This window comes from Sphaeramia orbicularis, chromosome 16 (assembly GCF_902148855.1).
Source record: "Sphaeramia orbicularis chromosome 16, fSphaOr1.1, whole genome shotgun sequence".
NCBI classification, from domain to species: domain Eukaryota; kingdom Metazoa; phylum Chordata; class Actinopteri; order Kurtiformes; family Apogonidae; genus Sphaeramia; species Sphaeramia orbicularis.
The window spans coordinates 53,173,453-53,417,245 of NC_043972.1; the positions used below are offsets into that span (position 1 = coordinate 53,173,453).

The 243,793-nt window shown below is 39.2% G+C and overlaps 6 protein-coding genes and 1 long non-coding RNA gene across 10 annotated transcripts; 4 read left to right on the top strand and 3 right to left on the bottom strand.

Moving 5' to 3' along the window:
- The first annotated feature begins 16,313 nt into the window (after positions 1–16,313).
- Positions 16,314–18,303, top strand: LOC115435271 (uncharacterized). The gene is made up of 2 exons (XR_003937677.1): positions 16,314–17,351; positions 17,832–18,303. It is a non-coding gene; the product is annotated as an uncharacterized LOC115435271 (long non-coding RNA).
- Positions 18,304–20,402: 2,099 nt separating this feature from the next.
- On the top strand, positions 20,403–28,881 carry elp6 (elongator acetyltransferase complex subunit 6). 2 transcript variants are annotated; one of them, XM_030157569.1, is made up of 7 exons: positions 20,403–20,851; positions 20,987–21,065; positions 21,156–21,226; positions 21,378–21,502; positions 23,734–23,953; positions 27,329–27,490; positions 28,464–28,881. In XM_030157569.1, the coding sequence occupies exons 1-7, from the start codon at positions 20,798–20,800 to the stop codon at positions 28,587–28,589; spliced, it is 837 nt and encodes a 278-aa protein (XP_030013429.1). In that variant the 5' UTR covers positions 20,403–20,797; the 3' UTR covers positions 28,590–28,881. The 2 variants fall into 2 exon arrangements, with proteins under 2 accessions (XP_030013429.1, XP_030013430.1); XM_030157570.1 differs by having other exon boundaries at positions 20,410–20,851; positions 23,737–23,953.
- A 2,162-nt stretch (positions 28,882–31,043) lies between these two features.
- Positions 31,044–100,034, top strand: scap (SREBF chaperone). Of its 2 annotated transcripts, none has more exons than XM_030157557.1 (23): positions 31,044–31,120; positions 51,359–51,559; positions 63,185–63,305; positions 63,809–63,966; positions 64,831–65,051; positions 65,896–66,001; positions 67,021–67,193; positions 73,841–73,967; positions 78,396–78,508; positions 81,100–81,194; positions 81,333–81,431; positions 81,762–81,974; positions 82,526–82,914; positions 84,122–84,271; positions 90,126–90,327; positions 90,763–90,878; positions 91,224–91,764; positions 91,851–91,936; positions 92,328–92,410; positions 93,423–93,589; positions 93,773–93,853; positions 94,030–94,236; positions 96,357–100,034. In XM_030157557.1, exons 1-23 carry the CDS (start codon positions 31,059–31,061, stop codon positions 96,600–96,602), a joined length of 3,957 nt encoding a protein of 1,318 aa, XP_030013417.1. In that variant the 5' UTR covers positions 31,044–31,058; the 3' UTR covers positions 96,603–100,034. The 2 variants fall into 2 exon arrangements, with proteins under 2 accessions (XP_030013417.1, XP_030013415.1); XM_030157555.1 differs by lacking the exon at positions 31,044–31,120 and adding an exon at positions 35,400–35,614.
- Positions 100,035–100,180: 146 nt separating this feature from the next.
- Positions 100,181–131,801, bottom strand: ptpn23a (protein tyrosine phosphatase, non-receptor type 23, a). 2 transcript variants are annotated; one of them, XM_030157553.1, is made up of 25 exons: positions 131,566–131,801; positions 128,691–128,765; positions 126,919–127,046; positions 125,906–125,982; positions 125,706–125,755; positions 125,495–125,626; positions 125,332–125,412; positions 122,034–122,165; positions 121,433–121,480; positions 121,276–121,332; positions 121,119–121,177; positions 120,931–121,010; positions 119,498–119,612; positions 118,591–118,656; positions 118,223–118,368; positions 116,063–116,380; positions 114,475–114,629; positions 113,948–114,279; positions 109,793–112,262; positions 107,772–107,956; positions 107,537–107,641; positions 106,746–106,884; positions 106,388–106,501; positions 102,907–102,933; positions 100,181–102,815 (listed from the first exon to the last, which is right to left on the bottom strand). In XM_030157553.1, exons 1-25 carry the CDS (start codon positions 131,647–131,649, stop codon positions 102,204–102,206), a joined length of 5,787 nt encoding a protein of 1,928 aa, XP_030013413.1. In that variant the 5' UTR covers positions 131,650–131,801; the 3' UTR covers positions 100,181–102,203. The 2 variants fall into 2 exon arrangements, with proteins under 2 accessions (XP_030013413.1, XP_030013414.1); XM_030157554.1 differs by lacking the exon at positions 102,907–102,933.
- Positions 131,802–141,464: 9,663 nt separating this feature from the next.
- capn7 (calpain 7) lies at positions 141,465–175,880 on the top strand. The gene is made up of 21 exons (XM_030158490.1): positions 141,465–141,834; positions 141,969–142,077; positions 157,088–157,245; positions 157,365–157,432; positions 157,586–157,813; positions 160,103–160,189; positions 160,277–160,403; positions 160,916–161,001; positions 161,116–161,209; positions 162,528–162,674; positions 163,534–163,640; positions 163,786–163,906; positions 165,628–165,772; positions 166,094–166,193; positions 166,745–166,880; positions 168,331–168,406; positions 168,708–168,853; positions 169,004–169,066; positions 169,319–169,449; positions 169,775–169,861; positions 170,997–175,880. The coding sequence occupies exons 1-21, from the start codon at positions 141,733–141,735 to the stop codon at positions 171,139–171,141; spliced, it is 2,463 nt and encodes an 820-aa protein (XP_030014350.1). The 5' UTR covers positions 141,465–141,732; the 3' UTR covers positions 171,142–175,880.
- An 862-nt stretch (positions 175,881–176,742) lies between these two features.
- Positions 176,743–225,743, bottom strand: sh3bp5b (SH3-domain binding protein 5b (BTK-associated)). The gene is made up of 9 exons (XM_030158491.1): positions 225,400–225,743; positions 223,471–223,533; positions 214,777–214,905; positions 198,698–198,862; positions 194,553–194,683; positions 191,661–191,703; positions 189,800–190,019; positions 184,454–184,813; positions 176,743–179,057 (listed from the first exon to the last, which is right to left on the bottom strand). Exons 1-9 carry the CDS (start codon positions 225,541–225,543, stop codon positions 178,846–178,848), a joined length of 1,467 nt encoding a protein of 488 aa, XP_030014351.1. The 5' UTR covers positions 225,544–225,743; the 3' UTR covers positions 176,743–178,845.
- Positions 225,744–227,078: 1,335 nt separating this feature from the next.
- LOC115435883 (dysbindin-A-like) lies at positions 227,079–243,260 on the bottom strand. Its single transcript, XM_030158493.1, has 10 exons — positions 243,087–243,260; positions 238,674–238,727; positions 238,129–238,179; positions 237,222–237,282; positions 236,772–236,904; positions 234,906–235,038; positions 231,178–231,200; positions 230,401–230,547; positions 229,776–229,904; positions 227,079–228,206 (listed from the first exon to the last, which is right to left on the bottom strand). The coding sequence occupies exons 1-10, from the start codon at positions 243,176–243,178 to the stop codon at positions 227,956–227,958; spliced, it is 1,074 nt and encodes a 357-aa protein (XP_030014353.1). The 5' UTR covers positions 243,179–243,260; the 3' UTR covers positions 227,079–227,955.
- Between the last annotated feature and the right edge of the window lie 533 nt (positions 243,261–243,793).

Sequence of the window (243,793 nt, forward strand, 5' to 3'; positions counted from 1 at the left end):
TGAAGGGACACATGATTGTAATTTTGGGTCCTAAAAGTTTATTAAGATTTCAGCAGCTCAGATGAAATGTTTTTTTAAAGGGACACATGATTGTGATTTAAATTTTGATTCTAAAAGTTTAAGGTTTCAGCAGTTTAAGTAAAGTGTTGTTTGAAGAGACACCTGATTTTCCTTCTTGATGTAGAAAGTGTTTTTTGAACATAATACAACTGTAAAACAGTTTTCTCCTGCAAGTTCTTCAATTATCAAGCATTTTAGTAGTTTAACTGGATTGATTGATGTTTATTCCTAATACATAAACAGTAGGGCTGTCGAAATTAACACATTAAAGCGGAATCCATCATCATGAATAATTGATTTAAAATTTTTATGCAACCAACCCATCTGCAGCGCAGAATGACTCTGAACATCTCTGGCAATGCATTTTGAGCAGTATGTTTAAGCAGAGTTACCGTTGTGCATACACAGATGGGCAGTTGATCTGGTAGTGAAAGGCAGCAGAATCAACCGATAAAGATGGAAGACGCTAAACAGCAAGTTGGCCCTCTGGATGGAAATATGAGGACAAAAAATCCCAAGATGGAAAAGTCAGCTGACATCAAGTACAATGCACACTCTGCAGGAAGGAGTTTTCTTTTCACTGAAGCACTTCCAGCTTGAAATACCATATTTTACATGATTCATACCTTAAATCAGGGATTCTGCTAGTGCTTCAGCTAAAGCGTCGCCCAGCTTGCAGCAAACGCGTTAAATGCATATATTCCCTTCTTTCTTGAGTCTGTTTGCTCATGCAAAATGAAACGTGATTAATATAAATTTAAAAAGAATGATATGTAATCGTGATTAATCTAAATTAATCCACAGCAACCCTGTGATTAATCTGATTAAAAATTTTAATCTTTTGACAACACTAATTACGATTACGTCTCAAAATACTGATGATACAGGACCTTGATACTTGATGATTAAGAAGATGCTGGGCTGTTCAGTGCAGCGGCTCATCCTGAACGCCACACAGGTGGGGGCGCTGTTCTGCCAATGGCAGCTTTTTACCTCCGCCAAGGAGGTTATGTTTTTGCCAGGGTTTGTTTGTCTGTCTGTTTGTTTGTCTGTCCGTTAGTGTGCAACATAACTCAAAAAGTTATGGACAGATTTTGATGAAATTTTCAGGGTTTGTTGGAAATGGGATAAGGAAGAAATGATTAACTTTTGAGGGTGATCCGGGAGAAATCCTGGATTCTGGATCACTTTGAAATTTTTGTTAACATTGTGGTAAATGGGGCCAAAATTTTCGTTTCCCAATATCTCGCTTAATTATTGACCAAAACTCATGAAATTTAACTCAGGAATTGACAATGGGGTCCTCTATCACATTTCAAAGGCTGATCCGGATCTGATCCAGAAGGCGGATTTTATTTTAAAAAATAAATGTAGGATTTGTATCAGCGATTTCCCATCTGGCAACACTGACCAACAGAGACTAACATCTTAACACCATTGCACTGAAACATTCACAAAAGGTTTGGGGTCATTGTGAATCTTTTGTCTGAACGAGCATAAGGTCAAAGTTTTACTAAGTACAAATCATTCCATTTTCAATTTTTGGATCATGAGACAAATTCAACTCAGGTTGCAATTTGGCTCCAAATCTACATTATTATTTTTTTCTTGTCTCAGATTTTGCTAGAAAGCAATTTTCAATAGAATTGTCTCAAAATCTGGAACTCATGCAACCTATTTTATACCAAAATAGTAGAGTTTAATCAGCTTAAATGTACATTCTGTGACCCAACAACAGTAAATGTAATAGTTACATAGAGCTACCCAGTTGGCAGTGGTGGCAAAAGCCCACACACCAGTTGTATTTTCATAAAAAAGTAATTTATGTGCTTTGGAAATGTTTATAGAAAGAGCAAACATTGAAAAAACTAACCCTAAATTTGTGGAAGAAGGTTTTCACTTATTCAAGGTAGTTTTTGCAAAGGATTAAATGTGTATATAGGAAATGAAACATGAATAAATAAAAAAAAATAAATAATAAAATATGATATTATAATAATAAAAATAAATAAATAAATTTGGATGTAGCAAACATCTAATTCACGTGACTGAACATCTGACAGATCAGCTTTTCTGATTTTCTGAAAAAGTATAAAAATAGGCCTGGTACAACAAATAGAATGACTGTTGAAGACTGTTCAGGAGACTGAATTATTCCTCGTGAAAAAATGAACGGCCATTTTTGATGGAAACACCTGAAGAATGTTTTGCTTCTTCTACTCTGTTCATATGCAACATAATCTATGAAGCCACCTGCTAATAAATCAGTGCAGCCTAGATTATCTGCTATAAGTCAATTTAACAAAATGCACAAAATTTGCCCTCTATTTTTTTCCAGCAAAAAAGTTTGTTTTGAACTCCATAAAATCAGTGTCTAGTGGCTGTACCTGTGTAAAAACAGAAAGTAGAAGTGTGGATACATCCCCTTCATTACCAGAAAAGTTCAGTCTTAAAGGATACTTTTAGTATAAAAGTCAAAGATAGGTCTTGTCTCCTTCTACTCTGTTTCATTTTATCAAATCTTTTACATAGCTTTGTGTTTTATGTTACTGTGTTGAATACACAAATCATTACGGCATTGCCCAGTCCATGTATTTGGAAGGAGGGGTTTGAAATAATTGTCCTGGTGATAAGTGGGGTTTTAGCCAAATTAGAATGCAAAGATATTGAAACCTAAATTGAAGGAGAACAGTGGTGCAACCAAAAAAAGGTCATTGTTAAAAAGAATTACAAAATTTATTCAGTTATAATAAATAAAATCAAAAACACTGAATTTAAAAATAGTTTCAATTAAAAAAAAAAAAAAAAAAACTAGAAAAGCACTCGGAGAGCGCAGACCTCCGCCAAGGCTGATCAGTGGCCCCCCCCGGGCCCCCCCACACCAAGGAGGTTATGTTTTTGCCAGGGTTTGTTTGTTTGTTTGTCTGTCTGTCTGTCTGTCTGTCTGTTTGTCTGTCCATTAGTGTGCAACATAACTCAAAAAGTTATGGACAGATTTTGATTAAATTTTCTGGTCTGCGCCCCCCCCCGTGGGCCCCCCCACCCCCGATCACCACCAAAATTTAATCATTTCTTCCTTATCCCTTTTCCAACAAACCCTGAGAATTTCATCCAAATCTGTCCATAAGTTTTTGAGTTATGTTGCACACTAACGGACAGACAAACAGACAGACAGACAAACAAACAAACAAACAAACAAACAAACAAACAAACAAACAAACAAACCCTGGCAAAAACATAACCTCCTTGGCGGAGGTAATAAAAAAAAAAAGGGAGGCAGCACGATGGTTCTTTCCAAGGAGCATTAAGACGGTGATCCCCAAGGGTGAGTCCAGACCTCTGCGCACACTCTGCCCAGCTCCTGAGACAGAACACAAACAGGCGGCAACCCAGAGCACAGCCAAAGGCGAACAGCATACAGGCACAGGAGAGACACATACATGCCCGGTAGGGCTCCTCACCTTACTGCTGCGTTGTTCAGGCCTCGTTATGCAGAGCTCCACCAGAGACCCACGCCAGCTCGAGCTCCTTGCTGCGCCTCTTCGGCTCCACCTGGCCGCACCTGAACAGACGGCACACAAAAAGGGCCAGCACAGGACACATCGGCGCTCAAAACCCCCAGGCCAAACACCGCTCTGGTAGGAGCGTGTGATTAAGCTTTTCCAATACTCACAGACAGGGAGAGCACCCCGCTCTCCCACTGCTTAATTTGGCCCCACAGAGTTCTCCTCACGGTGCGCTCCGGTCAGCTATCCTGTCCGATCTTGGTGCACCGCGGCACCACCGAGGTGCGCCGCGGCGGCACCAAGCCGTGGTACCGGTAAAATCATTGTATAAGCCGTGTTGGAGAATAAGCCGCAGTGTTTAAAGTGTGGGAAAAAAGTAGCGGCTTATAGTCCGGAATTTACGGTATATATAGGCTAACATCTTCATTTCAGATGTCAAAAAGTGTTTGCGGCTCCCAGTGTTGTCTTTTCCGTGGAAACCGGGTCAAAATGGCTCTTTGAGTGTTAAAGGCTGCCGACCCCTGCTCTAGCCAGTTGCCAGCCACAGGCTGCAACCAGCCAAGACTGAATGCTACAGCTCTGCCAGCTGACAGGTTTCTGCGTTTGAATTTCATGCCTAACCTGGAGCGGCTGCCTGTTTTGCCTAAGACATCAGCCAAGCTACCCAAGTATAACGGCATCACTCCGTTGGAGCCCTTCCTTGCCCAGCTTCAACTAGCAGCATGGCACAGTGGCTGGAGTGATGAGGAAACCGCCACCCACTTGGCACTGGCGTTGGAAGGAAAGGCTTTGCAGGCACTCCTCAACCTAGCCCCAGCAGATCAGATCTTCAGACCCTGATGAGGGCACTAGAAAGGTGCTTTAGGAGATGACTTATTACTGATGAGAGCAGAGGAACAGCTAACCAACCAGCGCCATCATGAGGGGGAGAGCCTAGGTACCTTTGCTGCATATGTACCAGCTACCCACAGTTCCCAGTGGATGCTCGAGACGAGCTGGCCCTTCACGCCTTCCTCCAAGGGCTTACACCGGAGCAGCTTCACCAACATGTCTGCCTCACCAGGCCTCGGTCCCTCAGTGAAGTGTTGCAGGAAGCTGAACGGGCAGAGGCTGTATTTGCCACCCACTCAAGTCAACAGAGAGCCTCTGGTCTTCCACAACATGTTCGGCTGGCTGATTATGATGACGAAGACGAGGGGGAAGCTGTGGAAGTATGTTAAGTCCAACCTCCAGTGCCTACACTGTGACGCCGCCGGCCCACTGACCGTTGCTTCCGCTGTGATGAACCAGAGCATGTTGTCTGCAATTGTCCCACTCCAGCACCAAAAGTCAGGGCTGCCCCACTGCCAGGAAACGACAGTGGGGTGGTGTAGTGAGGGAGCCACCACTCCAATCGCCAGCCCCCCTCCAAGGCCGCTGCACGCTGGTCGGTCACCTGGGCCACACCAGAGGGCTGTACCTGAACTGTCTGGTTGATGGCTGGTCCTGCTGGGCTCTGGTGGATACAGGATCTACCATTTCCCTACTGAGACCTGGCACCCTCCCAGGTACCACTGGCCCTCTCCCGGCTGCCTGGTCACCAACCAACACTCAGCTGACAATGGTGACAGGGGAGAAAGCTGGCATGAGGGGGAAGGGGATTCTCCTGATCCAGGTGGGAAACCAGAGGCTGGAACGTGAGTTCTGGTTGGCCGATATACAGGACTGCTGCATCATTGGACTGGACCTGCTGAACTGCTGGGGGGCCCAGGTTGATGGTTCGAGATCAGCCATCACCCTCGGTGCAGAGATTGTGGCCCTCCAGCTGGGTCACGGAGGAAAAACAAGACGCTCAGCCCATAAGGCGACCCCTCAAACAGCCCCAGTCAAGCAGATGGTGAGTTCTAGTCCATCACCACCACTGCCCAACTCAACACTCCCCAGTCCCAGTCCAGCACCAGTGCAGCTCCCTTCTGCTTAGACAGCTGATGCTGTGAATGATTTATGGAGATGCAGCAGTGAGGGTCTCAACCAACAGCAGGGTGAGCAGTTGAGGCGGCTTCTGAATGACTACATGGACATTTTTGCCTCCAGGGATGAGGACTGCAAGCAGATGGGCCTAGTCCAGCATTCAATCAACACTGGCTCAGCGCAGCTCATTTGCCTGCAGCCCCACTGGCTTGCCCTCTCCAAGCGGCAAGTAGCAAAGAACATGATACACCAAATGTTGGCTGCTGGAGTGATTGAGCTGTCTAAAAGTCCATGGGCAGCCCCAGTCGTCTTGGTGCAGAAGAAGAATAGGAGGTGGCGCTTCTGTGTGGACTATCGGCGCCTTAATGCAGTCACCAAAAAGGACTCTTACCCACTACCAATGATCAACAACGCCCTGGACTACATCACAGGGTCCAGCTGGTTCAGCTCCCTCGACACGTGCAGCAGCTACTGGCAGGTGGAGCTGGATCCCGAAGCAAGGTCCAAGACTTCCTTCACCTTCGGGCAGGGACTATGGCAGTTCTGGGTAATGCCCTTTGGACTTTGCAATGCACCAGCCACCTTTGAGCAGTTGATGGAGAGGGTGCTGGAGGGTGTTCCCCGGAGTCACTGTGTGGTGTATCTGGACGACCTACTGGTGCACGCCAACAACTTCGATGGAACCCTGACCCATCTGCAGGAGGTCCTCGACAGCATTCGGAGAGCTGGGCTGGGGTTAAACCCCTCCAAGTGTCATCTACTTCAGAGAGAAACATCGTTCCTGGGCCATGTGGTCAGTGCTCGTGGTGTGGCAACAGATCCAGTGAAGGTCGCTGCTGTCCGGGACTGGACAACCCCAACCGACATTTGTGAGCTCTGGAGTTTCCTGTGTCTGGCATCCTATTACCGACGCTTCGTGAGGAACTTTGCCACCATCGCAAGTCCCGTCCACCGCTTGACTGACAAGGGTCAGTCATTCTACTGGAGTGACGCCTGCTCTGCCGCCTTTAACCATCTCAAGACTGTACTCATGGAAGCTCCAGTCCTGGTCTACCCTGATACGCAGCTCCCTTTCATTGTAGACACTGATGCCAGCAATGTAGGTGTGGGAGGTGTACTTTCCCAGCAGTGTGAAGAGGGGGAGCGAGCTGTGGCATATTTCAGCCGTGCTCTGAGTCGGACAGAGTGGAACTATTGTGTCACTTGAAGGGAGCTTTTGGCTGTAGTCCTGGCAGTGCGACACTTCCGACCCTACTTACATGGCCGCCGATTCCTCCTGCGCACAGACCATGCCTCACTGACCTGGCTCCTGAGCTTCAAACAGCCAGAGGGACAGGTGGCCAGATGGTTGGAGGTACTTCAGACCTATGACTTTGAGGTTTGTCATAGGCCAGGGCAGCAGCATGGCAATGCTGACGCCCTTTCCCAATGCTCCTGTGCACTGGTGGAATGTCACTATTGTCAGTGCCAGGAGGAGCAAAGCCAAGCAACACCAGTGGTGGCAGCTGTGCAGACCAGCAGCATCAAGGGGGAGCCTTTCTCCCTGTCTATCCGGCAGTTACAGCAGCTTAAAGAGGCTGACGCAACACTGGCCTTGGTGAAGGGGTGGCTGGAGGTGGGGCAGGACCCTGAGTTGCTAGAAGTTTCAGCTCAGGGTCCAGACTCTAGTAACCGCTACATCCATGTGGCCATGGATTATTTTACAAAGTGGCCTGAGGCGTACACGGTGCCGGATCAGAGTGCTGCTACCACTGCTGAGAAGTTGGTTGAGGAGATGTTCACCCGCTTTGGGGCCCCTGCCGAGCTCCACAGTGACCAGGGGCACAACTTTGAGCCCAAGTCTTCGGTGATGTCTGCCAACTGCTTGGGGTCAAGAAGACATGGACCTCGTCTCTAAATCCCCAAAGTGACAGCTTGGTGGAGCGGTTTAATCTAACCCTCTCCACACAGCTGGTCATTCTGGTCAACCAACATCAGCAGGACTGGGACTGTCACCTGCCCCTGGTACTGTGGTCCTATCGCACTGCTGTTCAGGAATCTAGCCAGTGCATACCTGCTGCCCTCATGTTTGGGCGGGAACTCCGGACCCCAGTGGATTTGGTGTTTGGGGCTCCACCAGAGCCAGAGATTGCGGGTGGGCTGGAGGTGGACTACTTCCAGAGACTCAGGGAATGCCTGCGGGTGGTTCATGATTACACCCGCCAAGTACAGGCAGAGGCTGGTGCACAACAGAAGAGAGCTTATGATACCCAGTGTCGGGGACAACCTTTCATGCCAGGGGACAAGGTATGGGTGTACTGCCCTGAACGGAAGAAGGGCATCTCTCCCAAGCTTCACAGTCACTGGCAGGGGCCAGCTGAAATTGTGGTAAGGCTGTCTGAGGGGGTGTACCGAGTATGGATGCCAGAGAGGGGCTGCTTGGTAGTACTGCACCGGGATAGACTTGCCCCGTATCACCCCCACTCCCCAGTAGCTGCTGGTGATGGAAGGGGAGTTTGCACTTCTCCAGTTCATCTGTGTGACTCTTCCTCAGCTGATGGGTAAACAAGCCCGGGATGACCAACTCACCATCGGTGTCAACCAAGGTATTTAAGGGACTTTGTATTGAGTGATGGGGTGGTCAGAGATGACTACCCCCTCAGGTGGGGGCAATATAGCGAGCCACACTGATTGCATTGTTGGACAGTTTGTGCAGAGTCATGTGACTTGCATGGTTCGCAGTGTTGCTGAGTCATGTGATGGTGTGCTACTTTGCAGGTTGAAAATATGCGTTAAAAGCTAGTTCCTGTTATGTGTTGTATAGTCATGTGACTCATGTTGTGACTAGGGGGGGAGAGCAGCTGAGTTGATTGGGTGGAGGTTTTAGTTTGACATCATGACTGAACGGTCTGTGCTGTTGCAATAGAGTATGTGCTGTATTACACGTGCTGTTGTTAACGAAAGTTAATAAAACTGCCTTCTCGTAGTCGTGCGGCGTATTGGGGCCCAAAAAGTCCAGCCCAAGTTCCCTCTCCTGTGACTTACTTCTGCTGAAACATCACGATATTTTGACTGCTTGTCTTTTACTTTATCATGTTTAAAATCCTGGATAATCATTGATCATCATTACTTGAGTACATTTAATTGTAGATTACTTGATATACTTAAGTAGAGTAAATACTAGATACTTAAAGACTTTAGTAGCCTTTTAGTTGGTGACTTGAACTTTTACCAAAGTAATTTTGTTAGTCTACTTGTACTTCTACTCAAGTCTGACTTTTCAGTACTTTATACAACACTGATTAAACCTAAACTAATGAGCCAGATTTAGAAATGTAAGAAGTAGAAAATACATATGTATTTGTTAAACATAAAGAGTAAAAGAATATATAACACTGTATATTCAAGTTAAGCACAGTAATGAAGAATTTGTACTTTGTTACTCTCCATCTCTGATGGTGTAATGAAGTATAAGTGCTGAAGTCTGTGTTTGTAACCTAGCAACAATAAGCACTTGAAATAAACCTCTGAAAATGAAGTCATGCTGTGTTCGAATACAGACTCAAAAGCTCAGATCTCAGTCTAGTTCTACATTTAGGGCCTGATTTACTAAAGGTTTGCGCATGCAAAAATGTGTGAAAACTTGAGTGTGTATGCAAAAACACGTTGAAGCTGATCTACTAACAGTACGCACTGAGGGTTGCATCTCTCAAATGGGCAAAATAGCTCACGCAACCCATTTAGCGTGTTTGCCTTGATAAATATGCAATATGGATGTTTCTGCCAGAATGGACAAAATTACTGGGAGGAGTAAATGCAAATACTTATTTAGCACACGCAGTGTAATTTACCAAACCTGAAACTGATTGCGGTGGTTAATTTTGCATTTATATTTAGCACATTTGAAAGGCAGGTTTTAACTGGTACAGCTTTGCACAAAACTGGCTGGAGTTGTAACAAGGATGTGGCATAGGCACAACCAAAGGTAACACAGACAACCAATCTGTTCTGCTCGCATCAACATTTTTGGAATGACAGAAGAAAAAACAATTGAGATGTATGGCCCGCCAACTTTACAGGACTCTTAGCAAAAGCTACTACTTGATCACTTGATCTTATGATTGTGTTTAAAAATACGCACCGACATTAGGCTACAGTGTGACAAAATTATGTGCGCTTCACAATCATTCATTTTCAACAACACCCACGGCCCCCCCACCTCTAAAATGAATCTGGCACTGCGGCCCAGCAATGCCAATTTCCAACTTCTAGATGAACTAGAGGATGATTTGGAGGAGGAGTCATGCGATACCTTCAAAGACAAAACTCCTCGCAACGTTACATTTCTGTGCGTCTGGATCATTCCAACACACTCTTGCCATTAGTGCTGGCATATCCCAAAGCAGTTTTTACAGTGTACTGTCTCCATGACGACAACCAGTAGCACACGCAAAATCCTCATTTAAATAGGGTGGTCTCCAAGACTTTGCACCTGTTGTCATTTCTGCAGGCAATCTTAGTTGATCACTTGTGACACACAAATCAATAGCACATGCATTTTTTTGCACGAGCAAGCAAATTTGCACCCATTTTGTGCGATCTTAGTAAATCAGGCCCTTAATGCCATAACCTATTAAAATGAATAAGTCAAACCTCCTGTTGGAAAACACTGACCAGACACTTATTCTCGCTATCATTTCTCAGAAACAGAAAGACAGAAGTGCAGCTCAGACACTCAGTGATTTGGTAAACTGTCCAACTGAGCCTGAGGAGGCCACAGTGCCACTGGCTCTTTGTTGCCTTCCTCCCCTGGATCCTTAAGAAAGCAATGGGTTAAATAGCATTATTGTACAAGGTCTTTCCCAAGGGTGGGGGCGTTGATGGTGTAGTCAGCGGATGGGTGGGGGAAGGTCTGGGTGCCCTTCACTTTCCTAAAACATGCACGCATGCACGCACGCACGCACACACATACACACACACACACACACAAAGGGAGGGGGAAAGTAGTATTTCAGCCCCCACAAGGTAGAAGAAAAGGCTTTTTTCCAGAATGGGAAACAGAAGTAGGTGAGCTGCAAAAACAGCAGCAACTCAGATTATCACCTTCTTTTATTCTTGACAGCCTCTCTCCCACTATCACATACAAAAACATACTTGTGGAAACTGGCATGTACAGCAACACATGGCTAGATACACATACAGAGGAAAGGAGGGGTCCTCTGATCTGAAACTACAAGTGGAGCCAGAAGTAATGGTGGATGTCATGGCAACAAGTGGGCATTATATTACCAATAGAGAGTGAGACCAGGGGGTGGGGTAATGTCATCTCTCTCACACTCACACAGTGACAAAGTGACTCTTTATGTGGCTATTTTATCAGACAAAAGTAGATTTTATGAATTTACCACAAACATATTGTTGAAAAGATACTCAACAATGCATATCAAAGCAATTTAAGAATCTAAATGCTCACATGAACACGGGAAGTTAAAAACATGTCATTGTTTTGGCCCGCTAAATTTATAGGGCTGTTCAAGTTGTTGCCTTTACAGAGTCATATGTTTGATTTATAACAACAAGAGGACGTACTTTAGCCAGGATATAACAACCCCATCTTTAACCTGGTCAGTATCAGACAATGTCAGTGACTTGGGACGGCAACACTCAAATGTTCATAAAAACAAAACAACATGAGTGGGCATACATCTTCCACATTTTCTGTTTATTAATAGCAAATTTTCTCTCAAAAAAAAAAACAAACAAAAAACTGTATCAGGATCAGAATAAACTTTATTGTCCCATACAGGAAATTTGTTTTGGACAGCAGTGCTACACATTGCTGCATTCACACTCAGACACATACAATCACAAAACAACTCAGTCACAAAATCTTGACCTCAGCATAATCACAATTATGTATTACACCTAGTCCATATGTTGTACCCCTCCCTCCAAGATACAATAAAGTAACATATTTCATTATATTTTCACTCATTTGCAAGAAAAGATTTGACTCAAAACCTTTGTTAGGTGTGTGTGTGTGTGTGTGTGTGTGTGTGTGTGTGTGTGTGTGTGTGTGTGTGTTTTTGATTGTCTCAAGTCATGATAATGTCCATGTGGGTAGGCTGACCATGTATCCCACTTTATCATCCCACATCCCACATACTGAGAAAATATCTCAAATTTTTACTGTTTTACTAATTTGGTTTATTGTGATCTAGTCACTGTTGCTATGCTAGACTGTAAAATATATCTGCATGATGTTACACAATGAAAGAATTGTTGTTTTAATAAGATTATAGATTTCATATTATAACAATAAATTTTTGTTATGTTGTTATTATGTTTGTTGATTTTATATAATTACAACATACAAACTTCTGTTTGGAAATCATAACTTTTGTTGTTACAACATAATCATGTTTCCTGGTGTGATGAATGCCTTAATTTTAAATCATGAAAAGTACCCTTAAAGAGGTGTTTAAAAAGGATTTTTGATTCAGTTATGTAATATTCATAGATATATTGTACGACATGTTGATGTGACTTAAAGCAGTCAGAAAGATGAAACCCTGTTTCATGATGAAATCTGTTTCATTGTTTTGACAAAAAAAAAATAAACAACACTATTTGGGTATTTTTTCATTACCATTAGAGAATTTTCAACAAGCACAGTGACACCAACTCTGTAAAATTATCTGGGTCCTAACTATGTGTTTTTCAGCTGTTCACTGTGCCGCCGTGAAATTTTTTCACGTGTGTAAGCGTCCAGACCTCAGCCTCAGTCCTCATAAGGACTAAGTGGCTCTAGGATTAGGTTATCTGTGTAGTATGTGAAGATCACTGAATAAATAAATGCTACATATTTAGGTCATGAAGTTACTCTTGTAGGTGTCTGCACCACAGTATATGGTGATTTTGCTCTTGTTCATGCTGGATGATGCATGTGGTTGTGCAGCAGGAAGACTGAGCCTCATCAGTTGGCGGTAGTATCATTATTCATTGATCAGCTGGAAGATTGCATTTGTGGATATAGATCATGAAAGTATTGAGAGACCTGTACTTATAAACTTATGATATGTCTGTCTCCCTGCACCTTTTCCTTTTGAAATTTTAATATTTAAACATTTTTATCATACATGAATACATGAATGTTTTCATATTGAGACAAAAAAGTTAGCATGTTCTTATTACTGTAATAACTTTGTATATCATAACAACCTGGCAATATGTTGTTTTAACATGAACAATTTCTTGTCATAACAAGATACATTTCACGTTATAATGTACCACTTATCCATTTCTTTGTCAGCCTGGCAGGGTCATTCTACCATAATTCGTGCACTCTGGATGATAGTGGATCTTTTCCCTATCTGCTGACCTTTTGTCCACACAGCCTCCTCTCTCTCTCTCTCTCTCTCTCTCTCTCTCTCTCTCTCTCTCTCTCTCTCTCTCTCTCTCTCTCTCAGTTTCAGTGTGGCTTATCAACTGCTGGCACCATTTTCATGCATCTCCAGACTGAGAGGGTGTTGTTGCCATGGAGACCAATTCTTATCCCACAGTCCACCAAAAGAGACGAGATCCAAACTTGATATGACCTCTGGGCTGCCTTTCACACACACACACACACACACACACACACACACACACACAGTGTTTTAAATAGATGGATGAGGTGGATTATGTGACTGGTGTGCAGCTTTACTGTCATCTAGTAATAAACCATTGAATATCAGAGCATTAAAACTGCTGAGCTCACATTAGGGTCAGCTTAACACCCTACGGCTTCTTGTGACGACCCTAATCCCCCTCCCACAGAGCTGGCCAGATGTCACTTACAGTTGTCTCATGGGATGCAGCGCAATCTTTGTTACAGTGTGTTTCAGATTGTACTGTGCCGTCTTCCTATTACGAAAAATGCAAATATTGCCATTGACAATTTCACCATCATCAATCAGTTTATAGACTATGTGTAGTCTTACACTGACAGCTAGAAAAATGCCTCTCCCTGCTGTAAAGTTGGAAGTTTAACATGGGGGGTGAGAGGGGGTGGTGGGGTCTGGAGAAGTGGACATTCCAGTATCTGCACTCATTCATGATTCTGGAGTCCCCTCAACCCAAAACACTCACACTGGCCCATCTTTTCATGTAATGTTCATATGGACCAGAAACCATCTGAATACAAAAAATAGACAAAGCCAATAGCTAATAACTAAGTGGTACAGAAAACCAGCTAATGAATAGATCTATTCCTGTCACTGCCCTCAAACTAAATTTATGACATTTGTGAGGTTTAATCCATATGATGGCACTTGACAAAATCTGTTATATACATACAGTGCGATGGAACAAGCATTATTTCCCTTATTTCTCACAGTTATGTATTTATTTGTACAGAAATGGGTGTAAAGAGGGTGTGAAGAGTATGGAGGGAATAAATGGAGCTGTAGGAAAGGATTTAGGAAATAGGAAACATGATGAGGGTGTGTCAAGGTTTTCACACACTCTTTTTTTCTAAAATCTGCTGGGATTCATCAGCAGTCTACGATTGGCTGATGATGTGGTGGAATGATCGTGTTAGGATCCTGGAGGGACCGTCATGATTGGCTGAGGCACAGATAGTAAGGCATGATGTAGCCTACTCATACACACACGCATACACATCAAGTCAAGTACATATGTCCGCAAACCACATGAAAATGCACAGATGTATACTGTGTTTAAAAAAAAAAAAAAAAAAAAACTCTTTGGATTAATTAGATTCATGAACACATTATACACACATACAAAACAAATACTGACACATTTGTGTTTGCACATATAAATAAGATACTGAATTTAAAATTACACGCATGCATGCACACAGAGCACTTTACAAAGAGGGATTGAAACCAAAAGCAGCAGGAATGAAGTGTGTGTGTGTGTGTGTGTGTGTGGGGGGGGGGGGGGTTAAAGTCTAAATGAATCGTTCTGGCACTGTCTCGTTTACTAATGAGGCTCTGAGGAATGCTGCTGATCAGAACAGGACTCTTTGGCTTCTTTCTGATGGAAATGTAGTGATACATCACTAGTCCAAGGCAGCCTTACCCCTCTGCCCCCCTCCTTTCCATTATTTCCATTCTTTATGCACTAAATGTGAATGAGTGAGAAGTTTTGGCAGCAAAACTTTGTGATGGCAGCGACTTCAGAGGACTGAGAGTGTGATGTGACCCTCTGCACCGGAGTATTGAGATGGTCACGTTCCATGACTAAATAATGTATTGACCTGTGCTATTTTTTTTAATCGTTGTTTAGACTATGTGCTTTTTTTCTTTGTTCAGTCTCTATCTCTTACTCATAAAAAGTGCTTCTCCATAACTGCAGTTCACGCCACTAACCTACTGAAAACACCCATCACATTTCAATGTCAAATTAAACCTCAGCCTTTATCGTGAATCCTTTCAGCTTCATCATATATAGCATGTTAACATATACAGTTGTGTTTGATAATAGTCATAGACAAACAGACTCAAGATGCAAGATGCCAGTTTCCAAAGTTCCATAACAATCTGTTGATTTTTGTGATATGTAGCATATGTACACGGGGGTTTCAAAAAGTTTGTGGAAAAAGGACAGTTGAAAAAAATGGTTTAAGTTATGTTCATTTTTCAATTTATGCTCCACTTCTGCAAGCATTGATACCAGCCTTTAAGTCTATCTGTGTAAAACTAAGGTTCATATGATTTAAACCATGTCAAAGCTATGTTCTCTTTCCACAAACTTTTTGAAGCTCCCTTTATATATACTGACTGCACTCACATCACTCAAGACTTCACATTGGATTTCCCCTCACTCTTACCCCAGTCACAGATGGTTTAACAAAACAAATGGTTTAGCTTGTTTATGTATTACTATAACAGAAACTAAGCCTATGCTGTCTGGGGCTGACAGCAAGGGTATATCCCCAAACCCCCCCCAATCCTCTGCTCCCCCAACCATTTGGAAAAAAACACACCACCTGATGTCAAAATATGACATCATGTAAACTCAAGGTAGTGGCACGAAGAAAGATAATGGTTAGACAATTGCTATGAACTCAATTTGAGCTACATCGACCTGATAGTGGCAAAATGATGGTCAGAGAACCAATTTTTCCCCACAAAACTCCACTTAGTGAATAAAAATGACACCATATGAACACTGAATGGTAGCCAGAAAATGGACATTTGTAAGATGATCAATATGAACGAAATTTTATCTCAACTGGCCTATTATTGCTTGATTTATGTCCAAAAACTGATTTTTAACTAAAGTGCCCACAACTGAATGACTTATAATACTCATAGGGAAGCTGAAATCGATAGGGTTCGTCCACTAGGGGTCCCCTATGTTGGTTATCAAGGGAGAAGAAATCCCACCAAATCTGTCCTAGTTACCGCGTTCATATGAAGGATATCCGGCGTTCAGGGTAAAACCATTATATCCCCGAAACTCCATTTTTGGGGATATAATTAACAGATTAGATAATGCATTGAAATGAAGTTGGTTACATGGGTTTGATACAGAATTGGGTGTTAATGCTTTATGCTGTCTATATCAGTTTTATAAAGAAGAGTCAGATGACACCAGGTACATTTTGACCAATGACGAAAACAAGAACCAGTATCTGCTGTCATTAAAAAATTTACCATTTTCAAAACAGTATCCTATCTACACTTACACATATACTGGTCTGTGATAATGCATCATCATATTGTTAGAGTGATAATATAGTTGCCTAAGTCATATTTTTGACCAAACTGTGATATCTGCGTAACTTTACTCTCCCAACACTGCTGCTTCATTTTTCATTAATGACTATGACCTGAGAAAAATATGACTTAGGCAATTATGCTATGAGGCAAACAATATGCTCCTCAGACCTTAGTTAAATTAATCAAGAATTTCAGATCATTTTTATTAAAAATCAAGTGGTATAATCATACGTGAATGAGGTGCATCAATGATAAAAGATGTGGTAATGAGATGAAATGAAGGTGGTAAAGCAAGATGACTTTTTGCTTAACAGAATGCCTGAATCGCAATTTGATCAGAAAAAAATTACATTATATACAGTATGAACTGTGAACTTCTGTCTCTTCTGATATACTTTTATTAACATGACTGTTGCATTTATGTACTGTAAGGTCACCATCGACTTGGAGCTCAACTTTGCCAAGTGGACTCACTTAAAGTCCTCCAGAGGACCTTTGGCCCACTATGATGTCTTCCTCTACAGGATGCCCCTCCAAAAAAATAGAATCTCCAAAAGGCCATCAAACAAGACAGCAAACGGCACCGGCAGAGCCAAAGGACGGGTCCTGAGATGGGAGGATGACATGTACCCACCCTCTCCACCCTGTTCCGTGTGCAGCCCCGTCACTGCCCACTCCATGCCTGCCTCTGTGATCCATGAGCTGCACTGGCCCATGCCTGAGACTCTGAATACATGTGCACTCTGACCATCCCTCACAGTACTCATCAGTATCTGAGGCACAGTTCTGTCAGTGTTTTGTAAGCATTTAACTGAAGTTCTTATTCGGGGATTAACAATTGCAGCAACTTCTACAAGGTTTTACTGATATACTTTGTACATACTACCAAGTATTTTGGATAACAAAAGCTTAGACATAGATGAGATGGTTGGAAGCTTGGATTTTTCCAACTAACCTCTCAGAGAAGTTTTCCTAAATTTGGTGGGAAAATAATTCAGCTACTGACAAGTTACATTAAAATTTTAACAAAAGGCAAAGGAGGATGACCTTTATTTGTTTGTTTGCACTTCATGACCTTGTGCTGTGAAAAGTGGATTGATTTATTTGCTGTTATTTGCCTTCTGTTTAAAGGTGCGAGAGACTTTCATCACCAATTTTTCGTCAAATCTGTAAAACCCCAGTCATAGCCTAAGTATCATGAATCTGTAAGTCTTTGTTATTACTCACCTGAATCTCTTCCCTCACGGTGAACAATTTCGAAGTTTCATCCACCATAAACAGTCCATTTGTTTACAAACAGAGCCAGTCGGTAACTCAGGCATCTTTGGAATTTTGTTGCAACATGCATTGTCAGAAGTGGAGGTTCGTGCAGCTGCCTGGCAGCGGCAGCGCAACCATATGATATTATATGGCTGCAACAAAACACAATGTGGAAACAGCTGAAATACGGAAATGGCTGAAGGGAAGCGGAGCCAGCGGAGCTCCACATGGCAGCAGCAGCTGCAAGAAACACAACACGGAAACAGCTGGAGCTCCGCTTCCCTTCCCTATGACTGGGGTTTCACAGATTTGATGAAAAATTGGTGACGAAAGTCTCCCGCAGCTTTAAACATATTTGCTCTACTAAATGGTCCAGTTACCCCTTTATATTATATCTGGTGAAGCTTAGCTTGTGTAATTAAAACTATTACATAAATGCTTGTGTGGTTTCACAATATTTACGTAGTAGTCTATTTTGTGGCAGTTGCTGTTGTTTTTTTGACTAACTCAGTTACTAAGCCAAGTTATGTGGGTGGACAGTTGAGTTCTTGCATTTCAGTCCTATTTGATTTTCATTATTAAAGGCATCATTTATGGATATTTAGGGAAGTTTGTTTTTTTTCTTTTTAAATGCACCAGTGAGAAATGAGAGACTTGATAACCTCAGATGTCTTGAATCTGCAGTGGACAGGTATTTAAATCCTCTCTCACCTCTTTTTTTTTTTTTTTTTTTTTAAATTACTGTTTAAATACTGTGTCATGAATCCAAAATAGTGGGTGATGGTAAGAAACAAATATGTTCCCCTATGTTCCTATATGTTTTTTTTCATTCATTCATTCCTAAAACTGAGAAGGACCAAGAATTTCACACACCCCTTAAAGGTCATATTGTGGTCATTGAGGCCTTGTTTTATTTTAATGAAATAATAAGAGGTAATTAATACAAATATGATCATAGCACCAGTTTGTATTACAATTAGACATATTTTATGTCTTGTTTGGGAGTAATACAAGCATTTTTTTATGTGTTTTCTGGGTTATTCTGAAGCCTAATCAAAGCTAATAAAATGAATAAAATCAACCGAAACTGGAATCTGAGGAATAAGGATCAGTTTCCACTGGACTTTACTGGTTTTGATTCTAAGTACATCTTGTACATCCTCAGGGTTTTATGTCTTCAAGGGAACACCTCCAGTGGAAGGTGTTCATTTAGATGTCATGCTCAAGGCATTTTTAAGCTGATGTGAATGATAGCTATACAGTCTAAAGTCATTTTATTTTCGTGTAAATGTAAAGTAAGTAAAGTAAATTTTATTTATAGAGCACTTTTCACAGACAGAGTCACAAAGTGCTTTATCAATTCAAATCAGAATCAAATTAAGTTTACAGAGACCCAACAGAATCCTTCAGGAGCAAACACTTGTGATTGGTGACAGTGGCGAGGAAAAACTTCCCTTTAACGGGCAGAAACCTCGAGCAGACCCAGACTCCTGAAGGATGGCTGTCTGCCTTGACCAGTTGGGGTTAAAGAGAGAGAGAGAGAGTAAAGGAGGAGAAAAGAGAGAGCGATAGAGATATAGAGAGACTGGGGGGGGGGATGACACATGGAGTACGTTATGATGAATACATAGAGTGTAATCAGTCTGTGGTGGTCCTGGGTCAGGTGGGAGACTAAAAAGCCTGTGTACCACCTATTAAAGTGGAGTACAGTATGTGATGTTAGATTAAGCCCCTCACTGCCATCTGCTGTTTTAAATCACTTTGATCAGTTGATAATCTACCATCTTTCATTGCACTTGTAATCTATTGATGTCATATCTATGAACCATGGATATAAAGTAGATGACTACAACTACATTCACCAAACCAGACTGATCATGGAACAGGAAGAGGAGACTGGGCAAATCAATGACTCACATGTAACTCTAATGATACTCTGGCTGTGAACATCCCTCCTGGATAAATATGTGTACACCAAAACTGAAGAGGACTTGTGGATGAAAGGTTAAATGTCATTATTAAGGAACTGTAATTGAGTCTGGTAGCCTACATACAGCACCTAGGTATACCAACCTGGATGACTGAGAACCTTCACAGATATCATTAACATTTATAAGTGATTGCTTTGCATGATAAAAGCTAAGGAAAGGCCAAAAGAAAAAAAAAAAGAAGTTATCGCTCAGGTGAGTACAGAATGATCATTATTGTTCCATGATAATAGTTTTTATATCATTATTATGAATAGTTGAAGAAAGACTAACATTTTCTTTATAGGTTATAGACTAGTGGTTCCCAGATTCCCAGTTGTTGTTTTTTTTTACTGTACATTCTTAACTGATAATGAATCAGTGTTTTGGAATTGGAAACAGATGTTTTAAAAAAATGCCTTGTTAAATGTTTAAATATATAAGATACAATGTTTAAGATTAAAGATTGAACTTCTTTCTTTCATTGTGAGTAAATGGTGTGAAAAATGGTGTATGAAAAATAAAATTAACAAAATTATCATGAAAATTAACCAAACATGAAGAATAAAAATCAAATAAAAGAATAAAATTCAAAAAAAATACTCGAGTGAACAAGAAAAAAAAACCCAAAATCATCAAGATAACGATGTATACATATAATGAACAAAATAGTAATGAATAACAAAAAAACAAACAAATGAGCAAACCAGCACAAAGGTCTTGTGGCCTATTTGTTTTTCTTTTCTTTTCTTTTCTTTTCTTTTCTTTTCTTTTCTTTTCTTTTCTTTTCTTTTCGCTTCGCACTGCGATCCTTAGTGCGCCTTAGCACAACTGCAACCAGAGGGTGACGCTGTGGCTCAGCGGCGACAGAGCAGCAGCAGAGGTGGAAAACGTCCAAACGAAGATTGTCAACGAATACAAATTTTGATCATATCCACCGTATTTTACGCCTCTATTAACGCACATATTATTGCGTTAACCACGGAGCTCAGATAAAGACAGGTTAGCGTGCGACTTTTCCTTTTTAGATTTAATGACATCAAGTATAACTGGATCTCGATATGGTCTTAAATTTTAACGCCACTTAAAATCAAACCGTGTGAGGCATCTCGTGTGATTTCGCTAGTCTTCGATCATGTGTTACCAGCCACTGATGGCTAGCAGCTATCCGAAGTAGCGAATACCGATAAACAGTTGAGTAAAGTAAAATATCTGACATTATCGTTTAAAACTGAAAGTGTGCGGTGGAACGAAATGTCAGTGTCCTCTGTTCCTTGTATTTAAGTTTTCTCATGAACGGTTTAACGTCTACGAGTTAGTTTTGTTTAGCTAGTAGCTAACTATGTTCACAGAGCTCAACAGCATTCTGAACACATCACCAGACAGCTTCACACAGGTGGAGTATTTTTTCTACCGTGTCAGTATGAATGATAACATTAAACATGGCTTTTTAACAAAACGTTTATGTGTCACCACGCTTTGGCAAAGATTGAGCATCCTGTCAAACATGAGTGTGTAACATGTCTTTCAGGGAGATTTTATACTCGTGTCGGGCAGACAGTCTGATGCCTCATTTCTCATTCACCATTTCCTCTCTTTTTACCTACGAGGTGAGTTGTGACGCTAGTCGTCTTGTAGTAGTGAAATACCTGTTTTACACTTGTAATACGCTTGCTGTGTGTATCTTTTCATTGTTTCAGCTCGCTGTAAAGTGTGTTTCCTGGGCCTTGTTCAGTCCTTCAGTCATTATAGTGCAGTCTGCCAGAGACTGGTGAGTCTCTTTTGTGAACATTATCCTCTAACCCACTAGACATAGTGGAGTATTTGGAGACTTTCATTTTCATATACCTATGCAATTCAACTTTATTAATCAAATATGAATTGATTGAACATATGTCAATGAATATACTGTGTGTTGTCAGGGTGTTAGTCTAGCACAGGCAAAGGAAAAACGACAGCTAGTTTTCCTGGAGGGACTGCAGGAAGGATTGTCTGTCTTCATTCCTCAAGATGACACCACAGGAAACAAAGCTCTCAGTTTCCTCAGGTAAAAGTATATGATGTCTTTACAATTTGATTTAGATACTGCCATTCTATTTAGTAGGCCAAAAATATTATTACACTTACCCCAATAATAGTGATAATGATAATACTTATAAACTTTATTTTGAACATAAGTAGGAATGAAATATAAAGGTAGAAAAAAGGCAAAGAGAAATTGTAAATTCAAACAAAACACTCCAAAATATTGAAGGCAATAAGTTAACCAAACAAAGAAAAGATACTACATACATACTAAAAAAAATGGCTTATTAAGAGTCTGGTCTAGACCAGCTCTAAATGTAGTGTCATGAGAAAACTTTTGTTATGATTTAGTACTATATAAATACAATTTGATTTGATTTGTCACACAATGTACAACTATTTCATTATGGCTCTTTAACCACACTATATTTCTGAAATGTATATGTCAAAGGCAGTATGGCAAAAATACCTCACTGTCCTACTGCACATCACCACGTTATGCAGCATGTGAGCCACTATGCATTTCTGACTATTTACCCACAATCCTCTGCATTAGAAAAGGCAGACATTATAAAGATTTAATGTCCATAGGGTAGGGTAATCAAATGATAATGTTAATTGGTGGATAATATTTTTATATTGTGATATTATTGTTACCTCAGTATTTTTTTGTCCTCAACTCAACCTCAACTGTTGTTCAGCTGTTCTGCTAAATTTTTTCAATTATTAAATGTTTGGAAGCTTAAGAATTTGGAAACTTTTTTTACTGGAAGAAAATGTCAAAAAGGTCTTGTTCATTTAATACTCAACTAGAAGCACTCGGAGAGCGCAGACCTCCGCCAAGGCTGATCAGTGGCGCCCCCCTGTGGGCCCCCCCACCCCCGATCACCACCAAAATTTAATCATTTCTTCTTTATCCCATTTCCAACAAACCCTGAAAATTTCATCCAAATCTGTCCATAACTTTTTGAGTTATGTTGCACACTAACGGACAGACAAACAAACCCTGGCAAAAACATAACCTCCTTGGCGGAGGTAACAATGAGTGTGATATGGACAAAATGGAATTTTAAAGATTTGGGAATGTGACTTTTTTCCTATGTACTTAAAATCAAGATAAGACATGATTTACTTTTTTTTTAATGTATAATATTAATACAAAACATTACTGAAAAACATCACTTGTGAGGGTGTCAATGTGTTAAATACCAAAACTAAAGATATGTTCAATAATTAAATGTAGCAGTGCCTGGAGATTGGATAGGCATATTGACAATGAGTGTAGTACAAGTATACATGTTGCATTTTGACTATTAATTCTCCAAATGAAGTGATGAGGTTGCTGTTTCCCACATATTCAGATTTAATTGCCTTGCACTGAGCCAAGGACTCATTCAGAAATATCTTCTATAACACATTGTTTATTTGCATGTATGTGTTCCTTCTGTTCACATTACATGGACTGAGATGCTGAGAATGTGAAGCTGGATCTGTCTAGGGGTTGTATTCTAAATTCCATGCTCAGTAGAAATGTACTTAATCATTGTACTTAATCTGTACCACAAGATTAAGTGCTATAGAAAAACATTTAAGTGCTATTTCTACGTTTTATTTCAGGCAGGGTTTTCCTTCAGCACCCAAAGTGTTCTGGCTTGCATCTGAAACAAATTAATGTAGTGTCAATGTGAAGGGCATCAAAGCTAACCAAAGAACTTTTACCAGTTGTAATGTTTAATTTCATTTATCACCTGCTCTAGCTGTGCCAAATATCTCTGTGCGCTTATGTAATAATAATCGTCTGTAGCATCTTCATGTGGGAAGAGCCCCAAACCCCACATTCACATGTACCTAAGTCTTCCACAGACGTAAAAGAAAATAATGAAACCCACACAGCATCCAGCCCTCTGAAAATATAGGTGAAATCCTGTCAGGGAAAACCCTTGTATGCATCCGACAGGTAACAGTAGATGCACACAACTCAAAGTGAAATACTGAAAGTCAAAAAAAGCAGAATGCCTTTCTTTTATAACTTTGAGTAATTCTCTATTTCATAATTTCTTATTTGCTCTTCTTTTCATTATCATATGGTGCAGCTGTTTCTCTTTACAATCTGTGAATTCTACAGTGCTAAAATCCCACATTTTTACTAGTTTTGACACGTAGTTTTGTGCCCCATGTAGCCCCATATTGACTTTGGTGACATTTAGTTGCTACTGTTTCTCCCTTCATCATGTTTCTGTCCCTCTCCACAAGCAGGGATCCAATGGTGGGTTTGCAAAACTTGTACGAGTTTGTCCGGTCCAGTGTAAGCAGTCCAGGTGGTGGTGAGGAGGGCTCAGATGGGTCAGAGCAGTGGGGACCTCCAGTGTTATTGGTGGATGACCTCAGTGTCCTGCTGAGTCTGGGTGTGAGTGCCAGAGCTGTGCTGGACTTCAGCCACTACTGCAGAGCCTCCCTCTGCTCCCAGCTACAGGTGGGGTTCTGTCTGTCACTGCAGTCCCCTATTGATGTCTTTGGACTGGAATAAATTAACAATTCTTTATGTAAATAAGTGCTATTAAAGCAGGAGAGTCTGTTGGAAAGACAGGGAGGCATTTTGTTGAGTCAAAACGGCATTTTATTTTATTAGTTTTCCCTTACTTTCTTGTAGGAAACACTGCACTATTCAATGGAAGAGTCAATAATATCTAAAGCAATTGTCCATACGAGGGAGTCAAAAAGTTCTCAGACAAATGCTGTGTCACTGGTGATGAAACTTAGATCTACCAGTTCGACGCAGGGAGCAAAATTCAATCAAAAGAGTTGCATCCAAAAGGAGCAGCTAGAGCTGAGAGGCAGAGTTCTGTTAAATAAATAAATAAAATAAACTTTGTTTTACATTTGTCAGAGAATTTTTTGAGTCTTCTTCATACAATAAGATAGTTGTTTTGGTAAAATTCTGTGTAGAAATTTTAAATGCAGTGATTTTAATGTTTGTTTTTCATCAAGATAACTAAGACCAATGTTTAGAAACTGTTCAAGAAGGCTACAGTCACCCACTAAAATGTTGTTACCTGACTGATTTTTCCTCTAAATTGCCCAACACTGGTAAGAAAAGTGTTATCAAATAAAACTGAATAGGTAGGGAGCAGAGAGGCGGTCAGAGAGGAGCAGGGAGGAGGAGCACAGAAGAGCTCAGTGTATCATGATGAGTCTCCCAGCAGTCTAAGCCTATAGCAGCATAACTAATGCCCCATTTCCACTACATGGTATCTGCTCAACTCGGCTCGGCCTTTTTTGCGTTTCCATTACGAAAAAGGACCTGGAATCTGGTACCCGGTACTACTTTTTTGGTATCACCTCCGCCGAGGTTCCAGGACTGGGGACCAGATACTAAAACATGACATGTACACACTACAGACCACTGATTGGTCAGACAGTTGTCTCTGTGACCCGCCGTTTTACAAAAAACAGATGCGGAAGTTGACAGTAAATATAGCGATACATTAATCTACATGATAACAGCCCAAAACTACACCATGGTCGGTCGAGGAGATTCAGTCTCAGGTGGCCGACGTAAAAATTCAGACGAGACAACACGCAACGAGCGAGTTTATTAGCAACTGTCTGAACAGATGACACGGAAGTAACGCACTGCATCACTATGATGACCAGGTACTGTAAAGTTGGTAGTATCTTGTAATGGAATCGCTCTCCAGGAATACCGAGTCGAGCTGGTTCCACGTAGTGGAAACGCGGCATAAGAGCAGCCTGAGCTGCCCTAACTATAAGATTCATCGAAAAAGGAAGTTTTAAGCCTACTCTTAAGCATAGAGAGGGTGTCTGCCTCCTGGACCAAGGCAGGGAGGTGATTCCATAATAACGGAGCTTGATAGCTGTAGGCTCTAGCTCCCGTCGTACTTTGGAGATTGTAGGAACCACTAGTAACCCTGCATGTTGAGAATGTAGTGCTCCAGATGGATTGTATGGAACTAAGAGCTTTTTCAGATAAGTAGGTGCCTGGCTATGATGGGCTTTGTAAGTGAGGAGGAGTATTTTAGAATCTATCCTAGCTTCTATAGGGAGCCAGTGCAGAGGAGCCAATACAGGACAAATAGGGTCTCTGATACTGGTTCTAGTCAGTACATGAGCAGCAGCATTCTGATTTAACTGAAGGGTCTTCAAAGACTTTTTGAGACAGCCTGAGAAGAGTGAAATACAATAATCTAGTCGGGATGCATGGACTAATTTTTCTGCATCATTTCTGTGTTAAAATATGCCTAATTTTAGTAATATTACACAGATGAAAAAAGGCAGTTCTAGAAATCTGTTTTATGTGCGAGTTAAATGATAAATCCTCTTGATCGAAAATGCCTAGATTCCTCATGGTGGTTTTAGGATCCAGGGTAACACCATCCATGGTGACTACATCGCTGGACACTCCTTCCCTAACAGTTTTTAGGCCAAGCACAATAACGTCAGTTTTGTCTGAGTTTAACAACAGGAAGTTGTTGTTCATCCAATCTGTAATAACTTTAATGCACTCCTGTAGTTTAGTTCGCTGATTGGCTTCATCAGGTTTAATAGATAAATATAATTGGGTATCATCAGTGTAACAATGACAGAGTGTTTCCTTATTAAGTTTCCTAAAGGAAGCATGTATAAGATAAACAGTATTTGTCCAAGAACTGAGCCTTGAGGTACTCCATAACAAACTGTAGTGCACGGAGGGGATTCATTATTAATATTAACAAACTGAAAACGATCTGTTAGATAGGATTTAAAGCACATTAAGGCTGATCCTTTAATATTAATTGATTGTTCCAGTCATTGTAGAAGGATGTGATGGTCGACAGTGTCAAAAGCCGCTCTAAGGTCTAACAAAACCAGTATAGAAACTCTTGTACCTTATCTGAAGCAGTTAGAAGGTCATTGGTAACTTTGACTCGTGCCGTTTCTATACTATGATGTTCCCTAAAACCTGACTGGAAATTCTTAAATAGACTGTTAGCTTGAAGGAAGTCACCTAACTGATTGGCTACTATTTTCTTCAGAATCTTAGATATGAATGGAAGATTTGATATGGGTCTATAGTTAGCTAAAACTGCAGGGTCAAGGCTGGGCTTTTTAAGAAGAGGTTTGATTACAGCTACTTTATATTTAGGAATGTGGTAAATAGCTACATGTAGTTTCTGGGTCTGAAGGATTTAAAGGTGGACTAGAATTTGTGGAGGACAGGCGGCCATTTAATCTATTTGAAAATTTGATAAGTACTGCATGTAAATAGAGTCATTTCAGCAGATGGTTATGCTACATATTTTGACACTAAATGACAGAGAAATTATAAATAACAAATGATTTTAGAACATTTAAAGTGAGTACATATGTGTTTATATAGAGATTTTAAAAATGCATTCAATCTTGTTTTTAAATTGTTTGGCAGTCTCTTTTGCTGCAGCAGAAAATATAAATAAATACATAATTAAAAATATTAAGAACAGTTCAATAGGAAATGTACAGACTGGGGAAAAAAGAAGTCTATAGGTGATAAAATGTAATAAATAATGTGATATAATGTGCCATCAGTATTGGACTTGCCCATATGTATGTATATTGTCCTTTGTATATATGTTGAGCGTGCAAGGGGTCCATCAAGGAGGGGGGGGGGGCCAACAACCCATTAGGTAGTTTTATAAATTTGCAAGCTTTTCCTCTCAACAGAAGTGCAACTGCTGTACCACATTGGGTAATCATAGGATAAGATCATTTTAAAGGTGCTACAGTTGAGGTTTTTAGCACTTCCTCGAAAACAACAGCCATTGGATGTAAAATGCAGGTGTCACATGGATGACCCATGTGTTGTCTGCAGGGGAATGTAGTGATGCTGCTCCACTGTGAGGAGGAGGAAGAAGAGGATGATGGAGACGACGAAGGCTCCGAGAGGCTCCTGAAAGGCCTGATCCACCAGTGCTGTCTGGCCCTGCACGTACAGGGTCTCCCTACTGGATACTGCAGAGACATCCATGGACAGGTGTGGACTTGGTCATCATATGTTTCTGATCATAATTTACACAATAAAATATTTTGACTTGTAACATTAGAGAAAGTGCTGATGTTACATTTATATATCTATGTAAGGCTTCTGTGACACTACACAAAATTGCTGGTTCTAATGGTCACCATATTGAATGGTCACCACATGATTGTGGCCTCAGATTTTTTTGTTTACTTGGGCTGAGGGACTTGACAACAACATTTTGTCCTCTGGTGGATGTTGCAGTAGGAGGTGGTAGCAACCATTAATTGGTTTGTATCTTAAAAGCATTATGGTCAAAGCAGCATTTATTTTAGAGTCCATCTCTAAGGCATTTTCAGTCATAGCATTAGTTTTGACAGTGTCAAATTTGTTAAATATTTTTCTGTAATATTTCAGGAATTCAACTGTGTATCAATATGGGGGGGGACACTGACCATAGTCTGACACATGACGCATGCAGCGCATTATAAGTGCTGGACAAGCTACTTTGAAAGAAGAGCTTTACAAACTATAACACTGACAATATAATGTAATGAAATTGTAATATAAGATGAAAGAAAAAGTTGGCTTCATTTACTGTACAGAAAGTGTACCATAAAAATTTTAAAAGATAAATCCTGCTTTTGAATGGCCCAAAATTTATATTGTCATTAACTTTGTAAACACGGTTATAAATTGAATCACTCTGCAAATATGAACGTAGTCGAAATACCAGCAACTACTACAAGTGTAATTAGATGTAGTTCAGTACTCACCGACACTGTAGTTATCAGTTTATTGGGGTCCTGTGTTCCATATGCATGACGTATATAGTGGTGTGTACATTTGCCTACAGAAAATCTCAGAAAAATTTACCACATAAATGAAACTAGGCTCCAAGAGTTGCACTGCATGTATGTATTGCAAAGAGAATACGTAAAATGCTGAAAATGTGTCCACACTATCCACACTTTTTTTTTTTTTTCAGGTGGAAGTGTGTTGGAGAAGAAGACAGGGTGATGGGCAGCACACACAGAATAAGGTCTTTCAGTACAAGGTCCATGATAAAGGAGCCTCCTTCTTTGCTCGTGGGACATCTAGTGCTGTTCTTTAGTCTCATTTTGAAAGATTAGCAAACTTTATATTTACCATTACAAATCAAGTGTGAATTGCCATTGTTAAAAATCTGGAATGAAACTCATCATCTGGAGGACAAGCTTCAATGATTTTTGTCAGCTGAAATTGTGAAAGCACACAGCATTTGGCCATGACATTATTTTTTGACATTGTGGCTGGAAAACTATTTTCATAGTTCACAGTAGATGTACGGTGCAGTGATTTCTGCCTATCATGTTATTCGTTATGTGATGCAGTGCTCAATAAATGAGACTTATTTTCACCAGGAATGGTCTTGCCACTGATTTCCACTTGACGTTTGTGATTACATAAAGGAGTGAAAAATGTTGTCACAACCCATGCGTTTCCCTTGGTTTTCCACTAGGTGTCACCGTGTCCCTGCTTTTACTCTAGTGTAGGGTGAGAGGTCAGAGTGGAGAGGTCACTGGGATTTATCAACCAGTAGAATTAAAACGTTTGCTCTTGTATGCCAGTGTCACAGTCAAAGCATGCAAGTTAGCTTCCAGATAATTTAACACAGGGATAATACGGTACTATCCCTAAGTTTGTCCAGGAAGTCGACAGGAACAACTACATTTGGATTTCAGGCAAGTGTGAGCAAATACTGAAGCTAGAAGCCGCTAGCGCTAGCATTGTTGCGAAAGTTAGCTGCGCTATGAAAGCATGGGGGCTAAAGGATTGTCTAATCTATTTAGCTATACTTTATTACAGTGTTGTCATGGATATTGCAGCAAGCTTGACTAGTATCTAAAGTTCTACTGTATAAAACCAGACAGTATACCCCTACCCTAAATAAACGTCTATTCTCCAACTTTGAACGTAATGAGTATGCTAATAATATTAGCTGTAAATTGGTATTTGCAGTGTTGCTTACCACAAACTGCATTACAGTTGATGTATCAACCACCATACTGTCAGCTCAGTGTTAGTAATGCCCTATGCCCAGTGTCATGTGCGGTCTGCTTATGTTCAGCAGGAATGTTGTAATTTATTTTGCAAACTAAGGTAGCTGTCGTTTTGGAGTAGGGTCACTGGGTTCACTAAGCTAATACCGTCATCAGGTCGCTGGCTACCTGTGTTAGCCTTTTGCTCGGTTGCGAAGAGTCTATGAACACAAAAAGTCAGTTGTACACGTTAAGGATATCACTAAAATATGTTTTGGTTGTAAACAGAAATAAAAACAAAATATAAACATCGCGTCTGTTAAAGCAGTGTAATCTGGTTTGTTTGTGTGAATAAGAGCAATAGGATTTCATTCAGTCTGGTATTGATATAATTACACATTTATTAAATTATGACGATTTTTAAATCGCCTGTACGTTTATCCTAAACATTTTGTCTTTTTGAACTATTTTTTGCAAGGGTTCACAACTAAGACCTAAACGTGCAATTCTGTATGACGCTCCAAAGTTTTAAAACTGTATTTCATACGTTTGCGGATACTAACAAGGAGCTAACACGCTACCTAGCTAGTAATATGACACTTGAGTGCAGGTCTCCGGTTACAAAAATATACTGTCTCTAAAGGCAAACAATGTGGTGCGTATGCGTGTTATCCACGGAAATCTGAAGAGCATAAAAAGTAAAGTGAACGAGGCCATTATTTGCATTTGCCTGAGCTCAGTTTTCCCACTCCCCTTTGAACCACAATAAGATAGGTACAATCCCTAATGGTCATTCAGCTTTTTAATTTGCATCTTCAACCGATTTATATGACTATGGTGTAGTGAGCTAGGGGACAAAATGTTACCAAGCGTATTCATATACCTGCTCAAGACTTGTTTCTCGCAGGTGATGTTGCAACACAGTTGCATCAGCCCCTTCATCGTTGCATACATTCACCTTCTTGGGTTCTGTTCCTGGATACTGTGTTGAACGCTGGACTCTTAGAATGCCGTTTGGTATGTTGTAAAGGTTTCTTGAATTGTATTTTGAGTAATGTTTTGTCGCGGATTCGACAAAACATTGCATTGCTTGCATAACTAAATTTCTTCATGCGACTCATCTAGACATGTAATTCATTATTCAGTCTCAGTCAAAACGTCCTGACGTCCCATACTTCTGTTTTGCGTTTTATTTCTCCTTCGGCTCTTGTGCTCTGTTAATCTACAAATGACATTCTGTCACAGTCTGCCTTGTCCTGTCCTTATTTCACTAAGGTTATTTATTGACAGGACATTTCCCCTTTTATCATCAGCTGAGGCTGTAAAAGGCTGTGTTGCAGTAATTCAGAAAGTTTGCTTGTCTACACAGGGCTTGCCTCTTCATTTACGACGAGGCTCATGGCCTTCACTGTTCAGAGAAGCATGCTTCAACATTATGCAACCGTGGGGCTCGATCTCTGATACAGTTATGCTCCGGGACATGACGGTAGCTCATGGGAATCCTTGCAGGCACTGGTGCAGTTCTTGCATTGAATGGAACTTAGACGTTGTTGCTTGTTCTCATGGATTCTATTAGCTCTGGGGATGCTTTCAAGCTGAGCATTTTAGGGAGTGTTGAAAAGAAGTAAGTTTGTTTTTGAATGATATCTTTTTCAGATTTTTTTAGTAACATATTGATACTGTTCAGGGCTTTTCATGGTTCAGAATGAGCTGTAGGTGGCAACATCCTGATCATGTGAACACATGCATGAGCACCACACCTTGTAACTGACTCAAGCAACAGATTTCAGGGGTTCAAATTCTATAACTGAAAACATTCACTTACAATATTTAAAAAAACAACAACAGTCTAACATGTTTTACTGTCACTATCTTGTTTATTCTGAAGTTTTCTTGATGCAATTTTTTTTTTTATAAATATCGAGTTATCACAGATTTATTGGTTATCTGGTTCTATCCCTATACACAGTTTAGACAGTCAAGAGATATCTTTTGTTGTAGATTTTAAAGAAAAAGAGATCAGTTTAAACCTGATTTTTAATCTATAAGTTAGTTTTTATTAAGGATCAGGTCGGATAGATATCTACTCAAGATGTTCCCGCAAAAAGACACATTTGATCGTATATTCAAGTCTAAAAATTTGCTTTAAAAGAATTAGTAAGTTGATGATACTATCAACAAGCCAAATATCGTTATTCACATTCATTAGATAAAAATACCAATATTTGTTGCCACAGTGTTTTATTGTCCTTATTTGGTGTAATTGAGAATGTCTATGTTTGTAAGTCAAAACAGTCTAGATAAATTAAAATTGGTCATTTGTTGCTATTTTGTACCAATACACATTTCACATTCTATTAACTGCACTTTACCACGAACAAATGACTTTTCTTAACAGTTTGCCCAAACAAAAAGCAGAGACTAATAATTATTTGATTTAGTGACCTCTTGAATATTCTCTATGCAGGAAAAACTCTGGCATTCTAGTTTTGAAATAACTGAGATAAATGTAGGCTGATGTGTTAGTTCACAGCAACACTTGGGCCACAGTAATGTTTTGACCATATGGATATGGCTGTGTAAATCTAATCTTAATCTGCAAGCCACCTCAAACTGCAGACCCACATAATGGTCTCTTAAATTTAATTTGCTCTTTTTTTATGAGAAACTCAAAAAGGATTGAGCTGAACTTTTAAGCCACTATGATATATGAATAAATAAGTACAGAAATCGGGATCATTAAATAATTAAATCAATAAATCTCTAACTGAATGTCAAACCAATGCCATGAATCTAAACTATCTAAAGTTTGAATTACATTGAGCTGTTAATTTCTCTCATTGTCAATCACTCTCAAACAAAAAAATAATGCTACATAGTATGCATTTATGGTGTGACAGTAGCATAGTTAAGTTTTGACTATGAACAGGCACAAAAATATCTCGCCTAAGTCTAAAATAAGAAACTGTGGCAAAATAACATGGACAAAACAGGCTTGATTTTAGTTATAGGCTACTTGGTACACATTAATCAGTGAAGCTGATTAATTAGTACCTTACTAGTTTGCACATTGCACAAGAACTCTGAATTTTGTAGAGCAAGAAATCATTGAAACTTGAGACATTTTTGTGTGTAATCTTAAATTCATTTACCAAAATTTTCAGTGGTTTTTGATGCATTACACTAAATGCCATGTAAATTATGGGTAAATTCCAGAAAGCAGACAAGGGTTTCTAAATAATAGCTGGTCCCTGGCCTGATCACCCAAAGAGAATGTAAAGATCTGACTCAGTTGGTTAGAACAGTAGTGTCAATCTCAGTTCAGTTCAGGGGCCACATGCAGCCTAATATGACTCTTGCATGGGTCATACCAGTAAAATAATAACAAAAAATCATAATAAATTGGTAATATAAATAACAAAAAAGTGAAAATTTCAAATTACATTATGAAAATGTTTATATGTACAAAGTATCCTTTAAAAAAGTGAATAACTTGAACAAACTGAAATTTTGTAAGAAATATAAGTGCAATTGTAGCTATTTTTATGTTGATCATATTTTTGTCAGATTATTCACATTTTTTGTGAAAAGATAGTTTGTAAATGTAATGTAATTTCATGTAATTTTTTACACAAAGAGAAAAATTTGGTGTTGTCATAATTTATAGGTTATTATTATAGTACTTTACTGCTGTAACTCACTTGAGATCTAATTGGTCTGTATGGGACCCCTGAACAAAAATGATTTTACACCTGTGATTGTTAATGTTTTCAGTGTAATTTTTAGGGCTGGGCAAGTCAACGCGTTATTACCGCATTAACGCATTCGTTAAATAACGCAGACAATTTTTTTTTTATCTCCCGTTAATGCCGTTCTGCCTTTCAGGCAAGTCTTAGTTCATTTATACATACGGACTCTTATTTTGAAACTCATGCTTTTATTTTAGCGCTCCACACGCACCAAGCACCGGTGCCGGTGTAGCTGAGAGGAGAAGAGTGAGCGAATTTTCCGAGTAATGCTGAATCAAACTTTGTTTAACTCCTGCAGAAGCAATGCCTGTATGTATCAATCATTCTGTTGTTTGCTGAATAATTTCACATGCGAATGTGCTGTTAGAAACATGTTTATGACGTTATTTTGGATGTGTTTATTACAATGTGTTATTAACATGATTAAACTAATTCATTTATGCTAGCAGTCGGAGATGGGTTGCTAATTCTTTATGCAGGCTCATGCTAAGTTTATTCATTGGTTGTGTTTAGGTATAATATGCCAGCCTTTGAACTAACCTTTACTTATTTACGATGTGATTGTTGTATTAGCAGTCAATTTAAGTTCATAATAATTACATCTATGCATTCGCCGTGAATATGCATATCATTAATAGACATAACTAATTGAATTATTTTGTCTTTATTTTATAGTTTCACTCTGTCAATCTGCATGATGTCAAGTATGTACATTAAAGCTGCAAACTTCAAAGAGGACATATCTTGCATCGTCAATTCAGAGTTTAGCTCGCTGTGTAGCTCAGACAAAGTACAGACATCTTAGCGAAGACAGTACACTCCTATTATTCTGCTTCTGCTTGTGTGCGTGTAGCGATTAGCTCGGCAGATAGACAACAGGTTTCCCAAGAAAAGCTGGACGCCCAAAACTTCTGTCCAAATCTTTTACTTGAGACTCACTGTAAAACTGCAACATACATAAAAAATATTTCTCAGTTCTGTTCATTGCCTTAGTACATTTACATGGCATTATACAGTTAAATGAATGGGAAAAAGATCGCTTGCTCAATGCTAACTTGAATGGGAAAATCCATAGACACGCTAATGATTAGCATTTACAGATTAATTTAAGATTTACAACGTCTTTTTATCCAGCAACAAAGGTTCACATCAGAGATATTTTATACTATTCATTCTTACAACAACTGAACATAAAATACTCACAGGCAAACGTTTTTCTGGCCATACAAACAGAGTGAAAGAAACGTGTCTGTCAGTTCCTTCTTATGTCCAAACTGACTACAGGAACACTGAAAGGACAAAACATACATTAGTGCAATTTATTCCGACCACTAGAGGGCCCCCTTTGCTTGCTTTTAACAACTGAACATCACACATTATTGGACTTATTAGTGGACTTTTGGAAGCACTGCAATGTGGAATTAATTTTTATCACCGAAGTACTTCAAGTTTGAAATATCACTGAAAGGAAATACACGCTATTGATGCCGGCAACCCCCCCCCCCCCCCCCACCCATAACTATGCGATTAATCGTGATTAATCACAGAAATCCACGCGATTAATCATGATTTAAAAATTTAATCGCTACCCAACACTAGTAATTTTGCATTTAACAGATTCATTTGTCGATCTGACCCTTTAGTGGGCCAGCTTTGGCTCACCGGCCTTATGTTTGACACTCCTAGTTTAGAAGAACTCTGCCTGTGGTTGTTCAGTTTCTGCCTCACACTCACTTATCTGAACTATGAATGTCTCAGCATGCTGCTACATACAGGATAGACTATTTGCATGCTATGAACAGGGGAGGGGAGGGCAGAGGTGTGTGTGGGGAGGGGGGAGGCCACAGGGCCAGTAGAGCTCTGTTTGTTGAGTTTCCGATCGGCTCAATCCAGGATTAGTTCACTGACGGAGATGGTGCTGAGCCTTTGCCAAATCAGGCCTGGCTGCTACACACATAGCCTGACTGAGATGGAGCTGCTCGCTCAAAGGTTCCCCTCGCGAGACACCAAGCAGCACCAGAACTTAACTAAAACTCAGTTCTACAGACAGTGAAAGGAGAATGGCTTTACTTCAAGGCTCTGTTTTGACCTTTGTGAAGCCCATTGTACGAGTTTACCAGGACGCTGCTGTGTTTACTGTATAGGGTATTTATAATGGCAGATCAAGATACTCCTGAGGTGAATTCCTCCCAGGGAATGTTTCTGTCGCTCTCGGGGGGACAAGCTGAGCAGTTGCACCTTTTGCCTGAAGTGAGAAGGGAGTTCTACGTAAACCACAAAGCTTCACTAAAGCTAAAAAAAAACACCGCTGTTGCTTTCAGGGGATGTAAGGGTCTTGGCACCAGAGAAATAACTTGGCCTACAACCAGGTAAAGAACAGCACAGAACTGTGATGTGACTTGTCAGTTCCTCTGTAATAGAACCGTGTTGTGTTTTGGCGTGTTTAGAAAAAATAATGTCATGGTGCCGCTGATTGCTACCATTGAGAAACTGCTGTTCAAAAACTAAAGTGGTAGGCTAACTATTTGTAGAAAGAAATCCAAGCACCATGTGTGCCAGGTAGACACTGGAATAAAGCAGTGTGCACCAGCAAACACTGATATGAACCTGTTGATATGAACTTGTCTGTTTGGTAAGAACTGAGACAAGCTGAGATTGGGCAGAAAAGTCAACATAAGATTGTGTTGGTATGGAAAACAGAACTGATGGTGTTGGAAGTCAGGTGCAGCACCCATACAGGTACATCTCAAAAAATTAGAATATCATGAAAAACACAATATTTTTTGTCACTAATTTCAGAATGTGAAACCAATATATCATATAGACTCATTAGACATAGAGTGAAATATTTCAAGCCTTTATATCTTGAAATTTTGATGATTATGGCTTATAGATAATGAAAACCCAAAATTCTGTGTCTCAGAAAATTTGAATATTACATAAGATCAATTAAAAAAAAATATTTTAAACAGAAATGTCTGGCTTCTGAAAAGTATGTTAATTTCTGTGTACTCAATACTTGGTTGGGCCTCCTTTTTAGAGATCGACCGATTAGTTTTTTCAGGGCCGATACGGATTATTAGCAGTCAGGGAGGCCGATAACCGATATTTGGAGCTGATATTCATTTGCAGTGAAAGTGAAAATATTGGCATCAAAATTTTTAATAATATGAACTCCAACACTTAAGTTTGTTTAAACTTGAAATGCCTTTGCAGCTTTTCAGATTTCCAACATGTCAAAGGGGTTTTTTTTAATCTTCGACAATAGACATCATCTAACAAAAAAGTGCAGGGAGTTCCCAGGCTCAGCAGCATGTCTTATAAAGTTAAATAAAAAATTTAACAAATGAATTGCTCCCACAAGTTTTCTACAGTAAATAAAGTTTTCCTAAATTTCAATATACCTGAAATGGTATTTTATCTCTCACTTGTCTTTGTTTTAAGTTCAAACAAAAACCACAAGTGCAGGGAGTTCCCAGCTTCAGCAGCATCTCTTATAAAGTTAACTGAAAATTTAAATAAATAAATAGCTTCCTGTAGTTTTATAACATAAACAAAACAAAGCTTAACACAATCTGGACAGAAATGTGAGTTTCAAATCAATTAGTAGTCCCAGTTGAGCAGCACCAGATTGTGGTGCAAAAGCAGAGTTGTTCAGTAAGCTCTCCAGTGAGACGGGCTCTGTTGCTCTCATAAATTGCATTGCATTTTCTTTATAGCAGCAACACATACTTTTTTTTTTTTTTAATTGATATTTTGACAGACAGTACAACATATGCCATCATCACAAAATAGAAAACATAAACATCATTCACTGTCTGGTTTTCAAATATGCACTTTAGACAAACACTAACAAACACCAGCAAACAAACTAAAATAAATAAATAAAAAAAAACAACACTTGTGCCTTACATATAAGTTCTACATTTGTCCTCTTATTCTACCTCTCAGTCAGTATACTGGATTAGGTCAGACCAGACCCTGCACCTTACGTTTATATAGACATCCTCTCTATTGACATCAGAAAGGAGCCCCAGACTTTATTGTAAATGTCTTCTCTCCCCATTACTCTGTATGTGACTCGCTCAAAGGTAGCCATTCTTGTCATCAATTCAATCCATTCCTTAAAACAGCAGGGACTAGATGATTTCCAGTGTCTCAGAATTATTCTACATCCTGTAGTAGTAGCTAAACGTATCCACAGTCTCTGTCTTGCAGTCAGAGTGTTATTGTCTGGCAGCAGACCCAAAATACACAGAGCTGGAGTCTTGGACAGTAGCATTCGGAACAAATCATTTAAGAGGGTAACAACCCCTTCTCACAGTTGTATATTTTTTTCACAAGAATATAACATGTGCAACGTGTAACCACTTCCTTCTGGCACCTCCAGCATTTATCACTGTCCCTAAGTTTTAGTTTGGCCATTTTACTAGGTGTCCAGTAGTTTCTATTTAACAATTTGTACTGAATTAGCTGAGAATGTGCTTCACAAGAACAGTTATGCCAGGATGCAACCAACTTCATCCATCTATCTGCTGAGATCTGTTCCCCCACATCTTTCTCCCAGCACAGTCTCAGCCCCTCTAAATGGGGGGATCGTGCCTCCCTGAAAAGTTCATAAAATTTAGAAGCTCCATGTTTTTTATGTCTAGTTACAAAGACTAACTCTTGAATCCTGGTCACAGGGTCAGGGTTCCTCCCCCGGGTAGTTTTAATACAGTGCCCAATCTGTATGAATTTCCAAAACTCCTCTTGTCTAAGGTTAAATTTTTGCTTCATTTCATCAAATGACATCAATCCATTTCCGCTGAGTAAGTCACAACACATACTGAAGCAACACATACTGAAGAAGTGAGCTAGCCCAAAATATGAAAATTGACCACTGCATGAAAAATCGATTTTTTCGCCTGCCGTGTCTCGCCTTGAACAACCATTGTTGCCCTACAGTTTTCTCTCAGACAGACGGTGCTTTGCTGTCAGTTTCTGCAGCTTCTCATGTGGCCTACACACACACACAATTCTCTTGCCATCCCCTTATCCTGTTATACTGCAATAAAAGGTTTTGCCATGGTGCAGCACCACAACTCTGCTTTTTGGCGCAGGACCACGGCAAAATCCTTGCTGCCACACCATACATTTCATACAAAAAAAACATAACTGTCGCATTAGACTTTTTATACTTAGGTAAATGGTAGGGATGTCCGATATTGGCTTTTTTGCCAAAAACCGATATGTCGATATTGTCCAACGCTTAAATTCCGATTCCGATATCTACCGATATCGCTGCCGATATATGTGGGATATTAAACTAATTTTAGGTAACATCACATATCTCCTGTCATGGAATAAACACATCATGCCTAATTTTATTGTGATGCCCCATTGGACGCATTCTCAAATGCAACAAGGCTTTTAAAATGTAAACACTGTCTGTGCAAAGAATACATACTTCAACTTAACTCTTTCCCCGCCAGAGCATTTTCCAGTGAGTTGGTAGCCAGCGCCAACCGTTTTGGTCATTTTCACTAATCTCTGGAGGCTCACTGAAAATGTTGTGTTAGGAGCATGTGAACACTGAATACATCAAAAGAAAGAACAGAACTTCAACTTTTAAACACAAGAAACAATTTTATTCTATCTTCATTCGTTCGTGAGATATGAACATTTGAATATTGGTCATTTTCAGGAAAAAACTGAATTTTGAGCAAAAAACTGAGAAAACTGCATTTTTTTCCAAAGATATTGATTTTCAAGATAAAATTGTTTTCCTATTCACATTTTTGACTCTTTCTCATTTACCAACAGTAACACTGTATTCCAAATCACAAAATAAAATAATAACAACAATAATAATAATAACAAACAGCTCTAAGATATCCCATCATTCCACAAAATATTAGAGGAATCTACACCAAACTTTAGACCAAACATCTTCTAAAGCACCAGGTTCCTTCTAAACTTATCACATTTACATACATCAGTTATAAGTCTTCCACATAGTAGTTTAGTTTTTTGATATAAACACTTCAATATTCCTCATTTTCAAGAAAAAAAGAAACAAATGCACTAAATACTGCAGGTTTCTGGCCTTTCCTTGGCTGTACCAAGTCCTCCTGTTGGACCACCTGCTGTGTTTGATCTGGAAATAATTATATGGACATCTAGTTATTTATCTATGTATGAATTTATGTATTTATTTATTTATTTCATACTAAAGCCAAATCAAACAGTGTCTTACCTGTGTCCCTGCTGACATTATGGAGCTGAATCTGTTCTGTGTCCTCAGTCTGAATCTGAACTCACTCTAACAGATGAACTCTAGCTGTCCTTTGTCTTGTCCCATGTCTGTGTGTCTGTCTTCTCCTTGAATGTCCTCTATAAATATTTCTTTTCTCTTCCTCCTGTCTGTCATTTTCTCCGTGTCGCTCCGTGTCGGACCTGAGCCGATCCGTGTTTCCCGTGTTCCGTGTCCGTCTCCCTCACCTTCTATTTCTCCGTTCCTGTCTCTAAATGGTTCTTCTGTAGCTCCATCATATATTGAATTGTCAGACTCTGTCTCCATAATCATCTTTCAGGCTTTTGAAACTGCGTGCGGTTCCTGCACAGTCTGCATTTCCTCATTCAGTGACTGCCGCTGGATGCGTTGCCATGGGATACGGAGACTCCAGTGCGAAAACATCAAACCCGGTCCATCATTTTTCTGAAAAAGCTGCTTAATTGTTTGTTTTTGGACTAAGGGAAGTCATTCACATGATCCGCAACAGCTTCAACTACAGTGTAACAGTGAAAACACGGAGTGACGGAAAATCTCGTCATTGGCAGAGAAAGAGTTAAGTTGTGGAAAAAATGCCATATTTATTAATTTTCTCTCCCTCGCTCCATGAGTCTATTACAGTGTGGCAACTCTACTGTACAATTTTGAAAACTGCACATTTCTTTCAGCTACAAACAATGCTTCATTTATGCGTTGGTAAATGCCGGTGAAATCAAGGCATTATTTTATCGGTTTTAATGATAGGCAAAAAAACCGATACCGATATTCACCGATATTACATTTTTCTGCCAACATCGGGCCGATATTATCGGTGGGCCGATATTATCGGTGGGCCGATATTATCGGACATCCCTAGTAAATGGTAAATGAATGTTAAGTTTCACTTTCACTTCTGCACGCCCCCCCCCCAACCCAAGCCCACACATCCCCACCACCACCAGGATCATTTCACTGTCAGACCTTGCCACCAGGATCATTTCACTGTCAGACCTTGACATTTGCTTTTAATCACAATCTAAACTTGTCCTGCACTAGAAAGTTTGCAAAGATTCAGGAGGTAGGAAAAAGGTAAATGAGCGTTAAGTTTCACTCTCACTTCTGTGGACCAAGAGAGGTGCAGCTGCATCAGAGCCAAAATAACCCAGTTTGAAATTGATCTGTTATCGACCATCGGATTAAAAAAAAAAAAGGCAGATGCTGATGTGTGTTGGCCCGACTGATTATCGGTCGATCCCTACTCCTTTTGCGTGAATTACTACATCAATGTGGCATGGCATGGAGGCGATCAACCTGTGGCACTGCCCAGTAATGGCACTTCCTGTAATGGAAGCCCAGGTTGCTTTGATAGCGGCCTTCAGGTCCAGGTCATCTGCTTTGTTGGACCTGGCGTCCCTCATCTTCCTCTTGACAACACCCATAGATTCCTTATGGGGTTCAGGTTAGGTGAGTTTTCTGGCCAGTCAAACACAGTAATACCATGGTCATTGAACCAGCTTTTGGTACCTTTGGCAGTGTGGGCAGGTGCCAAGTCTGGCTGGAAAATTAAATCAGCATCTCCATAAAGCTTGTCCGCAGAAGGAAGCATGAAGTGCTCTAAAATTTGCTGGTAGATGGCTGCATTGACTGTGGACTTCAGAAAACACAGTGGACCAACACCAGCAGATGCCATGGCACCACAAATCGTCACTGACTGTGAAAAGTCCAAGTCCTCTTTTCAGATGAAAGTCAATTTTGCGTGTCATTTGGAAATCAAGGTCCCAGAGTCTGGAGGAAGAGTGGAGAGGCACAGAATCGACATTGCTTGAAGTCCTGTGTGAAGTTTCCACCTCTTTATTTCCTTCACAATATCACTGATGTTTCCCTGGTAATCCTCTTCCCTGAAATGCCAGTGTTCAGGGCACCTGTTACACATGAACGTACTTCCTGATTGGATTCTGAAGTTTGGCCCCTTATCTCAATGAATTGCGACGACCCATTTTCTCTTCTCAACTAAATCTGAAGGAAAACCATGAAAATTTAAATATAGTGGGCTTTGTTTATTCGATGTACAGTGACACTTTAATGTGACCTCAGCCATTGTTGACAAGTCAACCAGAAGAAGCGATACACAAACACATGCTGGAAGAGGAAGGGGCCAGCTCCAACCTGTTCCCACAAAGTTGGGAGCATGGAATTGTCCAAAATGTCTTGGTATGCTGAAGCATTCATAGTTCCTTTCACTGGAAGTAAGGGGCCAAGCCCAGCTCCAGAAAAACAACCCCACACCATAATCCCCCCTCCACCAAACTTTACACTTGGCACAATGCAGTCCAACAAGTATCGTTCTTCTGGCAACCACCAAACCCAGACCCATCCATCAGATTACCAGATGGAGAAGCGCGATTCGTCACTCCAGAGAACGCACCTCCACTGCTCTAGAGTCCAGTGGCAGCGTGCTTTACACCACTTCATCCGGCGCTTTGGATTGCACTTGGTGATGTACGGCTTGGATGCAGCTGCTTGGCCGTGGAAACCCATTCCATGAAGCTCTCTGCGCACTGTTCTTGAGCTAATCTGAAGGCCACATGAAGTTTGGAGGTCTGTAGTGATCAACTCTGCAGAAAGTTGGCGACCTCTTCGCACTATGCGCCTCAGCATCCGCTGACCCCACTCCGTCAGTTTACGTGGCCTACCACTTCGTGGCTGAGTTGCTGTCATTCGCAAACACTTCCACTTTCTTATAATACAGCTGACAGTTGACTGTGGAATATTTAGGAATGAGGAAATTTCACGACTGGATTTGTTGCACAGGTGGCATCCTATCACAGTTTCACAATGGAATTCACTGAGCTCCTGAGAGCGACCCATTCTTTCACAAATGTTTGTAAAAGCAGTCTGCATGCCTAGGTACTTGATTTTATACACCTGTGGCCATTGAAGTGATTGGAACACCTGATTCTGATTATTTGGATGGGTGAGCCAATACTTTTGGCAATATAGTGTATCTATTTATCTCTGAAATAGAAACTACAGCAACTCAAACTTGATATGGAAAATGGTCAAACAATGGCCATAAGGCGACATCTTTAATGGACATTTGTATGTTTGATGTTTACTTGTTAATATTTGGATGTTTCTGCCAACAGAAAGTACATTGTACCTATTATTTTATTTTATTTGTTTTTTTGTTTTTTTCAACATACAACTTGGTTAAATTATTTCTGTGTGTGTAACAAGTACTTTTTGAACATTTTGAGCATAGTTTCAACAATTCCGCTATAATAATGGTAACCGTGATAATTTTGGTCATAATAAGCCTGATATAAAATTTTCATATCGTTACATCCCTACACCAGGTTCAGCAAAACAACTTAAGTAAAACCCACTGACAACCAAATTTGTACCAATGTTAACTTATCTGACAAACTCCATAATTTGTGGTTACAGTGGTTAAATCTCAACAGCTGGCCAAATCAAGCTAGCTAGCTACAGGGCTACAGCTGAAAATCGAACTTAACAGTTGTTTAAGATATTATAAATTTATACAAACGCTAACACATACCAAAGAAAACAGAATTTACAACATAAATGTCCGCTAATACAGAAAATACACTTGATAATTTGAAAGATGACGATGTCTTATTAACTTAGCGCTGGAATTGCTAGATCAGCTGCAATAGAAATTGTGTTCCAATGGCATTACACTCAATGTAGGAACTATTGGCCCCCTCCATAACCCTGAAGTAGGTGCATATTTCGTCTGCACACTGACTCTAGCATACTGATACTAAAATGTTATACTTCATCAACCATTGTGTAATAAAGTCATTTTTTTGGTTTTGTTAGTGTTAAACTCATAACCGTATCTGAGCATCATCTAGTGGCTGTCATTGGTATTACAACTTTAAGATACTTAGACCTAATATTTTGAAGCAGAGGTCTTTGCCCCATGCATTGAGTATCGGAAGGCATAAATAAAAAATACATTTCTGTTTGCTTTTTACGCTTTGGAAACACAAATTGTAGTAGGCATAGTGTATTTGACAATAATACCTTAAAGGTGCGGGAGACTTTCATGACCAATTTTTCATCAAATCTGTAAAACCTCAGTCATAGCCTAAGTATCACGAATCTGTAAGTCTTTCTGTGATTACTCACCTGAATCTCTTGCATTACGGTGAACAATTTCGAAGTGCCATCCACCATAAACAAACCATGTGTTTACAAACAGAGCTGGGAGGAAACTTGGGCATCTTCAGAATTTTGTTGCGCTGCTGGGATCCGGTTCTCAAAAAGAACCGGTTCTCGATTCCCATCCCTAGTTCTGGGATGTTCTGCCACTCCTGCTGCAAGACTGTTACCACTGTCTAGCCATTTGTTGGACGAGGAGTGTGTCTGGATACCAAGGTTATAATAGTTTTGGATTTTTAATTATAGTTTAGTTTTAATTATTTTTGACTTTTTTTTTCTCTAATTCAGTTAGTTTTAATTAGTTTTTAGAGCAGGTTTGCTGGTTTTTATTAGTTATCGTTTTTTCTGAATGCTTAGTTTTAGTTTAGTTTAGTTTTAGTATTAGCTTTAGTTATTTCATGTATTTTATCTTCCTCACCATCCTATTCAAAGAAACCAGTTAGGCGCAGATATCGGTTACCCCAGACACTTTATTTGGGGGTCGGGTTAGGGCAACTCATTGACTAAGCAGTGACACAAACACATGCAATGTATAAATTCCCTGTAGCAGGTTGGGGGGGGGGGGTGATCCATACACAACGTCACTTACGCAAAAACAATGCGAAGATGTGCAAAGCGTGAGAGGAGATGCACAAAGCAGCCAGCAGTAAACCAGAGAGAAACATATATAAACCAGCCAACCAGCAGTAAATCAAATAGAAACATATATAAACCAGCTAACCAGCAGTAAACTGCATACATATATAAACCAGCTAACTAATAGTAAACCACATACAAACATATGTAAACCAGCTAACCAGCAGTAAACTGCATACAAACATATGTAAACCAGCTAACCAGTAGTAAACCGCATACAAACATAAGTAAACCAGCTAACCAGCAGTAAACCGCATACAAACATATATAAACCAGCTAACCAGCAGTAAACTGCATACAAACATACGTAAACCAGCTAACCAATAGTAAACCGCATACAAACATATATAAACCAGCTAACCAGCAGTAAACTGCATACAAACATACGTAAACCAGCTAACCAATAGTAAACCGCATACAAACATATATAAACTAGCTAACCAGCAGTAAACTGCATACAAACATATATAAACCAGCTAACCAGCAGTAAACCGCATACAAACGTATATAAACCAGATAGAAACATATGTAGACCACTTATAAACATATATGACCCAGTTCATCAGCAGTAAACCACACTTTAGCAGATATCTCATATCTTAATCATCTACAGTTCCATTATTAGCCAACTTTGCTTCTTTTCACTTCAGCTAGCTGTAGCTAGTAATAGCAAGCATTTTTTAACATTATAATAGGTTACATACGTCTGTAATTGGATTAGTTTTCATCCTCCTCTTTTCTCCTCTTCTAAACTGTGCAGCTAAGGGCTTGGAGGGCCTTTTCATGGTGATAAACTCTCCAGTCTTTACCTGGATGCTTACACTTGTCTGACACTGTCATTCAGCTCCACTCTGTCTCTGTCACTCATGCACACATACAGTGAGCAAAAAAAAAAACAACCCAACCCCACGCATCACTAAAGTACATCCCAGACAGGACTCTGCTGCTGTGTCCCAGCTTTAGTCTGTATGTTCCAGGTAGAGTGGGGGCCAGAAGACGACTGTAAACTCCAATTGACCAGACATGACAGACTGTGAAGTGTCGTATGGTGCCGCAAGCTAAAATTGCTGGAGCGAAATAAATCAATTTCATATCAATCCGACATTGACAAAGACAAAAACGAAGGGAATTTTATTCATAATTTTTACACGTTTTAGTTAGTTTTGTAAACACACAATACAGTTTCAGTTAGTTGTTTTTTTTTCTTTTAATTAGAGTTTTTATTTATTTCAGTTAACAAAAATGTTTTTTCAATTTTAGTTTTCGTCATTTCGTTTGTTTTCTTGCTGGATACATGTTGTCCCAACCAAGGTTATTATCGTTAACGAAAACGAACGAAATGACAAAAACTCAAATTGAAATAACATTTTCGTTAACTGAAATAAATAAAAACTCTAATTAAAAGAAAAAAACGGTAACTAACTGAAACTGTATTGTGAGCTTACAAAACTAACTAAAACGTATAAAAATTATGGATACAATTCCCTTCGTTTTCGTCTTTGTCAATGTCGGATTGATATGAAATTAATTTATTTGGCTCCAGCAGTTTGAGCTGGTGACACCATACAACACTTCACAGTCTGTCATGTCTGGTCACTGGTGGTTTCCAGTCGTCTTCTGGTCCTAACTCTACCTGGAACATACAGACTAAAGCTGGGACACAGCAGCACAGTCCTGTCTGGGGTTTACTGTAGTGATACATGGGTCGAGCTAAAGGACAGAGTCAGTGTTGAACTAGCATCCAGGTAAAAACTGGAGAGTTTATCACCATGAAAAGGCCTTCCAAGGCCTTAACTGCACAGTTTAGAAGAGGAGAAAAGAGGAGGATGAAAACGAATCCAATTACAGAGGTATGGAACCTGTTATATTGTTAAAAAACGTTTGATGTTACTAGCTACAGCTAGCTGAACTGAACTGAAGCAAAGTTGGCTAATAATGGAACTGGAGATGATTAAGATATGAGAGATCTGCTAAGGTGTGGTTTACTGATGATGAACTGGGTTAGATATGTTTATAAGTGGTTTACATATGTTTCTATCTGCTTTAACTGCTGGTTAGCTGGTTTATATATGTTTCTATCTGCTTTAACTGCTGGCTGCTTTGTGCATCTCCTCTCATGCTTTGCACATGTTCGCATTGTTTCACGTAAGTGACGTTGTGTATGGATTGCACCCCACCTCAACCTTCTATAGGGAATTTATACATTGTACGGTACATTGTGTCTCTGCTCAGTCCATGAGCCGCCCTAACCCGACCCCCAAATAAAGTGTCCAGGGTAACCCATATCCGCGCCTCACTAATTTCTTTGAATAGGATGATGAGGAAGATAAAATATATGAAATAACTAAAACTAATACTAAAACTAAACTAAACTAAAACTAAGCCTTCAGAAAAAGATGATAACTAATAAAAACTAACAAACCTGCTCTAAAAACTAATTAAAACTAACTGAATAAGAGAAAAAAAAAGTCAAAACTAATTAAAACTAAACTATAATTAAAAATCCAAAACTATTATAACCTTGGTCCCAACTGATCCCAGAGATGCTCAATGGGTGACAGATCAGGCAAAAAGGCTGGCCATGACAGAACATCAATGTTGTTTTGCTCCAGGAAGGCTGTGGTGACCTGAGCAGTGTGGGGATGTGCATTATCCTGTTACAGGATCCAGATTTCTGGGTGGCCATTTTAGGCACAGTGACTTTATTCATGGATAATCTTGGCATGGCATTATTCTTGTGGTCTAGTTATTCTTCACTTTTGGGGGCATTTTATAGACTATATCAGTCCCAGGATTATGAGCACAGGATTGGTACTGACCGCTGATGAAAAATACCTTATCCATTTTTCAGCTAGTCACACAGCAGCATACTGAGGAGGTCAAAGATGGTCACAATTTAGTGGTCATCAGCATGCCTTCAGCTGTTACAATTAGCTCAGCCAGAAGTTGCTCAAATAAGTATTTATAAAACAACAAAAAAATAAGTGTAAAGGTTTCATTGATGCAGAGTATAACTGTGAAGGGCGTAACAGTCATTCACCACTAAAATTTATTTAGACATTGAAAATTCTTCCATGACATCTATGTTCATAGACATGTTGCATTTTTTTGTATTTTGTATACTGTACATAAATTTTGTTGGTAAAGAACTCCCACCCTGTACCTTATCCAGCTTATCGTGAGTATGTTTTGGTCTGAATGGATTCAGGATTTAGTGGCTGTCTCTAACAGAAAGCTGTTATCATCCGACATGGTGGTTGCCTTTATCCAGGTGTGCCTCTTGACATGTTGAAGTGTGTTTTCTTCATTCTAGCTGCTGAGCCAGAGTCACGTTTCCCTCGGTGGGGAATGTGGCAACACCTTTTTCATTTACTGAATGAGCCGTGTGTTCAAGTGCCTTCCAACATGTGATCTCTGTTAGAGTTGGTTTGAAGGGAAAACACAACCTGGCTGTACTCTGCAATGTGTGTGTCAGCAGTAGGAGTCTATATCTAATTATGTGTCCAAGCCAAAACAACTGTGTGAGAGTTTGGCCCTCTGTGGGGATGAATAAAAGGAAAAGCCTCAATGAGATGCAATGTTGCCAAGCTATTTTTCGTTTCTTATGTTTCAGAATTCCCTATAGTGCTGCTCTGCGGAACTAGAAGTTGGACTCCACACCAACTGAATTGATGCTTTTTGCTAGAGCTAAGAATATCAATTGTAATAACCTTGTTATTTCTTTTACTTGACTTTGTGTGCAGTTCTGACACAAGCCTCTCACATATGCATGTTGTAAGAATGCATTTGCTGGTAGGTTTTTGAGTGATAGCTCAGTGCAGCAGGTGTCAGTCTGGGGTTTTGGCAGATAGACACCAAAGAGTGCAATGGGTTCACTGCTGATTGTCACTGTGTTTGCGTCTCTAAAGAGTGCCTGCAGCATTGAGCTGTCACTCAAAAACCCATTAGCCAATAGTGACACACCCCCAGTAAAAGGAAGAACACTTTGTAAAAGCACTTCAGCTTAGGTAACTCCCACCCCCTCAGGTACTGTTGCTGGGCACGTTTGATCTGTGGTATGTCACTTTATGGTTATCAGTTACTGCAGTAATAGTTGAAATATGAATAAATGGATTAATTATGAATATGAAATTGCAGAAAGAGGTGCATAGGATGGACGAGAGAAGCTGTCTTCACAAGCTAGCTAGTGTTAATTTGTCTAACACAAACTCTAATATAAAATTCTAACTAGCTCAATGAGTATACACTTGTTAGCCAAGGTGGTTGAACACCATTTAGAAGTTATTCAAGTTTAACTTTAACTTGGACTTTAACTTTAAAGTGGTGGTTATGTACCAATTCAGGTTGAATAAATACTGTACACCACATAAAAGAAATGGGGTCAAATTTGTTTTTGGTTGTTTGCTAACAACTATGCTAAGCTACTGTCTTACTTTAGGATTTTTGATTTTTGTTTTTTTTTTTTTTTTTCATTTTAAGGCTAGATTATGAAAATAGCTCTGAAAGATATATTGCAGACCCCTCTGTCCACATCTCTCTCATATTTCTGAACTATTGTTACAGAAAATGTAGCCTATTTATTTCCTTGAGAATATCTTATCTATATCTGATTCATCATTTTGTTACTATGTCAAAAAACAATGGAAAAATCTCTTTTTGAGTTCTCAAACATCCGCAAAACATATACTAATTTTATTGCATTTATGTGTTCATGGTCAGTAAGTAATGAATGTCCCGAATTCTCAGTCAGTCCATATTTAAACAGTAACATGGTCTTTAATGTTTAGCTGTGAATGTCTTTAAGCTTCATAAAAGGAAAAATTACGACACTCCAAACCTAAGATGTATTTAGAGATATAACTATATGAAAATTTCATATCACAGTTATTGTGACCAAATTATCACAGTTATCGTTATTATCGTGGTATTGTTGAATTGTGTTCAAAATGTTCAAAAAGTACCTATACACACACTAAAATAATTTAACCAAGTTTTATTTAGAAAAAAGAACATGCACAATGTACTTTCTATTGGCAAAAACATTAAAATATTAACATGTAAACATCAAACATACAAATGTGCATTAAAGAGGGCACCTTGCGCCATAAGATGTAACTGCACTTTGTGCAAATTTTAGATAAGAACCAAGAATACTTTTCTTTACATTCAGCGCTCAAGACTAGATCTAGTCTTATAGATTTAACAACTGGTACAGAAAGAACACTTTGACTGTTTCATGTACCTTATCTAGAAATCAAATGTGCATAAAAGCAACACTACCATTCTCCAGATCTCTGGAGCGCTGTCTTTGTGGGCAGAGTCCTGCACCAAGTTGGGTACCCGTGGATGTTCACAGATACAGGAATGGGTAACATTTTATGAAATACAGGCGAGTAGCGGGCAAGGAAGTGAAAAAATAAAAGACGATTCATAGATGAAAATAATTTGTAGGACATTTAATGATGATCATCAAATTTCACCGTGGTTGATCCGCAGCCGGTTTGTTTTATTGTGAAGTGAGCATCACCTCTGTTTACATCCGGCCACAGATGTCATTGAGCAGCACATATTTGAGATTTATAGGTGACGTGCGATTTAGCCAAAAATAAAGCCCTTAAAAGTGAGTTACTATGTAGACAATGTGTTTAATCATGGGTAGGGTCGGGTTGTGGGTCTAATGTACACAGGTATGGGCGGGTGCAGATTGGACATGGAAAAAAACGCAGGTAGCGGGTTGGATTGGGTTGCAGTACTCAGCTGTGCAGGCCTGGAAAAGTGGACCCGTGCAGGACTCTGCGTGCGGGTGTCTTCTGCCATGTTTTCAGAGGCCAAACATTGCAAACTAGGAATGTGTCCCTGGAGTGCTGCTGCTTCTCTAGGAAATGAGCAGTATCACCGTGAGTTTTTGAAAGTGCTGTAGTTAAACATGGTTTTAATTATCAGAATTTGACACCGTAATGCTTACTGTCGGGAATTTTTCCGCAGTTTATCATTATATCAGTAATCGATGCTTCCCTGATGTATCTGCTGTGTGGCTTACAGTGTTCGTTTTTGATTTTAAAAAAATTAATAAAATTATAAATTAATGAATGACTGTGGGTTAGGGTTATAAATTCACTAGCTACTCATATCTATGGGCTCCATAAACACACTGCTTCAAAACCTTCACTCATTCTGGAAGCTTGACAGGCCTCCTGTCTCTAGTTATGGTTGCTGACAGGCAGTGGCCAGGTTAGGAGGGCTTGGCAAATAGTCAATTTGAGATGCAGTTTGTTAACAAGGAACAAATCTTACTTGTTTTGCATGTGTGAGTTTTGTTGTTTATCAAAATACAATCATTACCAATAATGAGGCCTGACATGTAATACAGTGCGGTTCTGGGACAGGGCATCATCAGACTGTTGAATAAATGCGTACATTATTAGGGAAAACAATGCAATATACTGAGTGGATCTCAGCTACACTGAACAATATTGACTCCAACCTGAACTGTACAATATTTGTACCAAACTCCATGCAGTGCAGCATCATAAAATGCAACACTGAACTGGTTTAATTTTGTCACAGATTTTGTTATGTGCATAATTTATTTATGAATAAATTTTTTTTTTTTTTCTGCTGATTATTTTATCCTGTTTATCAGTCTTTTATCTATGTGTTTTTATGGAGACCAATGCAACTTAATTTTATTTTCCAGTGTATATGATGTGTCTATGATGTAATGTTTAGATGACAAAGAATTCTGATTCTGAATTGTTGATATTTGATTGATTTGATTGATATTTAAGAAGCCATTCACTAACCCAGTAATTCTAGGCTGGTAACAGGTGTTAAAAATTAGAAAAATATTTGGCTGTAAACATCTGCTAATAACAATATTAGTTATTTGGTTTGATCTTGTCACACTGTTTTAGCTGCTACTAGCTCGCTAACCACTTGCAAGCTAATCCCTTTTGATGTGTATCAGATCTCCACTTCTCTCCTGTTAAAGGCTCATATAATAAAGGCCCCTAACAGCTTCTTGGTTGCTTAGGTCCCTGGATGCCCCGTGGCGCCCTGTCCTCGGCCGCCCAGTGCCTCCTAATGGCTGGCAGTTGACCCCTCCAACCAGGATGACGCTGCGAGAGCAGCTAAGAGAGAAGATTTCAGCGGCCTTCTACCGCCACGGCCTGCTGTGTGCCTCCTACCCAGTTCCCATCATCCTCTTCACCTCAGCCAGCATCCTCACCTGCTGGTACGTCATTTTTGAAACTTTGTGCATTGTATTTTACGTTCTGTGCTGTACATGTCTCACACTGAGTACGTACACACCATACAACTGTACAAAGTGAAAGTGGAACTTAAGACATTGTACTATTTCCTCTAAGTCTCGTGCTGCTGTCCACCTCATTTTCTTTTATTCTACCTTCAGAAACTTTCATCTGAGGGGGCAGGACATTTGTTTAAGGGAGCATTGCCTACTCTTGTCCCGCTCCTGAACTGGGCCTGGCCAGACCTGCAATAATTATCATATTTATACAATAATTTTATGATAATTGATGTATGATAAATATTTCCAAAAATCCCCATAATGTACTATAATTCAACCCCTTCATTACATGACTAAATTAATTAATTACCAAACACAGATAGGGTACGGATTCTTTGCATAGTGCCGCACTTGTTTTCATTAATCCTCTAACGTGCCTCTCTACTTGTGAGGCAGGACCTTGATTCAGCCCAAAGCATGAAGTTGTGAATTTATAAATGGTGTTCTGGCCCATTCAGTGCAGGGGTTCATCCTGTGTTCCATATATGTCGACACCTGCTTTTTTCCAAGGTTCTGTTAGGTTATTTAAAAGTAAAACTGTGTTACAGAGTGTAATATGTATGGTCTATGTTAATGTGTTACTAAAGCAGATGGTCTGAGCCACGTCTGAAAAAAAATTGGGTGTGTATGATAATTTTCCTTCAAATATGTCAGCTGCTGGTACAATACAGGACTCACTAAAAATCAGGCGTTTCAATCAATGCACCTGTTTTCATACAGAAAACATGCCACCTTTTTGCACACTTTGCTTCTATTTGTAAAATATATGTTCTAGTGGAAAAGTTACATTCTAACATCTTGTGTGTTGTGTTTGGGAAAAATTTGATCGGAATCAGCCAAAATCAGTAATGGCCGTCCAAGTATCCAGCAAGTCGGAAATTGGAATCAGCCCAAAAAATCAGTGCAAGTCTAATTTTGTATATAAATAATGACCATCTCTGGTGAGTCACCTATGATGTTATTAGATAATATTGATTCTGAACTGCTCCAGATGATGTACATGGCACAGCTGTGGTTGTAGTGTAGAGGTTTGGAGTTGTTTTTTAACTGAGTTTTTTGCTTGGTAATATTGGTTTATTCACCCTCAATACACCAAATGTCTCTCTTTCTGTAATGTCATTCCTTGTTGTTTTGTGTTTTTTGTATAGTATTGATGGTTTCTATAATTGTGATGTCATACTGGTGGTATTAAAAGGTGGATTTAGTTGAGTATGTCCCCACTGAAGGCCCAGGTACCAAATGCAAGGCCAGCCAATGGTAGTAGGACAGAACAAAGCAAAAAAATTGTAATTTGTATAGAGATATTTTGCAATATGAGTTCTGATTTTAGTTGGAATCATAATTTTTACATTTGATTTTCACTGAAAAATCTAAAAATGATTGATGGTAAGCTTCCTTATTTCTGAAGAATGGACTATTCTGTCAGTCTGGGTATAATGCTTTCCCATATTGTGATTTTAATGATATTTTGCATACTGGCAAATCTAGCCATTGTGAAGTCTGTGAAGAAACCAAACATTTTAAAAAGCTTTCTAAAGCTCTAAAGAGCCCCATGACTCCAGGTATGAGATTGACAGCCTGACTGTCCCTGACAGATGACCATCTGGATATTTTGAAAAACATCTGACTCTGTGCCTGTGAAATTTTCACATATCAGCCACACAATGTGTCATGTACATGCACATACATACCAATGGCAGATTTACCTACCAGTGACCTCAGCGCTGCCCCCCCCCCCCCCATTTGAAAATGTGCAGAAAAAAATGACCATTTCAACCAGTAATGGATCCTTCCACGTCTTCTGCGCTGGAGTCTGATGCGTTACCTACTGAACTATACACACACTGAACTATCAAGTGACCAATTTGCTATCTGGCGGTCTCCATTCTTTTGTGGATGTGATATTTACTCCTGTAGGTTGTGGTTGTGTGTGTATATACACTACAAACAAAAAGTTAAGGATATTTCTTTTTTTTGTAATTTTTTTGGTCATTTTTGTCATTTGAAAATAAAACTATGTCCGGTCATTAACAAAAATGTGTTTCAATTAAATTCACACAAAAAAAGTAAAAAGCGCTGTGCAAGAATCCCAACTGAAAAAAATAGCCCAAAAATTAAAAATATCCTTAACTTTTTGTTTGGTGTGTGTGTGTGTGTGTGTGTGTGTGTGTTCGAACTTGCCAAACGGGTGGATTGGACGGAGGGGTTTTGTTGAATGCCCTCCGCATTCACCGGACCTCACACCACTAGACTTTTTTTTATGGGGATACCTAAAAGACAACATCTACGCTATGAGACCTGCAACAGTCACTGAATTGAGAGCAGCCATTGAATGTGAATAAATACCAAGGGAATTGTTTTGTGATGTGTGCGATTCCATTGCTTTGCGTTGTTAGCAGTGTCTGGACCAGAACAGACATCAGTTTGAAAACAGGCAGTGACAAAATAATAAAATGATCTTTGTAAATTCTATTACATTTTGAAAATTAGATCAATTTTAATAAACACCTACTTTGCAATTATTTAAAGTGTGTATACATTTTTTTGGGACACCCTGTATGTATGTATGTGTGTGTGTGTGTGTGTGTGTGTGTGTGTGTGTGTGTGTGTGTGTTCAAAAAATTGTGACACAAAATTTTGTGGAAATGCGTTTAGGCAGGCTGTCGAATGAGATGAAGAAATACAAAATTTCCATGGTATAAAATATATGTTGATTCACTTGCACCTGTTTTTGACAAAAATCAGTTTGAAAAAGAAAGGCTTTTTTACTTTTGTCAGTTAAATAAAACTAATACAATAAAATATAACGCAAGGTGTATTTTAGAAAATCTCCTAAAATCCAAATTGGGCAAGAAATGCTAGTGTATCTGGTCACATATTTTATTACCTATCTTGTTATTTTCCAGTCTGTAGATTAGATAGACAGCAACAGGTTGAAGGAACAGGATAAGTGTCATGAACTATGTGTTTGACATCCAACAAGAACATTTCAATGCCCAGTGCATCTCTAGATGCAAGACCTGGTAATGATGTCTGCTGCTGCTTTGACTGGATGTTCAGTACAGGCAACAGAAGTTATAGTGAAAATGATGGGAAATAAGATAGGACACAGATGAACTGATCTGAACTCAGCATCAACAGACACATTCTATTAAAGTCCCCTGCTGCCACCACAAAGAAAACACATCATTAACACACACATCTTACTAAATCACTGGCTGAAAGGGAGGACATAGGTCAGAGAGTTGGCTCGACTCCATCACTGAAAACACTGTAAAATAGTCTCCTTCAAATACGCACACACACACACCTGTTGTCCTCCCAGCACGTTACAGCAGGGGTCCTGACCAAATGGACAGCTGACCACCACCTGTGGGGAGGTGAGAGTAAAGAGTCTGCCTGTGGGGACGTTAAAGGGTGGAGCAGAGGACAGGGCTGTGAGAAAATGACTGTAAGAATGGGAGGCCTGTCCCTCCATCTGCTTGTCAGGAGGGGGGCTGCTACGCACAAAAGGGCCCTTTGTGGAGGTACAGTGACCCCGGAGAATGGGGGAGCAGAGGGAGAGAGGTTGGAGTGAGAGGAAGACAGAAACAGACAAGCAGTTTCTGTCTGATTGATAAGAAATTTCTAACAATATTTAAGTGACAGAACAAAATGAGTCTCAAGTATTGTTGAGGATTAATACTATTGACTCATAGTTTACTTTACCACTGCATGCATTTTGTAGTTTGCAGTAGTGGAATGTAAGAAAGTATTTGTACTTCGTTACTGTACTTAAGTAGATTTTTACGCATCTGTACTTAAGTAAAACTAATTATGCATACTTTTAATTTTACTCATTACATTACTCGTTACATTTTGCGGCAGTTATCTGTACTTTCTACTCCACTACATTTCTACAATTAATGCCGTTACTTGTTACATTTCATGCACACAACTTCCTCAGAATCTTGCATGAAAAAATAGCCTACTGATTGCTTTGTGGTGGTGTTTGCCATTGTATCAGGTGGCTCTATTAGCTCCAATGATGGCAGAGTGTGTGTTTGGTAGCTCAATCTCAGTTTCAATTCGTGTGGAAAGTGCAGATGTCAAACTAATACTGTGAAGTCAATTGTGTTGAAAGGACAAATAAAACCAAACTTATAGACACAATAAAAACGTACTTTTTTGGCAATAGTGTCATTACATTTTGTGTGCATTCGGTGCAGGAAGATGTGGTAAAAACAGGCTTCTAAGTGAATTTCTTGCAGGCAGGAAGTGCTTGCATGAAAGAAAACTTATCACAGTGTTTCTACTGGTGGGAAAAGTGCATCACATGGACCAATCAGAGAATTCCATACTGCGCCATGCGTAATCTGGTTGCTGCGCGACCAGGAAAGTTGTGAAAGTAATGGTAACTGAAAAGACACAGCAGAAGGATTAGCGAACTTCAAGATTTCAGAAATTTGTGCATATTTAGTGTTTTTTGAGTGTATAATTGGTGTGTAGTGAAGTGTGAGTCTGTATTGGTGTTGGGTTTTGTTTTGTGCATCTGAAAAATGCTGTGCTTTTACTGCTCTTAACAGAGTACAATGTTTTGAATAGTTTTGCAAGTAAATAAATTATTTAAAGATATATCATGTCTGAATTGGCTTAACTTGGTGATAGATTAGTGGGTAATACCTAGTAGATAACTTGTCATCCACAGAATTCTAAGTTAGAGTATGCACAGGTTTGCAGAGAGCACACACAATAAGTACACCACCCTTGCTAATATACATTTACTGTATAGTTGCTTGTAATTATTACAAGCAGTGACATCGACAGAGGCATAAGTCAGTATATTTACATTCTTTATCAAAATGCTGCAGCCCAGGAGAGCAAACACTTTTTCACACCACTGTAACTGTCACAGTCTCTTAGACAGAGTAATTGGTTTTATTAGCTTATTATTTTTATGGCATCAGCTGCTGATTATTCCTCAAGGCTGCTGATCAAAGAGAAACTGTAGCAGGCAGCCTTGTGAGTGTGGTTGCTGAAGGACAAGGTTGGTGCTTGTCAGTTTTTATTAATTTTACTTCAGTACAGTTTGGACAAGAGTACCAAAAAGATTATGAAATCAAAGACCATGCAGATTTTATGGTGTCAAATGTCAATATGTTAAGTTCAGCATGTGGGTCTCATTTGTTATTTAAGATTCCTTTTATTGTCATTGTATGCACAGGTCATACTCAACGAAATTCGTGTAGAAACTTGAGTCTTGAGTTAAAAAAAAAAAAAAAAGAAAAGTAAATATACAATGCAAAATATTTAAATTTTAAAAAACAGTAAAAACAGAAAAAAAGACAGACACACACACACCTCGCCCCTCTCCCATTCTGCTAAGTCACACATTCATATCTAGTCAGGTGCAGAGAGCAGTGAGAGTTAAGTACAGTGGTTATTGCACATTTTAGATTATTCATTATTGTACATTGTTGATTGTTACACATTGCTGATTGTGATTATTGCACATTGTTGATTATGGTTACTGCATACTGGTGTTTTCCATCATTACACATTGTTGGTTATTACACATTGCTGATTGTAAGTATTGCTTATTGTTTTTGTTTTTTTCTCATTATTGCTCATTGTTGATTATTACATGTACAGAGTTCAGTGTGATGATTGCTCTCTGGGTAGAAGCTGTTTGCCAGTCTTGTCATCTGTCCTGTATCTTCTCCCATCCATTTTGTGTACTGGGTGGTAGGGCTGCACGATTAATCAATTTTAAATCGAAATCAGGTTTTTTAATTTGGACGATTTTTTTAAAAAAAGGGAAACTGTCAAATGGATTTCATCACTGCAGGCCACAGGCCTCCGGGTCGCGCACTTCCAGGCCGCATGCCTACGGGCTACTGTAGGCTCCTCTGCCTAACTGTGAGAGCGGTCTTTCACAGAAGTCTGTGTAATGACCACAAATGTTAAATCTGTGATGGGTAATACCAATGTAAGCCATGGTTTCAGGCACAGATCCCCCAATTCAAGTACAACTGCATGGGGATCACTCATCTTACATTGTCCCACTCGGATCTGTACCATACTGTCTTCTTCCAATCCGGGTCATGGGAGCAGAAGCCTCAGCAGAGTAGCCCAGCCACATCCTCCAGCTCTGAGCATATAATCACTCCAGTGTGTCCTGGATCGGTCTCTTCCATGCGTGGATCCCCCAATTTAAAAATAACCGCATGGGGATCACTCATGTTCAGTGTTGGGAATAATGGCGTTAAAAATAACGGCATTACTAACGCTGTTATTGCTTTCCAGTAATGGGTAATCTATTACTATTTAAAACATTACAACGTCATTACCGTTACCGGCAGTGAAATGTGGCGCGTTACTATGCACTGATATCTAACAGTTGTTATCTGTCCTGGCTCGCTCAGCCAGGCACGAGAGGTGTGACATTTGCAAACGAGTCGAGTCTTTTGAACGGCTCTTTTCAGTGAACGATAAGAACCGATTCGTTGCGAGCCATTTGTTTACAAGCCGTTCTTATATTCAAATTGCCCACACTACCCTCATGCTTCACCTGTGTGCCACAGGAGTCTGAGATGTCCACGCTACCTTCACCTCAACGACTAATGACATGTTGGAGTTTGAGTTGTCCACAGCACACCCCATTCATTTGAACATAGCTCTGTGAGCAGCTAAAGCAGCTAATTTAGGGAAGGAGCTATCAGTGAGAGTCCGACTGACTAGACTGAAGACATTTACCACTGGATCAGGGAGGAGCAACTGAAAAAAGTGGAGATATGGGATTAACTGGAGGAGCACCTTCCTATAAATGCAGATATGCACTTGCGTGCTAGAAAAGCCAGACCCTGGTGGACCCCAGCCTCACCAAAATCATGGTATGAAGTACCTGCCTGCTGTTCAACTCTATGCAACTGGCCCGTGAAACACGCTCAAAAATCTGTTTCCTTTTACATATTAGAAGGTTTTTCAAAAAAGTAATGCAATAATTACTTTCCCTGGTAACTAATTACATTTATGAAGGAGAAATTCCATTACTAATTCAATTACTTTTTTGGGAAAGTAACTAGTAACTATAAAAAATTACTTTTGTCATAATATTTTATGATAGTGTTGGTGTTGTGTATTGGTTCACAGTCATGTGTATTTGTGTATTATTGCGTTTTATCAGAAAATTCAACACTTTATTGGCATTATGTGTCAACCATCAGCAGTCAACCACCACACCTGATAATGGAATTTTAGTTGATTATTGTCCAACAAATAATGTCAACTTTTAGTAACTCTTGAAATAAACTTTTTCTATAAATATCATACTGTTGTTGAAGCATAAGCTTAATCATAGTTAAATTCTCCTCATGCAGTTTAGGAAAAAAACAATTAATTGTCCTTGACAATTAGAACATTTAAGGTCATATATTTTTGCCTTTTTTGTCTTTGTTAACTTGTAGCCCAGATATAAAATGCAAATGATGTCAATGACTCATAGAAAGAAATGCCTGACTTCACTGGAGCTCTTTTAAATGGTCCCGTCTAGGGATGGAATTGATTAAAAATTTAACAATTCCATTATTGATTTTGCTTATCAATCGGATTCCTTATCAAGTATCATATTGATTCTCATTGGGTGAGGGAATAAAAAAGTACAAATGGTTTTGTTTGCATTAACTGTTTTTTTATATTTCCTTCTGCACAAAAAATATAACATATACAGTATGCACAAATAATATCAGATGACGCCTGGCCCTGTTTCAGATAGTCAAAAAGGTCTCAGACAAGCGCTGTGTCATTGGGAATGAAATTTGGATCTACCAGAGAGCAAAATTCAGTCAAAAGTGGCATGCTGTTGATTTATGTGTCTTATGCAGCTTGAACCATCATCTTTTTGAATATGGTGCTTCTACTTGTAGTCAGACCTAGTGTTGGTAACAGTCTGACTCGGACACATTGACTTTTGGTAAATGTTTCTCATCTTTCCAATCCATAGTAAGCCATTTGTTTAGCACTTGTCATTTCTGATTCCTGGATTACCCGTCTCACATTCCTCATATGACATCATGTATGCACACTCCTTCTTATGGCCTGTGGACTTCATAATACTTGAGTAAATTTTCTGCTGAAGAATCTTATGGTTTAGAAAGCATTTGTTTTTGTTTGTTCACTAAAGTTTGGAAGTGTTAGAAACATTAGAGTGGGAAAACAATGCAGTTCTCATCATTCTGAAACGTCACACTCAAGTAATTTAGTATACTTATGGTATTCACTTTTCATTTGTTTCTATGTTTGTGCTTTTTTGTTTATGGGTCCAGACCTGTGGAAGGAATCATAAATAGTTTGCAGTCTACAATTACTACATTCAACTGATACCTATATGGGTTGCTACAATCAATCAATCAAATTTTATTTATATAGCGCCAAATCCTAACAAAAGTTATCTCGTAACACTACATATTGAGTTGGTCGAAACCAGACTCTAAGCCAATTTACAGAAACCCAACAGAATCCTCCAGGAGCAAACACTTGTGACTGGTGACATTGGCAAGGAAAAACTTCCCTTTAATAGACAGAAACCTTGAGCAGACCCTGACTCCTGGAGGATGGCTGTCTGCCTTGACCAGTTGGGGTTAGAGATAGAAGGTAAAGGAGGAAAAAAAGAGAGAGTGATAGAGATAGAGAGAGATTGGGGAGAAGGGGGGAAGTAGGGGGAGACACATGGATGCAGTTGATGCACAGATAACTGAGCTAGAACTGTCAAAAGTAGATCAGCTGGTTATTATAATTACTAGAAACCAGAACAAAGGTCCATGACTGTTAATACTACTACTACAAATACAAGTACTAACAGTGGACATACTACTATTACAACAGTTAGTACAAATAATAGAAACCTCTACCATCTATAGAACTATATAATAAACACTATCAGAACTATATGGATTAGTAAGTGATGATGATGAAGAAGAACCACAGCAGAAGGACCACAGCAGGTCCAGAGATGATTCAGGGACAAATCATATCATATGCAAATCATATGCTTCCATTTGATCCTGTCCCCTGCATTTTCTTCTTGTACACAAACTACCTGCATGTCCTCCTTCATCACATTCATATGACCTCTTCTCTTTCTTTGACCAACAGCAACATTGGCAGTTGTTGTTAACCCGGTGTAACAGGCTAAAATATATCCCCGTCTGGACTATACCTGGGGCTAATTCATACACTCCCCCCCAGGCCACATTATGCCCCCATGATATCAGTAGTGCTGAGTGACATACACAATAAATGCTTATTTTTTCAACATTTTATTGGGGGTTGAGCTTCGTCAGGTAAGCTAAGTGAGAAAGCTAACTGACTTAAATATGAAAACTTGAAACAATTACTTGAATTACTTCAACCAGAACAACTTAGCCTAAATCACTAAAAATATTAGACTTCCACAAAGATCAAAGATTACCATCACATTTCTCTGTAGTGTTTACACATTAAAATAATTAGAATTGAATTTATACCCTGGGGTGTAAATTGGCCTAGACTGCTTTAACCCCCGGGTATGGTCTGGACTGGGGGTATACTTTGGTGTGTTACACCAGAACTATGGAAGTCATGTGCTGGATTTGCATTGTTAATTTGGCAGAAGTTTTACACCAGATAGCCTACCCTTCCTGAAGCAACCCTCTCCATTTATCTGGGGTTGGGACCTGAACTACAACTATGACTAGGCCTAAAACTGGAACCAGTGCTTGGATTATATGAGTAGTTTGCCGTATCTCTAATTTAAGTTTTTTGCAAAATTGTTGCAAATTTTCAGATGTACTTTGAAGTGATTTTCAGTTTGAAAACCCTCTGCACTATGTCATTTGGTGATGTTCTCTCATATCATAAGTACAGGTACTGGTTCATTCATCATGTTTATGTGGGTTATTTACACATTCAGAAACACATGGTTCCCATGGTCATCAAGACTCTGGCAAAGTGTCAGAATTTTGAAATTTCATTTTCCAGGCCCCGCCAAAAAAAAACGTAATGTCATAGATTTTGGAAAAGTTGTAATTAAAATTTTAATAATGCAAACCCCTCACCTTTTCAAAGTTGCTATTTTGATCAACATTTGTCATAGGTTTTTCTCTGTCCTGATACAAAAATTTACACTAAAACCTAATTTTAGATTTGATATTAAAAACATTTTCTACTCAGGGTGGCATGCCCCAGAGCCTCCTAGAGGGCTGTGTCACCCTTTTCGCCCCTTGATGAGTTTGCCTCCCTGAATTCTGTATGTAATGAAACTCACAAAACAAAAGAAAAACTGTTAAAATAGAATGAATCTTGAGGTTTTCTTTTATCCTTTTGTTTGTAGAGGTTTAAGTCCTGGGATTACTTTTATTTGACAATAAAAGATCTGCTTTGCACAAGTTTGGATCTATAGTATGACAAACTTTAGAAAAAAGCTTGAATATAAAAGTATAATTTATTTTTAAAAATTTTGGTTGTCAATTTTTATACACTTACAGGTCTGTCTTGGAATTCAAATTAGTCTGTAAAAATAAATGGAAAAGTTTCAAATCACTAGTCTACAAATTTGTAGGAATTGTCCGTCTTAGAAATTCAATGTGCTAAATTGTACATACCTTAATAATATAATTTGGAAAACAAATGACAAATGTACCTGTTAGCTCATGTTTTCAATGTATATGATGATGTGTTATTACAAATGTATATATTGGTTTATGTACTTTTATACACTAGATTTGTAAATCTTCCACTAGAAAGAACCTGACAAATGAATGTACTTTAAGGTGCAGACAGCATTTTGAAGTAGATCTGATGAGACGAAAATTTCTTTTGACTAATACCCATTATCAGAATTTCACATTACACATTTCAGTTACACAAGACTGTATCTTGCTAACCACAGCCAACCAGCATTTTTGACATATTTTTTCTTTATTGATGAATCATACTTAGTAATGTTTCACTACTAGGTATTTTACTTGTGGACAAGTGAATTTTTTGCATTGAGAAAAAAAAAGTATATGAAAGTCCTGTATATGAATATACACACATTATACTTGTATTAGGTTCATTGTGTATATATGTAGTTCAAATTCAGATCTGTCTATCATTTCTTGCACCTAAACACCCATGGTTGCTCAACACCGCCGTTTCAAAATTAACCTCTACACTCACTTGTGTACACACTGTTAAAGAGCATGCTGTATGTTGCTGTTTCATAAGGACCCACCCAGTTCTAAGAGGAGTGAGTGATTTCTTAAGTACGACATCATCAGGCAGAAAGAACCAGAGGCCCGGCTTTTCTGTTCTCTTCCAGTAAATGCACTGCAAACACAGTTACTCACTTTGACCTGACTGTGACATCACTTGTGTTTAAAGCTTTTACACAGTATGTTCAAAAATATACTGTTGCTGCATTTTTCCTGAATAGTTGAATTATGTATGTTTCATTAAACTCTTGTATGTCTTTCAGAGGTTGAATTACTTTAACAGGTTCGTATGACTTCTCATCAGTTCCTCTTCCTTCCCTCCCTGTTTTCTTACCAGCTATCCATTATTGAGGCTTCCCCTGCCTGGGACGGGTCCTGTGGAGTTCACCACAGGGGTGCGAGATTACAGTGTTCCTTCCCATGAGCCTCAGGGAGACCTCGGTGAACGGCCTGACTGGGTAAGAATAAAGAGAATACAAGACTCATAATGTACAAATTATAACAGCCCAGGCACTGCCCAGTTTCTTCTTCTTCCTTCTGAAGAAAGGGGCTAGATTTTCTTTAAAAGTCATTAAACTGTACACACATCAGAGGTGGGGAAATATATGGTCTTTTTTTTTTTTTGTTGGAGTTGTGAAGAGGTGAGGTAAAATGGCTCAGTTGTCCTGGCAGGGTATCAGTGAGCAGGAGGGGCAAAGTATTATGTGACCAGGCTTGAATATATTAGTTCTGCTTACTTTTTCACTTGTCATATTGTACTTTTTTTGATTACCTGTACTCTCTATATAAGCCTAAAATATGAGCTTTGCCTTCACACAAGTCTCATAACAACACTAACATTAAGCAAAATTGTATTTTGTGTGTGTGTGTGTGTGTATGTGTGTGTGTGTGTGTGTGTGTGTGTGTGTGTGTGTGTGTGTGTGTGTGTGTGTGTGTGTGTGTGTGTGTGTGCGTGCTGCAGTACCGTGGTCTTCCGGTGGCCTACATCCAGCAGGTGTTGGTGAAGGCAGCAGTGTCTCCGTGGGACAGCAGTCTGGTACCGGTTGATGTGTTTCGCTCACCACTGGGCCGAGTCTTTAACCTTGTGGAGGAGATCCGAAACCATGTCCACCAAGACAGGTAACTAGTCTCATATTGTAAGTTGACTAATATTTTCTCAGTGGATCTTTTTAAGTGTTAGATCAGTGGTTCTTAACCTGGGTTCGATCGAACCTTAGGGGTTTGGTGAGTCAGTCTCAGGGGTTCAGCGGAGGTCAAGACACACACTCAACAACAGCAGAAGTCACACTGATTTGCAGTAAATATTCATTATTACTGTAGCCTGATGGAAATTAGGTGATGGGTGTGTGTTAAAATGTGTGAATGCGCATGTGAAACTGGTGGGGTTCAGTACCTCCAACAAGGTTAAGAACCACTGTGTTAAATATACTTTTAATGCTTCTGGTTTGTGTATTGCTTTACCTCATGGTCAGTTGTAAATCTAGCATTAATCCATCCTCCCCTGGGTTAGAGAAGTTAAAGGGCTGAAAACCCAAACACACAGAACTGCCCCCCACAGGGACAAACTCTCCCCCTTGTGAAATGCCCTGACCAGAGCTGAACGGACCCTGTTTGACAGTCACAGAGCACCCCCACCCCCACCCCCCTGTCCAGGAATCACCGAATCAAAAGTCTATTCATACTGATATCAGCATTTTCCTCAAGTTTGTGAAAGACTTGGGGGCACAGGCTTTGGAGTCCTCCTGCAAGCAAATTGTTAGTTTTTCAAGAAAAAAAATATGGTGGCAAGAAAAAGTATGTGAACCGTTGAAGTTTACCAGTTTCTGCATGAACTGATCATAAAATGTGATCTGTTCTGCATCTGAGACACCAGTATAGACAAACAGAATGTACTTAACCTAATACCACACAGACAGTTGTATAGACCTCCTTGTTTTGCTTACTGTCCTATATCACTTCTGAGCTGTCCTCGTCTTTTTTCAGCTCTGGGGTTCGAAGTCTGGAGACTCTTTGTCTCCAGGTGTCAGACCTGTTTCCAGGATTACGACGGATGCAGTCGGTCCTGCCAGAGCATGGCTGCCTTCTTGTATCCCCTGGCAACTACTGGCAGAACCAGCGAGAACTATTTGACTCCGACCCCGACCTCCTAAAGACCATTCAGAAGCATGAACCTAAAGGCCTGCACACCTCGGCCACACTGCGAGGTAGGGATCCAAAGAATTCTGCAATACTGAACTGCCTGCGCATAAACAGAGGACGGCCTTTGCGGTCTGTATGTTTGATCTCCATAGCCTGAAATCACTAATTCACCTCAACAATCTTTGGGACAAAGGTGTGAGTAGACAGTCTAATGATCACACATTTTAAACTTTTATCATTTCCAGTAAGAATAGGTTTGGCTCTCCACTCATCTTTCCCTCATCTGCTTGAAACTCCAAATAAATTAATGGATATTGGAGAGATTTGGAAGAAAATTATAGATTGTCATGAATTGTATCAATGTCATGAAGTAAAGTTGAGAAAAACCAGTCCGAAGCTTTATTGTTTACATGCCTCAGACTTGGAGAAGTTCATTGATTTGATACATGTTTTTGTTATACCTGTAAGAGTTTTCGCTCTCATTAAAGTACTTTTGGCCACCATCCCTAAATTAAAGTAAGATCATTGTGGAGAGGATCGAAACAAATTGAATGACTTTTTTAGATCTAATTGTTGCACTTGGTCCCTTGTGGTCGCAATTTTTTAAGCTTTTTGGATGTTGCTTGTTAATCTGCTCTCACCTTTTTAACACTTGAAAATATAGTAATAGTGTTCTATAATAGAACAAAAAAAATATGAGACTGAATTTAGTTGTATGCTAAATAACATGAGATTTCTATCTGTTACTATCTGCATTTTCGAGTGGCCATTTTGTTTTATTAACAAAATGTTTTGTTTTTCATTGTTAAAACTCCTTCTTTACTTTATAGTAGAACCATCAAGGTGAAGAGGTTCTTGATGTAAAACTGTCAAATGAATTTAACAGCTAAGCTCCTCTCTGTGTTCCAGACCTCCTGTTTGGTGTCCCTGGCAAGTACAGTGGTGTCAGTCACTACAACAGGAAGAGAGTGGTGACGTACACAATAACGGTAGTGCTGTACAGATACGATGCAAGGTGAGTAACATTTGCACCGCAAGAGCAGAGAACACAAGGCTCTGGGTTCACTATACATTTGTTGTTGGGTCACAGGAGTTTAATAATGCAACAAGTCAGTACATCCATAAAATGTTTCATTGTTTTTTGTTACCACTTTAACACCAGTCATGTAGCTGTATCAGATTCTCCTGCTCGTAATTAAATTTCATGCATGTACCAGTTTATGGTTGTTCAGGATATTTTTGTCACATGAGAGATAAATAGGTTATACCATTTTCCAAATGAATTTTTTTCTAAATTTGAATGTTGCATTCATTTTAGAGAATTATTCCTTTGTGTTTGCTAACAGCTCATGCAGAAGAAGGCTGGCATGTTTCATTGGCCTCTTCCTATTGCATATTTACTCATACCATGACACTTTGAGTAGCATGCTTTAATTCAACAGTTTGTAATATTTATACTTTAAAATATACAAAGATTAGCTACAATTATCAGTTTCAACATGCCAAATATGTCAACGTGTAATATTGCATAGATATGTGTAGCAGTTAGCATGCCAATCAGCTAGCTCTACACTGTTCAGACATCTAGATTAGATTGATGTCATGATGTATTTATATCTCTCAAATACATACATGTTTATTCCATGTTATTCTGTCACATAGAGAAGAGGACTTTGAAAACAATAAATATTTTGATGGCAATAGCTGCCATGGCCCCCTCTGTTTTAGCAGCTCTAAAACTATATCTTTTAATTAACCAAGAATCTGCCTCTGCTCAAGTTAAACCCTTCTGATTTATTTTTGGTGGAAACACTTCAAATGGTTTAAAATTACTCTATCTTTGAACAGAATTGGGCTCGTGTTGGCGGTAAAGTGTCTTTTTTGTGGTGGTTCTGTGGGTTTAATTGAGTATTGAGAGTCTGTGGAATAAACCTATGGATGTAGAGTTGATCTCAGTTTGATCTTCTTTGCTGTGGTCTAATATACTAACGATGCAGTAAATGGAACAATGACATTCTGTGTACTTGTGGTCAGCTTCCTGGGCAGCCTTCGGTCACGTCTGAAACAGCTCTACCCATCAGCCAACTGCAGCCTCAGAGATGATCACATGGTCCATGTCCACTTTAAGGAAGAGATTGGCATCCCTGAACTCATCCCGCTTGTAACCACGTACATCATCCTGTTTGCCTACATCTATTTCTCAACACGTGAGTCCACTTCGTTGCTTCTCTACTCTAACCTTTTTCCTTTACTTCGTCCCTTCTTGTCCCTTAGTTTGCACACTGTACTCTCAGTGTTTACTGTATGAAGCGTGCCACAGAGCCAGACTTGTGTCCAGAGTGCTTTTGTGTGTGCACGTGTTTGTTTGCCAAGCTTGTTCTTGTCTGGTGCAAGGATAATCTTCAAATGGGAACATTGTACGCTGCTGTTAGACTGCACCCTGCTAACCTCAAGTGACTCGCCAGAACAAACAGTTGTAACACAAAATTCACACTCAAGCTGATTAGCTGAGTCCCACTTACATCTTGTGTTGAGACATTACTTTATAATCTCATGTTTTTGTATAAATGAGAATAATTTATGAGTTTACTTCTTTTTTTTTTTTTTTAACTAATTCTTGGCCTAGCCTCCTGAGCCCAGTTGCGCCCCCCCCCCAGTACCAAGGACAGCCACAGGTCTATCTGTGTCACCATGATAATACTACAATATACACATTCTATACATCCATGTACTCAGTCAACAGTTCAATGAAACCAGTTTTCGGACTACAGAAAACAATCCAAACAACAAGTACTTACAAGGGCAAATACTGAAAACGAGCTAATAGTCAGAGACCAACAGACCAGTGTTACAAACATTGGGCCATTAAGCCAACACTAAGCAGATCCAACTGTACAAGTATTATTTCTTGCTCTTCTCTAGTTTGTTGAGTGAGTTTTAGTGATCACATTATCATGCGATGATTACAAATTTTGTCTTACCTTTGTTGCTTTCTGATCATAACTTGGTTTTCTATGAATGAAGCTTCTATCAGCTAATCCATTGTTTTGTGTTACATTGAAATGACTAAGGCTACGTCCAGATGACAACGCTTGTATTTTATTTTTTATTTTTTATTATTAGTGATACAGTTAGAGAGATAGTGGAAAGAAAACGAAACAAATAAACAGAAGAAAAGTCAACAAGCAAATACACTAACAAAAATACTGACAAACAACAATGACAGCATCATTACAATGAAAAAGATACTAAAAGTAAAGAGCATCTAAACAATATGGATTCATTAGGGACGATAGGGAAAAGGGAAGGGGGGGTGAATGAAAGTGAGGAAAAAGGGGGGGAAGTGAGAGAGCTAATAATTATAATAATAATAACAACAGTACAACAGTATATAATGATAATGCTAATAGTTTTGTTTGTTAGTATTATTGTGGCAGAGGCAGCCACAATAATAGTAAAATGGGTAAATAATTAGATATTTATAGTGCTGTCAAACAATTAGAATTTTTAATCAGATTAATCACAGGGTTGCTTTGGATTAATTTGGATTAATCATGATTAAATATCATTCATTTTTAATCTATATTAATCGCATTTCATTTTGCTTGAGCAAACAGACTCAAGAATGAAGGGAATTTATGCATTTAACATGTTTATTAAACACCTTCAACAGTTTCAACAAAGCAACTGTGACCAACTGTTCCGTCTTGGTTTTTCTGTGCTCAAATTTCCCATCCAGAGGGCCATGTGCTGTTTAGCATTTTCCATCTTTATGGGTTGGTTCTGCTGCCTTTCACTACCAGATCAACTGCCCATTTGCGCACTCTACTTTGACAAACTGCCCGAAATGCGTTGGCAAGTCATTCTGCACTACAGATGGGTTAATTGTGTTAAAAATTTTAATCAGATTAATCATGATGATGGATTAATCCGTGTTAATGCATTAATTTTGACAGCCCTAGATGTTCATATTAATTTATATCAATTTGAATTTACATTAATTCATTTAAATTAATATGGCTCTGGGGGTGGAGCTAAACACACAGAGCCTGAGGAGTGGAGGACACCATCACCTTCTCATATGACAGCCAGCCCCCCCCAGCAACACAGCCACAGCCCAGGGACCAGACCACCAAAAACCAGCTAAGGGGTATTACTCCTATATTGTTTTTTTGCTTTCCTACTGTCCGCCCCCTTCTCCCCCTCTCTGTCTTACTATTTTCCCCCCTTTTTGTTTGTTTATTTGGAGATGGCCCTAATTTAGTCTACTCCAGAGTTGGACCACTCTCAGACCATTTTTGAGTCTGTCCAATGGGAAGTGACCATTTCTGTTAATTAATTACATTTTTTATTTATTTTTACTATATGGGAGATAGGGGTAGGGGTACACAAGCCAGCTACCTCCCGCTGCCCTCCCCAAAGACAGCAGCCACACCACCAGGGGGCAAAGAGTCGGGAGAGGTGGGTGCCCACCAGCCCCACACTTCGCGCTACTTGGCTCCACCCCCCACCGCCTTGCAAATATGATATTACCCGGACTTATGACTGCCTCCACTGCTACCGCCACCACCCTCAAGAACCACAACGATGGCAATAATAATAATAAGAATGAGAAGAAAGGGAAAAAAAACAAAAAAACCTTGGATTGAGAGGGAGAGAGAGGTTGTCAAGTTGATGCAGCATTACCAGGTTTTTGTAGCAGTAGTGCTAATAAACATAGCCACGCCTGCAGCACAAACACAACTCTGTAATTTGCCGTTGTTGTAATCGGATGTGGTTACTGAATTGGGCGTTGATGAGATGTCTTCTGGGGTGTAAGAGGAGGGGGAACAAGTGTCCATATTGGTGTGGGTGGAGGCGTCACGGCTCCACCCACTGCCTGATGGTCCATCAAAGCGACAATTGAACTCATTCAGACTGTTGGCTAGTTGGAGATCGTCAGTGGATGGAGGGCTTTAGGCTTGTAATTGGTGATATTCCCAAGCCTTTTCCATACAGAGGCTGAGTTGTTAGTAAAGAACTGCTGCTGAAGAGTCTCAGGCTATGTTTACACAAAGCTAGGTATTTTCGAAAACCCCTGTGTTTTAAAAAAAAAACAACCTTGTGCAGACTTGACCATTTTCAGAAATGTCTTCGTTTACATGGCCCCATATTTATTTATATATATATATATATATATATATATATATATATATATATACATACATACATACATACAGGGTGGGGAAGCAAAATTTACAATGAACATTTAGTTGTTTTTTCTCAGCAGGCACTACGTGAATTGTTTTGAAACCAAACATATATTGATGTCATAATCATACCTAACACTATTATCCATACCTTTTCAGAAACTTTTGCCCATATGAGTAATCAGGAAAGCAAACGTCAAAGAGTGTGTGATTTGCTGAATGCACTCGTCACACCAAAGGAGATTTCAAAAATAGCTGGAGTGTCCATAAAGACTGTTTATAATGTAAAGAAGACAATGACTATGAGCAAAACTATTACGAGAAAGTCTGGAAGATACTATTAAAGAAGAATGGGAGAAGTTGTCACCCGAATAGTTGAGGAACACTTGCGCAAGTTTCAGGAAGCGTGTGCAGGCAGTTATTGAGAAAGAAGGAGGACACATAGAATAAAAATATTTTCTATTATGTAAATTTTCTTGTGGCAAATAAATTCTCATGACTTTCAATAAATTAATTGGTCATACACTGTCTTTCAATCCCTGCCTCAAAATATTGTAAATTTTGCTTCCCCACCCTGTGTGTGTGTGTATATACATATATATATATATATATATATATATATATATATATATATATATCCTCAAGAGCATTCCAGGCCTGTAGATGACAGTGTGGTGAGACAATCGAGTACCATTAACCATCAGAATCCTGACAAGAATCACAACAAAACGTTACTTCCCCTATGGAGATGTAATTTTTCTGGTTCCGGGTCCAAACGAATCCAAGACATGTAATTAATACAATACAATGCAAATGGATGTGCTGGTAACTTTTTTTTTTTATAATCAATGACTGCTTTGCTGACGTACAGAGAGGATGAAATTGGGTTTAAAACTCTATTGAGTCAAACCTTGTTAGTTCTGTAGTCATTAAGAGCTGCAGTCTGTTTTTCAATGATGTTTTGTCTTTAGTGCACAGACCTAAATTATTACTTGATTTACCTTCCACAGAACAAATAAAGGATTCATCAACAAAATATGAAGTATGAAGATGTGGAAACACTTCATAAAAGCCTCGTTTTATATCAAGTAAATACACAAAGATCCTGTTAAAACAGATGTAGTGGGTGCTAATTAGCTAAGATTCTAACATTCGCTAGCATCAAACTTCCTTATTTTCTCATTTAATATTTGTAACTTCACTTTTCAGCTCCATCCTCTTCCTCTATACTGTATCATCGCATGTGAAGTTGTAGAATATTTCCTTTGAAGAACTGTGATGACTGTCTGAGAATTTCTGTTTTCGCGTTTCCCTCTGTTTACACATAAACGTGAAGATGGACATTTCTTGAGATCTCCACTTTGGCCAGAGTTTTTAGAAACCTTCGTTTTCTGTGCATGTACCTGTCATTGTCATGTAAACGATAGGCACAAATGAAGAGAAAAGTCTCAGTTTTCAAAAAATACCCGCGTACATGTAATCATAGCCTCAGAGTACAGTGATTTAGCATTTGTCACCATCTTGCTAAGCCTGTACTTGGCTACTCTTTGTAGCAGTCTCTGTCCCCCATTTCTGAATGCAGCCTCCTTTTCCAGCCATGTGTCTAATGCACACTTACTGCATGCATTAGACACATGATAACAATAACAGTTCACACACAGGATGACATCTTAAGATGAGAATGTCATCTTCTTGATACAAAGAACAATCACACTACAAGACATACAAAGACCAAAATATATTAGGACACTTACATAAGACTAGCCAGTAATAAGAACTCACAAGGGACACGCAGCAATCAATTGGCATAGCTTGCCAATGCTGTTCTTTTTACACTTAGGACATTCAAAGACTTGATAGTTTAAAGCAGTGGTTTTCAACTTGTCTTACTTTGGGAATTACGTTTTTCCACCATAATTAGTTGCAACCCACTTTCCACTTTTATGGACCTCTAACCAAGGAAATATGTTGCAAAAACAGGTAAGCACATTTATAATTTGAGAGTGACATTTTAATTACTGCTTTCAGAACACATTTGTGTATTGTAATGGAAACCTCAGCAAAAAATATGAGCGGTGCTGCTGATTTAGAAGAATTAAATTATGTCATAACTACTTGACTGTGTCAGTACACGAAATATGTAAATAAGTGTGTGGTATTTTTTTGAGCTTTACGGAAGCTGTGTTGATTCTACGTGATGCTTCATTTTTGACAATGTTTGTTCTCCTGTGTGATACCTTGGCTTTCTGCGCTTATTTTTAAATTAATGTAGATGAATCTAGATTTAATTTACTGTGGCTCATATTTGTGCTTCAGCATCATTCTACAAACAAACTCAGCTTGTCACCTTTTAATCAAACGCTTGTGTCATCACAGTAACAGTTGGCCTTCTGCATATATCTGTCAAAAGAAGTTTGTCATCTGATAGTATTTAGAATCGAATTTTTACCACACACTACGTGACCTTTCCAGAACAAATCCAAATCCAGAACACAATTCGGGCCATTGTTCATAATTTAAGAAATTTTAAATTTGTTTTTGGATTTCTTCATACATGGTGTTGTATCCTTTTTAATATGCAATCTTGTATTAAGGAACATCACAGTCTGTAATTCTTCAGCAAATGGGGGGTTAAGTGCCTTGCTCAAGGTCCCATTAGCCAACAACTCTCCACCGGTCCAGGGAATCAAATCGATGACCCTTTAGTTGCAAGTGGACTCTCTAGCTGACTCTCCGGCCTAGAAGACGGCTGGGATCAGCCTTCTAGGCCATAGCTGCCTCCGCTTTAGAGATTCTTCTATTTAGAGGCGGCCATACACTGCGATTATTTCGATCGTTGCACGCAGCTCCATCTCAAACTGAGCGAATCAGTCGTACAGTCAGGCCCACGATTCATGTTCTCACACTGTACGGACCGACGCTCGTATGCGACCTGACTGCTCACACTGTAGGACCATACACCACAGGACGCACGACACGTTTGAGTGTTGTATCCGGAAATACAACGTTAAAATACCAAGGAATCCGTAAAAGTGCATAGACGATTGTGTATTGGCGTGAGCCACGAAATGGTAGTGCTGAACAAAAACCAACGAGCTGCTTTGGTAATATGTGCCATTATCTGCGGGGAATCAAAAAAGAAGAAAAGACAACGATGTGTTCGGTGCAGGCATTGGTTGGCCAGACGTGGACAGTATGGGCTGTCATCCAGGAACTAGAGGTAAGCTGCAACAGCTAAACTGCACTAGGACAATAGCCAGCTACTGTTAGCTTGTACGCTACTGTACGCGTCTGTGTTCGCCCATGCACAGTGTGAGAATTTGAGGCACATCGGTTCGTGGCACTGCTTTGACAGTACGATACGCTCACGAGGAGCGAGCAGGATTTCAAACAGCTCTGTTTTCCTTGCGAACACACGATTGCTGGTCGTGAGGTGGTCGTGAGGTGCTAATCGCTTCTCTTTACCCCATGTACACTGCACGAAGCACGACACACGATTAGAGGGACATCGGGCCCGATCCCAGAAAGAGTCGCACGAGTGAGAAATCGTCTCTAAACTCGCACAGTGTAAGGCCGCCTTAAGGCAGAGGTAGAGGTATCATTGGGCTGTACTGTAATGGTATTGATGTTATAATATAATCAAGCTTCCCTTTCTCTCTTTGCAGGTAAAATTGACATGGTGAAGTCCAAGTGGGGCCTGGCTCTGGCTGCTGTGGTCACTGTCCTCAGTTCTCTGCTTATGTCTGTGGGACTGTGCACTCTGTTTGGACTCACGCCCACACTCAATGGAGGGTACGAATTACCACATATTACAATTAACATAACCAAGAAACAAGAAAGGCTATGCGTGTAGGGTAATTGTCTCCAGGATAACTTAAACACCTGTAAAAGTCAGGAGCAGAGACACAATTGCTCTTTTAGTTTTCTAAATCCAGGGCACAACGGAATTGGTGTAGATTAAAAAGTTCGCTTCACATGACAAAATTGCAGACAATGGTCAATTGATATTACAGTCACCTTAGGAATATGTCAACATTTTTCAACAAACCATTTGATACTGGTAAGATGGAAAGTATAGTGAAAACCACATCAATGACAAAACTAACACACTATTTAAAAGTCTTCATGCATTACATTGTTAAAATTTAAGTTCAGGTTTTCTACTGAATGTTTTCTCTGCCATGGTTTGTCCTCCCCACTTTCTTTTGTTATCGACATGTAAGTGTGTCCTGTTAATATTTACTGCTTTAACAGGCTCTTACAGTTTCATCATTACCTTTTATCTTATTCACAGAAACCCAAGGACAAGTTTACACACACAAAAAAAAACGCGTGCACGCACACACACACACACGCAGGTGACCTGACTTCCCATTTCCTCTACATTGACACATCATAGTTCTGTGTTAATGTGTACAGTATGGGGGCAAAAAGTCACTGTGTTAGTGTGGACAAAAAGTCAGAATGGATTGTGGGTGTGGGTGGGACTTTTTTTCAGGAGGCAGAGATATAATCATGTTGACGTTTTAATGGCTATCCAATCATTAGAGGGCAAATAGAAAGAAGACTCTGTGGTGTGACAACAGCACATCGTTGTCCAACCACTGACCAGGACCCACGCAGGTCCATTAGGGGCTGGACTTCCACTCAGCTGTCTGTGTACTGATACAAAATACACACTGCACTGAGGAAGCAGTGTGTACACATACCGTTCATACTCTATGTACAAAACACAATTTGCTGACAAGTGGCTGTTTGCGTCAACATGTAGAGATAATGACTCTTGACTTGTTATACATCTTTTACACTCATAGGTAGTCTTAACACCTCAGAAGAGATGGAAATACCCAGCTGAACAATGGAACTAGATATGTTTTAAAAAGATGTAATGTGTGTTAACATGCATAGAACAATTTATTAATTATTTTTGATGTTTTAAGCATTTAAAAGATGAATGACCATTTGCTTTAAAACATGCTGAAATCAAAATGGTTCTTTGTTGGGAACCAACTACTTGTGGAGGTATGGAAGTGTCTAGGAGAGGTGGCAGTAGAGTTTTTGACAAGATTATTCAACAAGATCTTAGAGTGAGAGTATGCCTGAGGAGTGGGGGAAAAGTGTGCTAGTGACCATCTTTAAGAACATGGGAGACATGCAGAGTTGTGGCAACTACAGGGGAATAAAATTGATGAGTCATACGTTGAAGCTATGGGAAAGAGTAATGGAAGCTAGACCAAGGGCAAAAGTGAGCATTTGTGAACAGCAGTATGGTTTCATGCCGAGAGTACAACAGATGCGCTATTTGCATCGAGGATGCTGATAGAGAAGTACAGAGAAGGTCAGAAGGAGCTTCTTTGTGTCTTTGTAGATCTAGAGAAAGCATATGACAGGGTGCCCAGAAAGGAGCTATGGTTTTTATGAGGAGATCTGGAGTGGCAGAGAAGTATGTTATAGTACAGGACATATGAGAGCTGTAAGAGGTGCACTGGAGGCGGGACTGCATCAAGGGTCAGCTCTTATTTGCTGTGGTGATGGACAGACTGACAGATGAGGTTAGACAGGATTCTCCATGGACTATGATGTTTGCAGATGACACTGGGCCTCATTCACAAACAAGGCGTATGCACAAATGTACTTAAACACTTCGTACGACTGTTTGACGCACAAATCCGGGATTCATCAGTATTTTCTTACCCGAATTTGTTCTTACTCTGCAAACAAATTTAGAACTTCCTCAGACCATGCGTATGCACAAATGAAGAAGGCAGAACTGACTTAGAAAATGCAAACACATACCTTTTTAAGTACATGCAGAGCATATAAAAAAAACCCCACATTCATTCAAAAGAGATTTAATTAACATTTTTTTAAATCATTAATTTACTAATATATTGGTCAAATGTAATAAACAACGATGAAATTGACACACTTTCACCCTCACCCCCCTTCATCATTATGACAATTAAAATATTCAACAATAACAACAGTCCTAGTTTACAAAGGACATTTTGTGGACATATTCCATGAATGAATGTTTGTCCAGTTATTGCTGCTATTCTCTCATCCTGTGGCGTTAGATCAGGTCGACCTTGTCCTCCACCAGTCTCCTTTTTCTTCTGGTCCATAATGCGTTTCTTGGTGTCAACTTTTATGTTGAACCACTGTTTTTTTCACCTGGGCCACAATGCACTTCTCTTGGGATACTACATTGACAGCCTCAGTTATTGTGGTCCAAGCATCATTTCTTTCTTACCGTCATCAACCCCAAGGAGACACTCTTGAAAAGTTTTCCTTTTCTGGCCTCCACCTCGGATACAACTGTTTTGATTTCTGTGGTTGTGAAGATCTTTTGCTTTTTACCTTTTGGCGCCATCGCTTCTACCAAACTGTGAAATTTACTACTTCTCTCCTCCCATAACCACATCCTTCATTCACAAATCAACTCTGGGCAAGCGCTTCCTTATATGGAAAAATGGGGGCATGGTTGTGTGCTAATCACAAATTGCAAGGACATGCTTGTCAATGTAGAATGATTCAGATTTGCACATAGTTGGTGAAAACAAAATTGGCCGGTGTACAGGTGTCATGAGTCCCATGGTTATTTTGCATACGCACTTATTTTGCTCACAAAATAGGAACATTCCCATGCACATATTAGTGAATGAGGCCCATTGTGATCTGTGGTGGGAGCAAGTGGAGGAAAACCTAGAGATATGGAGGTTTGCTCTGGAAAGAAGAGGGATGAAGATCAGTTGCAGCAAGACAGAATATGTGTGTGTGAATGAGAGGGACCAATGATAAGATAAGACTTTATTTATCCCAACATGGGGAAATTTCTCAAGTGGAACAGTGAAGTTACAGGGAGCAGAGATAAAGAAGGTGGAGGATTTTAGGTACTTGGAGTCAGCAGTCCAGAGCATTGGTGAATGTGGAAAAGAGGTGAAGAAGCATGTGCAAGCAAGTAGGAATAGGTGGAGAAAAGTGTCAGGTGTGTTGTGTGATAAGAGTGTCAGCAAGAATGAAAAGAAAGGTGTACAAGACAGTAGTGAGATCAGTCATGTTGTATGGGTTAGAGACAGTGGCACTGAGGAAAAGATAGGAGGCAGAGTTTAAGATGCTGAGGTTCTCTTTGGGAGTGACCAGGATGAATTGGATCAGGAATGAGTACATCGGAGGAATAGCACACGTTAGATGTTTTGGAGAAAGTCAGAGGCCAGAATGAGATGGTTTGGACATGTACAGAAGAAGGTTAGTGAATATATTAATAGAAGGATGCTGAGGCTGGAATTGCCAGGCAGGAGGTCTAGAGGTAGACCCAAGACCAGATTGGTAGATTTAGTGAGAGGGAAAGAACATGAAGATAGTTGGTGTGAGAGAGGATAGGGTTAAACGGAGGTAGATGGTTCGCTGTGGCAAACCCTGAAGGGAACTGCTGAAAGGAAAAGAAGAAGTTGGGAACCACCCAGCCCAGAGGGTATATAGATATACAAGGAATTCTGTCCATCTATCTGTCCAAGATTTTTGTCCATCCAATTTCTCAGACACTATTCACTCAATTCTTTTCAGATTTCGCACACATATTCTTTACATGTGCCTTTCTCTGTTTTTGCCAATTTTGGAAACATTTCTGAAAAGAGTGATAGTTAAGACTCAAAATGAATCCCTGGGTATCCAGGGTATCAGTGTTGTGTGACTGGGCAGAGGTATTGGTAAGCTCCACTTGCTTTTTCACTTGTTATATGCATGAATGTGGTCTCGCCAAAAAGAAAACTCCCACTAGTTTAGCCCTACATTGAATTTAGAAAATGTAGTTAAGTTAGGTGAACTAACTACAATAAATGTATAGCTGTTATTTCTTTCTAGTCTAAAGGCTAATTAATTGCTTTTTCTATTTTGTCCTGGGTGAAAGCTGAAAGAACCTCTTCCTTTATGGTCAGAGCACTTGCCAGACAATGGAATAGTTTGGAATATTCAAAACAATACAACTTAACGTTCAGTTATAATAAGGCTGTTTCTTCAAAATTCAATTATAGATAGTGTTGTAAATAAACACTAAGTGTTTTAATGTTTTGTGAGAGAATTTAAACAAAAAACTGAAAAATATAATATGGCAATGATAATTTTTGCAATCTAAAAATATATTGATGTTTTTAATTATCATTGTTCTATTGCAAAACCAACTAGATGAACATAGATCTTAAGTGTGTCTTCTCTCTTTAGTGAGATATTTCCTTACCTGGTGGTGGTGATTGGATTGGAGAATGTTTTGGTCCTCACAAAATCTGTGGTGTCCACTCCTGTTGACCTTGAGGTTAAGCTACGCATCGCTCAGGGTAAGAAAAAATGGCAGATGAACCTTCAGGTGTGCATTCAGTAATATGCTCTTTCTTTTAGTGGTTTATTTTTCAGGCAGTTCCACTTGAACAATTCAGCATTTTAATTGGGCTTGAGTGGTAGCCATCATACCTTCAAATAGCAACCCTACCTGATCTGCAGTGGTACACCGCAGTGGTAGGGCTCATCACCAACAGCGATGAGTCCGCTTACAGGAGGGAGGTGAGCCAACTCGAGGCTTGGTGCAAAATTAACAATCTGTGCATCAATGTGAAGAAAAAAAGGGAGATGATTGTGGATTTTTGAAGAAAACCTGTGCTCCTAGTCCTCTTCACATCAACGGGGATCCAGTTGAAATGGTCTCCTGCTTTAAATACCTGGGAGTACATATCTCAAATAATCTTAGCTGGACAAACAACATTAGCAGTCTGCTGAAAAAAGCCCACCAACGCCTATATTTTCATAGGCGACTCAAGAAAGCAGGTTTGAGCCCCTCCATCCTGACTGCTTTTTATAGATGTGCAGTGGAGAGCATCCTCACCTCCAATGTGACTGTGTGATACAACAGCTGCACAGTGGCAGAGAAAAAAAAGCAATGCACCAGGTGGTGAGAGCTGTGACTGCTGTCTTCCCTACATCGAAGACCTCTACACCAGCAGTTACAGAAAAAAAGCCCAAAACATCTTGGATGATACCACCCACCCTGCACATGGATTTTTTACATTTCTCCCATCAGGCAGGAGACTGTGGCATATCCAAGCACAGACCACCAGACTCCAAAACAGCTTTTATCCAGAGGCGGTCAGACTAATGAACATTTGCTGAACTTGAGCCCCAGAATGCACTTTAAGTTGGCACTTTACTGCTGTGCACTTTAGAAATAAAACTTTTTAGTTAATTATAGGTAACTTTTTTTTTTTTGGGGGGGGGGGGGGGGGTATTGTTTTTTAAATCGGTATTTTATAATTTTTTTATCTTTTGCAGTAATTTATACTATTTACTAAATGCTGCTGACAGTCCTGAGTACAGTGTTTCGTTTCTGTGTATTCTATATGCTGAAATGACAAATACATTTGAGTCTGAATCTGATCTGAATCTGAATCTGGACCAGACACAAAATTTATTCCTCAACTAAGCAATTTGCAGCATGTATTTATTTATTGTAGTTTGTGTATTTAAATAAAATTGTTGTCTTTTTAGTCATGAAATAGAGAGACCTTTTTTTTTTTTTTTCTTAAACATGGTCAAATCAATTTATGCCAGTGAATTAAATCTCAGCATCTGGTGAAATAAGAGCTGGTAATGTTAGCTAGTCGGCTTACTGCAGCTGACCAGTCCATTCCAAGAGGCTGAGGGAAAAGTGAAAGTTATTGGAAAAACATAAACGATTTTGTGCTTTTGAGAAAACCATAGTTATATAAGTTTCTGTTGAATGGTCATTAAGCTAAATTACTAAGTTTAAAGCAGCGTATGACTTTCATCACACATTTTTTTTTCAAATTTGTGAAATGCCACTGATTATCATTAATCCATTAGTGTTTCTGTGCTTACGCATATGAATCACTTCTCTCACAGTGAACATCTTCAAAGAGGACTCCATCATAAACACAGTCCACTTGTTTACATAACAAACTGAAACATCACTCAGGCCTTTTTGGAAATTTTGTGCATTGTGGGAATGGCGACCAAGCAAAAGAGATTTCTCACAGATTCGGCTAGAAATCGAGCCAGATCACTACAGCGTAAAATTATACAGTCCACCAGGGTTGTTTTAAAGAATGAGTATAGTCTGTGGATGGAGGTAAAGGCCACATTTGGGTCCAGCACTCACGAACAGACAGCGAAATTGCTGCTGCGTGGAATTCCCATTCCCACAATGCACTTCGCAACAAAATTTCCGAAAAGTCCTGAGTAACGTTTCGGTTTGATATGTAAACAAGCAGACTGTGTTTATGATGGAGTCATCTTTGAAGTGGTTCACTGTGAGGGAAGTGATTCAGGTGCATAAGCACAGAAACACAAATGGATTAGTGATAATTAGGCTATCAATCAGGTTTTACAAATTTGAAAAAAAAATTGCAATGAAAGTCATACACTGCTTTAAACAAAAGGTAACTTCACTTAAACTAAGAAAAATAGGAAGAATGTGAGTTTATTTAATAAGAAAAAAAATTTGTCTTAATAACTAACCAAGGATAAGTTTTTTATATTTAAATCATAGAAACTGACAAAGTATTGGCGATAAGAAGTAGCCATAATTTCATACATGCAAAGTTGGGTGTTTGACACAGATGGAGTATAACAAACTTAAATTTAGCGCTCAGGGTGGTACCTAGAAACATGCAGATGAAATAAAACATTTCAGGAATAAACTTAAGGTTCATCCATTGAAGTTACATGAATACAACATACAAACCAAACATGACAGTAGTTGCATTTATGCAAGTGTGCATTATTATATGTAGTGGTGCTGTTGTACATTGTATATGGTCAAAAGCTTGGTATGAAACAATTAGTTCAGGGAAAACTTTCTACAAATGAGCAGATTTGTCAAGAATTATATATTGAGTGTTGCCGTTTGTTTCTTCAGGACTAAGTAATGAGAGCTGGTCTATCATGAAGAACATGGCCACTGAACTGTGCATCATTCTCATTGGCTATTTCACTCTGGTTCCAGCAATCCAGGTATGGAAAACTTTCATCAAGCCTGTACTTTTTAAATGTCTTGCAATTGTGTTGCTGTATGTATTTTAGTTTGAGAAATGCTTACATCCTGTTCAGCTCTTCACTGGTCTAAAAGTGTGGTTTTGTCTTGTGTTACAGGAGTTCTGTCTGTTTGCTGTTGTCGGCCTGGTGTCTGACTTCTTCCTGCAGATGTTCTTCTTCACCACTGTACTTTCTATAGACATTCGCCGCATGGAGGTGAGGGCTCTGTCTTAAAAAATAGGTCATGCAACGGGTGAGATGGCGGTCACCAGCCCACATACATTGACCACATAGTTTTCAGATTACTTTTTCTCACATGTGCTACTTTTTAAACCTCTTATTGTTTCACTGCTGGTTCATTTTCCTTTAACATAGAGTGAAACCTTTCCTCTTGTGTTTAGCTCAGTACATTGCCAAAGAGCATTAGTCATATAAGCAGGTTTTAAAGCTTATATGATTAAAGGTTTACTTAAATAGTTCCAGTGATATGATTCTAAGAAACTGCACCATGCTGTACACACTTCTAACCAATCTTGTCTTCTTCAGTTGGCTGACCTAAACCGCCGGCTGCCAGCTGAAGCAGGACTGCCTCCACCCAAACCTGGTCCTCTGCGACCACGTGAGGTCCCCCCTCCCCCAAGACCCTCTCCTCATACCATAACCCTGCAGACCCCAGCCTTCAGGAACCTCAGGCTTCCCAAGAGGCTGCGTGTGGTCTACTTCCTGGCTCGCACACGCTTGGCCCAGCGCATCATCATGGTGAGTAACAGGGTGTCAATGCTTTCAACAGACCTATTGAAGTGGTAGTACACCTTCAACTGGTTCAAGCAAACTCTGTGTTTTAGTAGTTCTGATCACAATGTGATTGATGACAGTTGTGGTTCTGACTGGATGACTGGGTAGATTCACTGATTGTCACACTATAGACAGAAACACTTGCCGACTTCAGATTTCAGAAAGAGGGTCCTGTAAATGCCAATAAAATGAGGTACTATAAATGGTACATCACTTTCTAGAATACATCAACATTAAACTAAGTATGGAAATAACATTATTCAGCAAGTTAACAATCCAAAATGTTTGGTCATTTAACCAAGTCAAACAAGTATTTGCTATAGAGGTGTGCTTAGGAAACTAGTTTTTGACCGTAGGAGAAAACGAAATTATTTTATTGTGTTATCTCCCAGTGAACTACTATATACTACTACTATAGTGAGTAATTTTATGTGTCAAGCAGTGAATATATCACTATTGTTCAGCTCCACTTCATAATGAATGAATATCCATGAGATTCTCTCCTTTATTTCCAGATTGGCACAGTAATCTGGATAGGCATCCTGGTCTACACTGATCCTGCTGGGCTCCGCACCTACCTGGCTGCACAGGTATCAGAGCAAAGCCCACTGGGGGACCCCGGGGGTGGTGGACTTCCCCCTCACTTTGGAGTGGCTCCTGTCTTCCATGGCAGAGACCCTACCAGCACCCTCAGAGTAGTTCATCCAGCTCCACAGCCCACTCCTCTACCAGAGAACCAGTCACAGGGGCACCACGGTGCTGCAAGGGCAGGGCCCCTCCCTCATTCTCCACCTGCTATTCCTCAAATCACTTGGGGTGCTGAGGATGAGGAGGGCTGGAGGAGGCTGTCCTTTAGGCACTGGCCTTCACTCTTCAGCTACTATAATATTACTTTGGCAAAGAGGTGAGTGCTCAGGTCCTGCACATCTGATCTATGTTCACCCATGAACTCACAAGGTTCACATGGTCATAAGTCTCTAAGGCTTCATACTGAGGGGTTAAAATCACATTGGAATTACTGTGGACAATTGTGTAATTTTTTGATTTGACAAGAAAAGATATCATGAGTTTATTTGCTTGGTTATCAAGCAAAATGCACAGGGAACTGAAATGTGCACTAGAAAACAGAGGCTATGTTGAATTAATTTTTGCTTTTTGGTATCAATTTCAGTTGGTCTGTTTGTCATGTGACTAGTTTGATAGTCATGTGACTGTGCACTGCTTAAGATTTCCTTTCGTCACACAGAATGATGAGTTGTTACATTTATATGTGTATATAATAAACAGATTGCACACAAACGAAACATGTACATTACACAGGCACATGTTCCATTTGATTAAATTGCAGCAATTATTCAATTTCAATTGTTGTAATTTTATTCTCTCCTTTATTGTGAAAATCAGTTTAAGGCTGATACATACCTAAATGAAAAGTAGCTTATTTAAGTTGTCAGTCTGGCAAACCATCTTACTTACTTAGCTTTTAAGTTGTTTAAAATGTTGACCATTACACATCAATAGGTATAGTAGCATGACCAAATGAGATGGGCTGTGTCCACACCTTTACATTTTTCATTTATAAAACACTTAAATCTCAGTTTTAAGATCCATTAGCCAGAGACTTATGGAAATACAGCTGATCCTGTTTTAGACTCTGGGATTGCATTGTAGCCTGGTCAGCCTAAAACTAAAAGATAGCAACACCCTCCTTTACGCCCTTATTAACTCAACAAGGATGTTGAATTGAATGTGTTTCTTTCCTTGATGTCTCTCTGAAGCTGTTGTCAAGTTAAACTATGCATTTTATACTACTACTTGCAATTTTATTACTAATTTGTTACTCTTACTAAGTACTGTTTTGTACTAGATGCATATATATTGCTGGAATGTTAGAATGGACAGAGAACATTATTGAAACATTGCTAAAATTCTAGTCTGTATGGAGGTGGCAAAAGTGTGTGGGTCTAGTCAAAGCCAGGAACAGAACAAAGGCAGAAATATGTTTTCTTTACCATAATATGTGGTGCTTCTCAGCAAATGGATTAATTCATGTAATGTGTTATTATTAGCCTGTTTTGTAACACTTGGTTTGTGTGTGTGTCCTGTCTCAGGTACATCAGTATCCTGCCTGTCATCCCTGTGACCCTTCACCTCAGCCCACAGGAAGCTATTGAGACACGTCACCCACAGGACACGAGACACCCGCCACCACCCATCCCCAAAGTGTCTGCAGATCTGCAGACAGACCTAACACTGTACAAGTCAGTGCTCAAACACACGCACACACCACAGACTGCTACATTAATCTAAAGAAAATGAATCGTATGAGAACATTAAAGTTTGTGCCAGATATTGTATTTTATATTCCACATCTCAAAAGACTTTGCAGTGTCTCTAAGCTGAAAGAAACAAGATTGAATGGGCTCCGTAATATGACATTCACATTTTTGTTCAAAGAGAACACCAAGGTTCTGAGAATCAAATTTTCTTTGCAAAGCAAGATGTCACAAGGGAATTGCAAGATCAGCCGATAATTCAGCCCTTTCCAATGAGGGAACACTGACACATTTCTGTTATCACACAGCATATACCATAATATGTCCCAACCCCGATGGCACACACATATTATTGCAACAGGCAATTATTATTGTTATTGCAGCATCCTGTTGCAATAATAGGATCATTATCACACATTATCATAACTATCCATATAATTGTGATAGTGTTTATTATATAGTTACACAGATGGCAGAGGTTCCTATTATTTGTACTAACAGTTGCAGTAGTTGTATATCAGCTGTTAATACTTGTATTTGGAGTAGTAATTTTAACAGTTGGACATTTGTTGTAGCTCGCTCTCTCTCCTGCTCTCTGTCTATCTGTCCATCCGTCCATCGCAATGGATCGATTTTTAACTTGAAATTGGATTTTTTAATTAGGAGAATTTTTAAAAAAGGGAAATCGTCATATCGATTTCATCTCTCTCGTGTCTCTGGGCCGCACACCCCCAAGCCATCGTAGGCCTCTCCTCCTATCTGTGAAAGCGGTCTTTCACAGAAGTCCGTGTAATGACCACAGACCTCAAATCTGAGATGGGCTGGGTGATGTAAGCTGTGATCCACGCACAGGTCTTCGAATTCAAAGATAACTGCATGGGAATCACTCATCTTATGTTGTCCACACACGGATCCGTACCGTACCATCTACTTCACATCTGGGTCACAGGGGCAGCCTCGGCAGAGGAGCCCAGACAGCCCTCTCCCCAGCCACTTCCACCTGCTCCGGGAAAATCCCAAGACGTTTCCAGGCCATCTGAGAGATATAATCCCTCCAGCGTGTCCTGGGTCAGTCTCCTCCACGCACGGATCCCCCAATTTGAATATAATCGCATTGAGATCACTCATATTACGTGGTCCATGCTCGCACGCATGCACGACTGTTGCCTGTCACTGACTTACATTGGTATAACTTCTGTGGACCCATCACAGAACTTTCGGGGATTCCGTGATACTGATCACAGATTTAAGGTAGGACCTGCTCACGAAAACGACACGCCGACTTCTGTTGTCTTTTGTAGTGTTACCCAAAAATCGAAATCGAAAATTGAGTTTTTAGAGGAAAAAGTCGGGATTTTATTTTTAGCCAAAATCGTGCAGCCCTAATCTAAGATTTTTGTCCAGCCAATTTCTTGGACACGATTCACCCAATTCTTTTTAGATTTTACACGTGTTCTTTACATATGCCTTTCTCTTAATTATTGCACTTTTTGCAAATTTTTAAAAAGTTTTTGAAAAGATTGAAAGTTACGACTCAAAATTAATCCTCTGGGTAGGCAGGGTATAGATGAGCTGGAGGGGAAAATTGATGATGCGGGCAGGGGTATTGGTAAGCTCTGCTTACTTTTTCACTTGTTCACATGGTTATACAGTACAGGCCAAAAGTTTGGACACACCTTCTCATTCTTTGCATTTTCTTTATTTTCATGACTATTTACATTGTAGATTCTCACTGAAGGCATCAAAACTATGAATGAACACATGTGGAATTATGTACTTAACAAAAAAGTGTGAAATAACTGAAAACATCTCTTATATTCTAGTTTCTTCAAAGTAGCCACCCTTAGCTCTGATGACTGCTTTGCACATTCTTGGCATTCTCTTGATGAGCATCAAGAGGTAGTCACCTGAAATGGTTTCCTAACAGTCTTGAAGAAGTTCCCAGAGATGCTTAGCACTTGTTGGCCCTTTTGCCTTCACTCTGCGGTCCAGCTCACCCCAAACCATCTCGATTGGGTTCAGGTCCGGTGACTGTGGAGGCCAGGTCATCTGGCGCAGCACTCCATCACTCTCCTTCTTGGTCAAATATCCCTCACACAGCCTGGAGGTGTGTTTGGGGTCATTGTCCTGTTGAAACATAAATGATGGTCCAACTAAACGCAAACCGGATGGAATGGCATGTCACTTCAGGATCCTGTGGTAGCCATGCTGATTCAGGTTGCCTTCAATCTTGAATAAATCCCCAACAGCGTCACCAGCAAAGCACCCCCACACCATCACACCTCCCCCTCCATGCTTCACGGTGGGAACCAGGCATGTAGCATCCATCCGTTCACCTTTTCTGCGTCGCACAAAGACATGGCGGTTGGATCCAAAGATCTGAAATTTGGACTCATCAGACCAAAGCACAGATTTCCACTGATCTAATGTCCATTCCTTGGGTTTCTTGGCCCAAATAAATCTCTTCTGTTTGTTGCCTCTCCTTAGCAGTGGTTTCCTAGCAGCTATTTGACCATGAAGGCCTGATTCACGCAGTCTCCTCTTAACAGTTGTTGTAGAGATGTGTCTGCTGCTAGAGCTCTGTGTGGTATTCATCTGGTCTGTAATCTGAGCTGCTGTTAATTTGCGATTTCTGAGGCTGGTGACTCAGATGAACTTATCTTCAGCATCAGAGGTGACTCTTGGTCTTCCTTTCCTGGGGCGGTCCTCATGTGAGCCAGTTTCGTTGTAGCGCTTGATGTTTTTTGCGACTGCACTTGGGGACACATTCAAAGTTTTTGAAATTTTCTAGACTGACTGACCTTCATTTCTTAAAGTAATGATGGCCACTCGTTTGTCTTTACTTAGCTGATTGGTTCTCACCATAATATGTATTCTAACAGTTGTCCAATAGGGCTGTCAGCTGTGCATCAACCTGACTTCGGCACAACACAACTGATGGTCCCAACCCCATCAATAAGGCAAGAAATTCCACTAAGTAACCCTGATGAGGCACACCTGTGAAGTGAAAACCATTTCAGGTGACTACCTCTTGATGCTCATCAAGAGAATGCCAAGGGTGTGCAAGGCAGTCATCAGAGCTAAGGGTGGCTACTTTGAAGAAACTAGAATATAAGATATGTTTTCAGTTATTTCACACTTTTTTGTTAAGTACATAATTCCACATGTGTTCATTCATAGTTTTGATGCCTTCAGTGAGAATCTACAATGTAAATAGTCATGAAAATAAAGAAAATGCGAAGAATGAGAAGGTGTGTCCAAACTTTTGGCCTGTACTGTACATATACTTAAATACATAGTTACGTATGTTTAGTGACATATATTCACATTATGTCATTTCATTACAGTAAATAGCTTTAATATTTAACAATAATCAGTCTCTCCTGGATTTTTGGGGGGCTTTTTTGAATATTGCAGACTAAAATGTATGATTTCAAAACATGTGTTCCAAAAAAATTTGACAGATCTATTAAGGTGTTTTTCTTTTTTGTTTTGTTTTTTTTAGTGATGTTGCAAAATGAAGTGATAAAAGTAGTATCACTTAATCTTGTAAGTAATAAAATGGGCAAGTTGCTCTGGTGAGATGTAAAACTTCCTATTCTGAGTATATAAGCAACAAAGAAGCATAATTATGGCAAAAAAATTGCAACAAAGTTTTTTTAATTTTAAATGATGAAATACATCTGACACACACAACAACAAAATGATGTCAGTCTGTAAAAGTTTAATATCGTTTTGACCTTTTGTCCACATGACACCAGCATTGTCAGTGCCCTGAAACGATATTTTTGGAGAATGGGTCTCAGAGTGGAAAAATCTCACAACACCACCCTCGCATTGCCATACGGATAGGCAAAACACCACTTTTTGGAAATGATGACTACATAGTACCACGTGACTAGAAGAAGAAAACTCCAGATGTAACCTTATGCGCATGCTCATTGCATTTTTCTGTGATTTTAGTGTATCCTACGGCTCTGTCTGTGTTTGTGTACAGCGCTACATATAGGTGTGGCATACATATTATACCGTTTTAACCCAGTTTTCTCATTTCCACCTGGACCAGATGTTTCTGGAAATGATATGTGTATAGACATGAAACTTTTAGAATCTGCAAAAGAAAAATACCACGAGCTTTGTCATCTGGACGTACCCTGAGGAGTTTTATTCCACAAAGTATAATCTTCTTTGAGTTCAAACTCAATCAAAAAAACACAAGCTTACAGTGCTACTTCATGTGTTAGAACTCTCCATTATGTTGTTTTCTTGGAATTTGTTAAAATAAATGAAATATTTTCAAAATATTACACAAGATCTCCAACATTAACTGTAGTTAACTGAAATACTTCTATTCATTTCAGTTGTTCCGCACTGAATCACAACAAAAGTCACTTCAGGTCATATAACATACAGTAAGAAGGTCAAAACTGTATTATATAAAGAAGAAACCTGACAAATCCACTGAGAGCAAACATTTGTTCTCAGATGTTCTTCTGCAGTTTGACATTTTTATTCATTTTTCTACCATATTATATAACATCCTCTCACACTATGAGCTAACCTGTACCATCAGAGCTGAGGTGTATCTGGCACTGTACTCACAGTCAGGACCTTGTAGTTCTTCATTGGACATTGGATATGAATCTGAGGCAGTGTCAGGGTCATGACCTTGACAATGGGATAGATGAAATCAGATTTACTGTCTGCTCAGATTACCCCGAGCTGGAAGAGTCACTGTAACAAAGGTGAAACAGCTGTTACAACACAGCTTGGAGGTGGTTACAACATCTTAAAGTCCAAAAAATACTGATCATTCACTTGTATATTTAATCAGATATACTAACACTGGTTGGTAGTGAAGAAATGTGATTGCAGCGGAATAACACATGACACATGATATTCTAAAATCAGACTACATTTAAAAACTTGGAGGTATATGTTGAAAAGCCATTCAGTTTGCTGTAAGGTTTTTGGCAGAACTCATGGATCACGCTGCTGTTGCAGGCTTCATCTTCACCTCAATGCCACATTTCTCACCACAGGTGAAGGAGAAGCTCATATTCAAGTCATCTCACAGAGCTAGTTTTATTCTGCAACATTACAGGGTCTTATGCAACAAATTTGGGTGGTAGGTAGCCTATCTGTTGTGTGTGTATATTATGGCATTACTTATATTTTATTTACATACAAATATGACATTGAAGAAAAAAACATCTGGAAATGGCAGTATGGGAAAAAATGAATAAACATCAAATCAAAATTTGTTCACATGGTTATTTGTGGGTTTAAATAATTTCTCAAAGATGTGAAAAACACAAATCTCTGAGTGTGATTTAGCCTTTATTTTGTACTTAACAAGACAAAAGCTTTGATGAAATCACTAAGAAAAGCACTCGGAGAGCGCAGACCTCAACCAAGGCAGACCAGCCCCCGCCCCAGTCACCACCAAAATGTAATGATTTGTTCCTTGTGCCAGTATCAACATTTCCTGAAAATTTCATCCAAATCCGTCCATACCTTTTTGAGTTATCTTGCTAACAGACAAACAAACAGACAGACAGACAGACAGACAAACCCTGATGAAAACATAACCTCCACCTTTCCTTGGTGGAGGTAATAAAACAGTTACTGCTCCTACAGCATTCTGAGAGATATCCTGAGTTTAATAATAATCTGACATGTGAGAAGGACTTACTGTATAATATACAGTATGTTTTTTTAAGTGTAGTGTGGATTAGGGTAAAGAAAGCATACATTTAAATTTTCATTCAGTGAAAATCTTGAAAAAGTAAATGGATCCTCTTTGACCCTCTTCTTATGTGTGTGATTTGCTAATCAGGGTTGCAGCTTTGGGCCTGGCAGCAGGAGTCCTGCTGGTTCTACTGCTCTTTTGCCTCTATCGGGTCCTGTGTCCTCGTAACTATGGACAGAATGGCGTGGCCCATGGACGGCGGCGCCGAGGGGACCTGCCCTGTGATGACTACGGTTACTCACCTCCTGTCAGCGAGATCTCACCTCTGCTGCTGAGAGGACACAGCATGGTGAGAAACCTCATCTGTTGGGACACAGGAATAGAACAAAACAGGCATACATTCACTTTAAACAGTCCACCAGTAATAAACTCAGTTCACATGCCACTCTCAGCATAATAATGATACTATGGATGGTTACTATGCAGAGGCACATTTATCTGTGGCATGTGTGTGCATTTCAGCTGATGAGTAAGTTAAGATTGTCACTCTCAGAAAAGTAAAACCTCATCTCTGTAGGAAGTAGTGTAGAATCTGCAGAGGAGAAAATGTGATGTAAACAACAAACAAGCTATTTTAGATTGTTCAGTCAAGCCACAAAAATCATTTACAGCACTGTGGATATTCAGTTAACCAAGATCATAGACTGACTAAACAGACAGCTGAAATCTCATTATGAAGATGTTATGGTGGAACTGGCTCATGCTCCATCTTTGTGTCCTGCAGGACATTGAGTGTTTGGCTAGTGATGGGATGCTACTGGCCAGTTGTTGCCTGGCAGGACAGATCCGGGTTTGGGATGCCCAAACTGGTGACTGTCTGACTGTCATCCCAAACCATGGGTAAGTCACAAAAAACAACTCTGAAAGTTCTTGTGTTGTCATGTTGCTCCTTGAGTAGCTGTAGTTAAATATTTAGGTATAATTTATAAGATTAGGGTTCAAGAGATGAACTTCTATGATCAGCATGGGGCAGTAGCAATTTACCACAAATTGTTGATGTTTGTTTGCCCTGCCGAGGGTCAGGCAGTTTGCACACTGTATGATTAACCTTGCTTGTCAGGCAAGGTGAATTAGTGAAGCTCTCTACCCCAAACAGAAGCAGTCATTTTCAGTCACAGTCATTTTGACTGCCTCATTCTTTTGTTTTTTTCACATTTTTATGACCGTTCACTTTGTGGTTCTCAGGCTGAGACGGAGCAGCAGCAGTAGCTGCTGGGAGCAGCGTGATGGATTGGACAGCGGGGCTCCCGAGTTGGACTATTTAGGATCTGAAGGTCATGACCCCTCCATCAGTGGTGATGGTCTATCAGAGGATGAGGGCTACCCTCTCAGACGTCGAACCGCTCCCTCCAGACCCACACTGTTCACAGACCAGCCTGACCTCACCCCACTCATCGACACCAACTTCACCTTGCAGCCGCCCTCACACCTGTCCACCCCCCCCAGGGGAGGCTTTGACTTCGGGGGCCTGGTGGAGCGGGCCTACATGGAACATGAACCCCCCTCTCCCTCCACCTACCCATCACCATCCTCACCATCCTCTTCACCCCCATCAGGAGCTCTGTTGCAGAGGAGACCAAGCCTGGGGGATGCAGCTGCCTCTCTCCCACAGGACAGAGTATCTGCAGTGGGTCCTCAAGCCACAGCGGACTGGGACAGCTCTGTGTGGGCCATGGAGCTCAGAGGGAATCTGATTGCTGCAGGCAGGAGCAGTGGCAAACTGGAGGTGAGTAAATAACAGCGGTAATTAGAACTTATATCAAATACAGTCTGTGTTAATATACTTAGACTTTCTGTCATAATGTGTTCCAGCTGTGGGATGCAGTCGAAGGGTCGTTACGCTGCAGTAATGAGGAGGGTGTCTCTGGGATCACAGCTCTAGCTTTTCTCAACAACAGGTTGAGTGAACACAAACAGTCTTTTGTCTTATGTCTTTTTTCTCTGCTTTTATAGGTAGTTTTTACAATTGTTCACACAGCAGACACAAGTGTCTCCAAACTGATCTTTTCCCTTATATGTGATTCTAAACTGGCAATTAAATAAAATTCTTAGTCGGGGAAAAAAAAATTTATTTTCTGCTAATTTATGCTGTTTCTAGGTCCCGTTTCTACATTACAGTAACCTTCAACTCAGTTTAGTTACACTTCAGACCAATTCTCTCTCATATCTTCCAGTTAGAAGAATCTAGATGATTGTCTGCAGTTTCAGGTCCTGCTCTGTATTATCTGAAAAAAATTGTCATACTGACAGACTTGGATCCTGACTGTGTTTCCTTTTTTCTCTTTTCAGAATCGTAGCAGCTCGTCTAAACGGCTCTCTAGATTTCTTCACTGTTGAGATAAACAAACCTCTGGCACTTCTCCAGCACAGAGGTCAGACATTCTCCAGCTACACACACCAATGGACTGACATGGACACTGCATGTCATTTTGTATGCTCTGAGGTTTCGCTAACAGTCAAAACAAATATCTCTAAAGATGTATGGGGCTTGCATTCATCCTAGTGCTGCTGTGCACTCACTCAATGTGTCACAACTTCAGTAAAATCAACATGTATTTAGATGAACACAAAGCATAATAAATAAATGAAAGAATGATTCCATTCAGTACATAGATCCTGCATGGGTCACTTCAGTCAGTGGCTGTGATATGCTGTGATAACACAGCGTTATAACATTTACATTTCTCTTTATATAGTTTGGTTTATGATCTATCTGGAAAAAGAAACATCTGTGTGACTGAAAATCATAATAATGAGGTACTCACTCAGCTACTGATTTTACACTGATTTCAGACACTATTAATTTGAAAAACCGCAATGGAAATAAATATGCAACTTGTTAAAGTTCTATGCTGCAAATTTAGAGTGGCAGTGATTAAGGAGATACTAAGGGGATATGATCAGTGTCCATAAAACAAGGCTTTTTATCCAGAAATTCCATAACTCTGCCCTTTATTTGTATGTGGATGGAGGATATTTCACCAACACACTCACTTAGATCCCATGCTCACTGTATGGTCGGACTAATCATGCACGGCCATCTGCAGCTGAATGTGATTTGAAGTCCAACATGACTTTACAGTAGCAGCAAAATACTCACAACTGAATGATCCGCATTCAGTTTCATCCCTATTTCCAGAGTAAAGAAGCACTCCTATCTTGGCAAAGAAAAGCTGTACCTTACGGGAAGGTCTACTTCTGGGTCTAATTAAAACCCAGCTTTAGAAACGTACAACTCCAAGACTTGTCATATGTCCATTGTACAGTCAAATAAGCTAATATTTCAATATCAAAATGGATAACTGTTCAGTAGTCAAATACTGGGCTCAGTCCTGGTTAGCCATGTGCATCAGTGTGGAGGTTTCTCATATGTGGTTGTTTCAGGAACCCCAGGGCGGGGCAGCATGCCCCCTTCTCCCTGTTACAGCAGTGAGGATGTGATCAGTTGTCAGCTCACACGCTCAGTGCAGTGTGCTCACCAGAAGCCCATCACTGTTCTGAGAGCAGCCGCCGGGAGGGTGGTCACAGGCAGCCAGGACCACACAGTCCGGGTAAAACACTCACCAACATGTCAGGCCTTTTTCTGATACAGTCTGAACATTTACGAGGTACACATTTATTGGTACTGAAATGTCAAATTTGTCACGAAATAGAAAGAAAGGAAATCTTTTGAGGTAACCAGTTAAACAGCTTTGGTGTTACCATTCAGTGTTTACTGTCATGTTGTTTGTCAGGTTTATCGTCTGGAGGACTCGTGTTGCCTCTTTACCCTTCAGGGTCACTCTGGAGGAATCACATCCATTTACATAGACCAAGTGAGTAGCACAGAGGATGTTCGGTCTAATTGGGTAAAAGGGCATGGATTAATAATTAGTGTTGCCCATTTAAAGGAAGTGGGTATAATTTGCCTTAAATCTAAAAGTTATCCATCTACAGGCTTTCAGTTTCCTGCTGGTAGTTTTTTGTGTTTAATCTATGTGTTGGTGTTCAGACAATGGTTCTGGCAAGTGGTGGGCAGGACGGTGCGATCTGTTTGTGGGACGTCCTGACAGGAAGCCGGGTGAGCCATGTGTACGGTCACCGTGGCGATGTCACCTCTCTGGTCTGCACCACGTCTTGTGTTATCAGCTCAGGACTGGATGACCTTATCTGTATCTGGGATCGCAGCACCGGGATCAAGCTCTACTCCATACAACAGGTCACAGTCTGCATGAGTGCCAGTTTGTTTGATGTTTGATGATGACAAAAACAGATCTGATCAATTTAACTGACAGCTGATCTGCACCATTTTACACTGTGTGGAGCTCTTTCTTTCCATTCATGGAAAAACAACTTTTTACCAGCTCCAAAAGCTACAGACATTCACTTATGTAGTTGATAAGACATCTTGACAGATGCCATAATATACAAAAGCACTGGGTCAGGCTGAAGTTCTTAAAACTTTTGACTGGGCATCAAATGCTACTTTTTAAAAATTATTATCGGTTTATTTAACATGGACATTGGTGCACTTACAGCAATGTGAATTAATGTACAGAGTTAGCCTAATGGCTATTTGTCATCTGCAGTCCCTAGACAGGTGTTGAATTGTCATCCTAAAAGGTAGCACAAGGTTATAAACATGCAACTTTTAAAACAAAATTTAAAATACCTAAACACAGACGAGTACAATACAAGTTTTGCAATACAAAATATACAATTAATAACACATAAGACAAGATGAGTAAAAAATTATCACTTAGGGTGTATTCACACCTACTTTGTTTGGTCCGTTTAAAACGGACCACCACTCATTTCCCCAGAAAGTCCTGACTGTTTTTTTTAAGTGGAAATACAAACAAGTGAACTCTGATTCAGATCAAACAAATGGACTCTGGGGTGGTTCACTCCTGGTGTGAATATAATTGGCCTTGAGCCGAAACAAACCAAGGAGCCGTGCGCCTTTTTGTGCTTGACAAGCCGCTGTAGCCGCTGGAAGTAGCCTAGCCACGAGCATAGTCAGAGCTAATAGCAACAGCCATGAGCCATTGGACAGACGTGGAGCAATGAGGAGACTGAATGTCTCATTGACATTTGGTCAGATGCCCATATTATGAAACTGGCTTCAAATGAGCTGTTCTTGAAAGTTAAAATTATTTTCGTAAATTTGTGTATGTAAAAATAGAACACACATTCTGAAAACGATGACAGCACGTAGGACCTTCACGTTTGTTTTCATCAACACTTGCTGTCTCTGATTCACCCCACTCCAACTTTTTTGTCCAATGCCAGCGCAGTTCGTCACATGCGTGCTTCTGTGTACACATTTTGGCCCACTAGCAAAAAGTGCAATGAGAATGCGATCCAACCCAAAAGAAAAAAATGAAGTCTGTATTCGATCCAAATCAAATAAGCGGACAAAAGGACTTTCCAGGTGTGAATACACCGTTAGACATATTAAAAAATACAGCAGAGGCAGGACTAAAACATTTGTAATGTTGACAGCTCTATTTATTAATATAGCAGTTTTTTAGATGCATTTTGACCTCATTATAAGATGAGTTGTTTGATTGCCACTGGAATAGTTTTCCAGTCATGTGCAGCTGTAAGTGCAAATGAGGCCTGACCAAATACCAATACCTGCCTGATGTTTTAAGCTGAGGTCATTTCAGGGAGACATTTTTGGAATTAAACTGATTTCTTCACCAGACCACGTTCCATTTTACACTTGCTAAATCACATTTCAAAACCCTTCTAAGGACTGAAAAAATAAATGAGGTATTGTTGGTATACTGTATATTATTAGCACTTTACAGTAAAGCTCATTAATAACATAGTAACAGTGTGATAATAGAAATAAAGGTAATTAGAAGTACCTTGTAATTATCAAAATAATGATCAGGCAATTACATTGTATTAGGTGAACACATGCTTTATTATTGCTAGTATGTTAGCTGCAGAGTGCTAGGACATGAACAAAGAAGCAGACCCTGATTGGCTCTGACCTTTTGACAGTTAATTTAATTTAATATTAGCATGAAGTCAAGTAGAAACATGTAGCATTGTATTTTCCGACCCTGATTGGTGATTGTAACAAGTCACAGTATCAGAAATGCCTTTACCTTGAAACAAATGGGAACATGTGACGTAAAAGATGATCCTCCAATCACCCATCATCCAACAATTTCTATGTGTTAATATAAGATAATTACTTCAGCAATTATTAATAATCACCCTTCAGTATCACTGTCATCCTGTTATTATCAAGCTAATGTAAAGTGTTCCTTTTTTATTTGTACATTCTGTTAATGCCATTTATTTTTTGTGTTTGTTCTCCAGGAAGTGGGCTGTGGGGCGAGCCTGGGCGTCATCTCTGAGTCCTTGTTGGTGACTGGGGGCCAGGGCTGTGTGTCCTTCTGGGACCTGAACTTCGGTGACCTGCTGCAGACTGTCTACCTGGGTCAGAGCGGCGATGGCCAGGGTGTGAGGCAGCTGCTGGTGCTGGACAACGCTGCCATTGTGTGTGACTTTGGCAGTGAGCTCAGCCTGGTATACGTGCCATCAGTGCTGGAGAAGCTCGACTGAAGATGGACTGACAGAACGTGGATGCTCAGATGCCATAGTTCTTGTCAGGAGAAAAACGTGCACTCAGAACATCTTTTTCTCCTCAATCATTTGTACTTTCTTTTTCCAATTTTCCTCTTGAGACTTGATCTTTTGGCTGGTTTTCCACATGCATAAAAGGCTTCCTTTTGTTTTAAGCAGTGAGATGTTTGAGTGCACACTTGGATGGATTACAAAGATGGACTGAAACAAGGTGCAATTAGCTGCATAGTTTTTTGCAGCTCCTTGACACTTGTAAAGGTCATGAGGTGAGTTAAAGAATATTTGGACATGAAGAGGATCTGACGGTTACCAGTTTGTGCTTTCCGTGTTTCCATGGTTCTGCCCTCTATGCTGCTGAAGTGGGTGAGGCTCTGCTATGAGCACGCTCAGTGAGAGAGAGGAAGATGAAACCCGTCTCCTCGTCTTGTGCTGTTCCTGCCGTGTGGTCGGAGGTGCAGCAGCGTCCAGCTAAACTTATACCTGAACATGTTAGTGAATGAGTGAGTGTGGGCTCTTCCTCTGGTCATAGTACTGCTGAGGACTCAAACCAGTTAGTGTGAGTGAAGGCCAGTGGCTGATTACTGTACAAAGTTAACCTCCAGAGGGGGTTGTTTTTACTATGTATAAATTTATTATTTATTAGTGATACATTTTTGAAATAACATTTTGTTTATGAATGGCTAATCCTGACTCCTAAACATGAGAGAATATAATGTGGAGATAATGACATGGTGATTTTTTTTTCCCTGGGTGGGGGAGGGGGTCTTTGTAATGCTGAGCTGGAGACATTTAGTGAGCTCATTAGGCTATCTCCATGTTCCAAACTGCTTGTATTTTGGATGAAAATACTGATGTCATGTTTACATTGGCTACTGTATTTTGTGTGTGCCCTTTAGAGATTTTTTTTATGACTGTTTACAGAACTCACACAGATGATTTTCATCTTCATTCCACTTTTTTTTTCCTATTTAGTTCATGACAAATCCATGAAAATGCCACTTTTTTTTCCAGAGAAAATGTGAAGAAAAAATATAGAGAACAGAGCATTAAATCAGCATTCATAATATTAACTTTACCCCTACTGTTTGCATTTGCTCTTCCAGTTACAGTACTATGCAAAAGTCTTTGACATGCATATTTATTTCTCATTCTGTTTTCTTCGGTTAAAACAACAAAATACAGAAAATATGTGCACAGCCAAGACACACAAAAAAACTAAACTAAATGGGTTGTAATGGTTAAAGTCACTAGCTAGTGTGACCCCTGACCACATGATGAGAAGCATCACAAACAGAAACATCTGACATGTTGAATGAAACTTGGTGTAAAACATCAGAAAATTAAATGAAATGAACAATGGGATTAAAGACATGAGTAGGTCACACTTAATACAACTACTTTGGTTTCTAAAAGCTGCTTTCCTCTTAAAGTTGTTTTTACTGCTGTACAAACTTCCCATATATCTTACTACAGAGACCAACAAATGCATATGCGTGGTTATTAGAACTTTACTGAACCAACAGACCTAATGTTCGTCTAGGGCTTTTGCACAGTACTGCACAAAAACAGATCAAACTGATCGTTTAATAGTTAAATGCTGATACATCTGAGGACCATTTGCATTGGTTCTGAATGCATTTCAGTGGCTCTTCAGAGTAGCATTTGGCACTGAAACATTTATGGAACTTCAGTTGTTTGAAAGCACATTAATTCATAAAAAGGCGGGTTTGCTGGCCTAACATAACCCAGAGAACAGTGGATGCACTGTGCTGTCTTTTAAAGGGATAGTTTCATTGAAATGGGATGCTATTAGTATTACCTGCATGAGGAGCACTTCCCTTTTTAATGGAGCTGCCTGGAAGCATGAGTAAAAACTGCCCAAAATTAAATAGCTGCATTACATAGTTCTCTTCCCCTCTTCTGCTGTAGTTACTTGTGAACCTTCAGGTCTTTTCTCTGAATCCCTGTTGGAGAATGTCATCCTCCAGGTGTAAGACGTGTCCTGACAGACGCCAGCTAACCACAAACCAGAATGTACTTTGTCCAGGTCATCCAGCACCTTCTGCATCAGCTGAGTGTAGATCTAGACCCCAACAGTTCCATGTCGGGGAAACCAGCAGCTAAATGCTCAACAGTATCGCAGACCACGAAATCTGTTTCACCACTAACCCTCTGACACAAGTGCTTCCGCACATTTGGGCACTTTGACCAACAGGAGTTTACACACACACACCAACACACACACTCAAAGGAATTGTGGATGTCATACCTGCAGAGCATTTCGACATGACCAGGCTCACAGTCTGATCACAGGGACATCGATACCAATGATTTGTGTCTACGCTGTATGACCCCTGCATCCCCGTGAAACCATGTCTGTGACGCCTCTCCGTCTCATTTATTAGCTCTTGAATATTCTATCAGCAGGAGGCAATGAACCTATAGAAATAGGAAAATGTCTAATTTTTTCTGGGTTTGTTTTTTTTTTTTTATCTTTGTTTTCTAGCAATGTGAATTTGTTTTCTATATTGAGGGAGGGAAGGATGCTGGCAATTTCCAAACTGAATCTCAGCCTCTTATCAAATGTTGTAGCTTATCACTCAGCCTTGTAACCATATCTAGCAGTACAACATAAGATTCATTTTGAAGAAAAACTTGCTCTAACAAACTAAACAAGGCACTATATCAGCTGTGGAGAGGATCAAGATGGAGGATGCATACAGGTTAAATCAGAGGACCCCTTGTTGATGGGGTTATATGGAAATCATTACCATCATAGTGAGGCACTAACTACTGTACTGAAATGCAGCCACTAAGGATGGAACATTCAAATTAGATTTATCAGATCAAAATATTTGGTGACATCTAATTCAACCAAGTCCTTTCAGGACGTCAGTATGTGAAATGTTACAGTGGGTGCTAGTGAGTCATTTCTAGCAAGACATCAAAATTTAATGTTCACAACATCCTACAGCAGAAGACAAGCATATCCACGTCTTTTGATGATTTTGACCAAAGTGGGTTTCCACTTGGTGCTTGTGGTATTTCTCTAAGACCAGTTTATTCAAGTCCATATACCAAAAAATGCAGAAATGACCAACTCAAACCAGAATGGCAGATGTCTGTTGGGAACAGGGTTTAGTTCCAAGATGCTTTGTGCATCTGGACTTGATACATGTTTAATATACAGTACTCTACCTACATCTAGGTCAAACCACACCTGAATAGCTCAATAGCTCATAGGGAGCTATTGATCCATCTTCCCACATACAAGAGATGTTTGATGTCATTTCAATACAATAATAGCACCTAGAATCTGCAGCAGGCATGGTCATGTCACATTTCCAAACTGTTCCACAGTTTACATAGTATGTGTCATGTTCTGACCACATGAAGAATCATTTAAAGCAACAAGTAACTATCTGGAGGGTTTTCTCCAACTTTTTGTCAGAACTCAAAATTAACCTTTACAATTCAGGGTTGAGGAAAATGATATTTATCACAGCGATAATCACATGAATTTTTTTTTTTTGGGGGGGGGGGGGGGGGGGCTTTTCCAGCACTGACTCAGCCAGGTCTAATATTTTATTCTAAAATGATCAGTTTCTGTTTAATACAAGTTTAGCCCTGTCATTGAATTAGAGTAACTACAGAAATAAAATGACTCGTAATCATGATTGATGAGATTTTTTTGAGCATCATAGTGGCTACATTTCAATGAGGTCTTCAGGTGTATGGTTCATAACTCCATTTGCATTAAAACACCGCTTTAACCTTAACACAGAGAATCACAATTCACTTCTCTTCTGAGGGAAATATAACAAATGTAACCTATAGAGAAAACCCCTCTCTGGTTTGTCGCCCTTCCCCAATCTACACAGGCTGTAGTGGAGGTAACTTATTTACTGTTTTGTAACACAAAGCACAATGTTTGTACTAATTTTCAAATAAAGAGGCTTTGATACCACAAGCCACTGTCTACTGATTTTATTTAAAGGTGGGGTTTTTTTTCCACAATATTGATAAGTGATTCATTTGAGTTCCACCAGAAGGACTTTTGGAATACTCTACCTTTATTTAACATATGTACAGTGTTACAAAGAGGGAAAAAAAAGGAATCATGGACACGTTAGGACATGCTGATTGGATTCTGCTCTGCTAATGCACTGAGTCAGGCATCTTTTGTTTCTCTCCCATACTCTGTTCCTTCTTTCAATAATCCAGTCTTAAAAGTAATAACAAAAAAAAAAAAAAAAATCACGAGGAGGAAACAAACACAACTTAGTGTAATGACAATCACCTTTGAACAGGGCTGCCTGGAGAGGAGTGCATGCTGGGATTACTGAGCAGAAGTGGTTGGTGTAAATACAAGAGTAGCTCAGGGACCTGAGTTTTTTCCAGTTTCCATCACACTTGGTGAATCAGATGCTAGGTGGGCAGGGCATTATCTATTGCCTGGTGGACTTAGAAGCCACAGCATGGATGAGCTAATGACTGGAACTGTCCTGATGTAATTTTGTTTTGAGTATCTGTGGTTAAAGTTTTAGTATCAAGTAGAAAAAAAATTGTTGATGTTAGAAAGGTGGACAGCATCATATTTCATTATTATTTTCAGAATTAATCACTGTCCTCAAGTGTCTGGTCACACCTGCAATATATTTAGAGAGGGGAAAAAAGTAGAAAATATGAAAATACAATCTGAGAATTTGATTTAGCCCTTTAAAAACAAGAAAAACCTCAGTGTTATTGGTATTGATTGAAATGGCTGTTGAATAATTTAATAGTTCTCAATGTAATGGTAATAATTTAATATCAGTTGCAACCACAGTTAGCCATAGCTACTGACAAAGACATTGGTTTATAGGTGGGTTTTCTAATTCTGAACCAAGTTAAATGGGTCATTTTTTATACTGAGGAGTCTCAATTGGCCCAGTTGGTCTACACTGGCCTGAACCTGAATGTAAACATAACTCACTGAAAGCAGTTGAAACATTCCTTAACAGCGCTGCTTCATCCAGAAAACTCAGCTCCTGTCTTCTACTGTATGTTTACAGGACAGTGTTCTTTTTCATTCTGATGGAAACATTGAGGTATTACAGGAGGGACCAACGTGATGTCTGTCTACAAAGGTAAGTGTTTAACTCATCAGTGCTGGGACTCTAAGGATACCTGGCCAACAGAAGCATGACCCCGCCCCCCAACTAACAGTAGGCATTCTGTAAACACAGGGCCCAGAGCCAATCTAGTATCTAAACCGGTGGAGTTGAACAGGTTCCACCTTCAGAGAACACAGCGAAAGCAGCAGAGCATGGCAGGACAGGAGAGGACAGTCAAACAGGTGCATAGTGTTCTGGTCCCAGAGGAACCTCAGTGATGAAACAAGTGGACACCCACTGTGTTTCAGGGGAAATCACACCCAACATCCCAAACTGGATGCCAACAGTCTGCCACCGTGCACGTCTCAGTACTTGGCTCCATTCAGTGTCTCCATCCCCGAATTCAGTGAGTTTAAGAGCAAGAGTAGAAAGAGCAAAAGGCTTTCAGACGCCTGCTGATCAGAAGCAGCGGTCTGCGCTGGACTCAGTGTTTGTTCAGACTCCACAGAGGGTCCAAGCTGCTGAGTGGATCATCATCACCTTCCGCCCGGGTCCCATGGAGTCCCTGCCCCTCGGCTGGCTGCAGGAAGCTCTGCTTGGTCACCCGCTGCTTCCCCCGGCCCCCACCCTCCATGGAGAAGGCCTCAGGGGTCAGTGAGGCTAACAGCTCCAAGGAGGATGCAGCTGGACCAGGAGGCGGACTGACACTGAGGGGGGCCGCCTCCAGAGCTAGCGATTGGCTGTTGGCTGGTGGTGGAGTTGTGGAGGGGGATATAGCATCCACACCGTTGGGTGGAGGCAAGTGGGTCTTTGTAGGGGAGGAGGTGGGGGTGGAAAAGGTGGGGCTGAAGGAGGTGGGAGGGTCTGTGGGAGGGGGGCACGGGTCCTGGAGCTGCTGGATGTCATTCAGTGAGTTAAGGTCTGGTGAGACAGCAGCCATCTGGTCCTCCAGGGTACTGGGAGCTCCAGACTCCATGGCAGGGTCTGTGGCGCTGGGTGGCCGGATGCTGAGCTTTGCAATGGTGGCCTGGATGGAGCTGATGGGCATGTCCCCACCCAGAACTAAGTCCTGCTGGGACTCCTGTCTGGAATAAGGCTGCACAGAAAAAATGGAGATAGGCAACTCAGAGCCAAGTTAGCACTTAGAACTCAGCTGCAGTTAAAGTAGACTCAGAGTAAAACAGTACCTGATCAGACCACAGCTCATGGGCGTCCTTTAGAAAAATCACAGTACAATGGAAGCAGAGAAAACATTAACACTGCACTGAGGTCACAAAGGAAGGATAGTTGGACACATGGACTATCTGAAGTGGGGTCATATGAGTAACTGTGGGCATCAGTCACAAACTCTGGATAAGAAAATGGCACATGGGCTCTGGGCTTTCTTTTTTCAATACAAATTCTTCACTTTAAAAACAGTAAAATTTACAGTAAATTAAATTAACAATAGACATATTTTGACAATTAACAGCATCTGAGCATTTTGTTTGTGCCATAGATATATTGAAGTTGGATACCTTAGCCCTACAGGCCCAAAATATTAGTTTCTGCCCTTCTTAAAACTACCAAAAACTTCCATGCAGCTGTGCAAACCCTGCTTAAAAAAGGGATGAGTTTTCCAAATGATAGCAGAGATCTGAGTGTGTGAACCAAGCCTCCCTCTTTCACTCCTTTAAACACATTATGCCCAAAAACCTGTTCAAATTCTCTTTGAACATACCCACAAGAAAAATGTGGTCTTTTCCTGAGTGGATCTCTGTATGTACCACAGCTGATTGGAAACATGAGGCTGTGTGTTTGTTCATTTTTAGAGTTTTAGACTTGACCTCCAAATTTGGTGGAAAAGACACTTGCAGTTTGGAATAGTGATTCAAGTCAACTTGCTTGGTTGTTTAGGAGTGCTCAGATTTACTCACATAGAAATAAAGCTAATAATACAAACTTAAATTAGCATAAAGAATATAAGAATTTACAAATGCACAAAATGTAGTGCCTTTAATTTCACATACACTCTATTGCCAAAAGTATTCGCTCACCCATCCAAATAATCAGAATCAGGTGTTCCAATCACTTCCATGGCCAAGCACCTAGGCATGCAGACTGCTTTTACAAACATTTGTGACAGAATGGGTCGCTCTCAGGAGCTCAGTGAATTCCAGCGTGGAACTGTGATAGGATGCCACCTGTGCAACAAATCCAGTTGTGAAATTTCCTTGCTCCTAAATATTCCACAGTCAACTGTCAGCTGTATTATAAGAAAGTGGAAGTGTTTGGGAACGACAGCAACTCAGTCATGAAGTGGTAGGCCACGTAAACTGACGGAGTGGGGTCAGCGGATGCTGAGGCACATAGTGTGAAGAGGTTGCCAACTTTCTGCAGAGGCAATCGCTACAGACCTCCAAACTTCATGTGGCCTTCAGATTAGCTCAAGAACAGTGCGCAGAGAGCTTCATGGAATGGGTTTCCATGGCCGAGCAGCTGCATCCAAGCCATACATCACCAAGTACAATCCAAAGTGCCGGATGCAGTGGTGTAAAGCACGCCGCCACTGGACTCTAGAGCAGTGGAGGTACCTTCTCTAGAGTGACGAATCGCACTTCTCCATCTGGCAATCTGATGGACAGGTCTGGGTTTAGCGGTCGCCAGGAGAACGATACTTGTGGAACCACATTTAGCCAAGTGTAAAGTTTGGTGGAGGGGGGGATTATGGTGTGGGGTTGTTTTTCAGGAGCTGGGCTTGGCCCCTTAGTTCCAGTGAAAGGAACTGTGAATGCTTCAGCATACCAAGACATTTTGGACAATTCCATGCTCCCAACTTTGTGGGAACAGTTTGGAGCTGGCCCCTTCCTCTTCCAACATGACTGTGCACCAGTGCACAAAGCAAGGTCCATAAAGACATGGATGACAGAGTCTGGTGTGGATGAACTGGACTGGCCTACACACAGTCCTGACCTCAACCCCATAGAACACCTTTGGGATGAATTAGAGCGGAGACTGAAAGCCAGGCCTTCTCATCCAACATCAGTGTGTGACCTCACAAATGCGCTTCTGGAAGAATGGTCCAAAATTCCCATGAACACACTCCTAAGCCTTGTGGACAGCCTTTCCAGAAGAGTTGAAGCTGTTATACCTGCAAAGGGTGGACCGATGTCATATTGAACCCCACAGACTAGGAATGGGATGTCACTGAAATTCATATGCGAGTCAAGGCAGGTGAGCAAATACTTTTGGCAATATAGTGCATTTTACTCTCTCTCTACTTATTCCTCATATCACCAGACAAAAGAGCTTGTGTTTATTTCCTATTCCTGCAATTAGATCAGCCTAAATCCTACTAAATCTGGATCTTTAAAACAGAACTGTGCAACAGTCTTAGGCAGCCTTTAGCTTTGACCACACATTGTCTTGCTCAAACAACAAATCTTATGGTGGCCTTAGACTTTTGCACAGTACTAAATCACTGCACAGGCTGATATTGCGATTAAGATTTGATTGTGCAGCCCTTAATGACATTAATACCAGCTAACAATCCTGTGATGCAGTAATAATAAATAGATTTTTTGAAAACAAAAATGTGAAGTGGAAGGTGGAAAACTAACTTGCACCAATGATTGCTACGAAGCAGGATTCTGAAAACACTACTTATAAATTCATGTTGAGCAAAATATTCATGAGACTCTTCTGAATCCTAGTATTTTACAGTCTAGTTTTCCTCATTTCTCTCCTACCAAAACCATTTACTGATCTAAAATGTTTAACAACTGTTAATCCATTAATTCTATTAATACATGTAAATAATTGAAATAAAATACAGTTTATCATCTTTTCATGGTCATCAGATATGACTCATTTGGACCTCTGTAGTTAATGGGGAAACACTGTCATCTTCTACAACAATGATTCACCAGTAAAGCCCATGGAGTTTGATAAATGACAGTGGATGGACACACTGATTTTTACCTTCAGTTATTGATATATTTGCTGAAAAAGTCCTTTTTTCTTTAATTTTCAGTTTTATAACATTATTTTACTCTGAGCTTTTATAAACATCTACATGATCAGTAAATGAAATATAGGAAAACACGGTTTTCCCTGAAAATGCACAATACAGAGGATAATATTATAGTAAATGGTGACAAATCACTTAGGAAAGGTTAAATAGAAAGTAAAATTCAATAGGGAGCTGCTACAAAAGTAGCACTGGGATTTATGGGTTAAAATGGTTCTCATACTGTTTTAACAACCAGAGGTGGGCCTGAAGCTACAAAAAGGATGACAACTTCTGATATAAACATCAAATGATATGAATTGCTTTGGATAGGAATATATCACTTTGCTTCTGCTTGTGCTCTAAGGTGCAAAATGCAACACATAATACACTCACTATAGAGAACAAACACACAACCCCACCTCATGTGATCTGAACTAACCATGTTATCCACTACTGCTCTATACTGTCAAATACTGTGTATTTTGACTTGTCAGTGTAGACACTGGAGGTAAAAACACTTAAATACCATATTTGGAACCAGTATCTACTTTACTGTTAGTGTGTAAGCCATTATGACTCCAAACTAAACACTAAAGGTAGACACATACTACTGATGACTAACCAGTTGCTCTAGGATTCTGTCTATTTGCTCCCCCTAGTGTCTACAAATGCCAAACCTTGGAGGCTGCAGTGTTGGGGTTCTTGCTGCAGGTGGCGGTAGTGATGCCGTGACGCTGAAGGACGTGCTCTGCATGTTTCAACACAGCTTCATAGCAGAACTTCAGGTGGAGCTGCAGACACAGACATACACACATATTAGCACAATGTTGATTTAATAAATGTTAATCAGTAAGATGAGAAAGTTAGTCTCAGGTTTAAATCAGGAGTTTGTAAATGTTCTGTTCTCTGGATGATCTGAACTGGATTCACTTAAAAGAATCATCAGTCTGGTGCAGGTTTAGACCAACAAATAAATCAAATATGAACTCCAAAACACAAATCCACTCAACCGGTAAATGTGGCTGTGCTCCTCACCTTCTCTTGCAGCATGTTCTTCCTCTGTTGTCTCATCTTCTTCACCAGCAGTGAGAGATCAGGGATACTGTTTCCTGCTTCCAGTTCCTGCAGGGCTGCATAGAGCAGACAGAAGGCGCCAGTACGTCCCACACCCGAACTGCAAAAACAAGTAGGGTGAGACAGTAAATACTGACGTACACTTTCAAACCTGTCCTATCATACACTGAACAAAATATAAATGCACAAACCAAAAAAGCAAAAGTAAAACTGACCTATAATGAAATATGCCCACAGTGTTTATAGGTGCACTGAATGATATGGTTAGCTCAGTTCTGGTGATTCAATTCTCATTGACGACTCCCTTTGAGATTACTCACTCATTGAGTTATTCCACCCCTGAGCTGCATTGAGCATTACATTGAGTTGGTCAGTTAGCGCTACCAACACACAGACACTCGTTACACTCCAACGTGTGCACTTTTGTCACAAGTCACAATGCCACACATGCCACAGACAAGTGGCATGTGTGGCACCTTTGGAATGCCACACACCTTTGGAATGAACACCTTTGGAATGTTCAAGATCAGACAACATGTTCCAGTTCCAGAAAACATGCACTCGTTCCACGCTGCGGAGGATGTTAGTCATGTTTCTGTTGCTTGAATATCAAGACTAAAATAATAATTGTTTGGTTGAAATATTTCCTGATTGATAAAAAATTGTTTCTAACAAAAAATACTTTGTGCATTTTTAATTTTTGTTCAGTGTAAATGACAGACATGAAAAAACAATGACATAGAGACAGTCACCTGCAGTGGACCACAACAGGTGTGTGTAAGGGTCTCTGGTGGAGGTAGTGTCCATGGACCTCCTGGATGAAGCGAAGCAGACTGCTCTTGCTATCAGGTAGACCCCTGAAAACACAGATAAAGAAATTATGACACATTGAAATCTAATGTATCAATAGAAATAATCATAATGACACTAATAATCTGTCCTATTGTTAACAGAAGCTGCTTTATACTGGAAGTGAAAAGCACATACAGCTCAGGCCAGGAGGTGAACTGGAGATGGACAATAGTGCGTTTCAGGCTTTGGTCCCGGTACTGCAAACTGATCATGCGCTCCATGTGGGTAGGTGTCGACTTCTGAGTGGTTAGGCTGAGTGTGATTGGTCCCTGAGAGAGCTGCTGGCCACGCTCTGTGGGGAAGTAGCGCAGAACCTTTCCCTGAGAGACATCCACAAATAAAAAGAGAGTGATGAAATGAGGATCACTAATGACTCAGAGATATTTGGGGCTGACTCCTGAGCTTCAACACCCTAAAGGCTACAACTTAATTGTTCAGATAGTATCAAGTAGTCAAGCATGCCTCATACCAAACTTCAAGGCCTAAGAAATAAAGTCAGAATACAACATGTTTTTATTAAGATCTGGTAATGCAGCTGATTATTTGGCTGAATAGTGTACCATCACACAAGCACAGGTACCAATAATAACCAAAGCTTTAAAATGAGCTAAAAAATATTAGTACACTCATCATAAATTTTAAAACTTTAACCATCTGACAGGTGATACAGAGTCCAATTCAGACTGAACTGTTTAAAAAACCCTTTTTTATCTCAATCAGACTTCTAATTAATATTCTTGCCGATCTTAAAAGCTGTGCAATATAGGGATATGTATCATGCAGTGTCTTGAGCTGTGAGGTTGTGCAATGTCATTTGCATGTTATTGTTCTTTATTTATTACCCTCTTTGTTTTTATTATTGCACTTAACTTTGATTTTATGATTGACAGATTTTATTATTGCATTTGATTTGATTTCATTTTATTATTGCATCTGAGTAGCTATATGTAACAGCACTGGAGTCCAACAAAAGGGGACAATAAGAGTGTATTGCATCATATTGCAAATGATCTACACCATGGTATTTTGTGTTATTGCATCTGCAATAACATACAAACCCAGTACTACTGCATACCCATTTTATTTTCAGACATTATTTGTTCAGTGATACACAAACAGCTGCTGGTGACTTATTAATCACTTTTAGACATACAATGAACATTCACTACTAAACCAATCTACATACACTTACAGTTACACTTAGTAACTGTTCAATATAATAGTGCAGTAAGAGAGTTTGTATTGTGTGTATCTGTGTAAATTCAGTGTGTATTGTTTAGTCATTGTGCACACATGCATGCACAGTTTTTTATTTTGCATATTTTTATCAAGGCTGTATGATGTATGGTGAAAAGTCCTATTGTAGCAATATTGTGATTGCAAGTCTTGTTTGATAATGAAGGAAAATGTTTATAAATGTGCATTTTGTTCTCCAATTCAAAAATGGAAATGTGAACTAGTGCAAAACTTAAAAAGTAAAATAAAAATATATGCACTTTGCTTTTGCATTGTTGGATGCATCTAAGCATCTCTATGAGCTGCCTTGGCAGTAAGCTGGTCCCAGTGACATTTTAACACCATATCTCAGCTTCAAAACTGGCACAAGCTTTCATTTGGACTCATGGATAAACTAGTTCAATATCACCAATTTAATAAACTGATAGTTAGTAGACTACCTAATTATTAAAAAAAAAAAACAACTACCACTTACTGTAGATTGCTCATAACTGAGAGAACTGCATGAACATATCATGATGCACAGATTGTGGATTCATCCGACTGAATAATAGATTCTTTTTGTCTTTCTACGCAATGTCACTGACACCAGACACATTAGAAGTTTAATTTGCAGTGTTTTTGGATTCTACAGTTACACAGACTGACATAACTGTAGTTATAACTGATTAGTGGTGCATGTCTAGTAACTTGTTATAGATTTGTTATGTTATTGTTAGTCTATGACTGTTAAAAAATGCCACAGAAGTAAAAATAAAGATTAGAACCATATGTGTGGGGGTTATTTTTTGGTTAGAATATATTTTATATAACTATCAAGAACCAGTATTGAAGCCAGTGAATCAGTATCGATAACCAGTCCTAGAAATAACACATGCACATAACGCCTGTCAACAGCAGAACTGAGCTGAACATAGTACCTTCTCCACCTCCTGCTCTGACACCAGCATGACTATCAGTGACACCTTCTGTTCGTACACCATCAGCCAGAAGTCTGCTGCAGTGCCGGTGAGCGGGGCCTGTGTGGCAATAAGGCGTGGGCAGTATGGTGACAGCTCCTCCACATAGCTGGCATTGATGTAGTCATCCTTGCCCGACTGCAGCACCACGCGGTTGAGGTCATAAGGCATGACCTCCTGGTGGCGGTTCTTCATGGTGTAGCAGCGAGCGATGGCAATGGAGAGCTGCCGGGCATCTTTCTCCTGTTGATCTTGGAGCTCTTTCCAGCGAGCATCCAGCACCGACAGGCCCCCCTCACACTCTGATGGCTGCTCTAAAGACTCTACCTGGGTTCGGTAATGTTCCAGTTCACCATAGAGACGAGCAACACGTTCAGGGGCTTGGTATGGATCGCCCTGGATCAGAAGAACCCCCTGGGAGCTCTTTTTACGTCTCTCACCATCCTGTGGATCAGCTTTAGTAGGCTGGAGGACATTGGTAGGGGCTTTGGTTCCTCCTGGTTGGCTTTCTGGACTTGAGGAGAGTAAGTCATCTGTGCTCGAGTTCTGACGCTGAAACAGAGCCGTGGAAGGAGAGATCGCTGACGGAGACCTCAGTGTGGGGTTAGCTGTGACCCCCGAATTGGTAGGGGTGGGTGCTGGTCTCTGTTGGGGATTGACACTCAGAGAAGAGGGTCCTGGAGAGGGGGACGGGGAAGGAGAAGGGGAAGCTGAGGGAGGCACAGTGTTGGATGGTGGAGGCACTGACGGACCTCCTGGTGAGGGTTGGACCATGTGCTGAGTTGGGGGAACATGTGAACCATGCGGACCCAGAGAAGGTGGCTGCTGTGGAGCACTTGAAGGTAAACTGGCTCCTGGGCCTGTAGGGTATATGGTAGGTGGCTGTGGATGAGTCATGCGAAGCGGAGCCTGTTGTTGTTGGGGAGCTGCAGGTTGGGGTGCCAGGGGTTGCTGAGGGATCACTGGAGCCCCTCCAGGGAAGCACACAGTCCCTGAGTGTCCAGGCTGAGGGTGGTGTGGTGGCGGCAGAGTACTAGGGGGCATCTGGGGCATGGGGCCTCTTGGAAGGTGAACCTGAGGGCCTGGGACCATGTGAGGTTGTGGGGCAGAAGGCAGTTGTGGTCGCATTGTGGGGTGAACGCCGGCAGGAGGCAGATAGTTCTGAGAGACAGGGGGAACTGCTGAACTGGTGGCTGGCAGCTGGGCTCTGGGACCACCTGGAATCTGCATCTGGGGCTGGGGTGCCATCTGCTGGGCATTTGGGGGAACTGCCATTTGTTGCTGTTGGGGCAACATGTGCTGTGGAGGGACTCCAGGTGGCAGGTGCATGTAGGGTTGTGATACAGGTGGTGCTGGTTGGGAGGTCGGGGGGAGTTGTGGGTGTGCAGGTTGTGAGGGCATCTGGCCATGAGGTGGTCTTGGCATCATCTGAGGGTGTTGCTGGGGTAGGTAGCTCTGTGGAGCCTGATAGCCTTGAGCTACCTGGGATTGGGGTGGGTAGCCATTTTGTTGGTGAGGCTGCAGCTGACCAGAGAATGGCTGCTGGTAGTGGGGGGGTGCCCCCGGCTGTGGGGGCATATACCCATGTGGGTACACCTGTGTGGCCTGAAGAGATGGGTGTGGGCTTGGAATAGTCCCAGGGACTGCTTGGTAGCTCTGAGTCAGGGGCTGGCTTGGACGTTGAGGGTATCGCTGTGGCTGCTTCTGCTGCTGCTGTGGTTGTGATGCTTGACTTTGGATGTGAATGGGAATTCCTGGTTGGGGCAAGAACTGTTGGTAGACCCCCATCTGTGGAGGTACTGCGTAATTTGTTGATGCAGCAGGTGGTACAGGGTGGCGTGGTGTAGGAGCATAGCTGGGGATTGGGGCCTGGATGCTGTCCACAGTAGTGGTGGAGGGCCTGACTGGAGTTGGAGCTGGAGCTGCAGTGCCAGGTGGTGGGGGGCGAGGAGGTGGAGCCTGATAACCTGGTACAGGTGCCTGTGCAGGCATTTGTGGTGGCATATGTGGAGTCATCTGAGGGAGGGGTCTGTGTGGGAGAGGTCCTTGCGTCCCCAGAGCACCAGATGTAGGAAACTGAGCTATCCTTGCCAGGAGTTCTGGAGGAGGCAGGTTGGCAGGAAAGCGAGGAAGATTAGAAGCTGGTGCTCCAGGCCAGGGTAGGGAGCTGCTGCCACCAAGGTTAGCACCAGGGGGGAGGAAGGCTTCCGGGCCAGGCAGGTGAGGTGCAGTGGTGGGAAGGGAAGGGATATCAGGGGGAAGGCTGCAGAGCTCTTCAGGTAAGTCACCACCCAAGGCTAAAATGGCTGCACTAAGCTGAGCCAGCTCGGGATCCTCCAGGCTAGAACAGGAAGAGTCTGCATCTGTAGCTTTGGGCTGTAATGAGGGCTTTGCCGCTGTCGGCCGAGCAGGGGCCTTCTTCTGGGTGTCTCTGAAAACACACACAAAAGAGGACAGGAAACAAAAATAAATATCACTGAAATAGAACCAAAAAAATTGTCTTTGTAATAAAAATCTTTTCAATCCATGTATACTTGAAGGGTCTTACTTTTCAGTTTGATCTAAAATGAAATGGCCAAGTGTAAAGCTTTATCCAGACTAACCATAGACCAAACAGCTGAATCTTTTTCCAGAGAAAAGAGGATCAAACCAAACAATGGTTTGGTTAATTTCCAATGCGAAAACAGTTTTTGTATGGTTATGACTTTGGGACCAATTTCAGAAAGTTACAATAGGCAAAAAAATAACCTGAGCACAGCAAGACCCCCTCGGCCTGAAAATCAGGCAAAGACAGACATGGGTAGAACTTAGAATTAAGTAAAGAGTTGATTTTCATGAATTTTGCCTGAACATAAGTTAGGAAATAGGTAAAGATCACCCATTTCCAAACTTATCTCAGATCTCTATTATGTGGTTCTGTAACATAATATTATACAGCCTTCAATCTCCCCTACTACACAAGTAGTAATGACAAAGTGAATCTTTCTGAAGCAATGAAATTTTTCAACACAATTGTACTGAAAAAGGCTCACTACTCAAAGCTTGTTTTGATCACATGACATCCGAAGTTTCATTTGACACATATACCACGTGACTGGTTCAAATGCTTATTCAATGGTAGCAGTTGTTGCTTCATTGCTGATAACCCTGTAAAGGTGATTTGATGAGACCATGAATGAACAAAACAAACAAATAAATAAATGAATGAATAAATGAATGTATGATTTGTCCACATAACTAAAACCAAGAAAGTATATATACTATCGACCCTGCAGGAATTGTTCTGTTAATGTTTCTGTTTGAGTATGCAGCAGTTGCTGTCTAATGCATTGAGTGTGTTTGGGGCAATGATAGACAGGTGAGTGGATGAGAAAAGTATGGGGGCAGAGCCAGTGAGCAAGTGTATGTGAGAGAGGTGAGTGCAGAGAGCATGGAGTAAGAACCAGTAGTTAAGATCTGCATTTATTTATCTGTCTGTTGTTTTGGTGTGGTTACGGCCAACAGTAACCAATAGTGTTTTTTTAAATAAAGCGACCAGTGTAGAATAAACCCTCATCTGTCCTTCCTCGGACGCTACAATACAAACAAGTTATACAAAAAAACACATGTTCACCTCCATTTCACATCATTGAGTTTTAGTAATGTGGACAAATTATACATTAATTTATTTGTTTTGTTCATTCATACTCTCATCAAATCATCCACACAGATTTATCAGCAGCCACACCTAACCGCTGGGTAGACTGCTGGGTCGCACAGTGGAGAACTCCCTCCTGTACAAATACAGAAGGTTCCTTGTGCATTACCACAGGAGTTAACAGTGTTTTCAGACATTTGACTGTGGAAAAGTAGGTCACAAAATAGGTGTAGGTCACCCATTTCGGAACTTGTCCAAGCTCTATACATGATGTATGTATCGTAAAAATGTTAGGGGTCCAGCTGTTTTTTTTTCCAGTTAGAGTGTTTACAAGATGTGTCACAGACAGACAGACAGACATGCTGACAAATCCCCCCCCTTTGGCAGGCCGAGGGGGTAAAAAAAGAAGAATGTGTTGCTTGATGATACAATATAGCACCACATCTGCCTGATATTATAGGTTTAACTGTCTGTTTTACCTTTCCAAGGTAGGCTTCCTTTCCTCTGTCCTGGTCTGACAAAGGGCTTTGGCTCTCTCCAGCAACCGTGATGCTTTGGCTTCCAGGTCATCGTAGAACTCTTTTCCCTCCTGGGACTTTTTCATCAGGTCTTCGTAGGCTTCATAAGAGCCCACGAGTCCCTGAACAGTGTTGTTCCACTGCTGCTCTGTTTGGCTCAGGCCCTTGCGAACTGAAGCGTACTGCACATTGGCCTCAGTAAGGGCCTTTAGGATGTTCTCCTGAGCGGCCAGGTTCTGGTCGATGTACACCTTCACCTGTTCATATTTCTTCAGCTGCTCCTCAAACACACGCTGTAAATACAAAGTAAAAGCTTTCTATAGGATATCCAACTGGTGCTGTGTGCACTTGGTTGCTCTTATTTTATACAATCTGTGCTTGACAATTTTTAATCTACAATCTCCATACTGTTCTAAATGTTCATTTCAGATTGTAATTTATTTCTATTAAAATTTTTTTTAAAAAGTCCATTATGTGCTGGTGTGTACCTTCATGTCTGCTCTTTCCGTGGTGACCAGTGTGGACGTGATGTCATCTTGCTGGATGAGGTCACGAAGCTGTTTTTCCAAAGATGTCCTCTGTTCCCTCATCTCCTGCACCTTCCCAAGGATGCGCTTCATACATTGCAGTCCTGCTACCTCATCTGAACATATGAAGGATTACATTTAAATGGTCACTAAAGGGTCTCAACGTAGTGAAGAAACATGATGTTGCAACATTGTGGACGACCCATTCCTTATGTAGATATAAACATCTCATTATAACGTTAAGAAAACACACTTGTGATATTAAGTTCACTGTACAATAACTCAATAGACTTTAAATTATAAGTAAATGCTAAGGCAATGGCTACGGCCACAGTACCGTGGCATGAAATATCAGTTTGTCTATTGCCACAGAGCCAATCAAATGTTCGCATTTGTACTAGAGCCAATCATGGATACTGTTACATGACCTCATTAGCCTCTTGTTGCCACAGCACTGTGGTGATATATGGCATATACTTCAATGCATTCTTTTGTGTATTTTGCTACCACAGTACTGTGACAATTCATGGAAGAAACCAAAAATTAGTAATAGTGTATAGTATAGAATAGGAATTATTGTTCTAAATACCTTATATATTGTTTTATGGTGTTCTTTGCTCTTTGCATTCAGTGAGGCTAGAAAAGGTGGGCGAAGCTACATGTTTGATGCAGTTCTGTGTCAGCTCGGTGTATTGAGTGCTGTGGTCCGAATTCTGCACTTTAAACATTGCCCCAGTGACTGGCTCAATGTCAGATTTACCTACTGGCACCCTTGGCACCATGCCCCCCTGCCCCCCAGGGCAAACTCTACTGTTTCTAAGCCTGACCTTGTTGCTGTCTTGTACTGTGGTACTTTTCGGGAGGTAACAAGTTTGCAAAAAACTTGTGACCAAGAGACAGTTCATCACCAGAAATATGTTTTTAGGACAGCTGCCTGAAAGTCAATTCAAAATTATTAACGACTTGTCTTCTCATTTGCAGTTACTCGCGAGGCAATCAGAGAACTGACATTTTATAATGAGTTAAAAATACATCTAAAACTGGAGCTAACTAACTTGAGCTGCCAACATTAGAAATTTTTTAGTCCTGTCTGTTGTATTTTTTAATATGTCTAAGTGCAAAGTGTATTTTACCAATTTTTTTACTTCCTTTGTCTGATGTGTAATTGTAAATTTTTGTATTGCAACGTCTTGTACTCGTCTGTGTTTATTTTTAATTAATTAATGTATTTATTTTAAGATGCATTTTTGTAACCTAGTGCTACCTTTTAGGGTGACACTTTAACATCTGTCCAGGGACTGCAGATGAAAACTAGCCATTAGGCTAACTCTACATTTACAGCAATTAATGCACAATGTCCCTGTTAAATAAAACCATTAAATGAAATTTAGAAAAAATAAAATAAATAGATAAATAAATGCAGATCGGTAGATTTTCTGATTCTCCAAAAGAAATAGGACTGAACTGAAAAAAAAGTAGATAAAATCTTTGAGAACTCTAACCCACAGACAATGTACAAGTGTCCACTTGTACCAACAGTAGCCCTTACCCTCGCTGAGCTGAGGCCGGGGTAGGGCCTCCCTCAGACTGTCCAGTGGACCTCCCAGCAGACGTAGATTACTGATGTGCAGGTTCATGGCTCTGTGCAGCTCTGTATTGGTGAAGCTGGCCTTCTTGTGGGCCTCCATGTACTTCTCCAGATCCCTGCGGATCTCAGCCAGGGCTTGGGCCTGTGCTGCTGGGTGGACGTCACCTGCAGCAGCACCGGCTCCCTCTTGGTGGACCTGCTCATCGGCTTCATCTACCTCTAGGACGTCTCTGATCTCCTTCAGTGACGACTCCACATCAGTGAAAACACCTGAGAGCACTACAGAGGCATAGATAGTGACAGGCTTTAACTTACTTACACAGTGGCATAACCAATACACAGAACAACACAAAAGACAGGCTGAAAATGAACGTGCATGGTGCACAAGTTCATTTTTAAAAGATGACCACACCACTTGACATTTTTCAGGCCCAAACAAATTCAACTACATGAAAAAATACTAAGAACCAATGTTCAAAAATGTATTAATTCTTCTATGGACACAGTATTACTACTGTTTCACAACAGCTGTAACAGATATCCTTATTCATCTGTTATTCACCTCATTTATTCTATGTAAACACAAGACAAAATGAACCACAAATGTGTGTAAGTAAAATATTTTAAAATGATTGTTGTTTTAGGTAATCAACACAGTATTATATAACGTAATATTCCAGTGTATTGAATATGTATGTTTTCTGAAACCAACTTGGCATCACAGTACAACAAATGGCCGCAAAAGTAGTATATGTTCATAGGGCTAGAAAATAAAGCAATTTTTAACAATTATCACCCTATAAATAATTATCATTATCTTTTTTTAAACATGAATGCAATGCAGTTTTCTTTATTTTGGTTTTATTTTGTTTGATGTTGAACAATTTATTACTCATTATTCAATTGTTCTGAATGTGATACCTATAGATTTGTTAATGACCAAGTATTTGTCATTTTCTGAATACAAAGTGTTTAAAACCACAAATAACCACCTTTCACTTTCACCAAGACACACAATTCAACCTTTAAACTGAAAAGAAAATATGACTGACTGAAACTTGATCACATTATTATAATTTTAAGTGTTTCATAATTTTCAAAGTAACTTTTTAAGTGGCCATTTTATTAATTCCTTATATCTTATTAGCAATGACTTTCTTGCAAAATAGTCAAAATAAAAATAATATCAAAAAGGCCAGTTGAAATAAAGAAATAAATAAATAAATCAACATTTGAAAATTAAGTAGACCAAAATTACAACACCCACAAACATCTCTGAGGTGATGATGTTCAAGTTTTTCACTACAGTAGAACCTCAGATTCCGAGTTCACCATAGTATGAAAAATTTGCTTTACGAGCTGCCGCTCTTGAGAATTTTTGTCTTGAAATATGAGTGAAAATCCACAGAATGAGCACACGCTTCTCCCAACAGCTGCAGCCTCCACAGGCTCACTTCACATGTTCATCTGCTTTATTTAATGACAATGGTATGGCACCTTTTCGGAACATTTTAAAAAGAAGAGATTTCTCTGGATAGGTTTAATGAAACAACACACAACAGTGATGAAAGTGAGGCCAGAAAGAACAAATTAAGTGATGAGAGAAAATGCCAGAAATTCTTCTGATGTTTTACTGGAAGGAGATTCTCCTTCCAGAGAATAACTTTCCTCCTCCTCCTCCACTATCTTCCTCACACACAGATCATCTCATCTTAAAGGTAAATAAGTTAATAAAACCACTTAATTTGTTTTTATAATTGTTACTGTCTTTCTAACTGCATTTTTTCTGTTTTAAAACCCTTAAAAAAGGATTTTGGGGGGTCTGGAAAGGATTAATTATATTTCAATAGGGGAAATTGATTTGCAAAACATGGAACGAATTAAACTCTGCGAGGTTCCACTGTACTTATTTTTTGAACATTGATGACATTTTTCACGCATTCCTCCCTTGTCCTTAATAAGTATAATGAGTACCTGATTCCTACACACCTTTACATTTGTGTTTTTTGACCCAGCGTAGCAACAACTACCAATGTTGTTTTTCTTCAAAATCAGAATGTGCCATTACGAAAATTTCACTACAAAACCGGAGCAACAGTGTGTTGTTTGTGTGTGACTGACCCTGCATTGACTGGATGAGGCTCTTAACGGTGTCCGGCCTGACGCTGAGAGCAGCACACTTCTCCATGAGCACTGGAGGAATGTGGCTGTACAAGTCCAGGTTGTCCACAGACTCTGGCTCTAGACCCAGAGAGTCCATGAACTGCCTGCAGAAGACATCACAAACAGCCTGTTGTTTTCCCCTGTTACCAGCTCCACTAAGGGCATGTTTCAAGACTGCAGATCCTATATTTGTCTTCTTAATCACTCAGTGCTTCAGCTTCAATATTTCATTAATGGTACAATGTAATCACGTTTTTAAGCAGGTAACAGGCACATAACTTACACACTAACGTTAACACATGCAAAGAAACACACAGTCTACTTACTCTAATGTTTCATTCTTGCTTTCGATCTTGGCCATAACATCTCTCAGCAACTTGGCCTTCTCCTCACTGAAAACACACACAAACCACAAACATACACATTTTTAAGTGGTACATTGTGCAGCAGTCAGGAAAATGCAGCAGTCAGGAAAACCATGTGGTGGCCTTTAATTGCGCACCGTCTCTGTTGCTGAAGAGTGCAAGAGAGGCGTCAATAACTCAATCACAAAGCTGCAGAAGTCCACCATACAAAAGCAGTTGCACTTGGGTCAGGTGCTCATTTTTTAAAGCAAATTACAATCGATTCACACATTGGAAATTAAAAAGCAATTAATATACGTGCATTTCTTCACAAGTATTACACAACATTTCTATAGGTTGGGTGTGTGATAACTATTGCATAACTATCATATTGCAGTCATTTAGCGTTAGTTATTTAACCTCTAAATGTAAAGTGTCATGAGATAATTTTTGTTATGACTTGGTGCTATATAAATACATTTTGATTGATTGATTGATTATAATCAAGACTACTATACATATCGTAATGATATACACTCACTCATACAAAAACATTTCACTTTCTTCATAACCTATACATGTATAATTAAACTACAAGACACATACAAGCTCAAGCAAAATACAAGCTCTACATCTGTCCCATCATAGTCCACTAGGACCTATGGGCTGCTACTGAACATACCTACAAAAGCCAATACCTTGGTCAAGTGTGCTAACAAGAATTTTAATGTAACATACATATCTTTGATGGTGAAGAACTATGCAAACCCCACTAAGAATGGCCAAGCACTCAACAGAGATCTATCTTGATGTAAGGGGACATAGCTATCAACCATTGAGCCACAATGCCCTCCAATTTCTGAACATATAATGGACTGAGCGAACCCACCTGTATAGTGAAGAGGCTTCATGGGCAGCCATGGGCACCAGCTTGGCAAATAGATCTGGTCCAGTGACAGTGGGGTCAGTGGGGTTCACAGGTAGAGCCTTTACCAGTGGGGCACCTATATGGACACACAGAAGCTGCTATTAACTAGATACTGTATAGCAGTCCAGTCATAATCGCAATAGCAGCCTCTACACTTAATAAATCGACAAATAGCACATAAGCCACATTCCAATATAGCACCCAGCCATATTGGAATATACTGAATTCTTGACATGCAAAAACAACTGATGCAGCATCTGGGTTTGGTCTAATATACAATCTACCACCAGTATTTAGCAATGCCCTATGTTCAGCCTCTCTCAGGTCAACACTCTAGTTTTAAACAACATCAAACCTGCCTGATGTTTTAATTTTAGTTACAATATCTATACACACAATGGCATTTAGTTTCCCAAAAAAATACCCAACACTAAAGATGGGTACCAAATTTGGCACTTTTATTGGTACCGACAGACTTCCATCGGTACTACCAAGTATTAATTCACCTAAAGTCAAACGGTACCACACTTCGGAACTTAAATGCATCCTCGCATTGCATGTGTCAGGGAGAGAGTGGAGTGCTGGCCTGACGTGATGACGTCGAGGTGACAACGACAATATCTGTAATGCTAAATGTAAAGCCAGCCACAGCACCACCTCAAACCTGAGGAAACAGTCAAACATAACTGACACCTGAAGGTTGAGGAATGTACAATATTCAAAAGCCCCAAAGGAGCGCAGGCTATGACTCCCACACTAGGCACTGTCACTGCACCTACAGCAGCGTTGGGGGAGAAGAAGCGGAGTCAAAAAAAAAAAATAAAGTCAGTGGGGAGCGGCTCGGCTCTTGCCAGAAAAAGTACATATGTTGGGGTTCCTGAAAAAGAACTGCTGAACTGCAATACACTTCATGCTAGAGGGAGTGGTTTGTTTTAATTTGTAATACTTTAGTTTGAAAAATGTTATATGTTATATTTATTTTTAAGTTATTTGCCCTCCCCCACATGCATGTTTCCCAAGTTTTACATTATGTTATTTCACTTGTGATGTTGAGAAATTAATATTCAGACTTCAGAAGCTTTTACTATTCTTTTATAGACAAAATGACTCACCACACATACACACAAAAAGTACCAAAAACAGGTACCATTGTATACGGCTACCTGTTCCCAGAAACCGAGTATCTGTGCCATGTCTGTTTAAATGTGAAAGGTACCCATCCCTACCCAAAACTACTGCCAAATTTTAAAACTGTACAGCGAAGTCGTACCCGGTATGCTAAACCTAACCTCTCAACAAAACAGGCTACTCCTGCTGATCTGCATCTAGAGCCTGTGCATAACACACTTCGCATAGACACAGTGATAAATGCACGAGGCTCAAAAAGCAGTTACCTTTGACTGAAGCTAAAGTCTCCAGAGAAGGAACTGTCTCATGATAGATGAAGTCATTGTCCTTCTTGGCAGAATTGAACCTGCAGGACAAAGTATTCATCAATTGTCTTTTATACAATACGATCCTATATAAGATGCTCCACATAATCAGTACAACAATAAAAAAAAAAATTGTCTTCATTACTCACTTTCCCCCAATTACATCCATGGTGAACCTCAAGGCTTCTTGCACACTGTCAGGTTGACCCTGTTGGTGTGAAAAACCAAAAACATTCTAATAAACCACATCAGAGAAGATTTCTGTAACTCAAATTAATTTGGGTAGGAGTGGAAACACTGTTTCACCTTGGCCAGTTTGATGGCTTCATTAAGTTTATCCAGAGAGCTCTGCAGATAAGCCAACTGGGAGGCACAAACGATCACATAAGTAACAGGGCAGAGAGGTGTGACAGGGCAAAATAACACTAAAAATAAACCACAACTTTGTGAAATGTGGTCTTACCCGCTCTCCATATTTTTGCTGCTCCTCAGCCTGTTTTCCCATATGGAGCTGATGGGAGAAGAAAACACGTGAGACAAAGGAAGGTGCGGTATGTGTGTATGTAGTAAACACCACCACAGACCTGTCTGTTGATACTGTGGATTAACCAGTAAATTGATTTTAATACCCCAAGTGAATTCTTCCTCCCTAACATAGCTCACCTAAAACTGGTAGAGAGGTAGCAAATGACATGCCATATCCTCATGTACTGTGTCTACCTTCCTCACTAACTTTAGAGCACAACAATTCACTATCCACATTTTACTCCCTCGGAATTAAAAGCATAGCAACACTCCACCTCTGAGAGAAAAAAGTCCCACTACTGTCAATATTTTGTAGAAATGTCAAAACTTTTTTCCAAGTTTTATTTAAACTGCTCTTACTGCCCAGCACTACTGCATAATAGCACACACAAGCTAGAGATTTTAAGATTCACCAAACTGCATTCAAGTATTTGAACAAAAGGTCAAGTTTCCCATACATCACAATAGCCTCAGTGATGCAGAGGAGCATCCTCAACACTAATCCTCCTTACAGTCTTTCTGGATTCCATTAAACTTACATGTGCAATAGCAGCAAAGTAGTAGATCTTCATCTGGACCAGTTTCTTCCAGTCCTTCTGAATCTTTCCAAGCATGGATGCAGTCTCTGAGTTCTCCAGAGCTCTGCAGGCCTCTTTATAGTAATCGACCACCTGAACCACCACAATTGAATATTTTATATTAATGATAGTTGTGTGTGTGTGTGTGTATATATATATATATATATATATATATATATATATATACATATATATATATATATACATATACATATATATATATATATATATATATATATACTATACATATATATATATACATATATATATATATATATATATATATATATATATATATATATATATATATATATATACATATACATATATACATATATATATATATATATACATATATACATATATACATATATATATATATATATATATATATATATATATATACATATACAGGGTGGGGAAGCAAAATTTACAATGAACATTTAGTTGTTTTTTCTCAGCAGGCACTACGTCAACTGTTTTGAAACCAAACATATATTGATGTCATAATCATACCTAACACTATTATCCATACCTTTTCAGAAACTTTTGCCCATATGAGTAATCAGGAAAGCAAACATCAAAGAGTGTGTGATTTGCTGAATGCACTCGTCACACCAAAGGAGATTTCAAAAATAGTTGGAGTGTCCATAAAGACTGTTTATAATGTAAAGAAGAGAATGACTATGAGCAAAACTATTACAAGAAAGTCAGGAAGATACTATTAAAGAAGAATGGGAGAAGTTGTCACCCGAATAGTTGAGGAACACTTGCGCAAGTTTCAGGAAGTGTGTGAAGGCAGTTATTGAGAAAGAAGGAGGACACATAGAATAAAAACATTTTCTATTATGTAAATTTTCTTGTGGCAAATAAATTCTCATAATTTTCAATAAATTAATTGGTCATACACTGTCTTTCAACCCCTGCCTCAAAATATTGTAAATTTTGCTTCCCCATCCTGTATATATATATATATATATATATATATATATATATATATATATATATATATATATATATATATATATATATATATATATATATATATATATATATTAGGCCTGTGACCTCGGGCCCAGAAACATGAGATATCCCTCCTGGAGGTAGAACCAAACACAACATAGTTTTTCCTCATCTCTAAGGCCCCCAATACATGAAATGGATTCTTGTATAAAAATATTTTAATGCAAAACTGGTAAAATTGATCTATGTTGTTGTACACCCACAGACAAAAAATGAAGTCTGTTCGTCTGGTGATTGAAGCATATAAACCCATGTAGATTCACTATGGAAGCACCAGGAGGTCTATAACTTGGCATAGTGGAAGCCAGGATATCCCTACACATTCTAGAAAAAACAGAATGTAAATATCTGAATTCATATAGGAGATATAGTCATTTTAACACATACCTACAATAGGCGAGAATGGAAATCTATGTAGAATATTCTCTTTACTTTTTAGTGACTCTGTAATAGAAAGCCATAACAACACATATGAGGGCTTGTTTGAAAGCTGTGGTTCTACTGAATCCAGCAATACCAACTGTGTATTGGTAGCTTGTATACTCATGGAGTTACCTCACAAAAGGTATGGTAAAAGGTATGATATCCTGGCTTCCACTATGCCAAGTTATAGACCTCCTGGTGCTTCCATAGTCAATCTACATGGGTTTATATGCTTCAATCACCAGACGAACAGACTTCATTTTTTGTCTGTGGGTGTACAACAATATAGATCAATTTTACCAGCTTTGCATTAAAATATTTTTATACAAGAATCCATTTCCTGTATGGGGGGCCTTAGAGATAAGGAAAAACTATGTTGTGTGTGGTTCTACCTCCGGGAGGGGTATCTCAAAAACTAAAGCACTTTTTAGCTCTTAGTCACAGGCCTACATATATATATATATATATATATATATATATATATATATATATATATATATATATATATATATATATATATAGCTCTGGGAAAAAATAACTGACCATTGCAAAATTATCACTTCTTCTGATTTTACCATTTATAGGTATGTGTTTGAGTAAAATGAACATTTTTGTTTTATTCTCTAAACTACCAACAACATTTCTCCCAAATTCCAAATAAAAATATTGTTATTTTGAGCATGAATTCACATAACACGGCACATAGTCAAAATAACAAAAAGATACAGTGTTTTCAGACCTCCAATAATGCAAAGAAAGCCAGTTTATATTCACTTTTAAACAACACAATACTAATGTTGTAACTTGGGAAAAGTTCAGACGTCAATATTTAGTGGAATAACCCTGATTTTCAGTGACAGCTTTCACATGTCTTGGCTCTCCACCATTGCTGTTGGATGCCTTTATGCAGCTCCTGGCAGAGAAATCAAGAAGCTCAGCAATGTTCAATGGCTTGTGACCATTCATTTTCCTCTTGATTACACAGTGGCAGAAAAAGTTATTTGACCACCCTTGTTTTCTTCAGTTTCTTGTTCATTTTAATACTTGGTACAACTAAATGTACATTTGTTAGGACAAATAGAACGATAACAACAAAAATAGCTCATAAGAGTTTAATCTAAGAGCTGATGTCTAGCCATTTTCCATGGTTTTCTTGATAATAACCAAAATCACTTAAGTTCCTACATCAATAGCTATGGCACTGAACTGACAAAAACAGTGCTTTTAGGCATTCCATGTTTTCTTTTCTGTCTGTTTTAGTCACATGATACACACAGAAGTAAGTACTTGATTGCATAACCATTGTTTTTGATGACTTTTGATGGTCTAATAATTTTTTCCATGACTGTATTCCAGAAGTTTTCAAAGTGGGTCCAGGTCGGGAGATTGGACTGGCCATGACAGGGTTTTCATCTGGTGGTCTGTCATCCACACCTTTATTGATCTAGCTGAGGCAAGGAGCATTGTCCTGATAGAAAAACCAGTCCTCAGAGTTTGGGAACCTTGTCAGAGCAGAAGTTGAGTAGTTTTCAGTAGTTATTTTTTTTATTCCAATTACTTTTGCAGTACTAATAGCACTGTTTTTGCCACCCAGCTAGTCCTATTTAAGAAGAGTGATGGCCACAGTAGTGGTTTTTATACTTCTCCTTCTTAAATAAGACATGGATCAGGTGTTTATTAAGTAGAATAAGGTGTGGTTGTGTTGGAATTCAACTGACACAGGAATGGAATGGCTGTCATACATGCTGATTTCAGAAGAAATTGCAGTGGTCTCTTATTTTTTTCCAGAGCTGTATATATAAAATAAGCTAACCTGTGCACTGATGCGAGCGACTAGGAAACTCTTCCTGTTGTCCAACATGGACTTCTCCAGCAGACACTCCTGAGCCTGGCCCTGAGACAAACACAAACTGATCAGCTTTTATTCATGTCTTTGAGTTTTAGATTTGTTTTTCCAAGAATTCAGGTTTTTTAACCAGCATAAGATTGATGTTGAGGTTAAGGATCTGGTGACTCATGTCCATGCTGAAATTGTGGCTGAAGTGGTCTCTCAGGTAACAGAAGGCCCCTGCTGAGCACTGGAAGTGGGTGCATGACACTTTCATGCCCTGTGAGAAAGGCAGTCAGTGTCAGTGGGACTGTGTTTACACGTCAATCAAATCATTTGTATGACTGTTGTTGTGTTACCTCCTCAGACACCCTGTTATCCATGGCTCCCAGCATGGAGTGCAGGGCCCCTACAGAGCATCGACAAAGACATTCAGCACAGGCTGGTTTCAGACCAGTTCCTTCAAGCAAGGTCAAAAGTTCTACATTCTGCAACACACTACTGTACTCAGACAAAGTCTTCAGCTTCATTAGAACATTATCTCAGTGCATAATCTCACCCAAATTGTACAAGATGCAGGCTTGCTCGTAGCTGATATCATCGTGGGTGACTGTTTTTCCAGAGAAAATCTCGGTCCTGTGCAAAATCAAATCAACATGCCTTACAAGTTAGGCATATAAATTCACATTTTATATATAAAATGGTTGGAGGATTGCATTACCTTAAAAATATAATTTACAATACAGACTACAAGCCGTGAATGTAATTAGTAAAATACTGCATCATATTTCATTACATCAGATTTCATATTTTAAATACCTGAAAAAAAGGACAGGGCAGTAAAATAACAGTGGCATTGAAAAACTGAGGACAATATGATAAGTCAGTCATACAGTTATGTCTGTCAACAGTAAATGCACTGCCTCTGTGTCAGAGGTTGACATACAGGAACAGGGATGCATTCACCAAGTAACTTCTGAAATCTCCATTGTTTTGAACAAATTAAACGTAGTACACCTACATTTATTAATCTTCCCTCAAATAACCACTAACAATGTTCAAAACATCGAAGTTGAGCTTTTTCTTATTCTTCTGTGTTTAAATACACACTACTATATCTGTCGCTACACTGAGAGGATAAAAGATTAGCAATGAACTCCTTCCTTTAATCAGCTGTAATGAGGACAGACTGATCACTGTCCAATGACATACAGTGATAAGTATCAATGCTGTTCAATATGGACAAAATAATGTGATCACGTTTTTTCATATGGTCAAGCACTATTTTAAATTATCATTATTATACATATATGGAAACACTAAAGCAGTGTGATGTTTTGTCTGCAAAATGGATGAAGAAATAATTTTTACTTAGCGTCAAAAATGTATGTTGTTGCTTTTAAATAAATCTGCCAGTAGAAATCTCAGATTGTGTACAGCTATTTTTTGTCCACCTCATCATGGAAATATCACCATATAACCCTTGAATTTACTTTAAACATAAATATTTGAATGTGGTATGTTCCAATGCTGAGTACTGTATGTATTTATTTTTTGTGTGTGGGTGAGTACCATGAGATGGGCACAGCGGCTTCTTGTCCAGCTCCCATGGGGACACGACTCTGGAGGTAATGCAGCTGGCCAAAGTACTTCCTCAGAGTGCTGCATCCCTCAAAATCCCTCGTCACATTCACTGCACTCTGTGAGTCACATAGGAACAGTGTGTTTTTGTTGGCTTTAATCAGCAACTGTTTTTCACCGCAGCTACATAATCACTACCTCTGCACACAAATATTAATTAATACAAAGGGCCTAACGCCTGTGTGTGAACATGATGGTTTTCATGGCTATGCTCCCGTAGAGACCTTGTTTTTTTTGTTGTTGCTGTTTTAATGTCACTGGGACCAAACGAGGGATGAGCCACTGACATCTGAACTTCACACCACAGCCTCAGTTCAGTACAAAGTACACAGTATTCAGTACACATAGCCTAATGCTGCCTTCATGTGCTATCAGGAAGATGATCCTTTCCACTAGTGAATTCAAAATTACAAGTGCATTGTGTTCAAGTGCTTTTTTAAAAAAATTATTATTAGTGATACAGTTACCGAGAAAAAAAAACAAACAACAACAAATAAACAAAAGACAAATCAATCAAATAAACAAACAAAAGATAATGACAAACAACATCATATTACAATGAAAAAGATAATAAACATGAAGAGCAACTAAACAAAATAGCTAGATTGATTAAGGGTGATAGGGAAAAGGGTAGGAGGGAGAGTGAATGAAAGTGAGAAAGGGAGAGAGAGAGAGAGAGAGGAGAAAGGAGAAAGTGAAAGGGCTAATAATTATGATAATGATAATAACAACAACACAAGAATATATAGTAATAATGCTACTAGCCTAATTAGTATTACTGTGGTGGCAGCAGCAGTGGAGGCAGCCACAATAACAGCAAAAATGGGTTAAATAATTTAATATTTATAATACTTTATAAAATTCATATCAATTTGAGTTTATATTCATTAATTTAAATTAATATGGCTAATCAAGTGCTTTTCTTGTCGTAGAAACATTAAAATGTCTGACAATTTATCGTTACCTGCTGCTTGGGTAAAAGAGTTTTGGATGTGTTAATTCATCTGTTACAACATTTTTTATTTTTTTGTTTATTTTTATTGTGTATGCTATAAATATGCAAAATCATCAGCTAACAGCAGCAGAACATTAATAAAAGCATTGTTGACCATTCACCATGAATCCCTTGTTACTCTCCACCATGTTGAAAAGTTCAAAGGTTATTTGCATCTTGGCAGCTCATGTATCAAAGTTTTTTCATGTGCAGTTTTGAAGTTCATAATATTTTCTGTAATTCTCATAGCATGTAAAGGCAGGATTAAGTCTATACTCAGAAACAGTCAAATGATACAATCAGGATACACACCTGTTTCCTGCACCCTTTATCAGTATTGTCAGCTAGCACCTAGCAGCAAGCTGCAGTTAACTGATTTATCCATGGGTTGTGGATTGAGTAAGACATCTTAAGACATCATACATGTTTGGCTTTGAGAAACCTTGTTCCATATTCTTATGACATTTGGAAGACTTTAGATTATTAAAATTATTAAGATTTTAAATTAAATCAATTACTCAAAAACCCTGTTGGTTATAGCACTAGAAAGAAGGAATATGTATCCATGAGTATAACTGCTGCATTTCTACAATTAATTTTTGAAAGTGGGGTCTCCAAAGTGAACCTTGTGAACCACTGATTTATAGAGAACTAATCCACATAGATTTGGCAACAGATGAAGCCCTGAGAAGTGTGACACAGTGCCTACCTGCCGCAGTGTCTCCAGTTTCTTCAGTTGTTCATTGTAGTTATCTGGATTCTCTCCATAGTTCTTCAAGATGAACTTCGGGAGAAAAAAATAAAACACTCTCATGAGATGAACAGTTACAACAGATAATCTCACATAGCCTATCTTTACATCCAGAATCTAATATGACTGATCATGTTTGGACACATTCCTGTAGTAATTATTTGCTAAGTTTTTCTTCACATAAAAAAAAATGTTTTAACCTTTAACAGGCAAGGATTAACAACTCTGCTGCAGGCTCTATAACTGTCCGATCATGGTTTGCCAAGGCTGGCTCTATGGGCCACTATAATGACCAGCAATCTACTTAGTCAGGTCAAAAGTTAAACAAGCCAGCAAAACCCTGAGGCATAGTGATTTGTTTACTTCCGTTTCCCCTGGAATCAAATTATGCCATAAGGACACATGTACATTGACGCAGTAACAATAAGTAATTGTCCTGGTGCCATTTCACTGTCTCAATCTATCCTTGTGTGTCTACTTCATATCTGTAGATGCTAAAGTTAACTGAGACTTAATCAAATATATTTGACAAAAAATCCAAATAAAAAAACACTAATTTCTCATGCTTCTAATTGTCTTTTAAACAGCACCTAAGAACACTAATATTTTCCAACAGCAATGAAAAAAATGTGTTTCCCTTTAAATAGGGATTTACCAATCTGATCATAATATCAGATATTGGTAGGATACTGACCTAAATGGCTAGATGGGGTGTCGGTGACAATGGCTTTGATCTATTGATGGTTTCATAAATCAGAGCCATTGATATCATTTATCAAATCAAATTAAATTTTATTTATATAGTGCCAAATCATAACAAAAGTTATCTCATGATACTTTACATTTACAGCTGGTCTAAACCAGATTCTTAAACCAATTCACAGACACCAAAAGAATCCTCCAGGAACAAGCACTTGGCGACAGTGGTGAAGAAAAATGTCCTTTTAACAGGCAGAAATATGTAAGCAGACACAGGTTTTTGGAGGATGGTCGTCGGCCTTGACCAGTTGTTTTTTTTGCGGAAAGACTATTAAGTCTTCAAGTTCCGCACCATAGGTCAGGACCCGGTCAAGGGTGTGATTAAAGCTGTGAATGGGTTTATGTACACATCAACTGAAGCCAATCAAGTCTAATAATGACATAAAAGGATTACTGAGGCAGTCATTTTTGTTGTCTACACGGATATTAAAGTTACCTACAATAATTGCTTTGTCCGTTTGAAGGACTAGACGGGCTAAGAATTCAGCGAACACAGAAAAGAATTCAGTATATGGACCAGGAGTCTGGTGCACTGTGACAAATAAAACCACAACAACCATAACAGCATTTAAAGGGTGCTGATGTACCTTATTTGTTTAAAAAAAGAATGCTAAAATTACATTAAGATAATAATATAACACAAAACTATTATTTTTATTTATATAAAGTAAGAAACACATGGAAACACATTAACAGTGAATATATTACAATGAATAAGGTGCATTTTGAATTGTTGTTTTGCTCAAAAGGCAGCCAGAACCTCAATTTAGATCTATATTGGTCAGCAGGATTACAGCAAAACTACTGCACTGATGTTCATGACAATGAAAGGTGAGGACATGGCCATAGGGCAAAGCCATTAAATTTTGGGGGCAAATCTGAAATCTAGAATTTTAGGATGAGATAAGGCATTTGTTTGAATTACAGGAAAATGGCGTTGGCAGAAGTACTCTCCTCTAAGTCTTAATGTTCTCTACTTCTATGGGTCACAACACTGAGCAAAATGCATAAAACTAGTCATAAAAGTATGGACTTGTGTGTAGGTTAGAGGTACAAAGTAACCATCAGTATGACAGTAATGAAGATTGATTTGCAAACAATGAAAGGTGTCACAAGTTTGCACTACAACATCTGTACCATACAATAATACTTCACTATTCTAATGCTTACTAATAAGTTCCAATATCTTAGTGGCACAGAGCAGACAGATAGGATTATATTTTAAGTAAAAGTTTTAATATGTTTGACTTGTTTTGTCTCCTATGAGTTGCATAATGCGATTCCGTTTTTGTCTAAATGGAAAATTGATATGAACTGGTATCAAGATTAGAATGTGGTGCTGGTATATATGTTTTTAAGACAACACTAAACAAAATCCAAATGCTATGTCTCCTCCAATTTTTGTGACCTTCAAGGTATGAGTGTACTCTTGTAGTTGTATCCTGCATTGGGTCATACAATGTAATCGACTAAGATTCTTATTTGAAGCTGTTTGAGGCTTTATTGCCGCCATCTAACATTCTTATTTTGATTTTCATGCGGGGTTACATAAGTCCATATCACTGTAATATCTAATGACTATTCAAGCGCTTAGTATAAGTTATTTCTTCCGGTTGGGAACCTACAGTTGTAAAGAACCTGCTGCGTTCAGGTGCACATGACTATGAGATCACAGTTGAATGTTTTCCTGTCGTCACCCTGGCTGGGCCGAGACACCAGGCTACGTTATTTTAGCTACGTATAGCTCTGAACCGTCGTTGTCAACTGCATGGTTTATTTTCCAAGTAGTGAGCCACTAAGCTGACAGCTAAGAACTTCAAAATGAAGATCTAGCCAATTATTAGCTAGCAAGCTAATGTTAGCAAGCAAAGGCGGTGGTCAAGAAAACTGCCACAATCACTTTTAGTTAGCTCGACAGCTAGCTAATATTCTCCTTTTCTTTAAAATCGACAACAGCTAAACTGACGGCTAGCAACCTTAGCGTCTTAATTAGACCAATTAGCCGATCTCTTATAATCCCTGGTTGCTTGACTTTGGACCTTAGCCCTGTTGCTCCATTCCCCACCCAGCTCACCTGCCTGACGGACGGACTGAGCTGAAACTCCCCTGCCTCCTTCAGATCCAGCCAGATCATCGGCATCCGCGGGACCGCCTCCATCGCGGCCGATGGGGTCTCTAAGAGGAGCTGTCAGCCGTTAAGATACCAATAGCACGTCGGTAGTTTTATGGACGTTATCGGTTTTCCACTGTAAAGCTCTTCCCCAAACAACTGTGTCATGTATCCATTTACACATCAACCGGAAGCTGAGAGCGTACATTACGCGTACACTCTGAAACGTACCGCATTGGTTTGTGGGAGATGTAGTCATTAGGAAAAAAAAGATATCCCGCACACTATCCAATCAACTTGCAAAAAACTTTAGTAGTAGTGTGCTAGCATACAACAATGTTCCGTAGGCTGGTTCAGTCAGGAGCGTAAGATGGAACATAAATCATGTTTTTGTTATTTATGAGATGGAAACTGTATGGAAACTATACAACTGTATAAGCACTTGAGATAACCACAACCACAACAGTTTGTCGTTTAAGGGTTATAGGTTATTTAAGTGAAGTGAAATGTGCTGGAGTTGAACAAAGGCTCATAAAAAATAGTACTTTTGACAGACAGGTGCGCAATTTCATATTACACTATGGAAATAGACTATAATACAAGTATAAACACATAAATTATTAGACCACCCTTGTTTTCTTCAATTTCTTATTCATTTTAATGCCTGGTAGAACTAAAGGTACATTTGTTTGGACAAATAGAATGATAACAACAAAAAATAGCTCATAAGAGTTTAATTTAAGAGCTGATATCTATCCATTTTCCATGTTTTCTTGGTTACTGAAATCAATTAATTTCTTATTTCAATAGCTATGGCATTGTACTGCTAAAAATAGTGCTTTTAGGCATTCTATGTTTTCTTTTCTGTCTGTTTTAGTCACATGATACACACAGGAGTTAGTACTTGATTGCATAACCATTCTTTTTGATGACTTTTGATGGTCTAATAATTTTTTTCCATGATTGTATCTAAATTAGAAAGATGTTTAGAGGACTATAGGTAGCAGCTTTCTTGTAACTTGCAAGATTTGAAATATGTGCATTCAGTCCATGTCCAAAACTAAATGCTTCTGCAGCAAACCGCACCCCAAATTTTTTAATATGCCATATGTGCAATAGAAACTTCTTACTCTGGCTAATACAACAATAAAAAAGTGCACACACAACATATATAGCATATGATTTATGTTGTTTTATTTGCTAAAACATTGTATTAAATCTTGTGGTATTTTGGAGCTGGCACCAGAATTTCACTTTATTGTTAATGTTTCTGCTATTTTGACCAAATAATAAATTATTTTGATGTACATAATATACTATTAACCAGTGACGGCTTGTCAATAGAGGGTGCTAAGGCGCCGCCCCACCTGTCTCACATGAAGAAGATGATAGGAATCACCTAAAATAATTTTACAAAAACATTGATATTTAAATACAAATCATTTATCAAAGGAATGAGTTATACACGATACAACCATTTTTTTTGGGTTTTGGCTGGGCAGTGTATGTTAATTCATGAGTTGAAAAGACCTATGAGGGGTCAAAGCATCTGGTAGAACATCTGCAAACAAAAACAAATGCAGAAGTCTTATGTCATTTTAAATCACGTGAATTAAAATGTATTGAAACTAAATGCCTGTCTGACTGACTTATTTTGACTGCATGTCAAAATAACCTGCTGAGTTTTGTAGAAGAAAACTTGATGATACCATAGTGCAAATGTGTGTAATCCATGACCTTTGTACTTTATGCAGTGAGTGATATAATCTGTGGATATATGGTGTTGATTCATTGGTGGTTTTGGTAGTCATAGGTGTATTCTGTTGTGCAACTTCCCCCTGATATTGAGAGCACCACATATAACCTATTTAAAGATGGTTTTATGCGTGTTTTGTCAGTGTCCTTTTTGTCTATGAATTAAGAAACTACTTGATACAGCTCAGGTTTCAGAATACATTTGTCGTTGAGAGTCTGGTTTCGACCAGCTCTATATGTAAAGCGTCATGAGATATCTTTGGTTGTGATTTGTTGCTATATAAATAAAATTTGATTGATTGATTGATTGATTGATGCTAATGAACACATGAATGTATAAATATGAAACATCAGATTTACCACATATTGGACTGAACTGATTAATTCTGTTTGCCAGCAGAAGGCATCACACAAACAGCAGTTTTATCAGTTTGGGTCCACTGACAATGAAACCTCCTGCTGTAAATGAGCTACATGAAAAACTGCTTTCCATTCATTTCGTGTCTTTATTATAAATATGCTGCACCTGCATGAACAACATGCATTAGGACTCTACAAAGGACACTCTGAAAACACCCTTCCAGTCTTCTTTGAGTGGAATTTCTGTAATGAGCTGTTAAACTACCTCCATATTTGCAGTTGTAAGTTGCAAGTTTGCCACACATTAATACTCCAGAGTCTAGAGTTCAAACAAAAATAAATATCATTGAAATGGCATTAAATTACAGCTTTTTCTGTTTGATTGGAGTCTCTGTTTTCACAGTGCACATGTTACACATGATACAATGACAATGTTACTTTAATATATATAAATTAATAAATATAATTCTAAATTATAAAGCAAATTGCACATGATGATGCTGTGGACATGTACATGAGGACATTTTTTTCCCATGCAGACCTTTTTAAATCATAAGTGACCCCTGGACTAAAAGAATATCACTAATCCTTGACACAGGTCTTGACTTTATTGTGAATTGTTCTTTAGTGCTTTAGTGATTTACAAAATTCCCAAATAGCAAAAAATTGGAGAATCTAAGCCTTGTAATGATATGTAGTGTACCTATAGTGGTACAAGTAATATGTTTATGACTTAGCATCTTTTCAAATTGGACAGGAGTTGTTGAAGCAGGATGTCAATAAAAACTCCAAAACAAGACAAACAACAATAAGTCAGTAATAATAATAATAATAATAATAATAATAATAATAATAATCATCATAATAATAATAATAATAATAATAATAATAATAATAATAATAATAATAATAATAATAATAATAGTCAGTCAATAAAACAGATTTTCTCATATATGCCTGGACTAATTCACTGTCCACAACAGCAGGAGGGGCTATGAGTCAGTTAAATAAGTTCTGCCAATATGATTTCTGCCACATAATGGACACCCTGTTATTTTTTGAGAAAGAAAGAAAGAAAGAAAGAAAGAAAGAAAGAAAGAAAGAAAGAAAGAAAGAAAGAAAGAAAGAAAGAAAGAAAGAAAGAAAGAAAGAAAGAAAGAAAGAATACACATACAGACCAATTTGATCTCAAGTAAAAAGTATAAATAATTAAATTACAAATTTTCTTCTTGGTTTGAGGGGGGAGAAAATGAATGAAATGAATGAAAAAGAAAATATTTACTTTTACAAACCATCCTTTCACAATAAAATGTGAATAACTTGAACAGATATGAGCAGTCTGAAATGTCTAACAAAAAATATTGTAATTTTAACAATAATAAATAATAATGGATTGGATTTATATAGTGCTTTTCTAGACACCCAAAGCATTTTACATCATTGACCCATTATTCATTCGCTCTCACATTCCCCCTCTGGTGGTGGCAAACTACGATCCCTCTTATTAAATGTTTTGTGTATTGGTAGATGCACGGTGATCTGTAAGTTGAGTTGATAATAAGCTGAGTTGTAATATTGTTGAAATTGCACTTATTTTTCCCAAGACAATGGTTGTAGATTGCTGTTCTGGTTATTTGGATTTTTATGAAGCAATTTTACTTTTTTCACACTAAAACAAAAACAAACATTTCAGGTTTATTTTTATAGATTATTATACCAATGATTTTACTTTTATTTTATTGCTTGAGATCACATTTGACTGCATGACTCTTCTCATAGCTGGTGAACCAGCTATGAGATACAGACCTGATCAAAATCTTAAGACCAGTTGAAAAATAGCTAGAATTTACCTTTTGCACATTTGGATCTTAATGAGGTTTTAAGTAGAGCTACAATATACAAAAGCAAGAAGGGGGAGTGAGACAAAAAGCACTTTGAAAAACTAATTTATTGAAAACAACAAGTAAACTGTAATAGGCTGTTTATCAGCTGATCAAAAGTTTAAGACCATCGCTCAAAAAATTACAAAAAACTCTCCAAACCAGAACAAAAAATTTTCTCAGTAGGACTCAGTAATGAGTAGCTCCACCGTTCTTGTTAATCACTTCAAAAATTCGTTTGGGCATGCTTGATGCGAGTGTTTCCAGGAGGCTGGTGGGAACATTGCTCCAAGTGGTGAAGATGGCTTCACGAAGGGCATCAACTGTCTGGAACTGATGGCCATTTTTATAAACTTCCCTTGCCATCCATCCCCAAATGTTCTCTATGGGATTTAAATCAGGGGAACATGCGGGATGGTCCAAAAGAGTGATGTTATTCTCCCTGAAGAAGTCCTTCGTCAAGCGAGCATTGTGAACTGCAGCGTTGTCCTGTTGAAAAACCCAGCTGTTACCACACAGACGAGGGCCCTCAGTCATGAGGGATGCCCGCTGCAACATCTGCACGTAACCAGCCGCCGTCTGACGACCCTGCACCACCTGAAGCTCCAGTGTTCCACCGAATGAAAAAGCACCCCAGATCATGATGGACCCCCCTCCACTGTGCCGGGTAGAAAACATCTCAGGTGGGATCTCCTTGTCATGCCAGTAACGTTGGAAGCCATCTGGACCGTCAAGGTTAAATTTTTTCTCATCAGAGAATAAAACTTTTTTCCACCTTTCAATGTCCCATGTTTGATGCTCCCTGGCAAAGTCTAAACGGGCAGTTTTGTGGCGTTGTAGGAGATGAGGTCTTTGAATTCGTTTTTTGTTTTTGAAACCCTTTTCCCGCAGATGCCGTCTGATGGTTATTGCGCTGCAGTCGGCACCAGTAAGGGCCTTAATTTGGGTCGAGGACCGCCCTGTGTCTTGACGGACAGTCAATCGGATCCTCTGGCTCAGCGCAGGTGTAATTTTTTTGGGTCTACCACTTGACTTTTTTGTTCCATAATGCTCAGGATCTGTCAAAAAATTTAGAATGACTGTCTTACTGCGTCCAACCTCAGCAGCAATGGCACGCTGCGAGAGGCCTTGCTTATGCAGCTCGACGATCCGACCACGTTCAAGAAGAGAAAGCTTCTTAGCTTTAGCCATCAGGAGGGCATGACCGTGTGAATGCCCGACAGAAAATGAGAATTTTGAGCAGATTTTGGCTTTTATAGCCTGCGGTCTTAAACTTTTGATCAGCTGATAAACAGCCTATTTCAGTTTACTTGTTTTCAATAAATTGCTTTTTCAAAGTGCTTTTTGTGTCACTCCCCCTTCTTGCTTTTGTATATTGTAGCTCTACTTAAAACCTCATTAAGATCCAAATGTGCAAAAGGTAAATTCTAACTATTTTTCAACTGGTCTTAAGATTTTGATCAGGTCTGTATACCTCATGTTATATACCTCATTCTTATTGGTTGGTAAGTGTCATAGTTTCCTGGTAAATTGACATGCAAAAGTCTGCCAGAGCAAACATTTGTTTTGGGTGTTCTCTAATTCTCAGATGGAGCATCATGTTTTATTGTCTTAAAAATGCAACACAAAGAATGTAATTTCAAGTAAACAAATCAGCCTTCATATGACTGTTTTCACACAAAATATGTTTCTTCTGTGAGACAATAATTGCAACATGTACAGTTATGTTAATCATTTTATTGAGCCATGACATAAAACCAGAACTACAGGGGTTTCAAGCTGTGACGTGTTCTTCAGTCATCCTGCTTGCAACGCAGCCATGGCAGTCACATGTGACAGCACCCACCAATGATATGAACTCTTTGATGTCCACCACAGAGTCACTGTTCAGGTCCAAATCATTTAGTACCTTGTCCACCGATGCACAGCCCTTTGCTCCCTGCAAACATCAGCCGAAACAGTCAGCAAAGATCGGTTTAAACAATATGAAAACTGAATTGTGATTATTTTTCAGTCTCTGTTGTCATTCACCTTAGTGGAACTTTAGAACAGAGAGTATATTACAAGAAATGACAGACAAGAACTAAAACCATACAAAACCAAAATGTGTCTTAAATCTTTAACTTTATGTAAATATGTAGCCTATAGAGTTTTATTACTTACTATTATTAATATTATTGATGTATTGTTTGTCTTTTGCACTATCTTTATACATGCACATTTTTCCTGCACTTTATCCTGTAGCTGCTTTGGCCAGTGAATTTCCCCACTGTGAGAAATGAATCCTTTGTGTACAGCATCAGTAGAATTAGTTAAGACCTCATTTTTACAGAGTTACCATCTATATGGTGTTTGAGTTTAATTTTGACACTATTCTGACTCTGCTTAGATCACAGCCTGAGATTAAAACCATGTTAGGTATGAGCACATACGAATAAGAAATCTGTTGTTTGCTAATGAGGTAGGAAGTTGAGTAAGGAGAGAAGATTATTTCCAGAGCTGTATGACTGATACGAGCACAAAGCAGGCCAGATAAATAGATCAATAGACTGAACAATATGACAGAAAAGCCCTGTGATGAACTGGCAACTCATGGTCCAGGGTGTACCTCACTTTCGTCCATAGGTAGCTGGGATAGGCTCCAGCATCCCCCATGACCCTAGTGAGAGTAAAGCAGGTTCAGAAGATGAATGAATGAACGAATATGACAGAAAAATACTAAATCCAATAGTCAGAAATACATATGCATAACCATAATAACAGTACAATTTAAATTAAAACACTGAAACAGCATGCACAGTGATACATTTTTCCTATAAAACCAGAATCTATGGATGGTACATCCCTCCTAAACAGCTCAGACTGACCCAGTCACCACTCATTACTGCTAGTTCACAGGTTCATTGTACAATACATTTAACATTTGGCACATCTCACTCTCCAGCATAGCCTTGAGCTCGGCTTTAGTCAGGGTCTCTGTTACCATCGGCTTTGGCATAATCAAAAATGCTGATGAGCTCGCACATGATATGTGGAATTCTGTTGTTGCCACTCATTGTTGCTGTTGTATAGAATGATGTGGTAAAGATCAAAATCAGAGATCCTTCAACAGAGGGATGGCTGTGTTGGGTGTGACTGTGCAGTGCAGACAGATGAGAGAGTTAGAGGTAATTACTCACAAAAACATGGTAGAAAGAAAAAGAAAGAAAGCGAAACATGTAGAGAAAACAAAGGGAGAGAAACAGACGACTGTGCCAGAGAAAGCTGAGGAAAAGACAAGTGAGACAGACAAAGGGAGAGAAAAGAAAGGGAGAATAGAGCATTTAATCCAGAATGGACTCATTTCTGTTCATACTTCCAACTGGGAACTAAACCAGTGTGTCTCATTGATTAAGAAACCGTGGGCACTTATTAAAAGTGTTGATGTGAAGCGCCATTATGAAACCACATAAAGGCTTTGAACGAACATACCCACTCAAATTTGAAGTGAGATTACAGAAAATAAGCAGTCTCAGAGCCCAGTATTGTAACAAGAAGTTTGCTATATTGTTTATGTTTCCGGGGGGGACCATTTAGAGTGTGACACAGACCGGAAGCGGGGCTGGCTGGAAGCTCTTGTTATGAGGGTTTGGCTAAAATTTCATAAAAGTTTTCTGTAAGTAAGTATACTGCTTTAACCATCCATTTTGTATGGTTAGCAAAGCAAACAGAATGAAACAAGTATGACCAGTATGACCAGTCCACCAGGATCCTGAGCCACACATTTACTGCCCAACAACATGCAATTGTTAAGGTGTGTTGAGATTTAATCCATGGGGGGGGGTATTGTTTTTGGTTCAGTTTGTTTGTTTGTTAACACTTTAATGGTCAAACTATTGGTTCAATTCATACCAAATTGGGTTTATAGATTGCCAGTGACCCAGAGCAGATGTGGTTACATTTTGGGAGAAGTAAGTCAAAGTTCAAATTTTATTTTTATGAATTTAAAAATTTTTTTTTTTACCCATGTACTTATAATGGGCGAAATTTCAAATGTCTATAAAAACATCAATTTACTTTCAATTTATTTCAAACTTGCCACATATATAGAGACAATTGATATGCTGACATCAGCACACGCATAGACATGATGACATCAGCCGGATCAATGCCAAAATAAGCTGCAATATGTGCAAGGGGCGGGGTTGTTGTGCCTGGCACCACTTGTTATCTGTACAACTGGTTGAGACTGTTGAGCCAGGATGTGAAACATAAAAGGGTAAATTCAAGCTTTTCTTCCTTTAATTTTGTTTTTCTGAAGATAAGCACTTTATCTGAACAGGCACCATTTCCAAATGTATTATTATTATTATTATTATTATTATTATTATTATTTTCTCTTATTTTGAAATGCACCCCTACTTTATTTAGTTTATGAGGAAATGTTACACATATCTGCAGTCACACATTTATGTTCAAATCTATGTGTCGTGACAATAAATACTTTCAAAAAGCTTTTTAATCATACTGAATTAATTAGATTTTTCAGTCAATCAATCAATCAATCAATCAATCAATCACATTTTATTTATATAGCGCCAAATCATAACAAAAGTTATCTCATGACACTTTACATATCGAGTTGGTCGAAACCAGACTCTAAGCCAATCAGTCAGGTATTGATTACATGCAGATGTTGTTATGACTACCAGGCTATTTAAATATATATCACACAAAGCAGTTAGACATTTTGATCTACCACCCCTTTGCTTCAAGCAATTTTCTCTAACTGGAGCTCTTTAAATTTTAGTTGAATACCCCTGCTGTAGAGGTTTGACTCATGAACAATTAAGTCAAGGAGGTCATCAGAGAGAAGAGTTTTAAAATACTGGAATGGAGTATATATACTGTATGACCATGGCGCTGCCCTCTGAGCGTCACATGATATCCGGCGTGATGTATGATTGGGTGAAAGTTGGATCAAGTGGCTCGGTACTCCATTGGTTTTGCTTGACCAAGATGTCCGTGATATATTGAATTTTTTTAGACTGAATTTGAAACACATTGTATTTGAGAATATTGAATTAAAAAACTTTTTTTTTTTTTTAATAATTGAATTCAGATTATGAAACTCTATGTGTAAAAAATTCAACTATTCAAAAAAAAATTCAACAACAAAAAAATTCAAATTGTGAAATACAACCATTAAAAAAAACATTCAACAATAAAAAAAAATCTAATGATGAAATACAATTATTACAAAATAAAAATAAAAATAAATAAATCAGCTACAAAAAATTCAAATGATGAAATACTACTACTCAAAAAAAATCAACTATGAAAAAAATTTAAATTACGAAATACAACTATTCAAAAAAATATTGCAAAATACAACCATTCATTATCTGCTGGCACACATTTGCTTCCATACTGGCCTTTTTCTCCACTCCACTGTTCCTCTCTGTCGTTGCTGACTACATCACTGTCCTTACTAATAGCTGGGATTTCCCAAACATGCTGATCCTGCTCTGTCCTCTCACAGAAATACCATTTGTCAACTTTTCTGTCAAAATGTGTTACAAGAAGTAAAATTCAATAGAAGTAAAAAATATTATTGTATTTACAGCTAGTTTTGTGCAAAAAATACATGAAATCATGTATGATTACATTCACACAAACACACCGTTTGAAAAAACTTCCTGTTGCCCAAGGGCAACGTTGTGCTGTAGGGGGTTGAATTAAAGAAAGTATTCAGTAATACAGGTAGAGCTCTGTAGCGGTATAAGGTATTTGTTGAAAATTACGGACAAGACGTGAATTTTGTCTGTGATTGAGAATGCGTCCCTGTCACAGAGGATTTACTGCGCATGCGCCGATATTGCCTCCCGGAAATACGATGATTGTTTTGATATCTGCTAGGTGTGAGCTAAGCTAGTTGTCGTCTGGCTGGTAATGACAGGCACACATTAACTGTGCAGTTTTGATGTCGGAGTTAAGGCCGTTCAACGGCATTCTCGTCAGTATGCAAGTCTAATAAACGTACAGTGTTTTTGGCAGGAGATAGGCGTACTGGTTGGCGTTTAACGGTAGTAGGTACGGTTTGCTAGCTTCCTTCGTTGCTAACTCGGAGACTGTCATTTTTTAAGTTCGTTTTAGCATGGACTGCACGGCGCTGGAGCACGACGCTGTCAAATTTGCGAAAACAGCTGTTACGTACGATCAAAATGGCAAATATAACGAGGCTGTATTTTATTATAAGGTACATAGCTACACTTTTTTTTTTCTACTTGACAAGTTAATAAAACTCGTGTGTATGTATGTGTGTGTGTGTATGTGTGTTAGTCTTATAATATTATATATATATATACTATTAATAAGCTTTCCTTGATGCAGGAGGCAGCTCAGGCCCTGATCTACGCTGGAATGGCAGGGTCCAAATTGGATGGAATCCAGGATAAAGTGAATGAATACTTGCATCGGGTCCAGGCCCTCCACAACGCTGGTAAGTTCCCCTGTGCGTCCACTTTAGATTATGCTGTACTTCAAGTTATGTCTATACAGTGTCTATTTTTAAGAATGTTTGGGTTACATATTTGGACAAATGTCATTGACCAAAAACATTTTGGCGCCTTACATATAACAAAGTGAACATAGTAAGCAGTAAATCCGATCACTGTCTGGATGCAAGACAACTTTTTCCAGCTAAATTCAGACAAGACTCAAGTCATTGTCTGTGGCCCACAAAACCAAGAGAAAGTGTCAGCAGTCATTTGGAATCTCTACTTTAAAAGCTGAAATCAGGTTAGAAATTTAGGGGTAATAATGGACCTAAACTTTAACAGCCACATTAAATCAATAATGTCATCAGTCTTTTACCATCTCAAAAACATTGCCAGAATCAAAGGTTTACTGTCTAAACCAGACTTAGAGAGACTTATCCTTGCATTTATAGCAGGTTAGACTACTGTTATGGCCTCTCCACTGGACTCTCTAAAAGAGCTGTAAAACAGCTGCAGTACATCTAGAACGCTGCTACTCAGGTCCTGACTAGAACCAGGAAGTACAACCATGGTAGTCCTGTGCTCAGGTCTCTGCACTGGCTTCCTGTCACAGAAGGGAAGACACAAGACTTTAAAACAGCTCTGCTGATGTATAAGTCTTTCCATGGTCTAGTACCAAAGTACATCTCTGATATGTTGGTCCCATATGAACCATCTTGGACCCTGAGAACCTCAGGGACAGGTCTTTTGCTGGTACCCAGAGTCAGGACTAAACATGGTGAAGCTGTGTTTCAGTTCCATGGAGCTAAACTCTGGAACAGTCTTCCTGATGACATGAGAAAGGCGACTACTCTGACAATGCTTAAGTCCAGGCTGAAAATGGCTCTGTTTAACTGTGCATATAACAACTGAAAGTGTTCCATCTGCACTCTTCTTTTATTTACTTTATTTTATTTGATTATTATTTATGTTTTATTGATTATGTTTTAATTGTGTGTTTTTAACTTGCTTCTTTTCCATTTTTGCAAAACACTATAAATTGTCCTGCGTATGAATTGTACTATACAAATAAATTGGCCTTGCCTTGCCTTAAATCAGTAAAATTAATGAAATGAGATTTAAGTTAAAATAAACAAAACAAACAAAATAACCACTAAATCCACTAATTGAACAAAAGGTGTCAAATCAACAGTATTTCATTTTGAAATCAGAAAGTGGCAGTAACATTATTGTATAGTGTTTAAATTGATGCTTTTAGGACTTTTCACCTTCATTGCTAGGTAGAAAAAATGCTATAGTAGTGTAAAAGTGATTTTATTTAATAGGTTTTGTGACAAAATAATTTAAATATATTATTTATTGCAATTTTAACAGCGCTCCTTATGCTCCTCATATTCACACAACACTAGTAGTGGATATGATGGATGGAAATATACAAATATTTTTGGAAGATTGAAGATTTTTGAAAATGCAGCGAAAATTTGGTTGCACATTATGCGACACATTCTTGCTTGCATTAGTAAACAGAACAGTAAAAACTTGGCCCCTCCTCTGCTTGATGTATGAGGAAAATGGAGTCTGGTGGTTAAGCAAGCATGAGTCTACATTTAGAGAGTCAGTTCTGGTAGCAAGACAACAGGCTGTGAAATACACAAATAAAATGTATTTCATATTTTATATCAAGATCCTGTCACAGTGGTAATTTCATTGGAGATGTGTAGAGGTTTCTTAGAGGAGCTGATGAATTTTCTTAGAGGAGCTGATGAATCAGGAAAATCAAAGAGAAGAAAGAGTGGAAAGAGGTGTTGGTTGAGGGCCAGGAAGTAGCAAAGATTATTAAGGCTGAAGTGAGGAGGCCATTGAAGAGGACGAAGAGTGGCAAGGCAGTTCGTCCTGATGATGTACCTGTGGAGGTATGGAAGTATTTAGGAGAGGTAGCAGTAGAATTTTTGACGAGATTATTCAACAAGATCTTAGATTGTGAGAGGATGCCTGAGGAATGGAGAAGTGTGTTGATGCCCATCTTTAAGAACAAGGGAGACTTGCAGAGTTGTGGCAACCACAGGGGAATAAAGTTGATTAGCCATACACTGAAGCTATGGGAGAGTAGTGGAAGCTAGACTAAGGGCAGAAGTGAGCATTTGTAAACAGCAGTATGGTTTCATGCCAAGAAAGAGTACAGAAGATGCAGTATTTGCTTTGAGGATGCTGATGGAGAAGGACAGAGAAGGTCAGAAGGAGTTGCATTGTGTCTTTGTAGATCTAGAGAAAGAATATGACAGGGTGTTCAGAGTGGAGCCGTGGTTTTGTTTCAGGAAGTCAGGAGTGGCAAAGAAGTAGGTTAGAGTAGTACAGGACATGTACGAGAGCTGTAAGTAATGTTGTAGCACTCGAATCCGGTCCCGAGATCATTTCCTACTTTCTTGGTCCCGTCTCGGGCTGGACCCTTCAAGGACTTGGCCTTGACTTGGTCTCAGAACGCAGTGGGAGGAGAAGGACTCGTAATTTCAGAGCGAGTCGTCAAGACCAACAGATTTCCATTCCATTCCATTTCAGCCACTGGTGTAGTCCAGGGTATACCTACTTATTTTTCAGTCAGCATTGTGTATACCCGCTTCTAAATCCCCTCTGATGCGCACCATTCAGTAATATCTGTGAGCCAAATTGCCCATTTTTAGCTTACCGGCCGACAGGCCGTAAGCTATTGTTGTCATGTGGTGTCTGTCGTCGTCTGTCATCTGTTACAAAAATTGCAATCGTCTTCTTCTCTGAAACTACAGTTCTGATTGACTTCAAACTTGGTATACAGCTTCTTTATGATGATGTCAACAAAAGTTAGTGAAATTATTTGGATTCTGGATTTGGTGCGACTTTGAAAAATTTCCCCATTATAAGAGATAGGAAGTGGATCGATGCAATAACTAAGTAAATATAAATGATATCAAGTTGAAATTTCTACAGTACAGCCCTGATGGGGAGATGACCAAAACATAATGGCCACATGCTGATCAGGATCTTCTTCTGGATCCGGGAACTTACGGAAAATTTAACATGGGCTCTTATGGGGAAAACAATTCAGTCGTCTTCTTCTCCGAAACTACAGTTCTGATTGACTTCAAACTTGGTATACAACTTCTTTATGATGATGTCAACACAAGGTATTGACATTATTTCGAGAGATAAGAAGTGGACAATAAATCAGTAAGTATCAATGATATCAAGTTGGAATTTTAATTTTTACAGATCTGATTGGAATATTACCAAAACATGGGCTATTTCTGTAATATAATGAATACACATAACTGGGTGATAATAAATGGCATCTGGATACATTTCCCAAAGCTTTTAATTTGGCCGGTAAGCTACAGGGCCATTGGTCCTGTTTTTTCTCCTAGGATGGTGAAGCCATGACCACAAGTCTCATATTCGACACCTCTCCAGTTGTAAAAACACAACTGGTGTTGGTTTTGGGAAGGCGAAAAATATAACATCACCCAAACATTCTGGATATCTTTCATCAGACTTGTGAGTCTGCTGCTTTAGGCATTTTGCTCCGGAGGTAAATGCTTGCCAGGCACTCCTCTCTTAGTTACCGTTGCTAACGTATGATTGATCAGTGGTGGTTCTAGGGCAGGGCTTGGCAAAGGGTCAATTGCAGAATGAAAATGAACTTGTAAAGTTAGCACCACTCATGTAAGTAGCCTACCCAAGCTAGCACGATCCTTTCCCCCCAAAATTAAAGTTTTCAAAGTAAGAAATGCAGTCCTTTTAGTGGTCAACTCCACTACTCAAAAGCATAACTGGCACAACAAAACATACAGTGGTGCAACAACAGTTGTGTGTGGTTTATTTTGAGATTCACTATGCTATAACACATTTACTGCTGTCTGTCCCATAGAAGAACATGACAATGCTTGGTTTGTTTGGAACAATTCAGGCTTACATGAACCATGAGCAGTAACATCAAAGTGTGTTGTAACTGTCTTTATACAGCTCTAGCGCTAGTTAGCAATATTTTCCTCAGCATGACCCGCCCTGCTCTGCCTCTGATTGGCTCATCAGTCCAAATGCCTTCAGTTAACCAATATAATCAGTGAAGGCAGTGAGTATTAGGCAATTTACTGGCAGAGTAGGCAGACAAGACTCACAAGTCTGATGAAAGATATCCAGAACGTTTGGGTGATGTTATATTTTTCGCCTTCCCAAAACCAAAAATACAACTGGAGAGATATCGAATATGGATTAAACAGTGTAGAAAACCTCACTTGCAGCGATTATGCAACTACTATGTGTGTTCTAAGGTAAGATGCTAACGCTAACTAGCACACAGTTGTTAGCCACAAGACCGTAGTACAGGATAACCAACCCTGGTCCTTGAGAACTACTACTACTACTACTACTACTAATAATAATAATAATGGATTGGATTTATATAGCGCTTTTCTAGACACCCAAAGCACGTTACATTATTGACCCATTATTCATTCACTCTCACATTCTCACTCTGGTGGTGGTAAACTACATTTGTAGCCACAGCTGCCTTGGGACAGACTGATCCTGCATGTTATAGATGATTCCCTCCTCCAGCACACCTGACGGGTCGTTATCAGGCTTCCGCAGAGCTTGATGATAGGCTTATCATTTGAATCAGGTGTGTTGGAAGAGGTGTGTTGTGTGAGAGTGTCAGCAAGAATGAAAGGAAAGGTGTACAAGACAGTGGTGAGACCAGCCATGCTGTATGGGTTAGAGACAGTGGCACTGAGGAAAAGACAGGAGGCAGAGTTTAAGATGCTGAGGTTCTCTTTGGGAGTGACCGGGATGGATCGGATCAGGAATGAGTACATCTGAGGAACAGCACATGTTAGATGTTTTGGAGAAAATGTCAGAGAGGCCTGACAGAGATGGTAATCCCCCTGACTCTAGTTGTGAAAAAAGTTTTTTTCATTGCAGTTTTGCGTGATCTGTGCTATGCCCGAAAAACCACTTCTTGCCAGCACAAAAACTTTTAATTGAAAAATGAGACTTTTGGCGAAATTGTTATTTTTCAATTAGGTAAATTTTTATGTGAAAGTTATATTTGCGCAATTAGACGGTCAATGGAAAAGCGACTGCTGACAGTGGATGGAAGTACTGGGTTTATCTTTAGTTAATGATATTGTGATAACCTGTGTTAAGCATATTAACAGTGTTTTTGTGTTTCTGCATTACGTGGGTATTCGTGTTCAAGCAGTGACAATTTTGTTTCTATGCCTTGGCCTTTTGTGCACATGTGCAAAGAGAGTGAAGTGGGAGTGGGAGAAAAGAAAAGAGAGCTACGGCTGTGTTGTTCAGGTGCGAAGTTTAGCAGCGCAAGTTATGGCTGAGACAACAACTTTTGCTCTTTTCTGCTCAGTCCATTAATAAAGCCTGAAACCGGTGGAACTGTACTCTGTCTTGGGTGTCATCAACTGCAGGGCTATTATAATATATTTGACTGAAAAAGTCACTTTTTCTGCAGTTTTCTCTGTTTTACTATAATAACCCACAGCTTTAATCTGAGCTTTTATGAGCATCTACATGATCAGTGAATTAAATACAGGAAAATACCTTATTTATATTGATAAAATACAAAATACAGAGGATAATAGTATAAATAAATGCTAATAAATCATTTAAGAATGTTTAGATGAGAGACATCTTCACTGAGAGATTCTTCAGTTAGAAGGACTTTCTCGTGGGCCTTTCTAAACTAAATGACGAATGACATGGAATAACGAATGACCACGTAAGATTTGGCTATGCCTACGTAAGATTTGGCAATGACCACGTAAGATTTAGCGTAACAACTGCTCCTTTGTCATTCGGAATAGTTTGAATGGAATGACAGCTATAATGGGAACGATGGATGACTTTGAATAACGGAAAACGACGTGTCGGTTTACTGGCTGGCCTCTAGTAAATATAGTGAACAGAATATGGAAGTATGAGCATTTATCCCCTGAAGTTAGCTGTCGGTGTAGCCCTGATCTCAGCTGGAAGTGAAGCTCCAGAGAGCTGTGCGAGCCCATCTAACTTGATTTTCAAAATAAAAGCGTTTCCGTATCAACTTTGCAGGACTAAAGCCTCCACTGTCGTCTTCCTGATATATTAGAGCCAAGGTATCACATATGTGACGTGACATTTCTATACGCACTGTTGTCGATCAAGTTGGAATAAAATGTTTTTATCTCTTCCCATGAAATTAATGTGGTATTGTGATTCATTCTTGATAAAGTCTAACTGAATGCAGTCGGTATGTAATCATTGCAGCAGGTCAAAGGGGATTACTGATGTGTATAAATAGGAAAAAAGGGGGAATGTATCTGAAAACGTAATTATTCCAACTTTATGCACAGCGGTGTACTTCTTTTAAGAACCTAATTATAGTATAATTCTTATAAGTCCATTTGTTACCTGCGTGAAGTTGCCCCCCCACCCAACGAAAATCTCTGGATAAATATTCTCATTCATTTGTGCTTCATTAGTGCTGGTTTGTGCAGTTAAAATTGTCGTTTGTGCTATTGTAGTTATTGAGTTATTAACAATTCTTTGAAAGGTCATTCTGAGGTCACCCAGCCCCCCACTTGCTCCAAAAGTAACCGAAATGGTGGCGTTTGTTTGTGCTTCGTTAGTGCTGGTTTGTGCAATTAAAACTGTCATTTGTGCTATTATGGTTTTATAGATATTAGAAGATTTATTTTCAGCCGATGACGTCATGCAGCCCCCCCACTTCCTCTAAATCGAGCGGAAATGGTTGCGTTTGTTTGTGCGTCGTTAGTGCTGGTTAGTGCCGTTAAAATTTTCGTTTGTGCTATTATGATTATTGAGTTATTAACAATTCTTTGAAAGGTCAGCCAGCCCCCCACTTGCTCTAAAATCAACCGAAATAGTGGTGTTTGTGCTTCGTTAGTGCTGGTTAGTGCCGTTAAAATTGTGGTTTGTGCTATTATGGTTTTATAGATATTACTAGAAGCACTCGGAGAGCGCAGACCTCCGCCAAGGCTGATCAGTGGCCCCCCCCGTGGGCCCCCCCACCCCCGATCACCACCAAAATTTAATCATTTCTTCCTTATCCCATTTCCAACAAACCCTGAAAATTTCATCAAAATCTGTCCATAACTTTTTGAGTTATGTTGCACACTAACGGACAGACAAACAAACCCTGGCAAAAACATAACCTCCTTGGCGGAGGTAACAAGATTTTTCAGCCGATGATGTCACACAGCCTCCCTCTTCCTCTAAATGGAGTGGAGATGGTTGTGTTTGTTTGTGCTTCGTTTGTGCTAGTTAGTGCTGTTTAAAGTTTTGTTTGCGCTGTTATGGTTTTATAGATATTACATTTATTTTCAGCCGATGACGTTAAGCAACCCCCCCCCAATTCACCCGCAATGGACTTCATTGTATTTTTACAGGAGCTACATTTGCACTGGATTCCACATTGTTCTTACTCTGTTAATCACAGCTGTCACGATGATCTTACCTGATCATAACCTCTTGATGCCTCTTCCTTGTTTACCTGGTAAAGTCGTCCTGTCAACAATGTTTGAAATTTCAATAAAAAAGCAATGCAAAAGTAAGTGTTTTGTTCAGTAGTTTTGTTCCCAATTTATGTAAATGGAACATCATGAGACTTCACAATTTTATCACTAGTGGGGGGTGGACAGGTTTGAACCTGAAGTACACCTGTGGAAAAAAAGTTAGTGCTGCAGGAATTTCACATCTAATATTGCACTTTTTTTTACAAGTTTTAGCTTCTCAGCATAGGATTTACAACCCTCTGCAAAATCTGATTCCTGGCCAATGTAAATGAAATGTTTTAAAACTAAGTTAGCAGAATATTGACTCAAAAATTGCTCACAAAATATTGCCCATGTATTAAAGTAACCCTTTTGACAAATGGAGAGAATTTATTCCAGAAAAGGCTGAGTATGACAAATTTTCTAAAACTAAAAAAACAAAAGAATATACCATTTGAAGCCTGGCACCTGGACTCATGTCATAAATGAGCAGATTTGGAAAGCAGTCAAAAGTCCTTGCATATTTATTTATAAAAGAGCCAAGGTCTATCCATCAATCACAATTACACTGAAGTCAGGAGCTATTGTAAAGAGCACCATGGTCATCTTGACATAACATGTGAGATAGAGCCAGCAATTAACAGCCCAATGGTGTTCAAATGTTGCATCAACAACGCTGGTGACTCCCTGCACACTGGCTGTTCAAAGCGTTTCATGTCTGGAAATATGCTTGTGCAGATCGCCGGAGAAATATGTGAAGGCAGGATGGAACCCCATGTACGGCAAAGAAGCTGATGGATTTTGGAGATCTGAACCAAGCCATCGACCTAATTTGGCCCCACTACACAAAGCAAAACGAGAGAAATGATTAGGAATTAGGTGACAAAGATCTCATTTTGTCATTGCTGTTGTTAAAATACAGTGCACCTCATAGTGGGAGCATTAAAGACACTGGACTCCAGTTTTTCTATCACTACTAGAGTCTAACACAAATGCATGTATACAAGACCTTACGACAGAAAACTGACTCAACAGTATGTTTTGATGATGATTTAGAGCTGCAGAGAGAATTCCCTTGGAGTGAATTTCCCTCCACTCTGGTGGTCTAAGGAAACACATTTACTATAAGGGCAGTCGTTGCTTTCCAGTGAGGCTTGACCCAGGATGCTCTTGGACATTATGTATCTGTGAGATGGATGAAGACCTAGGAAGTGGAGTGAAAACAGCATCAAAAAAAAGCATCAAAAAAACACCAAAATATGCCTACAAGCTGTGTTATACACAAAACAGTGATCACTTCATTGCTTCATTTAATTCATTTGCAGCATTATTTTATCATTTCTTACTTTTTGGTACAATTCATGCTTGTATCCTCACAAAATCCTTACTTCAGTTCATAGTTCATGTTCATAATTTGTGTATTCCTGTTTAAAACACAGCTATTTTTATGTTTTATTTTGTACATAAAGTCAGTTCTACAAACCTTAGTCATTTTTATTCATGCAGTCATCAACTTCAAATGCATATCTGTATCCCTGGTCCTCGAGATCTACTATCCTGCATGTTTTAGATGTATCCCTCTTCCAACACACCTGATTCAAATGATGAGCATATCATCACACACTGCAGAAGCCTGATAATGACTGTCAGGTGTGCTAGAAGATGGTGACATCTAAAACACGTAGGATAGTGGCTCTGGAGGACCAGGGTTGAGGACCAGCGATCTATAGATATACATACATATAGCTATACACATATAGATTTCTTATATCAATCCACAGTTTTACTGTTTGTAGGCGGTGCTGGCCAGCAGTGCACTGCTAGTAATATTACTGTAATTAGATTACTTTTTTCCAGTACTAAAGGAGGTTTCGTGCTCACTCCTTGAAGAAACACACTTTGTGCTCAGACGTTTGAGAAGCTTCTGCTAATGAGACACAATCACTGTTTTACTTGTAAACATTAAGGCCCTGCTAAATGTTTCACTGCAAAGATAAGCAAAATGTTAAACACTCTTCTTATATCACATTCTACATTTTATTCAATGAGCTTATCTTTGCTGTTTTTATGAGGGACAACGCAGAAAGTATTACTTTAAAAGTCAGAAGAGAGTTCCTTCATTTGGATTTTTTGTTTACACGTGTATTATTTACAGTACATTACATACTGTGTCCCATTAGGTGATGAAACACTGCAGTGTTTACAACTCTAGGTTTTCTTCTGCAGAGTTAAGGTAATGTTCAAATAAAATAAAGTGTGTTTAGTTCCTAAAGGAATAACCTGTTCAACATCAGTTTTTAGGGAAGGAAAATAATTATTAACTTAAAAGTAATGAAACTAATTCATTTAGCTACAAAGTCATAAGTAACATAAATACATTTTAAATGAGTAATAAATGAAATGTAAGTTATTACACTTTGTTAGTAACTTCACTGTTTGAAGGTGCATCCTAAAATACTCATCTTTGGTTTGATATTCTGTCCACTCTAGCTACCTGACAAAACAATGCCTTATAAACCAATTAATACTAATCACTCAAATAATTACTGTTTAGCACAATAACCTAAAACAGCTGTTACCAAAAATATCGTGTGTAGCCTAGCAGTTTGTTAAAGCACAGCGACACAAATGTACAAGGAAAACTGAACATTAAACAACAATACTGGTATAGCTAACTGATCTGATGATGATCATATCCTTGCAGTTGTTTTCTACAGTCATAAAACAAGCAAAACACGTACAAATATTTACCTGGAGTTCTTGTTCAGGGTGACATCCCAAGAGCTTGACTGGTTGACTGGAGGCTGAGTGAAAAACGCACCCAAACAGACAGAACTAAGAGGAAAAAAGACGAGCGTGGACCACAACATAACCTCTAGAATCTGTTTGTGCTTCATGTGTCTTTAATGCATTTGAATGAATGGGAAACACGGACCAAAGCATTTTTGTTGTTAACTTGGAGGGGGATGGGGTTAATGCTAACAGCTCAAACAAAACTTTAAACGGTACTAACTAGCACTAACGAAGCACAAACAAACACAACCATCTCCACTCAATTTAGAGGAAGTGGGGGGCTGTGTGACGTCATTGGCTGAAAATAAATCTTGTAATATCCATAAAACCATAATAGCACAAACGACAATTTTAACGGCACTAACCAGCACTAACGAAGCACAAACAAATGCAGCCATTTCGGTTGATTTTGGAGCAAGTGGGGGGCTGGCTGACCTCAGAATGACCTTTCAAACAATTGTTAATAACTCAATAACCATAATAGCACAAACGAAAATTTTAACAGCACTAACGACGCACAATCAAACGCAACCATTTCTGCTCGATTTAGAGGAAGTGGGGGGGCTGCGTGACGTCATTGGCTGAAAATAAATCTTCTAATATCTATAAAACCATAATAGCACAAACGACAGTTTTAATTGCACAAACCAGCACTAACGAAGCACAAACAAACGCCACCATTTCGGTTACTTTTGGAGCAAGTGGGGAGCTGGCTGACCTCAGAATGACCTATAAAACAATTGTTAATAACACAATGACTACAATACTACAAACGACAATTTTAACTGCACAAACCGGCACTAATGAAGCACAAACGAATGAGAATATTTACCCAGAGATTTTCGTTGGATGGGGGGCCAACTTCACGCAGGTCCATTTGTTGGATCTGTAAAATTCTGTAAAGCACGAGTTTACCTCTAAATATGAATAACGTCTTTGGTTTTTGGTCCTAACAAATGTCATACAATTCAAATGGGCAAAAAATTTGATTTTTGATTAGTCTTATTAGTCAATATCTTCCTCTCTAAAGCAAATGACACCAATATCTCATGGAATGACACTGTCATTTGGTAGAATGACAATGTATTATCCATTCTTATGACCACCGTCTCCTTTGACAAATGGAATGACACTTATACTCAGTGGAATGGCACTGTCACTCCTTAGAATGACTGTGTTTTCTCCTTGTTATAATCTCTATCTCCCTCTCTAAAGCAAATGACACCAATATCCCATGGAATGACACTGTCATTCGGTAGAATGACAATGTATTATCCATTCTTATGACCACCTTCTCCTTTGACAAATGGAATGACACTTATACTTAGTGGGATGACACTGTAATTCCTTAGAATGACAGTGTTTTCTCCCTGTTATAATCTCTATCTCCCTCTCTAAAGCAAATGACACTAATATCCCATGGAATGACACTGTCATTCTGGAGAATGACTATGTATTATCCATTCTCATGACCACCGTCTCCCTTGACAAATGGAATGACACTTGTATTCAGTGGAATGACACTAATTCATAAGGATGACATTGTTTTCTCCTTGTTATAATCTCTATCTCCCTCTCTACAGCAAATGACACCAATATCCCATGGAATGACACTGTCAATGTATTATCCATTCTTATGTATTATCCATTATTATGACCACCATCTCTCTTGACAAATGGAATGACACTTATACTCAGTGATAATACATTGCCATTCTCCAGAATGACAGTGTCATGCCATGGGATATTGGTGTCATTTGCTTTAGAGAAGGAAATAGAAATTATAACAAGGAAAAAACAATGTCATCCTAATGAATTGCAGTGTCATTCCACTGAGTATAAGTGTCATTCCATTTGTCAAAGGAAAAGGTGGTCATAAGAATGGATAATACATTGTCATTCTACCGATTGACAGCGTCATTCCATGGGATATTGGTGTCATTTGCTGTAGAGAGGGAGATATTGACTAGTAAGACTAATCAAAAATCAAATTTTTTGCCCATTTGAATTGTATGACATTTGTTACGGCCAAAAACCAAGACGTTATTCATATTTAGAAGTAAACTTGTGCTTTACAGAAGTTTACAGATCCAACAAATGGACTTATAAGAATTAAACTATAATTAGGTTCTTAAAAGAAGTACACCGCTGTGCATAAAGTTGGAATAATTACGTTTTCAGATACATTCCCCCTTTTTTCCTATTTATACACATCAATAATCCCCTTTGACCAGCTGCAATGATTATATACCGACTGCATTCAGTTAGACTTTATCAAGAATGAATCACAATACCACATTAATTTCATGGGAAGAGATAAAAACATTTTATTCCAACTTGATCGACAACAGTGCGTATAGAAATGTCATGTCACATATGTGATGCCTTGGCTCTAATATATCAGGAAGACGACAGTGGAGGCTTTAGTCCCGCAAAGTTGATACGGAAACGCTTTTGTTTTGAAAATCAAGTCAGATGGGGTCGCGCAGCTCTCTGAAGCTTCACTTCCAGCTGAGACCAGGGCTACACCGGCAGCTAACTTCAGGGGATAAATGCTCATACTTCCATATTCTGTTCACTATATTTACTAGAGGCCAGCCAGCCAGCCAGTAAACCGACACGTCATTTTCCGTTATTCAAAGTCATCCATCGTTCCCATTATAGCTGTCATTCCATTCAAACTATTCCGAATGACAAAGGAGCAGTTGTTACGCTAAATCTTATGTGGTCATTGCCAAATCTTACGTGGTCATTCGTTATTCCATGTCATTTGTCATTTAGTTTAGGAAGGCCCCCGTTACGTTGCTAAGCGTAGTTCGTGGTTCTTAATGAAATCAACAAGGACCGCAAGATCAGAATACACTGTGCAATGAGAAAGTCCCCTCCCACTGAAGAATCTTCTTAGATGTCTCTCACTAACATTGAACCTGTGTCTGCGGTCAAGCACTGTTTTTAATATCTTTGTTTTTTAGGCCCAGGTCAAAATAAAACTTAAACTTCTCCCACCCTATAGTCATGTCTGTTTTGTTCCCGTTCTGAGCATGGATGACCCGGAAGAACATTGCTCTTAATGTAAACAGTTTTGCGAGATCTCACAAAACCTTTTTTTTTTTTTTTGCCTCCAGTGTCCCGTAAGTAACTAAGTAAGTTTTATTTATAGAGCACTTTTCGCAGACGGAGTCACAAAGTGCTTTACAGTGCAGATAGGGGCTCCGTAGTTTAGGGATGGGTATCATTAAGATTGTATCGATTCTTCAACTCTTAATGATACTGTTGATTTTTACCTCCGCCAGGAGGTATTGTGATCACTTTGTGTGTTTGCGTGCGTGTGTGCGTGTTTACATGTTTGTTTGTTAGCAAAATGACTCAAAAAGTTATGGATGGATTTTCATGAAATTTTCAGGAAATGTTGATACTGGCACAAGGAAGAAATGATTAAATCTAAGGGGGGGGGGGGGGGGGGGGGGGTCAGATCTGTCTTGGTGGAGGTCTGCGCTCTCCGAGTGCTTTTCTTGTTTGCTCTATTTTCTCATTTGTTGCTTAGGCTTGTCTGATTAATAACCTTTATTGGCACTGTACAAAAGCATTGTTTTGAATTAATTACTATCATATATTCAGATGGTTTTCTCTATATTATTATTGTGAAACAGATATCATGTATAATTTTTTAATGCAGAAGAAAATAGTCCATTCATTTGCAAGCATAAAACTGAATTTAGGCCTGTCAGTATTTTGAGAGTGTGGTGGTTTTCCTGCACCCTTCTGATTTCTAAATCCTCTTTCTCTAAATCTCTGCACAAGAGATGAGATAAAGATCCAACCATTTCACATTAAATTTGTGAACTGACCCACAGCAAAATAACTACTCATTGGGCTACCAGTGACTTTTATTCATTAACTTGTACATAAACATAAACATGGCAAATGAATTACAAGCTAAACATTTAACTGTTCATTACTTTGCTTGTGCTTCTGACAGAGCACTCGTGTTTCTCCAAATACTTGTTGCTCTGTGTCATTGAGTTAAGTGTCCACTTTCCTGTGTAGTTCTCTAGTTAACAGTGGCCACTCTCTAATGTCTGTGTGTTTGAACTGCTCGGTGCTGCAGTGTGTGACAGAGGGCTAACTGGCCCATCAGAGACCCCGACCCAGGTCTCTCACCTGGACTGGACTGAAAATTGCAACAGTGCATCTCACACAAATGTCTCGGTCAAAAACATGGTTGTTGAGAAAAATTAGACAAACAACTTCTATTTTTCTTTCTCCAGTATTGTTAGGAAACCCAATTAACCTATGAGCTTATTAATACTCCTGTCCTTCATAATTTAGCCCCAGGACCCATTTAGTACCAGGATTTGGTACCCGTCCAGAGTGGTAGTCTTTGTGAGTTGGTTGAATGCTTCAATCTTCGTTCTGTAGTTCTACTGCAGAAACTATCTCTTTCTGCTTCTTTTTCCATGGTCATCCCTGACACTGTTGTGTCTGTGTACAGTTCAGGCCAGCGACAAAGGATTCACTAAATCAGTTCTAGAAGTTGACATTGAATTTCTGTAGAATATGAAAATCCAGTATATATCCTGTAGTCAAAGATGTATATGAGCTTAAGCTGAAGAAATCTAAGTTGTACATCAAATATTGTACTATTTACTTTTTGCTCAAACCTCTTCCTCATCTTTGACCTCAGTTCAGGCACAGAAGAGTGACCCACTTAAATCCAGACAGCAGGTGGACCTAGAGCGTGCCCATTTTCTTGTCACCCAGGCCTTCGAGGAGGATGAGAAGGGAAATGGTGATGAGGCCATTGAGCTGTACACTCAGGCTGTGGAGCTGTGCATTAAAACGGTAGCTTTTTCTCCTCTTCTCTTTTTCTCTTCTTATTTTCTCAGTCACAATGACAGCATCACAGATTTTGGTTTTCCATTCTTGCATTCACTTTGCATCTCTTTGTGTGTTTGCAATAGTCCAACGAGACATCAGACCAGACCCTGCAAACAAAACTGAAGCAGCTAGCCCATCAGGCTTTAGACAGGTACAGATCCTCAAAGATTACTACTGTATGAGCCTAAAAACCCAAATGAATGAAGTGCATTAAATATACAGCATGTGAACTCATAAATGCTATTTTTCATTTTCACTCTGACCTTAACTAAACTAAATAATCTTCTTTGTTTTGGATGGTCAGGGCAGAGGGTCTTAAAGAATCCCACTCTAAATCAACTGCATCCCAGACCGGATCCTCCAACTCAAAGCCAGCCACTGGTGGCAATTCAGGGGGACCAGTCCGGCAATTTTTTCCCTTAGGCCCGGACTTCACGCTTAACGATCGGTCTCAGCCCCACCCAGTTCGGGCTGTCCAGTCCAGTGAGCCCCAGGGCCAACGCTACACATCTGATGAAATTGAAGTGCTCAGGTGAGCTTGCTGATGAAATAGTTGCACTGGCATATTTTTCAAACTTAGATAAATAACAGATATCTCTAATAATAATAATCTCTAAATAACTAGATGTCTCTGAAAAAAGAACATTTCAAGCTTCTGGAGAGCAACACAGCTTGGCCAAAAAAAAGTTCCCACAGTCATATTTTGCTGGACTGCTTTTAGCTATGATCACAGCATGCATTTGCCTTCAGTAAGCTTATGCAATGTCACCCCATTTATTTCTATTCGTACTGGTATTCATTTTTGGCCAAGATCTTGTATTCATGATGGGAGAGTAGGACCACTGTGGAAAGTCTTCTCCAGTGCATCCCAAAGATTCTCAGTGAACGTCTGTGGTGGCCAATGTGTTTTTGAAAATAACGTCTCATTCTCCCTGAACTACTTTTTCACAAGGTAGATGAGACTGATGAATACTGTCATCTTGGAACTTGTCATCTTGGAATATGACCATGGTATCAAGAATAAAAAAGTCCATCCAATACCTGGATGTTCTGTATGTTGAAGTAGTCAGCTTCATTAATTTCTGAGACATCATTACTGAACCTGAACTTGACCAAGTGAAGCAACATCAGACCATAACACTACCTTCACAGGCTTGTACATAAGGCACTAGGTATGATGGGTAGTGATTTCACCACCCCCTCCCCTCACCAATGTGCCCATCACATTGGCCCAGGGTTTGGAACAAAGTCTGGACTCATCAGACCATGTCCTTTTTCTATTCGCAAAGCCTCTTTCATTACATTTGCCTTACTGATTAGTGGTTTTCTTAACGTTACACAGGTTGTTTAAGAAATGAGAAGGTACTCACGGCATCAGTTAAGGTGAAACAACTTGTTGCTGAAACATACTGATCACTGCAGTCACTATCCAGTGAAGAGCAGTTGCATATTTGCTTAGTGAAATCCATGTGGGAACTGTGTATAATAACATGCTGTCTAGAAAACATTAGACTAGGACTGGGCAGTATTGTAAATATGGTTGTAGTATGGTGGTTTGTTCTCCATTGGGTGCAATGAATGACTAGACTGAGAACACTGAGTAATAGCTGTGACATAATTTTTTAAGTTTCTGGTATGTGAGGTTTGCTCTTCTCACTCGAATGCCTCTCATAGAAATAAATTGAATTCTTTTATTGTCATTGTACAGTGAAGCGCAATGAAACTTGGGTGCAACACTCTCTTTAATTTATATTGTAATAATGTGGTTATTAATTTAAATAAATTAATATAAATAATAACAGATATAAATAGAAAATATGTGGTATTTAAATGACAAAAAGTAAAAAAAAACCAAAATAAAACGTAACTTACAAATATATACAATCGACATTATATACAGCTCCATACATGCTGCCATGACGATGACACAAGAGGTTGGGTTAACCAAAAATATTCCATCATTGATGGATTTTTTTAAAGATGCTTGAGAATTCTGAAGGCCTTCCATTATTTTGACAGATTAAGTTACTGAGGGTAATATACCAAAGAAAGTTTTCACACAACGCTATGAACAGAACCTGCTCACAGGATCGCTGGTCTGTCTGTCTCTTAACAAGGCATCAAACAGTCCATAACAGCATCCTACCTGTATATAGCCCTACAGTGCCACCATTCACAACTATGCTGAATACAACACTGTTACTTCTTTCAAATGACTCAGTTAGTTCACATGTAGTAGATTTCCTGTCCAGTTGATGGCGAGTGTGCATATTAATCAGTCATTGTCAAGTTTTGTATCATTGTTTAGCTGACTTCAGCCAAAATTATATGCTACTTTGCTAGTGCAAAATGTTAAGACAGCCGAGTCTCCATAGTTACTTTAAAAAGCCCAGTAAATATGTTGGCATTGATAAACACGATGAAAAAGGAGGGACTGTTGCGGTGGAGGATGAAGGACAAGCAAGTAATACACCAGTTCTTATGGCATTTGGCATGCTATACGTACGCATTTTCTACTTTTCGTGTGTTATTTAACGCCATTTGATGGCATGTCAGTTTACGCCAAGATTTGTGTTTCACATGATCCAAACCCTAACTCTATCCCTCAGTGAATGGTATTTGATGCGGCGTGAACATACAGGCAGAAAGCTTATAATACGTACAGATAACACTCCAATTAGAAGTGCCATGTATATTTATGCAAGTCATGATATCATGTTAAATATATGCTCTGTATCAACATTGTGCTAAAATACACTGACCTATTATCTTTTGTCCACATCACCACATTCATTGCATAAATCTGGTCCTCAATTTTCAGAACTACATCTACAATCAATGGCAGAGCCTATGTACCCTTCATGAGTGTGGACCTAAAGGAACGTTTTGCTTTTCCTGTCCCTTTCTCGTGAGTCATTTTAATACATTCTTTTCCATACAGCTAAGCTAAGAATGTTTTTGATATTTACTTTTTTCTTTTTCTTTTTGTTGTCAGTGACAAAACAGGTAAATTGGCGCTGTCACCTAAACAGAAAGCCATATTCTCCCGCTGGGTGCGGCCAGATGAGATCTGCAATAACCCCACAATGATCATGTCTGTGTCGAGCTTCAGCATCAAACAGGTAAGACAGTAATGTGTTTAGTGAGCAGTTCCCATTGGCCAGACTGTAGACATCTTTCATTGAGCCCTGCTTACCATCTCAGCTACTACAGAAGACAAATCAAAGCAAACACACATTTGACTGGTGTGGCTACTCATGCAAAAGTAGTGGACCTATGTTTATGTTTATGTTTACGCATTTGGCAGACGCTTTTTTCCAAAGCGACTTACAGGGGAAAACCAATTAAATCACTCAATCAATCAAATTTTATTTATATAGCGCCAGATCACAAAAAAGTTATCTCTTGACATTTTATATAACCTATCAGCTACTGGACCGAATTTTATAGAGCATGTATGTATGTGCATCTATTACATTCGGGTGGGCACTACATTCTTGCTACACAGCCATATTTTGGAATGAGCGATACCTTGTATATACTGTATATGAAAATGTTTGTACACACATAGATACTCACACAGCACCTGATTTTCGAATTCTGTATTTTATCATGTTCCTCTCTGATTGTCCAGACAGTGGTTTCTGATTGTTCCTTTGTGGCATCGCTAGCTATCAGTGCAGCATACGAGAGGCGCTACAACAAGAAACTTATCACCAGGTAATGATTTTCCCTTAAGTGATGAGTGATATTGTCCACTAAGTTTGACGCTATGTAAAAATGATTTTCAATCACAAACTGTAAATTAGTTGTGTGTATGTATCTGTCTTGCAGCATCATTTACCCTCAGAACAGGCGAGGGGAACCAGAGTATAATCCCTGTGGGAAGTACATGGTCAAACTTCACATTAATGGAGTTTCCAGGAAGGTAATGGACAAATCAGAAAATGTAGTTCCATGTAAGAGATATTACAGAGAAACAGCAGTACGAGACACAATTTCTGTCTCAGGTTTAGGTGTAAAGCAAAAAATATTATCACAAAAGTGGCATTATGATTTGCCTTGGCCAATCAGAGGTTGTTCAGAATGCAATATTTATTACAGTGACAGAACATTTAATGTTGATTTGTCTTATTACAGACAACTTAGTGGTACCAGTTACTGTAAGTAACCACAAGTTACCATCTTTCTAGCCATGTATCACAGTGTCATGGTATATTGATAGCAGTCTTCTCTACTGCTGCTCTAGTGAAATGAAAGTGTGAGTATAAATCATGAATGTCAAAAATTTCAAAATGAGGTGTAATCTATCCCAAAAAAATGCATTAGCAATGGAAAAGAGTAAATATACTTCTCCTGTCCTCATACTTCAAGTTGTTCCACCTTTCAAAGCAACATTCCCCATCACCTGCTGTATTATGAGGGACTTTACACCAAGTCCCCCACTTAGAGATTTCATTTGCCTACATTGCGACTACTTAAGCCTGTACACCCCTTAAATTTTGCATGCAAAAGCTGTACTTTGTTAGAAATTATGTTTAAACAAATTAAATATCAAGGCAGAGCAATACGGTTTTCGTCCCAAACGTGGAACCGTGGACCAGCTCTTTACCCTTGCTAGGGTGCTGGAGGGGGCATAGGAGTTTGCCTATCCAGTCCACATGTGTTTTGTGGATTAGGAGAAGGGGGCTGACCCAGAACATGCTTAAGGGATTATCTCGCTCGGCTGGCCTGGGAACGCCTCAGGATACCCCTGGAAGAACTGGTGGAAGTGGCTAAGGAGAGGGCTGTCTGGGCTTCTCTGCTGAGGCTGCTACCCCTGCAAACCGGGCGTGGATAAGTGGAAGAAGATGAGTACGAGTACCAGCTTAAATAACTCAGATAAAAAAATATGAATTTATCCTGAGAAAGATTCAGTTATTACATCTGACACAGAACATGAGAAAATATTGTGAATTAATTGTATGAAGTGTGACAGATTGTTTTGTAAATGTGCTTTATAGTATGAATGCAATTTAAATAGTATCTGCCTTAAAGGCCACATTACTAAAACGAAACTTGAAATCATGAATCGTGAATAAATTTGAACTGTTTCACAGCTGGCACAAATATGTAAAGTATAAAAAAGCACTTTATAAATGGGTGTACATACGTTCAAATGATGAAAGTCATCCTTGAGAGTATTTCTCAAACAGTCAATATTCATTTGTGTTTTTCAAAACAGCCTGTTTCTGTGTTTACTGTAGGTAATTATCGATGACTATTTGCCAGTGGATCGCAATGGAGAGCTACTGTGCTCCTACTCAAGCAACAGGAATGAGCTCTGGGTCTCACTTATTGAAAAGGCCTACATGAAAGTGATGGGGGGGTATGACTTCCCTGGCTCCAATTCGGTGGGTGAAGGCAGAAAACATAGCCTCACAGCTCCATGATATATGTAATGACTAAGGAGAAGATGATAAAAATCAGCAAAATACCTCTCATGATGCACATAAAATCATAAATCTCTACATGTTGTGCGTTTAATTCTGTTGGTGTTCGATATATAATATGAATACAATACAAATATATATTTGTGCATGTGTCTTAATTCAAGTATTACAAAGGAACTAAATGAATTCTTGATTTGTTTTATTTCTGTTCCTACCCCAAAGGAGAGTAATATTAGAAATTGGATATTGTATTGCATTTTTGCAGTTAGATCTTCCTACATCCTTCTGAATCATGCACACCCACATACACACACTTACGACTGTTAATTAATGTTAATTATTGTAATTGTTGTGTGTTGGTCTCCAACTCTTGGTGTAGCAGCTATAAACAAGACTGTACACATTCAGTTGTGGTCCCCTTAAAATACACTGCACAGTGGACTGTGGAGTAGTGGAGGCAAACATTGTATAATTTTTTGACCGTGTTGTATCTATGCCACAGTTAAAGTGATAATTAAGACAACGACACATAAAACCATACTTTTTGCGAAACTGCAACTAGTTTACTGGTTCATCTAATATATTGCCCAGCACTAAGGCTTTGCTTTTGAAATCCCATTTAATCATTTACATTTCTTTTAAGACTATTTATGTGTCTGTGAAGTTTAATTTTTTGTAAAGTTTTACTCAATTCTAGCAAGCAACAACTATCAGCAGACATATGAGACAGGCCATTTGTAAACTTACATTTTTGAATGTGGAGAGTTTGAATTGTGGTGACTTTATTTGATGTAGTTTAATGCTTCCTTTTGTGTTCCAGAACATTGATCTACATGCACTCACAGGCTGGATCCCTGAGCGCATTGCTATGCATTCAGACAATCAGTCATTCAGCAAGGATGACACCTTCCGCATGCTGTTCCAGAGGTGCACAGTGGACACGCACAAACATATTGATGACAAACATATTTTTTCAAAATTAAATAATTAATCTGCCTTGCTCTGCTATTATTCTCACTTCTCACAGCACCCACAGTAAATGCTGCAGAATGTGTCCTTTTTGCTTTTCTAGATTTCACAGAGGTGACGTCCTCATTACCACAGCAACGGGTGTGATGACAGAGGAGGAAGGGGAGAGATGGGGATTGGTGCCAACCCATGCCTACGCTGTTCTTGATATCAGGGAATACAAGGTACATATGTTGTGCAAATGGAATACATACAGTACAGGCCAAAAGTTTGGACACACCTTCTCATTCTTCGCATTTTCTTTATTTTCATGACTATTTACATTGTAGATTCTCACTGAAGGCATCAAAATTATGAATGAACACATGTGGAATTATGTACTTAACAAAAAAGTGTGAAATAACTGAAAACATATCTTATATTCTAGTTTCTTCAAAGTAGCCACCCTTAGCTCTGATGACTGCCTTGCACACCCTTGGCATTCTCTTGATGAGCATCAAGAGGTAGTCACCTGAAATGGTTTTCACTTCATAGCTGTGCCTTGTCAGGGTTACTTAGTGGAATTTCTTGCCTTATTGATGGGGTTGGGACCATCAGTTGTGTTGTGCAGAAGTCAGGTTGATGCACAGCTGACAGCCCTATTGGACAACTGTTAGAATACATATTATGGCGAGAACCAATCAGCTAAGTAAAGGCAAACGAGTGGCCATCATTACTTTAAGAAATGAAGGTCAGTCAGTCTAGAAAATTTCAAAAACTTTGAATGTGTCCCCAAGTGCAGTCGCAAAAACCATCAAGCGCTCCAACGAAACTGGCTCACATGAGGACCGCCCCAGGAAAGGAAGACCAAGAGTCACCTCTGATGCTGAAGATAAGTTCATCTGAGTCGCCAGCCTCAGAAATCGCAAATTAACAGCAGCTCAGATTAGAGACCAGATGAATACCACACAGAGCTCTAGCAGCAGACACATCTCTACAACAACTGTTAAGAGGAGACTGCATGAATCAGGCCTTCATGGTCAAATAGCTGCTAGGAAACCACTGCTAAGGAGAGGCAACAAACAGAAGAGATTTATTTGGGCCAAGAAACCCAAGGAATGGACATTAGACCAGTGGAAATCTGTGCTTTGGTCTGATGAGTCCAAATTTGAGATCTTTGGATCCAACCGCCATGTCTTTGTGCGAAGCAGAAAAGGTGAACGGATGGATGCTACATGCCTGGTTCCCACCGTGAAGCATGGAGGGGGAGGTGTGATGGTGTGGGGGTGCTTTGCTGGTGACGCTGTTGGGGATTTATTCAAGATTGAAGGCAACCTGAATCAGCATGGCTACCACAGCATCCTGAAGTGACATGCCATTCCATCCGGTTTGCGTTTAGTTGGACCATCATTTATGTTTCAACAGGACAATGACCCCAAACACACCTCCAGGCTGTGTGAGGGATATTTGACCAAGAAGGAGAGTGATGGAGTGCTGCGCCAGATGACCTGGCCTCCACAGTCACCGGACCTGAACCCAATCGAGATGGTTTGGGGTGAGCTGGACCGCAGAGTGAAGGCAAAAGGGCCAACAAGTGCTAAGCATCTCTGGGAACTTCTTCAAGACTGTTAGGAAACCATTTCAGGTGACTACCTCTTGATGCTCATCAAGAGAATGGCAAGAGTGTGCAAAACAGTCATCAGAGCTAAGGGTGGCTACTTTGAAGAAACTAGAATATAAGAGATGTTTTCAGTTATTTCACACTTTTTTGTTAAGTACATAATTCCACATGTGTTCATTCATAGTTTTGATGCCTTCAGTGAGAATCTACAATGTAAATAGTCATGAAAATAAAGAAAATGCAAAGAATGAGAAGGTGTGTCCAGACTTTTGGCCTGTACTGTACATCCTTCAAAATGTCTTTTGTTATTAAGGCCAATCATGTGCTGGTTTACTGCTTGTGTAGGGAATGCGTTTTCTGCAGCTGAAGAATCCATGGAGTCACCTGAGGTGGAAGGGGCGCTACAGTGAGCGGGATGAGAAAAACTGGACTCCTGAACTTCTAAAATACCTCAACTTTGACCCCAAGACAGCACAGAAGTTTGACAATGGTACAGTCCATTTTTTTACCTTTGGCCAAGGGGTACTGTAATCATTTTATTGTCTGCCCGTCTATCTGTCCATTCAACAACATAATCGCATTGTCTGAGGAATGCATTAACATATCTGCACCGAATTTATACGGTGGATGCATCTTGGCATAGAGCAGAGCCATTTTATTTTACATCTTTATGCAGAACAGGAAATTATTTATAAAAAAAAAAAAAAAAAAAAAAAAAAAAAGCTCCCTTTGGGCCCTGTGTGTTGTTTCTAAGTGCAAGTGTTTACCTTATTGCGTATTATTAATTTCTTTGCACTATGTTGGCCTCCAGGTGTTTTCTGGATTGCGTGGGAGGACCTGTGTCAATATTATGATGTCATCTATCTGAGCTGGAACCCCTCCCTGTTCAAAGAGTCCTTCTGTATTCACAGGTGTGTCTGACTGTGGGTTTTAATGCTTTAAACAAAACATGTTATTAATACCTTCATTGGCTGTAAACTGAACATAAATCTTATTTGGCCCTTGTCAAACTGTCTAAAGTGTTTTTGTTATTTGATATCATATGTTGATACATAAGTAAATCTCACCAGGACACACACAGCTTCTGTACATTATTATCTCCTTGGCTTATAATTCCAGGGTTATGGTGAGCAGAAGGGAAAATCCTTTGAGTTGTCATAAATAACTTTGGCTTTGCATTGCATTTCTATTGTTTTTACATTGCAAAACTGCTTTGAAAGAAAAAAAAAATTACTTAAGTTTATGCACATTATAGTAAATATGTGGCTTTCAAATGTATTCACTTTCCTGTTTAGTATAATGATTTTAAACACATTTTCAGTAATGTGTATTTCTTCACATATCCTTAGATTGGAAAGTGTTTTTGTAAAGTGTGCTGTATAAAATTCAGTCGAGTAGCTGATTTGGCCAGAGTAGCTACACCAGTCTGAAGTGTGGGTTTGCTTTTATTTGTCTTCTACAGCAGCTGGGATGGTAAGCAGGGCCCAGTGAAAGATGTCTACAGTCTGGCCAACAACCCACAGTACAAGCTGGAGGTCCAGTGTCCAACAGGGGGAGCTGCTGTGTGGGTGCTGCTCACGAGACACATTACTGACAAGGTATAGACACACAGCAGCTAGCACTATATGCCAACTTTACCTGTTTATACTGAGCAAAACAGCCTCAATCTGCATGCAGTTTCATTTCAAAATCTGTGTGCTGTGCATAAATTAATTTATTTGTGTTGGTATTGCCACATGCTCATTCTTCTTCGTTTTTTTTGTTTTAATGGTATTGCTAATAGTAATGGTTACTCAGTATAGCAATGGCTGTTAAAATTGAAAACAATTAAATTAAAATTAAAATTATTATTATTATTTTCACATTTTTACCTGCACTAAAGGGTATATCGTGTATAAATGTCAGAATTTAATTTAAAATTGTCATTAATATTGTGGTGAGAGGTGACTCACTTTTGATAAAAGTAGTGTACTAGTTTGGGTATGATGATGCTGTACTCTGTGTTCAAACGCCATTTGTACTAACACATGGGTGAGTCCAGTACTGCACAAACACTGTAACAGCTGTGCTAAAGCAGTAGTACACAGAGCCAGACCTTCCTTCACACTGTACAAGTGCTATACTTATGCTTATCATAAATGCAAATAGCATTTATGTTGGATTATATTATCATAGTAAACTAAATGGCAACGATGATAGAACAGAGTACAGAACAGAACAACTTAGCCTCCTGAGATCCAGCTATGAATCTTTTGTTTACTTTTGGGAACAAGAGTTTTACAGCTTGATTTAAAAAAAAAAAAAAAAACTTAACTAAATAGTATCAGAAACAATTGTTGTCATGCTGTTTTCACTCAAGACACCGATACTGAGACCAGTATATCCACTTAGATCCTCCCACTGGCCCACTGCTCGGAGTGTTCCCAAACTTTGCTGTCTCCCCAATCTGAAGATGTCTAGTATCTTCCTACAGCTCTATCTTCCTGTATCCCATTTGCACAAAAGTAGAGCAAACAAAAAGTAAACTATGAACAAATTTTCAGCATTGTCCATTGTCATGCCAGTATACCTCTGGACTGCTAACTTGCTAGCTTGTTATTGACTATTGTTGTGTCTGTAGCGGTGTAGGTTAACAAGCTGAAAGAGTGCATATTGCAACTTATAGTAGCAGAGGTGACATAATTTCAACAATACACTCCTGTGCATTTAGAGTGGGACAAAGACAACAGTCCAGTTAAATGTCTTAAGCCGTGCATGTAAATGTACTAATATTCTTTTCAAAGGGTTTTTTGATGACCCAGATGTGTCTTCCTCTGCAGTGCTGGATCTGGATTGACTTCAGCTCCTGGCTTAATAGTTAAATAACAATCCCCCTTCATTCCATGCTTATACCTTTTGGTAAAAAAATGGCAAGGATGAATGAATGCAGAACATTTACACCATGAACAGATTAAATGGGACTATCAATACTTTGTTTCTAAAATGTAAAATTATATTGATATAATATTTGGGGCTTTTATCTGAATATTGTTTTTGTTGTTTTTCCAGGATGATTTTGCACAAAACCGAGAATTTATCACTCTTGTTGTTTACAAAACTGATGGGAGGAAGGTTTACTATCCAGGTAAAAGAGGCCTTTTTCTCTACAGCACTGAAATGATCTTCACCGTGTAGCGGTTTGATGGCTGTATTCTGTCTTACCTTTATATCTATCCTACATGGAAGGTCTAGAGCCTGAGAAAAATTAAAGGAAAACAAATTCCAAACTTATTTGTATTATAACATAATTTACAAAAATGGCAGTAATTAAAGATGTCCACTTTAGTATGAACTTCTATTTCCTTTGTTACCAACTTAGTAGTGCACTTTTTCCACATATTTTCATTTGCATTGTTAAATTTTCTCTGTACCTATTTGTAACACAGCGGACCCCCCTCCCTACATTGATGGCATTCGCATCAACAGCCCTCACTACCTGACCAAGATAAAGTTGACCAGCCCAGGAACACACATCTTCACTCTAGTGGTTTCCCAGTATGAGAAACAGAACACCATAAACTACACACTGCGGGTGAGGTTTTATCTTTCCATTGGTCCATTTCATTGGATCCATGTTCTTTGGCTGAGATTTAGAGTTTAGGATTTTGTAAGGATTTTGTATGAAATGCTAAAACCTGACAATAAATTACTGATGTGTTGAAAGTCTGTTTTTTTTCTGTAGGTGTACTCTGGATGCAAATTCACCTTTTCCAAGATCTCAAATCCATTTACTCATGTCAAAAGGGTATGCTCTCCAGTTCTGATGAATGTTGCAATGTTATATCATTTATTTATATACTTATTTAGCAGTGATATTGTGGTAAATTTGTGATCATTGCATTGTCCCAATTTGGTGGAAGGACTGAAAACTTACTGTGCTTTAGATGGTATTTCCACATATTCGATGTTGAACAATTGCAGAATGTCCCTCAAAATAGTGACATTCCACAGGAAAACGCACAGTATTGAACCCAGTTGTGACTTCTTCTCTCCCCAGATTAATGGCCAATGGAAGGGTCTCAGTGCTGGAGGTTGTGGAAATTATAAAGACTCATACAAACACAACCCAATCTATCAGATCAGCTTAGATCGATCTGGACCACTGCTTGTTGAGCTCAGAGGATCCAGGTTAGTGTACTAATAAGAACACATGTACCATATGTCTCCTAATAACCTTTTGACACAGTTGTAACAACACTTAAATTCCATACAGTTTATACACTCAGTGGGTGTGCTTCCACTGCAGGAACTTCGGGGTACAAGGGGGGGAGGGGGTGGGGGGTTGAAAGGACCATCCTTTCACTCTTCTTGCGTGACTGCCATGATGAATGTGCTACGCTTGACATACCATATGTCAGGAATGTGTGACTTCCACTCAAAATAGTTCCTATGCTGTGTCAAAATTAGAAATAATTTTCTGCCTGGTTTCCTCTCTCTGTGTCTTTGTCTGCAGGCAGTACAGTGTTGGGTTTGAAATGGTATTGGTGTCGGTGGTTGGTGATCAGGCAGGCTTCCAGAAGAAGAGCAGTGGAGATTACAGGTACCCGGACACTTTTAACAAAAATGTTGGTACAGTAAAACACAACTATGGCCTCAACATCAGACCACTTAGTCTGTTGACAGTAACAGCATCCCTGAACCAACTGGAAATTCAGTTTCTTAATCTGATCAATTTAAAAAAGTATAAAATAATGGATCATTAGACAGAGGTGTTGTAGACTGTGATGGCAGTGGCTGCACCTCTCAAAATGAGAGGAAGAGGATGATCTCAATTTTCCAATATGTCAACATGCACTTTATTGACTGAAAACTGAACATAAATCTTTTTTGGCCCTTGTCAAACTGTCTAAAGTGTTTTGTTATTTGATACCATATGTTGATACATTATGAGTAAATCTCACCAGGACACACACAGGTTTGAACTTGAGCTTTGTGCTTCAATAAGATCACATGCCACAGAAGCCACTGCTCTGGGTTGAATATGAACAGCAATAGCAATGATGTGTGAGAATTCCTTTGGTAAATAGTAAGGCCTGAGTCTTAACTGTTCAGTGTCCTCACAGCAGATCTTTTCCTTTTAATATTAACTTGACCAAGGTTATGCCACCTGTTGTTTACATAGAGGACTAGTCCTCCTCCTCTCACCTTACCACTCCCTGCATTTCTGTCTGCTTGAATCATGGTGAAACCAGGCATTGCCACACAGGGTATGGGGTGTGGTTATTCAACCAGCTTTCAGTAAAACACATCAGCCTCGACTCACAATAGGCAGTCTGGTTTGTCAGAAGTGCCTCCAACTCATCCATATTGTTTTGCAGCAAGTTGAAATTTCTCATGAGAACTGATGGCAGAAGAAGCTTATATCTCCATCTCTTAACTTACTACCAGCTCTGCATCCGCATTGTGGCCTCTTTAGCTTGACTGCAATAGGTTGATGAATCCCAGAAGATTTATGTTGGAGCTTCGGTAGGTCCTTCCTTGAGTATAATATTCTTGTTGTAGACTTGTCCATCGTAAGTTTGGTCACACAAAAAAGATATTTATAAAATTGCAAGAGTTTGACAGGAGCTGATCAAGTTTGCTTCCATTCCAGAAGGTGCCCCATTTGGGGAAAAAAGAAACTGTACAACAACAATTGTTATCTGTCTCATACACACGTTTCTGCCTCCCTCCAGATGTGGTTTCTGCTACATGGAAGTGGATCATGTCCCTGCAGGCATCTATAATGTCATCCCTACCACCTTCCTGCCCAAACAGGAAGGACCCTTCTTCCTGGACTTTGCCAGCACCACATCCCTCAAGGTCTCCCAGCTTCAATGAAGAATTAAGATGGGGAGAGCGAGGGAGGTGATTGTTGAGAGACACATCAGGGTATCATGGAATATTACCAAATCTACATATGATAATGAGGTATTAGTGCCTCAGTAGGACACAAGGAGGGCAGAATGAGTGTTGGCTTTGCCGAATACAGTCAAACCATTGTCCAAAATGCTTCACAGAGGCACAAGGACACGTAATGGGCTTAAAGTACAGTTCTGGTAAAAGAATAAATCTTAATAATGACTCATTAACAGGAACTAAAAGAAAGTGGTGAGTCAAATGGGTGTTTGAGACAAAAAAAATACAAGTATGTGCAGTTATAGAGCTCTTTTTTTCCCCACATCTTTGAATGATCAGCTAGTATAATTATCAATTAATCAGGTGGTCTGATCGAAGACTTCAAGTAACAGAAGTTAGTGGTTCAGTGTGTAATATTTATGATACCTAGTAGGAAATTTGCCAATGAACCAAATAAATAGCCCCACACCTCCCTCTTCAATGGCCATTAAAAATCTGTCATTAGAGCTAGTATTTGTTTTTCTGTTACTGTTTAGTTAAATTAACTTCACTCCCTACATCGTTGGTGACAATAATGCAGAGGAAGTCTATTCTCAGCTGCTGGAGAAACATTGTGGCACAACGTGTTGGACTCTGTCAAAGGTGACCTGCACATAGATTTTTTTAAATCTATGAGCAGGTCAGAGCTCATTCTAAGGTGATGAAAACAGAATTCTTCTATTTCTGCAGTTCCCCTTAATAGTTCTAAATCTTACACACTGAACTTTCAAATAGCCACATTCTGGATGAAACTTGTCAAGTAACATCAAGGTAAATGAGCATCACGCACTGTAAATTCTGAAAATTGCAGCTGTTTTTCCTCAGTGAGCACCATGTCTTCTACTATTTAATGAAGTTTCTGTTTTCCCACACAGGGGAAGCAACCTTCATTCAGAAATTCTGTTTTCATAGTTAATATAAACCTGTCACCCATTTTCCTCAGGCATCACATACAAAGCCTGAAGCTCAAATTCTGTTATCAGATGGATAATGTCATATTGCAGTGCTTATTGTCATACAATTACATGGAATCATCATGTATCATGGAAACAAATTCTCATCATACCACAGCCCACCAACTCAAGAAGCATAATGTGTTGCACATTTTAATATCCCTTGGCCAAATATAGTGTAAGATTCTGTTGAAAGTTACTGCCTTATAATTTAGACATGTCACCATTTGACCCTGAAAAAGTAGGTCGAGGTGAGCTATTTTCAATAGGCTTCTGCTTCATGCCAAGATGCATCCACAGTATAGATTTGGAGCAGATATCTCAATGCATTCTTCAGATAATGCAATTACATTGTTGAATGGACAGACGTCAAAACGATTACAATACCCCTTCGGCCATTTCTGGCCAAGGGGTAAAAACTGAAATTACAAAAGACAGTGAAAAAGATATTGGCTCATAAAAAAATGTAGCCACTTCCTAGTGAAAATTGGTGTTTAATGTCTTATGTGATATATATAATATGATCAACACTCCATATAATGCTGCTGAACGGGAAATCTGGAGAAAGAACCAGTAGACTTTGAAAATGCAGACCTTGTTTTGTGCACCTCTCTCATCTCGATCCAGATCTTCCGTGTTGTGATACAGAGTATAGCAGTAGAATCACATCCAGCTTATGTCTGACAGAATCTGTTTGGCAATCTGGAATTACCACTGTCAATCATGTATTTAACTCCCTATCTGTCTTAAAACATGATACACAATGTGTGTATCATGATGTAAATTTTCCACAACCTGAGAACACATGCAAAGAGAAGATGCAGAAGCTTCATGTCTTCTTAGCCCACTTAAATTGTAATACACTGGAAGTTTATAACAGTGTTTTTTTGTTTTGTTTTGTTTTTTTTGTTTTTTTTAATTAAGCACTGCTGTGTCAAGCACTCTTGATGGTAATGGGCTATAATTCCAGGTCATCAGTTCATCATTATCGTTGTCATTATTTCTTAAGCAGTAGTAAAACAACACACCACACAAACCCTGCAGGTTAAAATGCAGACAAATGTTAATGAATCACTATTAACTTATTAACCTTGTCAACAGAGCAACATTAATGCAACAAACAACCAACAAAGCAACATTGTCCATAAAATACACTAAATACTCAATACTTGGAACATTTAAAATGTATGTCACCATAGTAGGAAAGTTTCGGAATAAGACTGTTATTTAATGACATAGTGTATAGGATCCCTGAGGGTAAATTTAACTTACTTGCCATCTTTTTCACATCTCACACATGCAGCAGATTTCTCTGTACTATACCTGCAATCAGCATAAAAGTGTGTTCCAATAATTTTATAAGGTGAAAAGACTGAAAAAATTATGTTTTTCCTGCTATATCAAACAGAAATATTAGGAAATATTTAATGCCATTATTAGCCAATGTCTAATGGCAGTTCAGGGGTTATCAAATACAGTGGAACATCCCAGTACAAGTTTAATTGGTTCCATTACCGTGCGCATTTTGCGATTTACTCGTTTCACGAATCAGTTTTCCCCATTGAAATTAATTGAAATGTGATTGATCTGTTCCAGCCCCAAATAATCCTTTTTCAAGGGTTTTTCTCTCTCTTTTCACTTAATTTGTTTTTTCTGGCCTCACTTTCATCGCTGTCTGCACTTGCAGGTGGTTTCATTAAAAACCTATCCAGACAAATCTGCTCTGTTCTGCTTTTTAAGATGTTCCAAAAATGCGCCAGACCATTGCCATTAAATAAAGCAGCTGCACGACCTGAACTTCATTTGTCTGGCTAATTTTTTTTTTTTTTTCAACAAAATCAGAAACCTTAGTCCACTTTACCAGTGCTTGTTTTAATTTCCTTGTAGAGATAGCCTTCTCCAGTCCACTGTCCTCATTGGGGAATTTCATAATCTCCTCCATCTGAATGCTGGTGCTCCTGAATGTGATGTAATCCTGCAGAGCATGCAGCTGTTGGAGGAACACCTTCTCGGACTGTGAATTTCCACTTGTATTTTGAGACAAAAATTCTCAAGAATAAAAAGCTAATTTCTCGTTCTACGGCAAACGCGTGCTGTGAGGTTCCATTGTATATTGTTTTACCTTGACACATTCCATTAGTTTGCATAACATGAACACTGCAATATGATATTATCGTGCTGAAAAAGTGCTTGAGCCTCACACCCTGAGTGTGATGTTAGTGTGTGTGTTCAATTTTGAGATTCATCTGCAAAATATCCAAGTTTTGGCCTGGTTTCCTTCAGAAAATCTCAGTCCCTTATCTGGAACCCTTTAAGGTTTGGGAACAGACTGTAATCTAATGGAGCCACACTTCAGGAACAGTTAGTACTGTGCAGACTTTTGAATTCAAGTCAGTGCACTGACCTCAAATTTTTTTGGGATTCAGGTATACGCCTGAATGATTGTAGTCTTTCTCCCATGTGTCCAATTATATGTGGTTATAACTAAATATCATGTCTGTATGAGTGATATTATATACAAAGTGAATAAATTTTAATCATACTTTAGTTTGTTGTATGTTTTTATAGATGAGTGACAGTGGCTAAAAAACATATAATGTCAATTGGTTTCATCTACTCAGTACCTGATTTTTTTTTTCATTGAATTCAATAAAATGTAGAAAATTCAAAAGTCTGTACATACAATAATTGTCACAACTGTTTCTGCAGCATGGAGTGAACTAGGTTTCACTGTAATATGTTATCTCAAGCCTTATTATGTTAAAGGTGGAGTAAGTGATTCTAATCCTCAGTCTGCTGGCTGGAAGTATGTCAATTCTACAGTTGTTGCACCAGACCAGGCTGCTCACTCTCACTAGTACTGCTACTGCTGTGAACAGAGGAAGTACTTTAGCTGGTGTTTTGTAAATATTCCTGGTTTGGCATATTTAAAAAAGGAAAAAAGTAAAGCCATTTGGACCAACCCACTCACTAATCCAGCCAGTCAAATACAACCAGATGTGTTCTTGCAGTGGTCATTGCATTTATGTGCAAATACAATGCAAACACCAACTGTCTTTCTCAGGAACTGCTTTCTACACCTTTAACTGAGCAGGATGTATAATGGCTAGTTTGATATATGTGAATGTAAGCACACGTCTGTCATTAGTATACAGTGTCATAATGTCTTTTTCGCAGCTGTTGTATAGCATCAGCCTCTATGGCTGAGTTCTAAACAGCCTAGACTGTGTAATGGAACTTCATTGAGTTAGCAGTTTAGCACATGTACAGCTGTCAACCACAAGCATTGGCTGCAAGGCTTTTTTTTTTTTTTTTTTTAATCAAAGCGATTTGTGGCACATAATGCACAGCAAAAGTATTAGAAGAAAACCAAGTCATAAATAAATTAGTTTGTCATTCACATTACCCTTATGAAATGATATAATCCAAGTTTGGTTTTTTCACTTTCATTTACTTCCAATGTTGAATAAAAAAGAAAAAAGCCCATAGTGCCAGTGGTTGACTGTACTAATAATGTGTGATGCTAAAAAGTATAAATGTGCTGTAAAAAGAAAGAGCTTTTAATATTGATTGCCAAGCACCTTTGCCAAATCATTTAATTAATTATTCGTTAAACTGCAGCTGTCTCAGCAGCATGTTGTATGAATGACAGTATAATTGAAGGTACCCTTGCAGAACTTGCACTATATGTTCAAATAAATGGTATGTTCAGCCTTTGAATACAAAAAAGTTTTCTCCGTCTTCTGAGTTTGTTTGTTTTGACCCTTGGCCCTCACTGCATGGCATTATCATCAGTTCGTTCATCCATCTGTATGCGCAAAAACTTTGGGGTAGACTGAAGGCTGAGGGTTTTCAATTGCAGGCAGGTTATATTTCAAACTAGAAAAGCACTCAGAGAGCGCAGACCTCCGCCAAGGCTGATCAGTGGCCCCCCCCCGTGGGCCCCTCCACGCCAAGGAGGTTATGTTTTTGCCAGGGTTTGTTTGTCTGTCCGTTAGTGTGCAACATAACTCAAAAAGTTATGGACAGATTTTGATGAAATTTTCAGGGTTTGTTGGAAATGGGATAAGGAAGAAATGATTAAATTTTGGTGGTGATCGGGGGTGGGGGGGCCCACGGGGGGGGCTACTGATCAGCCCCCCCACCCCCGATCACCACCAAAATTTAATCATTTCTTCCTTATCCCATTTCCAACAAACCCTGAAAATTTCATCAAAATCTGTCCATAACTTTTTGAGTTATGTTGCACACTAACGGACAGACAAACAAACAAACCCTGGCAAAAACATAACCTCCTTGGCGGAGGTAATTATATTTTGTGTCATGGTGTGTCCTGTTTCTATGTCTCTGTACCTTGTATAGCCGAGGCTAGAGGTATTATATTTTTGGATTGTCCTAAAGGCCATACACTCATTCATGTCTGTCTAAATCTTGTGAATGGGGTGTCTCAGAAATGGCTTGACACATCAACAGCTTGGGTCTGTTGTGCTGGGGGGGTATCTGCTCATTATTGAGCATCCTCCTCTGTGAAAAACAGTCTAAGTGAAAACAGCATGCCTCTCTGGCAAATGATGCACCTGAGTCAATATTATGAACTTCCATTCAACAGAATACATTTAATACTTTTTATAAATTTAATTTAAAGTCTTCACTTAAACAATCCGTCAGACATGGATGAAAATGACACTTGTTTGCAAAATCATGCAACAGCAGTGATCTAAATTCTAGTTGTCAGAAAAAACAAAAAAACAAAAAACAGTTTAATGAAAGATTCTTATAATGCCCAAGGTGGACACTTAACAGCTGAAATGTTTATGTAGCGTGATGCTCATCACAGTATTTCTACAGTATAATTACACCGGGTGTATTTATGTGACCATAGTATTGAAAGAACATCCCTTGCAGAAGTTAAGAAAGTTCAGAATTTTTCCAACATTTACAGTGTGAAAGGGAAGAGTACAGCCCTTTCTGTTTAAGTGGCTATATTTATAGACTTCCTGTATAGATGCTGTAGTGGTGGTAAGTTTTTTGCACTTCAGACATCAAACTTGAAGTTTAAGGAAGAAAACTAAAAAGCAGCTTGAATGACCACTTTTTAGGATTAGACCAGTATTAATTATGTATGCTCAGTTTTACTAAGAGGGTATCTGTATTTAAGTGCTCTTAGAAAAATATGACTTGCACTTGGATCAGTTACAGCTTTACAATATGATACAGTTACTGGCTTCTGATTGAGGTCAGATTGACTGTTTTATAAAATTACAAAGGTTGTTAAAAACGGTGATGTGTGGTGAGGTTCATGGCTGGTGAGGAACTGACTCTTTCAGTCAGATCTACAAATAATGACACCAAGTATCTTATTCACCATTTGATTGGCAACAGTTAACAGGTTATGTTCCATATCTCATATCAGCATTCTTTAGACATACTTTCTTATGCGGTTGTATGATTGATCTGCTAGACTGAACAAGTTACACACATACATTTTATACATTATCCAGAATATGGAAAGTCAGGGCATATAATCAAAGTGTTTGAAACCATTTTATTGACAATATACAGAGAGACAGCAACACACTCTACTTGCATGGGATGCCAGGTGGGGGATTAACCAAAGGTGAGACTCAGCTCGCTGCTGCCACACCATGTGCCTCTTCCCTGTATTTGAATGGGAGATGTGGAAATTCAGCAATTATGAATTGAAAAATAATCAAAATTTCTGGAATCACAGAGAAAATATGTTTATAGTACAGATCAGCGGTTAAAAAACACTGCCATTTTTAGCAGCAACTACATAAAGTGGAAACTGCAGCCTTTTATTATTTAGAACTTATTTTAAACAAAATCATTTGTTTTCAGTAGATAAGACTAAACTAATTTAAGAGCATATGTAAATATCTTGGATTAAGAAGATGAAGTAATGAACTTGAAATGAATACTGTGACCATAATGATTTCCATTTATTCTATGTAATATGGCTCACTGCACATATACACCTAAGGCTATGTTAACACTGTAGGTTGATTCTCAATTGTGATTGAGAGACAGAAGTAAAAATATGAACAGGTATAAGTCAACTAAATAAAATATATATTTTTTTATCATTATAGGACTTTGATTATAATGCTCAGCCCTAGAGCAGAGAAAATGAAGAAGTCAGTAAACATGACAAAATGTCTTTTGCTTTTGCAATAAATAAATATTCAAGTGTTCATTTAGCATCACCACATGTGACTTTAATTTCTTTAACTGTTGCAATAATTCTACACAGAATATGGCATTTGCATTGTTGACAGCATGCTAGGTGACATGTTAGAGCAATATTTTTTCAAAGTAGACATTTACATAAAAGCTGGTTCACAATTGAAGGGTAGCACACGGGCAACTAGTGCACTCTTACTTCTGTGAAAGGTTTTCAGCCTTGGTGCTAAATTATTAACAGTATTTAAAGACCTTTTCCTTTAATATCCTTTACCAACTTTTATCAACACAACAATCCTGTTTCGCAAATGTCAATTCAAATGTATAAAGTCCTTCATTAAGGAAATGAGAGGAAAAACACTGGAATACCTTCAAGACTTGCCAATGCCATAATCTACAGCCTTTAAAGACTATGACAAAGTCATACTCTGGTTTGATTCCCAAGGTTTACTTTGCAGAGCCAAAATCCTTCCAGCATGTCTGTTTTTGTTCCTCAAACACCTTTGACTGAGACAACGGCCTGTTCAGGCTCGACCCTTTGGGGACAGCTATCCATGTTTTTGCCAATGTCTGTACGTGGAAGTCGCAGTTTCAGAAAGCTAAAACGTGCCTCCAGGCTGAAACTTTTCTTGATGTTGGAAGACTGACTATTGTTGTTGGATGGCACATTGTCCAAATCCACCTCAGCACCTTCCGCCCAATCACCTGCAGTAAAAAATAAGGTTCAATTATCATGCTGCATCCACAGTTACATTTTCATTTTAAAACGGAACTAAGAGGATTTATGCCCATACATTTACCAAAATGTCCAACATATTAGCAAGATTTCAAGAAATAATTGCACAGCATCCACATGGCCATGGAGGCTGATACCGCTGATGGGAATTGACCTTAAATGACGTGATATCAGCTCTCCTGTTGTAAATGTGTCAATAATATCCAGGAAAAAATTTAACATATTAATAAAATTATAAATCCTTTCCTTCCCCCATTAATCTTCTGAAATGTTTTGGAACTGATTTTCATGTGCTGTAAACCATGAAAATTGAAACAAAAAGCTTTAAAATGTAACTATGTAAAATTACTTTTCCACAATATTCTAGTTTTTTTTTGTGATACGTGTTCAGTGTGAGTCTATGCTAGCCAAAGCAATTTCTGTTGTTTATTCATTTCATTTCAGATTAGATTAGATAGAACTTTATCTTTATTGATCCCTTGAGCAGAGCCCTCAGGAAATTGAGGTTCCAATAGCAGCACAATACCGAATGTACAATATAAGGGATATTATAAGAAAATATAAAGATTTCCTTTTCTTTTTGTCAGACAGATGGAAACAAGTTGATTTTTTACCTTGACGTGCTTCGGCTACAACCTGTAGCCTTCCTCAGAAGGGTCACTTGATGTTACTGTGATGTGTCATTTTGTCAGCTGTTTTATCCAGGTTTGCCAGACAACAGGGGACAATAATGCCCCCTGCTGCCTGGCATCCCACGGAGGACAGCATCCCAGGTGTGGGATAAGGTGTAGGATCCCTCATCCCTGTTCTTGGTCCTCAGGGCCTGCATCCTGATTTCTATGGCCTCCCTAATCCATCACATGACGTCATATCATTGTTTACGAAGACACCAGTACAAGTGACGTTACACATACAGGTACATCTCAAAAAATTAGAATATCATGAAAAAGTTCAATATTTTTTGTCACTGTTACGGAAAAATAATACTCTACTAATTCGTCTTCAGTAAGGAAGGGTCAGTTCAAGCGTTCAGTGTCAAAGAAATCACTTTATTTGGAGCTCCATAGAAAGAGATATCACTCAGACAAAAGACTGAGACGGTCTGAACCCAAAAATACAAATCACAACATAGTCTTCTGTCTCCCATGAGAAAATTATGATGTGTCGAAAGTGTTTTGGTTAGCGTCAGGAACTTAGAGATAAGACCCCTGTGAGAAATGTTGGTTTGGCCTTCTGCTCTGGACAAAACACAAAAGAGGTCAAAACTGCTCTATAATACACAGTGACATGAATATATCTGAAATAGAGTTAGAAGCCTATATGATAATATGAAATATATGAAAATATATATGAATATATATGGATATAAGTAATTTTGCCATTACATCACTTATTTCAGAAAGTGAAACCCATATACTATAAAGACTCATTAGACATAGAGTGAAATATTCCAAGCCTCATTTCTTGAAATTTCTTGAAAAATTGATGATTATGACTTACAGATAATGAAAACCCAAAATTCAGTGTCTCAGAAAATTAGAATATTGCATTAAATCAATAAAAAAATGAATATTTTAAACAGAAATGTCATGCTTATGAAAGTATGTTCATTTCTATGAACTCAAGACTTGGTTGGGCCTCATTTTGCATGAATGACTGCATCAATGTGGCATGGCATGGAGGTGATCAGCCTGTTGCACTGATCTGGTGGAATGGAAGCCCAGGTTGCTTTGATAGCGGCCTTCAGGTCATCTGCATTGTTGGATTTGGTGTCTCTCATCTTCCTCTTGACAATACTCCATAGATTCTTTATGGGGTTCTGGCCATTCAAGCACAGTAACACCATGGTCATTGAACCAGTTTTTGGTACCTTTGGCAGTGTGGGCAGGTGCCAAGTCCTGCTAGAAAATGAAATCAGCTGTGCCTGTCCTGACCTGTGACTGCGGACCTCCTCCCTCACCTTCACCTGTCTGGATGGACCTCCTCACCCGTCTCATCTGACTAGATGGACTCCCTCATGTGCCCCCACCCTACTGCATCTTTACAGACTGGAACTACATCTGCAAATGGACGTCCATCAGTCTTGGTTCATCTACAGCCTGTCCATCCATGGGAGTGGATCTCTCCTTCACTGTGGTTCTCCCCAAGGTTTCTCTTTTCCCACTGGGTTTTTGGAGTTTTTCCTTGCCGAGAAGGAGGGTCTAAGGATGGGGGATGCCCAGGACATTAATCCATTTCCTTCATCTACTGTTTATTTGACTGGTGTTTGTTTTCATATCCAACTAATTCTGTAAAGCCCTGTGAGGCAACCTTGTTGTAATATGGGGCTCTACAAATAAAATTGAATTGAATTGAAACATGGATAAAACAGCTGACAATGACACATTACAGTAACATCAAGTGACCCTGCTGAGGAAGGTTACAGGTTGTAGCCGAAACAGGTCAAGGTAAAAAAAATAAACTTTTTTCCATGTTTCTGACAAAAAAGAAAAAGAAATCTTTATAATTTCAGCAGACAGTATGAACCTAATTGGACTTATAAGAAAATAGTAATAAAATAACTATAAAAAAAAAAACTGTAGCGAAAAAACAGACAATTGCACATTGTAAAAGACTAGTAAAAAAAATAAAAAACAGAACAGCAATAGTAAAGTACTAGTAACAATAACTATTGTGTTATAATATGCTCAACATACTAGTAGTTGTAACAACAATATATAATAAGTATGTAAGTAATAATTTATTCATTGAAAAGATGTGAAAAATGAATTGCTGGGTCTCAGAAGGTTCAATCTTACACAGTGGATCTTTACATTTTTAAATTGTATTTCTTAAATGCTATGTTTAATGCTATACAGCTGAGGTCATTTTGTATTATTTGTTAAATTTTCCTTGTTAGCCTTAAAATTGAGGACACAATTTGGTACAAACATCTCCTCAGATATTGAGGTTTTGCACAAACGTCACATGATCATGTGGTTTTCTGTTTACGACGCCATATTGGTAGGCAAGCTTTCCTTGCATCGTACAACGTGTTAAAGGATGGACCTGCTAAACTCCTGTGTGCTGTTTATTCCTTAGCTTTCACCAAGTACAAGTTAGGCATACAGTCCGCTGGGTTCCATTGGTGGCAGCGGTGGTTCTGTTCTGCCAACCGCTGTTTATAGTTATTACCGCGGTTAGCATGGCTTCTCAGTATAGTTAGCCTGCATGCCTGTTGTAGTTAGTGGCATGGAAAAAAAGAATTTTCATCATGTGGTACGGTGATGAAGACCCCTTTAAACCTACCAGGAGGGTTTCCCCTGGCCTATCACCCTATAGAGACAGAGTGATTGTGGCTCTACCTGCTCCCTTTGAGTTTCCTCAGCTGGGTGAGGCAGATGGAAGTGGCAGTCAGAGCTACGGTGGGTGACACCGGTGAGTTCAGCGGGGAACTGGTGACAATACTCCCCACCCATCTGAGCAAGTCTGCTTTTCTACTATGGGACAGCCTTCCCCATACGGTCAAGTCAAATTATGCTGCAGTGAAAGAGAAGATGGGATCGTCTTTTGGACAGAGACAGTTAATGGACCGTTTTAGAGCTCACATATCGGCTCGTTCACCAGTTTCGGGGGAGAGTCTGGAGGTGTACGCGGCTGATGTGAGCCGGCTGGGAGCTGGTACTCCTGTTTTTGCCTCCGAGTTGCCCGCGCATCACTGTTGTTAGTAAACACTGAAACTCATCTATGGTCCCTTTATCACAAGCAGACATACTCACAAATAACAAAACATGCAAACACGAGTCCAAAGAAAAACACGATATAAAGCAGCAGTTCTGACTTTCTGGATCCAGATAGCATGCCTACCAATATGGTGGTGTAAACAACAATCACATGACCAGTGACGTCAGCTGCAAGTCCTCAATACTTGCACTAACAGGCATAGGGGAATTGTGAAAAAGAAGTCATGTAAATTAACAGACACACAAACCAAGGCTGGAGTTATTGATGACCACTGTACTATGGTGAATTTGATGACTGTTGTTCAGTCCTGATGGAAGATATTTTGTCTGTACAGGTGACTAATGGGCTACTAGAGTGGAGCAGCTGGTGTCATTAACAATGTTTCTTTGGCTAGTCAGTAATTTAGTAATTCCAGTCAACAGGCCTGGTGTTACCCATCAGCCACTATCAAAACCAAATCTGCTGATACCAATAGTTTTGTAAATGCTCTATCAATGTTTATTAACTGGGCAAACTAATTAAATGGTCTATATTTCATGCAACTGACATACATATTTGTAAGGATGTCACATATTTTCCTCCAATCTTACATTCTGAACTGCAGTATGATGGATATTCACATAAACTATCATTGTGGTGTCAGTCGTCTGAACCAATTCCTCATGTGTACCTTGTGGTACAGTCCATACAAGTTTCCACTTTAGCTTAGTCTGCTAAAGAAAAAAAAAAAGAAATTGTACAAAAAATAGAAAAACATCAAAATCAGCGGTGGTGCCAATCATTGGCCAGTCTAATGGTAGGCTGTGAAATGACAATGAGCAATTTTTGATAGAGTAGAAAACAAAAATGCTTCTGTCCAGCCCTAAACCTGTCTGAGAAAATAATTGACATCTAGCATTAACCATAGTGAAAATAGTTTCATTTTGTTTTATTGTATTAACAAGGGGTTAAAATTCTGAAAATAAATCAGTATTTTATATTTCTGATACAGAATAAAGTGGAATAATTTTAATGGTCAATATATGGTATAATAATATGGTAAATATGTTATATAAGTGTGACCCATAAAGACCCAGTGCTACTTTTATGGCAGTTCCCAAATGAATTTTCCTCTCGATTTAACATTTCCTAAGCTATTTATCACCAGTTATTATAATACTACTTGTATTTTGTGGGGGTTTTTTTGTTTTGTTTTTTCTTTCAGTGAAAATCAGGCATTTTCCTATATTTAATTAATCATGTAGATCTTCATAAAAGCTCAGATTAAAGTTGAGGGTTAATATATCAGAAACAGACAAAACAAAGCAAATATATCAATAATTGCAGGTAAAAACAAGTGTCTCCTTCCACTGCCATTGATCAAAATCCATGGGTTTTACAGGTGAACAAATGTTGTAGAAGATGACAGTGTTTCCACGTTCACTACGGAACCTCTGAACGTCCAAATGGTTCATATCTGATGACCATGAAAAGATAAACTGCATTTTATAACAAATATTTACATGTATTGATAGGATTAGCGGATCAGAAGTTATTAAACATTTTACATCAGTAGATGATTTTGGTCGCCAGTAGCTGTTTAGGTCTTTGTGGGTTTATCACACAAACATACTCAGGTTTACAGCCCACTCCTCTTACCCACCTCTCTCCAAGTCACATTCAGGGGATGATGCCCCACTGCACTCACTGCGAGGCCCAAGGACTGGCGAGATGAGGCCAAAATCAGAGAGGGACACACTACCATGGAGATCCAGACTGCAGGGCCTGGACACTGCAGCCGGGGAGGAAGATGTGGATGACGACGAGGGAGTAGGTGAGGGTGAAGCCGAGGAGAATGAGGTGTAAGAGGAGGAGGAGATGCTAGTTAAGGTGCACGGAGACAGGAGATCCTGTGGACTGCTGGGAGATGAGCCCAGACTGCAGGTGGAGCGAGTCTCAGAGTCTTCCTCTGACATGATGCTGCCGCCACCGCAAGCCTCATCCTCAAAATATTGTGATGTCACTACAGAGACGGGAGGTAATGAGAAGAGCAGAAGGCAGCAACAAAAAAATGTCTAATGTACAGTACAATGTTAATTTCACCTTTCTGAAGCAACTAATAATTTATTTATTTAACTTAATACCTTAAAATCACCAGAGGTGTGGTGTGCCAGTGGTGTAAGGTCTGGTGAATGCAGAGGGTATTCAACAAAACCCCTCCGTCCAATCCACCTGTTTGGCAAGTTCACCAGACATCACACCACTAGACTTTTTTTATGGGATACCTAAAAGACAACGTCTATGCTATGAGACCTGCAACAGTCACTGAATTGAGAGCAGCCATTGAATGTGAATGCATGCAAATACCAAGGGAATTGTTTCATGATGTGTGCGATTCCACTGCTTTACGTTGTCAGCAGCGTCTGGACCAGAATGAACGTCAGTTTGAGAACAGGCGGTGACAAAACAATAAAATGATGTTTGTAAATTCTATTACATTTTGAAAATTAAATGAATTTTAATAAACACCTACTTTACAAATATTTAAAGTGTGTATACATTTTTTGGGACACCCTGTATATACTTTATTAAGCAATAAAAAAGTATTTTCATATACACTATATTGCCAAAAGTATTTGCTCACCTGCCTTGACTCGCATATGAATTTAAGTGACATCCCATTCCTAGTCTATGGGGTTCAATATGACGTCGGTCCACCCTTTGCAGCTATAACAGCTTCAACTCTTCTGGGAAGGCTGTCTACAAGGTTTAGGAGTGTGTTCATGGGAATTTTTGACCATTCTTCCAGAAGCGCATTTGTGAGGTCACACACTGATGTTGGACGAGAAGGCCTGGCTCTCAGTCTCTGCTCTAATTCATCCCAAAGGTGTTCTGTTGGGCTGGGGTCAGGACTCTGTGCAGGCCAGTCAAGTTCATCCACACCAGACTCTGTCATCCATGTCTTTATGGACCTTGCTTTGTGCACTGGTGCACAGTCATGTTGGAAGAGTTAGGGGCCAGCTCCAAACTGTTCCCACAAAGTTGGGAGCATGGAATTGTCCAAAATGTCTTGGTATGCTGAAGCATTCACAGTTCCTTTCACTGGAACTAAGGGGCCAAGCCCAGCTCCTGAAAAACAACCCCACACCATAATCCCCCCTCCACCACACTTTACACTTGGCACAGTGCGGTCCGACAAGTATCGTTCTCCTGGCGACTGCCAAACCCAGACCCGTCCATCAGATTGCCAGATGGAGATGCGCGATTGGTCACTCCAGAGAAGGCGCCTCCACTGCTCTAGAGTCCAGTGGCGGCGTGCTTTACACCACTGCATCCGGCGCTTTGTATTGCACTTGGTGATGTATGGCTTGGATGCAGCTGCTCGGCCATGGAAACCCATTCCATGAAGCTCTCTGCGCACTGTTCTTGAGCTAATCTGAAGGCCACATGAAGTTTGGAGGTCTGTAGCGATTGACTCTGCAGAAAGTTGGCGGCCTCTTCGCACTATGCGCCTCAGCATCCGCTGACCCCGCTCCATCAGTTTACGTGGCCTACCACTTTGTGGCTGAGTTGCTGTCGTTCCCAAACACTTCCACTTTCTTATAATACAGCTGACAGTTGACTGTGGAATATTTAGGAGTGAGGAAATTTCACGACTGGATTTGTTGCACAGGTGGCATCCTATCACAGTTCCACGCTGGAATTCACTGAGCTCCTGAGAGTGACCCATTCTTTCACAAATGTTTGTAAAAGCAGTCTGCATGCCTAGGTGCTTGATTTTATACACCTGTGGCCATGGAAGTGATTGGAACACCTGATTCTGATTATTTGGATGGGTGAGCCAATACTTTTGGCAATATAGTGTATCACCAAAAGCTTTTGGTGAATGTTTTCCTTTAACATATAAGCTAATTATATTATTACTTGTAAGCATATCTCTGCATAGTTTTAATTTCATTTTGTACCAAGTTTTTTACATTCCGTTTGTCTGTATATCTTAATAGGGACAGAAAAGAAGATCTCATGCCTAGCTGTGTAAAAAAGAACTTAGGTTTCAAAGTGTCGAGGCAGCCATGAAGTTGAGGAGAAGGAGTCCTTTGTGATATCAGTTTCAAAAAATAAGCAATAAATTCAGTATAAAAAAATAAAATAGGACCAATGGCCCTGTAGCTTACCGGCCAAATTAAAAGTTTTGGGAAATGTATCCAGATGCCATTTATTATCACCCAGTTATGTGTATTTATTAAATTACAGAAATAGGTCATGTTTTGGTCATATTCCAATCAGAGCTGTAAAAAATTCAAATTCCAACTTGATATCATTGATACTTACTGATTTATTGTATCAATCCACTTCCTATCTGTTATAATGGGAACATTTTGGAAAGTCGCACCAAACCCAGAATCAGATCTGGATCAAAATAATTTCAATACCTTGTGTTGGCATCATCCTAAAGAAGCTGTATACCAAGTTTGAAGTCAATCAGAACCGTACTTTCGGAGAAGAAGACAATTGAAATTTTGTCCCCATAAGAGCCCACGTTAAATTTTCCGTAAGTTCCCAGATCCAGAAGAAGATCCTGATCAGCATGTGGCCATAATGTTTTGGTCATCTCCCCATCAGGGCTGTACTGTAGAAATTTACACTTGATACGATTTATATTTACTGAGTTATTGCATCGATCCACTTCCTATCTCTTGGGGAAATTTTTGAAAGTCACACCAAATCCAGAATGAGATCCAGATCCAAATAATTTCACTAACTTTTGTTAACATCATCATAAAGAAGCTGTATACCAAGTTTGAAGTCAATTGGAATTGTAGTTTCGGAGAAGAAGACGATTGAAATTTTTGTAACGGACGACAGACGACGACAACAGACGACGACAACAGACGACGACAACAGACGACGACGATGACGCCGGACGCTGCATGACGACAATAGCTTAAAGCCTGTTGGCTGGTAAGCTAAAAAAAGCCTAAGACTACTGTATGTTCATTTTGATTCTCTGATGAGTACTTTTTCCACATAAAAATACTACAATCAATATGCCACTGTCTGTCTTGCAGTGAAATTAATTTTCATAAGGGCTGTAAAAATGAATGCATTAATGCTGATTAATCTATCATTGTGATTAATCTGGTGAAAAATTTTAATGTAATTAACCCATCTGCAGCACAAAATCACTCTGAACGTCTCTACCGACACATTTGGGGCCGTGTGTCCCAGTAGAGTTAGCGTCGCGCATGAACAAATGGACAGTTGATCTGGTAGTGACAGGCAGCAGAACCAACCCATATAGATGGAAGATGCTAAACAGCACATTGGTCCTCTGGATGGAAATATGAGAACAAAAAAACCCAAAATGGAAAAGTTGGTTACAGTTGTTTTGTTGAAACTGTTTTAAGGTGTTTAATATTTAACTGTGATTAATCCAAATTAATCCACAGCAACCCTGTGGTTAATCTGATTAAAAATTTGAATCATTTGACAGCACTAATTTTCATAATTATTATATCATCTCTAAATTGTAGTTACCTGCTAATCTCACAACATTCACTGCTAAAGAAGAAGTGATGGTTAAGAGAAAGGACGATGACAATATTTATGAAATGGGGTGGTAGCACTAGAATTGTATTTTCCACTCTAGATTAAAGCATAGAGCTTCATCTTTTGCATTTGTGTGCTTTAAAGTTAGTGCAGCACATTTCATCTTAATATGGATTACTATTGTAAACATTATGTAGTCTGCTTTAAACAGCTCTACTACCCTTGTTACTATGGTGACACCATCCTATTCTACCATAGACAAAGCACACATTTGTACCATTGTCTTATTCCTTCATAATGCTTTATAAAGAGTTTTCTAAGAATAGGTTTTTCGGGTTTCTATTTTATGGGCTATATTCATGTATGTTCTTTGTGCACTAAATAACTACAGCCGCAAATAACTACAGATTTGGATGTGAAAATTTCTGTATACACACTGTAAAAGAGGCCCACTGAGTTTTCAAGTCAGAATTTTCAATGCTGTTAGAATGTAGTTTAGACAATTAGTACATTTACATACACAACAAAATTACTAATAATCTGTTCACATGACCACTGAAAATGAATATTCCAACAACACTGCTGTTAATTTGCAGCTGTGCATACCAAAGTATTCCTACTGGGGGCAGACGGGGGCTAGGGGCAAAGTCTCCCTCTTTAGTTCCTTCAATTATCCTCTGAAAAAGGTCAGTTTCAGTATTTAGTCATCCAAAATCTGTTATTTTCCTCTGTCATAATGTTTAAAGTCAGATGTTTTTTTCCCCTTTGGACCAGAAATGTGCCTTTCCCTTTAAGTGTCCATGTAAACGCATTCAGTGAAGGTAACGTTAGAACACTTTCAGCTGTTCAAGTAGTTACTAGCTTGAAATCCTGTTTTCATGTTTAACAGTATGAAATGCTGTCATCAAGCTGCCATCAAAAGCAAGGTCAAATATTCTATGAAATCCTCATGGTTGGGCTTGTTATCAAACTTTCTTCTCTTAAGCTGTGCAGTAGGAGGAACAAACACAATAGCCTGAATAACATCTAACTAGTCAGAGAGGAAAGCAGAAGAGAAAAAAAATCAAAGAGATCTACAGGGTAATCTAATAGCGAGCCCCACCATTTTTATAACCATTTTTATCTTTTTTTCAATAAATGCTCAAGCTCTCTAATGCACACATCAAGTCATAGCCACTTAAACATACAAATTACACATGATCCTCTATACTCATAATGATTTGTCAATGAAGTTCTGCTCAATTATTTGCTTGGTTTTCATTTTCGTAGTCACAACTCACTCTCTGTCTTCCTGAAGCCCCTCATGTGTAATTGGTCAAAGAAGTACTCAGCACATTATAAATAATATTCCCAGATTTTTTTGTACTTTAAAATAAAATGTGTAGAAGGGGATGAAAGAATCTTAAAAAAAAAAAAAAGCATGCTTTTTTTCTCAGAACTTACAATATAACATACTTACTGGAAATTCCATCAGACTCCATCGTAAAACTGGAAATATCTTCAACAAAAATGCTATCACCCTCAGCCCCCACACCTCGCACCCGAGGGCCTATGGAAGAGTTTCGCCGTCGCTCATGGATTTCGTCAGAAATCATCTCCAGGTTCGTCAGTGCTGTCTTGTACTTGCCTTTTGCCTGCGACAACTTAGCCTGCTGCTCATCCACAGTTTTCTTCAAATGCTAGAGTAAAGGCAGCAGAAAAAGTAAAAGTGATGAACGCTATCCTGTACCCACCAGCAGGCTGAGGATATGCTTATCCTAAACTACGACATCAAAATGGCATAATTCTACTACTGAGACAAACACAAGCCCCTTTTACCCAGAGATTCTGGAAAAAAGGTGAGATGGTGATCCCGCTTTTTTTCCACCATTGACCGATTTCCACAGCCAAGCCAAAGGAGTAACAGAGGTGAGACAGGCTGAACTTTTACACAGCGGACCTGTGTTCTGGAATCAAAGGGGGGATGACGCAGTGCAGCATATAGTGTGCATATGGAGACACTGGCATGGATTCTGCAGCAGCCGCCATGGGTGCCGCACCTACGTGCCATGGGTGAAAATGCCATGTAGACACATCACCAGTGGCACGAAACCATGTCATCCTTGGCACAAAGCCATGCAGCCATGACACAAAGCTGCCGCAGAATACATGCCAGTGCTCCCATATGCGCCCGCTGTCTCTCAGGTGCGGGGGTCACCATCATCAAAACATCATGGAATGTTGGGAACAAGAGGTGTTCCTTTTACACAGAGTTCCAGAATCATGATTCCACCTTTATCACGTCTCTATTACTACCTCCAGAGGTGTTACAAAGCCGCGATAAAGGTGGGACCAAATGATCCCACCATTTCATTTACACAGACGTCGTTCCGGAATAAAGACGAAATATTCAAGTAACAGAAGTATGGTTTCTCTTTTATACAATCTAACACTTTATGTGGGGCAAGACTCAGTTAGTGAAGCATGCAGTCTTAAAATACAGTCACAGAAAAAATGATTAGACCATCAAAAGTCATCAGAAACAATGGTTATGCAATCAAGTTCTAACTCCTGAGTGTATCATGTGACTAAAACAGAAAGAAAAGAAAACATGGAATGCCTAAAAGCACTGTTTTTGGCAGTACAATGCCATAGCTATTGATGTAAGAACTGAAGTGATTTTGGTTGTTATCAAGAAAACATGGAAAATGGATAGATATCAGCGCTTAAATTAAACTCTTATGAGCTATTTTTGTTGTTATCATTCTATTTGTCCAAAAAATGTACCTTTAGTTGTACTAGCCATTAAAATGAACAAGAAACTGAAGAAAACAAGGGGTGGTCTAATAATTTTTTCCGCAACTGTAGAAGAGTAGTCTTTGAGTCCAATACAAGGCTAAGAAAAAATGTAGACTCAATGTGATTCAAAGCCAAGACAGAGATCTTCAACGGTGCTCTTGAGGAGATGTGACCAACATAGGAATACATACAATATTATTGTATTATATTTGTTTTTAAAAATGCTCTGATAAAGTTAGGACTGATTGTACTGTTTTTTTTAGGCAAAAGCCTAAAAGTACAAGCTTGGAAATGTACTCCAGGAGTAATAAAAGTATTTCTCTGTGCTAACTGGACCTCACATTATCCATGTTGCTATAATAGTACCATCTTAAGACCGGTCTCAAGACTAAGACTTACAGTAGTACCCATTTCAAGCACTACTCAAAATGAACCCTACTATAAGCAATAGCATAACTTTACATAAACAAGGAAAACTTGACAATGTTATTATAAGCTGCAGAGCAATAGACAGTAAATGACAGCTGCGCAGGATGACGTACCTCTAGCTGCAGATAATACTTTGCTTTCATCTCAAAGTAAGGCCTGTGAAGGAGGTGAGGGCAAAGGGAAGAAAAGAGGAAAATATTAGATCACAGGACCAAAATTCTGTAACCCAGAAAAAGTGCTATAACCCAGTATCACCATGGCAACCCAAAGAGAGAGAAAGGGAAGGATGGAGAGAAACAAATAAAGAGATTGTGATGCTGGATGAGTAAATGATGCAAAATGCATACCAGCAAGCAAGACTATAACACAGTACAGCTACATCCACAAAACAGACAGAATGAAGCCATCTTAGCTAATTACAAAAGCTGATACTAAAATAAGGAAATGGCAAGTAAACTGCAAATAATAACCACTCTATAACAGAAGAAAAATAACCAGCTGTACCACTTTGTGTGACACAGTACAGCCTTTTAAGCCAGAGGGAACCCACGCAGACAATGGGAGAACATGCAAACTCCACACAGAAAGGACTGAACCCAGGACATTCTTATTGTGAGCTGACAGTGCTTACCACTGCACTACCATGTCGCCCCATGTTACACATACTGAGAAAATATCCCCCCTTTTGTTTTTTTAAGGGTGTTTTCATAGATTAAGGTCATGTTTCTATCCAAATGTAATGAAAATTTTAATAATTTGTTTTCCATGTTTCTATCTCTATTGCCAATTTATATTTATGCACATTTCTATCTACTACTGTTGTGTGAATATTAGTTCAAACTGATGAATAGTAGGTACATATTAGTAGTGTCTTATTTCAAAGGGTGGAGCAAATGTTGAAAGAAGAATTAATGTTTCTCGTCCTTCAACGTATCTTCCCACAGGGTACCCCATGGGACACCATTGAATACCTTCTCCACATCCAAAAAACATATGTGGGCTGAATGAGCAAATTCCCACAAACCCTGTAGGACCCTGTCAAGGTTTAAGAGCTGGTCCAGTGTGTCACAGCCTGGTCAAAAACTGCATCGCTCCTCCGAGGTTCGACTATCAGTCAGACTCTCATTTCCAGTACCCTAGCAAAGACTTTCCCAGGGAAGCTGAGGAGTGTGAGCCCTTTGAAGTTGGAACACACCCTCCGGTCCCCCTTCTTAAAAAAGGGAATTACTACCCCATACACTGCATGTCCAGCAGCACTGTCGCTGACCTCCAAATGACGTTGAAGAGACCTCATGTCCCTCTGTAAACAATGTTTGTGGAGCAGTGCTACCCCTTCTTAGTCATATTAAATGGCCTTCCTGAATTCTTCCCACACCTGAGTCTCTTGCCTCTTTGGCCTGTTGGTACCTGTTAGCTGCCTCTGCAGACCCATTGAACCAATCTAGCTGTATAGGACTCCTTTTTCAGCTTGACCTGCACCCTTTGCCTTTGATGTTTACCACTGGGTTCTGAGATTGCCTCCATGACAGGCATCGGTGACCTTATAGCCACAGCTTTGGACAGCTTGAAGTCCCAAAGGCATAGACAAAGACAACACTCAGTCTGCACATAGAAGCAACCCCCTCGTCCACTGGGGTAAACTGCAATGTACAGGTACTGAGCTGGGGTGGGGCTATGATTAACCCCACACCTGCTGCGCTCCTTTCACTCAGGGCAACTCCAGAATAGAAAAGAGTCCAGCCCACCTCACAGAGATTGGTTGCAGAGTCCAAGCTGTGCGTAGAGGTAAGCCTGACTATATCTAGCTGATACCTCTCAACCTCAAACAATAACTCAGGCTCCTTTCCCACCAGTGAGGAGATATTCCAAGTCTCTAGTGCCAGTTCAGCCAATCAGGGATTGGCTTCTGTCCTTGGTTGTCACATGATCCACATGGCACTGGACCTCTGTGGCTCCTCCCTCAGGTGATGGGCCCACAGTAGGGGAATCCTTTTAGTTCTTAAGGGCTGAGTCTGGCTGGCCCCGATGGGCAATGACTCAACTGCCAGGTGCTTGGAAATGAGTGCCTCCCCCAGGCTTGGCTCCAGGATGCAGCCTTAATAACTTTGATCTGGGTATGAGAAACTGGTTCCTTCCCTTTATTCTCATTTTAGGGGTGAGGAATCACACCTGTTTGGCCAAAATCTCCATCTACAATATATGCAAATATATGCAATTTTATATCACAGTGGATATATATATATATATATATATATATATATATATATATATATATATATATATATATATATATATATATACACACACACACACACGTATATACGTGTGTGTGTGTGTGTGTGTGTGTGTATATATATATATATATATATATATATATATATATATATATACACACACATACATATATATATATATATATATATTCAATAAGAAAGTGGTTTACACACATAACACATAACTATATGCAAACCCCTCCTTTCCTGTATCATGTATACTTTCTCCATAAAAAGCCAACCAAATGACAAGAAATATTGCTGTGAAGAATATGACTTGCAGTACAATTATAATAGTGCTTATATCTGTCTGCGTTGTTGTTTGTCAACTAGTTCTGCATACAAATAAAGTAACCTGACCATGATATAAATATATCATATAAATGATATAAAACTCACCTCCATATATTCTTTTTGGAGAGCTCAGTATAAAATGTATGGTTTTAACTAATTATGATAGAATATTTTGCAAACGTTGGCAAAAAATGGCAGTGTGGTGCAAGTATGAAAAATAAATACCGAATAATTAAAGTTGTATAATCTTACATTACTTAAATAAGCTAAATCAACTCATCCTCAATGCTTTTTCAAGTTTATCTGTTATTGCACAATCATAAAGTGTAAAGTGTGAAATGTCATATACATTTTTTTCATTGTGTGGCACAGTTGTAATAGAGAGCAGTTCCATATGATGTGCTACCAAGTGGTGGAACTGTACACTGATGGTCTTACTTGGACTTGCTGATCGTGCGCTTGAGTTTCTTCTCCAGCTGCTTCATGCGATTGATGGCTGCTTTGTATTTGGCCGCTATCTCTTTGTGCACTAGTTCACTTCTCGTCTTTGTGTGCTCTGCCTCCATGACCTGTGGCAGCCAATTAGATCAGCTTATTAGTTGTGCATTGAATTTTATTACATTGTGGATAATAGTCTTGCAGCAGCCGCCACTAATGCAAACTGAATAGAGAAGACCACTCATCAAGGGACATGTTCTGGTATCCTATCTGTTTTGCCCACTTTGGATTTATTTTAAAAAATGGGTGTGTCTGGTTCAGTAAAATGCATAATTATGCCTAGAAAATCATTTTGGATCATGTTCAGAGATGCATGACTCACTTGCTGTTAGCGTGATAATGCCTGTAAAACTAAGAAATAAGACCATGTATGGTAACAGAAAGTACAATCGCGGAAAAAAATATTAGACCATCAAAAGTCATCAAAAACAATGGTTATGTAATCAAATACTAACTTTTGTGTGTATCATGTGACTAAAACAGAAAGAAAAGAAAACATGGAATGCCTAAAAACACTGTTTTAGGCAGTACAATGCCATAGCTATTGATGTAAGAACTGAAGTGATTTTGGTTATTATCAAGAACATATGGAAAAAGGATAGATATCTGCTCTTGAATTAAACTCCTATGAACTATTTTTGTTGTTATCATTCTATTTGTCCAAACAAATGTGCCTTTAGTTGTACCAGGCATTTAAATGAACAAGAAACTGAAGAAAACAAGGATGGTCTAATAATTTTTTCTGTGACTGTAGATGTTACATTTATTAAGCAACAAAACTATGTTCTTTTCATATTTCTTTAAGACATGTTTAGGTGATCAGTTGGGATGTTACATTCACTTCTGCATGTAGATAATGTATAATTTTAAAAACCTTCTTATATTGCCTTAAATTTGAACGTCTTGCCCTCCTAATAGATTCTAAAGCTTGATATATTTTATGTATAAATATAGTGTGTTTAACATATTTCAAGCAATAGAATCTACAAGGTGGGCAAGAATGTTATTTTAGATTTTAAAAGTCAAACCTAATGATTTTGCTGTATTTTCCAACATGATATTCAAATGAGTTCAGGTCAGAGGTCATGTTTGGTCATTATATGGAGCCAGATATGTATTAAAGGCACTATTTAAGTATTATAGGCATGAATAATATATATAAGTTGATAAAATTGCATAAGAGCTTTGATGGGATTTTTAGGAAATATTGCTGGTGCGAGATGATGACAAATGGGGGTGAGTTCAGCTGCTGCTGTAGCAGCATCTTCAGTTTTAGTTGGTTGTAGAATATCAATATATGGCATCATAAGATGTATCCTTCTTGGAATCAAAAATTTTATTTCTGAGTAAGTCTATGAAACTGGGCCAGGTAGGTACAGAAAGGAGACAAACCCTTTGGCATAGTGAATGGATAAAATCACAAGGTCATACAGAATTCACAAAGATTGGATGAATTTTTGACTTTCAAATATATGACCAGTGGTGGCTCGTCAATAGAGGGCGTTAGGACACTGCCCCACTTGTTTCACAGCAAAAAGAAGGAAATAGGAATCACCTAAAATAATTTTACAGAAACATTAATATTTAAATAAACGAGCTATACATGACACAGTCAGTGAGTACCATGTGTAATCTGCATTCAAGTGTAGTTTAAAAATGTTTCCGGTCAATTAGTGAGTAGTCAGCTCACATGTTTCCTGTTTGGGGTGCAAAAATCTGCACCCAAGGCTCTCCGTTTACCATAATAGACTCTTGTTATAAATAGCACGTGCACAGTAGAGGGGAGTCCCCTCCAATACAAGAGATAGGAGAGCCTCGGGGCACAAAAAATTGCGCCCAAGCACCACCCACATCCCGAAAAGAATCAAGACCTTGACTTCCTACTGAGCTATGACTAAGCCGATAGATATCTCAGTGGTTAACATAACTGACTTTGATGTGGGAGGCGAGGGCTTAACTCCCAGCACGAGTGGTATTTTTGATTTGTTTCAGCCCTTACACTGATTTTCTATTTTTTTAATGCCATTTGATCTACCAACACGACCTTCACCCCTAGTCTAAATGCATTGCCCATACTATCAATGGGAAAGACACTTGTCAGGGACATGCCTGACTTAAAAGCGGAACAATGTAACATTTTACCGTTTTGGTTCGTCTTCGCTGTTTTTACAGTATTTTTCTCTACAGTATAGTATTTCTCTCTACAGTTTCGAAGTATTCACTGTCATAAAACCCACACTTAACCATCCCCCTCCAACCATGTGCATTTGTTTTCAATGAAGCCAGTGATGAGAAGGAAAAAAATGCTGATCAAAGACACTACTGGAGCGGAGCAGAGTGGGAAACTTTAGCCAGACATTGAAGTTTCGGATATTTGTTTTCACTTCATAGAGGTGGTTGTGGAACTGGACCTGCGGCAGGGGTGCACGCTGACAGGAACCCCCTAGCCATCCAGGTGGATGGGTTACATTGACACGCTGGTTGTGGGTGAAGAGACCGCCAGTCTGGGGCTCCGTGTGCAGCTGCTAGCATCGCACTGCTAACATTAGCCACTCAGCTTAAGAGCTAACAGGGTAACAAACATCAGCAGCTCCCACCTGTCACCGTGTCCTGGCCCTGTTAGAGATTAGCATGTCATCCTGGTGCTAACATACATAACAACAATCATCTAGACCAGGGGTCACCAACCCTGGTCCTGGACAGCTACTATCCTGCATGTTTTAGATATATCCCTCTTCCAACACACCTGATTCAAATGATAAGCCTATCATCAAACTCTGCAGACTGACTCGTCAGGTGTGCTGGAAGAGAGAAACATCTAAAACATGCAGGATAGTAGGTCTCGAGGATCAGGGTTGGTGACTCCTGATTTAGACCTTCACCTGGATAAGGGATAAGTAGGCTATCATATAACAGCAGGTAAAATTGAACATCAAGGCTCATTGTTATGCCAGCCGCTATTAAGGCAAAACAAATTAGACATGGGTCATATAAGGAACTACATACGTACATCTCACAAAAAACTTGATTTAACTGACAAAATTCTGTGGCTAGTAGTAAAAATGCACTCCTGAGGCAGACAAAGGGCGATCTCGTAATATAAACAAAACCCACACATACATGGCACAAATAACCGTGATTACTATTGAGGATGCTAACAACTTCACTTGCTAACAAGCACCCAGGCATCATTCATAAAAGGAGTTCATAAACGAGTTAACATCGTTCCAATCAATGGCAATCACAAAGAGCACACAAATACACTGAAATACATACAGCATAGAGAATTTATCTCAGTGAGACTTACAAGTGCAACAGCAACAACACCAAGCCTGCATCAGTTTGCATAGCCTACTTCTTTTTCTTTTAGCTCTAGCCATTCTGCAAAAGCTGGACCAAGGCAGACTCTTGTCTTATTCCTCGTTTGGCCACTCACTCTTTTCTTCTTCCTAGCATCCTCTGACAATGGCCACCTCTTACTTTTCTCTGCCATGGTAAACGCTTGTGAAATGAAGGCATGGCTAGCTTGTGTTTACAGCTAGCCAACGCCACCTGGCTGGGGGCATATTTGTGTTGTAGTGCCGTAAACCGTGCAATTTCTTGTGAGAGACGAGATCTAGGCCCTCAGCATGGTGGCAGAGAAGTTGCAGGTGGCATTTTCGCCCTTGAGACCCTAGTGGGAAGGTGGAGAGCCTCCATTCTCCCCCTAACAAGCCATTTAATCATCACAATTACTTTGAAGCTGTTTAATTACGGACAAAATGTTGCATAGTTCCGCTTTAACAATAGTCATAGAAACATTTCCATGGTTGAAGGATAGACGGGTGAAATTTACATATAAAACACACGACTGAAAACACATACTGTGTATTTTTATTTTTATTTAAATTCATATTTTGAAATAGTGGTGCATGTACTTTGGTTCATCCTGGTGATAAGTGGTTGCAGTGCAGCTGAAAATTTACTTGGACACTGCGCCCCACCAAAAAACAGTTTCATCAGCCGCCACTGTATATGACCCTAACAATAGTACAAACTCAACCAAATGCAATGTTGTGTTCATGCTCTTAATCTGGTCCTCTCACCCGCTGGGTAGCATGGTTTAACATCTCTTGCCAGGCTGAGTCAAACTGCCTGTTGTCCTCCTCCAGCAGTCTCTGCTCAGCCAGAAAGATGGTCTCCTTAGCAGCTTGCAGAACTTCTGTGGCTCGATGGAAGTCCTGGGTGGCCTTCTGAGCTTCTAGCTGAGCCTGGAGTGAAGACAGGCACAGAATGGTTCAAGCTGAGATAGTTGACATTACAAAAATGCTTACTTCACTGTGTCAGTGAAACATGTTACACAAACTCCTCCTCCTACTGCAACATTTTTGTGCTGTCAGAGTAAATAAAAACTATAAAAAGACAGACACCCACTAGAGCAACAACATTAGTGCTACAAATGCACGATGCAAAGATATGTGCAAATACCATATACCATAATTGCTATGGTGCTGTGGTACTGTACCCCAGGGTTGTCAAACATATGGCCCACAGGCCAAACCCAGTCCAATCTAACCTTTCAGTGCAAATATTTATACTGAAGATATTAACAGTCAAGGTTGTTGAACTCATTTTAGTTAAGGGGCCACATACAGCCTAATGTGATCTGAAGTAAATAGCATAATAATAATAATAATAATAATAATAATAATAATAATAGTATAATAACCTATAAATAATGACAAAACCAAATTTCCTTCTTGGTTTAATGTGAAAAAGTAAGATTACAATATGAAAATATTTACATTTAGAAACTATCCTTTCACAATCAAATGTGAATAACATGAACAAATATGAACAACCTGAAACGTGTTAAGAAAAACAAGCACAATTTTAAGAATGCAATGCCTGCTACTAAATGTTTTGTGATTTTGTAGACCACTGCGATCTTTAACTTGTGTTAATAACAAGATGACATAATATTACCAAAACCTTGAGGACCATAAGGAGATATAGTATTCCTGTATTCCTGTTTTTCCTGTCATTAAGTGATGCATGACAGTTTAATTGAGAAAGCAGACTAACCAAGACCGGATTAACCATATGGGCAACTGGGCAATTGCCCAGGGGCCCGCGATGTCTGAAGGGCCCTGGGTAGCTCGGGCATAACGAAAATATCTGGTTATCTTTTGCTTATAAATGAAACTGTCCGCTGTCCGGAGCTATTGCACTGCACAGAAACCCTGCTCCTGCTGTCTGTGACCGTGAGCTGAGACCCTCTCCTCATTGGTCAGTCCAAAAAGCAAATCAGCTGTGACGCAAATCAACGTGCGTGCGCTGAGCGGGATGTGAGACGTCAAGAACTATGCGACATACGTACGCGAATCAAAACGATGTTTACATTGCACTTACTTTAACTCTCTTGTTGAATTCTGAGGTGACAAGTGGATTTCTGTTTAACTCTTTCTTCGCCAATGACGAGATTTTCCGTCACTGCGTGTTTTCACTGTTATGCTATAGTTGGAGGTGTTGCGGATCATGTGAAATACTTTCCTTAGTCCAAAAACAAACAGTTAAGCAGTTTTTTCGGAAAAATGAAGGACCGGGTTAAACGCTTTTGCACTGGAGTCTCCGTATCCCATGGCAACACATCCAGCGGCAGTCACTGAATGAGGAAGTGCAGACTGTGCAGGAACCGCGCGCAGTTTCAAAAGCCTTAAAGATGATTATGGAGACAGAGTCTGACAGTTCAATATGTGATGGAGCTACAGAAGAACCATTTAGAGACAGGAACGGAGAAATAGAAGGTGAGGGAGACGGACACGGAACACGGGAAACACGGAGCGGCTCAGGTCCGACACGGAGATGGGAGGGGGGTGGGGGTGGGGGTGGGGGGGCACGGAGCGACACGGAGAAAATGACAGACAGGAGGAAGAGAAAAGAGACATTTCTAGGGGACATTCAAGGAGAAGACAGACAACCAGACGTGGGACAAGACAAAGGACAGCTAGTGTTCATCTGTTAGAGTGAGTACAGATTCAGACTGAGGACACAGAACAGATTCAGCTGTAGAATGTCAGCAGGGACACAGGTAAGACACTGTTGGATTTAGGTTTTGTATGAAATAAATAAATAAATACATATATTCATCCAAAGATAAATAACTACATGTCCATATAATTATTTACAGATCAAACACAGCAGGTGGTCCAACAGGAGGATGTGGTGCAGCCAAAGAAAGGCCAGAAATCTGCAGTATTTAGTGAATTTGTTTCTTTTTTTCTTGAAAATGAGGAATATTGAAGTGTTTATATCAAAAAGCTAAACTAATATGTTGTTACTTATAACTGATGTATGTCAAAGTGTAAAGTTTAGAAGGAACCTGGTGCTTTAGAAGATGTTTGGTCTAAAGTTTGGTGTGGATTCCACTAACATTTTGCGGAATGATGGAATATCTTAGAGCTGTTTGTTATTATTATTGTTGTTATAATTATTTTATTTTGTGATTTTGAATACAGTGTTACGGTTGGTAAAGAAGAAAGAGTCAAAAATGTAAATAGGAAATCAGTTTTATCTTGAAAATCAATGTCTTTGAAAAAATTCAATTTTCTCAGTTTTTTGCTCTAAATTCATTTTTTTCCTGAAAATGACCAATATTCAAATATTCATATCTCACGAACGAATGAAGATAGAATAAAATCGTTTTTTGTGTTTAAAAGTTGAAGTTCTGTTCTTTCTTTTGATGTATTCAGTGTTCACATACTCCTAACACAACATTTTCAGTGAGCCTCCAAAGATTAGTGAAAATGACCAAAAAGGCTGGCGCTGGCTACCAACTCACTGGAAAATGCTCTGGCGGGGAAAGAGTTAAAATTCATATCTGAGTCTATCAGATTATGTTTGTGTTTTGTCTGTGGGCTTTTTCTGACGATTCAATACATTTGTGTTGGCAAAAAGTGTTCTTAAATATATACTGGATACTTTGGAAATGGTTTCTTATTTATTTTTTGTGAAAATGGAGGACACTTCCCTCTCTTTCTAATGTAGTGGATCAATTTTAGATTATACTGATGCTAATGTGTTTTGTTTTCATATCATCATATGCAAGTGAGTGGCCTTGACAAGAGGCTATAGTGGTGCACTTGTAGTTCTACGAGCATTTACACATTTGTACATCAAAATGCATTTGATGATAGTTAGATATTGAAGTATGGGGTATATTTACATATATTCCTGGAACTTATTCTGTATTTTGCCAGATTATAGGGATCCTGGGGTTGTGATGACAGGGCCCTTGAATTTTGTTGCCCTGGGTACAATGAAGTGTTAATCTGGCCCTGAGACTAACTCATCCAACAACCATGTATTGAGTCAGACCAAGCTGTCTGCAAGACAAAATAACACAAATCAAAGTGTAGAATATAGTATCTAGACCCCAAAAGCAAAGTTCTTTGACTTAAACTTACATAAGATGTTACTGACATGATCCATCTAATCCATGTGACGCCATGTAGCTGATGCAGAAATGGCTCCACTTTTCCAAATTATAATTAGAATATTTAAATCACAGAGGTCTGAAGATGTGCCAAAGATGCCAATGTATTGGTTTATACAGATATGCACTGAATGTTCACACCAGTGGATTTAGTGGTCACCACTAGAGTATTCAGTTACTCTGCTGGTTGGTGCCTTTGACCAAAGTGTTCGAAAGTGACAAGATGGGATGAGAAACTACTTTTAGGGCCAGATCCACTAAGATCCCAATTTGTGTGTACTAATTTGCTTGTACAATCTAGAATTTTGCGTGTGGGGTGGAACCGCGGTTTGCGGGTGATTTACAAAGATTGCTTGTGCAAATTACAACAGGTGCAAAGTCTTGGAGACCACCCTATTTAAATGAGGGTTTTGTGTGTGCTACTGGAGACAATACGCTGGAAAACTGCTCTAGGATACGCCAGCACTAATGGTAATAGTGCGCTGAATGATCCAGATGCAAGGAAATGTAACGTTGGAGGAGTTTGTCATAGAAGACACATTGGGACACCTGTAGGAATTGGTAGCACCAATTTTTGAGGCTTGATCAACCTCCATTGCTGAAGAACTGCTTTAAGTTGTTAACCCATTTCTTGTTTGCCTTTTTGTATAATTCTGAAATGTACATTATTTTTCAGTTTTGTTTAACCTTACCTTTTTTTTTTTTTTTTTTACCTCTGGCAGTTCATTGCTTACTTTTGTACCATTTCAAGCTGTTCATTGGACTTGAACTGCTTTGGGGTGTTCTAAAACGTTTGACCGGTAGTGTATGACGTCAGTTCAATATTTAAATGAGCCATGTGCCAAGGCTACTGGCTAATGACATACATACTGAGGGCCTGGAGGTACCAGTGAAAATAGAAACAAGATCAAATGGAATATTATTTTCTCTTTAAGATGTCACACATAAGTAGTGGCAGATCACAAAAATATACCATATAAAGTGAAAAATATTTCTTAAATGTCAACAGTGGAAAAAGCATGTATTTATAAATACACACACTTCATAAAGACCTAATTACTTTTACAGTGTATGTGGAAATTTGAGGTGAGAAAAATGCAATTTGTTATTTCTAAATGTATATCTTAGACCAGAATGAGGATGCAGTTTTTTCTTCGTTTTCATTAACTACTAGTAGTACAGTGGCTTTATCATAACATACAATTGTATTTATATTTATGTCAACAAGATATAACAGAACATTATTTTTCACAGGGAATTTAGAAGTTTCTGTTATGGTGGTCAATGAGATTATAATGGGAATATTTCCTAAATGACACTAATGCCTGTATTAAACTTTGAGTGTTAATTTATGTATTCTATAGATAGAAGCATTTTTCTCCATACTTAATAAATATATATAATAGTGTGCAATTGCTACTTTACTTGGTGTTCATATCTGTACAGTTAAGTATAGATTTATCTGCTGGTGGCATATATATATTCTTCTGCTCCCCCCCCCATTTTTTCTGGAACCACCACTGCATCTTAAAATCTTATTAAAGCTGTAGTCCTCAGATGTTCCTGACATAATGGCCAGAAGTTTTCATCTGCACATGGACAGTGTTTAACACTTTCAGTGCCATGGGCCGATTAAATCGGCTTTACGAAAACAACCTGTAAAGTGCCACGGGCCGATCAGATCGGCTTTGGAGAACACGCCACATTTGTGTACAAACAAACCATCCACCCCCATTTCTTTCTCACATTTCAATGATGTTCTTTCTGTGTCCCCCTTTTGAGACCAAGCAGACGGGAATTTGAGGTCACGCGACCGAATAATATTTTTATATCTTTTTAATGTTTCTTATTCTCCGGTGTTTCATCAGAGGGAGCCCTCCATGCCGGGGGGCGGCTGTGGACTCCGGGGGCTGTGGCGGCGCCTTCTCTCACTGGGATCCACTCCTTTCTGGTGGGTGGGGGTCCCAGTTGGCCCTCTCCCACTAGTTGGGATGCGGGGCTGTGTTGCTGGTGCCTGGTCGCCGGGGTCGGCGGCTGCCTCCTGGTGCAGATGGCTCCCTGAGACAGCGCCTCCTAAATTGATGTTTTACTTTTACTTGTACATTTTTGTTCGGGTCTACCCGTGCTCAGTCAGTCTTCTTAAGTATGTGTGAGCTTGTGGGTTTGCATGTATATCTGGGTTTGCATGTATATGTGGGTTTGCATGTATATGTGTGTGTGTGCGGGTGAGTGGGTGGGTGTGGGTGGGGGGCGGTACTGATTTTTAAACTGATATGTAAAGCACTTTGTGCTACAGTTTTTAATGTATGAAAAGTGCTATATAAATAAAGATTATTATTATTATTATTATTATTATTATTATTATTATTATTATAAATTATGCAAATTACGATCAATAATGAATCGGCTGCGTCCGGTGCGTTTTGGATCTAGTCAGCAATCGGTCGGATGTTACCGAGCGGTTTCCTGCAGGATTCTTCAAATATTATAAAAACGACGCGAAATACTGAAAAACGGCCAAATTCTGTGGCACTTTTAAGGCTTATTAGCCCCTTAACTGTCTGGCACTTAAAGAGTTAAAAGTATTATTTATAAGCATACTTACAACAGCAATGGCCTAATTCTTCAAACAGAAATGATGAACCAACGGCAACTTATAATACAGACCTGATCAAAATCTTAAGACCAGTTGAAAAATAGCTAGAATTTACCTTTTGCACATTTGGATCTTAATGAGGTTTTAAGTAGAGGTACAATATACAAAAGCAAGAAGGGGGAGTGAGACAAAAAGCACTTTGAAAAAGTAATTTATTGAAAACAACAAGTAAACTGAAATTGACTGTTTATCAGCTGATCAAAAGTTTAAGACTGCAGGCTATAAAAGCCAAAATCTGCTCACAATTCTCATTTTCTGTCAGGCATTCACACGGTCATGCCCTCCTGATGGCTAAAGCTAAGAAGCTTTCTCTTCTTGAACGGGGTCGGATCGTCGAGCTGCATAAGCAAGGCCTCTCGCAGCGTGCCATTGCTGCTGAGGTTGGACGCAGTAAGACAGTCATTCTAAATTTTTTGACAGATCCTGAGCATTATGGAACAAAAAAGTCAAGTGGTAGACCCAAAAAAATTACACCTGCGCTGAGCCAGAGGATCCGATTGACTGTCCGTCAAGACACAGGGCGGTCCTCGACCCAAATTAAGGCCCTTACTGGTGCCGACTGCAGCGCAATAACCATCAGACGGCATCTGCGGGAAAAGGGTTTCAAAAACAAAAAACGAATTCAAAGACCTCGTCTCCTACAACGCCACAAAACTGCCCGTTTAGACTTTGCCAGGGAGCATCAAACATGGGACACTGAAAGGTGGAAAAAAGTTTTATTCTCTGATGAGAAAAAATTTAACCTTGACGGTCCAGATGGCTTCCAACGTTACTGGCATGACAAGGAGATCCCACCTGAGATGTTTTCTACCCGGCACAGTGGAGGGGGGTCCATCATGATCTGGGGTGCTTTTTCATTCGGTGGAACACTGGAGCTTCAGGTGGTGCAGGATCATCAAACAGCGGCTGGTTACGTGCAGATGTTGCAGCGGGCATCCCTCATGACTGAGGGCCCTCGTCTGTGTGGGAACAGCTGGGTTTTTCAACAGGACAACGCTGCAGTTCACAATGCTCGCTTGACGAAGGACTTCTTCAGGGAGAATAACATCACTCTTTTGGACCATCCCGCATGTTCCCCTGATTTAAATCCCATAGAGAACATTTGGGGATGGATGGCAAGGGAAGTTTATAAAAATGGCCATCAGTTCCAGACAGTTGATGCCCTTTGTGAAGCCATCTTCACCACTTGGAGCAATGTTCCCACCAGCCTCCTGGAAACACTCGCATCAAGCATGCCCAAACGAATTTTTGAAGTGATTAACAAGAACGGTGGAGCTACTCATTACTGAGTCCTACTGAGAAAATTTTTTGTTCTGGTTTGGAGAGTTTTTTGTAATTTTTTGAGCGATGGTCTTAAACTTTCGATCAGCTGATAAACAACCTATTTCAGTTTACTTGTTGTTTTCAATAAATTACTTTTTCAAAGTGCTTTTTGTCTCACTCCCCCTTCTTGCTTTTGTATATTGTACCTCTACTTAAAACCTCATTAAGATCCAAATGTGCAAAAGGTAAATTCTAGCTATTTTTCAACTGGTCTTAAGATTTTGATCAGGTCTGTATACCATACGAGAAGAAAGACACTAAATGATACCGTCCATTTGACAAGACACAACGAGTAAAAGAAAAATAGGAAAATAATGATACTATTCACAGAAAGAGACATCCCCAAGCAGATGGATCCATGAGAGTCTGTTTTCTACATGCTCTGTTGTTTATACTGTGGTCAACATCTCCACATGCTTACTGGAATTTCCTTATCAATATTCGCCATTGTGCAACAATCACACACAAGCACAATCCAAACAAGCTGGCCCTGTTACGGTCATTTTGAAATTCACCACACCCTCACTTGTTCTGCATTACATACACTTAGTCTGCTGTCTGCTTAGCTCCAGCCAAGACACAAGAATTGCAATGACTACTGTCTATCAAGATCACAGGTTTCACTGAAATCCCGTAAATAGGCACATGTTGTCCATATTTTTCAAAAACAGACTCAGCTACCAGGCCAGGTCATCTTTGTGATTTTAGATTATTTGTAAAAGATAAAACAAAAATGATGTGAAAGACAGAGGAAAATAGGTCTCTGATTTGCAGATTTTGAGTGTGTTTTTAATCATTTTCAAGATGACTGGCAAAATTGTATCAAAGTAGAAAAAGAGAGACATTGAATAGCAACAGTGTGATCATTCAGCAAGATGAATACACATGCAACATAGAACTTCAGAAATAATTACTAGACAGGCAGTGATTTCCAATCCAACAGTCCTCCAATGTGACCTATTGTTGTTTTGTTTGTGAATACTAATTGTTCCTAAATTGTTTTCCAACATCACATGGACTTAATTTGTTTGTTGCTTGTTATTGAGAAAATTGGATTTTCTTTGTGTTGCTTTAACATTTTGTGTTTTGTCAGATATTTATGCCACACATTTCCACAAAAGAAATCACATAATGGGTTCATTGATATGCTGAAGTAGTACTCTGCACTTAAATAGTGTTGAAACCAAACATACAATATGCCTGCCCTGATGTTTGCATTGATTTCTTAATGTATAGTCTGTGTTTCATCACAATTAATAGTCAATCTCTATTTAATAACATACAAACTCAAAATATTTAATATTACGGTAAATTAGTCTCTGCAATATCTTTAATGTACAAAACTGTGATGGTATCATCAGAACCAGAAAATCATACATTTATTTTCCAATGACAATTAAGAGCTTATTAGCCCAGTTGGATATGTCCTAAAATGGCCACCACACATTAACTTTCTGGAACATGTCCTTACCTTATTTTTGTCCCACTAATGGAAAACACAAAAACAAAAATTAGGAATGCACTACAGTCTCATGATGCCACTCGAAGGTCTGTTATGCTCCTTTCTTACCTCCTCCTCTGCTGTTACATTATCTACAGTAATCACGTCCTGCACATGCTCACTCCCTCCTCATCCATCTGCACACTGCCTCCCTCTCTCTAACACTACAAACATCAGGCAGTGTGCTTGGCCTGTTTAAGTCAAATGATCCTTTTATCTCTAAGAGATGGAGGGATTCTTTAAAATGTAAAATGCTTAGCGGATCTGAAATCAAGGTAATGAAATATGTTCCATGCTAACACTATTCTTTAAACTCAGACTCCTCTTTTCCTTTCAGCTGTTCCCTTCAGGGTCGCCACAGCAAATCATCTTCCTCCACTTAACCCTATCCTCTGCATCCTCTTGTCTAACACCGACTACCCTCATGTCCTCTTTCACTACATCCATGAATCTGGTCTTGGGTCTTTGGACCTCCAGCCTGGCAGTTCCAGCCTCAGCATCCTTCTACCATTATATTCACTATTCCTCCTCTGTACATATTCAAACCATCTCAGTCTGGCCTCTTTGACTTTTTCTCCAAAACATCTAATGTGCTGTTCCTCTGATGTACTCATTCCTGATCCGATCCATCCTGGTCACTCCAAAAGAGAACTTCAGGATCTTAACCTCTGCTACCTCCAGGTCCTCTGTCTTTTCCTCAGTGCCACTGTCTCTAACCCAGTGGTTTTCCATCATTTTCTGTTGGCCCCCCTTTGGAGGACAAAAAATCTCCAGGCCCCCCTCAATGCCAACAACACTGGTGGTGCAATTGTAACTTTTATTGAAAGAAATATCAATATTGTAACAATAGTTTGCTTTTCCTTGAATAATTTTTTTGTTCAAACTAAAAATAACTTAGATTTTTGCTTGAACAATACAAATAAACTCAACAAGACTGCTACCTGAGAAAACATTTTTCCAAATAAAAATAGGAAATGTGCAATTATCTCACAACCATGACAATAAAGTTACTTTTTTTTTTTTTAGAACAACAAACAAATTTTGTAACAAACATTAACATTTTAACGATATCAAGGGCTGCAATGAGCCAGTTTACACTGCACTTCTCAGAGCAATAAGAGCAAACTGTACAAACTGCATAAACAGAAACATTGCACATTTTTCTTTTCCAGTAAAATCCTTGTCCATTCTCCAGTCCTACAGTTTTTGTCTAGTCTAGTGGCAGATCACCATGGTAGTAAATTTGTCCCTAAAATAAGTCCAGGGTGCTCAAACACTCTACCTAGTACATATTCTAACCAGAAGAAGAAAAAAAACACCCAGGAGAGATCCCATGCCCCCCCGGTAAACCTTCACGCCCCCCCTGGGGGGCCCACCACACAGTTTGAGAAACACTGTCTCTAACCCATACAATATGGCTGGTCTCACCACTGTCTTGTACACCTTTCCTTTCATTCTTGCTGACACTCTTTTATCACACAACACACCTGACACTTTTCTCCACCCATTCCAACTTGCTTGCACACACTTCTTCACCTCTTTTCCACACTCACCGTTGCTCTGGACCGCTTCCTGTAACTTCACTGTTCCACTTTGGTTCGTCTCGTTCACACACATGTATTCTGTCTAGCTGTGACTGATCTTCATCTCTCTCCTTTCCAGGGCAAACCTCCATCTCTCTGGGTTTTCCTCTACCTGCTCCCTGCTCACAATGTCATCTGCAAACATCATAGTCCATGGAGAATCCTGTCTAACCTCATCTGTCAGTTTGTCCATCACTATAGCAAACAAGAAGGGGCTCAGAGCAGAGGATCAATCTCCCAATAAAAGTGGGTGGTACTTTCACTGGAGGATAACTCAACAAATTAAAGTCCATATATGGCTTCCTCTCAGTGCTTAATAGTAACTATATTGATATCTCTAACCATTTCCATGTTATAAGCCATAAAAATATCGACCATTGTAAGTAAAGGCAATTTTTTAATATTTCAAAAATTCTTCAAAAACTCAGAAATCAAAATTTCTCAAAACTGTAAACAAACTTTGTAGACACTGTCCCAAGGAAGTCACATATAAAATTTTAAATGAATCCGACCAGTAGTTTTGTCGGAGAAGGTGTTTGAAGAAATTGCTAATAAAGATGACGACGATGATGACGATACCAGACACATCGACAAGTGAGCTAGTAAAAACATACGTGTAAACAGAACTCATCTCAAAGATGCGAACTAATATGAAATCTGCTCCTCTTCGGCTTTAGTTGTGTTTTTTTTTTTGTCCTCATTTTTCCTGGATGGGCATGGGCAGTTTCTCTGTAGAACATCAAAATTGTCATGCTTCAACTGATGCTAAATGTTCAAAGCAAACCCCAAAGAGAACAAGGAAAAGGCTGATAAGGAACCAAAAGAAGGTGCACCAGGTGCTGCTGATGGTGAGTTTGAGCCTAGACAAGAGATAGAGAGGCAGAAACACAAAATAATAGCTTAATGTGTCACAATCCCTGTCAGTGTCATTACTGCTACAGAACATGCCACATGTTGTTGATTTAATCCAAAGGTTGTTTCTTCTTCTGATCCTTTCTTCATAAGATTTCATCATGTTTTGCCTTCACTCCTCAGTTCAGCTTTGTTTCCCTCTTGACTCTGATCTTTCCTAATTTGTCCTTTCCTCTGTTTCTCTTAGACTCAAACTGTCTCCTCTGTCACAAAGAAGGAGGCAAATTTGAAAAATCATGTTTTGTAAAATGAGGAAATGAGGATTAGGCCAATATAACACAAATTCTGTCATGCAAAAATATGGGATTGCCGTATGGGGCTGTCTGTGTTGTTTGTCCAGTCCAGTTTACTGTTTAAGTGAACATCCAGGTACTTGATAGAGACCACTATCTCAATGTCCAAGCCTCGGACGTTCACCTGTGTGTGTTGTGGGGGCGACCTGCAGTAGTCAATCACAATCTCCTTGGTTTTGCTGGTGTTCAGGAACAGGTGGTTCCACTCACACCAGTCCACAAAGTCTGTGATGACACCCCTGAATTCCTGTTTGTTCCCGTCAGACACACAGCCAACAATGGCGGTGGCATCAGACAACTTCTGCGGGTGACAGTGTGTGGAGTTGTATGTGAAGTCCGATGTGTATAATGTGAACAGGAACAGTGGGCCTCATTCACAAACAGTGCATACACACAAATCTGTCCTTAAACTCTGTGTACGATCGTTTAATGCACAAATACATTCATCAATATTTTCTTAAGATTAATTTGTTGTTACTCTGTGAACAAATTTAGAACTGCCTCAGACCATGTGTACGCACAAATGAGGATTAATTAATCATTTATTCCCAACAGATAATCTAGCACTCTCAGTAATAGGGCTACATTATCTGAACTCAAGGTCAAATGGAGTATTTTTTCTGCACCCACCACCACTCCCTTTACATTATTGTTTTTCTGCAAATAAGACAGTCCTTATCAAAAGCGATTACTACGAGGGCTCAGGAACATCTCAAGAAATTATTGTCTGCGAATATAATTTACTATGCCACCAATACATGAAGGTTAAATCTCTATCATTCAGAGAAGATGACATGTGAACATCAGGCATCCTCTCTAGGCCAAAATGGACTGCATCATGGAAAACTGTTCTGTGGTCAGAGGATTCAAATTTTGAAATTATTTTAGGAAGTCATGAATACCCTGCCCTGAGAGGGCCCTGCGAATGACCATCCAATTTCGTGATAAGAAACAGGATGGTCCCTCCTCTCTTTAGCTTATGGAAAGAGATCCTAGCACCATCGTCCTCTAAGCAGTAGAACAAAAAGATATCATAGACACCGTTAAAAAATGGAACAGCAAAACATCAGCTGAGTGTAAAAACATCAACTGAGTGGGATGATATTGATATGACAATAGTCAAGTAATTTATGGAATAATTTGCAAAACCACTAACGCACATCTGCAACTTCTCTTTTCAAAGTGGTAAATTTCCAAATAAAATTAAAATTCCATTCCAATTCATGATTCCATTATGCAAGACTGGAGACAAAGACCAATTGACAAATTACAGTTACAGTTTTATTACTCTCCCAGTTTTCCAAGATATTACATGTAAAAACTATTCAGTGAGAGACTTCACAGTTTCATTGAGAGACACAATCGTGTCAGACAGTCAATAAGGATTAGAACAGACAGATCAACAGCCCTGGCACTTCAAGGAAATCACAAACAGGATTGACAATAAAAAGTATACACGGTGGGGAAGCAAAATTTACAATATTTTGAGGCAGGGATTGAAAGACAGTGTATGACCAATTAGTTTATTGAAAGTCATGAGAATTTATTTGCCACAAGAAAATTGACATAATAGAAAATGTTTTTATTCTATGTGTCCTTTCTCAATAACTGCCTTCACACGCTTCCTGAAACTTGCGCAAGTGTTCCTCAAATATTCGGGTGACAGCTTCTCCCATTCTTCTTTAATAGTATCTTTAAGAAAGTCGACATTGCTGTGTGATGTTCTATTGGTAGCATGTTCTAAAACGCCCCAAATAGCATAATCCAGAGGGTTTAGATCTGGGCTAGAAGGCGGCCATAAACATGATTCCCAAAAATTGCTAAAGTTGGATTTGCAGAAATCTTGTATTTTTCTAGCTGTGTGGGCTGGAGCACCATCCTGTGTCCATACATAATTTCCATCTGGGTAGTTTGCTTTAAGCCATGGCAATACCTGGTATCTGGATGGATTTGGTTGGATCCTTTAGGATTTTGGATTTGAGAGCTTTAATAAAAGCTTTGGTACGTTTTTTGTTGCTTCCTCCACTTCCAGACTTTCTCGTAATAGTTTTGCTCATAGTCATTCTCTTCTTTACATTATAAACAGTCTTTATGGACACTCCAACTATTTTTGAAATCTCCTTTGGTGTGACGAGTGCATTCAGCAAATCACACACTCTTTGACGTTTGCTTTCCTGATTACTCATATGGGCAAAAGTTTCTGAAAAGGTATAGATAATAGTTGTAGCCTCATGACGGTGGAGTGAGTGAACAGAGTCGAAAACAGAATTATAAATTATATTATCGTCCTCTCCGGGTCAAACCAAATTCCTGAACAACCATGCTGATTGGTTGGTTAGCAGGTCAATGCACGGACATCCTCTGCAAATGACATTTACGAAGGCAGATGATCTTAAAGAATTGGCCTAATGGACTTTAGACAATGAAACTTAGGCTCATTTTCGTTCTGTTCTTCATCAAGAGCCATTTCCCTTGTCGTGGTAATTGAGAGCACCCCGGAACTTGTGTTTACACTTAGCCGACTTTGTCCTCTCAACATCTGTGTTTTATTATGTTGCTCATCCAGAGGTGAAGATGAACCCAGAAACGAACAAAGGACTGAATGACAAAATCACTATACGTGCCATGTTAATAATGTATTACATTATGTGTTAATGTTGATTAACTCAGCACGTTAACTCTTTTATGCACGTAATACTTAAGCCATTTGCCTGAGCTGTGGTTTCACATATGTGTGTCCTGATCATGTTCATGGTGAATTATGTGAAAGTAAGAGTATTACTGCTTATAGCATGTCTGAATAATCATGCTATTATTTTACTGATGCTTAAGTGAGGTTACAGGTGATGTATAAAGTTTAAGTGATCTTTTTTAAGGATCTTATTTAAGGATGCAAAGTTTTCTTACAAGTCTGCACACTGTCCTCTCCCCCTCTGTCCTCCTAAGAGGGAAGAGAAATGTGATACTTTGAGATATGCAAACGACATACAAAGCAGGTTGGTTTCCCGCCTAAACAGACAAAGAAGGCAACGCCCCTAGGCATCGATGACTCATCAATATGCACGAGGGAGGCATGCCAAGTTGGTTTTTGGACAGAACTATAAAAGTAAATGAAACCAACTTTTCATCAGAGCAGAGCTGAGTCTTTTCCATCTCCTGGGCTCTCACCTACGCAAAGAGCGGAGCTGAGCTGAGCTTTTTCCACCCTCGCTGCTCTCAACTTCAGCAAAGAGCTGTTCCACCTTCTAAGCTCTCCAAGAGCTGTTCCATCTTCGCTGTTCTCAACTTCTCCTGGCGAGCTTTCCAGAACCAGCCGCCAGAGCCAGCTGTGCATCTCCTCCAGCCAGCAGAACTTCAGACCTTCAGAACTTCAGACCTCCAGTGTGAGCACGTCGCTTCACAGCCTGTTCCTGCTTCGAACTCCGTCAGAAGACTGCATCCGTTCTCCGTCAAGGCCTCTCCAGCCTGCATCCTTCAGAAGGCCTCTAACTTGTAAGAAAACTTGCTCCTGATTTATCTGAGTTGGTGTTATTCCAATTTAAGTAGGTTTACCTCAAAGTAACCTCACTAACATTATAATATATTGAATATAGCTATCTGCCAACTTAATCTACATATTCTCCTGTCCATAATCTCCTGCTCCTCTTATCGTATTTGTCTCTTGTCTCTATGTTATTTGTGTGTCTTAGTTTAGTTAATAAATTATTTATATGTGTATAAATCCAATGCCTCAGTTGTGCTTGTGTACTATATATTTTCACACTTGGGTTCACTGTGCAGTCCACGAACTATCAACCTCTGCAAGATTTCCAAATTATTGTTTGGGTTGATTTAAGTTTAAGCTTAGTTATAAATCTATAATTAAATTAATCAATAAATCAACACTCGATTAATAAATAATTTGGTATCCTATTCTTGCTACATAGTGTTAGGTATGATTATGACATCAATATATGTTTGGTTTCAAAACAATTGACGTAGTGCCTGCTGAGAAAAAACAACTAAATGTTCATTGTAAATTTTGCTTCCCCACCCTGTACAGTAGGGGTATTCATTGACCTTAAAAAAAGCTTTTGATACAGTTTCTTCACAACATTCTAATCAATAAATTGGAAAAGTAAAGGATCAGAGGGGTGGGACTGAATTGGGTTTAGCGCTTCGTAGGGAAAAAGACTGCAATTTGTACAGCTAGGTGAACCTAAATTAAAATACATGAGCATAACATGTGGTGTGCCCCAGGCATCGGTTTTGGGTGCTAAATGGTTTATTTTATATATAAATGATAAATGCAAGTGTCAAACACAATGGAATTCATTCTATTTGCTGATGACGCTGATTGACATTTCATATTCTGATGAAAATTTGCAGCAGCTTTACATACATGGGCCATGTCTTTCCTTGTGCCAGTCACTGAAGACTCACCTGTCTGGCGAGTCTGCGGGCCTCCCAATAAGGCTTTGACTCCTCCACTGCTTTGCCAATCTTCTTCACCAGTTCATCCAGTTTCACTGTGGCTTCTACCAGAACTGAGCGGAACTTCTGCCTAGCTTCCTAAGCACAAAAACACAAGAAATAAACCTCAGGAAATCAAATCAAAGAGGCTCAAAGAATATGAATTTAACTGTAGTAAACTTAAAGCCCAGAAAGTAGTCCTTTTACGGCAAAGTTGAGCAACTTTGCAGCAAAATAATCACTTTCTGGATCCTTTACTTTCATGCTGTGAGATCAATAAATAAACACTGTACTCTTGAGCATATAATAAAACTCTTGAGCGTATAATAAAACAGTCTTTCCGGGTTAGAAAAATTTCATTCATTTTACATGTAGTGAAATGATAACTCATCTCCATTACAAAGTATGTCTGTGAGAACAACTTTGGAAATGTTTTCAACATCTGACTATTCTTAAGAAAGCAATATCTTGATACAATGTGAGGAATGTCTTCAACAAAAGTATTTTAACTCATAAAGACCCAAACATCCATCACCAACCAAAACCACCTACTGATCTAAACTGTTTAATACCTGTTGATCCACTAATCCTATCAATACATGTAAATTATTGATGTAAAATGTAGTTTGAAATCTTTTCATGGTCATCAGAAATGACCCATTTTTACATTCAGAGGCTCTGTAGTGAACCTGGAAACACCGTCATCTTCTACAACATTGATTCACCAGTAAAACCTAAGGCAGTAGATAGAAATGCTTGTTTTATCTTCAGTTAATGATAGATATTACTGAAAAAGTCACTTCTGCAGTTTTCTCTGTTTTTGATATAATGCACCCAACTTTAATCTGAGCTTTTATGAACATCTTCATGATCAGTAAATTAAAAATAGGAAAATACCTGATTTATACTGATAAAATACAAAGTACAGAAGATAATATAAATGGTGATAAATCACTTAAGAAAGGTTAGATATAGGGAAAATTCATTTGGGAACGGACACAAGAGTAGCGCTGGGCCTTTATGCATTAAGACAGGAGAATTACTCATCTACTCTGGTAATAATACTGATGGACAACACAGAGAAGGAGTTGGAGTAATCCTAAACAAGACTACACAAAAAAACACTCTGGGTGGTGGTGGTCCATGGTTCCAAGTTCTTATGCTGTCTGAATGTGCGAAAAAAGGGCCTAGCTCCTGAAAAGGTTACAGGAACTGCAAAAAGTCCCTACAGTACAAAAGGGCCTATGGAAACGGTGTATAGAAAATGAAATATACAGAATGAAGTTTAATGGAAGGAGCTCACAAGGAGTGCCCAAGATAGAGAAAGATGGAGGTTGCTTGTGCGTGGCCAGGGGTGAAAGGTGATGATGATGATGATACCGAGTAAATAAATTAAAACAAGCCATTGAGAAAAGTTACATTTCAACACTGCAGAATTCTATACAGTGTATAATGAGAACCCAAAATGCTAGTTACCTATAGGTACAGATGAAAATTACTTTTATTGATCCCCAGGGGAAATTCACTTTTCAGTCAGCTCAAGAAAAAACTAAGAAAACCAAACAAAAACAGAATTAATTAAAGCCGCAAGCGGGATCTAAAGGCCCTCGCCACAGGCACGTCCAGTACAAGTATGTCCATCGTTCAGCAGGTGGCGCTCTAGCATCAAATTTTAATGTCTTCTGATGAATGGGTGTAGGTCTGGGAGATTGACAATTGACTCAAATTTGAGGTAAATCAGTGTTCATATGTACAAACTAAAGAATTTTTTGTATAAGTAAATCTTTAGGGGGCGCTATGCAGCCGAAATTCAATTTCTTCCATTGAATGGGTGTAGGCCTGGGAAATGTACCACTGAGTCAAATTTGAGCCAAATCGGTGTTCGCATGTCTGAACTGATGCAATTTTCGTAAAGGTAAATTATAGGGGGCACTATTGTGTGAATTATCAATGTCTTCTGACAAATGGGTGTAGGCCTGGGAGATTGGCAAATGATTCAAATTTGAGGCAAATACGTGTTCGTATGTCCGAACTGATGCAATTTTCGTGAAGGTAAATTTGTAGGGGGCGCTATTGAGCGAAATGGCATTTTCTTCTGATAAATGGGTGTAGGCCTGGGAGATTGACAACTGATTCAAATTTGAGTAAAATCGGTGTTCGTATGTCCAAACTGAAGCAATTATCGTAAAGGTAAAGTTGTAGGGGGCACTTAAGCACCAAATGTCAAATTTTTCTGATAAATGGGTGTAGGTCTGGGAGATAGACGTCTGAGTCAAATTTGAGCCAAATCGGTGTTCGTATGTCCGAACTGAAGCAATTTTAATAAAAAAAATTTTTAAAAACTTGTAGGAGGCGCTGTAGTGCGGAATTTCAATTTCTTTTGGCAAATAGGTGTAGGCCTGGGAGACAGATGTCTGAGTCAAATTTGAGCTAAATCGGTGTTTGTATGTCCGAACTGATGTCATTTTTGTAAATGTACATTTGTAGGGGGCGCTATAATGCGAAATTTCAATTTCTTTCAATAAATGGGTGTAGGCCTAGGAGATAGACGTCTGATTCAAATTTGAGCCAAATCGGTGTTCATATGTCTGAGCTGAAGCAATTTTTGTAATGGTAAATTTTTGAAAAAACTTTGCAAAGTTTGCAACCTCGTCACACAAAAACGGTGACACCGATTCCAAAAATTCGGCTAACTTTTGATGCCCCACTTCTCTAGATACTGTACACCAATTTTGAGCACATTCGGCCAAACACCGAGGAGGTGTTTGGCCGAGGAGATAGTTCAAATACGACGTTAGCAAAAACGCTGACTCAGCATTTTGGAAATTTCAATCCAATATGGCCAACTTCTGGTTGGTTTTGGGGCGTGGCCATAATAATATTTTTTGTTTGTCTCCTCATGATGAATCTGTGTACGGATTTTTGTGGCTGTACGACAAAGTTCAGGCCTGTATTTTAATGAGGTTAGTCACCCACAACAGCTGTTTTTCTGGTTTGTCAGAATGACATGAAAAGGATGATCTGGATTTTCAACGATGTCCTCCTCTTTACTCAGTGTGTGTCTCTCTACCACAGCTCCCAATAGGTCCTTCTTCTCTCCAAACATTAAACCAGATTTTCCACCAGTTTGTCCAGCCCTTTTGTGTCCTATTTTCTGATGCTGCCTCCCCAGCAGACACCAGCATAGAAAAGCTGCCACCATTGACTGATAAAACATGTGCAATATCTTAGGGCAGAAGTAAAAGGACCTGAGTCTCTTTAGGAAATATAGCCAACTCTGTCCCTTTCAATAGAGTGAATCTGTGTTCAGCGACCAGTCCAACTTGCTGTCAAGATGCAGACCAAGATATTTGTATGTCAACATCACCTCAACATTCACCCCAAATATACTTACTGACGCTTTCTGAAATCCACCACCACTTCTTTTGTCTTAGAGGTCCTTATTAGGAGGCAGTTTGGACAGGTCCCTTTATCCCCTTCCAGTCAATTTCTGGTGTACGCAACAATAGTTGTATCTTCAAAATAATTTTGGATGTGACAGCACTCAGAGTTGTACTTAAAGTCTCTAGGAAGGGAGCTAAAACAGTCCCTTGTGGAGCCCTAGTGCTGGCCATAACTGTGAGAAGATGTTGGCTCTCTCAGGGCTGCCAGGATCTCCTTGTGTAGAACACTTAAAAATCTATACATTACCTATACGATGCGATGTGACTATTGCACACACGTACATCACGATGCCAATGCTCACACGATATATTGTGCAGCTCTACTTTATTTTTACTCCGGCAAAAATCGAGAGGATTTCTCCAACCCGTTTCAATTCCTTCTTAATTTGTTACATTTTATAACTAGTTACGTCACGACATTTGCACATAAGGTCAAGACTTCCAACGAACATATCTCAGAGTGCACCATAATTGTTTCTCAGCAGCAGGGTTAAAGATGGGCCTTTGGAGTTTAATTAATGAAGAATTCATACCCAAGCATAGTATTCACAGTTTATGTAGACCACCGGGAAATGTTTTAAAATGCATTATTCCATTTAAAAAAGCAAACTATCACTCCTTCAAGACAAACACACCATTGGTTGTCATCCAGTTTTGTCTTCATCAGCCTCCCTGTGCAGTTTCTTAAACACATAATGATGAACACCCTCATATTAGCACACTGCAATGTACATGACACAAACACAAAATATATTATAAGAGTAGACAACCAATATTATTACAAAACTTAATAAAATGTGTGTAACTCTCAGGTCCTCTCCTGTGCCTCACTGTCTTTCTGTTGTGATGTAGATGGAGACTGCAATGCAGTCTCTCTGTCCTCCCACTAAGAGGTCACTGTGACGCACTTTATCTCACATAGACATAAATACACTCAGACTTTCAATATGCATTATTTTATCTCATGTAATAATGAGCATTTTAGTCTTCACATTACTGAAGTTTTCCCGTAAAACTCCACTAACTGTTACTGAAATAATCATTCCGTCCCAGTCTGTCATCAGCCGGAATGGAGCACAGAAGACAATGGTCTACCAAAATCAGATGCTAAGGTGAAAAGATGAAAAGTGATTTTTCTACGAGTTTTATGTAGCCTTTACAAACTTTGAGACTGCTGAACCGAGTGTTTAGATCCATATATATATTTTGGCTGCTCTGAGGGTGCCAAAATTACATCTGCACAAGTTAATTAACACAACAATCATACAGTCAGTGGATAATTCAAATATGTATACAGTACTTCAAAAAAATATTTTTGCCTCTCAAAAATATAGCTATTATTTACATTTATATAATTATAGTTAGTATTTGATCACAGCATATATCTCTTAATGGAAAATGTATGCATTCTTATAAGGCAGTGGTTCTCAAACATTTTACAGTTGAGTACCCCAGCATTTTTAACTGAAAAAAATTAGGCAAAATTTGTTCCTGTGCCAAAGGTGTTTGCTTTCATTTTCAAAACTTCTTAAACAAACAAAAAATATTTAACTTTAATATATTAAAGATAACAAATCTTTTTAATGTTAAGAGGAGACCTGCATTTAGCCATCCACATAACACAGTTTCTGTTTAGAAGACCAAATCTGAACTTTAATCTCTGCTCTGTTACTTAAGAAAGAAATTAGATTCTTCTGGATAATAAAAATGACCTTTGATCTAAACAGAACAATTAAAAAATTCACACATTCATGAACTCAACTCCCAAGTTTACTGAGCAGTAAACTTGAGTTTTATCTAACTTATTGCATAGTTCACACAAGTTATGGCCAAGACAGTTCAACTCTGGGGCATGACAAGACTTTGGACTTCATCCCTGTGAACATACACAACTTTCACCCCAATAAAGCCACTAGTTTACTGACCTATATAAATGTAAGCCATTCAGTCATCTATATTATAAATGCCAAGTGACCTCTGTGTGCATGCTTGCGTGTGTGTATGTATGTGTACACACACAATCACACAAAATCCGTACAGAACTGACTGCTGTAGTTTGTCATAAGTATGTATTTTTGATCAAGGAACAAACTAGCGAAAACAGCAAGTTAATCGGATCAGTATTTTGGGAGATATTAGTAATTTTGCAATACAATAGCTTTACAATCACATTGCTGTAGTCACAACACTTTGGTTGTAATTGCTGGACAAATGCGATACAGCATGCATGACTACACAACATAAAAACGACCACATCTAGAACCCGTGGATCCCCATGAGTCAACAAACTAGTTTTATTTAATGCAAGAGTCATTAAGTTCAGTTTCCTCTACAAAGACAATTCACCATGGTAGATATTTGAGGACTATATTACGCCTTGCTACTCTGTTACAATCAAGTTACAAAAAAGGTAGCATTGCAATCCCCACCTTTAAGCCAGTAGTTTTGGTAGTCCCAGAGTTTACATGACATCTGTGCAAAGTGAAAGATGGCTGTGATGTTGTTGTATGTGTACAGTTTAGCAGTTAACCTACAGGGACCACAATGCTACTTTGGAAAATGACTTTAGAATGTATACATAGCCAGATCTGGGAGCCCCTTACCAAGACAGTGGACGACCAAATCACCTCTCACCATTGTTTTCAAAGTAACATGAGTATGCTTGTATCTCCAAATATGTACAGTCACAGAAAAAATCATTAGACCATCAAAAGTCATCAGAAACAATGGTTATGCATTCAAGTACTAACTCTTGTGTGTATTATGTCACTTATGCTGCATTTCCACTACGTGGAACCAGCTCGACTCAGCTCGGCTCAGCTCGACTCTACTCGACTCAGTATTCCTGGAGACCATTTCCACTGCAGGATACTACTGGCTATACAGCACCTGGTCGTCATAGAAATGCGGTGTGTTATTTCCATGTCATCTGTTCAGAGAGTTGCTGATGAACTCGCTCTTTGCGTGTTGTCTCGTCTGAATTTTTACGTCGGCCACCAAAGACTGAATCTCCTCGACTGACCATGGTGTAGTTTTGGGCTGTTATCATGTGGATTCATGTACCGCTTTATTTACTGTCAACCTCGGCGGAGGTGATACAAGAAAACTAGTACTGGGTACCAGATAGGGCTGAACGATATGGACAAAATTTCATATCTCGATATTCATGCCAGATATTTCGATATCGATACGATACGATATGACTACAGGTTCAATGAAAACCAAGCATTTTTCAGAAAAATACAACATCATAACGCAAAAGAATGTGGAAAGTGCAGTTTAATTTATAAGAACTCACTGCCAGTCATCAACATTAGCATAAAGTACGAATAATTAAATTACAAATCAAACATTTTACTGCAGCTCTGCTTTACCAATCAATAACAAATATATGCAGCAGCTGGTGGAAGGTGAAACACTGAAAGTGCATTGAAGTGCAACATGTTATATTCTGATATAGGGTTCAGTTGTCTGGCTCGACCACAGGTTCGTGGTTGTGGCGAAATGATCGATTATACGGAGCTCGGATTCAACATTAATTTACACTTATTATAGAGTTTTGGAATGGCCACTTGATTAAAATGTGTTCGGGATGGTATTTTATAACGCTTGTCCAGTGTCTGAACCATTTTTTAAAGCCCTTTTTCGAGATTGTGTACAAGGGTACCATGTCTTTTGCAATGTAGTATGCTATAGCTTCTGTAATGTCTTTATGTCTAGTGGACGTCGACTCGTACGGTGTAACGCTACTGAACGCATCAGCAATCAAACTTTGCTTTGGCTTCTTTTGGGATGGCTGAGAAGTCCCCGGTTTTGCTCTCATTGCCATACAGTCTTCGTGCAGCATGCGATGGTATTGTTTCAGGTGGTGAAACATGTTTGTTGTGCTACCTTGCTTTGTCGCAATTTTTGCCAAGCACGACTTGCACAACACCTGGCTCTGGTTCACATCATCCTTTTTAAATCCAAAATACCTCCAAATAATGGAGGATGATTGATGTTTTAGTACCAAATCAGATTCTGCACCGCCACCGGCCGCATTATCTTCTGCACTCACGTCACTTTTCTTTCTTACTTTTCAATTTCCCGGCTGTGGATGTAGTGTGTGTGTGCATGCGTCAGTCTCCGTCTCCCTCACTCCTGCCCTCATATGTTTGTCATTGGTTGGCTTCAGCTGTCGATCCACAGCAAGCATGAAATAAGGTCTGTGGTTGGCTGGCCTTAGCGGTGCATTCAAGGGCAATCATGAAAATGAAATTTGTTGTGACTTCCAGAGCTGTACATGCAGGGCAAGCGCAGGGGAAATCTATATCGTTTATATCGTTGCTTTTTCGATATTAATATCTTGAATGTTCATATCTAGATATAGATACAAAAACGATTTATTTTTCAGCCCTAGTACCAGATTCCAGGTCCTTTTTCGTAATGGAAACGCAAAAAGGCCGAGCCGAGCTGAGTCGCAGTGGAAACGTGGCATAAAACAGACAGAAAAGAACACATGGCATGCCTAAAAGCACTGTTGTTGGTAGTACAATGCCATAGCTATTGATGTAAGAACTTAAGTGATTTTGGTTATTATCAAGAAAACATGAAAAATGGCTACATATCAGCTCTTAAATTAAACTCTTATGAGTTATTTTTATCATTCTATTTGTCCAAACAAATGTAGCTTTAGTTGTACCAGGCATTAAAATGAACAAGAAACTGAAGAAAACAAGGGTAGTCTAATAATTTTTTCCGTGACTGTATGTTACCACCAATACGTTTCATATGAAAGTAGAAGCTTGCATCATGCCAGTTTGTAAACTGGATTAGATGCCCACATTATTTTATTGTAACACAATGTACCAATTTCGTTCACAAAACTATTTACAGGACAATTGTTTCAACATAGGAATAGCTGCCAGAGAAAAACATTCTACTTCAAAATATGGCTTTAAGACAAAGGCCCAGCTTAATTTGGTAAAAACTGTTGAATCTGCACAAAGCAACAACTGCAAAACAACCTTGCTTGTTAGAAGGAGAAAGCTGACAGGTTGACTTCACATGATGACATCAGTCAACACTATTTGCAAGCAGAAGTAAATAGTTAACATGAAGTGTTACCTGCTGACAGAAGCTGAGTGTCTCTACACACTCCATCAATCAAGCTGTTAAAAGCTGACATGCTGCTGAAGTCCACACAACCAGTATTCTCATCAAATGTAAATGGATGACTCACCTCCAGCTCTGTCTCACATCTGTTGATGTCGTCAGTGGACTGGTTGAGTTTCTCCAGTTCCACCTGTAACAGAGGGAAAGCAGAAGAAAATAAGCAGGAACATGGGAATATATATATATATATATATATATATATATATATATATATGTGTGTGTGTGTGTGTGTGTGTGTGTGTGTGTGTGTGTGTGTGTGTGTATGTATATGCAGTTCTCTCTCTATCTGTAAGTATATATATATATATATATATATATATATAGATATATAGATATATAGATATATAGCTATAGATATATCTATAGATAGATAGATAGATAGATAGATAGATAGATAGATAGATAGATATAATACTTTATTAAACATACTCTATTGGCAATTGGTACAATAGGTACTACACAAATATTATCAGGGACCTGTCCAAACTGTCTCCTAATAAGGACCTCTACGACAATATTTACATAACAAGTGGTGCCAGGCACAACAAACCCCGCCCCTTGCAAGTATTGTAGCTTATTTTGACATGGATCCAGCTGATGTCATCATGTCTATGCATGTGGTGATGTCAGTATATCAATTGCCTCTGTATATGTTGTGAGTTTAAAGTAAATTGAAACAAAATTTTATATACATACATACATATATATATATATATATGTATATATATGTGTGTGTGTGTGTGTGTGTGTGTGTGTGTGTGTGTGTGTGTGTGTGTGTGTGTGTGTGTGTGTGTGTGTGTGTGTGAAATTTCGCCCATTATAGGGTAAATGGGAGAAGAAAAAACACTTAAAAATTCATAAAACATTTTTTTTTAACTTTGACCACCTTTCCATAAATGTAACCATATCTATTATGGGTCACTGGCAATCTATAAACCAAATTTGGCATGAATCCAACCAATAGTTTTGCTGCTACAGAGATGTGAAATTTTGCCCATTATAAGTAAATGGGGAAAAAAAGATTATAAAAAAGCTAATTAAAAATGTTGAACTTTGACCTATTGTTCCCAAAATATAATGAGATCTATTCTGGGTCACTGGCAATCTATAAACCCAATTTGGTAGGAATTTGACCAATAGTTTTGCTGCTAGAGTGTTAAAAAACTAAGAAACAAACAAAGAAACAAAGAAACCAAACCAACAACAATACCCCTTGCCTCCAGTTTGGGGAGCAGGGTACCAAATATTTTATTACAATTCTTAAGTAGATTTTTCAGGTGACAGAATTTTACTTGACATTTTAAAAAAAAATGTGCCAAACATAACTGAAGAAACGTATTCACAATTAATATATTGTAACGACCAAAAAGGCTGAATTAAAAAAATAATAATAATTTTCTCAACAAAGGTCTCCAAAGGAATAAAATCGACTTTGCAATTTAGGCATTCTCCCCTATTTTAAGACAGATTAATCAAATAGTTTAACAGATTGTCATTATCTGACGATGGACTGCCAGTTTTCACACTGACATAAGGCTATTCTTGTGTGCGTATGCGGTTTGTGGTTTACATAGACAATAGCAGAAAGTGTTGTGAATGTCCCTGGTTGTTCTAATTCCGATTTAGAAGCCAAATATGATCATACTGTGGTGCGTAAAACACCCTAATGGTGCAGATAAATGCTGTTTTACTGTTGCTTATTCTCAGTTTTGGAGCAAACTGGAGCTTCTTTTGATATTTTCCCTAAATGACGTCAACATCGGTTGGCTTTCGCGTGTGAAAAATGCAAACTATCAAATTTGTGAATATGCCAAAAATATGAAATATGGTTCCGCTGACCGTCACCTCTAATTATTCAGCTTTTCGCGGAATACTGAGGAAACAGTCTGCACTTTCTTCTACTCGTGCTGTCGCTGACAAAAAACGTGTTTGCTCATCCGAAATTAGGGATTAGCGATGAAAAGCAGAAATGTACACATGAAGGATGTAGAGGTACCTGAATTCTGGGATCCACCTCCTCGTCCTGGTATTCAGTGTCATCATCCCTTTCTGAATGATCCATTTCAGAGCTAAAGGACAGACGCGAGACTTGAACAAAAACTGACGAACCACCAGGACAGGACTGACCCGCATCCGGCATCTGTCACAGTTCACATGTGGGTGGACGGAAGATCTTTGGCCCCGGTTGGCTGCCGTGTTTAATCACCGAGGAACAGTTCACTGTGAACCAACCAAAATGGGCGCCGTCTATCCCCGCACGGCTCTGTCTAACTGAAAAGCAGCTGAAATGACGAGAACTGAGCGAACAAACACGGAACGCCTCTTTCACACACAAACACTTCAAATATATCAGGCTGATCATAATTTGATTAATAAAAAAAAAAAAAAAAAAAAAAAAAAGGACACTTAGCTCCGCCGTGTGATACTTAACCCTTAGATGTATGAGTGTCCGGACCCTCCACTCTTCCATAAAAGGGTCATTTGTCTTTTATTGTTTTTACACGGTGTGCTCTTCTATTCATTGTTTTTATTTTTATATTTATTATCGCTATTGTATTTGTTGCACTCTGCTGAGGGCATCCTGAACTAATTTTGTTGAAACTTGGAGTACAATGACAATAAAGCCTATTCTATTCTATTCTATTCTATTCTATTCTATTCTATTCTATTCTATTCTAGTATGATTGTCTTAAAATCAATGTGTTTTAATGCCACTTTTGTCAGTGGTCAGCTCTAGGTTCAGCAACATTATGTGTCCACAAAATTAGGTCAAATCTGGATACACTGAATGAACAGGTTTGTCATCAACATCAATGGTTTTTTTCCGTCTCTAATAACAAAGATATATCCCTAATGCGTCAGAATCAAACTGTGAAAGAGTGGATCAGGGAGCATGAGACATCATTACCCCGCCCCCCGAGGGGGAGGCAAGGGGTATTGTTTTGGTTCGGTTTGTTTGTTAACATTCTAGTATGGAAGCAAATCTGTCTCATCAGATCTTGAATTATAAAAGCCATTGAATTTCATACTCTAGCAGCAAAACTATAGGTTGAATTCATACCAAATTGGGTTTATAGGTTGCCACAGTGACCCAGAATACATCTGATTACATTTTGGGAACAGGTCAAAATTCAAATTTTTTAAATGAATTTTTAACATTTTTTTCCCCCATTGATTTATAGTGGGCAAAATTTCAAACGTCTCTAGCAGCAAAACTATTGGTTGAATTCATACCAAATTGGGTTTGTACATTGCTAGTGACCCAGAATAGATGTCATTACATCTTGGGAAAAGTAGGTCAAAGTTTCACATTTTTAAATGAATTTTTACAATCTTTTTTCTTTTCCCATTTACTTATAATGGGTGAAATTTCAAATCTCTATAAAAACATCAATTTTGTTTCAGTTTACTTAAAACCTGACATATATAGAGACAATTGATATGCTGACATCAGCACATGCATAGACGTGATGACATCAGCTGGATCCATGCCCAAATAAGCTACAATACATGCGAGGGGCGGGGTTTGTTGTGCTTGGCGCCACTTGTTTCATGAGTGGATTGACCACCACTGAGTCCGGATCTGAACCCCACTGAGAATCTTTGGGATGTGATTGAGAAGAGTTTACACTGCAGCCCCACTCTCCAATCATCAATACAAAATAATGCAACTCTGGATGGAAATAAATCTGAAATTTATTGTGATATTGCATAAGCATTGTAAGGCAATACGATAATTATAAACAATACCATGGATAAGACCTCCAATAGTCAAAGTAAAAGGTGGTTCAATGAAACGTAGATATACACATCTCACTCTTTGGTATGAGTGTCCTACGTTTAGGTGAATAAACACTAATGAAAACATACTGTAGTTTACACTGACCTCTGCAAACAGATTCCCCTGAATCTTACACACTGAACATTCCATGCCATGTCATTGGCCCAGAGAACACAGAATGACAAACACAAACCACCAGCTGAAACATCCACTGGATTATTTGTAAATCCATCACCACATATCGTATTGCCAGAAAAACAATCAAAAGCCTGATTTCTTGGTTGCCATTGATGCCAGAAAACACTGTAGGCAAAATGCAGATACTAACACCACAAGTATCTGCTGTTCAACAGATAGAGCCTCTTCTCTGAGTCTTGATAAATCCAAACAATAAAAATATACATGATTAAAAACAGATATACGACAAACTGATTTATTTATGAATGGGTAGGGAGACAGAGACAACAAGTTAGTAGAATTATCTGACAAAAACAGCACTGATAATCATGTTAAACACAGTACAATGCAGGAATACTAAAGGATAAGTCTGGTGTTGAAAATGATTTATACAAAAACAGTAACTCTTCGGATTTGATTTACCTTTAATGCATGGTGATATCTTGATGCTTATCAGCTTTATAAGTCGTGTTTCATTTGTCTTCCTGTCTTTGCCTCTGCGCAAGGCAGATTATATTATTCAGCAGAAAAAAAAAACTGTCACTGAGGAATGAATTGCATTTATTGAAGATATGTACAAGAGTGGTTGCTAGATTAGCCCAAGGGCATGTCTCCTGCAGAGTCACTCTCATCAGAGCCTTTAAGAGACTCACTGCCCAGCAAAGCAAGTGGCATATCTGGTTGAACATCCTCCTGATCTGGCAGTACAAAAGATTCATCATTCTCCTCACTGGACAGTTCCTCTTCTTGCTCTAATGCAAAGCTGGACATCTGAAGGTTTGTAAGAGAGCTTGGGTTCCTTGAGCAACTTAAAGATTCAGAGGAGCAGGACTCAAGGTCTGGACCTATTAGAGGAGACAAATCTCAGTTCAGTGCCTTTTTAGTAAAGAGAGGGAGTACTATTTAAGAAATTGCACTGTGCATTACACATGTTTAATTGTATTATTCAACTCCTTTTTATAAATTCAGACCAGTTTTCCAAAAGAAAATGAGAAACCTATTCAGCACAACTTGAAGTTGTCTGTCAAAATAGACAGTAAATAGATAGTAAATTCACTTTAACACTTTCAGTGCCATGGGCCGATTAAATCGGCTTTACGAAAACAACCTGTAAAGTGCCACGGGCCGATCAGATCGGCTTTGGAGAACACGCCAAATTTGTGTACAAACAAACCATCCACCCCCATTTCTTTCTCACATTTCGATGACGTTCTTTCTGTGTCCCCCTTTTGAGACCAAGCAGACGGGAATTTGAGGTCACGCGACCGAATAATATTTTTATATCTTTTTAATGTTTCTTATTCTCCGGTGTTTCATCAGAGGGAGCCCTCCATGCCGGGGGGCGGCTGTGGACTCCGGGGGCTGTGGCGCCTTCTCTCACTGGGGTCCGCTCCTTTCTGGTGGGTGGGGGTCCTAGTTGGCCCTCTCCCACTAGTTGGGATGCGGGGCTGTGTTGCTGGTGCCTGGTCGCCGGGGTCGGCGGCTGCCTCCTGGTGCGGATGGCTCCCTGAGACAGCGCCTCCTAAATTGATGTTTTACTTTTACTTGTACATTTTTGTTCGGGTCTACCCGTGCTCAGTCAGTCTTCTTAAGTATGTGTGAGCTTGTGGGTTTGCGTGTGTGTGTGTGTGTGTGTGTGTGTGTGTGTGTGCGGGTGAGTGGGTGGGTGTGGGTGGGGGGCGGTACTGATTTTTAAACTGATATGTAAAGCACTTTGTGCTACAGTTTTTAATGTATGAAAAGTGCTATATAAATAAAGATTATTATTATTATTATTATGAATTATGCAAATTACGATCAATAATGAATCGGCTGCGTCCGGTGCGTTTTGAATCTAATCAGCAATCGGTCGGATGTTACCGAGCAGTTTCCTGCAGGATTCTTCAAATATTATAAAAACGACGCGAAATACTGAAAAACGGCCAAATTCTGTGGCACTTTTAAGGCTTATTAACCCCTTAACTGTCTGGCACTTAAAGAGTTAATAAATGTAATGCATGTGTGTTTGTTTAATGTTGCTACGTATGTGAATGTACACATCTTTGAACTTTCTGAATTGGTCCAGTCTGATGGTTGTTTATGAACGAGAGGCTACTCACTGCACCAGGGTTAATAACTTGTCCACTGGAAGGCTCTGACCTACTTGTTTAGTTAAATACTAGTGGGGATCTAACTAATGTTTTTGCCCTTGTTAGATGTTAAATAATTCAGATGGTCTCACTATGGTAACTCATTTGCTGCTGGCTGCAAGTATGTGCATTTTCAATACCTCAGCATCAACTGCAGAGCTATTCATCTTGTGCTTTTTTTTTTTTTTTTTTTAATACACAGGAATTGACCATATTGCCTCTCATTTCTTGGTTTTGTATCTTTTACATTTTCTTTGCACTGAAGAGTGGCTGAGGTGGAGTTACCTGAAGTCAGTGATGTTCTAGTACTAGTGTCTTCGCTGGTTGAATTGAGGAAGTCATCCAAAGCCTCCTGGTCTGACATGTTAGTTACTGTCATCTGATCCAGAACACACAGATCAGCTCCAGTTGGCTCTACAAACACAAGCACAATTACTTGCAAATCTAACAAAGCCATATATTACTCACAACAGATATCAAATATATCAGAGAAAATGTATCATTTTAATATTTAATGATATAATATTAAGATAGATAGATAGATAGATAGATAGATAGATAGATAGATAGATAGATAGATAGATAGATAGATAGATAGATAGATAGATAGATAGATAGATAGATAGATAGATAGATAGATAGATAGATAGATAATACTATTATAATGTCACAGGAATAACACATCTCCCCTAGACAGGGACACCAAAAGTCTGAAAATGTATTATTACTTTTGTCAGTTTCAAGTTATTTGAGGGACCATTGTGGGTTTTTCTTTCTTTAATGGAAGGGTACCAGCAGCTTTGTCCATGTGTGTATACTAGTTTTAAAATGTGGTGTTCACAGTCTCACCAGCTTCACAACTGCTTTGTGGGACATTTGTCATACATATCTCCATTTCAAAGTAACTTACGTCTGTGCACAAGGTATCCAGTTGAGAGATAGTGTTCCATATCTTGGTTAAATGCCTCTTCATAGACTTTCTGTCGTGCTCTCAGTTTCTGTTGCATGGCCTGCTCCATTTGAGCCACTTTCTGAGCATGCTCACAATTCAGTTCCACTAAAAATAGCAATAATTATCATAGAAACAAATAATTTTGGTTATTTAGACAATCTAAACCATGCTTCCTAAAAGACAAAAGGAGAACTAGAAGCACTCGGAGAGCGCAGACCTCCACCAAGGCTGATCAGTGGCCCCCCCCCGTGGGCCCCCCCACGCCAAGGAGGTTATGTTTTGCCAGGGTTTGTTTGTTTGTTTGTCTGTCTGTTAGTGTGCAACATAACTCAAAAAGTTATGGACAGATTTTGATGAAATTTTCTGGTCTGCGCCCCCCCCCCTCTGTGGGCCCCCCCACCCCCGATCACCACCAAAATTTAATCATTTCTTCCTTATCCCATTTCCAACAAACCCTGAAAATTTCATCAAAATCTGTCCATAACTTTTTGAGTTATGTTGCACACTAACGGACAGACAAACAGACAGACAGACAGACAGACAGACAGACAGACAGACAGACAGACAGACAGACAAACAAACAAACCCTGGCAAAAACATAACCTCCTTGGCGGAGGTAATTAGAGTGTCACTGCTACTGAAGTCTCAACATACATGATCAAAATTTAACAAACCAATGAGTGCTCTAAATGCATGTAGTGACATAAATTAATTAGGAAAGGTTTATCAGCTCACCTTCCAGTGCCTCTACCTCCTTCCTATTAAAAGACAAACATCAGACAAGTTCTTATTAATACAAAATAGTCATGTTACAATATTCCTATATACATCAGTGTTGTTTGAGACTCCACCAATTCCCTACTCAAGGAGCTGTGGAAGTGCAAGGGGATTTGGTTGTTTTGAATCCTATAAAAGTGTGTCAAAACCTAATGATCATGGGAAAATGTGGGTCCCAAAGTGAGACCAGTTTAGAACCCGTCTCCTGGAACAGTGGTTCTGAATTGGTCTGGCGTCAGCACCTGCTATAACCCTTCAATGACAAGCCGCGACCCAAATTGATAACAGTTAAACTTCTCAAATTTATTTGATATGCTGTAAATATGGTGTGTTTTGAACCTGAGATAATACAGACTATCACAATATGCCAAGACAGAAGACAAGTTTAATGATAAACCAAACTGACCAGCAGGTGGTGATGCTAACAAGGGAAATATTCTTTAACACTAAAAATAGGTGCATTTTAACCAAAACCAAAAAGTGAACCCAGTTAAAAATTAAAAGTGCATTCAGTCACTTATTCAAGACTGAGGTTTTTGTCCTCAATGTAGGTAAAACCATATCTGATGTAGTCGGTGTCCTTATCTGAGTTTTGCCATGATTTGAATAGAAACTTTTGGGTCTTCTTCCATGCTGTGAACTGTCTGGTGTTAATTAGCATTTCAGTGTGTTACTGCCACCTACTGTTGGGGAATGTGAATGGGTGGCACTCAGCTCCATAAAAAATAAAGCACAGGTTTGGTTTCTTAATATTACTTTTTGCTGAGACAAAGGGCTGCGGCCCACTGAAAACAGGTTTGAGACCCATGCTTGGGTTGCAACACACCAGTTAAGGATCACTGCCCCAGAGAACTTAAATATTCATAAAATCACTGAATAGTTTTTCATAGTTGTGTATCATTTTAAAAAAACAAAATCAGACAGGAGCAGATAAAACCTGTAGAAGGTGAAGCACTTGAACAGTAACAAACAGCACTGTACAGTCAGGTCCATAAATAACTGGACAGTGACACAAGACTTTATTTTATGCAGTTTTTTCTCTGGACACTACTGGAGTGGATTTGAAATGAAGCAATCAAGATGTGATTGAAGTGTGGACTTTCACTGGTTGTTTTTTAAGCGGTTTAACAAAAAATATTGCAATAACCATTTAAGAAATGCATGTATTTTAAACATGGTTCTTCCATTTTCAGAGCCTTATAAGTAATTAGACAAAAGTAGCATTGTTATAAATATGAAGATCGTTTTTTCAAACTTAGATGAAAATCCTTTGCACTCAATGACAGCCTAAAGTCTGGAACTCATGGACATCACCAAATGCATGGCTCTACCATGTTTGACAGTGGACTTGGTAGGCTTTGGATCATGAGCTGTTTCTTTCCTTCTCCATGCTTTTCTCCTCAGAGTGTAGTACTATGGAGATAGCATCTTCTATGTTTCTATTCCTGCAGTATTCAAATTGGTACAGGTCCAGTGTAGGTGGGAGACTGTGCTTTTGGTGTGATAGGACCAGTCGTTTGAAGCATTTCATAATAATGGGCGCAAGTGGTATGGGGTGGTTGTCACTCAAGCACATTGGGGTGGAGTGTTTGGAACTGGCACAATGGAAGGAGTTTTAAGGCATGTAGGCACAGCTGCTTGGTAAAGTGACAGATTGAAAATGTCCTTGAAAACCCCAGCGAACTGGCCAGCACATGCCCTGAGCATGTGCCCCAGAATGCCATCTAGGCCAGCAGCCTTGTGTGCATTAATCTGGCTCAGTGCAGCATAGACATCTGTGTAAGAGTGTAACGGGCTGACAATCTGTAGAGGGTGTGGCTTTGGTAGCTGCCTCCTTGTTGTCACGGTCAAAGTGAGCATAAGTGATTCAGCTCGTGGCAGAAGGTGACATCTATGGCTGTCAGGGTGGAGTTACTCAGCAATATATGCAGCCTTCAGGTTTGCAGTCTGCAGGTTGCTAATGGGGACATGAAGTTTGTTAATTGCAAACTGAGCATTAGCTTCTGGGGGGATATAACCTGCGGTTATTATAGTGGAAGTGAACTGGCATATCAAAAGGTCTACACTTAATCATGAGAAATTCAGTTAAGGTGAGCAATAACAGAGATCATCCACCAAGCTTTGTTAACATAAATGTACAGTCCACCACCTCTGGTCTTACTGGAGCCATCCACTCTCCTATCTACCTGGAGTGTGTGGTGTCTGGCTAGATCAAGAGCATTGTCTTGTATGTCGTTCTTTAACCATGTTTCTGTAAAGACGATGTTGCAGTCCATAAGTCTCTTGCTGTGTGTGATCGCACATTAGTGGGGAAAATGCTGGGTAAAGAGAGCCGGTGCAATGTTACCTTTAGCTTAGCTCTCAGCCCTCTATGCTTCCCTTGCTTTTGTTTACGATCTTGACGCCATCAGCGAACACTTCTGGCAACCTGGGCAGTGTATGTAGCCTATCTTGTTCTATAGATCTCAGAGATGAGTTGAAGATCAGTGGTAAAAATGCTGAAATGGTGTGACCCAATATCCAAAAGTTCCTTTTGGATATTGGATTTGGAAGGTGGGCAGGAAAATTACTGCAAAATTGCAAAAAACTGGAGAGACACTGAGCCTTGCGATGTGTTCGTGTCACCATCTGATCATTCTCTTACCATTATTCTGGTACAAGTTTATCTTGGGTTCATCTGCCCAGAGATTCTTACTGTGGCATATTTGCGGCAAATTTGTTAATTCTATGCATTTTCATTCATGAAGGTGACTCTTAATTGTAGACTTTGATTGTGACACACCTACCTCAAGTGTGTTCTTGACTTGGCTGGGTATTGTAAAAAGTTTTTTTTATTTCCAACAACAAAAGAATTCTACAAATATTCACTTTTGTCTTCCGTGTTCTTCCAGACATTTTGGTGTTGCTGACTGTACCAGTGGATTCTTTCTTTTTAAGAATGTACAAAATTGTTGATTTTGCCACTCCTTATATTTTTGCTATCTCTATAATTGATTAATTTTGCATTTCATATTGAGAAATCCAATGAACAGCTATCAAATGCAAATTCAGTTTTTCGAATGAACTCCAGACCTTCTGCTTCATTTGGCAAGAATAACCAGGGACCAGGTCACACCTGATCATTAAGCTGCTTGTCAATCAATTGTCCAATTACCTTTTAGACACTGAAAATGGGGGGGACTACATTTAAAATGCTTGTAATTCCTAAATGGTTAATGTAATATTTTTGTAAAACCCCTTTAATTAAAGCTGAAACATCCATCACATCTTGATTGCTTCATTTCAAATCCACTGTGGTGGTGTACAGAGACAAAATTACAAAATTTGTGTCACTGTCCAAATATGTATGGACATGACTGTAAATTAAGTTTGGTTCCATGGTATTTTTTTTCCTCTTCTGTTCTTTTGTAAATCCAACAGCAAACATACCAATCCTGTGAAATAACACAGGAAACAAAACTATGTAAAACTGTGTAAGCAAATCTAACGACTTCTTAAAATGTAGAATCATCAAATCTTCTGTAGTAGTGTGAGAACCCTTGCTGTGTTTCCTAGTGATCCACCTACCCCGTACCTTCCCTAAGTCCCATAGAAAGTTGCTGTTTCTTCATCAGAATTATGTACGATACTTTCTGGGTTTAAAAAGAGAAAAAAAAACAAACACACAAGTAATCTGAATTCCATACCTCTTCTTTTTCTTATAGCATTCTAGTTGGTCGATATTTTGTTGCTTAACTGCCTCTTGTTCACACTGACAACATAGAGTTTCCAAGTACACCATTCTGCTCTCCATTTCCTCAAAGTCACCTTCCAAATGAGCTGGAAACACACACATGCACACAATTCTATTAAAACATACATGGCTATCAATTTTTTAAAATACATTTTACAATTTTTATAATTATCACACAATGTTCTGTTGACAATGTTTTAAAGGATTTTAATATTTGAATCCTTTTTAAAGATTAAAAGCCAGGTTCTGACTAAAGTTCTACACCAAAATTAAACAATTTGGGAACATTACAGGTGAAATAACATAATACCCAAGTGCCATATATCAAAATGTTCTTATTTTTAATTTTATTTATATTGAGGCCTGTTTTTGTCCTAGACCACTGTAGAACGAGAATATTCAGCAAAAATCCTGAAAGTTTGAATTCAGATTTGTGAAATCTTTTAAATCTCTTGTGAAAGCCACATTTTTACTCATGTGGACAAAGTGTTTTGGTGCCTGAAATAGGATTAGCACAGTGTTAGTGTCATAAAAGTAGTTAAAGATATGAATGAAATAATAGGCAAGTGTAGATAACATGTCTAAAACAAAATTTTGTGATACTGTCTTTTGAACATAAATGTTGTCTGTCATTCCATTTTCACTCAAATGTCAGATAAATGAGGCTGAATAATGACTTCATATTACATACCAAGCTTCATTAGATATGTGCAAATGAGAAAGGAGTATTATATTACATATATATTTAATAAGCACAAAATATTCACAAAATTTAGATACTGTATATAAATTATTTTTTTCTTCTTTTTTATTCGAGCCATGCAGTAAAGCAGTTCCTGTCCAGCTGCACACAGAGGGTGACACTGCATTTTTGACAGGCTTACAGTATTTCTCTCCTCCCATACCTTTCCAGCTAACACTGTAGTAGGGAAGGCCTTAGTAATTCCAGAGTGCCTATTGGTTGGTAAAACTTGACAGACTCGACAGATTCGACCGATTATGTCTGCACAAGTTGAGGAACAAAGGATTGCTCCAATTATGTATAATAAGAGTTGAAGATATGTGCGCACTGATCTGTGATTGGCTCTAAGTCAGGCCGTCAGTCACATGGGACATAAGTGGAGTGTGTAACGGAAAGATGAGATTCTCCATTCACTCAAATATTTGAGCTGCTTTTCTATGGTGTCAAATGACAAAGTATTAATAAAATATAGCAAAATTGTTGCGAAAACATTCTAGTGTGTGACACCCGTAGAGGGTTTTCAAAGCTATCATATCCTGGGATTCAAACCTGAAAATATGCATTTCATAAAGCCTGAAGATGTGACATCCACCCCCAGGTTGTCCATATAATGAATTGTATATTATTGCCATGGCAATTTACCCAGTGCGTACCTGCGAGTAGCAAGGGATAACTTGGTTATCTGTTCTAATGCTTCCCTCTTCCTGTTCTACTGCTTCCCTCAATTGCATCCTCAGAATCACTTCCCATAATGTGCAATAATCCCTCATATATATGTATGTGTGTGTGTGTGTGTGTGTGTGTGTGTGTGTGTGTGTAATTTTATATTTGCTCTATTCTTATTTCTGGTATTTGTAAATATTGCTGCACTGACTGGAGTTGCACTCCTAATATCACTGTACACACAATGACAATAAAGGATATTCTTCTAACTCAGTATCACACAACTTTTCTAAATAATAATAATACCAATATCAAAGGTAAAGACATTATTGAAAGAATAATTCCTCTATACAAAAACCTATGATCTGGACCTGCTCCTTTGGGCATAAATGGGGGGAAAAAAAGACTCCATACCAATACTGGCCGTAATGGTGTCAAGTTCACTTATGAAGGTCGGCAAGCTTTGCAGTTGTTCCAGTAGTTGCACCAGGGCAGTTTTTCTCTTCTCCCAGTGAGCTGACAGCATCACTATGTCTCCATCTACTTTCTAACACAAATAGTAGCAAGAAGGACAGATAACATGGCTGAAAGGGTTAAGATTAAGAAAGCCTCTTGAAATATAAAACAGTGTCATCAGTGACAGTAAGTACAGCACATTGATACTTCTTACATTTGCTTTTATACTACAATTTAAGGAGCAGATGATATCAGACCATTTTGACAGTGTACTGCAAACATTCAAACATCACAATGAAATCTTCATGCATAGTATCTCATCACTCATTTATGCAGCCACTCCAAAGGGCACTTTCTGTGTAACTCAAAGGAAATCTCAAGTGATGTTGCATCTACAACAAATCCTACCTCTCCAGCCTGAGCACAGTCTTTAGTTCTTCTGTGGAGCAGATACCAACTTTCCTCATACCTGCAGAAACAACATGACGATACACAGCTATATATATATATATATATATATATATATATATATATATATATATATATATATTTACACACACACACAAAATATATGTATATATTTACACACACACACAAAATATATATATATATATATACACACACACACACACACACAGGGTGGGGAAGCAAAATTTACAATGAACATTTAGTTGTTTTTTCTCAGCAGGCACTACGTCAACTGTTTTGAAACCAAACATATATTGATGTCATAATCATACCTAACACTATTATCCATACCTTTTCAGAAACTTTTGCCCATATGAGTAATCAGGAAAGCAAACATCAAAGAGTGTGTGATTTGCTGAATGCACTCATCACACCAAAGGAGATTTCAAAAATAGTTGGAGTGTCCATAAAGACTGTTTATAATGTAAAGAAGAGAATGACTATGAGCAAAACTATTATGAGAAAGTCTGGAAGATACTATTAAAGAAGAATGGGAGAAGTTGTCACCCGAATATTTGAGGAACACTTGCGCAAGTTTCAGGAAGCATGTGAAGGCAGTTATTGAGAAAGAAGGAGGACACATAGAATAAAAACATTTTCTATTATGTCAATTTTCTTGTGGCAAATAAATTCTCATGACTTTCAATAAACTAATTGGTCATACACTGTCTTTCAATCCCTGCCACAAAATATTGTAAATTTTGCTTCCCCACCCTGTATATATATATATATACACATACACACACACATATAAATACACACACACACACACACACACACATGGGTATAGATATATGCAACATGCGTGATAAGATGCGATGAGCTGTTTTGTGTGGTATACGATGACCTGTTAAGGATTTCTAGTCCAGCACTGAAATGAGGAATGCTTTCTTCAAACCTGAATAAGAAAACGGAGAATCACTACAGACATGTTCCAGAAACAGCTGCAGGAAAGTTAGTAATGTTAATATTTGGCTAAATAATATCACAGTTAGGATGTTAGGACTATAGAACTGACAAAAGCAGAATTAAGTCAGAAACTCCGTAAAGAGAACTTTCAACTTGTTTGTCACAGAAAGTTTAGGACAATTGTAGAACTGCTGGCCTGACAAATTGCTGTTATAAAATCTCAGGGGGCTGTAATCATAAAAAATTCAGGCCAATGTCAGGTCAGATGAGTTATATGAGACTTACAGTGGTATTTATTTAAAATAAATTATTGTTTTTAACAATCTTTTAAAGAGTAGATTTAAATCAGTACATTTAATACTTTAATAATACTATATTTCAGAAACACAGACATACACAGACTTTTGATTTAGAGGCATACCCTTTACTTCACTAATTAAATTACACCCACCCACTCATGTATTACAACAGATTTCTTCTCACCTGGGTTTCCTCCTGATTTTAGAATCTTTAGATTTGTCTCCAAGGGTCTTGAACCTGAAGGAAAGGAGGCAGAGACTTTGACATGCCTTGACATTACACACACAAAAAAGGCAGCAAGCTATGCTTAAAGCACTACCCTGAACAAACTGACCAATTACTGACAGAATAACATTTTTCACACAATAGCTGGAAAAGATGTTGGGTACAAAAGGAAGCATAAAAAAAGTTTTCTTCTCATTTTTGTGCATGTACCAATCTTATTATGTTATTTCTGGATTTTGTGAATGATCTAATTCTTGATGGACAAGACTACACCAAGAATATTTTACTCAAAGGAGGACCCCTTGAAGCTGCAACATACTACATCTGGGGTTCTTCTCCCCAACCCTGCTGAGCAAAACAAGCCTCACCTTGGATGCAGAACTGATGCTAAAGGCTAAGAGATGAAGATACACGTCTAATATGCCATCAACTCTCATGGGAAACACTTAACTTTCTGTACAACAAAAAGGATGAATTTGAGGCATAACTGAAGAACTAGAAAGCCTGAGTACAGCCACACATATTTTACTGAAACCTGGTTGCAGCAACTGGTAAGGTGAAAGGAGGAGGACCAGCTTTGTTTGTAAACAGGAAGTGGCGCAACCCTGGACATATTACTGTTAAGGAAAAGATCTACTGTGAGGATACTGAACTATGAGAAGTTGAGTTCAGATATTGTGGTATAATTTTTCAGAAGGGTGATGTGCAAAAAGTTGATGTCTTAGTATGCTGCCACACAAACAATAGTAATAAAGACATGGATGGAAATATATTGGTGCACATAAGTTAGAAAATCAAATTAAATTTTATTTGTATAGCACCAAATCATTACAAAAGTTATCTCATGACACTTTACATATAGAGCTGGTTGAAACCACACACTGAAGCCAATTTACAGAAACCCAACAGAATCATTCAGGAGCAAACACTTCTGACTGGTGACAGTGGTGAGGAAAAACCTCCTTTTAACAGGCAGAAACCTTGAGCAGACCCTGACACCTGGAGGATGGCCATCTGCTTTGACCAGTTGGGGTTAAAGAGAGAGGGTAAAGGAGAAGAAAAAGAGAGACAGAGACTGGGGGAAAGGGGGAGAAGGGGGAGAAGGGGGAGAAAGTAGGAGGAGACACATGGATGCAATTGATGCACAAATAACTGAACTATTACTGAGTGTTTTGAAAATAAAACCTGGAAGAGTGGAAGGAGAATGACGATGATGTTAAGAAGTATGTTAGAATCATCACTGCATGTTCCTTCTATCATGTACGTACACTATATTGCCAAAAGTGTTCGCTCACCCATCCAAATAATCAGAATCAGGTGTTCCAATCACTTCCATGGCCACAGGTGTATAAAATCAAGCACCTAGGCATGCAGACTGCTTTTACAAACATTTGTGAAAGAATGGGTCGCTCTCAGGAGCTCAATGAATTCCAGCGTGGAACTGTGATAGGATGCCACCTGTGCAACAAATCCAGTCGTGAAATTTCCTCGCTCCTAAATATTCCACAGTCAACTGTCAGCTGTATTATAAGAAAGTGGAAGTGTTTGGGAACGACAGCAATTCAGCCACGAAGTGGTAGGCCACGTAAACTGACGGAGTGGGGTCAGCGGATGCTGAGGCACATAGTGTGAAGAGGTTGCCAACTTTCTGCAGAGTCAATCGCTACAGACCTCCAAACTTCATGTGGCCTTCAGATTAGCTCAAGAACAGTGCGCAGAGAGCTTCATGGAATGGGTTTCCATGGCCGAGCAGCTGCATCCAAGCCATACATCACCAAGTGCAATGCAAAGCGCCGGATGCAGTGGTGTAAAGCACGCCACCACTGGACTCTAGAGCAGTGGAGGCATGTTCTCTGGAGTGACGAATCACGCTTCTCCATTTGGCAATCTGATGGACGGGTCTGGGTTTGGCGGTCGCCAGGAGAACGATACTTGTCGGACTGCATTGTGCCAAGTGTAAAGTTTGGTGGAGGGGGGATTATGGTGTGGGGTCAGGAGCTGGGCTTGGCCCCTTAGTTCCAGTGAAAGGAACTGTGAATGCTTCAGCATACCAAGACATTTTGGACAATTCCATGCTCCCAACTTTGTGGGAACAGTTTGGAGCTGGCCCCTAACTCTTCCAACATGACTGTGCACCAGTGCACAAAGCAAGGTCCATAAAGACATGGATGACAGAGTCTGGTGTGGATGAACTTGACTGGCCTGCACAGAGTCCTGACCTCAACCCGACAGAACACCTTTGAGATGAATTAGAGCGGAGACTGAGAGCCAGGCCTTCTCGTCCAACATCAGTGTGTGACCTTACAAATGCGCTTCTGGAAGAATGGTCAAAAATTCCCATGAACACACTCCTAAACCTTGTGGACAGCCTTCCCAGAAGAGTTGAAGCTGTTATACCTGCAAAGGGTGGACCGACGTCATATTGAACCCCATAGACTAGGAATGGGATGTCACTGAAATTTATATGCGAGTCAAGGCAGGTGAGCAAATACTTTTGGCAATATAGTGTATGTGTGTGTATGATATAGTGTGAAGGCGACCTAGAATAACGCAGCTTTAAAAACAAGTAATGTATAATCATCGTAAGTAGACAAAGGCCATGGAAAGGACCAGTCCAGGAGAAGCCTCAAAATAGCTGTTCTGAAAATTTACACCTATGTTGTGATATGTATGGAAAAAAAAAAGGGGTGGGGGGCCTTGAAGGAAAGATCTGAAACAAAGTAACAGCAATTGAAAGCCTTGAAAGGCTACAAAAGAGGAGGTTTCTTTTCATGCGTGCAGTGACTTGGCAGTGTCAGAGTTTGTAAAAAAGATGTTATGCTAACATGTTTTCCAATAAAGCAGCTGAGTAATTGACAAATCAAGACCACTTTCAGTACCTACAATTAAGGGACTTCTATGACAAAAAATAAATAAATATTGATTTTAATAACAATGAGCTTGTAAAAATGATTATTGGAGTATATCATTCTAAAAAATACAAAATTATGTCTTCTCTTTACAAACATTTAATGGGGAAGAGGGGTTTTAACACTTTGGATGTGAAACAGAAATGGGAAAAAGAACCAGGAATTGCTGCCTCAGAGGAGGAATGGATCAATATCTGGAGATCTCAACAGTCAACCAAGAATATGGAGGGAACATTGCCGGAAAAATACAATTTGATTTTTCATAATTCCAAAAATTACATCTAAATATGTGTCCAGAGTTCAACCTTGTTGGAGAGAATGTGGAGATGTCAATGTGAATCATGTACATGTCTTTTGGTTATGTCCAAACTTGCATCATTTTGGAATAATGTATATTCAACAAAGATATTGGGTTATGCAATCCCTAAAACATGTTTGGTGATGTATTTAAGACATATTATGGGTAATAATGTAATCAAAAATGATAAATATTTGTTTGAAATATTATTAGCTGCCTGTAAAAAGGCAATTATCAAAAAATGGTGCAGATTAGAACCACCTACAACTAACGAATGGCGACAAATTGTGAATGGAATATTTGAGATGGAGATTCGGACCCATAGATTGAGGGCTCAAGAAGAGCAGTGTCATGATAATGTGGAGAAAAGGACAATTCTCATTTCAGTGTCACATTACTAAAATCAATTGTTAGTCACAAAGGTTTTTTATGGCTAATGTATCCCAAATGTCCCTTAAGGTTGTATTGTAAAGAATTCAAATAACAAAAATAAAGTAACAAAAAATAAAGCAGCTGAGTAACACCACAGGGTGGCAGTAAAGAGACATTAACAATGCAGTTGCTCTGAAACCTCCAATAAAAGAAGAAGCAGTAGCATACACTGTTTATCACATGACGGTCAGCTGAGAGCAAAAACTATGACAATAACACTGGTAATAACGAAAAGAACAGAACTGGAACAGTCTTGCTTTTTAAATTATAATGTCACTAAATGGAAGTACTTTGGAAATCGATGATTAAAAACTGTGTAATTCTATATTTGTACCATAAAAGTGCATCGGTGTTAGGAGTAGCTTCATACTGTACACAAGGTCCCATTCCAAACCCCAATGACATGCGTTTATCGGATCACACAAGTTACTAGATTTTTTACAAATAAAATTTCACTGGTATTATTTGTAAAACATCGGAGAAGACATGACGTGGCCTCTCGCGAGGAAATAGAAATTAAGAACATAGAATTTATTAAGTTTCTTGACGAACATAACCCCTTAAGAATTCGTTGTCGGTGGTGGTTTTGTGGACCAGATAGGATGAAGTGGGTGAAGGGTCTTTGAGGATTCGATAAGATGTAAATACACTAATGTAGTTGACTGTAGATACTGAGAAGGTGGGATCATCACAGCTAATACATGCAGAGATTACATCAGAAAGCAGACCAACCCGGTTGTAAAATCCTGCTGGACCATATGAAGTCTTTCTCTGAAGTTTCCAAACATGTCCCCCTTCTGTTTCACTTTGATGCTCACTGTCATCCAAGAATACTGCTCCGCACACTACTGCCGCAAATCTCTTTCCTCCTCCTCGTCCAAGTCCCCCTCTACTTCCGCTCTTCCTTCTTCTTCGTCTGTTTTTTTTGGCAGTCTAGACACTATTTGGCATATTACTGCCCTCTGCAGATTAGTAAATGCATTACAACACCGAACACTTGAACAGCCTCACACAGGCCCCGCCCTAATCGCCACCTTAAAGCTATACCGTATGATGTGGCATTTTTACATTTTTCTTTTGTTATCTTAAAATACCGTGTGTCAAACTGAAATGTAAAAGAAATCCACCAGGTTTTGAAACTCAAAAATCTTTAATTCTCATATATTCCTGATTAAAGTCTGACCAATCATTTTATTCAGTCCGAATCAAATAATTGGCTGAGCCTGGCTGAGCCTCCTGTCAGTCATCCATTACCGCGGTTCTGCATCCGATACAGGTACCTCTGAATCTGACGTTTCATTGGCACTGCCTCTGCTGTCACTGACCGCAGTCTCCTGTCTAGGGGTGTGAATGGATAGGACTTAAATGCACATGTTGAAGGGAAAAAACGGATGTATTAACAGAAACAACAACCAAGGGGAACAAATAGAAAAACCCGA

Bases quoted from the DNA above. Each gene is read 5' to 3' on its own strand.
- elp6 (XM_030157569.1), top strand. From the start codon at position 20,798: ATGTTCACAGAGCTCAACAGCATTCTGAACACATCACCAGACAGCTTC. The intron at 21,227-21,377 runs GTGAGTCTCTTT...GTGTGTTGTCAG, and splicing joins GTGCAGTCTGCCAGAGACTG to GGTGTTAGTCTAGCACAGGC. The intron at 27,491-28,463 runs GTGTGGACTTGG...TTTTTTTTTCAG, and splicing joins GCAGAGACATCCATGGACAG to GTGGAAGTGTGTTGGAGAAG.
- scap (XM_030157555.1), top strand. From the start codon at position 35,400: ATGGCAGATCAAGATACTCCTGAGGTGAATTCCTCCCAGGGAATGTTT. The intron at 78,509-81,099 runs GTAAGAAAAAAT...TTGTTTCTTCAG, and splicing joins TAAGCTACGCATCGCTCAGG to GACTAAGTAATGAGAGCTGG. The intron at 93,854-94,029 runs GTGAGTAGCACA...GTTGGTGTTCAG, and splicing joins CATCCATTTACATAGACCAA to ACAATGGTTCTGGCAAGTGG.
- ptpn23a (XM_030157553.1), bottom strand. From the start codon at position 131,649: ATGGAGGCGGTCCCGCGGATGCCGATGATCTGGCTGGATCTGAAGGAG. The intron at 128,766-131,565 runs GTGAGCTGGGTG...TTTCTCCCGAAG, and splicing joins TCAGTCCGTCCGTCAGGCAG to TTCATCTTGAAGAACTATGG. The intron at 125,627-125,705 runs GTAACACAACAA...CCTTTCTCACAG, and splicing joins ATAACAGGGTGTCTGAGGAG to GGCATGAAAGTGTCATGCAC.
- capn7 (XM_030158490.1), top strand. From the start codon at position 141,733: ATGGACTGCACGGCGCTGGAGCACGACGCTGTCAAATTTGCGAAAACA. The intron at 142,078-157,087 runs GTAAGTTCCCCT...CTTTGACCTCAG, and splicing joins CCAGGCCCTCCACAACGCTG to TTCAGGCACAGAAGAGTGAC. The intron at 160,190-160,276 runs GTGAGTCATTTT...TTTTGTTGTCAG, and splicing joins GCTTTTCCTGTCCCTTTCTC to TGACAAAACAGGTAAATTGG.
- sh3bp5b (XM_030158491.1), bottom strand. From the start codon at position 225,543: ATGCCGGATGCGGGTCAGTCCTGTCCTGGTGGTTCGTCAGTTTTTGTT. The intron at 223,534-225,399 runs GTACCTCTACAT...CCTCTGTTACAG, and splicing joins AGGTGGATCCCAGAATTCAG to GTGGAACTGGAGAAACTCAA. The intron at 179,058-184,453 runs GTGGGTAAGAGG...TTTTTACTGCAG, and splicing joins TGAATGTGACTTGGAGAGAG to GTGATTGGGCGGAAGGTGCT.
- LOC115435883 (XM_030158493.1), bottom strand. From the start codon at position 243,178: ATGACAGTGAGCATCAAAGTGAAACAGAAGGGGGACATGTTTGGAAAC. The intron at 237,283-238,128 runs GTCATCGTATAC...TTGTTTCTGCAG, and splicing joins GGACTAGAAATCCTTAACAG to GTATGAGGAAAGTTGGTATC. The intron at 230,548-231,177 runs GTGAGCTGATAA...TGCTATTTTTAG, and splicing joins GGAGGTAGAGGCACTGGAAG to TGGAACTGAATTGTGAGCAT.